Source organism: Netta rufina (genome assembly GCF_964035555.1).
Source record: "Netta rufina genome assembly, chromosome: 8".
Taxonomy (NCBI): Eukaryota; Metazoa; Chordata; class Aves; order Anseriformes; family Anatidae; genus Netta; species Netta rufina.
Window position 1 is genome coordinate 9,504,786 of NC_140131.1, and position 229,696 is coordinate 9,734,481.

The following is a 229,696-nucleotide window of genomic DNA, read 5'->3' on the forward strand; positions in this document are numbered from 1 at the left end:
CTGCAGCAGTGTCACAGCTCAGTTTGGGAAAGCCCCTAATTTGGTACTTGAACAATCTCTTCTGGTTTTGAATGAATGTTTCTTTTTTTGTTTTGTTTTGTTTTTGTTACACTACCAGGGAATAAAGCTCTGAAACGTCAGTGAGTCTTGTACGTTCGCTGCGCTATGCAGACACAAACAGGTACTGGTTGTGGGCGGGGAGGGTACGAGGCAGGTTTAAATGCAGCTTTACACAGCACTACGATGCGGCCGGCTTGTTGCGTTTCAAATCAGACTTTTTGTATGCGTAGTTCCCTCCTGTTCCTTCTCAACATCTGCTTTTGGACCAGCAAAGTGGCAAAGCCTTCCCAAGGGCGAGCGGTGCAGGGGGCAGCGGGTTAGGCTCACCCCCATGCAGCACTCCGAGCACGGGGAGGCAGCCTGAAGCTGCAGGATGCGGTGACATCCCAAATCACAGAGGCTGAGGCTGCTGCCAAAAGAAAGCGGCGATGCCAGAGCAGATCCGTGTGCAGTGCAGGGCTGGGAGGCGTTGGGCGAGCTGGTTGTGCTCCTGCGTGTGCAGGAGAGGCAGGCAGGAAATTAATAGAAGGCCGTATGGCCTCGCTCCGGCCTGGAAGGAAACTCACCTCGCCGAGCCCCTGGTTTTCCTTGGCACACCTCGTGCTGCCAGCAGCAGGGCCCCGCGCTGCCTGCCCAGATAAACGCGGGCCTGTTCAGCCCGGCCGGCTCAGCACCGAGTGAGGAGCATGTTTGGATGGGGTGAGAGGAAGTTTGGCCAACATTTTTGTGAATCTTGCGTTCTGCGGGCAGAAATACTTTCCACCGAATGGGAAGGGAAAAAGAAGGAGAAAAAAGAAAAAAAAACTCTTTTGAAATCTTTTCAATTCCTTCCTGTTTGTTCACGGGGCAGATAGCGAGCGTTAGCCCCGTGCTGGTTAACTCCGTGGGTGACAGCAGTGCTGTGGGTGCTGGGCTTCGGGGCTGGCTCCATCCCATTAACACGTAATTTGCAGGTTTTATCGCTGTGTTTTGTGACTTGAATCGCCATTTGTTCTAAAATCTGCCTTTACAAAAATGTAATGTGAGCATCAGAGGCAAAAAATAAATAAATAAAATAAAAATACTTCTTATTGATAGGGAAAAAAAAAACAACCAGTATTTGACAAAACAGCTTTAACTGGCCCCCTCCCCAACCTTCATCTCGTATCGCTTCCTCAAGGCTGGCAGCCGCTTGCCTCCGGACCCAGCAGTGCTGTACCCGCACCCGGATTCGGAGCAGTCGGAGCAGGGCCTTAGGGATCACTTGGAAAAAAAGGCTGGTGTCCGGAGGCAAGGCTGCCCAGGGGACCTCACCCCAGCATCGCTCTGGTGGCTTCACAGGAGCCGGGCAGTGCTCGGGCCGGCAGCGGGGGCTCAGCTCGGTGGGCCGGGGGGTTTGGGTTCCCCCTTGTTTCCATGAGCCACTTCTGCACCGAGCAAGGAGACGTTGGACTAAACCTGTTAATTTTGTATATCTGGCTGTTTATTGCACCACGGGATTGTGATGGTCTGCATCATCTGTGTGTGTGCGTGTGCGTGCGTGTGTCTCTGTGCTGTGTGTGTAGGTAGGTGTAAGCTGTAGTCACAGGTTAGAGGCGTCAGCTGCAAGTGGCACTGCCCCGTGGGAAGGAACCAAAACTCACCGCTAGCACGGTCGGGCACGCGTCTGGGCAAAGTTGGGCTCCTTTCCATCAAACGACAAGGGGTTGGTTGTGCTCACCTCGAATCTGTGCTTCTGAAACCCCCTCTGGGGGGCTGCTGGTAACCCGCTCTGCACCTGGGCGTGCCAGGGGTTGGCTCTGGGACAAAGCACTCACAGCCGTTCCAAGCAAAGGGTTCGGTCAGGAAACCTCGTTCCTCCGCGATGCGCTGAGCGCCTGCACGTTCCCCACGAATCGGCCCGGCTCCAGCCGATGTGTGCAGGGTGCTGGTGCTGCTGGTACTGGTGTTACTGGTGGTGGTGGTGGTGGTGGTGCTGGTGTGTGTCCCTTGTGAGCGGGCTGCCCGTACAGGTGCGGTTCGTTGTACAGCCTGAGTGGGCGTGCGGTCTTGTAGCGAGGGCTGGCGTAACGGCGCGCTCTTTGTACAACCTTTGCGTTCACGTTTCTTCTTCTTCTTCTTCTTTTTTTTTTTTTTTAACCTTGAATTCTCTTTTCTTTAAGGGAAACTGCATCTGTTAGGAACCTGCTTCTCAAGAAGCCGTTGAATTATTTTCTTTCTGTATGAATTCCAGCATGTAACTTTGGTACTCTTGTTTGTTATTTGTGTAAAACCTGTTCTTCTGTCGTTTATGGTGTAGTCAAAAAACAAAAAAAAAAAGAAAAAAAAAAAAGAATTCATGTAGTTTAACTTTTAAAAAAGAAACAAACTGCTTCATAAGGAAACCAATTGTATGTTAGTGTTTTCAGACAAGTCATACTGTAGTTTCTAGATCAGTAATGCAACACTGTACTTGTCACCAGATGTGTTACGATTTTGCTGTACTTTCCTTTCATAGATGGTTGGGCTTTTAAATCCCAGACACTAAGCATCCTGGGCCTACTTGCTCTAGATCAAACATGCAATAAAGAGTTGCAATAAAGCACATTGACATGTAATGTTTTAGAAGGATGTACTGACAGCTGTTTCTAATAAATTCAGAAATGCAGCGTGCTCGGGCTCTCGGCGTGTTCGCTGCCTTCGTGCCTGCCGGCCGCGGTGCTGCGCCTCGCCTCCTGCAAAGGGAAGGCGCGGGGCTGGGACTGCCTGGGCTGGGGACAGGGGCAGGGACGCCAGGGACAGGGGCAGGGACCCCAGGAACAGTGGGGACCCCGAGGGCTGGCGGGGACCAACGGGGGTGGCCCCTCGGGGGGGACATGGGGAGCGGGGCCGCAGGGAGGGCTGCAAAGCGCCAAGTCGGTGTTTTCTGCCCACTGCTGAGTCAGCGTTTTCACAGACTGAGCTGACGGCTCCCAAAAACACCACGTCAGCATTTCCTCAAACTGCTGAGTCAGCCTTTCTGAGTGCTGAGTCAGCGTTTCCCCGTGCCCCAACCCCGCTGGCCCTCGGGGAGGGAATTGGGCACCGGAGGCGGTGGGAAGAGGCTGGGGGCGCTCCTGGGGCCTCGCTCTTTTGTTTGTTTCTCTTCTTAAATTTACTTTGTTGTCCTAAAGGCTAATGAGGTAGGGTTACAGGAAAGATGTAAGCCGCTAATTGGCGACTCATTTCGCTCAGGGCTTTGCCAGCCAGGTTGTTTCATTAGGAAAACATCGCAGCCGGGAGCTGGGGTAGGAAATTTCCAAGCGGCCGCGCTGACTGGATGGAAAGAAAAACAGCACCCGGCTCGGGCAGCTTCTCGCGGAAAGGGCAGATCCCGGGATTTTTCCATCCTCAGCTGCACCGCGGAGCTTCCTGAAAGGCCCTGGGTTCGCCCCGAGTCCCCAGCAGGAGCTGGGGCAGGGGCCTGGTGTCCCCGGGCAGGGCAGGGATGCAGGATGGACAGACGGAGATGCTGTCATAAGATGTTCCCCTTAGGGCTGGAGCAAGAGATTCCCAGGGACGCGCTTCCCCATGCGGGGAGAAAGCCTGGAAACAAGGCCCTGGCCTGGCCTCGAGCCGCGATTCCTCCTGGCACCTCCCTGCCAGAGCAGCGGGGCCAGGCGCTTTCAAGTAACCGGGTGGATCAGGGTTGGATGCGGACCCAGAATCCCCACTGCACAGGACAGCTTCTCGTCTCGCTCGCCGGGTTCTGTCCAACTTGGAACAGAAAGTTAAATACAAAATTTGATGCCGGACACTATTTTGTGGGGAATAAACACAACAATTTGGGTTCAGCTGGGAGGGACTCGCTCCAGCCCCAGCCCTTCCCTGCCTCCCCTAGGACAGCACGCAGGAAGGTTTGAAGCAAGGCTTCACCCTCACCGAGATCGACCACTTCATCTGCTGGTATTTTCTCCCTGAATTTCCACCAAAGCCGCCCTTTGTGACCACCAGGCTCCCTCCTGCTGTTCCCAGCCCATTTTTCTCTGCGCCCCCCCAGCCTTCTCCCCCTCAGCTCTCCCCTCGGGGCGCTGCAAACCAGGAAAACGCAGGGGAGGGCTCCCAGGCGAGGGGTCGGGCAGAAGAGCACTAACTCCACGGACACCTCAAGGCTGGAGCATCTCCTGCAGAGCAGGACGGGCCCCAGAGAGCTTCCCCACCTTTTCCTTTCCTCCACTTTCAAACGGATCAGGGACTGGGATGAGCACAGCCCGCTCGACCGCCCCGGGCAGGTGCTGCACACGCTCCCGCAGCCGCTGTGCCAAAGGAAACACAAACATCCTACCCAAAGAAAGCACTTTTCATCGGCAACACAGTTCCCATTTTTGCACAGGGCCGGCCTGTTCTCGGCAGCTTTCCCCTCTGGGCTGAGCCAAAGCCCAGCCGAGATTTCCGGGCTGGGGCTCGGCCAGAGCCACCCAAACCAGCCCCAAACCAGCCCCGTGACCGCCTCGGAGACCTGGGGAGGATTTAAAGCAGCCCAAAGGGAAATGAAGCTCAGCCTGAGAGCCCCTCCGGCAGCTGGGGGCATGGGGCCAAGGGATGTGGGACCAGGGGGATGCAGGACCCAGGAGATTTGGGACCTGGGGATGCAGCAGCTTGGGGCAGTGGCACCTGGATACTTGGGACCTCGAGGATGCAGGACTCCAATTCTCCTCACTTTTGGACAGGGGACTTTTGTCTAAACGTGGTTGTCCCCAGCAGGTCCCCCAGAGACCTCAGGCCCTTGTACCTAGAAGCAGCTGTCAGGGAAATTCCACTTCCACAGAGTGATGCATCTCGTGAAACAGGCCAAGGCAACAAAAATAACTCTTCCAAAGAAAAAAAAAAAAAAAAGAAGAAGAAGAAGAAGAAAAAAAAATAAAGCACGTAACTTTGGCCTTCAGTTTGGGAAGAGATGAGAAGACAGGAATCGGGGCGGAAGAGGGGGCGAGCAGGAACGTCAGGGCACTTGGCCGCACTTCACTCGCGCAGTAAATAGCGCCGGGCGTTTGTACCTGACCTCAGCGGGCGGCGAGGAGCAAAGCGCTGCCGGGGGGCCGGGACCCCCGCCCTGGCACCTGCACCCGATGGCGAAATCGGCCCCCGTGGGGACAGAGCCCGGGGAGGAGAAGGCGAGGACAAGCCTAGGAACAAAGCAGCCGTTCAGTGCCGCCGCTTGGGCAAATAGAGCCGGGCATGTTCCTGTCGGAGCGCTTCCAGACGGCGCGGGGCTTTGATCCCGGGCGCAGGGCACTGGGGTTGGGGTGTTTTTTTCTTTCTTCCCCATGTCACACTTTTTTTTTTTCTTCCTGTTTCAAGGTATAATTTTCTTTGGTGTTTGCAATTTCTAGAAGGAATTTCTTGCCGCTGGGACAGGAGCTGGAGCCGCTCTGGGGTTGTGGATGCTCAGAGCCCGGGGCGGGGAGGGGGGCACAGCTCCTTCACCCCAAAGGCTCGAGCCACCAGCACCGGGTCCCCCTTAAACCCACCCACGGGGTGTGGGACACATGTGGGAACCCCCCGGCGGGGCGAAGCTCACTGCCCACAGCCCAAATATTTTCCAGCAGGAAGCGAGGCTGCGCCGCCGCCAGCAGGAATGGGAGGAGACGTGGAGAAAGGGAGTCAGCGCTGGAGCCGGCGGCCAAGGGAATAAACCCGCTGCTGCTGCCGCTCCTCCTCCTCCTCCTGGCCTGACGGATGTTGCCTTTGGCCAGGGCCCTCTTGCAGCGCAGCTGCCGAAAAAATGCTCCAGGCTCCGGCGAGCTCCGTGCGCCCGCGTCGGCCGCGGCCAGCTGGAGCCCATCGCGGGGTCACAGCCAAGCCCCAACCCTCCCAGGGGAGCACCTGAAGGGAAACGGGGCCTTTCCCTGAGGGATGGGGACACGCGGGGTGTAGAGGATGCTCCTCGCCTGCAGGTGCTCCCCGGGGAGCGCTGAGCTGCTCACCCCAAGGTTGGAGGTGCCACAGGTCTGGGATATGGCACAGAGCACCCAGGAGGAGCATCCCCAGCAGGGAAGTGGCGGCGCTGAGCCCCAAACCCTGCCGGCTCCAGGGGCTGGACAACGTTAAAAGGACTTTTTAATCTTCTCCTTCCCAAAGCCGTCAAAGCGGCTGCATGTGGAGGAGAGGACGGGGACGGGGAGGAAATGGGCTTTTAATGCAGCCCTGTTTGCAGAAGGCACGCGCTCTGTTTTTCTTGGGGACGATGGAAGCCGCTCAAACGGCCTCCGAGGGGCCGGCAGCGCCAGCACAACCCGCTCCTGCTGCAGGTGTCTGCCCACGGGGCCAAAACTCGCAGCCGGGACACCACGGCTGATCCTGCTCCGGCCAAGAGGGTCCCAGCACCAATGCCACTATTGGCACCAGCCCCGGGACACAGCACGGGCTCGGGGCTTAGAGGCCGGGGGCAGCCTCTGCTAACGGGGGCCGTAACCTCCTGCAGCCCGTGACCCCGGGCTCGCTTTCCCAGAACCCTTCCCCTGTAGGATTAACGGGGTTTGTCAAACCCAGACCTATTCCCAGCCTGGCCGGATGCGTGGCCTCCTTCCAAGGACCCCTGAAGGAAATAAGCCCCCAGATGAGACCCCGGGGACGCGGCCGTGGCCGAGCTCAGCAGGGGGAGGTTTGGGGCAGCCTCAGCCACCAAGCGCCCACGGGATTAGCGGGCAGACGGACGTGACTGCGAGGCCGTCGCCAGGGCTAATTGCAGAGCGGGTATATTTAGGCGCTGGTTATCCTCTGCCTTTTGCTTATTTTTAGCCCTGGGGGGGCAGAACAGCCCCAGCAAGGGGCAGCGGGGACCTGGCTGTAAGCATGGGGCCGGATCCGCTGCTGAAGCAAAGAAAACACCCGGAGACAGTGAGCATCTTCCCTCCTGCTGCACCTCGCCCAGCACCACGAGCTCAGCTGCAGCCTCAAACGATGCAGGCGTGGGGTCAGGCTGTTTCCAGAGGAAGCCAGGTGAAATACACCAAATTTTGTCTTTTTTATTTTTATTTTTTTTTTTTTTTACATATCTGGCTCTACCGTGCCAGCAGCGGGCAGGGCCCTGGGGCCACGGGCTCTGTCACCTCGGCCACCCCTGGTCCCTGCCGCCCTGCAGCGTGAGGCAGCCCCTCCGAGCACTTGGTGACAATCACCCCGTAACCGGTTCGCTGACAGCGTGTCAGGCTGAGAAGACTGCCTGAGCCTTCGTTTGCTGAGCGCTAATTAGCTTAACATTCCTAATCCCTCATTAGCGACGATGAAGTAAGCTCTGAAATATGAGGTCAGCCCTAATCAGCGTTTAAAACCCAAAGCCCACTGGCACGGGATGGAGGCGGGGGCGGCTGGGGGCCAGCCTCGAGGGTTTCACCCCAAAACTTGGCTCCTCGGGCCCACGTCCCCCTTTCCACACGGATGGCCCTATTGCCTGGCGTGGGTCCCGACTCCACGCCACCGGTGGGCACAGGGGGTGGAACTCAGGGAGGTGGCACCTGAAGGGCACCCCAGGGCTCTCGGGGATCTCACCGTTAGCATCATGGCCCCTCTCTGGGGTCTCTCCAGAGGGCAGAGGTGAGATGGGTTTTAATGTGTCCTGGCAGGACGCTGTCGGTGCCACTTGTTGGGGCAGCAGCCGGCTGCTCGCACCCGTACACACGCCACGTACCTCCTGCCTCTGTGCCACGGCCGATGGCTCCTCTTCCTCCCTGGGGAAGGAAAAAATGCAAAGCAAAATGTATTCTTTTTTTTTTTTTTTTTCTTGTTGTTTTTAACGCACACAAGGGCAGAGCACTTCGCAGCCCTGCTCCCTGCTGCAGCTGGTGCCCGGGTTGGGGTGTGCCTTGGTGCACGTCGCTCCTCGCAGCCCGGCCGTGGGGAAACGAGCAGCATCGGGAGCAGGGAGCAAGGCTGAGCCCGATCCTCCCGGCACCAGCACGGCCCCAGCTCCTGATTTCCGAGGACAGGAACAAGCCTTCGAGTGCTTTTCACACAGAGCACACACATGCTGATGTCAGAAGCAAAGGGCTGCTTTTGGAAAGGTTTGGGGTGGTGCCTTATCAAGAGAGCCTCAACAGCTGGGGGCACGAGGGAGCTGCAGGGCGAATCCAGGCCAACGCCGGACCTGCCACCACTCCCCTGGGTGAGAAACCAAGAAAGCACCACAAGTTGGAACTTATGTAAAAAAAAAATTTATTTTGGGGGAGGATTTGAACATCGACATGCAGGTACAACATGAATAAAAATTATTGCACCGCTATTATGTGGCAATTGTTCAAGTTTCTAAAAACACAGAAATTCCACACGTCCTCTTATCTAGCTAAGTGCTGAGTGACACGGCTTGGCAGAGCCCCGCTTCGGAGGTGCTCTCGCAGCCACCTGGATATGATATCGAACACAACGTAAACACACACTTCTGTCAAATCTTCTACTAGAAGTACAGAATTATCCTTCACATCCAGTAAGAGAAAACCAGAGAAAGACTTTATCCTCCCCTCTTCGAAAGAAAAAAAAAATAAAATAAAAAATACTCCAAATCACACCTTAATGCAAGTGTGGCAACCAAAACCACCGGTCACTCCCACCCTTCCCCAGCAAGCGCTCTGTAGTACATTAGCAGCCAAAGGCCTCTGACATTCGGACCCGGGAGCGGCCGTTACAATGCTAACGTCTAATATTTACAATAAATATCACCCATCTCTCTTAGTCCGCAACAGGAGGAGACAAAGGGAAAAGTAACACTGAAATGAGGCAGCGCGGGAAGGCGCTGGCGGGGGCAGGAGCAGGGGAGAGCTGCGAGGGGAAATCAATCAGGAAAGCGATGTTTGTTGGCGGTTGTATGCACGGCTCATTCACCAGGGAAGTCCTCCCACCTGTCTGACTCGGTGTCATGTATGGAGGCCACGTTCCCGGCTTGCTGCCTGCTCTGCTCGGGGCTGAGGGCCCCGTCCTGCACAGGGAAAGGCTGCGCAGTGCACCTGTGTGCATGGAGACAGCGTTCCCAACATCTTCCCCTCCCCAGCACACAAATTTTGCAGTCTGAGCAGGTATCTGAGTAATTCTTGGCAGAGCAAGGAGTAATCCTGGTCTCCACCTGGTTTGTTATCGTAATTTCACCAAAAAAATCTTTCTGCCCAAGCTTTTTGCTACGGTGCCCCAATAGGAGTTGGACAGGTGGTGGATGGAGAAGGTGGTGCACCTGGCACACGGAGGGGAACTGCGGGGTTGACGAGGAGCAGGGGACCCAGGGTTTCACTAGGATGCTTTCCTGGTAATGCTGTCAGGCTTTGGCTTCCAAAAAAAGCAGGGTTTTGAAATTGCACTGATCACTTTCTGTACCTTAGCTACAAAAGAGGCGACTGAGCACGTACCTCACCTCTTCTTTGGCCAGTTCAGGCAAAAGCAGCAAAAGCTGTGACACGACAGTTTCCACTCATCCTTCTATGCTCAAGAAAGGATAACTTCCTGATTCAGCACTGGAGGTACCGGCTGCAAAGAGAGGGAGTCAGCAGCTAATGGAGCTGGTACCTTCAGAAGGTCACCTCCCAGCCTGCGTGTCCCACAGGAGGCCCTGTGCCCCCGACGTACCTGGCACAGACATAACCTAGGCTCCCTTACCGGGCTCGGTCCGACAGGACCCTCAAGTACGCTGCTGGGAAGGGGTTCAGAAGAGCTACAGTACACCACAGATCAGGGAAAGCCAGCAGCTGCCTGCTCTCGCCGCTCCCCCTTAAGGCCACTTCAGCTAACGGCCTGGGCTGGCTGCTTCGAATGACCCCGGCTGCAAAGCCCCCTTTAGCTAGGGCAGTGGTTTGGTTTCCCCTCAGGTTTTTTAATGTGGACCCCTTCGTGGATGCCCCCAGGAGCACATCCTCACACAGCCCTGCACTCACTGCTCGATTTATCCGGGGACGTCCATCTCGCCACGGTTAGGTGCTCCCTGGACGTAAACTTGAGCCTTCTCTTCGCAATCGCCACGGAATTATGATGCTGAATCAATTTCTCATCATTCCCAGGAACCTTGCTTTATGCTGTACTGCCAACTGAACGTTGTTGCTTCTCAGCAATTTCTTAGGAGGTTTCAGTAAGGAAAAAATTAGCCAGATCAAGCATTGGATCCTGCCAAGCCTGTTCCTTATTTGCTACCACTCCAAATCAGCACAGTGATATCAACACAAGGGCTTTGCGAGGCTGGAGGCACCCAGGCCCCTGACAGGGCAGTGGAAATGGGGTTTATAATCGCTGAGTGCACACAGGTAGCCTACGAATTCCAGGAGGAAAGAGCAAAGAGACAGTACAGCGAGGCCCTGCTCTCAATACCGTCACAGCAAGATTTATTCAGGTGTTATCTGGGAGCTTTGAGGCTTTGGCTAGTGTATTAACAACACCATACATGTTCACACAGACACACAGAGTAAACACTCGTTTAAACATGGTTAAAAAAAAAAAAAAAAAAAAAAAAAAAAAAAAAAAAAGCTCAAACCAAACCAAAATTGGTCCAGAACTGAAGAAATGAAATCCAAGCAGCCAAAAATCACATATATGATGGGGGGAAAAATGGTTATGCAGAAAGAATCAGGGCAAGATTACAGAGACTTTTGTGACTTGTGGATTAAGCTGAAATCAAGTTGAAAGAGATGAAGAAAATACATTCCTATATAAAAACATATTTACATTTAGGGACAGTGACTCAAAACTTCAAGTTCAGAAAAGGCCAAGACAATGAAAAAGGCAGCAGTAGAATGGAACAGACCAACGGATGCAGGTTTTAGCCTGGAATACTGTTGCACGGTCATTCTGCTTCTAAGAGAGAAAGCCGGTGAGCAGGACACTAGATAGCGCGGGTGATCCGCAGGAGGATATACTCAGACAAGACTAGAATAAGAGCTGAGCACAATCTGGGACAAATGACGGGAGTGTTCATTGACAGTAACCTTTAACTGGATGAAGAAATGGCTTACAGTGCTACAGGTATCACCAGTCACAGTTATTGGTGTATTGGTATCTAATCCTCAGCAAAGAGCACTGGTACCCGGAGTCGGTCACACCTAAAGCAAAGCAATGTCTAAACCTAAGAGCCGAGAGTAATTTTCAAGGGAACAAGTGACCTCTGCAGTGGAAATGATCTAGCTATCACAGCTGAAACCTTAAAATATCACATGTGTTTTGAAGTCTGCTTGCAGCTTGTCCACAGAACTCAAGGAGTCAGAACTCTTCATAGTTTTCTGGTTGGTTGTTTTTAAAATGGGCAGATTTGGAAAACTCAGCGAGTTTCCCAAGCCCCAGTTCAGAAATGTTAAGGAACACCTTAAAATCTCTACCTATTTAGACTCACCAAGAGAAGGAAAAGTCTCCGAAGGTCATTTATCATTGAGATATCTTTGCCCAAGACATACTAGAGAACACGTGACTACAAATTTCTCTACTTTAAAATCCACCTACAAGGCGCCCCTTTCCTGGGGTCATTTATTCTGAGGCAAGTTACAAATTGAAGCCAGACAAAGGAAGATAAAACATCATTAAAATTTTAAAAACAGAAGGAGAAGTTGCCACGTGTCCTATAAAGGAGAAATAAAAACAATCCCTCCCAAAAGAAAACAGCTTAGAGATTTCTCTGATTGGGAAAACAAACAAACAAACAAACAAACAAAAAACACTTTTACTTGGTTTAAAGAGAAGACAGGGATATCTCTCTGTCCAACCTCTCCCATCCAAGTCCTTTCTTCATATCCTCTATGGATGTGTGCAGAACTGTGAGTGCACACAGTGACAAAGAGGCCTTACTTGCACTGAAGATTTGTTGTTCCCAAACTTGTGGACCAGAGAGTACTTTCTTCTCCTTGTCAAACAAAACTAGATTGTAAATTCAAAGACAATATTCAAGACCTGTGAATTTCAAAGACATTTGAAAGAAGTTTGAAAACCAGAGATTTTGAAGTAAGCTGCCTTTTTTGTGTTGCAAATTTTAGGGATCTTAAATAAATGCAGAATTGGAAGGAAGAGCACAACAAGCCCTAAACTCAGGCAAAACAAAAGGTCAGGAAGGGAAAAATCAGCAAACTGTTTCCTAAGCCCTGTTTTAAAGATACCCTGTTCTAAAGAGACCTCAAACAGCAAGCATTACTGTGTACAAAAATAGAATAGCAAGGATGAAAAAACACAAAAAACAGTATGAAAAAAACCCTCCCAAAAATAGATGTACACAAGTTCTATTTTATATTAGTGTATATTACAAAATTCAAACATGCAGTCTCTATTCCGAATGCAGAATGCTCCAGTCCGTGTGTACCAGGAATGCTGCTATGTTTTCTTTACAGTACCATCGTGTGACAGGGGAAAGTCTTGTATTTTTAACTGACTTCCAACCTCTTTGCTTTTTGCTTGTGTGAGAGTCCCTTCTTTACAGGGCCTCGTGCTGCCATCTGGCAGAGGAGAGGCTCTCAGAGGTGGCTGTCCAAGAGCATGCGACAGCTCCTTCGATGGAGTGATTCTGCAGCTACCTCCCAGTACTTCAGGTGCTTTAGCACTGTAAAAAGTTGCCTCTTTTTTTGCCACCACAGGACACGTTGCCTCCCAAGGTTTTGCTGCGTTTAATGACTCTGTGCAGGATCCACTCCTCGTGGTCAGACTGTCTGTGCTGGGTGGTTTGACTTTCTCTTGACACGCTCCTGTTTGCGAAGCTTCCTGCCTTTTTTGCTTCAAATCTCTTTCTTCTTTACAGGAAGCACCCAAATGGGGGAAATCCTTTTTCTTTTCCACCTCTCCAGAACCAGGCATGCTGAGCTTCAAAGGGCCCAAGACACTCTGAGCTAGTGGCATTAACTGAGACATGGAGAGTGCCCTTTCGATAGCACTGGGGACGAGCAGTGTGGAGGACACAGTACCTGCTGGGCTGCCCTGGCTCGTTTTGCTTGCCGTTGAGGCACTCTCTGCCTGGGACGAGCTGGGTCGCTTTTCAGAGCTAGGACTTTTTTGGGATGTTTCACTCACACTGGCAGGACAAGGAGATAAGGTGCTGTGCTGTTCTGTGGGCTGAATTGTGCCCTTGTGATCCTTCTCACTGCGATCCACAGGACTCACCAAGCGAGGAGTGCTCACACTTGCTGTGCAACAAGAAGAAAGTGCTAGCAGAGGTTTCGACTCTTGTTTTTTCTGACTGATTTCTGTTAGAGGGGTGTCTTTCAGGTCAAGTTTACCACATGAGGCCCCCGAAGAGTCACTTTTTTCAAGTTCAGGGAGTTTGATAGATGGGCACGGTATACTTTCTGTGAAATCTGTTGGTTTTTGAGTAATAGTAGTTGCCCTATGATCTCTGATTGTTTCAGAAGGCTTGTCTTTTGGACCTAAACACTGAAAGGTTTTGTTTTCTGCCAATTTCTGTTCTTTTGCAGTTGTTCCTGATCTTAGGAATGGCTTTTCTGAATCAGCTAAATTTTCTGGAGAAGTTCTTGGGAGGACCTCTGATGAGGAAGAGTGCACACCAACTTGCAATGGCTCTGAAACAGTCTTGGCTTGTTGAACATTTCCCTTCTGCAAATCTTCTGTACCTTTTGGATCTTCGGGTAGAAAGGCATCATCTTCAATACTATCCTTGCTTTCCAACTTAGAGGAAAACTTACTATCTTCATTAAAAGAATCTGAGCCTTGGTCTCCACTGTCAGGCGGCTTGTCCATTCTCCTCCCATCCTGACTATCCTCTGAACCATCATCTGTCTCATCTTCAGAAGAATCTACCTCTCTGATGGCCTCCTGCTTTTGCAGAGACTCTCTCCTCTCCACCCTGTCTTGTCGAATAGCACCCAACTTCCTGGAACCTGGCTTCTGCAACATTCCTTTTTCCGCTAGCCCAAGTTTGCCACCTGTTGTTTCATTCACAGACTCTTGTAAACTCTGTAGACTTGGGTCCCTCTGGAGCATCTCCTTCTTAAATTCTGAGTGAGAGATATCCAAGCTATGCTTACGTGAGGAAGCCAGCTTCTTCTCCGAAGAGGACAGCGAGGCAGCTAGTTTTTCAGCCGACTGTACCCTCTTTAGCAAAGGAGACCTAGGGGGCTCAGCACTTTTGGGGCGAGAAATTTGTCTCACCAGTGGTGGAGAGGAGTGTAGTTTTACTGGGAAAGACTGAATAATACTGGAGCTGCCAACTGAGTGTCCTGGTAAAGGAGAGGGGGAGCGTTGCGGTGACGTGGACTGTGGGGTTGGTGATGGAGTGTGAGCTAGTGGTGACAGAGGAATATTTCCTGCAGACTTGCGCCTTGGAGATCTGTACTGTCTTTGAAGCTTTGGTGCTAGTCCATGCAGAGAGCTGGGTCGGATGTGTCCAGAGCTGGCTGGAGAATTGGGAACACTGGAACTGGGAGAGCTGCTCTGGGAAGAATTGCCACCAACTTAAAAGAGATGAAAAAAAAAAAATACCATGAAGATTATTACACATGTCATCATTAAAACAAATTACTGAAAATAAGACGTGCAAACACAAGACAAAATGCCATATTATCACAAAGCACTGCAGTAATATTATGAGATAATATTCCATGGCTTCTGATTGAGAAATCACACCACTGTCACAACACCAGAATAAAGCAAGAAACATTCTGCTATCAGAATGTTTGTTTTTTTTTCAAAAACAACAAAAGCAAGTAAATAAGCCTTGTGTTCCAATGCTATTTCTTGTGAGGTGAAGAAGCTGACATCTCTATTGTCAGCTAATTCAATTTTCAAATATGACTTTTCCACACTGTTTTGATTCCTTTTCTCTGACCTAATAGAGAAAATGTCTCAAATGGCTACAAAACTACTGCAACTCACAGTGTAATTTTTGCATCAAAGTAAAAGGATGCTACTGTTCAGTAACTGCTTTTTTAAAAGGATGTATGGATCTTCATTTTTAAATGAATAAATGAATGAGAATACATCCATCCTTAAGGTAATCAACAGCATAGCTGTCGTTTTACTCCAAAAACAGGTCTACTACATGCATTTATCAATACAAAAATCTTTCCCAAGTTTTTCTGCTTGCTTGTTGTTTTGTTTTGTTTTGTTTTTTACCTGAGTGTACAGACTCTGGAGTGGATCTGTAACTCTGTGTAGGTGACCGAGGAGACAGGTTGTGGGTTGGAGAGCCAGGCACACTTTCTCCAGAAGACAGAGAACGGTTCAGCGAAGATAAACTACGGCTAGTGTGAAGCAGTGATGCCTGTTTAGTGATCTTCCTCAACAAAGAACTCTTCTTCTTACTGTGGAAAAGTATTAAAAGTTGTTCAGAAGCCCAAATGATTTATTTACCTTTACTGGCATATTTCAGTCAATTTTATGACACAATTAAAGAAAAAAAAATAAAACAAAAATAAAACAAAAAACTCAATATGTGCCTGCTGATACATACATTATCTGCAAGTTGCTTTGACAAGATCTCTCTCACATTATCCTGGCTACTGCTTAATTTTCACAGAGAAACAACAAAACAAACCTTTCCTGACCATCCTTAGTTTTGCTCTTCTTGTTCCTACGAGCCATCTTGGATTTGTAGCTGGCCTTTCGAGCTGGTCCAACTTTTATAGATGTGTTCTCAAATGGCGTAGTGGAGATAGACACTTTATTTCCACTCTGTCAGAAACAAGACACAGACACTGCTGAAAACATGGCTTTTTGAAGCAAATCTGCAGGCTAAGCAGGTAGGCTGCTAGTTTATTACTGACTGCCATTTTGTAATCCTTTGTCAAACTCCATTTCCCTCTTTGCATTTCCACCTATCATTTATTAAGGAATTGCTGAGAGAGAGCTCTCTTTAGTCAGGCTTTCACAAGTGATTAGATCAGATCCCAGCTGGTAGGTAAAGCTTCCCAGAGCAGAGAGAACACAGCATCTAACCTCTCCCATTGAGATCCCAAATGCCTCAGTTTAATACTTGTAATACTTGGAAGCTTGAACAAAGTGATATTCTGTCACCAATCCTATTCCCCTTGCTCTGAATGATGGCAGGTATGAGCATATCAGGCATCTATCATGATGAATCTGCAACACACAGCATGTCTCATCTCACTCATCTTAATATATATATATATAAATCAATTTTAAAAAATCCTGATTTCTCCTTTGTTTGCAGCCCCAAAGATTTCTGTCTATTGGAAGGGTCCAAAACTTTGGGTTTTATTTCCATAAATGGATTCAGCTCAGAAGGAGGTACCAAAACGCAAGTCATTTAACTGGATAATTTTAAGACCAACCATTACAAAGCTGCTTTTAAATACCACTGGGAATAATCCTTGAGAAAGCAGTATTAAGAGATAATAACATTAGCACAGCCTAAAGGCAAAAAATAAAAGTAATTTGGACTTTTTAAGGTATTTTTTTTCAAAAGTGTTGTTTGAGGAAAGGTATACTTGAATCTTATTAATCTTTGTCTCTAATACTGATAAAAATGTATCTGACAAGCCCTTATTTCTCAAACAGAGTATCTGAGTTCAGCTTAAATTACATGCAGACAGTTTTGGAGACTTAGGAATCAAGCTGTAGCAACGAGTTTTGGCAAAACAAAGGCCAGGTGCTGTGTACATACTTGTATTTCAGACAACGCCAATTAGATATCTGCAATGTTTTAAACAAGCTGTCTCATAGTCTGCATATTACCTATTTTCCAATATCTAACAGTGCCAGGTCCCTACCTTCAGAATTAGCTCCACCACTTCGGTGTGCACCAGCCCGTTGACCGGCTCCCCGTTGACATGGGTTATCAGATCCCCTTCACGCAGACCTGCTTCGTTCGCTGGACCGCCTTCCTCCACGTGCTGCCAATGAGAAGGGGATGACTGATTTGAGAAGAGGAATGTACGAGATAGCTGGCCAGATCAGACACAAAGCCAGTCCAGCTCATCTCTCGCTGCAGCCAGCATTAGCTGCTTCAAAAGAGGGTGAAAGGAACCACTCACTGGCACGGCCAAGCACAAAAATCTGCACTCTTCTACTCCTCCCTCAGCTCCTAACAGTCTTCTCCTGATCCAAGGCAGACAGCCAGGACAGTTAAGCTGATTGAGAGACCAGCTCCTCCCAAAGCCAGGGACTAAATACTCTTCCAAAATTTTTCAGCACTTGGGTATGTTAACTAGATGCTCTTGATTTCCACGCAAGACTTTAATCTTTTTCAATTTCTTTGCCATTGCAACTGCAACATCCTACCATGTACATGCCGGTACCCAGAAAGGCCAACAGACTTTTAAATTAGACTGTGACATGCCTTTAGGTTGCCAATGCTGCATCTAATCCCAAACAGTTTCTTTTTCTATTTTCCATCCTTTATTGACCTATCCAATGTCAGATCTTTTCCCATCACTGTTCAAAAAAGCAACCTCCTTTACAGTGAGGTGACATTCATGCTCAAGAACTCTTCAACTCTCCCTCTAACCAGAAAAAATTACCAAGCAGTATCTTGGTAAATTCAGCATTTTTCAAGGACAGCAGAGAAGTGCAAGGGAAAAATGCAGCTTCAGATTCTTTTTCTAAGTAAGAATGAGCGTTAAATTACAACCAAAATATATGAAGTCCAAATTGTCTAATGAACATGCAGATACAAGGAAAAGACTAAACCATCTTTACCCTCTGTTCTCTCTAACTACACAATTCAAATTACCCTGCTTCAGGGAATGGATCATTCCTAGAAGTCACACATGTTAAGAAAAAAAGGAACACGGAGATCAAGTACCAGCACTAAAGGGAAGGAATAGATACAGGCAAGGAAACCAGACCTTTTAACACAGCACACAACTAAGCCAACAGCTAAATCCCTAGGCAGACAGCATAGCAGCAGTGATGCTTTAAGGCTTGTAATCAATTCCAAGCAACTGCTTGGAAAATCCCAGCAGAATGAAGTGATCCAAAGCAGGCTACAATCACTAACACTGGTCCGAACAAATTAGCTATAACTCGCTCTCATGCAACAACCCCAATATAGAGAAAGACGGTATGTACACAGAAACATGCTTTAAAGGATGTGATACAGGTGGGAGGAGTGGATTCATGTAAGCAGGGAAGAAAGAAAGGAAGAAGAAAGGTTGCTGTGGTTCTGTGATGGGCTTGAAAATTGCTATAGTTAAAACACAAAGTACTGTTATTTATTTTAAAGGGTTTCCCCCACCCAAAATAAAAGATAGCTTTGGGTCCAAAGAAGGAGAGAGAAAACAGGGTGGCAAATTTATATATTTATATTACAATTTATATAAAGCTAAAATCCTACAATCCCAGCTAAATGCATTCCTGGACCCAAGGGGAACTCTGTTTAGAAAAGTGGAGACATACCCAGACCATGTGATGCACAGTGTAGATATCACTGTCACCCATATAGACGCGAATGGCACGGAGAGTGAAACCGTATTTCTTTCCAGCCCGATGGATGATGATTGGTGGTTTCAGGTTTGCGATAGCAGGAGAAAAGTCACGGCTGGGTGAGGAGTCCCTCGAAGATGGGTTTGAGGATAGAGAATGAGGTGACATTGGACTAGCCAATGGGGAACACGTGTGGTGATCTACAGTGATGACACAAAGGTGAGCAAAAATTAGGAAACCAGGCCTCAAAAGAGAGAAAAATTCTTGTTAGAGAACAGCTAGGAAACCACCCTGCCCAATGCTCTTAAAGCTGGTGGTCTTCACCAAAGCAGAGCTCGTCCTGCAGCTTCAAGAATGCAACAACGGAGTTTCCAGAAAGCACATTTGGTAACGTGCACATTGCTCGCCTAGAATTAGACATGGTTTACACTGTTTATTTCTCCTGTTTCAGGGATTTATAGCCCATAACAGGTATTTGTTCTAGGCACAAGCCCAGAATACTCCGTTTCAAGGTTATGATCTACTGCCACCCTTCAGAAGATCAGATAGTTTCTAGATCTTGGTGCAAGTTACGTAGTGGTGTTGTGATAAATCAAAATAAGTAACTTTAAAAGAAAAATCAGTTAGCAGTCAGACAGCTACATGTAGGTAATTTTAGTCATGTTTTAAATTCAGAGGGGCGAAAATACTTTAAAAAGCAGCCACTGCAGGAACTTTGGTACTGGAGAACAACATCACAAGTGTATTTTAGAGTGTGTTTCCCAACCCAACAGCCGAAGAGCTAAATTCTCACGTATGTGGCTGTGACTCAGCTGGGCTACTGGCTAAAATACCTGACTCTGCTCACAAGTGTAACAACATCTGCTTCTAAAAATACAAAGCAAATACAGAACTCTCATTTTAAAGTGAAGCTGGTCAACATCAGTAAAATAATCCCAAACAGTAGGAATATTAAATGCAGCTGTAAAAGGTAATCCCCTAAGAAACACCTGCTGAATTACCCAGCACATATTTACCTGGAAGATGAGAACAGCTCTGGAAGAACCTTTGCTGGGTGATTAAATACACATTTTAGAGATTTTCATGAGGGTCTTTGTGGTTCAATAAGCAACCAAGAGGCAAGGCAGAAGAAATGAAATGTGCATCACCATGACGGTGCCAAGAAGCATTTCCATATGGGCCTCCAGCTCCCCAGCTGAGATGGGCAGACAGGTATGGCTCTGCCAGCAGGTTCTGCTGGGTCGGCAGAGCCCAGATACAATTTCCTGCTCCAGTCTAGGCAGGAATGGGGACAGCCCTGGAAATATAGCAAGGCCTTATCCTCTGGAAAGAGGGACAAAGTCCTTGCAGGGAGAGCCTCCTGCCAAACCGGTCTGTTGTAGCTCTGCCTGGCTGGGCTGTTCACTAGAAGTTAGCCACCTGGTATTAGGAATCGTCAAGGTACGGCTCTACACAGAGACAGAGCTGGGCCAGCAACTAAAGATGTTCTGCAGTAACTTCTTTTGTTAGCTATTTACTCTACTGAACTCTTGAACTCTCAGTCTCTACCAAGTTATTTGAGTTACTGAAACTTTCTGGTGCACAAACACACCAGACACAAACGGTTCCCAAACAACACAGTAGTCAGAATGTGTAAAAATAAATGAAATAAAACAAAATAAAATAAAAGCAGCATCTTGAGGGTTAAAAAATGTTCTGTGTCGATATACCTCCTTGCTACACCATTGTCTAGAGAGCAGCTTATGCTCCAGGAGCCAATTTAAACAGAACAACTCACGGAAAGCTGCCACTTACAGAAGCTGCAGTCTGACCACACACAATACTCCTGTCCGGGGCAAAGCAATACCATTATCCTGGTGAGCTGTGAACATTCACCAACTGTAAAAGCTACATCGGTCCCTTCCTGCCAGCTAAGGCATTATTCCAGGAGAGCGAAAGGGGGAGGATCTGCCTGCAAATCTTCGGTTTAGTGCTTGCAGATTCTCACAATGCCTAACACAAGGCATTTCTTACCTGAGGGAATCATGAGAGACAAGGCAGTAGCGGATGCTGATTTAATCACTTTATTGACAGGTCTTGAGGTACGTTTCTCCCCCGATTCCCCAGAGAGCAACCTGTGTCGTGCCCGCCGCACTGCCAAATCGCTGATGGCTTTTGGAGTGGTAAAGTCTGGGCCTTCATTGCTATTACTGCGAGCGCGTGGATCAGAGAAATCTGCAGTGCTCCCAGCTACAGTTTAAATTAAAACAGATTAGAACCACAGGGAATTCCTAACAGTCTATTCCCCTACAGGCAAAATACATTAAATCAAAGTCATGTTTACATGAAGTCCAAGAGTAAATTTTCCTAAGAAGAAACCCCAGGGCTTGAATTTTTATTTACAGAAATGGTGTTATTCTGAATACAGAAAATTAGCAGTTTCTATTCTGTTGGAAAAGCTTTCTAATGAAATCACATTGCTCAGTAGCAAAGTTGCACGAATCCTACATCTGTGCTGCAGTTCTGACAGCAAGCAAGCCTTTTCAATGGAATTGTTCATAGAAGTAAACATGTTTATGGAAAGTGCTCCACTTTTACAACCAGCAAGAATCGTCAATCTTTGAGTTAAAACCTGCCAGTAATAGAAGAGCCAGGTTTTATTGGAGTCACACATAAAAAAAGCCACTTTAAGAGAATATTAAGGTACTAAAGTCAGAGAAAGCAAAACTGCGGTTGGAAAGACAACCTTAATTTGCCCCCTTCTGTGCACCATTGCAATTTAGGCTTGAATTACTTAACCTTCTATAATTATATATAAAATGCAAAGTAATCTTGAAAATCAGCCTGGGCATAAAGCATTAGCAGATGCTGGGGCGTAGGGGGTGTACACAAGCTCTGTGCCTCAGTTCCCCATCAATACCTTACAGGGGCACTGTGAAAATACATTAATTAGAATTTACAAGGTGCTCAGAAATTAAAGGGGTAAGCATCACAGCAAGTCCACATGGGAAATTAATCATTCTGTCTTCAAAAGCAAATTTTGAGCAGCATGCAATAAATAAAGCCTAAGGGCCACGTTTTGAACAATGAGGACAGAACAAAACATTGATCATTGTTATTTAAGTGGGCACCACAGCTCTGCATACTAAGTAAACCAGGAAGCACCAGGAAAATAAAAATTCAGAGCACCGGTCTCAAAGACTTCATTACCAGATGCCAGTTCAACATTTAACAGCCACAGAGTCACAAATAAAGCTCCCAGACAATAAGGAACCCAGAATCGGAGGCTGCACATGAAAAGGCTGTGATATGCATTAGAGGAGCACTCTGAGGCATTGAGATGAATGAAAACCTTTTCCTACAGCCCCCGGACTCTAACTTAACTTCCCAGGCTGGGGACACCGAATCGATCATACCCCTGAATTCCACACACTGTATTAAATCTAATAGATAAAGCCCACTGAGCAGCCTGCTCACTGAAGCTTCATTTTTACATATTTCAACTTGTAAATGTTCACATTTACAGTGAAAATGTTCTTGCAATTTTATTGGCACATGTCTAAGCTTTTAGTATGAATTCTAGAAGCTGAGATTTCTGTCCCATGGTTTCCCTATGGCACCAATGTCATCCAAGTCCGTGGTAAATTACTTCCTTCGCTCCCACACCTTTTTACACGGGTTAGTGGAGCAGTGATAGCTGTACTGGGCCTCTTTTGGGAGGATAACCCTTGGAGGGGAATGGGACAATTTTTGAGTAAATTTCACAGACTGGATTGCAGAAGAGGAATAATGAGACATAGGAATCTTGGGCTTCACTCCAGTCTGGAGGCAAATTTGCTCTAAGGCCTTTCTTTCCAACTGCAATAAATCCAATATCCCATCTACCCAGTGTCCTTCATCCTGTCCTTGTCCAGCCTCACTGCCACTCCGACTCCTTGCTCATTACCCCTTTCCTTTCCATCCGCAACCTCTTTGCCTGCTTACTCTGTTTCCCCTGTCAATGGTTTCTTACTTTCTTACCCCACTAATCCTTATTCTTATTCTACGCTCTAGCTCTTCCCCAGCTGTACCTCCCTTCTCAAACATTATTTTGCCAGCCTTCATTTCAACTTCCCTGCTCCCTTCATTGGCCCAAATTTACTTTCTCCCCCAATCCTTCCTCCTCACTACTTTCCAGCAGTTCCCAGCTCTGGCCAACTCTGTACCCAGAACAGGGAAGCCGGAGCCTTCCCAGCACTGCAGCAGCCCAGGGCACCACTGCAGGAAAAGTTCCGCTCAGCCCAGTGTTGGAAAATGACCCCAGGAAAGACACAGCTTCTGAGAAGTCAGACATTGATTTCTAACGCTACTACACCTATGCAAGCTGCATTTTTTAAGACTGTAACTTGGCTAAATTTAGGTGTATTTGACTGAGATAGCAAGTAGCATGTTCTTGAGGCAAACCACACACCCTAGTAAATTCCAAGTCTCTACTCAAAACTAGAGCTTTCAGATAAATAAAATCATAGGAAATGGGTATCTTTTAGGATGGCTGAACACCCATATTCTCCAGCTCCACCTCAGCAGTGACCTGCTTTGAACTAATGCTTAAAACATACACACAATGTTTTTAAGTAGACATAGATCAAATGGGTTTTAAGCGTGAGAGGACCTTTAGTTTGAAGTGACAGGACTGAAATAAAAGACGTAATTTTGAAGAGATTAAACCACTGATGCTATTTCAAAGGCAAGCACAGCCACAAAACTATACTAGAAAAGCTATTTAGCAAGAGACATCCACTTCACTTGACATCTAAAACCCAGTTTTATGCAGTTTCTATCTGTAAGCTAACACAGCTTTCTTGCAGAGCAAGATGTCATGAGGCTGAGCACATACCTGCCAGCGCTGAGGTGCTGCTGACAGCTGTGGAGGGGGTGGTGGGTCCAGCATCACCTTCCAGCTGCAGCTCCTGCTCCACGGGCTGTTCTGGAATGGGCACCGGCAGCCCCTCCCGGGACTGCACAGTGGATAGGAGCATCCCCTCCGACTGTGGCCTTTTAAGCAGAGTTCCCTCGTCCTCGGTGGAGATGGCAAAACGGGGCATGTCGAGAAGCCCTGAGCAGCGTCGGCGGACTGTCAAGGGTGGGCTGGAATCGCTCTCCGTGTGCGAGGATTCAGACATGGACAAGCGCTTACGCAGTCTGAAAGAGAAAACAAGACACAGCCCCTCAGTTAAGTTAGCAAAATGATGAACGTTAAAGGACAAAAAGAGTGCACAGACCCAGCTCACACATCTGAAGCCAATTTAAGGTGAAGTTATGAAACCAAGCTACATCATTAGAAACTAAAACAGCAAAGCTTGGGGGTATCACCTGAGCTTAGGATTTCCAATATATCCCTTCTAAGAAAGAAATATAACAAAGGAAAGTATAGTGCAATAAATACGATACTAAATATTATAAAAATCACAATTACAAAATGCAAATCACCATCCATGTTCCTTTTGGCATTAATTTTTCTTTCAAAGTGGCTGTAAATTTCAAGCCAGGAAGGCCTGATTCAAGATGAAGAGAACATCAGTTGAAAGCATAATCTATAAAATGTTTTTTGAATGGAGTCATACAGACTAGATCACAACCACATTTTATGATCTTTCCAATGCCAAATTTTAGTGTAAAAGCTTTACAGGAGTTGCACAAAATGAGAGAGAGTCCTTTTTGAAGACAAGTTCGACAATTATTTCAGTTATGCTGGAAACATGGTGGTTATCCAAATTCTGGGCATTTGTATATTTTCCTGATGTTTTTTATTAGAACAAAAGATTTTGGGGGAATATTCTAAACTTTGGAAACTTTGGACTGTCCTAATGGTTTCTCTAATTTGTGACAAATGGCAAAAAGACTAGACTTTGGATACTCTGATGTTGAAGAAAAAACTGCTCTTGGTACATCTCCAACAGAACTAGCTGTTCTACAAATGGAAAGCTTTACTGAAGGTTAAAATTCCTTTAAATTAGTTTAATGTATTTGCTACAAATTTAGGTGAAATTAGTACTTAACTGGATACATTTAAGGACTATATAATTTCTACACGTCTGTTTTTAGCTATCTCTTCCACTTGTCAAGTCTCACCTGTGGAAATATCACACGAAGCATTCCTGACCTAAAAGTGGACGTGGAACGTTTTGGAACAGATCAACCTTTCTCATAAGCCTTGAGAAAACAAAAGATTTAGTTCTACTGAACTTACATTTCAGGAGACCCAATCACCCAGCTGCGGTCTCGGCTTTTCAAGCCACCAAGGCTGTCCAGTCGGTCATCTTTTTCTTCACTCAGACTCCGTTTAGTTGGTGGTGGAGTTTTCCTCTCTTCGTGGATGGAAAGACGTTCCATGCTGCTGTACACCTGCATATAGCAAAAGATCCTTCTGTACAGAGAAAACAAACCTACATGTCCTCTTCTGACCAAGGGGCACAATCTCTTCTCAGGATGGAAGATATTCCCTGTAAGTATGAACTTGGCAATGCTCTTTGACTAAATAACACAGTGCAGAAGTGACATGCTCAAAGCGTACCAGGGAGAAAAGTGAATAGGCAAGCTTCAGAAATATTAAATATGCTTTTCTACAACAGGACCCAACAACTGTCCTCTGAAAACAGCCCAACACACCACAGAAATACTAAGATTTTTCTGGAAACTAATTAGTATTTTATGATTATTATTATTATTTTAGCAATTCTCATATCTAAGAAGAGATATTGCTAAAGCAGACTCCACAAGTCTTGAAGGCTGGCATCTGAATCTTGAAATCTTACTATACAAATTCAATTCGGTGATAGGCATCATGCTCATGACCCCATTTCATTATCATCAGTCTATCAGCATTGCCCCAAGCTTATTTCAGAACAAAAAAGTCCTGCCCTCCTCAAGGAATCTACTATAATGCTGACAGCTTAATGAAAGTGCCTTTCTTGGTTTTACAGCCGTCTTTAAATAATTAAATGATTAAGCAAAAAAATCCATCCTTTTAAAACTACACTTGACTATGGACTTAATTTACATAAGAAGAGATTAATGAAAATAATGTTATTAAAAATTCAGAGCATCAACAAGATAACTATTAATAAATCATATGGCTGAATTGTCAGGCAAGAATTTCAAAATATAATGAGCCTTTTATGCCTCCCACATTACAAATGCTGTATAATTTTCCAGATCTTAAAATAAATTCATTAAAAGTGAACTTTTTCTCTTTGTGGCAAAAACATTGAACCCTAAAGAAAAGCTTCAGTCTAACACAAGAATAATACTCATGGTGAGAAAAGACAGAAGAAAAGAAACGCTTACATACTCATGAGAACTTTTTCAAAATCCCAACTAATTGTCAGGTCCAATTTTAAACATACTTTCAGTGATTCAAATCAGGAGCAAATCCATAAAATTCATAGGAACTGTTACTTAAGCTACTGTAGCCCATCTGAGGACAAAGAAGAATGAACTGGTGCTTCAAAACTGACTTCAGTAGTGGAAACCTAGAGGAACTGTCATGAAAAAATTAATCTTTAAGCAGCCCTATATAAAATGCATACTCCCTTCTCAGCAAGAAGTGAGAAATATGCTCTACTGTTCACAGAGAGGGCTGACCTCAAAGGAGCAATTCTTCTCCCTCCTGCCTTTCTTCTCCCTTCTGCATCTCCCTCAAACATACTTCATTTAATCTAAACTAATAGTGGAGTTGTACAATTTTGAAATGTCTGAAATAGCAGCTTATTTCAGATCACCTAAATCAGAATTAGAGACCTGCACAGGCCTGAGTTAAGGCATACTGAATCCAGAAAGTCTGGCTAGAAGGAGCATCCTCAGGGCATCTTGGATTTTTTTTTGCTTTCCTCTCTTTTACTGTTCCATGTTTACTTCCAAGAACATTGCCCAAAACAGGACAGAGTACTCCAGCTAAACCCTACCTACTGCTAAAACAGATGGACGGGATTTCTTCATTTACCTTGCAGAACATATCCTTGCTTGCTCTCTATGATAATTGCCTTTTTGCCTCAATAATCAGGCGTATTTACCTCATGATGCACGATGTGCCCAGATGTGCTATGATCCTTCTCTTTCAAACTGCCATGTCACCCTTTGCTAAAAGCAATGAATAGCAGAGGTGTAGAACTTTGCATTTGCTCTTACTGCATGGGATCCCCTTGAGTTTAGACCATTTTTCCAAAATGTCAAAATCGATTTTCATCCTAATACCATCTTGTCACCTACTGGAATATCTTTTTAATAATAACAGTGCTCAGATCAAACAATCTTTGGGCACTCCCTGTGCCAACATCCAAGTCATTAGTAAAAACATCAGGCTATCAGATGCAGGAGAGACCTCGGCAGTAACTTGTGTATTAGTGAAATGCTGAGAAATACAAAACGCCATTCTCCTATTAACCTTGTACCCACCTTATAATAGGACATAAACTATCGCAGAGCAAACATATGTCCATAGTTCTTTCTTTCCTTAGTTAATAGTAAACATAATGCAATTCCCACATATCATCTGCATGAGTAAAATCTACCTCATATGAAGCATTGAAGGCCTCTTAAATGGTATTCCTCTTGACTTTTTTCTTCCAACAAAACTAGCATGCTCCTACCTTGCTGAACCTCGGTGAGCATGAGGAGAACTGACGAATTTCCACATGATCATCATCATTAGTGTCCTCCTCCTCTTCTGAATCCAGGTGTTGGTACCGTTCTGAGCGGGCTGTAAACAACACGTAGCAGATTTCACCAGTGCACTGAGCGTTGACAGCTCTTACACCTCAAGCAGTGCATGCTCACCCCAGAACAGCCTTTCTACCAATTCCTACTTGTCTACCTACAAAGAACTTGGAGCATTCATACATCATAAAATGTATTTTCTTTAATATTGAAACACGTACATCTAGTTTTGTCTGTCCTGTACAATTAGCAGTGAAGAATACCTCCTTCCAACTGAACTTATCTTATATCATCAGCCATACTCTAAATGCTGATACTCAGCACAAATTTTATGTGTGTCTAATCCTGAAGACCCTTTGTAGTAAGAATATTTCTTCCCTAAGGCATACCAATCCAATGGAAGGAAACGAGGAAACAATTCACTGCCCCAATTTCCAATCAACAGCTTTATGATTGTACAAAGTCTGTCCTGCATACATAGATACAAGCCCTCTTTAAAAAATAAAAATATTTACCCAAAAAATATTTCCTCTTTTCCCTCCCACAACTAGAAAAGGATTAGGTTTTGTGAAAGAAAATGGGCAAGCAGCCAATATGCAAAGCTATTTTTAATGCAAAAAATCTAAACTGCCTCCAAAGAGATTTTGTGCTATGAGATTTGCAGCACTGTAATTCTAAGCCAGCCACATTAGATTTTGCAGACGGGGATGTTAATAAATTTGGCTACAGAAAGCCGATTGCTACGCTGAGCCAAATTTGCTGCACTGTATCAGCCAGAAAGATACTTCTATAAATTCTATAATTTTCAGCATTATGTTTATAACAGCAACGCCAACCCTTATCAACATCTATGTGCAATACTTCTGGATGTGAGAATTCCAGTCCTCACATAGGGTTTGCATTAAAGTCATCCCGATAACATGCTGAGCATGCCTGGACAGCTGGGGAGTTTGTTGACCCCACATGACAGACCCACTGACTTGCACTGCTGAACATAATGTGGTGCTTCTACCCAACAGGATGCACTCAGAGCTGCTGTACTGGGTCTCTCTTATCTGGAAATGCCATGAATCTTGCATAGCACTCATACCGTGGCAATTCACATCTGTCTTCAAGGTTTTTTTTTTTTTTTTTTTTTTTTTTTTGGGGGGGGGGGTTGGTTTTGTTTTTTTAGAAAAGAAACATTTATTGGCTGAAAACAGTCACTAGGGAAACATTCCTCCATTCCTCAGAAACTCAAGGAAGTTGGATACACCAAATGCTTTGGAAGACCTGTAATAAACCCAGCATAACAAATACAGCATCTCTCACTGCAGGGTCGAGGCTGGCAAGTCCACAGGCACCAGTGAAAGGCCAATTGACTTTAACAGACACATTTTTTTCATTTAAAATTCATTTGCTTTCAAAGAAACCTTATTTGGCATTCAACAGAAACTTTTAAAAGGAATTTCCATCAAGCGTTCTATTCAATTTCTAACAATGACTTATCTTTGACAACTTCAGAAATGAAGTACACACAAAAAACACAATGCAGTTTATGCCTCATCTTCAGTCTTACTGTCAAAATAGCTTGTGTCATCCTCAGATTCCAACTGTGGGATGAATTCAGCTTTCTGCCGAAGTAATCCATTCCAGTCCAAATCTTTAAAGAACCGATGCTGTTTCACTTCAAAGGCACTACCTGAAATAAGCATCATTTATTGCAGAATATTTCTTTCAGTGTTTGCATTAACAAGAAAAACAAACCCTAAAAATATCAAGAGTTTATACGAATGTACCCAAGTACATTTAAATCATGCTTTTTCCAGGAATTTTGAAAAACAACTCATCCTTTTACCAAAGTGGTGATATAGGACAAAATCTGAACAAGATTTACTCCTTCCTACCTCTTCTTCATCTTTAATGACAACACATGACTAAACTGGCTAGAAGACAGCATCTGCTATTATATTCCACAGCAAATTGCAAGATTAAGAAATAATTAACATCTTAATTTAAAATTTCCAAATTCTAAATTCCAATTCTAAATTTAGTTCATAGCTAAATAGAGAGCAAACTAAAAAAGGTACTCAGCACGTGAGTAGCTCCACTTTCATGAATAAACTCATCCATTTGTTTAAATCAAGGTAGAGGCTTACATACCTTCCTGAATTAGGATCTTTTAACTAATATCTTATGAGTTAACAACCTCCTGGGTACCCAGAAGGAAAAACTAAGGATTATCTGTCTACTAGCAAGTGGGATTTTTTTTCAGATGAAATTAATATTCATAAAAGATGTTACTGTCATTATAATAATAATAAAAAAAGAGCATAGCAGAGGAAAAGAGATAAAAGGTTTGCTGAGTGCCCGTGGCAGTAAGAGACACCAAGTGGAACAGCAGTCTCAGCATTATAGGTACATAAGGAATCAAAAAATCCGTCCATCAATTCATTTGATAAGGCAAGAAACTCTACCTCTTTTCCATGACAGCAACACCTTTCAAGTACATGGATTTGAGACAGAAAAGAAACGTGAAAATCTGATTATATTATTAATTTATGTTCCATTGATCACCCTCATATGTACATATGTTGTTTGCTAAATACATGTTTTTGGAGATTGTTATAGATTTAGTTTTATTTTTTTCCTTTTTTTTTTTATTTTTTTCCTTTTTATCCTTTTTTTTATTATTTTTATTTTTATCCTTATCAATTTAAAATCCAAATTTAAATCAAGCAAATGATATCTATGAAACAGACAACCAGTCCTGTGAAGCCACACCGTTGGAAAAATTACTTTAAAACAGGAAGGCAGCTAAAGATTATTCTGTTGTGTTATTTATTTATTTATTTATTTATTACTATCAGGAAATGAGAAGTGTTGGCTCGTAAAACTCTAAATCTGACATTGTAATACAAAAAAAAAAAGGCATACACATCTGACTTTGCCAAAGAGACTGTATCAAGACTTTGTTGTATGTTTGGAGAATTCTACAGTACAGGTCTCTATGAATGGGAAAGTTTTCATTTATTTTATTATACCAATGAGTTCACTTCATTGTAGGGGACTAAGACCATAGTTGAAGGGAATTGAAAAGAAATCTGATTATACACTTGTCAAATCAAGGCATAACCCTCAAGCCTTAAATAGAATAGCACAAATTTGAGAAGTTGTTGCATACCTGATTGTGTCTCTTTTTTGTTTTCCAAACAAAACAGCAATATCTTTCTGACCCACGTGCAGTCTATACTAATTTTCAGAGCTTCATCAAACCCAGCATAAACATTTTCTCAGCTCTAGACCAACATTTTTCAACATGGATTGGTGTGTCTTACAGTAAAGTAGCTTCTTTTACTGCTTCAGGCTAGTACTTTGCCTCATAGGCAAGGTAGCTTCTTTTACTGCTTCTGGCTAGTAGTTTCCTATCCACAAAGGTCCTACCTGTTCCCATTCTTTCCAGAGGATTTTGGCGAAGAAGCTTAGAAATGAGATCCTGGGCATCCGGTGGCAGTGCATCATCACCTTCTGGCCAGGCAATTTCATCTGGGGACAAAAAAAAGACTTGACATTTTCTACCTGCTTCACAACCAATTTGAATAACCATTCACATTCCTACACTGTAAAATGCAGTGCTCAGTTCTTCCCCAGAATTGCAAATACCTTAAATTCAGCAGCTTGCATACTTAATATAATTCAAGCATTGACATTTTCCAAAATGCATAAAATTCAGCCTCAGCTAGAGCTGCTGTCAATCCAAGCACTGCTTGCGGAGGAAAAAAAAAAAGCATTAAGAACTCTATTAATAAAGTCTGAAATTGGACTTCCATGAGAATCCATAAACAATGACACTGACAATACTGTGGCTGTATCTTGCGCCCGCACATTCCACGTTATTTATACTTGGAACAATTCACAGGTAAGCATTTCATGCATCGAATTTTGTTCTTCACTGAAATCTGCTTTTTGCTAGGGATATTTGCCAAATGTGTTAAAAATTTACTGTTTCAGAAAGCATTCCCAACAGGAAATGTTTTCACTAGCATATTCATTGAGAGAACACAAAGCAATTGTTCGTCCAGCTCCAAGCAGGAGTTTTAAAAATCCACAAGACATAAAGGTACCGAGTACAATGGCATCAATTCGTTTTGCTTAGAATTTCCTTTTTACTTCATTTCTACAGCAATTACTAATTGGCTGACATTTACACCTACAGAAGAAACAACCAAAATCAGAGTGAATTAGACTAGTTGGCAGCTGCTCCATTCATATTCTCCATCATTTAAGTTAAAAGAGAACAGAAAAAAATCCTCAAATATTCTTCCCCAGTCCTACAGGGACTTGCATAACTCTCATGCCATGCGTACTGGCAGAACTATCTAACAAGATAGTACTCAACAACTTTCAATAGCCTGAATCAGATGAATGCTACTTAAAAACCTAAAAATTTAGAAAGAAAGAAACATTGCCTTATATCTAGCCTATCTTGAGTAAACTACAGATCCTCAATACTTTTAAAGTTTTACTTCACTGCACACTTTGAAACCCCTTGAGGACCAGAACAGAAACATACCACTGATCACTTGTCCAAACAGCTCTTCAGGTGTGTCACCAAAGAAAGGAACACAGCCAACTAGAAACTCATACAGGATAACGCCCATGGCCCACCAATCCACGGGCTTCCCATAACCCTGGCGCAGGATCACTTCTGGCGCAATGTATTCTGGAGTCCCACAGACCTGGAGAGAAACACACAAGAAAGCAGTCAGCCTACAGAGTGCCAAATTCACATCAAAGTTGATTTCAGTGCATGTGTTAGGTTGTTTTTTTTTTCTTTTTCTTTTTTTTTTTTTCATTTGATTTGTTTTAATCTCAGAGCTTTGAAAGAAACTTAATGTTTTGTCATAATCACTCTAGACTGTAAATTATTTCCATGTAGCGAGAGTCTGTATAGGGAACATATCACCTGCACAGGAATTATATCATATACTGTGAAATGTTCCTAGTGTGGACATGCCAGCTAAGTCATTCTCTTGTACACTAAGACATATGGGAAAAATGCAGATTCTGTCTGAATATGTCTGTCTGCCTGATGGATTTCTACTGGCACAGCTACAGCTATCAAGGACTGAATCCTGACAAAACTCTTACATCTCTGCACTAGCACAATTAGCAACCTAGTATGATGACACACTTCAGCATTTAAACTTGAGATGTACAGCAGGCACAGACAACAGCTGAGGATGACATGTTGGAAGAATTAAGTTCTCTTGGGCTTGGAAGCAACAACAATAACAAAGTAGCTGTAAAAAATATAATGCTGCAAAATGCAAGACCATGATCTAGTGACCAAGGAGAGCTCCTGCTACAAAAAAATGTTATGACTCAGAAGCAAAGGAAGATACAATCCCTTGTGTGTTCTTAGTTTACCATAGGATGATTACAAATTAACACTTGGCACAGCTAAAAAAGAAAATTCAGCTGCAATCCTAAGTATTTTCAGAAGAGATAAGGATTTTATAATCCCATTATACATGGCACTTGTAAGCCTGTATCCAGAATACAGTATATAGTTCCTGTCAACTATGCCCAGGAAAAATCATCTCAAGCTGAAACAGGTGCATGAAAGAGCTATTAATTCATCAAAGGAAAATTTATCTCATTACCTAAAAGAACATAACTGGTCAAGCCTAGCAAAATGAAGACTAAAGAGGAAAGTAACCTTTAGGAAATACCATGATGAGGAAAATCAATGTTTAAGCCATCATATGAAATTATAAGAAAAATATTGGAACTTGCCATGAACTTTCTAAACACCAGAAGGGGGAGACTGTGGAACAACCTTCCAGAAAAAGCAGCGTTACATCCCTAAAAAAACTGTTCCTGCCTGCACTGAGGCCCAGGACACCTTTGATATCCTGAACTAAGAGCTCAAGTGCATCACTTTAAAATGAGAAACCGAAAAATAGAAAACAAAACAAAACAAAACAAACAAAAACCAACCAAACAAAAAAGCAGAAATTTGTGTGCAAGTACGAGAATGGACTCCTATCTTTTCCTCTGATTATAAAGCACACAGCACAGCATCAAGGTAGACAGGGAGTGCTACAAACTGATTCAAACCCAAGACAGAATCCTGCACTGGATCCCACACCAACAGACAAAATTATCCAAGCTTACCTGCTTGTCCAGAAATTCCCTGGTATCCTTCTCAATATGTCCCTCATAAAGATTAGTTGTAAGACTCATTAACCCAATTTTAGACAGTCCAAAGTCTGTAAGTTTAATGTGACCCATGGAAGTTATCAGGAGACTAGAAGAAAGAGGAGAAGCAAAATAATGCAACACTCAATTGTTTCCCAAAAGGAATTAAAAAAAAAAAAAAAAAAAAAAAAGGAAGAATACAAGATAATGCTAAGCACATTCTCAGCATTACAGCTCCATCAAACACCTGGAAGGAACCTCCCATGCAACTGAACCTCACAGAGCTGCTAAGGCTGCAAGAAATCAGACTGCCTTCTGCCATATTTCACCAATGCAGCAATAGCTTCAAGATAATATTTGAAAATGTTCTTCCTACTCTTTCTCAGTGCCTGTCTGGTTCTGTACATCAGTAGTAAATCCCTAAAACTTCCTGTATGTTAGATGCCATAAAAATCTCTACCATCTCTAACTCATCTACCATCTCCTACCCATGTAGAGAGCCTCCAAAGAACTGTCTCTCTTCCTCTAGCTTCTGAAGAGCTGAAGACTTACTTATCAGGTTTTAGGTCACGGTGAACGATCCCGTAATTGTGTAGGTACTCCAATGCTAGAACAGTCTCAGCAAAATACATCCTTGCCATGTCAACAGGTAGGGCACCAATGTTCTTGAGAAGTGTAGCACAATCACCTCCTAGAAAAAAGTTGCAAATATGGCACAGTGAAATAGCAAATTCCAGTAACAAAGGAGAACAGCTACAGGACTACAATAATAGATGATCAGAGCAAATTTCCTAAAGGCTTTGTATCTCAACCGTGTTACCCCAAATTCTAAAACTGTCTCTCAACTCTGTCTTGAGCTTCAAATAAATATTAAAATCTTAGGAAAACTGAGATGCAGGTATGCTTGGTATGCTTTTTCTCTTCCAAAATGGCACAACACAACAAACACCACCAAGTGCTGAACAGCTGAAAAAATAAACAGATTGAAGAGTAGAACCGAGATTCCTCTGGCCTCATCTTTATTATCAGTAAAACCCATCAGGATAAACCTTCTCTCCAGTGCATTTCTGTTAATTTCTTTATGGCTCAGGAAAGCAAGAAATATTTAGCTTAACAATTGTGCAGATGCCATTTCTAAACTGTAAGCAAACCTTGAGGGAACGACTGTTCATGACCATTTCGCGTCTGTATAAATTTCTTTGCTTTCCACCACTGTGACAGATACTACTTCCACCACTGTGACAGATACTTCTTAAAGTAGTAAGCAAATACTAAGAGTACTACCTGGCTCTTCCCACACATAGAGAAGCAGCCACATCATTGGACACAATGGTACCCATGAAAGTAAGTTTGTGGGTCCTCAATTCAAGTTTCTGAAGGAATACTGCCCACACATTTCATTCAACCTTCATCTCTACTTGCAAACAGGAATTTATTTTTTTTTAATGTCAACACATCTGTTGTCATTACATTAATTTATTTGAAAGAGCACTAATACAGTAACTATAAGTTTGCTTCCCACAAACATTCAGTCAAGCAAGCCAGGCATAAGAAATTAGTTCTATTCACCAGAGGAAATATATCACTTGCGATAAAAATTAAAAATAAAAATTAAAATAACTAAAAAATAATAAAATAAATCAAAACAAGTCAAATCAGATCAAATAAAATCCAGTGAGTAAGGAAAAAAAGCAAACAACAAAACAGCACAGTATTTTTAAAAGGCTGGTAAGGAACAAAGACTGTGTCGCTTGGTGATGTTTCTTAACTACCTTTCTCTAATGCCAAGCGAGCGTGCAATGAATCTTGCCATGCCAACCCATAGCAGAGCAGGAGGATGTCTTTCCAATGAGGACTGGAAGGTTCATGATGACTTCTGACCCCTCCAACTTTTCTACATGTGGCTTTATGTTTCCTCATCTCCACTGCAATCATGCTGTGTTAGTCACAGGGATTCACAAGAGGAGTATCTCTTTATACAAAGCCGTACTAGGGGCAGAATGACTCACATTTCTCCAGCTCAGCCCAAGCAGTCCATACACTCCTCCCTAAAAGGGCATCATGATCTCCCCTGCTGCTGCAGGGCTGACTGACCTCATTTGACACGAAGAAAGAAATAGTGCACACAATATGTTCTTCCTCTTTATTGCATTCACAGCAGCGTGCTGATCAATGTACACATCTTATAAGCCACTTAGAAGCTGCATCCTTTATAATGAGACTCATTACGTGTACGTGCTTTGCAGGTGTAGATGATGACAAACATACCTTCCACGTACTCCATAACCATGCACAGATGGCGCTTGGTCTCAAAGGAGCAGAACATGCTGACTACAAAGGGGTTCTCAGCAAATGTTAAGATATCTCTCTCGACAAAAGCCTGCTGGATCTGGTTTCTCAAAATTAGGTTCTGTTTGTTGATCTTCTTCATGGCAAAACGTTGACGGGTGGTCTTGTGTCGCACCAAATACACCGCTCTAGAAAAGCACATACCAAGAGCAAAAGTTCCATTTTCAGTTTGAACTATTTAAAAAGCAAAAAACAAACAGTGGATGGTAACTACTTTGAGTGGATCCTGATAGACATATCGGTGACTACAACATCCCATCTCATTGCCAAACTCCCTCAAAAAGAAGGAGACCTATCATGCTTCCTTCCAAAGCTACTCCACCTTTTTGAATTCAGGAGCATTTTTGTTGATGTGACTAACAAGGAGATAATTCAGGCACAAATGCCACAAACTTCTTTTGCAAGGCTTGTATTTTTCAATACTACAGTCACTATTTCACTAAAAAACATCCAAAATATATGAAATCAGCATGATTTCTTTCCAAGCTCCATAAAGTTAATTTGATGCAGCACTGTCACGAGGGATTTCCTTCAGTATCTCTTACATTTCTATCATTTGCAGATCATTAGATTCCTGCACATTAGTAACACAGTTTGCAAATGAAATTTTCATCCGGTTTGCCTGCCTTTCTGAATCAATGCTTGCTTCCTTCTCTCTGGAGTATATTGCATTTAACATGGTATTGTGTCTCACAAGCAGCTGACTGTAAAATACACCCAAATATAAAGACAGGAATGAGTAACAGCAGAACTACAATCTCTCCCCACATTTTACAGTTATTTTTAAATCATGGGGGCAGTGCAGAAATGTGACTAAAATATAAAAAGCTTCTTGCCTAACAATACAGTGCTTCAACCTGCTCCATTGTGTCTTCACAGACTAAAAAAATACACCTACACTTTTTCCACATTTTAAAATAAAAACCAAGTTGCTGTTAACTAAGCACCCACTTCTACAAAACACTCAAGCACACACTTGCTTAGGTTTTGATGTTATGACCTACTGAATCACTATTCATAGTTATGGCCTAATCAAAATCACTCGTAATGATTTATGAACTGCAAAGAGTTCAGGAATCGTCTTTAAAATTCAGGATACGTTTGGATGATCAGTTAAAATTTTAACTGACCAGCTTCATTCTGTATTCTTCAATGAATAAAATCTAATAGCACTCTTACTTTATTACTTCTCACATTTGCCCCTATAAAATTTTAGCATTTATTTTGGTATTTCAAGTGCTCACAAACAGCCACGTAACATATACAATCTGAACACACGGAAGAATGCAAAATTATAAACAACTTATTTTCTCAACATTCCTGCTGCTTGAATGAGTCATCAAAAACATTTGCAACTACAGAATTTTACCCTCACTCAGTTAGGTAGCCTTTATACAAACAGAAATCACAGGACTTAAAACACTCCGCATGAAAGGAAATGCAGGTAGGGTGCCTTGATATACAATAAAGAAAGGGGTACCAAATAATTTTGTCAGACTCAAAGCAAACTATTGTTTAGGAAATTCCACAATCAACTAAGTGACGATATTTCTTCTAGAAACAATGTTTTGGGAAATCATTTTTGTCATCTCAAGCCAAGGTACTGAAGTGTCTATATTTTACCTACCTACCACAAAAAATGCTGCAGAAATAATTACTGCAAAGAACAGATTTGAGGCCACATCTTGGAAGGGCTTCAGCAAATTTGTGCCACAAAGGGATTAGGAATACAATATTCTGAAAGCTTTAACATGGGGCAATTTATTTTTACAAGCAACCTATAATCTGGAAGCTGTGTGCCAGTTCGGCACAACGTTAAGACCTTCACAGTCAGGAAGTACTTCCAGGTACAAGGGGTACTGCCTAAGAAATCCCGAGAACATAAAAGAAATGGCATCTGTCACAAGAATGCAGAAGACATCACAAGTATGGAACCAAGACCTAGGCAAAATTCTTTATACTTTGGACCCAACAGAAAAGAGTCATTTGTCTAAACTTTGTAATAACCCTTTACTGGGTAGAATGATAATAGTATTTTCTTTTAAAGCAAAGCCTAAAAAGCCTTACCCATAAGCACCATTACTGATCAGTTTAATAGTTTCAAATTCTTCTTCAGATGGAGTTTTCTTTGACTGGACAGAGGCTCCACGGCTCTGGGGAAAGAAGATCCCAAAAAAAGGAAACTGAGAACAGAAGCAACTTCGTTCTATACTTCAACTCTTTTGTCCTTTTCTTCTTTAAGCAGCATTTACCCAAACACAAACGATTTCTAAAGCTCTGGAGTCCTCAGTTTCAGGATAATCATCTGTATCCCTAGCAGCCTTGCAGATTTCCTCTGCAAGTATTAGCACAGAAAATCATTGGAACTATAAGATTCAGACCTTTCCATAACATTACATTTTTAAAATACCAATAAACTAAAAAACCAGGGATCTTTGAAACCTACTGAGTTATATAGCTACATTTTTCCAACAGTTGTAACTAAATTCATTTCTTTTCAATTCCCATCATGTTTTACATATGCAAATATGAAGAGTTTCTCCAAACAATTGTTGTTTGCAACTCCAAAGAAACACCGACAAAATTTGATGATAAACGTCTGTTTGCATCTTTTATGCATTTCACCTCCACAGGAGAAATTTGCACATTGTTATGAGTGCATACTTTAGTGCTTTTGAATGTCAGTGCTTTTTTTTTTTTTTTAAATTAAAATTCCACTGCGTTATAATTAATTCTTTATTGTAGACTACTTCTTTCCAGAGGAAAAAAAATGTGCTAGACAGTATGAGTGTATTACTGCTTTACCTCGACTGAATCATCTGTCTCAGGAGTGTCTGGGCTGTCATAGCTATTCAGCTGGGCCATTTCTGAAAAGAAAGGGGAGAGATTACTCCTAATGATCTCAATCAAACACTATTCTCTTTGTTTGTACAAGACAAACAGGATTTTAAGAGGTGCTTGTAGATTATGAAGGACATAGTTCCCCCCTGTAAAAAGTCACCCCAATTATACAGCACTAACCTTTAACATCTTGGAAATTGTAAGCAGTATTTTATATAAAGATTAATATAATTAATTGTCCTAATCTCAGCATCACTTATTCTAGATGGTTTCTACAATACATAAAAGCAACAAATGTAAGTTTAAGGAAACTGCCAGCTAGTTAATGTTAAAACCTACTCCATGCATAAAGATGGTGGCACCTCTGTACTCCAGAAAAGAAAAAGAATTGCATTTCAAACAACCTCTCCCCATGAAATGTGTACGATTTTGCAAAATGCTGAGCAGGAGCAAACTGTGAGAAATTCAGTTAGTTTAGGCTACTCAGCTGTCTTAGGAGATGCTCTAAACTTTGCAGAACCAAATCCTACATTAACCACTAGTCTCTGAACAGACATCATTGACATTTCTGGGTGCCCTCCTTACAGAAAGGAAATAAGGCACCTTGACATCTCCACACATTTCTAAAGAAAATTTGACTTTAGTAAGGGGAATTAGTGATGGAAAGGTTCTCTCCCATGACAGGGATCAAAGGAAAATTTCCCTTTAATGTCAGATTTCAACAAATGCTATTAAATTGCATTTAGCAATCTTTGGTAGAAATTTTCCCGAAGAGCTCTTCACTTGAAGTCAACCTGTCACTGTCATTCGAGTAAACACCGTAGAAGTTAAACTAGTCCTATCCAGACTACTAATTTATGGTAAAATTATGCTCTCTAGGGAAAACAAAAAGTACAGTTCAATCACTGAAATATTCTGCAGCAATCTCCAATCTCTGTCACACTTTCTATTGTTGCTGAGCAAGCCATGCATGCTTGTAAAACTTGTCATAGGGGAAGAGAGTAAGCTAGCAGAGTGCCAGACAAAAATATTAACTCACAAATTCCAAAGTCAGGATCTTCTGGGGCTCTGTACACTTACAGTATATTCATTTTACTATATATAATTCTGGGACCTAGCAGAAAAGCTGCTACTTTCTTCGAAACATTACTCATAGAGTGTCTAAAAAGCAATGTAATTACATAGACCTTATTGAACTTTGTAACAGGTAGAAAGCAAATGTTTATGACCCCTTAAAAATGTATCAAATGTTTAAGTGCAATATCCTACATTCCTAAAAACCATAAAGTGTAAAATAAATCCTCTTCATCACAAACTAGATCTTCTCTGAGTATAAACTTGTGTTAATTATCATAAACTGTCTGGAAAAATATCTTTTGGGAGCAGAAATAAAAACTTTTATATCCAAGTGAACTACTCATTAACTGACATTATGTTTATAGTGCATCTACTTTAGAAAATTGAAAATATATGCACTCTTCACTGAATCATGCATCAATATTGCTGCTATTTTCACATGAAGTGCTCAGTTATCAGGCAGTACAACAAGGCACTCCTCCTCCTACTCTGATGACATACTGTGCTGGTTATAATTCACTCTTTTTTGGTTTCACTGCTATGCAAGATGTAAAAATACAAGTATCTCCACTTAAAAAAAAATCATACTAGTCCTGGTTCATGGTCCTGACAATGGAAAGTCACAACTTTTCCCAGTGAGGCCAACAAATGGGATGACCAAATCCTTTCCAACCAACCCACCAGTAGTCGGTCAGGCAGTGGCTGGACAGAAATAACAAGTGAACTTACTTTTACTGCCCAGGAGCACAGAGAAAGCAGTTAAACCATAAAGCCATTTTCTAACATTTTTTCAGCTATAATACAGGGAGACATTATTAACACCATAAGTAAAGAACTGTCACTGTTGATGTGTGATCCTTACCCCAGCAATGCTCCTTTGAGACAAGGGGCTGGAAAAGACAATCTAGAATTTGACAACAAAAAGGAAGATAAGGACAAATGGCTTAAAAATTAAACCAATAAAATAAAAGCTTCCTTTAGCTATGTAGTGGCCAGGAGTTAGTATCTAGAGATTTGGTTATCCTTTCAGTAGTTTGGAGAGTACAAAACATGAGTTCTCACCCTCCAGGGGATCCCTGGTAAGTCCCAGCTGGCTGATAATGTAACGAGGAATGTCACATTTAATTCCTTGCCCTTCCTTGGCATGGCCTTCTGCAGCTTCTAACAAATGGTAGAACTCCTCAGGATCAAACTCCTGCAGAAAGGTAGAGAGAAAGGGGAGGGGGTGGAGGGTGGGGTGTAAATGATTCAGCTTTACAGATATGAAAGGTTTCTCTGACATATTGGAGAGAAAGAGCATGGCTTGAATCATCTGGATTCCTCAGAAACGTCCAAAACTAATTCTGGGTTGAGCAGCAATGCTAAACATTTATAGTACAACAAGCAAGTCAATGCATTCCAACCTGATCTGCAAAAATGCTATGCCTTTACAGCCTGGTGGACATCCACTGGCTTAGATTTGCTATTCAAAACATGACAAGGATTGCAGGAATTTTATGAACCAAAACCAGACTATCATATAATGAGGTCATAAAAATGCAAACATTAACCTGGACCCACCTCCTAATTTTGTCTCTGAGCTGTGCTATGAAAGGTGATGAGGACTGAGGTGCCTTCTTCTGCTGCCTCTGTCTGACAGAGGAGTTAAGCCAATACGAACCTCTCCTGCTTTCAAATATCACTTCTGATCAAACCATTCACCTGTCTTAATAACCTTAATTCTGCCCTACAAACTTTATTATTTGCCAGCAATGAGCAAGACTCTTCAAAAATTTTCTAGTGAAATGTGAGGGAAAAAAGGGAAGCAGCAAAGGTTATCAGAAAAGAATGGATGTGAGTATGGTCAGTGGTATGAGAGAAAAGAGGGTACAGAACTGTGAACAAGAAAAAAAAAGTTAGGGAAAATGATGATGTAAAGATATGCAAATGGCTAGAGAAACAGAGAAGATGCTTTTTCTTGATTACTCTAAGCAATGCTACTTTGATACATCCATCAACCAAAGACAGTAACAATGCAAGAAACAAAGTTCTCTTCTAACTTGTCTGGAAAAGAATTCGTCAACTATCTGAGAGCTGCCAGACAGCAGGGATCACAGAGGACCATGGGAGAGATGTGATCAACAGGACTGTAATATAATTTAGAGAGCAAGGCGAGAGGGAAGGTGGAGTCAGGGAAGGATTTTTCAAGATACAGCTGTAGGGCATTCATTGGTGAGTAAAGGACAGAAGAAAATAAATGTCTGGTGACAAAAAAAAATGAAGCGTACAAAAATAAATTCTACTTCTGCCTTCTTTGTAGTAGATTTATTTTATTATCTGTGTACCGTTTTACTTAAAAGGAGAAGAATGGTCCCTACTAAGGGGGGAGAAGTGCTATCAAAAATAATATTGAAAAAAAAAACAAACAACCAATTACATACTTTTCCCAAAAGATGGTTTCAATGATGTACAAAACACGCAATTTTCTTTAAGCCCCAGAGACTCATTCCATAAACAAACATTTCACTGTCCAACATGTAACACAAAGACTGAAGCCAAGTAACTGAAGTTTTAAATAATTACATGCCTTCAATCCCATCACAACCATCACATCCATCCCAACCACTGCCTAAATGGTGAGTCATTTCATTTAAAAGGCAGAAGTAAGAACGAGCTGTGTTACTGAAGTTAACGTTGAGTAAATCTTAGAACATTTGTCTATAAATTCATAAACAATGAAGTTAAATGTTAGATTATCAAAAGTTATGCTACAAAATAAAAATAAAATGTAGTTCACAAGCTATTTAAATGGTAGACTATCCATTGCTATAGTTGTTGCTCTTTTATAGGATGAAAGGAACATTCATGCTTAAGTCTTCACATCAGCAGAATTACATATATGGAAAAAATTGCTAGAAAGCCAATAAAGCTTAAAAAAATGGAAAAACTAATACATAAAGCCAAACATGATCTTTACACTTTAAAGACCAGCCAGTGCATTTTCAAGGTTGTCACTACATGCTTTGGAGCTTATTACTCAAATCTCAATGACTTTACTGCTCTCCTGCATTTTGCAGAACATGGGGTGCAGAAGATAGCGGATGACCCTGGAGACCTATTGATCTGCAGCTAAAAGCTGATTTGATTTTGAAAGTGCTTCCAGGTATAGAGATGAGTTCACAAAACTTACCAAGGTTTCCTGCCTTCCTTGCACTACTTCCCAGCAAAGCAATCTATCTGATGGCCATGGGACAGGGCAGAGGAATTTGGGAACTCTCTGAAGTCTGCAGGTTCACAGAACCTCAGCAGGTGTTTACAAGGACTGGCATCATTGGAAAGGTTGGACCACTCCAGTCCACCTTGCCAAAGAAAGCTCTGCAAAACTCATTTATCTTCTAGTGACTCCAGTGATAAATGTCATCCCCAGGCACGCTGCTGCCCTCAGCCTGTTAACTACACATCTATACCAGCCACAGATTCCTAATTCAGCCACCCTGTGTAATGTCTCAATCGGATGTAGCTTCCCTGTCATTTTTATGTCCAGAAAGAACAACTAGGCTGTGTGCTTGTACCTCTCACATAATGCAGGCCAGGGAATTTCATCCTAATAGTTCACAAATTTCAACTGGTTTGTGATACCTCCTCCAGCCCTCAAAAAAAAATTTTGTGACTCTTTCCTATACTCTCACCGACTTTTCAACATCATTTTGAAATGCAGACACAGAACTGAGCTCTATAATCAATAATCACCACAATGTTGTATACACAAAACCATGCACTTATACACTCTTCACTGTTCCTACTAACACCCTGAGGAAAATCAGGCGGTGTGATGCTGCATGAAGTGATGCCAAAAGCTACATCTGGCCCCTCAGACATAACCTTTACACTAAAACCTACCTAGCCACTGTTGCAGCTGACACTCCAATGGGAAAATAATTCCATATTAATACAAAAGACAGAACTTTAAAAAAAAAACTGATTTATTTTTCATGAATGTTTTCATCACAATTTAAAGTTTTCTCTTGAAGACCTTGTGTCCCTCATCTCCCCAAACACACTCCAGACTTCAGATCACACAGGTGCTCTCCTGAGAACCACACTTACCAGGCACTCCAGCAGCCGAGCGGGTCGCGCAATAATAATCATCAGCTTCTTCACAAGTTGGGTAACAAAGGCAACCTCTGAGCTCTCCGATCGCTCGTGGGCCTGTGGAGAGCAAAGGATCCCATTATGGTCCTAGCAATGAACTCTTCATGTTTATATGTCAAATGCTGATCACAGAGGAATCACCCTCAGTAACTGCAATTCAGCAGCGAAAGCATGGCCGAGTCAGGTATGGCTGCAATCTTGGCTCATTCAAGGACCCCAAGTTACACATAGCTTTGCCATTACAACTGACTTTTTATCATGCAAGAGAAATTTCAAAGGCTCAATTTGCGTTATATCACCTATCAGTTACATTAGATGTGATGTGCTCTTTGTTTTGTTTTTTAAAAACGAAAACAGGAATACTGATTCTTCCAATTTTACCATCCACATGATACCAAAATCTAGAAAATGACCAACAGCTACACATTTTTAGGCTGTGCTTTCAGGCGGAATTTGTGCTACTTCCATTCATAATCATGAAAATCCTAAACTTTATTTTCTTTTGATTTAATTTCATAAATCCTGCTAAACAACTACAGCATTGTATTGAATGCTCTGTTGTACCAAGCACACAAGCAAAGCAAAGAACATACAGAAAGCTAGTTCAGAGAATTTATTCTCACCCACTCTTTAATTTACCAGACTTCAGTACAAATTCAATGCTTAATTTCAAGGTTTGTGTGTGTGCGCATGCACAAAGAAGGGATGTCTTTTTATAGCAATAAATGCATTAAAACGGGTAATGTAAGAAAAACAGGCAAATTTGACCAACAATACCCACCCACCCCTCAAACTACTCTTGTTTGCTCAAAAACAATATCGTTACAAGTCCTGAAAAACAAGTAGAATAGTATTTCATTATAGGGTGATAAAATATGGTTCCAATGAAAAACCCTCTGAAATGAAGTCTAGCTGTTGCTTTCCAATGTCAAAAAATTAGGCTTTAGCACAGACACAAATGTAAAGTCCAGAACTTCACCAATGTGCTTATACTGGCAACGAGCCAGTAGCTGCTGATAGGAATGATATTTTATCAAAATGAATGCAAGCAGCAAGAAACTTAAAGGTTCATTTAGCATTGTTCATTAACACCATCTAAGAAAAAGAAATATACTGTTGAGAAACCAAAACACACTGTCAGTCACCTAAAAGAACAATAAAAACACAGAAGCCAGAAAAAGGAAGCATTTATAAATGTATGCCAATTTTGCTACCAAACCAACAACATTATTATTTCTCATTTTGACAAAGGTCAGAATAAGAAACATTACTTCAGCGGTGATAAGGTAGTGCCAGAATTTTAACCTTGAAGAAAACTACATAACTGCTAGTTCATCATCTACAAACATTACCAGAGATGCTTCCTGGTTATAAAAGCCTTATAAAGAATATTTTGAAAACACTGAAGTAAGTTGCATTTTTTTCCTAAACAGTATTTTCTCATTATAAAATAGAAAATGATGAAAATGAAGGTGATTAGTATTCACTCTGTGCTCCTTAATGCATTACCCAAACTTATGAGCTAAAATATGAATTCTATGAAAAAATTAATGCTTTCATAGCTGAAAAGCCATTCCAGATCACCAGGGGTTAGCTGCTTTGCCATGAATAAATAAAACATCAACAACTTTGTATTATTTGAAATATGAGCCATGCAATTGGAAAGTCCTTTTTCTCCCCCACATAGTATGCAAAAAATAATATTTTTATTTATTGCCTCTGTTTATACTGTTGAAGCAAACTTATCCCTTTAAATCAAGTCCTTTTGTTTTCTCTCTTTCTCATCTTCTGCAATTTAGGCAAATAATTTAAGAATTTAACTAACTTAATCAGGTGTCTGTTTTGAAAATGAAAAGCTAGACCATGACTGCCAAATGAGAAAGAAAAGCAAAAGGAAAAAAAAAGAAAAACAGAGCAGAGTAGAGGATTACAAAAATCAAACACAACTTGTAACAGCCACTCAGCCATCATCTCTGCACAGCGCTGCTCTTCCAAGATCCTCAGCAACACTGCCTCTTCTTGTTTCCTCCCCTCACAGGATAGTCCGGACATCTCTACAGACGTCTTGTTTACCATCTGTCCCGCTGACAGTATCTCGAAAGCGGACGGGGTTATATAGCACAGCTCTGCCCACCGCTTCCATGTGCCTTGGGATGATGTGTGCCACCTAATTAGCAGTTCCCAATGACGACATGCTTGTCTGAAGGTTGCCGGTGTCATTTCAGGGTTGTCCCCCCCCTCCCGCCTCCAGAGGGGAGGAGGGAGAAGCGATGGGGTTGTGGGTAGAGGCTGATGCCATTCCTCCACACATTGCCAGTGACACATGTACAGGAGGTAGCAACGGGTAATTTACAAACCGATTCCCATATCTGAAAGACCCATCCGTCACTAACTGGAGCTACTGGGGCATGAAATTAAAATCACTGTCCTCCCCTGGGGTTCAGCAGGACCAATAACTGGGATATGCAAGTCACAACACTGTAATTGAGCTAATATACTGATGGAAACCAAAACAATAGACCTGCAATGCCAAGAACCAATAAATTTACGCTCAGGCTCATATTAAGAAAGCAATTCCAATCAGAATATCAATTTTCCAATGTGCTGTATCAGTCACCATAGTACAATACTAATTCCCTCCTCTTTCCCTTTGTTCCATGCACAGAAACACACCTGTAATTCTTCATTTCCTTACCTCCAACTGGCTTAACCTGCGCAAAAGCCATTCAACTTTTGGCTAGTTTTACTTCATCTTTGTCATTTAGTCAATGGAGCCAAGTAAACAACTGCCTATAACCTTTTACTTCAAAGGAACCTGAGCTCCTGTTCCATCCTCTAACCCAACCCCTAAGGTAACAGATAAAGAACCAAATGCCCTATTCCTTTTCATAAGTATTTTCTGTTATTTTTCAGTATCTTTTCTTTAAATGTGAAGTGTCGCATCCAAGTCCACACTTTCCAAAATAAAGAAAATCTATTAAATTCATTTTTACTTCAGGATCATTTCAGTGATGCAATAAGCAATAGATTTCTTTAGCTAAAAGACAATATTTCACGCTCCAAACAAGAAAATATCTCATTTGCCAGAACTAATGAGATTTGTTGGCATTTTATTACAAAAGCCGGGATCTAAAAACTTTAAAAGCTCTCTGGTTTGGTATATTTAAACAGCTCATTATTTACATACCCAATTACTCTATTTTATGAATACATTTTTACAACATAAAGTAGCCTCAAACTGCAACATATTAAATAGTTTTTTCTTTCTGTGGTTTGAAATTCCTGTGTGAATTTCACAGTAAAACTGTATGAAAATTCATGGGTATTCCTGCCAGTTCCTGACCCAGTGCTGCTCGTTTCCTTATTGACCAATAATCCATCTTCCCAGTCTCTCTGTATCTTGTAAAAATACAGCATGAAACTTTATATCCTACTGCAAAGACCATACTACTGCCCAAGTGAAAGAGGTTTATTTTTGGGGGGGGGATTCCAATTGGTCTTATTTATATAAAGTGCTACTCTGCATGATGCCTTAAGAAGGTAATCAGAGCTAAAGATCCTGCCCTAACCTTGGGATGCTCTAATTTCAACTCCAAGAATCTGGTGTTTCAGGTGAGTCCTCAAAAAAAAAATTAGAAGGTGTATATTGAGGACTTGTTCTGAGGGAGGGGAGAGGAAGAGAAAAAGCATGTTTACCTGACCCACACCTTCTCTGAGATCCTGATCAACCTCTTCAGGTCACAAGACAGGCCTGAGAGGGCTGAGTGGAGTGGCTAGACCTAACCTATTGCTCTCTCAATTTCTTAGAGTATAATAAATCACAGTCCACATACAAAGGAGGGAGAAAAGTCTGGAAGCTGGAGAATTTCAAGCTTAAACTATCTGTTACCAGAAGATACTTTAAAAGACACTGTAAAATACTCTGTAGACCCTTTGCACCCCTTGAAATGTAAGCTGCTTTGCAAAACATACACATCCACTTCTAGTGAAAGCTTTTCAGCTTCCAAACCACCGACCAAAGGTGCCTGCATTCCTTATTTCATAGCTGGTGTGCACACATACCCTGCTTCTAGATGCTGGAGATACAACATGGACCTACTGACACACTCATCTGGCTGCAGGAAACCTCTGCACCCTGCTTCCAGCTCCCCCACAGCAGCTCCAAGCCTTCTCAGCAAAATGCAGCAGTGCTCATGTGCCTCTGTCAGTCCCTGCGCCAGCCAGCCCTGGATCCAGCAGCAGTGCCTGCGTGCTGCTTATGCTGTCCAAAAAGGCTCTGCTGCCATGCTTTCAGACACTAGAAAGATTTTCCTCCTTTAAAAACCATGAATCCTGAACAATTTCTTTGACTAGATGCAATTTCTCCAGCCCAGTATGCTGGAAGCTACGGTCAAACTCCCGCACCGCATCCAAAGAACTCTACTTTTACCAGGAAACACATTTTTTACTACAGAAATGTATCCGCAGTGGTTACTGATATGCCATAGGCAGACAACCATGCAGGTCCTTGACAAATATTCTCTTCCTCTCTTGATCTGTCAAAATCATTCCTCATTCAGGCTTAGCACCACAGGAACAAACATGAGCAATTTCTTTTTCCCATGCATAACAAATATCGGGGAAGTTGCAGCCACACTCATATAAATGTGGTAGCTAAAAACTTTAGTTAAAACAAAGGAAGATTCTGCAGTTTTCACAAAGCTTTTAAATACAGTAGTAGTATATTAACATAGTATTTTAATCTACCTACCACTTTCTAAAGCCTAGAAAGAGTGGCAAAGGTGCACAAACTAGTGCAATTCATACTGGAAAGCTGATCAATGACATGTAAATACATCTTCATTAAAAAGATTAAAAATCATCACAGAAAAATTTTTTCAAGGTCTCTGTTTTTTGGTATCTCAGTGATATTTGTTATCTGAGCCTGTGATCTTTATAAATCCTGTACTTTCAACTTGCTATCTCCTTAAATCAAAGCAGAGGATTAGGAAGATGTTCCCAAATAGAGGTCTGGACCCAGCAATAAGTAATAGCACCGACTCTTCACAACAGCTATAGCATAAATTCTAAGAGATTTTTTGAAGTTAATATTATTTTAAAGGAAAAGAGTGATTTTAATGAGTAGCTGAAGCATACTGAGCATGCATTAAAATTGTGCCCCCTTGTGTATTTTCAAATGCTTTGAACACCACAAAACACATCGAAGTAGTAAAAAAAAAACAACCCCACAACTGGATTAGTTCAGCTCAAGAAAATCTTTTATGAAAAATTTATAGAAACACTACAAACTATGGTGTTTTCACTCCTTGAAGGCACTATTGTAATTAATAAGTCATTCAGAGTCTTGAAGTACATGAAAGAAAAGTTCAGTAATTTCCTTCATCTGTATGAACCCAATTTTCATAAATGGCAAAGACTGGCTTTGACTTCCTCATATGCATATTTAACTTTCATACAAATGAAGTACACAGGTGAAGTGACTTGCTCAAATCCGCCCATGGTAGATCAACGACTCAGGTCTCCTGATACCCCCACCTGCTGCCCTTCCTCTGGAATTCATCCTGCCTCTCCTGAAATCAAAGCTCTGCCTTATTGTTTCAAGTTTCAATCAAAGTAATATATTCTACTTCTAGAGTGCACTTACATCCTGGAGAAGTTTCTCCAAGTTTTCCTGCAGCTCATAAAAGTACCGAGAAGTAATGAGACCTTCACGTGATTTATCTAGGCAATCTCTGGCCAGTTCAATAACTTGATGATGGATGAAACTTAGGACCCCATCTGCTAATTGCAGCACGTTCTCTGGAGCATTAGAGGCAATAAACTCAGCCAGCCGTTCTTCCATCTGCGCTGTGGCCTAAGAGTACAGAATAAACAAATTATTCTTAAAATTTTACTATCCCAAAATCTAAACATAAACAAGTAGGGTACTAAAGTAACATATTCTCAATCCCAAAATGCACTGGGCTTAGAAAATAGTCCAAAACGCAATAATGGTGTTTTGCTTAGAATATAATTATTATACCATAGGCAAGAATTATGTTCACAAGAACAAACAGCAACATTTAATCAGGACACACTTTTTGCAAATGGAAATGACTATAAAAATATCTTGGTTCTGAGGCTGCACTCTTCCCTGGGTCTCCAGAATAAGGATGTAAGATCCAAGGCAGCTCTCAGAATTTGTAGGCAAGACCATGAAATCTGAAAATCACTGCCCCAAGCAATAGACAGACGTCATTTCTTTCAGTATAAGCCCCAATATCCTGCCACCAGAGAAACATCTATTCTTACTAGTGGTAAAGCAGAAAGGAATGACCGTATCGACAGCTCTGGGATAAACAAACATCTATGTTCATTGCAGTGAAATGTTAACTCTCAAAACTTGATTCCAAAGATTTTAATATTCAGCTTTAAAACAAACAAACAAACAATTGGAAATCAGAGGTAAGACATGAGATCCTTCTCAGTAAGTACCACAAATAAATTCTGAGCTTTCTCACAAGTTCATTGAATGCATTATTCAAAAAGTGATTCCTTACCTTTGGAAACCTTTCTTTGTACACATGATTCATCATTATTATTTCACTGTCAAAGGAAATTGGGGAGCGACCCGGGCTAGAGGAGAAAAGAAAGTACATCATCATTTACAAATATCACATCAAAACCCTCAAAAATCCAGTGCTGGTCACTGCCACACTGACTGTAGCCCTTTGACTTCCCTTCAGCAATGGCTAAATGTAGAACTTCAGAGGAAATCTTACCAAGCAATGGCAGTTCATAGCCCTCCAGAAGTGACAGCTAACTCATCTGAAAACTGCCCACCCTCCTGTCTGCACAAGAACTCAGGCAGACAACCCACCTATTCCCACTGAATGCAAGCCCTAACACACAAGCATGTAAAAAAAAAAAAAAGTGCATTCGTTAAAGGTACTGTCACTGCCCGTGTTCTCTTACTGCCCTCCATGGTAATGGCAGCAGAGCTGCACAGGAAGAAATCCCTATTACCTCCAGAGTCTCTAGTGCTGGAAAGGAGCAGAGAAAAATGTAACAAGGACCTTGAGAAGACTCGCTTTCCTTTGTCTGAAGAACACCATGCTACTGTAGGGATGCACGAACAGTGTTATTCTGCTAAATCTTCTATATAAATACCACAAGCAGTAGGAACAGAATACTTTCATGAGAACTGCACTCCCTTGGGCATGTTACACCATGGATGCATATGCATGGATGCATAGGTTAGCAAGCAACTTCAAGGCACACATATGCACGCACAAAAAGGACAGTAAATCTTGACAAACTGCATTTATATCACTGTTTGGGTGGTTTTTAAAGAAGAGTTGCATCTCATTTCATCACATCTGATGGTATGCAATGCTCTGACTCATTCCACCACTGAGGACAGCCGGAGTGAGGTAATGCAGATAATCCCCAGCTACAGGATCGCCTACAGCATCTCATTTTTCTGGTTACGTTGTTTTAACATTCAAGACGAGCAAGAGCTTCAATTATTTGGACTATTATATGATTATTGTCTTCATGATTTTAAGAGCACCACATATTGTGAAAAATATTTTCTATATATAAAAAATGTAATTTTATTTTGAATCAGTTCAAACATTTTAAACTTTCTTGTGAAAGATGAAATGGATCTCTCTAAATGGAATAAATGCATTTTAAACTCTGAATGCATTACAGTTACTACCTTGCCGCTAACCTATTTAAAGGAAAAGCATTCTTTTGGGAATATATATTTACAATTCAGAGAAAATTTAACTCACTGGCTCACAGAGTATAGCAACACCAATCTCTTTTTCATGCCTGGTGCTGGAATTCCATGAATTAGATTGTGTCTTGTTTTTATTAAGGTTTATCCCTCAGCTTGAGAAAATGCACTTCAGCCTAAACGTCTCACTGAACTCACGTTACAAGAGAAAAACTGATTTGGATGTTCAGTGGCTACTCATAACAAGTAAAAACACATTTTCATGGTTATTTTTCTCAACAATAATATATCCTCTTTGATCAAGAAAACATTTCTGTATAAAGAAACTTACATTTATATTTGCACAGAATGCATGACATAATGAAAACAAGGGTAGGAGCTTAGAGAGTGATATTAAAAAGTCATGCTTTGAAGCACATTTCCCTACATATCTAGCTAACTATGCTTCTTCTTTTTTCTCTAAGACCAAAACCACCAGTACAAGCATGTGACACCTTTTTACTGGCAGTTCATTGGGAATTAAGGATTTGGTGAACATATTTCTTGAAGAATTTATTTTTCTGTAATGAATTGTTTCTCTGTGCGATACTGACTACAAAACTATGAAGGCACATACATACTTCATTTTCACTCTAAAGTAGTCCTACTAAATTTTGTGCATGCTTAAGTATTTGCTGTCTTAGTGCTACAACAAAACATGTTGTGTTTTTTTTTCCTTTTACTTCCAAAACACTTTATTCGTATGAATATAGGAAGTTAATAGCTGTATGGAAGACATGCTTCTTGAGCTGTCCTGCCAGCAGCTGGAGCATTTCCTTAAGAACAGCCAAAATGATTTGAGGCTGATGGTGGGTTTTTTGTTTGCTTTCTACATTTCTGAAACAAAACAATTCTTATTTTCTTTGTAGAAGAGTCTACTGACTGGCAAGTAAACTCTTATAATTCCTTAGCCTGCTTAGGCACTGGCAGTTCTTACTCATTTTATTTTTAATTTTCTACCACCTAGAATGAAAGAGCATTCAAGCAACTGAGAATAAAACCCAGGATGAAGGTTCAAATTGTCATTCTAAATAAAGTTCACCCAATGTAACATGTCAAATTAAATGTCTAGCTGACTACAGCAAGGAGTGCACCATAATATAATGCACCATAATTTTTTAAATGTTGAGCTTTCACCTAGGAAACTATAGGCTGCCAGGCACTTCTGATTATTGATTGAGTAGCATGTTGGAGACATAACCAGATGAAAAAATAAGCAAACAAACAAAAAACAGGACTGGGCAGATAACTGCATGCTACCAATGGAGAACGTAAAAGAACTTTTATGGAAGAAGAAAAAAAAAAGAGAGATCTAATACATTTTATTGGCATGACAGCTTTTCAAATGCAAAAGCTTTGCACATGTACACAGCACACAAAAAAAATCCTATGTGGCACAAAACCAGTCTAACATTTCAAGCCTCACAAAGGAACAGATTCTTTTCTGTACAACAGGACACACACTGTGCACGTGCATAACATTTCAAGACAAAAAGCAGGCTTCTTCTCTCTTCCTGGTAGATGGGTAGGTCAAAGAAATTATTATTGTCAGTGAGTTTTTCATTTCAGCAGAGCAGACATTAGAAGAATAATATCTGTCCCCTTAAGCTTAACAGCAAAATGAAAAACTACTCTGTTCTTCCCCTTCCCTCCACTTCATGAAATGATGTGGTAGCAGACTTCCAGTGACATCTTTCTCCCACAAAGGCTTCCAGACTTCAGCTTGTCAAAACTCAGGTATCTTTATCTGATACTAGAAAGTGAAAAGAGCTAATAGCTATCTCAAGAAGTAGTGTATTAATAAATTAAATCTCACAAAAAGCCAGCTTAGCAGTGACTAAATAAAATTGAGCTGTTTATAAATAGGTATTTTTTCCTTCACAGTGGCAGCTGTATTTACTAGAAAAACACCGAGAAGTTAAAAGCTCTGTTCTCTTCTCAGCTTTAACCCCGCATGGAGGTTTAATTAGGATGAATGTATACCATATTACAGAAGCCAATGTCCACAGGAAAATTAAAATCATAGGCCTTACACTTTTGTCATTTCCAGTGACAAAAAAAAATAGTAATTGTAAAACTAGAGAGCTGAAGTTGCATAAAGTAGAAACTATAAGTGTTTTGCTGAAGCTGAGCAGTGCCAGCCTCCCTCTTCCCCAAAAAATTAAACATATAAATATTTGCCCTCAAAGAAATTACATTAATATTAGATGCCAGAAAAGTCCCCCTGAAAAAAAAAAAAAGAGAGAGAGAGAGAGAAGAGAAGGTAAAGCAGAATCAAATGTGGCCAATCCCCATCTGTTGGTCAGACTTCAGAGCAGAAATATCTGATTCAGCACCTGACACAGACCACAGCAATTAGGCCTTGGGGCTTAGTCCTGTTCCTGGACGAGCCAAGGAGCAACAGAGAACTGAACTCAGTAGAGCAGAAAGCATCCACTGGAGCCTGAAGTTAACCAACACACATGGTAACTGTGAAACACAGTTTTCCTGAGAGTGAAAATCTATACTGCAGAGGAAGAAACTGCAGAAAGTTAAAGGTGCAACTTTACTTTATTTTTCAGTGGTTTTTGCAAGAAACTTTCTTCCTGCATAACCAAAACCAAACAGCACAGAAGTCCATGCTGGGCAGTTATTCTAGTGCTGCTAGCAAAAAGGAAACCCAGGGCAAAGTAAAATATACAGCAATCGGTCTTTTTATGGAACAGGAGAGTGATGAAACACAGCAGTAAGAACCTTTCTCTTTGAGCACTTTGAAAAGTCATTTCTGAGCTTGCAAAAGGGTGAAACTGTTTACACACTTTTTGATTCATTCTTTTTTAATTAATTTTACAAACACTGAGCTTTCAGCTACCTTTGTCTGGGGACGAATGCTATTTGCAGCTGTTTTTGTACTGCAGAACTGTTTTTCACCAGCCTTTCGTTACAGTAGGACTGCCTTCTGAGTGTAAGGGATGGGTAGGTGAGATTGAAAATTAGGGGAAAGAGAACACATTTCAATCTCAGGCTCTTTGAAAGCAAGGACTAATGATATTTTTTTTCTATACTTTTACACAGGAGCTGCAACTAGCTTTCTTTCCAACACATATTTTTTTCCAAACCTTTTTTATTCTTACTTCTTCTGCGCATGCCAACAAACACTGGAACTGCTTTAGACAGAAAAGACTGTAAAGTAAAAAGCAGTACAGAGGTCAAGTAAAAATACCCACTTTTCCTCATAAGAGGAGACCATAAAGATACAGAGTGAAAGCCAGTTAAATTTAAAACTGGTCACCACTCTGAACAACTTCAAGTTCACAAAACTCACTGTCTTGAGAGAAAAAACAAATGGGCCAACATCATCTTTAACACAGTTAGAATGCATTTGGGTAAGAAATACACGCCTCAGTCTTAGGAATATAAAACTATTATCTTTCTGTGGTGAATCAGTGGCTGTGAGAACCCCTGCTCTGCGAGGAGCACCACCTGCTCCTCTGCAGCTTGAGGCTTTGGGCACTTTGTGAAAGCAGCAGCAGCAAGTGCTGAAACCACGCAGATTACTCACGTGGTTCAAGCTGATGCTTGAGAGATGAGAGAACTCCACAACCTACAGGATTGATTCTTAAGACAAAAAATGGACTGTATGGGCCACCGGTGTGGTTTTGCAACACCTATTTGTTTCCATCTTGGATACTTTTTGTCAGAAGCTTCTCCCGGTAACTTACATTTTCTAGGAACCGTCTCTGTATATTCTCAGCAGCAGGATCTAACACACTGAAAGTCAGGTTGGAGGACTGCATTTAAACAGCACTGCCCCGCAAACTGATGAAAGAGCACATTTGATTAAGGGTGATCTCATCAACTATATAAAGATTCACTGCTGCAGTCTTCGATCTTTTTTCCCTAGACATCATTACCCTGAAATATGAAATGAGATCAAGGAAAACAGGCAGATTGGGGGGCAGAGTGAATGCACAGAAGCAGCTTTTGAAAGAGTTATTAGTCAGCCTGACTTTTATCTCCAATGTTTCCCACTTGTTAGCAACTGTTGAAGGATGACAAGTAAAAAGAACCGGGAAAAGATGGAGGGCAGCATCTCTCTAACTTAAAAAGAGTAATGATGCCAAGTTTAGTGTGAGAATCTACACTCTCTGTGCATTTTACTCCTGGAAAAAAATATCTCCTTCAGATAAAGCCCAGGATTGTTTTAAAAGAAGTGAACACAGCCCGGGCATCTCTCTGTTGATCAGTAACTTGAAGGATTTGAAGGCCACACTACAAAAAAAAAGAAGATATCAAAGATATGGCCTTTCATTTAATAGGTGAGTGCTGAATCTATTGGAGATAGATGGGAGAACTGTCTCCTGGCTTCAGCTAAATACTAGAAAATGTTAAATTCCTACTCAAAAAAGTAGATTTTTTCCAGAAGTTCTATGTAGGCAATAGTCTAGCTAGGACCATAAAAGGATGATTTGATACTTCTAGAAAAATCTGGGGTTACAGAGGCCCTCAAAAACCAAAACAAAACAAAACAAAACAAAACAAAAACAAACAAAAAAAATACAATTAATTGGAGCAATTTTCCTTTGAGGTGCAAGGGCCAGTACAGATGTTTGGTAGCAGTAAAGGTGCTTTGGAGCCACACAGCATCACAGTACTAGCAATAAGCAAAATGAAAAACAAATCAGGAGCAGTAAGCTTAAAAAATTTAAATTACTTGACTCTAAAATTTGGAATACCAATAAGGTTGGCTATTATCACACTGAAAACCCAAGAAAGCTAGAGAAAGTGTTCAAGAAATAAATATTAATCACAATACGACATGCTGAATTAATCTTGGCACAATCTGTAAACCTACTCTGATAACTCTGCTTTTAAATCATCTCACAGAGGACAAATTCTTAAAAAGTTAATAATTTAAGTTAATAACAAGAAAAAACAGAATTATGCTCTTCACGTCTTTGTTTACATCACTCTTGCATCAGGAATAGTGCTTTATACTTCATTATTCCAACAGCAATATGTCTGTGTTAGGACAACAATTACTTTAGTGATGGGTTGGCTACCTATAGCAGCTGTTTTATCTACACGGAATTAGTACTACCACAGCTACACTGATCAGCGATAGTCAGCGTTAAGAGTGACAGCAGCAAGACTGAAGTAGGACTACCAGTCAGAGCTTGAACAATTTAGCACAAATCATGTAGCTACTCTTTTACTACATGGCAATTTGTAGAGATCGCAGGCTAAGTGTGCTACTACCTACAGTACTTACCTGCTCTTGTAGATTACCGTGTAACTGCACTTAGCAGTTCCATATGCAACTACCATGCAGCCTGCACTGTAGTTCAGAACATACAAATAATTATGAATAATCACGAGGGATCAGCTCTGCCGTGACACAATACTCACCAGGCATTTTCTCATGGACTATTTCCCTTCTATTACAAACCCCAGTCTAAGTCCTGAACTGGGCACACTGATTCAGTATTTCCAGCTGACAGCTTCTGGATCATGCCCATTGATTTAAAAGTGATATCCAGCCTCTGATACTCTCAGATGAGGAGCATAAGGGATACTTCACCTCTTTGTCCCCTGCTTGTATAAATCCTTTTTGTTTCATAACAACAGGTTATGTAGATGCTATGGAAGGTAGACATCCCTTGAGTTTTATTTACTTGGTCCAGCACTAAACACATAAAAAACTTATGGCTTGTGGATTTGTTTTTGTTTTTTTTAATAATTGTTAGAGAACTGGAACAAAACTTGTCCAGAGAGTTTGTGGAATACTCAAAAGCTGCCTGAACATGGTCCTAAGGCAGTCTGCCCAAGCAGGGGTTTGGACAAGAAGACCTCCAGAGGTCCTTTCCAACTTCCATCATTCTTTAATTCTGTGAAAGATTAAGTTCTAGTTGCTTCTATTTTTAAGTATGGAAAAAAGTCAACTGCAGAAATAACCACTGGATAGCTATCTTTGAAGAACCAATTCTCTGAAGAAACAGTAAAAATTATTCAACTGCTAATGCAGGAGAAATGTTTTCAGAGCTATAACAAAACTGCTCGTGGGTGCAATTCTGTTTGAGGTTTTGACTTCATCGACTCCAGTTTTCATACCCTTTCAGAATCACTGCTGGAAAAGTTATTAACTGTGACTGTTATAGCTTCCTTATATGACTGCAGCAAAATTCTGAGAAGAAACTTCACTAACGGAAATCTACATCCTACAGGCTTAGACTGTGATGCTTCTGGATCACATTTTCACAGAGTTGCGGTGGAGATACAAAAGCAGACTGCACTAACCATTTTGTGATTGAAATCCTTAGTGTCAAATGTAAAATATAAAATATATATTACTTTCTGATTAGGTGAGGTGGAGTCAGTGCTCAGCAAAGTAATGTCAAGAACATGCAACAAAACAAAACAAAACAAAACAAAACCACCTTTTCTTAATCTTCTTAGAGCTGAAAGCACACATGGAAATGCAATACTTGTGTCTAACATCTTAAATATTCAATAAACATAGCCTGAAGCTCACCTGAGACTGCGAGATCGAGGTCTCAAGGCTGGAGAATGGCGCCCTTCTTCATCAGTGATGCTCTCAGTACTGAAATGCTTTGTCAGGAAATGAAGTTCATCTGCCGTGGGCTGAAAGGGCAGCTGGTGCAGCTTCTCCTGAGATGAGCATGATGACTGAGTACAGAAAAAAATACAGAAAAGAAATGCACTAAACGCATGCATAGGGGTCAGCTAATGAATGGAGGAGGAACGAATTCTGCCAGACACTGCACACTCCAGCGGAAAAGAAAGCTACTTATCAGACCAGGTGCCTCTGTTTAATGTTCTCTTTAGGCTAAGCCAAACCATGTGTACAATGACAGAGCTGGTGAGATCAGGACAACTTTGGGAACAGGCTAGGGAAGCAATACATCTGATTCTGGAACTGTTACATTTGATCACGAAGGTAATTTACTCTTAGGAGACAGAAAGGAATACACATGAACAACAGTGCTACTCTGGAAAGGACAAGGAGGTTCCTGGAGTGGTGAGCAACTTTCCTTTTCCCTCATGCTCTCTTAGCTCAGGAGTTTCACTGGCATGCAGAATGCTATGGAGCTGTGTAGACACGGGAGTTTTTACTGATTATTGGCTCTCAATTGAAATTGCTACTGTAAACGGTCTGGATTTTATTTCTCCATGATCTCCATTTTATTTCTCCTTTTCTTTACCCATCAGGCTTCTTTTCTAGCCAGGTAGGAAATAATAAAATGAAAGCAGCTGACTTTGTAGAGTTGCATGATTAATAGTTTCCTTTTACAAACAGTAAAGCAGCTCATTCATTTTTAAATAAGTCAATAAATTTATATGACGTGTCCTATGATAATGATAGACATGAAATAGATTTAATTCTTGAACCTAAAGAAACCTGAGCTCATAAGATTTGTGGGAAGTGTGAACAACATCAAATGTTGGATGTTCCAGGGGAAAACGCTGTAGGTCAACTAAAGAACACACTTTTTTGTGTGATTATTTTCAACATCTCTTTCAATTTTTCAAAAATAAGTAAATGTATTATGTAAGGACAAATTTAAAATCTTCTGAAGTGCTAAATAACCAGAGCAGCACTGAATAACACCAATGGACCTTATGAAAAACACCATACTAACCTAAATTCTGAGGCTTCTTATCAGTCTGATGAAATCATTTGTTCACATTTTTCCAATGGAAGAACTTTTGCTGCAATGACCCTCACTCTAACTAGTAAGCAGAGCATCCTAATACCAGAAGTAATACGGAATTATGCATCACATGATATGTATGACCAAAGTTTTAACTCACCTAGTTTGCTTTTCTAGACTTACTTGCTGTTGATGGTTTTTGGAAAAGAAAGCTAACAAGAGTGGCTGAGCAGTGAAAGCCAAACGCTAACAAGGCTGCTCATTGAGTCCTGCATGTTTGTACAGCTGGTAAAGAAAATATTCTGAGATCACCTAAACCAGGTGCATCCAAACTCGCCAACAGAGTTACAGTCACATTTGAACTGAAGAAAAACTAAGCAGATTGTTGCAGATCCAATCACCTAACACTATCTTATCTGTAGAGAATTCTAGCCAAGACTGAGCTGAACTGAATGTGAGAATGTATAAACCTAAAGATCTTATCCTTTGATAACCGTGTAATTTTTTCAAGAGCCCAGATCCACTCCCTCTGCATTGCACAGAAAAGCACCTGCCTGAAAGCCTTAGGGAATCCCCAAGCTCAGCTGGAACAGGGAGCCACAAATTCCAACTTTGGGCAGGTCTAGAAGGACCATGGTGGGAAGTCACATCCAGCAGTGTCTGCCTGGTGACAATTACCCAGATGGGGCATCACCTTACACTTGTCTAATCCACACTGAAGCCAAAACAGAGTCAGAGTAATTGACAGCCCTTTGCCCACAGCAATTCTGCTGCACACTCTGCTTATGCCTATCTGGCAGGAAAGATTTTCTCTCCGTATTACAGAATTATGCAAGCCCTTCTTGGCTTTCAGAGCTTTCTTTGATCACCTGTCTTACACAACACAAACAGGGGGAAGAAGCACCTGCTTATGCAAAAACCACAGCAGTTTTCAAAGAAAAGGCGTGTGTCAGATGACATCCTATTTGTGCTGAATAACACCCATCTTGCAGAAGAGCAGGAAGTACTGAAGACACTGGCTAATGAAGTGCTGCATTAACAGGTACTCGAGCTCTGGCATTATGAGCGCATCTCTTATTCAAAACAAAATTAAACTAAAACTGCAACATTAGGAAAATTAGCACATATCAAGTTATTAGTTACTAGAGTTGGAAGAGAAAAATCAAACCTGAAATTCTAGAAAAACAACACGTTTCCCAACAGCAAAGTCACTGGGGAAGCTGCATTAGTCAACTCATAGATGACCCACCAAAAACCTCCTTCCGTTTTCTCTCCTTAAAAGCAATTAGATTGTAAAGTTTATAATTCCAAGGAATAATTAAGGACAGTTCTGAAGATAATTTCAGAAATAAATTATTTGGAAAAAAAAAATTTTGTAAGAAAGTCTTTACTTTGGAAGTTCTTTACTCAAAGGGTGGTGAGGAACAGGATGCCCAGAGAAGCTGTGGATGCCCCAGCTCTGGAAGTGTTGGCTGGATGGGGCTTTGAGCAACATGGTGTACTGGGAGGTGGCAGGGGGGGCTGGAATTAGATGATCTTCAAGGCTCCTTCCAACCCAAAGCATTCTGTGATTATATAAAGACCATGCCGAGAAACTGATTTTCTTCTGCCAGGTGCTTTGCTAGCAACCTTAAGGCATCCAACTTTTCAGTGGGAAAGCACAAGAGCAAAACTAAACACTTCTGAATTATTGATTTTTATGTAATCACATCAGTGTACTTGATATTTACAGCAGCCTAACACTGCTGGTGTCTTAATTACAGATGCAGAATTGGCCAACTCTTCTTCAGTTAAAAAAAAAAAAAAAAAGAAAACGATTAAGCTAATAATATAGTATTATATATTTACTCTGCATCTAGAAAATTAATAGCAAACTAGATGCTTAAAAATAACTGTATATAGGCCCATTCAACTGACTATTCCACATATATCTCACTTGAAAGGTCTTCTCCAGCTTTTTCAGTGCTGGCCTGACGTATGTGGTCTTTATGAAGGATAAATATGTATTTTTAAAGAAGTGTCATCCATCAACTGGAAGCAAAAAATAAAGCAGAATGTACGAGTTTCCACTGACTTTAAAACAAGTAAGTGTCTTGGTTTGTTCAGCTGCTTGGTTGGTAGAATAGCTCATCTATGACCACAGAGATGCAACTCAGCTCTAACTGCCAGACCAAAACTCAGGCCAGCGGAACACAGAAGAAACATTATTCTTCATATTTCATTTCCTACTGATACGTACAGAAAGGTCTACTGCCTTCCTTCTATCTTGCTTGAAAAAGAAACACGATCTAGAGGACTGATCACAACAAACAGAAGCCCAAATTTCTGTTATGTTCTCACCCATGGCATTAATTCAGTGTGTGCTTCTGACAAACCCCTTGCATCTTCTTACTTCCGTTTTAAAGTCTACATAGGAATAATACTGCTTATCAACTTCAGAATTGTTATTGAGATCAATTCAAATTAATTCTAATCTAAGAAATACTATGACAATAAGCAGTATTACATTTCTAAGCCTATCCTAAGTTTAATACCTCCAAGACTGCTTTGGAACTTACTAAACGGCACATTTCAGTGTCTTTCTGAGAGTGTAAAACTGGATCAGGAAAAGGAAAAGAGAGTAAAGATTCATCCATTTAGGAAAAAAAAAATAATAAAAAAAAAAAAGTCTTGGAATACAGGTTTGAATCCATTCCCTACAGGAAGGTGAATTCAGCTCCACATTGGACTATCACCACATGTTTCTCATTACTGTCCTGCTTTCTGTTTACAGCTTTACAAGACTTACAGAATTTGGAGTGATGTTTTCTATGTGACATGTCTAAGATTTTCTTTTTCCTGGAAAGGTTCAATCAAAATAATCTCGCTGTTTCTGGAAACACAACAAGACAGGAATATTCTTTCTTTCCTATGTCAGAAAGCTGAGGACTTTCTAAAAGTGGCTTTCATGTTCCCATTTCAAAACAAGGACTGATATTTCCAACAGATTTCTTTTGTTAGTTTTGCTCTCTCCATGGACATCTACCCCAAGTCTGGTCAAACTATAATTTCTTGAAAAACTCAACACACCAGGAAATAAAGAATTAGACACTGCAGCCAGCTTGGTCTCCAAAGGTGTCATCTTCACAGGCATCTGGGAAGCTCTCACAGTGATTATCGATCATCTGACTATTTGGTGCCACCCATTCTGAAAGTAATAATACTCGCTCCATGCTTTAATAGCATGGTGCTTGTACCCAGATGAGGACACAACCATGGCTTATGCTGATAGAGATTTAACCTAAGACTCTAAAGGCAAAAGCAGAGGTCCAAAAGCTGTTCTCAGGTGCTTGATAAATAATACTGCTTGGCAGTGAAATCAGGACTGCCATTTTCCTGTGTTGCTATTGAAATTTTCTCCCACATTTTTCTGTTCTCACGACTACCGATCTGTACACCCTTCTCCTACATGGGGAGACAGAAATCATGTCACCTGCTTTCTAAGGAGACAAGAAATAAAAAAATCCTGTCCTTAAGGACAAAAGATAACAAGTTGTCGAAATTGTGCAAACTAGAGTCTGCAGGAATGTCTGAACATATGAAACAATACAGATGATATTCATGTTGCAAAAAACAGATTTTAATCATGTCAATTATACCTAAAAATTTTGAGTCCAATTTCTTCTCCTATCTAGAATGATTTTAACACTCACGTCCCAAGGAACTGTGAAGATAAAATTGCATTTGAGATGCACTAAAAAGTTTATGGATGAATTTAATAGAACATCTCAGAATTAAAATAATGATGCTGCATTCAGAGTAAGATTATGACTCATTTAGATTTATTGCTTAGTAAGATTAATACTCATGGAGTACTGAGTCCTAATTAATGCAGGTATTACAATTATTAGGAACATACTCTAAACATTAGGTATAAAACAAAATGATCAGTAGAAGTATTATAGAAAGAGGCAACGATATTTGATCACACAGTTGAAGACACTCACCCCGTAACACATAAAAAAGCATGTTAAACTAAGGCTGTACAGGTAGCCTTGGTGTTTCTAGTCTCTTTTTAAGATTGTTATGTAGATAACTACAACAACTATTTTGCATGAACTAAAGAATAAGATTCATTGTAAAAAGTATCTGAGATATAAGGGTTAAAATGGTGTTAGTGCCTTCCTGATATTAACAACATATTAGCCTTTTCAAAGTACAGAAGAAGTCATGTAAACTGCAGCCAACCTTCCTAATGACAAGTGAGAAATTCAAAGCATCACTGGGAGATTCAAATTATTGAAGTTGAGTAACAGATGTGGATTATCAATTTTTCCTTCTGCTAGCCTGTTAGCAGGTTTTAACACTGAGAACTTGAAAGCAGACAAGAATTTCATTTCCCAGTTACAAAAAAGCTGAGTGCTTGCTAGTAATTATGCACTGTCTCAGAGTCCTGACACATTGTGCCTCTCAACTGATCAGTCGAGCCAAGTGCTGCACTGGGATTTCACCAATGCAAAAGGCAAAGTGCAAGATGATAGGAGCTGGGAAATGGAGGAAAAAGCAGCAGAACCAATAATTAAAATAATTTTAAAATAATTAGTAAATTTAATAATGTTAGCAAAACAATGAAGAAAGATCAGATATTTTAGTAAAGACTCAGAAGCTGATTTGTTAGGGTGTGTTCGTACAAACTGAATTGCTTGGAAAAATCTGGGGCACTTACTGAAACTGTTGAACTGGGAGTGTTTGTTCCATATCCTGATGAGGGAAGGGAGGCCAAGGACCAGCGGCGTCCATCCGTTCTATGGAAAGGAAGCAAAAGAAATTACTGTGATAGATATAGTGTGATCAGTACTTGGGGGAAATAAGCCTTTCCCCCAAATCTCTTAACTGCACGTTTTCATTCCAGTCTTAAAATACTCAGGTAAACCAGCTATCCTATTTAGAATGATCTTTGTGAAAAAGCAGCTAGGGTAAGTTTTAAGAGCAAAATTAAGGGACCTTGGAAAAGACAAAGTAAATGGGCATCAGATTCCTGCATAAAGCATTTGCAAATATATTTGCAAATAAAATATAAAATATTTGCAAATGTTGCCAGTTGAGCAAAAACTGAAGTTTCGGGAACAGACAAATGACATCAGCTCATTTCAAACTTCATTGAAAAAGACTTGCCTAGAATTATTATGCTTATGCAGTTCCTTGTCTCCCAAATAGTGTTGAAAATTGTGAAAAAAAGTTTTCAGATCACGAATCAAGTGAAAGCAGACTCATTTGTTTACCTAGGTTAGTGCGTTTGGCCCAGCTCAGCCACTGACACAGCTGTGAGTCAAATCCACTACAGCAGATCAGAAGAGAGCCGATTGGTGCATTTGAAATACAGAGGAGACAGAAGTAACACCCAGGGTCTCTTTCTCCTCCGAACAGTATAGTGTTAGCAGGTATTTACTTATCACAGCCAAAGAAACATGACTATCAGGGAAAATAGCCAAAACATCCTTGAGATATTGCAGAACAGATCGTGTTTTTACCAACGTCAGATGCTTGGTGAAGAACCCGTACTGTCCTCCTTGAAGCCCTCTTCTACCCCTAAAACCCACCTCAGTGAGGCTGGAAAGTATACTCAATTCAGCTCTGTCTATTGTGCTTTTTCTGCCTCTGATCTCACCTCAATCTTGAATGCATTTTTTTTCTATAATAAAAAACACGCCCTGTTGCATGTTGGGATGAATGATAAAGAAATCTCCCTCACATCAGTTTCCCCTTGCTTGCCTGTTTTACTCGGGCAGATTATCAGTAACTGGTCATAAAGTGAAACTGAATTAGAACAGTTCATTGTTCTAACTGGCTTTGGAAAGATTTGGGGGTTTTGTTATAATTTCATGTGTGCTATAAAATAGAGCATTATAACTATAAAATAGTTCATCCTGCTATGAACACACAAAGCCTCAATCTTCAGAAAAAAGTTCCCTGCACACCCACAGATCTGTTTATATTTTTTCCAGATCTTGTTCCATTTATTACCTGGTACTCACATGCCTGAAAATACCTATACCCTTCCTCTTTGCCACCTATTTTAGAACAATAGGGAAATAAACCCACTGTTCTACATTACTGAAAGAATATTGTATCAAGAGAGTTGTTAAAAAGATTCATGCTTCATGCATAAAAAATAGCAAGCTGTAATGCAGATTTCTATGCATGCATTCATTATAGCTAAACCCCATTTAGCCACAGGTGATGTTTTCCTTGTTAAGACAAATATGTGTAAAAGAACAACCTCAAAAAATTCCAAGAGAAATGAAATTCCTTTCTTAACCCTGAAAAACAACAAAGGCCAGCATTACAAAGTCCGTGTGTCCTGCATTCAGGGACTGAAAACCAGCTGTCAGCTACAGAAGCTTCATTCAGCTTCTTCTAACGCACAGGGGTGCTGGGAAGATCTTCTGGTCAATGATTCGACCTCAGTTTGGACCCTCAGTCCCAAAGCAGACCAATATGTTCCCATCTTCTCAAAGAGTAGACAGGAATGTACAAATCACTCATTTCTTGCAAAAGGAAAGCCTAACCCCTCTTTCACTGAGTAGCCTAAGTTGCACATTGAAAATACTTCAGTATTTTCATTTTGACAATGTTAAAAATAAATAAATAAATCCTTCTCCCTTAAAAAATTACAGTACACGTCTTCATGCTTGGGCTATTTTCTACTGATGCAATCTAGGCAAGAGATGTGCTAAGCAGTCAGGACAATGGATATCAGCTCTGTATCTAGCAGAAGGAAGTGGGACAAGAGAAGAAATCTCGCAAATCAAAGGCAGGGGGAAAAAGACTTGCTTTACAAGAAAATTCCTCCTTCATTTATGCAAAACATTTCAAAGCTACTTCAGTGTTTTGTTAATACAAATTTATTTTTAGAGAGAACTTATGCAATATTGCTTCAGGAAAAGATACTTGGAAAGAAAATTTTAGGTCTTTTATTTTTTATTGTAAAATAAACTTAGCTAGAACAACAAAAACATGGGAACAATGAGTTTTGCCTTTAAAATGCCATTTTAATAAGTTAATTAACAAGGTATTTGTATGGCAGCTATAATGCTATTTAATGAACATAAATTAATTTTCAAACAAGGTGATAGAAGAACAAAGCATCTTCTCCCAGAGCACTACCTGTTTAACATTTTAGGTCAAAACACAAAGATTTTCTGTTTTGATTACCAAAGAATAAAAACTGAATGCCTAAATGGGGTTATTATAGCATGAACTTGTTAGGAACACAAGCTAGTGCTCAGCTGCACAGAAGCTTAGCTGACAAACACACATACACCAGCAACATGATACACGTTACCTGTCTGCTCTGTGTCCGTGGCTGTATGGAAGAAATTGTACAATGACAATGAGGGAGGGAGAAGTAAAAGATGCACGTGTGATTTTGGAAAATAGAAACAAACTCATATTCTGTTACTAGTATTTCAATGAGGTCGCTTTTACTGAATATGGACAAAATTAGTGATACTTTACCTTAATCGTACAAGAGGATTTCTGAACATGTTAACTTTGTGGAGACGAAATAGTCATTGAAAGGGTATCTAGTAGGAGATTTATGATGTAGCACTAGCTAAACTAAGGACAATCTTGCACAGTCTATTGTAGTGAAATTGGTTTTAAAATAAAATGAGTTTTCCAAACGCGATCCCTACTGCTTCCCAAGAATCAACTCATGACAGGGCTATAATCAAAGAACGAAAATCACAAGAGATATCCAAACAGCATAACAAAAGAAGAAATTGCATAAAATACAAAAGGCTGAAAACCAGCAACAAATCATTTCTTTGATGGCAATGGAAGAAATCAGGTAAGAACTCTATTAAGACCCAAACAATGCTTATCAAAAGGGTACAGCAAAATATTTGTTTGTCTGGGGTAACAGAGCAAAACATTTTAAATTACTTAATACCATACTTGAAACAGAAGTTATTCTGATACTACTGCCTGATAATACAATAGGTATGTATTGTTACTGCTGGCATAGCTATTCAGGGTGTAATACAAGTAGAAAATAGAAAAAAGGTTCTAAAACAAGCTGTGCTTACATGTTCTTTTCAGTGACAGATAAAGTATACAGAGTAGCATGCATGCTGTAAAATGAACCACACCACTTATTAGGACAGGCTTAACCTGTATTTTTTAACCTTTAAAAATCAGGTAAGAAAAGTGGAAAAGTAGGAAAGGGCACTCATCAGAGTTTTAGTATTAAAACTGTTGTTTTCTGTTTGGAAATTTAGAATGCAGTAATACTGAAGTAGCTGAAACAGCCAACAAATGATGTTAAGCTTTGACAATGGTTTCAGCTGCAATTTTCTTCCTCTAATCCATTGTCCAGAACTCCAGAAACAGAAATCCAGTAAAAATTCAGTTGACTTCAGCAGAACGTAAAGAATACACCCAAATCAGGCTCAGATACCTCTTTAAAAATAAAAGTGGATGAAGTGAGTCCATTTGAATTATTCTAACACCACCTATAACTGACTTTTTCCCCTCCAAGGCAACATGAAAATACATACCCAGCTCTTCACATTTTACATGATTGTATGAAGTTCTTCTAATAATGTGAAGACCAAAGTCTACTTCAAAGAGTATTCAAGGCTCTAGCAATCACCTAACTGGAGAAACACTCCAGGATTTACCTGCCATCCAGACAAAGTGTATACCTGCAGCTTCTCTCTTCATTTCATAAACCCAGCATGCTTCTAAATCCTAACCTTTCATTGTTCTTTAAGGTTTTGAGATCTACCCTCTCTGTAACTAATACTTGAGCTAAATTTGTCTTTCTCAGAAAACTTACTTCCTCTGAAAATGACACGTCCTTGGGTAATCTTAACCCAGGTAAGAAACTTCAGCTGAAGGAGAGCTTAGCAATTCAAAAATATCTTCCTCACACTTGAATCTAGCAATCCTGCTTCCTGCCCAAATCCTGTTTGGGATCACTTTGTTGTTATTCTTTATTTCTCAACTAAATTTAACTTTCTGTATCACTATCCACTACTGTCTACCTGCTAGGATACGAAATTCAATACTCCATTTGTTTGCTTCTCTCAGCTGTCTTTATTCTTTCTATCCTATTCCTTATACTGAATTCGTCACTAACAGTATCAGATTTCTTTCCACCAGTTTGATATACAGCATGAGCAGCATTTGTCTAGCATTCGCTACTGGACAGATGATAGCTTTGCATTCAGGTCTTTCAATACTGCTCTTCTTTTAGCAGTTCTTGTAGACTTGCAATTTCAATTATCAGCTATTTTCCTCATTAGAGCGGTAATGTACTCTTGACACCAATCCCCAAGACAGCAGAGAAAACTAAGAAGTTGTTACCACTCAGAAAGCAGTGAATGAATGCAGTAGTGCATGCCTAATTTAGGTACTTTTGCTAGGTCTGCACAAAGACAAACAAGATCAGCACACTTACAATACACCTCAGTTACTCAGTGTGAAGAGGATCTGGGATTACCTCTGAGATAGAGTTATTCTAATCATAATTGGCTTTTACATCATTATGACTAAACTGCTTGTTTATGGCCTGTATGTCATCTTTCTGGAAGAACACTGCCTCTTCCCTAGTAACAGTATTTACTACTTTATATACTTTATCATCTTCTATGTCTGAAAAGTACCTAATATGTTCCGAGTGTTGCCAAGACCTAAACAAAAAAGAGTAAAATAGAACTGCAAACATCAGAGAAAGTACAACACAGCCCCAAAATTTGTAACCCGCAGGCAATTTTTAAGGTACACGCTATTTTCCTGCCAACCCAGACTGAAGATATATTCACTTACCTTCGGGCAGGAACAAAGGAAAAATGAGCAGGTGCATTTGGTGAGAAGTTTCTGGGACTGTCCAAAGGGCTGCTACCTGTTTGAGAAAGCAAACAAAAATTAATTCATACTTGCAATGGAGTAACTTCAGAGTAACCATGCAGAAACACTTTCAATTGCAAGTTGTAGCTATAAATAACTGGCAATGTGCTCTTTGAGCTCTTCATCACTTACGCATTAGTTTGCTAAAAAATATTATGATTTGGATGTATCAGTAGTTTCCCTCCTTTTAAAATAATTTAAGGTGTACATTTTCTTACTTGCTTTTAAATAAGTAGTGCATCGTATATACACAAAATACAATATGTATTTTACATATTTTGTAATAATTCCCACATACAATCTTTACCTTACACTTCTCAATGAAAAACCTAGGTTAGAAATGACATCGATGACACTTTCAGGAATAATAAGTAGTAAGAAAGCATCTTTATGCTTAAAGTGTTTATCACTGCTGAACGTAGAATTCACTGAAGAAAAAAGACCATACCAAAGGAACTGCATATGATAATAAAAGGACTAAACACTCATGGAAGATAATCAGGCCACAATGTACAGCCTTTACCCTAACCACCGGTTTGTTGAGATAATGCTACTATGAAAATGAAAGTTGTGGTGAATTCATACAATGAGGAAAAATGAATGCTTGATTCTTACTTTACACAAGAATCTTTTCTCCTGGCTTTGTTCTATGATGTGTAAGCATATAGCTGGTAAGCAGTACAAGCAATGTCTTTTATTTCTAGGTAAAAAGCAACAACCTTATAAAAGCCCTCCTGAAAGCCAGTATCATTTATAGACTAACTACAGAAACCTTTGAAATTTAGAAGATAAATTAGTAGCTTCATGTCAGTGAGTTGACTGCTTCTATCAGGCACATTCTTAAGTGGTTTGCTCTTTCAGATCCTAATAAAGCTCAAAAGAGGAACTATCCATAGTAAACATATGCCAAGAGCGATTTCTTTGAGTACAGACAATAAAATAACATCAAAACGTGAGCAGGAAAACAAACGGACACTGGACAAACAATGCACTGCACGGTACATAACTGGCGTCATCAGAAACGTCTTCGGGCTTAGATCCCACATAAAATGCATTTATTCTAAAAGTCATGTTAGACAAGAGCAATAGGTCAAACATCAGTGATGAGTCACCTGCAGAAGACTTGCCTCCACTTCAGGAGAAGCACTAGGCACCCAGCTCACCCCCCAGCCCAGTCTGTGAGGTTATGTTTCCATCCAGCACTGTGCTCGAGCTTATACCTAAGTTGCATTTGTTTCACCACAAGTTATTCAGGTACCTTAACCGCTACGCTGAGCAGAAAATGAAGATAAGCACCGTGCTCATTCGAAGGTTTGCATTCTCTCACACTTCAGCCACAACCGTGGTTCACAAAAAACCTGCAGCAGCATCGCTTCACAACTTCTCATGAGCGAGGTGTGTACAGGTGGGGAAGGGGAGAAGGAGCCGATGCCTTCTGTGGCATGGGGATGGCCACGGCACCAGCCAGCACGCTCCATCTGGCCTCCAAGTGCAGGGGGGAAAAAGAGCAGCTGGTTGAGATTAAAGCAGCCCCGGGCTGATCTAGCACGTGCCAAGGGGCGCTGAGAGAACTGGAGAGGGAAGTGAATCCAGAGCACTGCACAATCTGCTTCAGCAACTAAATTAAAAACAAAGGGTTTGAGCAACAAGTTTGTTTTCCTTTGGGTTGGTTTTGTTTCGTGTTTTAATGCATTGTTATAAATCATTAGTTAAGAACTACCAATAGATGAGTGTAATAAGACACAACACAGGTCTTCACCCACAAGTGAACACCATCAAACCCATTCCCAAAATATTCCAGGTGGCAGGGGGAGAACAGCCATCAGAAATTAATAACAAGGTGATTTTTGGTGCTTCATTTCTCAAGCTTGGACTCACTCTAATTCTGATGGGCACAGTGGAAAACCAGAGGCATACTGCTGCCAAACTGAGAGAAGGCTGAGCGGTTTTCACAGTCTAGATGGCACTGCAAGCTAACAAGAAAGATGGAAAAAAGCTAAGAGAGCAACAAAACAACTCAACAGCGCATAAACACATATCCCAGCAGCAGCACACAGCTAGGGTTAGGGTTGCCACTTACTCGCTAGCAGAGCAGAAAGCTGAAGGAACAATTTAGATCAGAAGGGAGTGCAGTAGTAGCAACATCTTTAAGCAATAAAGCAGATATTCCGACATAGCAAGGAAGTCTGCCAGGCTTGGTAGGTCCTGGGTGTTTGCGTGCACACCAAACCTTTGCTGCCGATGAATCCTGCTGTGTCGAGACAATCTTTCTGAACAAAAAGCTCGTTGCCCAATGCCGTTATGAACAGGCAATGAACTGTCATCGCCTTCTTAATGTCTTCATCAATCTTTTGCAAACTTTCCAGATTATGATCAAAATAGGATTTCAGAATAACTGAACAAATTGGGTAATGACAGTTTTTAAGTTTTGAAATTAACTATGTGGGTGTTCGAAGTCTTCTGAGCCTGCACAATCTGGTACAGAGATACTATTAATTTTTAAGCAACAACTTTTTCAGATTTATATAGCATATTTCCTTCCAGACACTGGAATTTTAATTAGATCCCCCGTGATTTGCTTCAAGTTTTAAAATGAAAAGCAATTAGTTTTTCTACTCAATTCAAGTCTGGGTAAAGCTTTTAAAACAACAACAGGGAGAAGGGGAATTACTACTTTCCCTAAAATTTCCCAGTACTGCTGCATCTGCTATAGCTGAAGGAATTTTAATAAGGAAAGCCGTAGTGCAGTGGTCTCATTCACCAAGACTGATCGAAAGACGATTTATTCCGTTAGCAAAGGTAAATTCCCCTGTTGCTCAAGGGTTGTAGCTGGCTACTATTGAACCTGAAACGACTCTGTCTGAAGGGACGTTGTTACACAGAATGATTACCCATTAGGTAAATCAACACTGTTACATGAATGTTAATAATTCAGGCATGAACCTTCCCTTTTCCTGGACACGCTGAGAAGGATGCAGCCAAAGCATCTGTACATCCACTACCTGAAAATACAAGAACAGACCTTACAGACGAGAGATAGGCCAAAGTCTCAGCTGTCATCTACAAACATGATATTCATCAGATAGGTTAATGAGTCCAAAAGCTCAGACTAGTATCTTTTTGTAAAGCCTGCTTCTGAGATTTGTACACATAAATAAATACAAAGGTGTTGTGGTCTTCTACAAACAATATACTAACATTATTTGCTGAATATTAACAGAGGCAGCTAAGGATCTTACTGTATGCTACAGAACTATCTGCCTTCTAGCACACACAAATCTTAGAATAACCAAAATTGTTTAAAAAACATGTGTACCACCTCTCTCAAGAGAAGTGAATGCCGTGGCTCTGTCACAGCATCCAAGCATCACACACACAAAATGGAAATGAATGACAGCTTTGATAACCAGGGCAGGATCTGGAGTCATACGTGACATACTCTGCTCACTCTGTACAAGATTCACCTTCTCTTCACAGCACTGCCTGGTCGCTGCATAGATCCACAGCCTTCAAAATAGACACTCCCAGATGCACACTTGGTTCGGGAAGCAGAAGAATCTTGCCCTTCTGTATAGCACTGAACTTTTCTACTGATACTGGGAAAACAGATACAGAAATGGGACTCTGAAAAATATCTTTTTTTTTTTTCCTTCTTTTTAGCCAGAAGGAGGAACTGAACTTGCGGTGAAAAGAGCAGAATAATTTAATTCAGTACTACAGAGCTGCCTGCGAGCAGCTCCCTCCACATGTTATTATAGATGGGAGCAGGGACGAGTACCTGCACTGGAAGTCAGCAGTGTGGAAAGTAAACTTTAAAATAGCCTGACCTTTCTCAACCAGCTTTAAGAATCTCTCTTTCCTACTGAATTACAAAGATTATGTTGCTTGTCTGATTGATTTTAAGCTTCACATTTTAAAATGTAACCTAACAGTAACTTAGTAATCCATCTCACAACGTGTACACTGTAATATGTGTACCATGCACACGTCTCTGTAATCTTCAGATTTTTTTTTAATGATTCAAAGAAATACACACAAACATAAGGAAAATACTTGTGCATATATACATACCTTATATGTGTGTGTGTATATCATCAATGTCTGTGTACATATAGGGAACCTGCTTTGGCAGGGGAGTTGGACCCAATGATCTCTGGAGGTCCCTCCCAACCCCTACAATTCTGTGATATATAATAAATGCATATATATATATATATATATATATATACAAGAAATTTAAATTTCTATTTTTAAAAGAAAAAATAAAATAAATGGAAGGTTTGCAAACCTGTATTCCTAAAGTTCTCCCCTTCAATCCACGTCTGGGTGACTAGGAAGGGTGATTTTCCCATGAAGTTAACAAGCTGCGGCTTTCTATACCAAGGTCCCAGGTAATTTTGGAAAACATTATTTCATACAGCTTGAAAAGTGAATTAGCACACTTCAAATACACTAAGAGTTCTTGAATCAGAAGTGATTCCACACCCAAGTTAAAAATTGTTTTGCTTTACTTCCATCTCAAATGCTTAGACTTCTAAGTACTACTTTTCCTCTCAATTTTCTAGGATATGAAATTGCTTGACATCCTATCTTGATGCTGCTTCAGATATTAAAATGTGTATTTTTCCCGGATCAGTGTTCATTAGGAGCTAGGTCTGCCTGATGGACTGTCAGTTGTGATTCATCACACCCCCTGACTTTTACATTACATACAGAAGAGTAACTCCTGCAGCAAGTGCCATACAGAACTCCATTTTATAGTGGTTTTTGAACAGGGTTTTTAACTTTTTAGAAAGCCTCCCTTCTATTTCTGCATGCTTGTGGCTCCTTTGATTTGTAGAAGAGGTTCAGAGTGGCCATGAAGAGGAGCATGTTCAAGACACAAGAGGCCAGGAAGAGGCTGCAGCTTTTCTTAGTAACTTACCAGTGTATGTGTCTGAACAAACAGATTGATCGATTCTGTTCAAATACTAAACAAATATCACAGCCTGTTCTCAAATTCACATCTCACATATGATATTTCTTAAGAAAATATTTGTGATTCTACTCTAAATTTCATCTACTTTTGTCTTTTGAATAAATAATTATTCTCAGGTAAAACTCCTAAATATAGTACTGGCAGAGAATTCAGCTTACAAGTAATTTATCTTCCTGTTCTCCACTTGCAACTCTTGGAGGTCACAAAGGATGTCCTTTTTAATTAATAGTTTTAAATCCCACATGACACATTAGAACAAAAAGTAGAAATATTTGATGATTTCTGCTAAAGAAAGATGACATACCACTGATTAGCTACTCTAGTTCTCTAGACAGTCACATATTTCTAATAAAAGGTAAGCTTGTAAAGCCTGAGACAGCATCAAAAATGCTAAGACTAATTTTTTATTTTTGAAGCAGAAAAGCAAATCAAAAGAAAATACAGGTGTTTCTATTGTGAACATTTCTGCCTTTGTTTTCTGAGAATGACATCAACATCTTGTTGCAATTTGCCAATCACAGACACTTCTTTCATATTCTGAGGAGCATCTTTCTGTATCATTTTAGTTAAATGTAGAGCTGATTTAGAATTTTCTAAATCCAGCATATGTATCAATTCTAAGAGCAAGTAAAAAGCACAACGTAACTAAGCAGAGAATCCCTACCATGAAAAATGCCTGCTTCGGCCCACATTTTACAAAGCTATCACTGTCATATTCACACACAACAGAACCAAGGGAGTTTGAAGAGACATGGAATTCCTCTAGAAAATGCAAGCTTTTGGTCCTGTAAATTCAAACAAGTTACAGCTTTGAGCAAATTTTCATAAAAACTTGAGTGGTTGAAGCTTTCTCAGGTATCCCTGAATAATGACTTTGGTCTTCTTTTTCCTTTCAACGGGCTGGATATTCCCTCTCAAGACACACTGCGCTGCGAACAGAAGCAGATGGCTCCTTCTTGCTGAGCTACTACCAATTCGCTGTACTTCCTCAGCATTTCCTTAGTTTCAGTCTCCCGAAAGTATTTACAGAACATACTGCCATGTAGGAGGAGGAAAGTCCGATTCTAATGAAAACAACTGTTACTTGTCTTAAACACAACTGTGATGTGCTTCCAGACAGGCTCCACAGTGGATGGGTGCCACAACTGTTGAAGCTGTTTCAAGCTATACACTTGTACCCATTAGGGCCATACTTGAAACACAACCGCCTTGTCTTCCCTGTGTTCTGAAATACTGAAAGCAACACAGTCGTACTTCACCCACCTCCCTCAGCAATAAAAACATCAAGGGCAAGCTGTTAAATCCTCATGCATGACCCTTTCTAAAAAGCTACCACAGGTTGAATAAACATTCTTCCTTTTTCTTTCAAAAGAACATCTCCACACACTTCCCCCTGATGACTAACAAGCAGTTGCCCATTTGCTTTGAAATAAGCATTTCATTGCAGCTGACCTGATAAAACCAGCAGAAAAGTATAATTTTGTTTTTTTCAAACATCTCATGTTGCTCTAAGTAGGAGATAAGAGACCATAGATGGCACACTGCACAGCTGATGGTCTGCCAGAGGCATAGAGACACAAATAAGGATGTTTCTTCTCTTGAGTACTACAGTTAAACCACTGGCACAAACAAACTGTACTGGGAGACTCAAATTAAGATATCTGCTTAAAGGTATACATTTAATTTTACTTGACATTGCTCTCCCTCTGTTTCTTTTGCTGGATATAAGAGGACTGAAATCCTGAGAAAGAGTGGAGGTCAGATGCAATAGAGGAGAAACACAGCACAGAACAGATGAGGAACAGAGTCACAGATTTTAAGCACGACAAACATTCATTCTGAAACTGTACGAACCCTGTTATGAGTTAGAAACAGTGAAAAGCTGTGTTCAGGTTAAGTTTCAAAGCACACATCTTGATGTCGATATGTTCAAACTCACTGCAATGAACACTGACATTTTTGCTAAGGATTCCCAAGCAAAGCAGTCCCCGGGAGTTACCTGCGTGTCCATGAAGAGGGGAATGTGGTCGCGGAAGAGTTGGAGATGTGCTGGATGTTACAATCAAACTCTTTCTGTTGCTTGTCCGACAGCTGAAAGAAAGAGATATAACTTATAAGGCATAACCTGAAGGCAGGTCCTGGAGAACAGCTTTTAGCTAAAGAGAAATCTCTCATATTTAGGTCGATATTTCCCCATGCACTCTATTTCAGTATTGACTGCTGGGAAGTAAACACACAGGGCCAAAAGGTACTTTGTCAGCAACAAATGTTTTAATATGCTAGAAGCAACATAAAACCTGTATCCCATGGGCCACTCATGGGCCACTAGATACAGCCTACAAAACACTCCTGATTCACAAAATATGTGCAACTTGCACTTTACAAATCACTCAAAAAAAAGAAAACAGTGAAATACTCCAGCGCTTCAGATATTCTTACCAACATCCAACACAGCAAATAAATCTGTTACAACTATTGGCTATCACCATGAGAAACCAGAGCATATTCTTTAGGGCAGAGCTAAAGTTACATAGCAAAGAGTTAGCACAACTCAGCAGATGAGCAAGACTTTATGAATAAAACTTAAACCCTGAGATTGATGAATCTTCACAAACACATGCAGCAATACCTATCAAAAACCATGCAAAGTGAGTTCCCAACAAGCCCTCTGCTGACTGCACCCCACTCACTGCCATGACTTTGCTCCATACTTCTGTATGAGTGAGTTCAGAGGGGTTTTCTGCACTGGCACTTAATAATTTAGCCTAAAGAAGAGAGCAATGTGTACCTCCGTTTGCTTCCCTGCCTGCAATTGTTAGTAGCAAACAGTTTGGTCCAAAGGTGATAAAAGTTAATTGTAATGAGCAAGTGAATTATTTTCAAATCATGGGAGCTATGAACAAGAGCAACTGGATATTAAATTCCTTTCTCGTCACCCTTTTTCCCGGTTGGAAAAGTGCATATAGAATACAGAATAAGCAGTCCAAATTCCGTAGCAAAATCTCACAACTAAATATTAACACTATTGCCATTTACTCATTGTACTTCTGACTTGCTTTCTAGATGGCAGAAACATTTCTGCTTACTCCAGCAACTGGCAAAACGGGTGCTAAAACCGTGTTGCTCTTGACATGGGGTGGGAGCAGGCAGGAGCGGGACGGCCAAACAAGGAGCAGCTCTGAGCAGCTCCACGCCGGGTCCCTGCAGTCGCAGACGAGGCGCCTTCGCTCGCACGGCTCCCGGTGCTGACATCTGCCTCCGTCCCTCCTGCACCGCCCGGGCTGGAGCAGCCAAGGATAAACGCACTCAGACTGCCAAGAACTGCAATTTAATGCAAAGCTATTTTGCTGCCACAGGATACTGTGTATCTGACTATTATTATTTGTAAGCCTTTTTATTGTTGTTCTATAGGAAACTGGAGAACTCAAAGCAGAGGAAAAAAAAGCACAACTAAACTGCCAACCATAATAAACAGTAATAAAGTTGAAGCCCCATTAACTGCTATTCAGGCTCTCTGGTGTACTTAAAGCATTCCTCAAAATTATCCAACTGATTCCATACAATCTTCATTTACATTCATGTATTATTCAACAACAGTCCGTCCAAAAACTGATTGCCATTGTGTACATCCTATGGCAAAACTAACAGCCTGATGTTAAGAGGCTTAAAATCTCAGTTTATGGATTTCTTTTTTTGTCCTCAGTCAGCCTATTCCAGTAAGTGTTGAAAAAACAGAACACACGATTCCAGGATGGGTAGCAGATAACCGTTATGTTGACAGTACTGAACAATCTCACGATACAAAAACGCTGAGTTGTCTAATATCATAGACATGGCTATTTCAGAAATTAAAAAATCCTGAGTATTTTGATATAAATTACTATGTAAAAATTTTAGATCTTGTCAATATGAAACAGTAGTACTATGAGAAAAGAGAGCTCCATCCTCTACGGTCATGTTCTTTTGCTAAAAATTGTTCCCAAAATACACTTCACCACAGCAGTGCCTGGAGCTTGCTATGGAAACTCGGTGTATTTAAATCACGGCATAATGGGGAACACAAACTGTCCCAAACTCAGCTTTTTAACTGCTTGCCTGCATCTGCCAGATTGGACCAAGTTTCCCAAACCCCTTTTCTCTGATATACTTGCAAAGATAAGGAACCAAAAGAGAAAGGGTTAAGTGGCTGGAGAGCAAGCACAGCTGAGGCCCATTAAAATAGGTCAGGCTTACCCAGAAGAGGGAATGGCTTTTGAGTGAAAGCCTAGCCCCAAGTTGGGAATAAAACATTATTCTTTTTACAGCCCCCAAATTTGATACTTTCAATTTCACTGGATCTCTAACCAGGGGAGGAGGAACATCACTGAGGCTCGCTTAGCCGTGTACACGATCCATGTGTGCTGCCAGTAAGGCAGAGCTTACACACAGAGGCTAAGCCCAGAATTTCTGATTTCTCAAATCCACGTTACAGATCCAGCCGCACTCTCTACTGGTTGAAGAGAGCTCTCTCGATAGATATATAAAACTTTTTAAGAGACCTTGGAATCACAGAGGAATTACAGAACAGCAGCGATGAAGTCCTGGTAGTGGCAAAAACGCAAAGCAGAGGAGGGGGAGGGGGAGGTAACATGCAGATCTCAACTGGGCAACTAGCCCCAGGAAGCCACTATGACAGCGTTTGAGCACCTCCTCAGGAAAAACAGCTAAATTATGGAAATAGTAAAGCTAGCTTCATCTAGAAATTCGTGCCAAAGAAATCCAAACAAGTTGTATTAAGTGTTGGCACAAAGTTCACACAAAGACAAAATACTTTCCTGGAAGATGCACTTCAGCCAGACGCACGGTACTGGGCTCAGTGCTGAGCCACAAGGCCAACGATGAAGAGGAGACCTTGTTATTCATCTCCTGTACTGCGTTATTGCTCAGTACTGTTCGTGAATTCTGCAAACAGATCTCTAAAAATAATTCCATCTACATAAAAACAGGAGTAGAAGGGGAAAGTAGAAAAGGTTACCTATACTTCTGAGTATTTTAATAAGAAAAAAAGAATCTTAAGCAGTCCAGAGAGATTGCAAGCATTACTATTTGTTTATAAGCCAAAGTTTTGGTATTTTCATTAAACAGAAGGCGAGCCTGACCCTGACCCTCCTTTCCTCTCCCAGTTTGGTAAGGGTCTCATTAACATGTGTGGTTTTTTTTTCTCAGATCCCACTTCATCATTTTAGAAGAGCAAACCCCCTGTAGGTCCTCCCAGTTTAGGCAAAACCTGATCTCGACCCAGGGGGTCTCAGTTCTGCCCCAGCACTGCAGGGCAGAGCCCCAGGCGTGGGGCTGCAGACACCTCCTGCGCCACCCAGCTCGCCCCAGGCCGCCTGCCAAACCCCAGGCTGCAAACCGGAATCCAGAAATCTAGGAAAGAGTTACAGCAACTTGATTTAATTCTGACCAAGCACGGCAAAACGGATAGATTATGTTGAAATACTTGAAACAATGCCTTTGCCATCACTACGGAAATAGCGCTTTTACTATCGCTAGAGTTAACTTCTCTCCGGCAGTAAAAATAACGTTTGTTACGTGTACCGAAGTGTTCCAAGTGCATTCCTGAAACTGAACACTGCAGGACATCGGACGTGGAGCTGGTAACTGGACACTGTTTTTGGACCCACTGAAATGTCCTCTGGAGCCAGCGCCCTTGTCCAGACATATTTACGAGAACATTTGGGAGAGTACCTGCGAGCTGCACGCAGCTTCAGCGCTCCTCATCTCCCTCCTGACAAACCTTCGGCTAGAGACCAACAGACGATCCAGTGCTGAGCCTCTACACAAGTAGTTCACCTTCCTTTGTATTCATGTTCAGTCTGAAAGCGTTTTGGTTCGAGCATAAATCAGTGTTTCATTCTTCATGTTAACAGTTTGCTCACAGAGGTGTCAGTTTGGACATCTCCGACTCTCGCTGCTGCCCGTCCATCAGGCGTTCGTGTAATGAAAGCAAGGGCCACAGGAAAAAAAAATAAACATAACCAACCAAAAATCTCTAGTAATATCACAGCACTGCTGGATATTAGAAATGAATAATAAGGAAGTTTCTTGAAATTTATCTAAATTTATTGGCCTAGAGAAAATTCTCATAGCCAAAAACTCTGCATATGCAAGTAAATAAGATGCACAGAAAAATCCTAGCTTAAACCACATTTTTTTAGTAATCATTAATGTATATGATTTTTATTTGTGACTTCTAATAGGATTTTAGTTCTGTAAACTACTCCAAGTTGTCAGTGCCAGATTAACCTTTGCATTAACTCAAAACTCTTTCCAAAACAAAATTTCAGAGGTCCTACATCGGACGTGCTCCAGAGGTGATGTTTAATTCAGTGATCCCCAAGCCATGACCACAAAATGGGACCCACAGCTTAGTGACCACACCTACAAAAGGTATCAGAGATAACTTATTCTCCCAAAATGTCACATCACCTAACCAAATTTAACAAGATTTTCCTCTGATGTTACAGGAGTTTAGTTTCGGTTGATTTGATTTACAAAGACTTCTTTATGAGAAACAGACATTTTGGAAATGAAAATAAGTATTTAAAATTTTTATTCACAATGGCAGAAAATTTAAAAAATCCAAAATCTGCATGTCAATGAATGCACCAGCTGCACAGCAATGTTAACTAGATGTGGAAGTTATCGTCTTAATTATAGTAATTCAAAGATGGAAGCAATTTTGTAAGCTGTAGCACTACCAACAACAGGAATAATTAGTTCTCTAAAATAGATAAGAATAAGTAAGCATCTGGTTCAACTGATATTTTTTTTTTCCACATTCAGAATAGTTTAAAAGTTATTCATCCTAGAATAACTGGAAAAAATGTATTATTATTCATGGTGTAGGTTTGGTAGTTCACACATTCCTGCAATAACCGCTTCTTGTCTCTTAAGGAAACACAATTATGCTGGTTTAACAGATGAAGGATGGGAGCACAGGGCCAACAACACACGTTTAAAATACCACAGGTTCTCCATTACAACACGCACAGAACTTTTGTCTTCCCAGCATCGCCTCCAGCCAGCGAGGCAGCACGCTGCCTGCCACCGATGTGGATCCCTTCCTGGGTTCCCCTCTCAGCTGCTCCAAACATTTACAAGTAATCCAAAGTGCTACTACATTTTTTTTTTAGTGTTCCTTGAAAAAAAGCCTTAGGTGTAACTCCCTCGTAGAGTCAAACTCGTGTGACCCATGCGTGTTCCCATATCTCACACTGGTACCAGTAAATTAAAGTCACTGCGTGGATAATGGGGGAAGACGTGAATTCTGCAGGATGAGGAGCATGGGGATGGAAGATGCAGTCAGCTGCAAAGCATGGGTTGTATTTCTGTACACGTATCTAGAAGATGCACGGGGAGTAAACATGAAAAATATCTCTTTCCATAACACCATGGGTCTCAGCACACTAACAACCACAGCAGCTGAAGTGAATGAAGTGCAGTGCAATGCACATGGTAACTTGGATGTAGACTGCTTCTGTTGTTTTAAGGAAAATTAACACCTAAATTTGTAGGTGTTATTTTAACTTATTGTGTGAAATAGTTCCATTTCATCTCAGATGAGCTATTTGTTAGATAATCCCTTCTTTATTTACAGCTCAAATTTAAGCAGCAGCATCACCTCAAGTTAAGAAATTGTGAAAGAAAAGGCTGAAATTGCCAGTTAACATCTAATTCATGTTTAACTTGCCTAATGTTTGTGGCTGTTGCACACCTGCTTACACCCTGCTGTATAGCCCAGACCTTTTGTATTATTAACAACACAGGACCATGGGAACCACTGCAAAGCCAAACAAAATGAAATGTCACAACGAATTATAATGACTGGCACAGCCATTCCCAACTAAATCAAACCACTTTATTCTGAAACGTTCCTCCCTCCCAAATATGCTCCAAAGCTATTTTCATCCTTATATGAAGAGGGGAAAAAAAAAAAAAAGAAAATGTCTCTGATTAGAGAAGACACTTCCCAGAAGAAAACCAGGCAGTATTTAATGGGAGAAAACATACACGGACTTTCTCAAGCATTACTATCTCCGACTTCAGTTGTGTTATGCATTATACTCCCATGAAGTTACATCACCAAGTGTGAAAGGATGATTTAACGAAAACTAAACATAACCGCATACTTTCATTTTCCATTTCCTCTGACTCCATTATTAAATGCTTCACATAGCATAACTGCTTTTTAAATAGGTGTCTCCGTGGCAGTTGTCACAGAAGATAGATTATCACATTTTTGCTTGCAAAAATTCAAGCAAACAAATGAAATGAATGAAATGACAAAGTGAATTTATATTGTTTGAAACATTTTTTACCCTGTAACTTCTAGTGATATATAGGTGTGTAGCAAAACAAACCCATTCTAAACATGCTCCCTAAAGATGCATCCTGAAAATGAAAAATGAAAAGAAACATTTTCCAAGATTCCAAAGCGTTGGGTTTAATGGAAATCTCGTGTACCAGAATAGGAAGAGGCACTCAGTTGCTATGTAGCACTCAACTTGAACAGTTCCCTTTGTTTCAGAGCATTTTCTTAATTTAAGTATCAAAAAATGTTCTAAATTATCTCTTTATCAGCTAATTGCAGTTTCAAACCGCAGGGTGACAATAAATTACATATCTAATTTTAAAACCATTCGCACAGTACATTATTTTGGAAATAATCTCCATATCAGACTGTCTCAGTGGAGTTGCCTTTTCTGCAGAGAGCAGAGAGATTCACACAGTTGTATGGTTGTGTTCTGCACACACAAGAACAGGGGGAAAAAATACAAGTAACTTATGTGGGTGCTGAAGTAGGCTGATAATACTCTAGTATTAGGACAATAATGAGGCAGAACTTCCAGCACCCCCTCAGGACTAAGCTACCTCAGAAAGGCACATGCCTTCGCCCACCTCGACCCACTAGGGGACGAACAGAGCTGGTCCTGACCAGACCAGGATGAAGGTGAGATGTGTGTGGGAGCAGGTATTTGAGCCAAAGCATAGAGAAAGACCAGATTCTGCTCCATTTGTTCTCACCAGCTTTGCTAAAGAAATGCCCCCGAAGAGCCTTGCCATCGATACGCTCACATCCAACAGCAGAGAGGGAAACACAGCCAGGTAAGAATTTGCTCCAAGTGTGATAGAAGGTGACAGGCAAGAGCTGGAGTTGTGTGGGCACAGAAAATGCTCCGTGTAGCAAGTAAAAATGGTAAAAACTCACACGCAGAAGTACACCGCACTGCTGCAAATCAAGTGTTCAGTTATTTTGGCCTTGCTTGTTTACAGGGCAGGTCTGTGAACAAACCTTTGTTTCAGATAAACACAATAAACTTGGAAACACACATTAAATAACTACAGGGCAGCATGTGTAAGACCAAAGAAGCAACCTTCTGTAAATACAGACAATAAGCCTGCAGAAGCCATTTCACACTAAGGAAGCCCTGAGGCCATGACAGAAGACCCCAGACCCGCAGCACCGTGAAGTTTCTGCAGCAACCCAGCCTGACTACAAGCACCACACCATTCTGCTGGGTAAAGCTGAGCTGCTGCCTGAGCCAATTGTTCATTATCCAGTTGCTATTAATTTTTTATATGAGGAAGGTTGCTCTGGTTTAATAAATATACAAGCACATGCTACAAATAGACACATGCAAACTGTTTTGAAATTTTTGGAGCTTGCAGCTGAAACAATCTTTCACAAAACTAAGCAGAATAAAATACAAACATTAACAGGCAAGAGCTAAGAATTAAAGCACGCTGCACCGCATGCCAAAGGCAATGCAGTTTGGCCATCGTCCGAGAAGCATCTTTGTTTTAAAAGCTATTCTACCTAAGGATGAAAATTAAAATCAATTCTAGTTACAGTAAGATTATTAAGAGCAGCATGTATGACTAGATGATTGCATCAAAAATAAAGGGATGGTAGCAATGATGACAAGAAGGAATCAAAAGAATATAGGAAAAAACTAAATCCTAGTAAAATCACGGAGACATAATTCACATAATTGTTAAAAACACTGATATCTAACAAAAATACCTGTTCTAAAATTGGACTGGAAGATAAATTCAGAAACCACTAAAAGCTTTTTGAATGCTCAATATACTTACAAATATTTAAAGGAACTAGAAAGAGGTAAGTATTTACTATTATTTTTTTAAAAGTGATGTGCAACAAACTTTACTACAAACTCACAAGTGCAGGCACGTATGGCCCAAAGTTTCTCTGAGACAAAGAAAGAGAACATGGGACTGATAAAATTAAATAAAATTAGTTTATCACTGTATAAGTAATAGATTGCAATAAAATCTGCTTCTGGGAATATTTTCTGCCATCTCCCAGCTTTCTTGCCTTCTCAGTTTTGTTCCACCATGAAGCCTGAAACCAACACGGCCACTATGAAAAGAAACAAGACCTGAAAAAATTGCAGGAAGTAAAAAATGAAGACACGGAGGAAGACAAATGCAAATACCTACAAAAGTCAGGTCTTCAAGTTCCATAGCAATCACGCTTAATTTAAATTAAGATTGCTAATTGAAGCTGATAGTAATTTATGATGCAATTAAGACTAGAACAAAACTAAAAGACAGGAAAACATGCTACATCCTGGAAATAAGTCATCTCAAATACCATGTCAGGATTCAAGCTAGATTCCTTAGAGATCAAATATTCAGGGAAAGACCATTCCTGTATGTGCTTGCAGAACACCTAAACAGAGGCTCACTTCTCTTTGGGTCCTGGGGGCTCTCCAGTAGTACATGCTCCCAGACATTATCTTATGATAGTAAAAGTAAGCTTTTCAGCATGAAATAAACCATGTGAAGCACCATTTACATCTTCTATTAACTCTAAAGTAGTTTAAAAGATATGCTTAGTATAGCAGGCAGATAAGGGAAGAATAACGTCAGCACCGTATCTCTATAGAGGCGTAACATTTGCTTCGATTTTCAACACATTCTTAAGCTTTGTCTTCATATAAAATACCACAGTGGAAAACCTCTTCAACTTGAGGTATCCTGTGGAAAATATCACAATGTATTAAGCCTACAGCCCAAGAACACGTCCAATTTACTGGACAGCATTGCCAGGAGGCTGGTGTCAACTGGCTTGGATTTCACCTCTGCTCTAAGGTCTCCCCTCACAGGACCAGTAAGCATTGTCCTCCTACATGCTGCTTCTCTGGATCCTTCTGCCTTCAGTCCATGAAATATCAAGAGGCAGCAAGCCAGCCCAGGCAGAGGGGTGAAGCTAGAACCATGAGTGCTTTCTTTAACATCTTCCCCTAACGATGGAAGGGAAAAACTAGAAAATAAAAGAGAAGGGATTAAAATGAAAAGAAGTAGAAATAGAAGATGGAAGAGAAAATGACTGAAGTATTCAGCCAAAATGGGCAAAAGGTACCACCTCTCACCCTACTGAACAGCTGGGAGAGTCAAAAGTCTATTTCGTGCAACATGAGACAAGCTGCAGAATTTAATACAGAAACAATACATGTATCTTGGAATAAACGTGGAGTTTTCATTACTGAAGTGCTTATTATTTGAACTACAAATCTACTCTAAAGAACATTTAGATAGGTATTACTCTGCAGTCCTGAAAATAATAGCAAAAAGATTAAAAATAGGTCAGGCTATGGACTGGGAAAAACAATTCAGGGAGTATCTGATAATTAGGTACAAGCATAGAATCAAAACACTTCAATGGTGTTTTCCTTATGCTTTGAAAAAAATGTACACTTTCTTACTCGGATAAATGAGATGGCTGTCAAGACTATGTGTTCAGCACCTGACCAGAAGCTAAGTCATTTGCCTCCAGGAAGGTATAAGGTCACAGAAGATGACAAATCATATACTGTTCCTCACAGTTCTTTAAATAAGGTCTTTTTATACCAACATCTTGCCCTAAGGTGTTTACTGTTCCTTGTTAACATCAGCATTCAGCTGCCACTGCAATACCAGGAATCCCAAGTGCACTGGCGAGCACATCTCGTGGTCTGCTCCTTATCCCAGCCCAACGTCTCTTCAGAAAGCAGGCACATGGACCTGAAAGGAGGAACGTCACCACACTGCTAAAGCTGCCTCACAACTGGCTGTATCTGTAAGGGGTGCTGTTTACACCTCAACACGTTAAAAGTTCATGCAATGCCTCCCATTCACTGCCACCTCAGCTTCTCCAGCCTGTTAACCCTTCACAGAAGCAAGGCCTGAAGAGCCAACCATGGGGCTGCCCAAAAACCCAGCGTGGCCCAGCCTCAAACCATCACTCTCCAGCAGTTAATCATGAGCTATCCCTGAGCTTTGAGCTGATGGCCACTCTGGATTTAACATTCCCTTGTCAGAGACAAACAACAGTTGAAATAAGCAGATGCACAGACGTTGTAAGGATTCCAAAACCCCAATGTGTCTCCTTCAATTAAACCCGAGAACTGCACATTTCCAGGCCAAGCACATGCCAACGTGTGCCCTGCCGCCTGGCTCTGCGCAGCGCTGCTCTCCCACCGCCCGCTGCCCACCTCAGAGCCTCCCTCCTCTTCCAGTCTCTTCCACACCCAGACTCTTTCCAACAGCCATTTTTCCACTCTCTTCAAACATCAGTGTAAAATTATGTGACTTTCAGCTGTCTCCTTCACGAGAAGGATCCAAGCGATTCACGAAACCGTCCCCGATTTGCGCGTTTCACGGTTTCCGCTCCACAAAATTGTGACTTGAAAAACTAGTTTGCTCTGGGCACTAGCCAAGAGGTTGCACAAGAGGTTTCCATCCGGACAAAGGGCTTCCAGGGCTTAAAAAGTTCAGTGTTAACCCTGTAGAAAACATTGGGTTTTAGTCTAACAGAGAAACGAGCAAGTCTGTCAGACAGAACCCCAAATAACCTCCAAATTAGGAACAGTACCGGTGCGTTCCCTTAATTATTACACTTATTTTTGGATATCAGGAGAACCTTGTTCTGTTCATGGGATCCCAGTCTCTTGTAGTGCACTGAGGCAGCACAACCATCCCGCAGGCTCCCCAGGCCCCATGAGCACTCACCTTCCCCACCAGCAGCAGGAGGAGCCCAGCTCTCACCCTGTGACCGCAACGCCCGTTAGGTCTTTGCCCAATGCAAAACTCGATTCCCGAAGAGCTTTTCAGGAGATAAGGTTGATTTTTTTTCTTCCCCGAACACTGTCAGTGCTTTTGTCCCAAGGCCATTCGGAAATACTGGCAGAAGTAATTGAAATGAAATTTCCTCTCCCATTAGGAGCATCAGTTGGAGGCCATTTAATACAGTGGGCTAAGTACAAATTGGACCTAAATATTATCAAAAGCATCACATCTCCAGGCCTTTCACATCCTTCCCAACACAAGGGAAACGCTTCTGATTTTACACATTTGAGCAAGGAAATTTGTGGCGTGACAGCTGTCACTTAAAGCTAATTATAGCACAGACTCACATTTGTAAGCTTAGCTTTACGTTACCACAAAAAAGTAAGTACCCTGCTAGTGTCAAACTAATTGTTTTTCTTCAGAGTGACAATGTATATACGGAGGAGGTGGCATCCCTGTGACACGCACAGCTTTTAATGTCAATCTAGATGAATCAGCATTAAAAAGACACCAAACACAGTTAAAAGGAGCCAGCCTCACAATCCAGCACAACCCTTTAACAACAGCCCCGCAGCTACCTGGAGCACACCAGTGCCTCAAAGCTCGCTCGTGGCCACCCGAGTATTTCCCCCTCAGTGGTTCACACCCCAGTGAGAGGTGGTTTCTCTTAGGGTTGTGAATATTTAAGTAGTTAGGAGCATTTTGTTAGTTACCAAGGAAACATTTACAATGAAATATGATGATTTTTAGAGAATCACTGATTTTAGAGGCGTCTTGCTACTTAAGGATTGCATCACACTCTGATGATGCTTAATTCCTGTGGGTTTAAGCAATTATGAAATCAGTGAGAGCCCTTCATCACAAAGAAGAAATAAATTTAGAGTGTCAGTGGCTATCCTATGAAACATGACACAAAAACAGCACAACTTTCCTAACAGAAATCCACCTTTGTGATCCCCCAAAGTCAGCTTTCAAGACACTTCAACACATCGGCCCGAATACTTCCCTGCCTAAACTCTGTCAAAAAAAAGTCACTAAACAAAAGTCATGTTCCTAAGATCCATACCCACAGCCTGTCTATCCAAAGAGGATTAAACTTTGCTAAAAAAAAAATAGTAAATTAGAAATCATCATTGTAAGTCAATCTTTCAAAATTAATGCACAGCCCCTTGCACAATGATGCTGTACTGCTGTTGCTACACAGCAAATTTTAAGAGCACATCCAAGAAAAGTTATTCCCAAAGCACAAAGAAACAAAAAGATTTTAAAACAAAGACATTTAATTTTAATATGCCAAAATCACACTTTATCTTTCCATAATCTATCTTCAATAGGCAATGCTTCAGTGCAGCCGATAGTACAATACCTCCCCACGTGCCCTTTGAACCAAGGAATTCTCGTATTTATTCTGTAGCTTAAAATCATAAATATTCATACCAAACGGGTTTGACGGGTAGATCTGATTTATGTTTATGTCACCCCTCCCATGACAAACTCTTATGTATTTAGTTTGCTCTTGACTTTTTCTATCCTTCCGGGAATTGGCTCAAGCAGAAAGAAGGCAGCTCCTCTGACCACAGGAGCAGATGGCTGGCTTTCGCAGTGCCATTAGCTGCACCGAGAATCCCACCAGCTGCACCAGAGAGCTCGTTTCAACATAATGTACCGCGGAGAAAGAGGAGCCCTTCTCAGCGTTTGCCTCCTAATGTAGGGAAAGCCATATGGGAGTGAAGCCCTTTAGGATGTTTAGTACATCTCAGAAGGCATCGTTAGAGAGACGTGTCAGAGCACAGTGGCCAGAATACCGCCAGTGGCCCCTTCTTGCGATGCCCCGAACGAGGAGCACACAGGGTGTCATAAATGCAGTGGGACTGTCCCAAAGTTTTACAGACCGATCACAGGAAAATTGTGTCAAATATTTCATACAGCAAAATATTCTCTGGCAATAATTTCAACTCTATAGAAGAAATTTAAACGGCAAGAATAATTCTTAAAAGTAAAAAGTTTACTAAAAAGTGCATGGGTACAATGGGAGGACGATGAAAACGGAAAAATATCTATTCAATAATGATATAATACTTCACTCAAAGTGCATAGATGCCATGATTTGGGGAACATTAGCACACAGGAATGCCCTGACATGCCCATGATGGCCCCAACACCACACAGACCTAGAGGTACTGTGGCTTCTCCCATAGCCCAGATGCTCCTGGGAGCAAAGTCACCGCATGCGTACGCATGTTTTCAGGACCGATGCCCTAACAAGAATCACAATCCTACCGCGTGTTGTCGTATGAAGTAGCCGATTTATTACAATCCACACAGCACCGATCCAACCTGCCTCCCCATCTCCCACAAGACGGTAGTCAAAGAGCTGGGCAGGCTGCCAGCAGAGCATGGCAGAAGGTGATATTCCCAGCAAACTGTCACACATGCTCAAATATTTTATTTCTGAGGCTGATTGAAGCCTGTGGTTTCTGTGCTGTGCAAAATAGGCTTTCTACCACACGACTGGATGCAGCACCTCTCTGCTGTGAATTCTCATACAGCTGCTTGATCATTTTGAAAAATCTAATATTCATTTGAGTGATTAGATCAATAAAAAGTAATCTCTTTTCCATCAAGACGCACAGCAGATTTACAGATCAATTTCTTTCTTTTTGTACTTCAAATACTAACAAATAAATGGAATTGTAAATTTTGAGTGGGAGTTTTCTGACAAAATATTGCACCTGAAACCTTGGTAGTATCTCTGAAATTGTGTCAGTACTTCATGTCTAATTTTAAATTCATAATGGCACACCAACAAGGTATTAAAAAAATATCTTATCCTTGTTATGCAGAAACACTGTAGACATCTATTCACTATGGAAGTCCACAATTGTTGAATTTTCACAAAAAAACGTACGTTTTTGCATGCAGAACACCCTCCAGAACGGAGTGAGCTTTAAAAAAAAGTTTGGAAAGCAGGAGGAAGAAGCAGGTTGCTCCAGAAGCAGCAGGTGTAACAAAAGTTATGTTCCTATAGAGCAGTGTCCTCCTGCACCAAAGCCTCCTCTCCCTCACCTGCTCCAACCCAGCTAGGCAGGGCTCACTGCACCTTGCTGCTGACACGCTCACCAGTTGGCCAAACAACATGAAAGCCAAGTCCTACCTACCTTGTCTTTTGGGAAACAGAGGCACAGGATGATCATTTACCTCCCTTTTCTCTCCATAGCTCAAGAAACTCACATGGAAATCATGAGCGCTACCTCAGACACCTCTGTTCCTCCTGCAGGCTACTGGTGCCACTGCTCAGTGAGTTTGAAAGTTACTGCTGGGAGCAAACAGACCAGCAAACAACTTGAGATCTAAATTTTTTGAGCGAAATCTTTGTCCCCAGAAAAAAAAATCTAAAAATCACTTAGCACAGAAAACAACTTTAATGAAATTTAAACCACAAAAAAAGGAATCATAGCAGGGTTTATCCTCCCTGCCCCCTGTCCAATACATTTCTATGTAGGAGCTGCAATCGCCTAAAAAAAGATAAATTTCAGTTCTGATGACTCATGAACAAAATTCACCCTAAAATCAAGTCAAAGTTTATATTCCAAGTCTTACATAGATTTTTAGCTCTATCAGCCAATCAACTGATGAGAAATTCTGATTCTAACTCCAACCATTTACTCATAACGCCAAATATACTGAATTAGTCAGTCAGGATTACCTACCTACCTTACGCACCCAGTCTATTCCTCCAGTAAGTTTTCAAGTTACCTGAGTTAAGCTCCACAGAACACCTGATGAGCAGGAACTATGTTGATATTTCCCGATCTTGAAGGGACATCACTGTACTGCATCAGATCCGATACCGTTTACTAGGTCACAGAATTCAATGTGATTTTATCAAAATCCGAGGAGTGGTGTAAGAACAGCCATCCTGCTAATGACTACAGTAGCATATTTACATCTCCAAGAAAAAAAAAATGCTAGAACTATTAAAAACGATTTTAAACGTAAGGTTATGCATATCCCTAAGAAAATCATGTACTATACGTCAAAATATTTGCAAGCCCTGCCCAGTGCTGCCTATATCATCGTAATACTGTTTTGCTACTTTGAATACTGAAGCAGCTTGTTCTTAGTAAGGCATCAATCCATCATTTTGTAGAAACAAACCCTTATCACATTCACATACTATGAGACAGGAGGAACAATGCATTTAAATAAATATCTGTGAAAAGAACGAAGCACGGATCTGCACAGTATGATTTTTACAAGTACTACAGCTACAAACCATTAAAGAATTAAGAAATCATACCTAACATACTAGGAATATGATTCAATCTGTTAATAAAGGAAGAAAGCAAGCCCAAACAGTATTAAAACAAGTAGCTTGGAAAAACATCATAAGAATTACTCGCAAAATCCTTAGATTACCTTTTGGATCGTCTCAACATGCTGGTAGCAGGCAGAGAGAAATTGGACAGCACAGTCCAAAAGGAGTCAGACATGATCTTTAAAAGCTTTCATTGCTGGGAAAATACAGCACAATCAAGCCACTAGCAATAAATAAGGAACTAAATAATACCAGTGACAGAGCCAATGCAAATTCCCTGTAGACCTTGCAAGCTGTTCCATTAATGCGAGACAGGCAGGCAAGCGTACATATTGCTGCTGTTTCCACTGCCTCCGTTTTCTCCTGCCTCCATCCCTGCCTGCCTCTCTCTAGCTTAGGAGGCAGTGCAAAATGAGAAATTTATTCCCTTCCCACCATATACACTTTAAAACGGGAGCTTCTGTGTACATAACAAACACGATTTCTGTACAGCTCTCCACGTTCATCCAACTACAATCAGAAGATTTTCAAGCAAAACAGTAAGCAGGGCTCTATTCATAATCCTGAATAACACGCTGCTTTTAGGCTGTGTCTGCAGAGAACACCACTAACTGCCTAGTTTGTGGTTTTATTTTGAAATGGAGGCCCTTCTGCTTTGTAACCACACAGGGGGCATTTCCTTCATTTTTTACATTAATCTTCAATCTTTAAATGAATCCTACCTTTGTCTTTCAATGTCCCAAGTGGATTTTAAATAATTTTTTAAAAAGAAGCAAGCTTACAATGCCACCTAAGATCAGCTTAAAACCAGATCGTGCCTCATAGACGTCATTCACAGTAAACACAAACTCCTACACTGCACCTGGTGCCCACAAAACAACTCGAGTGGCTGAATTGTGACAACAAAACACAAGTGGGGAATCACGCGTGATGCACATCAGAGGTTTCCCACACACACCCTTGCACATCAGCCACAGGTTCACTCTTTTCCCTTTGTGCCTGTAGAAGCTCCTTGCCATGTTTTTGCTTTTTCCAAGGGCTAAACAAACCCTTGCTGTAGCTGCTTTTTTTTTTTTTTAATTTCAATATGCAATCTATTTTCTTTCTATTGTGGCTTTTTTAAGCACTTCTGCCAGTAGGAAAGCTAATGACGTTCTCATATTTCAGCCTTCTTGAGTGGCTTTTTATCACAGACATGAGAAAGATGACAATCAACAGCTGGCACTGCCTTCCATGCACAATACATAAAAATACTTTAAAATACACAGAAATGTCTGGGAGAAAGAAATCCCAGTAGGTACCCTTTTATTTTCCACAGAAACACATGAAAGAATTAGGTGACCTTCATGACTTCCCATAAAAATGCAGCATTTATAATACACACATTTATCAAAAATCACAGTATCTGATTCAGCAAAGCATCCCCCTTCCATTTGAGCCTCAAACACAGCAATGTGATTTTGCATGCTGCAGGAACCAGATCTCTGCTCCATACAGCCATCCCTTCCAGCGCTTTTAAACACTTGTATCAAACGAATCTGCATCACATTCTGGTTTGATTTCACAAAGTTAATTTAGAGTGCAACCAGACAAAACTCTGCCACTATCTGCTAACTGATCAGAAACCTTAATTTATGTATCTACATAATAGCATATACCAGTCAAGTCTAGAAGCCAAAGAAAAGCATTGTGGCATTATATTCAGGGTATGCTGTGACCTTCCAATTCCAATAAAACCTGCTTTTGAAAAGGTATGAAAATATTCAGATTTACTCTGTCAACTGAAACATGAATTGAAATTCCCAAGCAATAAAGCAATAGCAGGGACAAAAGTGCTTAGTTAACTACCAAACTAAACCTTACAACAAAAATAAATTTCAGGCTGTCTATCATTAGTAAATAAGCCAAAACCTGCTAAATCCCCCAAATTTATATTGTGTGGTGCTTGTTTATTTGGGTTTGTTTGTTTTTTAGTTTTTTGGTTTTGTTTTCCTGAAAGTGACTGAAAAATGAGCAGCTAAAGACACAGCCCTCTATATCATCACACTCAACACCATCACTTTTGCATCTCCAGCAGAAAGGATGCAAAAAGGAGAAGCCATTTTAGGAGCCTATTCTCCAAGGACACCAACGACTGACTGCTCGAGGGCAGTGTTAACCAGATGAAACCCTGTCCGTCCTCGGCTGCTCTTGGGGAACACAGGGCACCCCAGCTGCACAAGGGGACTGGACGCTCGCCATCCCCTGAAACCCAAAGGCCCATCCTGATGTTGTTTAGCACGGTTCTGCAGAGCACTTAGGCAAAAATTGTGAGAACGTTTTGGGAATTATGTAACGCTGGTTCACAAACGGCAGGACTTTCTTTAATACTTCATATTCTCGCTTTTCATAACGCATGTTCCACATGCCAAGAGCAAAAACGAGCCTTGTAGATCATCATCTGCAAAATGTGTATTCTGGGACAGTCCCCAAACATTAAATACAGATAAGTTCAAAGTATTCTGAAAAATACAGGAATGCCGTACTCGAGATGCAGTGTTTTTACAGGAATAGCAAAAGAACACAATGAAGCCATCAAACGAAACACTGTGCAGAATGAAGTCTAGAAATTCTCACTTGTTCAGAACTATAGCCTTCTGCACGTCAGAAAGCGTGTCAACAAAAATACCACATACACAAATGTGTTACAAGAGCAGCTTTCAACTATATTTAGCTCACAAATCGGTTAATATGTTTGTGAATTCCCAACCCTGCTGGGATTCCAACACAAAAGAAACCACCTTCCTTAAAACTCTTCCACTTGCCTTTCAGGGTATTCAGCCTCCATCAATCTCCGTCACTCAGTTCACATCCAGCTTGTCCTCAGAGAAGACCATCTGCAGAAACGTTCTGCAGCTCCTGCGATGATGGAGTACTTCTCTGCTGACCATATCTGTAGTTTCCAGGGCCCTCCCAATGACACTGCATCCACTGGGCAGTTATAAATAGCCATGTCAAAGACTTCCTCAATTTCCCGTATTTACCATTACCTAAGTGGGACATTAATTAAGCCTGACATTAACTGAGAACACAGTTAGGCAAACAGTCCACATGAAATCCATGACTTTCTGGACTCTTTTCCTAGCAGCTACACTTCTCATTTGTAAACAATCAATTAATTCACTGCGAATAAGACCATCTTCTTTTAAATAAAACCTTTCATTTTAAAAGTAAGCTGAACTCCTTATAAAGTTTAAAGTGGTACCATGGAGATCATTGATGTCATTTTGAAAAAGAACATCACAAAGGTCAAAACTCTTGTGACTGACTAGATTTTGACTATTGTTCAAGAAAAGTTCCCACAATCTTTTTTTATTATTATTTTTCACTATATTTTTGAGATATTTGAACCAGGATGAAACATGTAGCAGTCCAATAGTTTTCAAGCGAGAATAACTCTTGAATTGTACCACGGTAAAGGAAAGCTGTGTAACAGGAACCAGTTGCAATACTACTTGGGGAAAAAAACTACCTAATTATTCAATCACTTGAATAGTTACATGCTATTAAGTGTCACATAAATAAGTGGTACTTTCAGACTTAACATTTTTGAGTAGTTATATACCTCAAATACACAAATTAGCCACTAGAAATACCTGAAAATTAAAGTTGTTTTACTAGCAAAGCTGAATTGTTCGGAGGAATCACAAATCAGCAGATGCATTCTATTCTCTATAAAGAGAGTATCAATTTTATTTTAAACTTTAAATGACATATTTGACAAGAAAATTACTGCCATATAAATAAAAGTAACATAAATAAAACTGAAAATGAACTGAAGAAATAACTGCTGTATATCACCAACAATGTAGTCAAAACTGTGTAACATGAAAACTCCAATGGAAAACTGAACTTTCAACATGAAGAAAGGAATAAAGTTCTTCCTATAAGCTTCTTTAAAAGCACGGCATGGTTCCTTTAAAAAGATTTTAAAAAAATACATAGAAGATGTGTGGATGTGTGAGCTATTTGGGGCATCATTATTATTTGAACAGTGACCTACGCAAATGCAGAAGAGATGCAGCAGACTGCCATCCCGAGCCATGTAAGTAGCAGTCAGACAGAGGACATGAAGCTGAATATATCTTTAAGGTTCACCTTTCTATCATTCTTCACTTCCTTACACAATCTTACCGTTCTCATTTCTTTTGTTCATTAATTTCCAGAAATCAGCCAAGCTCCATACACCCCAGCTCCAAGTCAACACAGAACCCAAAGCCCTGCACTCTTCTAACTGCCGTGGCTCGGCCAGATTTCAAGTACTGGCTCTGTACAAAAGGACTCCAAAGGACACATTTGCTTAAGATTAAACCAAGAATTGATAGCTGGGTTTTCTGGGGTGAAGAATAACCCAACTTCCCTCTGGTGAGCATTTCCCATGCAGATAACAGCCCAGTGACTGCATTAGTTTAGATAATGATTCAAAGGATCAGCAACATTTACTGAAGTGCAGCAGAATTAGCTATAAGGCATTGTGCACTCCATATACTAGAAGAAGAGCTGCCAACTTCTCATGTAACTTTAATCTGGCACAGTTACTGAACTAACTGGGGTTGTCATCATAGCAAATAGCCTGAAATGCTATCTAATTCACTACAGTATCACAGCACAGGTTAAGCATGAGCAGCTGACCTGATACCTTAGTCCTAAAACAATTCTTACAAAATTGTACTCACTTAGATATCGAGGATGTTGCTCTGTTGTCATAATTTGTATTTTCTATATGAAAACTCTGCTGAAGAGTGATAATAAGCCAACATTGCTAAAACACCAAGTTAGTTGTGCCGCAAATCCTACAAATATTCAATGAAAATCTCTCTTTGGATTTTTATTTATAAAAATACTAATTAGTTTGCTGATATTCTTTACAACACTATTCACAAATAGCACTAGTAAGATATTGGCAACTTCAATACAACATACATTTAACATGATTTCAAGTTCACAAAATTGATGACTAGGCTCAAATGCCATGGAAAGGTCAATTAGCCTCTTTAAATAAGTTACTCGAACTAGCATTCTTTCCCTGGTCTGTTTTCTTCATATATGATTCAAATGTCAGTTATCTTATTTAATCAAATGTCCCCTTGGTATGCGATTCAAATGCCATACAAATGAGAAGACATTTGAAAAATAAAAATACTGAGCAGTTTTGAAAATCTCCCTTCGCATTTATACAAAAACCTTTAATACATTATCCAAAACATTCTTGATACCACTCAGCAATGCTTGTGAGAACACAGCATGAGATGCTATAACCTCAGCAACCTTCTGCCAAGCTCTTCCCTCTCCACCAGCCAAAACTCAGCCAAAGGAAAACATAAATTGAGCCTCCTGTCACCACCATGGCATTTCGTCATCGTAATCATGAATTATTTATCATGCTGCACTTAAAAGATGCACTTAAAAATTTATTCCTAACCTGTAGTACAGTGTTAATGAATTAACTATGCAGCCGTATTTGCAAACAGGAAGACGTCTTCATCCCTTTTCCAGCCACTCCACCTTGCATCAGCCTCTCCACCAAGCAGCACAGCTATCGCTAAACCCTCCCGTAATGGGGTTTTTGTATTTTGCACCACATCAAGGACTCAGATGGAGCACTGAGGCTTGGGGCTACCCTTCATAGCCAGCTAGCAGGGATCACACCACCTGCGTGGCAGGACAGTACCCAGCAGAGCAACTCAAGCCTGAACTCCCAACTAAGCAGTGGCGTCTGACTTGTTCCTAGGGATAATTCTGGCTGTTTGCTCCAACCTGCGTGTTCAGAGCCGGCACTTCCACCCTGCAGCTCATTTCCTCATTGCTTGTTTAACTCATGAAGGATACCGTAAAGCCCCTGCATTTACCATGCCTTTTCTGAGACAAAAGGCTTATTTGGTAGGATTGTTGGCTACGAAGTTATTCTGGGAGCAAGGGGAATGCTAATGTAGTGAACAGACTAAGAGGATGAATTTTACATTTTCAAGCATAAATTCTTAATGAAGTTAGAGCATGGGATAAGAATAGACTTTACAAAATAAGCCATGGTACAGACAAGACATGAGAAATCAAAACCATGCTAGGGAACATCGTGAGTGCTCATAGTTAAAAAAAAAAAAAAAAAAAAAAGAAAAAGAAAAAAGGGATAACAAGTTCATCTAGTTCTAAGACAGAATTAAATCCTAATTTGGCCATGAATTTTAACAGAAACTGGTCCCTATTTTAGTTATTCCTCTGGAATAATGTGAATCTTCACAGCACAAGCTTAGCTTTTAATCTTAAAGTCTGGGAAAGCAGTGATAACATATCATCAACCAGCAGGCAAACAAACTACTCCAACTTGTGTGCCTCAGAAATACAAAATGTACAGGACAGAATGAACATGAGAACAAGCCAGGAACACTGATTTTTTAATAATTACAGATTGATACATCTCTATGAACTGTTTTACAGTAATTCTGGGGAACCCATAAAGCTGATACATTACTAAAGCAACATGTCCTAAAATTTACATGATACTTACAAGCTCTTCTGTGTTCTACATATGAGTTCTAACATGCATGTCCCCTTACAAGTGTCTGTATGTATTTCTATGTCTGTATATATATATATAAAAATAAAAGTAAACAGGGACAGACACTTTTGGAACACTGAAGCAGACTGAATAATTTATGACAAATTGTCCCAAACTGAATTCCCTGCTTTGAAAGAGAGTACAGAACAAACACGGAACTCTCAACCATTTCTGCAGTCTCCAGTGAAAAATGCATTTCAAAATACTAAAAATGGTATTTAAAATTTTGCACTGCTAAATTGTATTATACTCTACTGTAGCACATTACAAAAGGGCATAAAAAAACTAACCTAATATAACGAGCAGCAAAATTATATAACAACATTGCTCAGACATTTTAAAAATAAATATATATAGCCACTTCTAAAATACCTCAGATAGAGAGAAAAAAGAAAATGTAGATAAATAGGAATAGGAATATAGGAATATTCACCTCATATTTTACTTTCTTGTTTTCTAAATTTTGACTAGCAGAGGCAGCATTATGCAGATGTGGTAGATCAAAAAAAATGTGAGCACATTTTGGACTTCTGATATTTTCAAATGAAAATAATTTAGGTTTCTGTCCTACCTATAAAAATAAAACTACTAAGAAACACAAGTAATAATTTTCAGCTCTTCACATTATTTTGTACAACACATAAACTACTACACAAACACGCCAAGACAGCACAAATCACACATGCAAATGAACACCACCTGCGTGTCCAAGGAATGTAATTTCTGCAGAGAAAACAGAACCTGCAAAGTTATTTAATCAAGTACTTCTCACAACTCTGATCACTTACAACAACAGTATGTAAAAAGTAGATTGTGGCGTTCTACGGTGTAGTCTGCATCTGCTCTTATATCTAATAAGAAGAGAGAAGTTGCAGAAGCGACAGGTCCCGGTTTTATGATCCATCTTGGTGTCACAGGAGGCTGCGCACGTGAAGCCATGGGCTACAGGCTGGAACACGTCCCCTTGGGCTGCTCCTCTGTATCGAAGATAAGTGCAGCTGCAATCATCTCCATTTTGTTCAAACTAATTGCAAGTTCTCTGTGAGTGAAATGCAGGCACTTGTGACTTAAAGGAATGCTTCTGGTAAATATTTGTGTGTTGATTCCCTTGGAAAATTGGGCATTTCATGATTTTGGAACATACCAATTTCTCAGAAGCTGAATGGACAAACAGTTGCGTTTAAGTGAAACATGGAGGAAAGCTGATGTGGATTTTTGCCACATTTATTTTGGATGAACTCCCTTGGTACTAAAAATTTGTTCAGAATTACAACCTGACCTACTCTGTTATTTTAAATTTCTCATCTATTGTCAAATAAAAATGAGACTCATTTTTAGATTCTCATTTTAGATCTAGAACACAAACTAGAACATCATGGGACAAAAAATATTGTCTACCTTCTCGGACAATGCAACCCATTGTATCACTTGTACTCGTGCAGTAGATCTTCTAAAAGAAACCAAATATTATTTCCACAACTTTTTTTTTTTTTTTAATGTAAATAAATACCAGTTCCAGCCCAGAGATGTGCTAATGCGACTGTCACTGCACAGCAAGTCTTTTCCTGACAGTGAGATCAGTAACATACCTACTGTAAAGAGCTGGGGTTTTAAAGAAAGGAAAGGCCAGCGAGGGGAGGAAGGAATACAAAGGCACACAGGGCTCTTTCACCACTGCAAAGATTACGGTTTGAAGACTTTATTTTAGAACGTTAATAATTCATACTGACAGTGTAATGTAAACTAGGTTAGAAGATTGTGCTCTCAAGTACCACACCAGGGATTGAATGACAGAATAATAAACGCTAGCCAAAATAGCAAAATTTTAGTAGAAAAATGAGAGTAAGAGAGAGCTTGGAGGATGAGAACGAGTGCATTTTAGATGAAAAAATAACAAAAAGAAAAGAGATGTTGAAAAAAGGAAGACATAGGTATAGCCTGTAGAAAACAGAGTATGAAAGGATATATTGTAGATGGTGAAGCTGTATTGCAGACCTTCTGGCATGGTATTCCAACAAGAGCTTAACCTTGACACAGAAGTTCGATGTAGATGAGGGTGGCTAGACACAGCTGAAATGCAATACAATTTCAAAAACTGATGCAATATCTCCTTGAAACGTTTTAGAATATAAAAAAGGAAAAACTTTCTGTAAGCCTTCAGGTTAGTATTGATCTGCTAAATGGCTCATCTATCTAAATCAGAAATTGCAACTCATGGCTTCAAATGGCAATTTTTGAAAACAAATCCAAGAGGAATCTCCTGGTCATGGGCAGGAATAATCCCATGCAAATGCAAGCAGCTGTGTCATATAATCTCTGTTTCTCTCTAGCTTGTCTGTTAAATTGACACCGGGTACTTGCTATTAGTACTTGTCTACTGTTAGCTCTTTGGTATGGGATGTAAGCAGGTCTGTTTGCACGTTCACAGATTTCCAAGTCAAAACAAAGGAGAACCTGGTTGCCTCACAGTGCAATTAAAAACCAAGTTGTGGAAGATGCATGGAATTGTCTACAGAGACTTCGACAGTAATAAACGTATGACTGCCAGTTAAGAATATATTTGCCTTTCTCAGAATGATTCCCTTGCCATGAGTCTTTCCGTGTCCGTGCTGTTTCTGTATCTGCATTCAAGATCAAAAGGAAGAGGCTATACGGAAGGAAGGATCTTGCACAGACTGAGCACACTACAATTTCTTTGAGGAAATAACTGTCATTTGAGGATAAAAACAGAAAAAGTAAAACCTCAGTTTTTACTACAGCATTTTAAGAACTTTCTGAGCTTGTAGTTTCTCCCTAGAAGTTGCTACCTTGCTCCCAGCCACGTCAAACTCTTTGGATACTTCAGGGGCAGTAAACAAGTCGACTCATATGCCGGCATGTGAGCAGATCAGAGCCTTCAAACACACTTACATAGAAAAAAAGTTATGAATCACCCGGTTTATAGGTGAAAAGGCTAGCAAACATTAAAGCACTCCAACTTCTCAAGTCAGAGGTATGTACTCCCCTCTGGGAGCCTCTGACTCGCCAGGTCAAACCACCAGGTTATGCTTTACAAGTGGTTACGGAGGGCAGCCTGCACAGTGAGCCTGGAACTGGACAAGAATTCACACCTCATGCTCCAAACCCCAGTGTTTAACTCTTCCACTGCTGCAAACCCAAGCAGGATGTGGGGATTTTAGCATTTACATAATGTCTCAACATGAAAAAAATTATACAGCCAGACTGCGAAAAAGATCAGCGATGCTTCTCCTGACTGCTGTAAGCGAAGCCACGCACCTCCTCCACTGATACCACCAACACAGAGGGGCAACCCTCAGGGCACAAGAAGAGAGAGTTAAGGGAGATGCCAGAAAATCAGAATATTTCACTGGAGCGATCGGAGGCTATGTCTCGGGTCCTACTACTTTACCAAGATGCAGCCAATGTTACAGACAATGCCATACAACACAATACAACTCACTGAAATTGCCAGTTTCACAGTTCAGTCCTCACCTGCACATTGGTGTAAGAAGGCCACGGAGCTACAAGCAAGGCAAATGAACTCTGCACATAAAACTCCCTACCACAGGCCACCATGCCTGAATATTTCCAGCCACGTGGCAAGCAAACAGTTTCCAATCAGCATGAGAAATTTGAGCCAGGTGAGCTCTAGGCATCACCAATATGTCTCTTCCCTGTAGTCTCCATCTCCTAGCTGTAGCCTCTGTCTCCATCTCCTATTCCCAAGAATAACAACTGATACAGAAGAAAAGGAATAAAGAGAAAAATTTCCATTAAAAAAGAAATGAATTCTGGGAAGCTCATTCATTCAAAGTGAGATGTAGATTACAATTCAGTTGCCAAAAGATTCCCTACTCAAAATTCACCATTTCATATTATGCATAATGACATATTCACAAAGTTGTTCTGTTATTCATTATAAGTGAATTGCTTATCTCCACTGCTTCCAAAAGTGTCATTACGCTGTATTGCGGTAAAGGCTGACCGATTATTTAGCACAGTTAAGAAAGGAGAACCTGTACCAAATCAAGCACTAAAGCAGGAAGGTATCACTTGCTACAAAAACAGAACAATTTTCAAATGTCATTCAATCTGAGTATAGCCCTTTTCATTAATCCTCTGCCATCTGTCAAATACGATACTAACCAAAATAAACTTTTAAAAGCTGTATCAAGTGACTTTAAACTAAGAGGAAGTTTAAGCAGAGAAAGGAAACTATCACCACGTCTTGACATACTTGGAGATATCCCAAAACAAGAATATAAAGAATCTCCTCAAGTTTGAATTCTGAAATGTTTTTCACCTTCTCTAAAAATACGGAACTTCTGTTTACAGGTGCTGCCCTGCTGTTGTAAAATACATGTATGCTTCAAACCAAAAGTTTCACTGTGAATATTAAATGAATTTTGTTTTCCTATGAGATTTTGCAATAAGGGAACTATGGTGCTGAAGCTCTTTCGTGTTGTTATTGTATAATCCAAGCAGCTTCTTTATTCAGGTATCTACATACTCTATACACAGCCATCAGCTCTGTGCTGGTTATGGTAACAGAAGTACTGACACATTTTAACCACCATAGTTTTAGGCAATCTCATTAAGGCAGGTTTATTCAAGTGTTTTGGTGGTTCTGCTGAGGGTATGAGTTACAACTGTGACAGATTAAGTTTATGTACTTAAGATGTTTATTATCAGTTTTTTAGCTAAGCCAGACACGTGGCATTTTAAGCTGATTAGCGAATGTTATTCAGCATACCATTAAATTAACTCTGGTCCAGATTCCCAGTCAAAACCCAGAACACAGGTACTGGAGGCAGGGAGAGGCGCAGGCACACAACGCCAAGAACACACCCTTATACCATGGAAGGGATTTCTACACCAGCCTTGAAGTAAAGGACTGGAGTTACACAACCTTCACCAAGACACACTAGCAATTCCAGCACGTAAAAAGAGAGAAAGAACCAGGCTCACATGAGACCCCACTCAACCAAGGCAGGTTTCTCCATCCCCACGCTCTGGTGAAATTGAGCTGCTGGGCACGCTGCGACGCCTGGGAAGCCCATCTGGTCACAGCAATAGAAGAGACTGGCTGGGACTGCGCTCATACACCCGAACAAGCTGTAGCTCTAAATATAGGTGTCCCCTCATCCACTGCAAGAGCTTATATGAGAAAGGCTTTAAATAAAGGCAGGCAATCCTCCCAGCACATTTGTTAAAAGACTACGTATAATATATTCTTGTTGCTTACCACAGTTATTGATTAAATGTTTCTAAGAATAAAGTTCTTAAGTAAGTAAATTAGTATATTCTTAAATTATATCACAGATGTCCATAAAATCCTAATTATTTGAACTCATAACATAGTAATTACACACTGATCGAGTAATTATGTACTGTGCTCAAAGTATTCTGGAGCAACATCAGGTTTCCCATTTTGTTTTACTGAAGACAGCTAGGATCTGATAACCAGATTTCATACAGGCTGGAAAAGAAATCTTTATAACTATTCTGCAGAGCTATAAAAAATGAATAGCTATTGTCAATAAACTTTATCAAGGCTAGAACCTCTGAGAGAAAACATTCCTATAAATATCATCTCTACCATATATCCCTATATCAATATGTTCCACTATTGGCATGAGTTCACAAAATCAAAATAGCACAAGAAAACGTCCCTGAAATAATGCAACTGAACTCAACTCTTCCCTAGATTGGTTAGGATAAAGGAAATTTCTGCTGAGATTTCACCTCACCTGCAGTACCAAAGAGGCCAGAACTAAGGGACCTGAACACTTTCACCCTTGTTACCACCAAGAAATGAATCCATTTCTAGAAGTATTGAAACTAATTTATCTCTTGCTGAGGGAGTTACAGGGTGTAATAATCTGTGAAACAGGGGGAAAGTTCATGTTGCTTTAGTCTCAAGGCCCCTCACTTCTAGGAGCAACTAATTCATGGCATCTTCTAAGCAACTTAATATCAAGAACTGCGGTAAATCCATGTTTTGATTAAATTAAAGGGCAAATATGGGTGTACAAAGACTCGCCCATATTTACTCAGCTCATAAAGAGGACCAGCTGTGAAACATGGCCTCATATTCTTCAGTAATTTGACTTCCTTGCTACCCCCAGAAGAACACAAGCCAGAACCCAAATATGAGACCCACTCCTTGAGTTTAATTTTGGACATCATTCTCTTTTCTTCCTAAAGATACACGACTTGAATTCCAACCCATGGTTGTATCAACTATAGCAATCTTCTTTCACCCGCTATCCATTTATTTTTGTTGTAATCGTGCCACCTCACATCTTTTATTCTTAGAATGTTTTACATTGTTTTCAATTTTGCAAAGCTTAGTATAAAATATTTTTGTTCTCAACTAGATTATTTCTTTCAGAAGCCAGAACTTGTATACTAGCTGTAGAACACACCTGATATCAGATGCACAAACAGCTGTTCATTTGTCCATTTAAAAATATTGAAGACACCATCCAAAAGAAGCAAGAAGGAGGAAAACTGTACAGATATTTGAAATGCAACACACTGATGGTAAAAAATGAGAAAACTAACTTGAAGCCATACACCTTTTAGTTACATTTCCCATCATTTCCTAGTATCATTTGCACAGCGATGGAAATGAACCACGGCCTGGCTAACCTGAGGGTGTTAAGCTGTGTAGATCAATGACAGCAATAACTTGCCAAGCTGAACCTTTGCTCTAAGCAAGCAGGAATGGCTATCGCTGGTACTGTAACCAAGTAAACACAGCTACAACAAAGAAAGGCAGCATAAACCAGGATCAAGAGCTGCACAGGTGAAAGCAACAAGGACAAAAATAAAAAGTTATTATAGTAGACATAAGCTCTTACAGAGAACCACGTCTCTGTGAATCATCAACCATTCAGCATTTAAAGAGCAGATGGCTGGAAGGTCCCCATATGTGAAAAATATCATCATCAAGAAGAGTCCATAGTAACAGCGAAACATAACTCGATATTATGACTTTTACATGAATTGTTCTTAAAGGTAAAATTATTCAATGACCCGTGTCTAAAGTCTGAAGACTGGAGCAGTCTCAAAGGAAAAGAAAAAAAAAAAACTACCAAAAAGGCTTTGGAAAATCAATAATCATTAGATCCCCTCTCAAAAAGAGCTGTTCTCAACCTACTTTAACAGTAATCTAATTCTGATAATTAATTACTACTTACCAGACCATTAATTAGCCCCAGTGCTAAACAGCATTAAACCACATTTAATAACCCTTGTACAGGAACATTACCCAATACCAGCTTTTAAATAACAAAAATTCCTTTTAAATTATATTGGTGGCAATGACATTAAAACGTTAAGAGACAGCTCTTTAGTCGCTGCCCTTCCCCTCACTGCACGTGCTGCTGAAGTGAGCAGCACACCAAGAATTTTCACCACCTGCTGCCCAGCTTGCAGGGGAGGCAGCAGCAGGCTGGGTGACCACCTCTCTCCGTGGCAATGCACAAGAAGCCAAGTACAGACACACACAACGCCTCTATCCTTTGCTGACAGCCTGATTTCCACTCAACAGATGCAATATACATTACTCTCCATTAGAGGGAGAGATGCCTAAAATAGCTAAACTTCACATTTTCTTGTTCCTCCTACTAGAGCTGGCCAGCAAGAGCACCCTCCCTCTGAAATAACAGCCTGCAATCAGGGGCGATTGCATTACCACTTGATGAGTAACTGAAATTTGACCAGCTACATCCACACTGCAGTATGCCGACTTCAAAACCAGTCCCCTGGCTCAAGTTTTAAGTAGGTACCATTTAGCTCAAGTTTCATAACTGCGCACACAAAGATCTGTACCTTGTGCTAGGCTTTGTGACCATCTCAGTAGGTATCACAAGTGAATAAACCAGAGGTCTCCACTGGGGTCTTGCATGTTCCTTAACAGCACAGAGTAGAGCAAGAGCTACTCCTGAACATGAAGGATGCCAGCCAGGCTCTCAAACACCTTAGTACAAACTGAGCTGTCCTGGACTTTTTTTCAGTTTACAAACTCCTGTAGCCCGTATCTAAGCACAGTACCAACAAGCTTAAACTTACTCGTTATCCTTTGTGGACCCTGTGTTGCAGACAGCCCTCAGCCTGTTAGCTTCAGTAAGAAACTAACGAGGATTCACAGTGAAAAGAACAGAGTGCAGCAGGTTAGCACAGACCCACAATTCCAGGCAGGGCTTCTTAAGGACCAGACTCCAAGCTGTTTCACTTTAAAGTTGGTTTTCTTGACATCAACGATCCCTGTGAGGCACCACACAAGTTGCACACGCACACAGAAGCCAGCAAAAGGTTCAGCCGGGAATGTGCATGCACACTCAGGTAGACAGGACTCCATTCTTCCCTCTGCAGGGTCTTCAACTACAAATGAACTAAAAAATGTGTACAAACGAGCAACATCAACCAACACTACAAGGTTGGAGGTAAATTACACATTACTAGGCTCTCACTTCTGTTACGTATTATTCTCTTGAATTAGAAAGCTGTTAAGTTCATAAACGGTTACACCAACACCAAACTGTTAGAAATTCCTGGTCGATACCTCTCCTTACCTCCACTGAAAAGGATGGCTGTAGCATGGACTAGACGGATTGCTCTGGGCTTGTGAGTTCAGGTAAAATACTAGAGGAGAAGTAACAAGTGCACAGTCAGCACTAAATGGGAATTTAAGGTGCTGCAGACCTGGAGCAGATGTAGGAGAGAACATGTGCGGATGAACATCACTTCCTCGGCAGTGGGAGAACAAAGGAGAGGAGATTCTGACAAGGTACCACGGTAGAAAAAAAAATAAATCAGGGTCAATATCACATCTTCTGTTCATCACTTAAATACAAAGAAAAACAGCTTTCAAAGCACAACTTATATCTTCTTGATAAATGTAGTAAACTAAGTGGACAGAAGTCACTCAATTATCATCTAAACCACAACACATTTGTCAGTCAATACAGTACCTATTCAACATTATTTTCCCGCTATGAAAAATCTTCTGAACTGGAATTATCCAAATCTCTTTTTTTTTTTTTTTTTTTTTTTTTACAGTGATTCCCAGGCTTTCTGGATCACACGGCATTGTCAAACTTTTAGTTGGGAGAAATTAACAAAGCTGCCAATGGCGCCAGTGACTGACATGAGCCATTTGTATCACAGCCTTCACAGATTGCAATTTGGGAGCCATGGTTCCATACCACAGCTACGGCAACAACAAAAATACTTAGTGAAAACATGAACCCTTAACTGGAGAACATTTAGCACTGAGAATGTCTGAAAACAACTAATTAAGCCAGAAAGCAGCACTACAAAATGGGTTGATTCTAATTTAGCAGTGGGGAAACTGAGGCGCAAAGATGTTAAGTGACCCAACCACAGCACACCCATGGTAGCATTAGGATTACAGCTGAGAAAACTGATTTCCAGCTCTGTGCTCAGCTCTGCAAACTATCCTGCTTTTGTAGAGTTAGCAGCCAACAAGTATTCTTACAAGCAGAGAGCACAGAAAGTTTCTCTAAGTAGCTGTTTTTCAAGAAGCTGCAAACAGACTTGTATATAAATGTAAAAAAGTTTTTACACCTACTGTATTGAACTATACACGATGAGATGTCCTTCACTAGAAATAAAGTAAAAGTTAACTTACAAATATTGGTATTATAAAGAAATCATGGGTAACCAAAATAATGTATCATGAAATAAACATACACTATGAAGGCATTTTGCCCAGGTTCTTATACAGGGACAAGAAAACAGGTTTTGAGTTTTCAGATAAGAGATAAGCACATACTGAATATACTTCTATGTTGAATCTGTATCAGCTGAACATATCGGCTGTAAGTTCATAACTTCAGGCTGTCACCAAGTTTTAGGGCAGTGTTGCACCACTGATGAGCTCAACCCTTCAAGGGGTTATTTGAAAAAAATTAAACCAAGTGTTTTAGTACAACCATCCCTCTGGAAAAATTATACAGCTTATTACCTGGTTTGCCTGACAAGTGACATTTTGCTTCCTAAGTGGTGATATAACCACTCTTATTTTTTCAGCACAGGGAATCCAAATAGAATAATCAATGTGACCCACAAATACATCATCTCCAGTTGGAGTCCTTTGGGCTTTGCACATAACTATGTTCCAACCACGCAACGTTACAGAAATTGCAAAAGGAAATATATTAAGTATTTAACATCTAGATTCACCTATGATCAGTACCAGAAAATGCAAAGTTCTTAGATCTAATCCTCAAAACTCAATGCTTAAATGTACCGTGTACATCCCTACACTCTATGTAGGGAGTCACAAACTGCATAGGGTATTGTCCACATGTATGCTCTCTGGTATCACTGCACATTCAGCCTTTTCCTTTTTAAAATTTGGACAATGCTTAACAATGCAGTCCCATGCTATGCTTACCGTGTTTATGTTTTAAAATACAATCTAGTGCCACCATATTTTTACAACTATAACTGATTTTGATTGAGCGATGAAAGAAGTTTCTATTTGTTGTACTTAAACATAAGCTTTCCCAGCAAAAGGTAAATCTGGGATGTGCTTCAGCTTTTGTTTGGTATTCAGACATGCTATATTGGAAGTCCTGAAGTCAACCATGTTTGTTAATGTTCCCTGCTTTTAATTTCCTTCTGAATCCAAATACTTCTTATCAGTAAGCAACCTTTACATATTGGAAATCCTCCCCACTAGCAACCTCTGCTTAAACAGAGCTTTACAGTCTGCAGACACAAAAGGTTAAGCCTGCCTCTTACCCTGCTCCTCCCTTCAGTGTGTGACAGATTCATTTAACTTCCCCTACTTCTACATATGGCATTAAATATACAGCTTCCTTCATTTTAACTAGTAAAAATAATAATCAACATCATTACCAACATCATAAATAGCAATTTTCTATAGCAGATTTCAAAGCATTTCCAAAGGCTGCAGTACTAAAAAGGAATTCATTTGTAGGAATATGTGGCAATGTAAATAAAGATTTTTTTTTGCTTCAAATTTAAATTAAGAACACATTTGAAAACTTTAAGAAGATGGCAAAGGTAGCAAAGGTTTCATTAGAGTGGAGCCCTGTGACAGCTTTCTGGCAGATTATTAGAAGCACTTTTTATATTTAAAAGAGTGATCTAACTAGAAAGACAGTTACAAACATTTAATTTAACTAAAGTAATGCTAGGTATAAAACTTAACCACAATGTACCCCATTTAAAAACATAGAAATATTGCTCTTTTTTTGGCTATACTTTATGGTAAATGCTCCACAGAAATAAGTTTAAAGTTCTCAAAATGAAATTTTGTGTACAGCCACATAAGCGTGACAGATAAAGTTCTAACAAATAAAAGCAACGTTTATTTGCACAGAATATTCTAGCTTGTTTTCTTCATAGTTTGCATTTGAAACGTTTAAATGAAATTTATTTTTCACAACAGTCCTTACTGGATCCGCAGAGATGGGGCTCCAAGCCTCTGTTTCCTCCGTTTCATCATTGTGCTGATGATACACTATGTTCCTTCCCAGAATAAGAGGCTTAAAGCCAGAAAGGAGAGCCCACTCTTATCACTCCAACACAGAGCAGAGAACAATCAGTGCAATCCCAAGCTCTTCGCGTACCCCCAGTGTCACAGAGACCTTAGGAGTTCGGTAATGGTCCAGATTAATCACACGGCTCGTGTCAAAAGCGTCATTATTTATATATTAAAAAAAAAAATCTTCCACAAGTCTATTTATAGCATCCAGAGAACGGAAACGAAGCCCACCAGTACGCAACGAAGGCACAGAAAAGTCAGAGAGACAAACCAACGACCTGACCTGCCAGGCAGACAGCAGCGTGCTCCTGCCACGCTCGGGCTTAGCGCTCAGCAAATCAGAGGCAAACTTTTCCTGGGCTTCAAGGAGCAGGAGCAGTCGCTCGCACCAAATCAAAAGGAAAGCGTAAAAGCCAACGGGAGCGATGGCACACTTGAAAGGATTCTGGCAGAAATCTCACATAGCAGCTGGCAACCTCACACTGCGATAGGAATAGAGTCACCGCTTCCACCCAAAGCCCTTGCAGAGTCATCCACGGCACACGGAGCAGCTGTTCTCGACCGCCAAGCAAACACGTGAACCGGCCCTTTTCGGAAATCAATCCACTTAAGAACACGCACAACTTTATTCTTACAACATCCTCAGGCAGCTACCGGGCCACGTTTCAGCTGCAAATTTCATGGATTCTGGCACTGAAACGAGAGCAGCACAGAAGCAGCAGTCGCTGCGGCCAGGCGCTGGAGGAGGGCAGGGGCAGGGAATTGCCTTCCGTGGGATACAGTGTTCCTGGTACAATGCAAGTCTTGCAGTTTTGTTTGCAAATGGTAATTGCAATCACCTCCAAATCAATACCACGCTATTACGGAAACCGCCATAAAGTAATGCCAAGTGTTCCTAAACTGTTATTTGTCCAAAAGTTCACTTTCCAAATAAAATTCCCAAATACGTAACACTTTAAAGGCTCTCCAAAATACAGCAATTCTCTTAAAGACCCGATTTAGGCATGTGAAGCCCGCTGCTGCTCCGAAGCGCTCGTCAATCAAGCCAGATTGCAGATGACAGCCCTTATCTGCAGCCCCTCCCATGATTCACATCGCAGCAGGAGTGCCCCACACAAGCTCACAACCTCTCGACAGCCACGTCCCACCCGGGAAACAAATTGTCGGTCTCAAAAGTCAACCCCAGGGTGCCCGAGTGACTTTCCTTTCTTGGGTGGTTGTTCCTTCAACAACCAGAGCCACCCCCACACTGCCTCCAAGGTAAGAAAGCGCAGCAAGCAGTCAAAAGTACAAACACGAATTTGATGTTTCTCGTGTATAATTTTATTTTACTTATTAAATGAGTATTTGGATTAAAGAGTGGAAATTTGATAACAAAAGCTGCACAAAAAACTTTTCTCGCTTTGAAATCCTTGGCAAAAACCCTCCATAAACTCATCTCTGAGATTATAACATACGCAGAACACTAAAATCCTCCATATTCACTAATTCACTTCATTTATAAAAACAACACTTCCAAATTATTTTTAAAGCCTAAGGTACAAACAGCAATGTTCCTGCAGAGTCCTGCAGGAGGAATTCGGCACGTTCCTCCTCCAGAGCCAGCCCCACATATCAGTTTAGGAGCACCGGGTTATTTTTGATCTACTGCCTGTGAGCTGCTCCAGCGCAGCTCAGAGGATGGAGCAGTTGGAATATAGCACCTCTCTCTCTCCTCAACTATAAAGATATCACAGGCAGAAAGCACTCAGCGAAGGCATTATTTCTTACTCTGTTTCCGGAGCCAAGACAGTACAGTGTGCACAAGTAGCATAACTCCTTTCCAGAACCATTTCTTTCCCCATTTCTTGTCCTCACTCGAAGCCCAGTGCTTGCTCCTAGCAGGGAAATGCCATCGATCCCCAGCAGAAATGCTTACCCTCCAAGATGAACAGAAACTGAATGATATACTCCATTTCTCTGCAGATAGGGAGGAAATTCCCATGGCACCTGAGCACGGCAGGATAAAGGACATAAACCAGCATTAAAGCTCAGGGTGGGTTTTTTTCCTGCTATCAAATCTGGTGTTGTTTCCAAGGTCCAAGCATTATAGTTTAAAAAGAAACTGGTATAAAGTGGTATTCAGCACATCCTCCCAAAGCAATGCCTTGGGGTGTTTATGCGTTATTTTACCATCAAGAAGCTGGGTAAATTTAACACATTATTATGAAGAGTTGTTTAATGAAACTACAAAATGTCTAGAGCCACAGAGACTTGGTACCATCAGAAACGTGGGATTTTTTGGTGAAACAACTATTTTCACTGGATATGTTCTAGATTATAGTTATTTTTAATGCTTCTTACGTCACCAAGTTCTTTGTCCCTCAGGCACGCACTTTAAAAGAAAAACTGTATTTAATACAGATGTTTGATGACAGGAAAAAAAAATTAAAAAGTCTTGCATCTGAAATTAAAACCGGTGTCACAAGTTTACTTTGCTGAGGAAATTACTATTGATGTAGATATAAACTGGGAAAGCGATATTTTCTTTTTATAAAGTGTTATGTTTGGCCAGGACAAAGATCACAGCAATCCAATCCAGTAAACCTACCTAAGAGAACACGAGGAGTTCAAACAAACCTATGCTGTTCATAAGAAACCTTTATTGAGCAGGTCAATAAAGTTCATGTTATATACAAGTGGATTTATTAAAAATGGGATAGCGAACAAGAGACCAGATGGCTCAAATGCATCCCCAACTAGATTTAGTGACTGCTGATTAGCTGGGAGGCAATCAGAAGAAATAGTGAGCTGCACTATTGTGTTGTATATCCTGCAATCACAAAGAAAATCTGCACTTTACAGCCTGCTTTCTTGGAAGTGGCGTTGCTGTTACGCACACGAGCACGAGCACTTCATCATCAGCCTCGTCTTGCTGCGCGGTCCTCACCTTTGTCTTTCAAGTCTGGAATGTCTCTAGTGCACTTCACGTGCAGGTGCACATCAAAACCATCTGAAAGCTGCATCCATCGGTACAAAAACTCATCTCTGTACACACCGTGGCACCAAAAAAAAAAAACATAAAACAAAAAACAAAAAACAGAGCAGGGTAATGGCTGCAAGTAATTAAACCGCTTCCGCTAATAGGAAGGAGATCAAAGTTTGGGTCTATCGCTTTGCATTCGCTGTTTGATACTAAAGAAAATATTCATAAATGGTAATTATTTTTTGTGAACAAAGCACCAGAAAAACATAGCCAATACATTTATATGCATAATTTATTAAAGGAAAACTTTGAACTCAGATTATTGAGCCACACCAGAGACAGAATGCAACTACTTGTTCCTCTTCTAATACTTGCATTATTCAACCTCTTTGCAGCCTACAGCTCAGTTGGGCATAATTTCTTTTAGTGTTTTAAACGTGCTTAAAGTCTGTGTGTTTCTGTGGAAGGTTATACTGACAACAAATTGATATCTAGATAATCAGGCATTCCTCTTAATGTCATCCTGCGCACAGTTCCCCCATCTTACTCACCCTGTGGTTATTATTTTAAGATCAGACTGCAACGCCTCCAAGGGCAAAACCATCTTTTTACGTTGGGTTTGTGTTCCCTTCTGCTCATATGGAAGAAGAACTGCTAATCAAGAGACTTCACAAGCTCCATCCAACCATTCATTTGGTTCTGCTTTTACACATAACCTTCTTTATGTGGGAAAATTCCTCATTCTCTCCTGCCAAAATACTGAGATATCTCACTCCTCTTCTCTTCCTTTGTGCACGCAAGAGTAGGAACACTGTCCATGCCTACAATCAATTCCTGCACAAAACCAGAGTCAACTAATACAGACCCAGATAAATATGTAGCCACAAGTCAAATAAAGAAAAAGAAGTGTTGTCAGGAAGAGCTCGCTGCTCAGCATTGGTGAGGCCACACCTGGAGTACTGCATCCAGTTCTAGGCCCCCAGTACAAGAGAGAGACAAACATGCAGTGGAGAGAATCCAACACAGGGCCACCAAGAGGACAAAAAGACTGAAGCATGTCTCCTGTGACAAGAGGCTGAGCGAGATGGGACTGCTCAGCCTGGAGGAGGCTCAGGGGGATCTTATTAATGTCTATAAATACCTGAAGGGAGGGGGCAAAGAAGACAGAGTCTTCTTTCTTCTGCTCTTGTCCTTAGTGCCCAGTGCCAGGACAAGAGGGAACAAACTGGAACACAGGAGGCTCTGTCTACACATCAGGAAGCACTTCTTCACTGCGTGGGTGAGGGAGCACTGGCACGGGTTGCCCAGAGAGGCTGTGGAGTCTCCGTCCTTGGAGATCTTCAAAAGCTACCCAGACGTGGTCCTGAGCAGCCTGCTCTGAGTCGCCCTGCTTGAGCAGGGGGTTGGACCACCCAGGTTCCAGGGTTCCAACATCAACCCTTCTGTGATTCTGTGAATAATCAAGTCTTCCTTCCACTTCTGGTTTGCTGGGAAATAATGACTTCCTCCCCAGATGTGATCTTTTTACAGTAGTTAATGTATCCCAGCCTCCTGACTAGCGCACAGAGAAATGCTGAGTGCCTATATATTTCTATATAATACAATTAGTCCTGAACTGCTACAAAGGCTGGAGTTTCTGCAGAAAATGGATGCACCTCTTGAGGATTTCTGGCTCCAAGCCAGAGGCTTCATCCATCTGTCAATTCCTGCTTCTCCTCCTGTCAGTGAAGCAAAGTCAATGAACGACAGTCAATGACTCAGGACCTAGCTACATCCATAAATATCCCTATCATTAGCCACAGTAGAATACCTTTTCAAAATAAATTTTGTTTTCAGAATTTATTTTTCATATGATGTTCACTGTTAAGTTGATTCAAGCAGAAGAAAAGCCTCCAAAAGAACTGAGAAATGCCGACAGTATGTATTTTAAGAGCACATTATTAGACCACCCTTTTTGACAGAATGGCTGAATAAATTCATAAATATGTTTATTTTATTTATATATACACAGATACACTATAATTATTGCCTTTTTTGATATAATTTTCTCCAATTCCTGATTCAAAGACTAACAGTGGATTTTATTTTTTAAATTAAATACTCTAATACTGGAATATCTGAATCAACTCCATAGGACCTGCTTCAATGAGCCCATATGCTTACCATCAACACAAATATGCATAAGCCACAATGCACTACTGACTTCTGAAATAGTTATACTTTTCAAACAAACAAAAAAATCATTTGGTAGAATTGACAACAGAATCTATGATTCCAGAAAATACAAATAATCAACTAGATAACAAGTTCAACTAACCGAATACATTTCAATTCTCCCTAGACTTTTAGTCTCACTAGTAGCTGCAGCCTTGTTTAAAATTTATAGCCTGGATCTTCCCGACACAGGTTGCTGAATTTCTTCACATAATGATGGCTTAAAAGGCATTAACTTGTGGAAGAAAACTAAAGTATAGTAATAAAAACTAAAGGTGTTAAATCAGTGTAGAAAGAAAACATTCAGTCATTCAGTTTAGTTACTACTAAATAAAATGTTACACATCTGAAGGATTTCATTTACATCTCAAATATTTCAAAGGTAAGTGTATGTGTAGTTTAGTGTCATACCCACCTCCAAACTTGAATGAGGGAAGGGAAAATCTCTGGCATCATCAATTTCAATTCCAAAACTTTTGTTATAAAAATATCTAAGTTATATTAAATAAACAAACAAAAACCCTGTTGGTAACTCACTACTCCAGCAATTTTTCAAAGCACCTTCACAATCTTAAACTCCTGAACATCACCATTCTTACAAATCTAGTAAATATAGCTAAACCAGCCTTTAAGGCATGCTGATATATAAATAAATAAATAAAAGCTATCAGTGTTTCATGTTCTTTACCTAACTCACTGAGTGTTTCACCACTGTCATGTGAACTAAGTAAAAAGGTTTGGTCATACCCCATTTAAAAGAAAAAAAAAAAAGCCCTTTTGATCCGTTGTATTGTTCAGCACTGAATTACTGGCACTACACAGCATTTTCCAAATGCTGCCTCTTATACAAAGGAGAGAGCTCACATTAAAAGATTGAAAGTTTTTTCTCATTAAAACCAGAAACCTGAGGAAGAAAGGTTATATGCTTTTGTGAGCTTTGTCTAGTATACAAGCTTTGGGAAGCAATTTTAAATCATAATGCAACAGCAGCCAGTTCAAATGCCTTCTCTTTTATACAATGCAATCAATAATGCAATTTGTTCCACCACAAATCTGTAAGTATAGTAACAGTAGTTCTCCTACTATCACTGAAACATTCGCTAAAATTTTTAAGCACCATGTACTAGAACAGAAATATATATATATATATTTGTTTAAACTTAATTTTAAAAGCCTACTTTTTCCAACATTTGCTACTTTATTAAAATATCTCGATTACACTGACTGCTCCACAAGCACCTGACCCAGGAAAACATATGGGGATTTCTGTCCACTTGGACTGTTTGAAGAGCAGCGATCGAAGTTGTCCTCATCACATAAATAGTAAGTGACTGCCGTGGAGTCACTTGAGGGATGTCAGTGCAAGCAACACTCAACACCACAGCTACTTCCATATGGGGGTCAACTGAAGCTGGTAATTACAAGTAAGCTTACACTACTCCTATCTTTCCTACTATACTTAAGGAAATGAGCAGGGGTTTAATCTCTGAGAAATGCAAGCTGTTGCCATGTGTATGACTGATTCTGTCAGAGGAAAGAGAGTTAGCTGCCTGTTTATATGACTTCCACAAAGGAACCGCTATATGTGTTCAAAACAAAGAAGCATCAAATAAAGAATAGCTCTACTTACAAGCTTCCTCTTCTAGGTAGACTGAGCTCCTTCTGGAAAACAGAAAGAAAATGGAGAGTTAATTTTACGTGCTAGTACGTATTACCCACCTACATATCAGCGAATGGACAAGGCCTTGAGAAAACAGCGGTTTGCACCCAAGCAGCAGGATCGAGAGAAGCCTTGGGCTTTCAAGGCAAGGGTTTCACTTTGCTGTGATTCTGTGTAAGCCAGCAGCAACCCGGCTGCAAGCCCTGGCAGCCAGCAGCCCGCAGCCCGCAGCAGCCCGCGGCCCGGCGCCACCAGGTGGCAGCAGGCGGCCGCGGGCGGCAGGGGGCAGCGGGAGCGCGGCGGGGTCCCGGAGCCCTCCCTCAGCCAAACCCGGGGCGAGGAGAAAATCGGTCCCTTTCCTTGTCAGTCCCCTCGGAAAGCCAGTGCAGGCTGTGCCTGTGCCGTGCCAGCGGTGGGCAGGGGGCAGGACGCCTGAATGAGGCCTTAGAAGCGGCCCAAGGCAGGTTCTGGGGCTGCTGAATTTCGGCTTTTCGCACCAAAATGACAAGTACGGGGCCAAGTTCAGTTCCTGGCTTCCAGGGTGCTGACCTAAGTGATGTATTTTTCTTCCCCCAAAAGAAAAAAAAAATAATAATAATAATTTTTTTCCACTGAATATTGAAGACAGTCAGTGGAAAAAAAAAATCCATATAATCTGGTAACCACTTCTCCATGTTTAGATACGGCGTTGACGTAGATTTAAATGATTAATAAGGCTACTGACAAACCATCAGTACTGCTTTGCTAAGTCATATACAGGACACCAGTTCAAGTTTTTCAAAGGTACCAAAAATTCGCAGCTACTAGAACTAAAAAAAAAAAAGAAGTCCAAAAACCTGCTCCTCTTATTTTCCAGTCTGAGTTCTCTAAAGTTGGAGATTTCGTTGCAGCTTAACAGCACCGAGCAAATTTCATGTGTGAATTATCACAAGCCTGACAGCTTACAGCATCAAGAAATAAATTCCTGTCATCAGACAAACTTGTCAAGATCTAATCAAAACATTTCAAGTATGTAAGATAATAAATCATTAGCATCGATAACAGGTTGTATGTTTTATATTCTGAAAGGTACTGCTTCCACTCTCATTTGTTCGAAAGAATTGAAGTTTCCAACTGTGAAGTCTACATGGCGATGACTGCTCCCTGCCACTGCAAATGGAGAAATCCATATCATTATTCTGTGCCTTACACTGTGCTATGTTTATGTACACTAGACATGCATATATATGTATTATCTCTCCTGCACCATGTGGGCAGATGTTTTTCATTTATCCCCTTTAAAGAAGACCTAGCAGAACAAAGGTGCCTAGCAGGGTGTGCCTCTTGGAGCCAAACACTGTGCTTCCATTTCTTCCCAAACAACCTGCCCCAGAAATTCTCCAGCTGGATGCACTCAGCTCTGAAATTTCACGGTACTGGCTGAAAAAGGAAAACAACGACCTTTAAGTCTCTGTATCTGCCTTCTAATTTTTGAGCCTTTAGGTTCATGTTTACAAGCTGTGCTCTGGTCATGAGGGCTGAAAGAGATAACACTCCTTTGTAGCAGCGAGGCTCCAGTAATTGGGACTCTGACATACAGACAAAATACCACAGGAATCCTCATCCAGTAATAGGAGTGGACGAGCCTTTTCTTTCCTCTACTGCACATTTGTTTTACTCGCATGATAAAAGCTTTAATACTCCCTCTATTATAGCTGTTTCTGGAATAAATATACACAAGGTTAAAAGAAGGATTTGGGCTATGGTCATGAAATCATCTTTTTGAAATCTGTGATCAACTGAGTTTCCAAATAAAGAAGAAAAAGTACCACCAGATGACATCTCAATGCGAGTGAACTATTATTCTATCCATGTAGCAATCGTTTTCACTCCATACCCCCACCTTGACAAATACAGTGCAGCTGTGGGATCAATAGGCAGTAGTTCAAATTTAATACCTCTGTGCTCTAGACAACAAACAGCACAATCAAAGCAATCAATTTTTATACCTGTTGTTCCACTATGCCTCATCTCACATTAGTCTTAAAATCCCCTTCAAAAGCCCTGCCAGCCGTGCACCAAGCTGTGCCCACTGCCCCAGCACTTTCCCTTCCCTCTGGAGAAGCACCAAGCCCGCACCCTCCCAGATCTTCACCTCCTTTTGCTTCTCCAAAGCAGATCTGGTAGCAACACCGCTTATAATCCTCTGAATTAAATCGTGAAATGGTGGAACTGAGGCCAAAGCATCAGAGCTGGAAATTGCATGATAGTGAGCACCAGAATTATCAGCTTTGCTCCTCCTTAATCACCAGTGAGTTGGTGTCTACAAAAGTCACCTCTCAGCAAAGATGACAGGCAATGCCTGGAGGTGGCAACAAGGAGGGAGCAGACCACAGTCAGAACTGATGCCCTGGTTCAGGACGCTTCCTAGGGGCTGCTGCCTCTCAGGAGGGCATCACAGATCTCCAAGGAAGGAGCGGACAAGGAAAATGCATACCAGGGATGAGGATGTGTTCACATGGGGGAGACTCAGCTGGATCTTGAGATGGCTTAACAGTTTAATGCGTGCAACAGGACCAATTGAGAGTTGAAATCTAAAAATGATGGGGTAATTGCAAATATGTGAAGTAGCTCTACAAAAACGCTGATTAAATAATTACGCAAAATATAAGAGAAAAGTCCAACCGCATTTCACAACTACCCTATAAAAGCAAAATTCTGCTCAGAAGCAGTTTTATAATACAGACTAACTGTTTTAGATACTAAATGATGAGGGAGGAGGTGTGATTTGACTGGCTTCCACCCACTCCACAGAGGAGTCTGGCATTACATGTCCCTACATCCTTTAAAAATAAATCCTATTTAAAGACGTAAGATAAAAGAGAGCTGAGCTGTGATCGCTTGGTCCAAAAAACTATTTACAAGGCGCAGATGTAACCCCTTAAGTAAACATGCTATTTAATCCTAAAGGCATTTCCATACTGGAGCACCCTTCCAGTGAGAACAACACATGAACACTGGGGATTTCGGCTGGCCTTTTCCACCAGCACACCCGCTTCCCTCAGCACTTCATCTGCCTGCCCCTGTGCACATCACCAATATTACTCCAGCCTGCCTCTTTGCCACCTGCCCTGTAGGTTAACAAAATAACCCTCTAAGTAGAGCCTCGCTTCTTATATTTGACTTACACACAGTGATATATAGCATAGGAATATTTTAAAACATTGTTCCACTTTATTCGCAAGGAAGTTTTGGAAGTGGGAACAAATAACCACTTTCACAGATCCTACGTCACTAAAAAATAAGAAGCATATTAAATCTTGCAGTGCCCAAACGACAACAACAGGCTGTTCTGAGTTAATCTTTGCATCAGTTCCGTATTTCAAGGCACAGTTATTAAACATGCAACCTGATCTCTACATGACAAAAGAAGCAGAAGATTTTCCAACACCTAGTTAAAAATGAATCTTGGGAAAGAAATAAGGCATCACAGAATTATCAGAAGCTGGGTCTGATACCCTCCTTCAAAAGAGTTCCTTATATTTGTTTCCTCCTATCTTACCATCTCAAATAATGTAGATATAAAACCTGTTAGAGGCTGTAACACACTGCAGTTCAGGTTTCACAATAAAACTAGATCCTCATTGGCACTGTTATTTTTCAGGCAGCAAGCCTGAAGCTAAAACAGAAAATATATTCGCCATTTTAAGAGGGTTTTTTTGTTTACATAATATATAGTTTAGTGTATATATCCGAAAATGTATTCTATAGTGACCTCTTGTATACAGAAACTGTTTTAAAACAAAATTGTTTCACAGAACAGAACGAGTGCTGGCTTTTTGCATACATTTATATGCACCATGTAAATGGAACTAAAGTCTGGAAATCTATTTGTTCATTGACCTACGAGACAACCCGTATCTTTTAAACAGATATGTTATAAAAGCGTGAAGAAAACAGGAGCCCATCACTCAAAATTGTCACTTTCTCTCAATCTTGTAATTTGTCCTTGAATATGTAACTGCACATATGGCACAGACCCACAGGCAAAGTTGGATGCTGGAGCCTGCACTGATGGCAGCTTAAATGTAGTCCTTTCAAATTACAGCGAGGCCCACCGCTACCTTCAGGATGTTCCGTATTTTTGCCAGAGCAGACAGCATGATTCCTGAGATTCCCTTTGACCTTGGCTTTCTTGCCTGGTAGCTCACTATCATACCAGTTGGGACAATAGGCAAATATTTTTACAGCTATAACAGTAAATACATTTCAGTTAATAAGTTAATATTTCACAGATGATGAAATTCCACTGACACTCATTGACCTAGTACCATGCACTCATGTTTTAATTTTTTTTTTCCTTTGCTGACTATGTTTGCTTTAGGGTATCTACCAACCAGCAGGGGATTAATTAAATCTCTTTCTATACATAACCATTTGCATTACAGAAATGATATAATGAGGGTTAGAATCTCCAGTTCTGATGGAAAATACAACCTGGCCAGGCAAGGACAAACTGTAATCCATCCATCAGATTAACAGGAAAGAATTTTTCATGGTGATTAAAAATAAACCACCCCACGCTAAGCTTCTCTTTCTCCTATCAGAATCTGTCAAGAAAAATAATTTCCTTCCTTTTACCATATCATTGTAAATGGTTATTGAAACCAGTATTTCTCGGTTTCTCTCTCATGTAATGATTACATCTAAAATTGTTTGCCAAACTCATCAGCAAAGAATTTCAAACAGTAACACTAAAACCATATCTGTATTGAACATCAGATCAACCTATGAAATACACTGCAGATATTATTTTCTATCATATATTGTCTTTTTAGAAACTAAATTCAGAAACATGTTGTTAAATCATCTGCTTAACTACAGATATTTAAAATACAGAAAATGAATACCCAAACACTTTCTACTATCATTCAAAATATAGGGAGGGCACTGAATTTAATTCCCAGATTCTTTTCAACCCAGTACAGAATTTATACATGGAACTGCACAAATCCTGAACTGCCAAGCTGGTGGTACACATCTTCCCATATTCCCAGTACTAGTCAAACCTCCTGGAATGGCCCTTTCCTAAGAAATCTCACCTTCATGGCCACAGATGCCAGATCCTTCAGGACAATGTGCACGGCACTAGAACAGTTACTGGTATACCTGTTCACCCAGGGCTATTTTAAAATACCCTACAAATTCAAAGGAAACAAAACATATTCTTTGGATTAGTTCCCTACCTCAACAGAAGTTATCTGTCAGTAGAAATATCATTTACAAAGCACATTAACACATAAAAACAACTGTGGGGGGAAAAAAACACACACAGCTGTGTGGCTGACAGATGACACCCCATTTCTCTAAATAAACACTTTATATCAGTCATCAGACCAATGGGTCAAGAATCAGCCAATGATGCATTTAATGTTTGTGGCATCTTCTGGCCTTTTCCTCTCTTCAGGTAGAACTCCCTTGCTAGGCAGCAAAAAAAGCCATTGGGTTTATTTCAAATTATACTTAGTGCAGAGGAAAATAAAGATAAAAGCCCCTTTAAACATTAAGCAAAATTCTCAAATACAGTAAATTATTTCGTCGTCCCCATGAGCCCCCCTGCCTGGGTAACACAAAGTTCTTCCTTTGTAGGTAAAGCTAAGGGTCCAGGTCACATCTGTGCATTAACCTCTCGAGAATATATGGCTCCAAAAGTTGCCCACTAACCTTTCAGATCACTTAACCTCAGGGCTTTTCATAAGATTAAGACTATTGGTTACTTGACCTAGAATAATTACAGAATACATCTCAAAATAGACAAGAATTCACACTTTTCTCAGAATATTTTCAGTGTCTCCCCTCCTCCCCTGTGCGGGTGTGTGTATATGTATATAAATAGTTATTTTTTAAGTGAGCTGGAGTGTCTACTCCATCTTATGTACATTACATCATGTTTTGAAGCCCAAAATATAACATTGCACAGTACAACACAGGCCTGACTGAACCCACTCATGGCAACAAATGCGTCTGAAACCACACATCATGGCCTGGATAGGCAGATGACAATAAAAATGATGCATGCAAACCACATTCCCAAGTGGGTGAGCTGCCCAGCCCCAGGAACAGGGCAGCTGCCACAGCTGAGCTCCTGATAATGTGCAGAGTAGGCATTTTCAGCCAAGGACAGGGTGGTACACATCACTCGCTAAGCAGAACAATGAATGACTTGCAATTCTCCAAGTCTCATTTCCTCCGCAGGATTCATTCCTATCTCTTATTTGGGACGAAGAGCACGGGGTCAGTCTAATTTCATGCTATCAATAAAGCAGCAGCCTTTCTTCCCACTCTAAAGAAAATAGGCAGTTTCATATTTGATCCCAAGCTTTTTAGCTGAGGTTAAACAGTGAATGGTTTCTGAAAATCAAAGACACCTGAGAACCCTGGTCAAATTAAGAGCGGGTACAGTAACTCAGCCGTTCAGCCCTAAAATGTCAGCAAACTAATTTACTATCAACTTCATTGTTTTCCTCAAGGCTAAAACAAAAACACCAACAAAAAGCCACTATAACAGCAGCTCTCTTCAACTACTTTTGTCAAAGTTACTTTAAAATAATATGTAGCATATAAAAGATGTTGTTTTTAAGAGTAACTTCATTTGCATCAAAAAGTAAATTTAAAGATGTATATTTTGTAGCCCAAAGAATTGTAGATGATGCAGAAGCATAGAATAACAGCAGAGTAGAAGGCGTGTTTGCTGTCACAACAGTCAATATATAAATCTCAACAACAATAGCTTCGGAAAACCAAGATGGTAACTTAATCCTTGAAATAAACAAGCCACCCAAAATGTACGGATGAACTACAGAAAAGGTGAGACACGAGGTAGTCCCATGTAAATAAAAGGCAGGTTATACTTTAAAACCTGAGAAATAAGGTATTTCACAAATGGTTTGTTATATACATTTTATTTTTGTACAAATTAGCCTAAGGGAGAGGCAATATTGAGAGGGAATAAAGCACACAGCTCCGACAGCTCATTAATCTTCCTCATTACTTAATTCTACTTTTCCAAGGCCACGGAGCAGATTACTGATCTACCCGGTGTGTGGAACAGGCTGCCCAGCACTGAACAGACGTCCAAAACAAGGGGAGCAACTGTTCAAAACCCTCTTTCTATTTGCCAGACTGCACCAGTTCCAGAAATTTAAGTCAAAAGGTCATACTCTACAAAATTTTGGAAAATGCAGAAAAGAAGAGTGACATCTCAGAGGCATACAGGACTGCATTTGTAACGCTATTGTTAGAAACTGCTCTTTAAATTACTCTGTCTTGACTTGCACCAAAAATTCCTTCAAGACTGGGCATGCAATGATCACAAGGAAACAGCCACAGCTGCTAAAAATGCCAGGAGCATTACAAATAAACAAATCCACTTTTATTCTCTCCCTTGTTGGCTCATACTAATATTAATCCATGATTAAGTCAATTGTCATTTCTACTATACACACATCTACTCCTTAAAAGGTTGCTTCTAAAAGAACCAACAGCTGACATCAAGGCTACTGACCACTAACTTTACTTAAAATCTTTAAGCATCTTTTGTTGATTTTACAACTCAGTATACTCAAGCCCAGCATAATTTTGGTGAGTTGAAGGTTTACCCTCCATAAAAGTTGTATAAAACAATGGGCATCTCATCTGAAAACCGGACCTGCTCACCAGCTCATATCAATTCAGTGCACTGGTAATAATACGTGCTGTGAACAAAGACCAAAGGTTACAAAGAAAATTATATTGAAATACGGAGGTTGAGAGAATCTCTGACAGTAGCTGGAAAGAAAAGGCACATTGTCAGCTCCATACCAACGTTATCATCAGGCATCTCATAACAGTCATGAGCCCTGTTTATTCTGTCGGGTTTCTCGCTGACTCCCCAGTCAGAGTATTTGGGAAGCAGACAGGCAGAAATGAAGTTAGTTCTTTTTTCTTGAGAGGCGTTCTGCACGTCTCCATTTCCTTTGTCAAGTTAAGCTAAGACTTCTGACACATCACCAGGAATTTATCTTTACAACAGCATATTTCTCAACTAATTTAGACAAAAATGAAATCTGTATTGGATCCCAGCTTAGCAGCCCTTGAAATAAGAGCAAGTTTCTTAATGGTAAACCTCTAGGAAAAAGTCCTAGGGAAGAGAAACTTCTCCATTCCCCAAAAAGCCTCAACAATGGAGGCGTCTCCCATCCTGCCCTAAAGCTGCACCAAGTCTGTTCCATATAGATCATATGAAAACACTCTCAGAAATTGGAAGCATAAGCAATCAATTTTAAAGATATTTAGCAATTAGCCCTAAAAGGAATTCCAAGCATATAAAGCTCCCTTGCCTTCATCCAGTGTATGACTGATAGCATCTGTAACCTCACGAGGCATCCATTAAGTTTAGTAGTTAATTACATCTGCTCTGAATGGACATTATTTACAGAACAAGCAGATGTAATTTTTCATTGCTTAGCTAGTCTGCACGAGGCACTTCAGCTTACCCCTCTCGAATCACTGCTTCTCAACAGAAGCTGGGAAGGAGAGACAGGCAAAAGGACTTTTGATGTTTTTTGCAAAGGACCGGTTACAGACAATCACCAGCTTTATGAAGAAACCCATGTACTGGGCACCATAGGAAAATTTGGAATAGGCAGGTGCCTGCAAGTATTTATGTCTTTAAGAAGCCAAAAGAAGTCTAACTTCTCTTTTTGCCCTCCTTAGTGAAAGGCACAATACTGCTCATGTCCACTGGGCTTCAAATTGCAGCCAACCTGAAACGTAAATCCTTCACAGGAGCGATGAAAGAAAGGGCTCTATTGCTTCATTCCCAGATAATATTTACAGCAAAACAAATAGCCACAGAAGTTTTGTATTTGGATTATGTATATGGGAAGAGATTAACCCCCTGGAAATATGAGGTGGTTGTATGCTTAGCGTGACTAACTTCAGAGTTAACAACACAAAGCATTGCCACAACGACCTTCTTACAATTCATTCTGGAAATCAATATTTTCAGTGAAAAACACTCATTAAAGTGAAACAGGCTCTCCTATCTGCTTTCACACATACTTTTAAACAGATGTTTTATTTGCTTCAGAACAAAAATTACCATAAAGATTTTTTTTATTGGCAATTAAATACTCCTCTTAATTTTGATCAGGTAAATAACTGTAACAACCACCAACCTTATCCTAATTTTAAATGACAAGCTACCTTAATTTCAAGGGAACAACACTCCCTGTCATGTTCATATGTGACAAGACTCTGAAGGTGAAAGATAAAATGCAAACCTGCAAAGTAGAGCTAGGCCAAACCCAAGATTAATTCACGGATCAAACTGAGCGTGGTGAAAGGTTTGTACTGGTGTAGGCAAGACAATCCTCAGGCTTAGAGGGGGCAAAACACATCTTGGGAAAGCAACAGCTACTGCTTTCAAAATGAAAGCCAGCAGAGCTGGGAATCATAGGCTCTGGCTGACCTCTTCCCTCAGTGTATTTTTAAATGACCACATCCAGGCCTGTCCTTCAGGAATATCACAAATTGTGCCAATGTCACGTTAATTCAGGTTTTTGGATCTCAGTGATTTTTTGTATGAAAACCCATGTGATCTTTCATAAATTTGTTTCTGAACAACTTTACATTTATTACAGTTGGATATTTCAGACCTACTCAGTGCCAAGAGATCTGTTTCAGAGCAAAGGAAAATTCATCCCCAATTACAGGACTGGTAAAATACAGACACGCGCTCCCAAAGCACAGATTTGAGAAACTGCAGACTGTGCCTAATGACTTTTAGTTCTGATGGGTGATTAGTGGGCTCTGTAATGGACTGACAGAAACAGCTGATTCTATTATGAGGACATGTTCTGGCTAGGATTTTCTCTCTGTTGCATTTAAATTATAAATATGGACTCTCTTGAAAATAAATGAAGACAAAAGATATTAATCAATCCCTAAAACTTCTGTCTTCTGTCCTTTACAATACTTCAAATTAAAACAAACAATGACTTCATCACCGGGAAAAGACTCTTAGGTATTCTGGATGGTCTGTACTGCCATTACTCTTCCGCACTATGAAGCATACAGGTCTCTTCATCTTTAAGCCTACAAGCCTTTCGGATGAAATTGCAAGGTTTTGGCTCATCCAGATATTGGCATCAAAGGCAGAATTTAAGGAATATTCCAGTTTGTACCTGTGGGTAAGTAGGAAATTTGCAAGACTTGCACTTCATCAGAAATTGTCACTGAACAGTTCTTTTCTCCAAACAGGATTGAGAATGGGATTTTGCCTGAAACTGATAGATTACACAATAGGTGATCTCATCAATGTCCCTGTTCATACTTCTGGGTTCAATTCAATACATGCTTAAAGCATTCAGCTGATAATAGCTTCTGGGTAGCAAGCACACAATGGCTTTATTTCAAAAAGTCTTTAATGCATTGTTTTCAATTCAATGTCTTTAAGGTACTGTGGAAACACTGGAATACCAGAGCCTACGCCCATGCTTCTCTGGTACACACCTCACACAACCTACAAAAAGCGATATGCACTGGAAAGAAAAGCAGCATGCCAAGTGTACACCACAATACAGGCCAACTTCTACAACATCTAAAAAATTAGGTACTGAAGCGGTGCAAACACCAAAAAAAAAAACCAGCCACGTATCTGTATAAATTTTCTCGCAGCTGTTTTTCAACAATTTTCTTGTGTTTTTCTTTTGCCTATCCCATTCTGCTAACCATCAGCCCCAATCCAATGGCTTTTCTCAGAGTGGAAGTTATGGTTCTGAGCTGCTTAACTCGTATGTTAGAGGATATTTGGTACAAAGAGTATAGATCATATACCTTTAAACTCTTAATTTTCATTATCTCCCCATTAACAAGATAAGAACATTCATAAAACTTTTTGTACTTTTGATTGAGAGGAACCACACTACACGGAAAAAGCTAAAAAGCTGTAAGTTTAGTGACCTTCTCTGAAGAAATATCCTGAATAGCTTGCAAAGAAAGACTCGAGATTTAACTTTTCAATAGCCACCTTCTACCTATACTCTGTTTGGCATACCGCACTTTCTCCGTCAAGAAAATTCTTAGCTTATTTGTTTAAACGTTTAACTCCTTAATCCGTATTTAGATATTAATGTTTGCTCTCAGCCACCCTGGCCGCGACACACCTGCAGGCTGTGTGACTCACCCAAGTCTCACAAGAGAAATGCAACTTCAGCAGCCAGAACAAAGGATTACTAAAAGAATTAAAAGCGATCCTGTAAAATCACTCATTGCCTACAAAAGCACACCTGAGTTCAGCTCATTAATTTGCCTCTAAATTTACAAGCCCAAAATAATCCTAGCACAGCTTCCAGTGTTATTGCAGATTTACATGTGTTAAGTGGTGTTCTGGACTCAATATCTGACTCTTTCCTCATTTATCTGACCAAAAAAAATCTTATTAATTCTCCACCATCTTCTCAAATAATGAATCAGACCTTTTTTTCCTGCCATTTATTTTGATAGAAGTATTCATCTTTAAAACAATTTAAAACATTAGCTTGACATTTAAGAGAAAAAACGAGAGCTCACACAGAGCAGAAGTATCAGAGACAGAACACAATACATATCTTCAGAGAAAAAAGCTGTTTTTCTGATGTAGTGTGTCCTCTGTCTCACTAGTAGATGAGCTCCTGTGAAAGCGCACTGCTTGGTGAAGGTGGTGTTGGCAGATACGTCAGTGGGAGGTAAAGCACCTCAAATCACTCTCCCCCCCTCTCCTGAAGCTACCCAGCGTTTATGCCTACTCGGCTTAAATTGTAATGGCACCACTTGCTTTAAAAAATCCATAGACATTATATCTACGTATTTAAAAATCAATAGGTGTAATAGATTAATAAAATATTCCATTAGAGATTAATAAAATATTATTTTAATTTTCCCAGTAATTATAAGCCAATATTTATAGGCCTCTTTCTACTCAAGTTTAACGACAAATGCAGATGTACACAGAGCATTCAGATGTATTCTGATGCTAGGAAGCAGAAGTTACAGTGTAAAACAAACTATAGAGAATCCATTTGTAAAACACCTACTGAAGAGTACCAAACTTTATTTTTCAGTCTAAATACTTCGTTTTTTTCAAATTTTAATATAATTAAATATACTCAAATATGCAATTCCACTGCCTGTTCAGTCTCAGAAAGATAATGAACAGGTCATAAAACTGACAAAGCAAATTACTCACAAAAAGAAGATAGTATTTCCAAAACAATATAGGGACTTCAATGTCTGCCCAATGTCTAATGTCTTCAATGTCTAATTTCAATGGAGAAAGTGGGAAACCAAGTTCATTGCACTGTCTGAAAACGTCCATCTGTGTTTTTCTTCATGCAAGTAATGATTTTGCTTTGATGGGTTCAGGTATCCCTACCAAGGTAAGTCAGCCTCTGCAGACACAGCAGGTGAGAGTGCCTACAATACCGGTTGGTTGTGTTGCCAATGCTGAGCAGCAGAGCAAGGCAGAACCTAGAAGTGCTTCCGTATTAATTGTAGAAGCTTGAAAAACAAACCAAGTTACACTTGGCATCAAACAACCACCCTCAACATAACAGGCATCCCAGACACCTGCCCAAAGGAGGACAACCTATGGGAAAGAGCACCATCAGTATGAACCTTCCAGGAACAATGAAGATGCATGGGCAGAGAAGTGGCTCCGTACACGTTTATCAAGATGAGATTACGGCAGCAAAGTATCGTTGAATCTCCGTGGCTGGAAAAGCCAGAGTGTAATAGTAAAAATGCAGTCTTAGCACTGTTACCAACCCCCTGAGCAGGACAGTGACAGCAATCAAGAAATACTAAATAAAGTTAGGGAAGCTGTGAAATCATAAGAATGGAAGATTTTAGTTGCCCACACAGCCTGGGCCCACACCTCATTAGGATATGGCAGAGAAAGAATGTTTTGGGCACAATAAATTATTGTTTCCTGCAAGACTCCTCTGAATTCCAAGAAGCAATGCTCTTTTGGATTTGTCCTCTGCATTTGTCCTCGAGTACTTGATGTTCTTTTTCATGTTTAGTGCCCACAGCATGACTCTGTTGTGAGGTGCAGCATTCCTCCTAGGCAGATGCCGTCAGATCCAAAAAGCTGATCAGTTCCCATCACATCCAAGCCGTCCTTTTCACATCATCACCTTGTCTGCATATTCGGGCTGCCCATCTCTGCCGGTCTGCGGAGTCCCATACACAGAGCTGGCAAGTTTTAGAAAGTGGTGTCACTGAAATTGTGAATTTCAGTGTCCTGCTTGGCAACCTGAGTTCAGCCTCAAGAGTACCCCTGCTCTAACATCCCACACCACAAATCCAGTTAACTGCAGCTGCTAGCAGAATCTCCAGCTGTTTCAGTCCGCTTTTCCTTAACTTTTTGGATCAGCTCTGCTGCAGGAGCCTTCTCAGTAGAAGATGCAGTGGCATCACCTGGAGAATGCGTCTTGTCTAAAAGACTGGATCCATGCTTCTGAGCAGGTCTGCCCTCTTTTTCTGAAATCCACGTCCTCTTCAGCAGCACAGACACAACTAAGATGGGAGCACCCTATAATGTCCCTATAGGTCTCATCTACAAACCTCTCTACTCCTTCAACTGCTCCAGCTCAGATACTCTCAGCTTTAATGAGCAAACCTATCTCTTAGTGCTGGAAGCTCCATGAACTGCACGCACACATGGAAGGCCTACTCCTGGAGTATATACTCTGAAATATTTTGAATTTTCTTTAATAGCTAGAAACCCCCCTACTTGGCCACTAGATTTTTACTCGTATCTTGTGCTTAAACTGTGTTAGGTAGGAGAAGCTACTATTAATTAAGCTTCTCATTTTAGGTGACAAGCAAGAGAATGAAAGGAAATGGCCTCAAGTTGCACCAGGGGAGGCTTAGATTGGATATTAGGAATAATTTTTTTGCAGAAAGGGTGGTCAAGCATTTGAACAGGCTGCCCAGGGAAGTAGCGAAGTGCCCATCCCTGGAGTTATTTAAGAGGTGTGGACACAGCACTAAGGAACTGTGATGCAGCAGGTCAGGGTGATGGTTAGACTTGGTGTTCTTGAAGGTCTTTTCCAACCTAAATGATTCTATGATTAAGATTAATCTCTCCTAACCTATTCTGCTTTTTCAAAGCAAATTAGAAATAGGTGAGATATCCAAAAGCAAGGGTATTGTTTGTGTTGTTTAAAATGCTGACTCAAGGCACTCTCTCTCTCTCCCCTGTGCCAGCCAATCTTTTTGCTGTCCCTTGTTCCCTGTACAAATTGGAGAATTCTGCTACTTCAACTCCTGTGTCTCTGAACAGGCTCAGCATTCACCATATCCCATGTGGGAGACACAAAGCTGGGTAATGTTTTAAGCATGTGATACATGTCACACTAACAAGTTTTAAAAAATGCAGAAGATCAGAAGTAAATAATTGATTTTATTACAGCAAAATGCTAGAGAGGAGACTTTAATGTTTTCCATTAATTCCAGCATACAGTACATTAGCATATACTGCACAAGAGCAAACACATAGATTTTCTATACTTCCAGAGCAACTTGAGAAATGTATTAGGTGAGTGGTCAACACAATGCCAGCACCGATGTATACACAACTACCTACTCATACACCTATATAAGGCCAAACTACCACTAATTTCAGAAAGAAAGGGAGAGAAACCGTGAACAGTTCGCTGAAGACAACATACAGCTGGAGCTTGGAAAAAATGCAAGCAAGCTGTTAGGCAGCATCAAGGACAGGATGGAGCATAATATGGAAATTACCATAATGCCATTAGCTCAGTCAGAAACACAGCAGCAGCCATGCCTGGTTCTGGTCATGCCATTCACAAAGATAAATCCCAGGCTCGTAGCTGAGACAGCTTGCTACTATTCTGAAAATTAATTTTGCTGTGTAATATATAATTGAGCCTGAAACTAGAAAAAACGGGACAAAACTATCTTCACGGCTCCAAGTGCTGAATTTAAGGAATGACTTTTTAGAAGAGAGTAAATAATTTGTCTTTCTAGACAAAAGAACAAGGGATCTTCGAAGGCCTGCAGTGTGACAGCACAGGCAGTGCTTTCCATAGCCCAGCACCAGAGTTTCTCCAGTACAGCAAAAAGAAATCAACTTCCAAATGCTGGCAGCCCCCATTCCAGCTAGCAGTCTCCAAAAGTAGTCTTTGGCTGCAGTGATGACAGTCTCTTGGATTCATTGAGTAAAATCATATGAAAATTCCCATGGAAGGAAAGCTACTGAGAACAAAGGACAATGCTGGCACGAGAACTGATTCATAAAATGGGTGCATTTAAATGTGCTGGAAATCGAAATTAAAAGTTTCTGATTTTCAGCTGACCACATTTCTGAAACTATAGAAATACAGATTATGAAGTATCGACACTCCCTATGGTCCTAAAGAGACAAAATGATAAAATTGGACAATATATACTTTATTCCATGCACATGTATACACACACAACACACACACAATTTCTATGAATAAATATGCATAGTACAAAGAGATTCTATTTCCTAGGGATATATGGAAAGTTCACACACTTTAATTTGGACATATGCAAGCTTCAATGAAACCAGAAGAGCAAATCCTGTTCCAATGCACTGATGCAGCACAGATTGTTGTATTGTTTAAAACATACCTTCTTTTACAGCTGACTTCTGGAAAACAAAAGATTTAAAAGCCACAGGTTTCTGGAATGAGATTCTCAGATATGCAATCTATGGAGGCATTCAAAACTGGCCTACAATATATTTAGCAAATTGTTAAAGCTTAGTACAGAAGGAATTCTTCTAATCTGCTTAAGGACAGGATTTTTTCAGAGGCAACATGGCCGCTGCTTTATGCCTGTGTTTCTCTGCATTAAGCCTGTTTATTTTTTGTTTTCTGTTTAGTTTGATTCTCTGGGGGGGGTTAATTGTTTTTTTCTTTTTTGTCCTCATGGTAGGATCGCTTTATCATCTGATTTCACGGCTGCCATCGCCATTTTCTGTCGGGGCACTTTTTTGTTTGTTTTGTGGCTCATCTTCAGTGAATCCTCTCTAGCCAAGTACAACCTTTATGGCTTTTGACTCCACTTAATACACTACAGGATATCTTATGAGAGAGAAGTTGCAAGAGCATCAGCTCCAATTTTCACCAAGTGAAGTCTACAGGAGGATCCGCCTGCTGCTGACACACTGAGGTCCAGGTGAAATACTTCTTAAGCCACAAATGGGTCATTTGGGATAGATGAAGGTAAATCACCATGTCTTTTTAATCTAGGACTAGAAATCAAACTGTTGGAAAAAATCACTGTGAATGGATCAGGATTTTCTTCCAGAAAATCTAGAAATCTAGAGGATTTTTCATCTGACTGATTCCACCAGCTATCAATGATTATTTAGGGTTTTGCATCTCTAAATAAAAAGGCTTTCATTATTTAAAAAAAAAAAAAAAAAGAATTAGCACCTCTATGTTAATTAAAATATTTCATTTAATTTTGGCTTGGTTATTAAACTTTGTATTACACTTTTATGATACGGACCTTGGAAGTACACCGTTTGATTAATCTCCACTATTAGAGCTGCAGTAAAAGGAGAGTGGCAGATCTCTCCTCATCAGCTTCCAGACATGAAGATGCAAGCTCCATAAACTGAGAAGGGATTATTTCAGATCTTCTAACACTGATTGCTGGGTGTATTGTTAATATATCATCATTTCATATTGCTCCTAAAAATTACAATTCTATGTACTTTGAAATAAAAAAAAAAAATCCATGTTGCCTACCATCAAGGACAAAGGGAATCTATACAATATGTGGCTGTTCTTTTAGTATCAGGTTATGTCAAATTTGTATCTATGTCTCTAATCTTCCATACCAAAATAGGCTCTACAAATTTTTACCTGGACTAAAAACAAAAGACTTTATTAACACTAGTAATGTTAGCACTTTTCTTCTAATGTTTGCATTAATGCTTGTACTTTTCATCCTGAGCTAATGCTGGCTACTGTCCCCTTGTGATAGCTTTACTTTGTTTATAGTCAATCCTGTGGCATTAGCTGCTTTAAGTATGATGAATGTTCTATTGCTTACTTGAGACTCATATTTTTAGTTTAAAATTTTCATGAGCTGAACTCTGTATTACAATTTTATATTTCTACTCAGATAGCTATTACACAAGTTCTTTAAGGAATTATAATTCACATTCTGATCTCTCTTACACTATTTAACATGTGTCAAAATAAATAGTAGAAAAATCCTTTTGAATTCAAAAGAGTATCTGCATGGATATTGCACAAACCTTTATCAAGTAAAATACTATTTGAAGATTTCCATTCCAAAGCAATTACCACTCCTGCAGAAGAAAGCAGCTGATGAAACAGGGGGGCAGAAAAGATCAGTACTTAATCCATTATCGCATCGCAGTAATGCTAATCTAGGTGTAAGATTAATTTGGACTTCAAACGTATTAGAGCAGCAAAATAAGATTTGCTTCCAGAAATGTTCAAAAGACAGTATATCCATATGATCAGATTCAACATTTATTGCAACCTTTCTTCCATAATATGCATTTCAAACCAATTCATTCAGTTTATAATTTATTTTGGAAGGTAAGTAAGAGATAATACAAATAGATGGTCTTTGGAAGCATTTTGAAGACCCAAACATGGATTTTAAGGTGTGAAACAAAACTATTAACTAGATCTTCTCTGATGGGACAACTAAAAGACAAGGAACATGTTTCCAAAGCAACCCTTTAAGTGTTTCTCTCATACAAACTTATAAAATGATTATAAATTAAATGAGTTTTCTATTCTTTTTAATTCTCTTCATCATGCCTTCACTGGCTTTGATTTTTGCTCAGTTTATAAAGGCAAAAACTGCCTAGCAGGTTCTGACAAATATCTTTCTTAGCTGGGATTTCAAACTGCTCAACTGACCTACCACTGAACCAAGACAGAACTCATTTCAGTGTCTGAAGAATTAACACTGAGTATGAAGATTCAGAGTTGAAGGCACTGTGAGAATCCCATCTTTCACATCCTTCTGAGTTCTTACAGTACCTAGAGCCAGCCCCACAGCTTCCAGCAGTCATCTCCCAGCCTGCTGAAAGTTTCCATCACTTATCAGAGCTCTCATCTCACCTGGCCCACACTGGAACACAGGTTCTGACATATACGTGTTTGTTTTTATTTTTAAACTCTACACATACTAGAAGTCTTGTTCACTATATTGCTAATGATTTGCTTGAGTTTGTTTTAATTTCTGCTCCTTGTGTTTAATAAAAATGCAATTTGTTGATGTTTTCAGGATTAGGAATGAGTGGCTGGGTGGTCTGTTTTCTTCCTAAAACTAGCTGCTAGCTGCTCTTGGTTTTACATTTCAATGCCCTCATTATTCTATTAACTCATTACCTCATTTTTCATTAAAACAGGTTTTCTTTGAATTTCATTTAAAATTTTAAACCTTTAAAAAAGAATATTGATTTTGTGAATGTTTATCTCTGCGTTATTGCTCCCTCAGCTATCTTTTATGATTTTTGAGTTACTTCAACTGCCTTGCCTGCATTTTGCAAGTAGTCATTAAGTTACCCCAATTGGAAAATCTTTACTCCAGTCAAGGAATTAAGAAGAATCTTCTGCTTCAACTTAAAATACATTTATGGATATTTCTATAATTTGTCTGCATCGTCTCTCATTTTCTGTTTCTAAGTGGTTTTCAGGCTGCTATGAAGTACATAACAGTTTAGCACAACACAAGTAATCAACAACACATATCCCAAACAAGATTCAGAAGGGGGGGGGGGGGGAGGGGAAGGAATAAAATTCACCAATAAAGTGGACATTATTTCAAACTGACCAAAAAAATATCTTGTCCAAATTCATGTGTTTGCATGGTTAAAAGACAGTGAGAAAGGGTAGATACAAGAAGATTTGTAAGAGAAAATAAGAGCCTACAGTATTGCTCTGCACTTTTCCAAACTGTTCCAAAATGTTGTGTTTAAAAGCAATTTTTAGCCATAACATCAACTATCAATCACTGTTATGCTAATAAAAGGATTTAATTCTATTTTTCCTTTTTTGAAATTGACAAGCATCCAAGACAAAGTGGCAGAGAATGTGGGACATAGCTGACATTTAGGAAAGAATCCCCATTCATTTCAAGAATTAGAGAAGTTTCTTTCTTGTACTTATGCAGGGTAATACAGTTCCTAAAGCTGCTTGCTACACAAGCATTAAACAGGGTTATTTTTTTTTCCCTCAAGAGTTCTATTAGAACCAACAACATATCTCGAGCTGTTTGAGCATTTACAGTTTTCACATGCAAGGGACAGGGAAGAAACAGACCCCCAACCAACCATTTGTTTCATACAAGACAACAATAAATTTATGCCAGTCTTTGGATCACGCAAAGCATTCTTTTTTTTTTTTTTAATCTTTTAACAAAATAAAAAAGAGCCCAATCAATTAACTTCATAAGAATACTCAGCAAACACCAAAAAACCCAGCCCACATACAAGGGTAGCCTATTTTTATTTTTAAAGCTAACCATCTTTATCTGCTTTGTTGGTTTTTTTTTTGATTATTTTTGTTTTGTTTTGTTTTTTCTTCCACTTCAGGAGAGCAGGGATGCTCTTGAAATACCTAAGGGAATTATTTTAATGCTTTCTCAAATCTGCCTCTCTGAAGTTTAGGAGCACCATGAATACTGGGGGAGAAATTGAGTTGACTAGCTAAGAAAAAAAATATATGCAACAGTGTCATTTAAAACATCACTTCTCCTCTCAAGTGGTCAGGTTTCATTTGCAAGCTGCACCCTGCTGCCAATAATTTAGCAGCCCTCTAATCAAGCTGTCTTCCTGAAACAGCAGTAACAAATGTTGAAATTATTGTTGTTAAAACCCAAAGTTCTGAAGTCTTAGCACATCGGAAAACAGAAAAAAATGCAAGTATGAAGCCTCTTTTCAAGTCCATTATATATATAGTTCCCCAACAGGCACCATTCTGAGATAGTGTTCAACCTCACCTGTAGAATGCTGGCATCTGCACATCATGGCCTACGAATAAATGAAAATAAATGAAGGGACACACAACTCTCATCAAAAGGCTCTAGCTTGCCTACAGTGTGAAATTTTTGTAAATTCAAAAATAATAAATGAATATATGGTTCTTGATATACTCACTTTCACCTAATGCCAGTGACCTGCACAAAAGAGACCCAAGAAAACAAGTTTCAAGAACACCAATACTCAAACACTTTGTTTAAAGTGTTGGTGTCTACATTAAGGGTATTTACAAATAATTTTACTTTAGGAAGAAACCAGATCACCTGAGAATTAAGGAGAGAAATGAGTGAAAGAAACACCAACTTTTTAAATCATTAAGAAAACAAAGCTGTTTCCAGTTGAAAGATGAAGGTAGTAAAAGAGAAGTCCAAACGTTCCATGCCATGTAGTAACTGAACTAACCTCCCAGAAAGTTATTGTGAGTTCTACTTTACCACAAGTGCTCTTTTGTTTGTTTTTAAAGCAGGAAAAAATTGGTCATCTTGTGGTACAAAAATGCTACGCAAAAAGACCAAGTTATCTGTATGAGTGATAAAAGGAAAGTTTTACCCCAAAATTCTCTTATGCCAGTAAATGCCTGCTTCAATTCTAGGCAAGTAATGTGAGGACTAACTTTCAAGAAACTTTTTAAAAAGTACAAGAAGTTAAGAACATGGAAAATTGGCAGGTCCCAGCAACAGCACATGAAGTATCTCTCGGCTCCCCATTTAGACATCTAACTGGATTTTATTTTATTTTACCTAGCTACAATCATCTCCCCATCTCTATCAAAAAGAAGGAATTTTCTTGCTGTCCCATTTTTAGGTAACTCATTTCACTAAGATTGCTGCAATCCATACAACCAGGCAAGGTAAAAGCTATTTCTCTTGATTCATGGTAAATCAATATTATGTTTCCAGCACCACACAACTAAATTACATCTATTGCATCTGCTGCTGAAAGCTAGATGTAAGGGCATGGTTTTTCTTTAGTATTTCATTTTTATCAGTCCCAATGGTACTACATTGCATTCTATGTTATATTATGCCTTAACAGAAATGATTTTACTACATCACTCCATCATCTGTCTAAACTTAATCAAGCACAACATTGCTTTCTGAAAGTCCACAGGAGTCCCATCTCCCTGAGGGGCTTTCTTCGTGGTAGCCACTTTGGAAGAAAAATATCAGCTCAGCACTGTCAAACTATTAAAATTTACAAGGAAGCAGTCAGAAGCACACAGAAAAGCTGTTCCCTAACATGCAGTTTTTAAAAAATGAAATCTTTAATATTTGCTGATTTCAGTACAACAAGTTTTGGATGCTATTTCTTAGGTACATGTTTTGAGACACCAAGTGCAATGGAGCTGATGGGTTAAATTTGGCCCTCAGAGTTTTACAGTAGGATCTGCCAAAGCAGTCAACAAGGGGAGAACGTGAAGGTGCACAGCATTCACATTTAAGAAATTAAGATAAAAGTGAGAAAAATAAATAGTTAATAGCTGGAAACTGTTGGGGAGAATAAACTAATAGTCCACACTCCCTGTAATCCTCACACCCACCTGAAATGTAAAACCACTTATCTTCCTGCTTAACTCATGTCCAATCTCTTCCTTGCTCTTAGCTCCCTGCAATTCACTCTTCTGGCCTTCAAACATATCCTGGTTAAGATCCTAATCCCCTCCCAACTGAGACCCAACAACCAGAGGGGCTCTCTTTTGTAGTCAGTGCACTTCAGCCAAGCCATTCGCTATGACTATGAGAAATAAAGCTCAATTACACACATTTTGGCAGAGAAAGAGATCGCTACATACACCTCAAGACAAAAGCTGGTATAACATTGGAAATACTTTCTTATAGGTTTGAGTCCCCCCAGATTTGCTGTGGAAGAGAAGGCCACGGGGCTTGGCTTGTTCTATTTCAGACCAACGTAGCCTAGAGTCATTGCCAGCATGTGCAAGCCACAGCTCACAGGACAACTGGAGCAGAAAGAACTTCATTCATGGACTATGCTAACCTACCTCAATGACATCTGATATCATTTCATTTTTTTGGCTGCCAATACAAGTGACATTTACTAGCCTACGCTGATATAAAACAAGTGATAAATGTCAAAGTCAATTAATACGTTCATATTTGATGAAAGTACTTTAAAAGTAATTAGATGAGGTTTAAGCTATGCCATACAATAGGCAGTAATTATATTCATTCTCATTCCAAACATGATTTTATCACACTAATATCCAAGAGCATTTTGGAACGAGAAATCTTCGGCTACAAAAGCATCTGTTGTGCTAAAATGATCTGAATTAAAAGGAGCATTGCCATTAGCAAAATGAGTCATTTATAGATTTGACCAAAGACAGGTAAAAACAAAATTGAACCACTTCCCATCCTGAGAATTCCTTGTCAGTATTCGCAGACAAAGTGCTGCTTGCTCCAAATCCCCCATTTTAATGACACATCTCACCTCCAAAGAGAAGCAAGAAAAAAAAACGAAATCATTATTAAATAAAAGAAAAATATATTCCTTAGAAGGACAGCAAAGAATATTGCTATAAGTGGCATGCAAGAGGAAGAATTAAACTACTTATTCACTGTATTATAAAAAGCCTGAAGAAGAACACTCCACTCAAAGGCCCACAGCAGAAAACACATCAGGATATGTGGGAGAATGGACCTTATTATCTTCCAGACACAACTGTTCTACCACATTTATTGGTAAGGACAGTGAGGTTGAATGTTAGACCATCAAATGTTAGAACCATCACGTACTAGAACACATCATCAAAATCTGAAACAACCTAATACTTTTTATTGGATATTATTCTTGATCGTTAAAGCAGAAAAGAGAAACTTCAAAGTTTAATCATATAGAAGCATTTATGTAAAATGTCATTTAATAGATATTTATGATATAGTACAATAATTGAATTCAAACTGAAATTAGCTTTCTAATATGAAATAAGTAAGACTAACAAATTCAAATGAATAGCTGCATAAACTTACCAGTCTTTTTTTAAGCTCTGAATCACAAAACTACAAGAAGTGATTTGTAGTAAATTTTCCAAATAGAGATTATGATTTCAAAGCTCATAAGCCAAGTTTAAGGAAGTCTGCACTGTGTTATTTACAGTATAAACGCAATGTTTTCAGAAAACATGAGTAAAGTGAAAATACATATTTCTGAAGCATGCCTGGTTCCATTAAACCTAATCAAATAAATCATTTCCCCACCACTTGAATTTCCTGCATTCTTGGTGCTTTTTATTTTTTGTATCAATTTTTTTCAAATGTGCCACTAACAGACAGACAGAAGGTACACTATTCACCTGCTCGATAAGAAAAACCTCTAACAAGCTGAAACACGACCACTCATAGCTAGCAAGTTCTCAGTAGGTCGACCAAAGCCAACCCCATCCCTTTGATTCCTGAAGGAGTATGTAAACTTTAAACAGTTTACTTTTCCTCACAGTTTGTTTCCGTCAGGAAAAAAGCTGCTAAGGTGTATCCACAGGCTTGAAGATTCAGAGTTTATCCAGACAGCTGAACACCAGCTATGAGGAATACCTGAACTGCCCTAGATGTTAAGAGCACAGCAGTTGTACTTCCACAGTGCTCTAGCAGGTAGAAAGACTCTGCTCTTCGCATAGCTGCTGAGTAAAGAAACCCAGACACCTCCATCTCACAGTTGTGCCAGGCATGCGTGTGAAAAACATCTAGGAGATGCAACTCTTAAAAATAACCCCCATTTGAAGATTCAATATCATATACTTCAGGGACTAACAGAAGAATAGCACAGGGGCATTTTGCAGAGGCTTTTTGGTGTCTACCAATTACTTCATATTTTCTCAGTAATGGCTTCTAGATATAAACATCCTTCAGAAGCCTATTGTGTCTTGATCCCAGAAATGTCAAAATCCCACCAACTTCTAGAACTCCCATAAATACTAATGGCTTCTGTAAAGCAGTTTAATTTAAAGTAAAATAGGAACAACTACTAAATCATACAGGAAATTCTGCCACATGTTTACAACTGACTGTAAATGTCTCTTGCTATTTAAGAGAGTGTTTCCTAGGTGCTATTAAGACACCACAACTGATAATATATTTTGTCATTTATTTGACCAGTAGCCAGAATTTACAAGTATTCAAAATGCAAAGATATTTCATATTTATTCCTTGAAAATAGGAGAAGACTACCTGCCCCCAATCAATACTGGTAGCTTTTCAAAATTAGATTTTCACTTGGCATGTTTTAATTAGGTTTCCTTTTAAAACAACCACTATCTTTCAATGCATTAGAGAAACTGAAGAGGCAACTATAATCAGCAGAACTGACAGGAAAATAAAAAAGTGCTTCAACCAATTTCAATTCCTAGGCTGATGACATAAGCCTAGAAGCAAAATACATGCTGCCTCACTGCAGGACACATCTTCTCATTAAAGAGGTAAGTGGGTCTGTGTAAGCAGCAAAGACTGTTACAGATAAGCAGATTAAACACTAGTCTTGCAGCACAGTAGCAGCACGTTATATAGCTAGGTTGGAGAACGTTTTGTTTTGTATTGTGGTTTTGGTTTTGTTTTTAAGATTTGGGATTTATCATAAAGCAAGAACAAAATGAAGTGATATTAACCCAAGTGAGCACACTGAGCAGCTAATGGCTAGGGAAAGAAACAAAAGCAATGGCAATCCCGGCAACTACCAGCAGCAGCAAAAATTTCACGGCCTCCCGGCAACAAACAAGTCCATCAAGAAGACACTTTCAAAACAATGAAATGTATGAAAAGATATCACCATTTATCTTTGGGAAGAACTCCTAAGTCCAACACCTACTTGTACCCAGATGCACATGCACAGAACCGTTCTTTCATACAGCCACCTGCTAACGAAACCTTTCTTCCTGAAGCTGTAGAATTAATTACTGGCATTTCACCTTTTCACACAAGCTGAAAATAAAAAGTTTAGTTCAGCTATACAAGCATTCATGAAATCCTTACTGACAAACTGAAAGCACTCATTTAAGCATAACTATAGCAAATTATCAGAACAATTTAACAATACCCTGAAGACAGCAGCTAAATACTATCTTTTCTGCCTGAGCAAACCATTTAACCTTTTATCCTTGTCCATATCTCAAGGATTTTTTGTTCTGACAAGCTTTCACATTTTTCCCCTTGGTATATTTTCTATGTGTTCAGAGTGAACGCCAGAAGCTTATGCTTCTCAAGCTCAGTACCATTTCCTACTCCACTGCAAAGAAGACCACAAGCACCAGTCCTGAAAAATCAAACCAGTGTGCAAGCTCATGTGCCAGGCAGATAACCACCAAAATTGGTGATGTTTCTTACCTCTCCAACCATGCATCCTCAATTCTGCAATGAGATGCAGTACACTCACACATGTCATAACGATCCATTTTCCTATGGTCTAACATATGGCATCCACGCACAAGATTACAGCAGACCTGCATAACAGAACTTCACAATTCATTTCTGCAGAATGAGTTTAATCAAAACAAGTTGCTTTTGACTAACCAAGCTAATGAATTCCAGTAGACCATGAAGATGTTGTCAGCATTCGCCAATCCTCCTCCTCATGCAAGTCTCTTCAGACACTCCACCTGAGCAAAAGGCAGTGCACGCTGTCCAGCTAGTCTGGAAACACCCAGGTAGTGACCAGCCAACTGATGTGTAACAGCAAGTTCATCTGGTCTTACCTGCTGTGCCAACACTAACGTAGGTCTCTGTCCTTTTGTCAGCTGCTGATTTTCACAGAGGTTAAAGACATTAAACTACCTTTTGGACACTTTGTACAGTCCAAATTTTAATTAATTTAACATGCAGAAAATTTATTGGGAGGAGAGTAAGAACTACATCCAAGCAAAAAAGCTTGGTTCTTTTGGGAATCAGCCTAAAAATAAGATTTTTTTTAAAAACGTCTTTTTTTTAAAAAAAAAAAAAAAAAGCACAGTATGGAATGTCCTGTATCCTAAAATAAGCACATAATTTCGGTATCTACATAAATCATTTTTATTTATCTTCTTGCATTACCACCTCTTCTTCAGATGTCAATAAAACTCGTGACTGCCTACATCACTGCAGTTGGAAGCCCTTCAGCAGACATCTGACCTGAGGATTCAGTTATGTTCTCGGTAAATCTGTAAGCAGTATAAAATAAAATCTTATCAAAGCAAAGAACCTTAATTAAAAAAGGAATGTGATTATGTTCCATAGGACATTTATTTATTCTTTCAGTCTTCAATCCTTCAAGTACCTAAAACTAGTTAACTACAGAAAACCACCCAGAAATGTTCCAGACTTCAAATGTAGAACTTTACATCTAAGTTTCTAATGTTATCTTTTAGAAGTAACTCACCTGACTCAAAGCAATATCCATGTTTTTTCTAGACATAATTTCAATATTTTTTCTTTTCAAACCTAAGCTCGAGCTTTCAAATCAGAACTGCTAGCTTTGCTTTGATACAAACATAACATTGTCATTCTTCTGTTGTCTTGTGTCAAGAACAAAGCAAAGCCATTATGCCACATATACAAAAAAGCACTACTGGTAAATACAAGAAGCCAGTATACAGACCAGTATTTGCACCAAATATGAGAATTTTTATCTAATTTATACTGTTACTCAAAGTTTCTAGAAGAATGCTGTCTAAAACAATCCCTTCAAAGATAACAAGGAGATGTGCTCAAACTTTTCTCTCTCAATTTATGAGGGTTTTTTTCTTTCTTTTAAACAGATCCTATGTATCCCAAAAGGATATAAATCGCCAGGATGGGGGTGAAACCAATCTTCTTCATAACCAAAACTTCTCTTTAGTTTCAATGTGAATTCCATTGTCTCCCACCAGAAGCACAAAGAAAATGATACAGTCCAGGCCAAACCCCAAAGCAACGCGAACAACATCGTGACCAGTCCAAATTTTGTGTGTGGAATTTAAATGTGAGGACCAAGGGGAGTGGAGGGAGTTTAAAGGAGGGTGCAGAATTACCAAAAGCGGTCAGATGGTTTGCACATCTCAGCATAGCACTAGAAAACATATAAATCAAGAAAAACACACTATGAGAACCAAAGGAGTAAAGATGAGAGCAATCTATGATTTCAGAAAGCTGCTCAAAGTCTAATTTCTTTTAAATGCTGTAAAAGCAAAGCCAGATTTCTCCTGCAAGTAGGTGCCAGTATTTCCCATGGCAACATACATTGTAGCAGGCAGTTCCAAAACCACAAATCCAATAGACTCAAAATATCTGAAAACGTTCATATGTGCATGTATGCATGGATCTCCACTGTAAATCTGAAGTAAAGCGTTAAGCTTAATTCATGTATTAACTTTTCAGTTAAAACGTATTTTACAAGCTTTAAACAAACAAAAAAAATGAATTTGAGTGCCATTTACAGTCTTCCCTCACTGTAAACAGATTCTTTTCCTTTACAGAAACAGTCTCCACTTTTAGATTTTTACAAAAATATTGTAAAAAGCAACATTCTTCTGTCCAAAGACATCCCAGAGAAGGTTTAAACCGTACCAAAAACTGAATGGTAAAATAAGCATTTTCTTGTTAAATATAATGAAGCCTAACACAGAATGAGATCGTGTAACCACTGATTCCCTTTCTCCATGAAACAAAACAAGTGCTCAGGCCTTAGAGTAAAATAAGCAAGGTCAAAATTAAGTCCACCAAATATTCTGAGATGGTATTCTCCATGTCCAATTTTTTTTTTCCCTCAGGAAGAAAACAAAATTTATCTTTAGAATGAGAAATATAATTCTGCTGTGTTTTTTGTTTGTTTGTTTACATTCACATAGATTATAGTCAAACATGCAGTGTGGTAGAAAACACTAACCAAGATAGATACATTCTAGTACTGTGATGCACTTTGTGTTTCACATCTCTACTGAAACCAGGACAAAAAGAATCCAATAAAGTAAATTAACAAGTTGAACTTAACCCAGATTTAAACAAAATACAAGTGGGGACTAGCAGTATGTAGGAAAACAGAAATGCAGAGAACTTTGTTGATGATAACATCCAACCACATCTAAATACCACAAATGCAGAAAATAATCTCCATGACAAGTATGTGAAATTTGGCATATCACTCCCTCCATTACTTTCGTTATTTGTACTTCCTAGCAAGGATTTTTAGGATAGAAACTAATTTCTTGCACATATGATAAGAGTAAAAGCATATCTGCAGCAGCTACTGTAATGCAAAAAAAATGCCATTTTCTAGTACAAGATGATGTTGAAGATAAAAGCTCATTTTCACTGGGACTCCTGGGATACTACTATTCATCTGTGGAGAACTAACAGGGAAAAACAAATGATATACATATAGGAGGAACTGCAACAAACCCTGATAACCTCATAGCATCTGTAGTGTATCTACCCTACACATATCACAACATGCATCATGATGTATTTCACATCATGATATATACACCAAATAACAATAATTAAAAAACAACTCTGCCCAATACAGTAGAAGCAGCTCCACACCTGCATTACTGCTTGTCCCTAGGCAGTAAGTTTTGTCAATAGTCCAAGTTCATTAGTCAAAATGAAAGCCTACAAATTAAAAGAATATTTCATTATTAGAAGCGCTTTCTCATTCTTCTGTCAATACAATTGCAAAACTATGTCAAACCGTGTGCATGTTATGTGTGTACATACATATAGACACATCTGCATATGTACACCAAGAAAATCCGATTTGCCCCTCCTAGATCTTCATTTCCACATTATTTCACTAATTACTAATTAGCAGTTAGCCTTCACTGTTTGAGGCCAAACAGGATGCTACAAAGCGAAGACATGAGGAAGGTGATATAGCCAGGTCACACCCCAATATATTGATTTAGCCTACAGGAGCAATTCCTGTCTCTTTAGGTCATCTGCTTACACAAAATGTGGCTATTTACTGCATGGATCACAGCAGAAGAGGGTCTCCAGAGAAGGGACAAAGTACACAGCAGTGATCTCAAGTGTATTTCAGGTAATAGAGGTAACAAGAAGCATGAGGGAAAAGTATGTATGCCTTTGTCAGAACTGGATGAGCTAGTGACAGTGAATGGCTCATTTAACAGGGCAAAAAAAAGAACAGGATTTGAAAAGAATAAGCTGCCTGTGAGAGATGAGCACAAGGAAACTTGAAAGTCAAGCAACCCAGACCCTTGAACAGGTAACCACTGAAAATGAGAAAGGAACAGATCAACAGTATTTTCAAAACAGTGAGATGAAGCAAAGTGAAAGAAACTTCAAAAGTATTAGAGGAAAAAAAGAAAGAAAAAAAAGTAAGTCTAATTTAAAATTTCTGTTGATTTGAACAAAGAGCAGGGAGATAGGAAAAGCACCTGGTAATTCAGATTACAGGCTTATGAATAGTGCTCTCAGTAGCGCCAGAAAAAAAGGAAAATAAGAAATCAGTTTGCTTTTGTTAGCCAGCAGGAATAACACACACAAGAGGTATATTCATCATATTTATGCTGAGAACTCAGCTACAGGAAGCAGCGGGGAAGAAGACAGAAGAAAAGGAAGACAAACACCACCAAAAAATAACAAAGAATTCCAGCAACTAAGATGTCAAATAAGCAGGAAGAGATGAAAACCAAAAGAAGAACAAAACCCCCAAAACACGGAAGCATCAGGGAAGCCAATTCAGTACAAGCCTATATCAACTCTGCTAAAAATAGTCAGAAGTTATCAAGGTAAGACAGAAGCACTGGTTAAGATAATTCTGGTGAAGATAATTCATTTGTTCATCTCAAGTCATCTTCAGAAGTTGATTTCTGTATGAAACAGTATCAGCAGGTTGAGGAAAGCATTCTTCTATATCAACTACATATAAAGGAAGCAGTATTTTTCTCAGTGCAAGTGGTTACGTACCAGAACAGGTGCCAAGAAAGGCTGCAAATTCTCCATCCCTAGAAATACTCAAAACCAGTCTGAACAAGACCTTGAGTAACCTGATCTCACTTTGGAATCAGCACTGCTTTGAGTGGGGGCTTGGATTAGAGGGCCCAATTTAGGCTGTGATGGTTATTTTAAAAGCCATTGACATCCAGTTTGAAATGGGAAAGCAATTTATTTTCTTCAGTGGCTTTCCAACACCAAAGTATCAGGACCCGGCCCCTCCAAAAGTAATCATCGTGTGTTGCCTTGGCAGTGCCAACATAAACCAACAGGTTTTTATTTTTTCCTAGGGACCATTAAACTAGAAATTTTCCATAAAATGGTCACTTGTCTGAGTCACAATTTCTTCTGAAAAACATCCACTTCAAGACACAGGGGAAAAACAACAAAACCATTACCATCTTTTTGGAGTTGCACATCTGCCTTACTCCTTCCTGATGTCCTTTTCCTAGTTCCCCAAGCATTTTTGATGTCCCCATCAATAATACCTACATAAATGCACATATATTTTATACAAAGCTACCAAACTACAAGGACACACTACACCACATATGGATGGAAAACACTGAGGACTACTAAAATTATCAAATTCTACCACACTACACATGTTAAACGAGGGAAATGCATTCCCAGTCTCAGCACGTCCTTGCTGCCACTGGTAGACATTTGGACTTTTCCAGCTTCGCATTCTTTTTCAGTAATCCCCTGAAGCATCATCATGAAATTCACAAAGGAAGAGCCCTGTCTCTCCAGCTGTCACACCGCCATCTACGTTATCAAGAAGGAAGGATACACTATTTATGTTCGAGGATGCTTCACCTGGAATTCATGATCAGAATTATTTTAAAATCCACTAATACAAGGACTTATTTTTTATTTCCCCTCTCTCTCCCTCCCCTCTTTTTTTTTTTTTTTTTTTTTTGTTAGTGACATAGTGAAGAATTCTTTTGATCACTAACTGTCTTTAGAAGCTTCTCTGCAAAGCTTTTAGGATTATTTTGGAGACTAATTAACACAATCATCAGCATTGTATGAAATCCTTTGCATTGCACTTGCTCCTCATTACTATTATTATGAAGATGACTGTTTTTGCCAATAAGGTGCTAGCGTGCTAAACCTGTCTAGCACAAGTGAATGTTGAATTAACTTCTGCAGTCTCCTCCTTCGCTTTAAGAAGACATTAACCTCAACTTACATTTGAAAGGCTGATAACAGGAGAAGCTAAACATCACCTGTAGCACTAGGCACTCCAGAGAAGTCAAGGGGATCTGAAGTCTAACGTAGTGGTAATCTCCTCTTCCCAGTACCTGCCATATTCACCTCCACCTGAACAGGACACTAACACAATAATCACTCTTCAAGAGCAATAGAAACAGGGGTTTGGGTGAGTCAGATATTAGAAAAGTTGGGGGCCTTTATCTGATTTGTGAGTGGGGCAGAGAAAAAGGACAAGTGGCATGTTAACTCAAATTCTTCATTGGACTTGCAAAATCCATTCAACGCTTACTGCTTATCACAAAAATCCTTATACTGGGACAGTCCACAGGTAGCAACTACATCCAGAAGCATAACAAACTGGCCTAGAAGATGAAAGGAACTACAAAAAGAAAAGTGGTGTTCTCTAAGAGCTTTACAAATATATATATATATATATACACACATATAAAATAAATACAATAAATAAATCAAATCTAATACAAAACTCTATTCAATACTTCAACTAAATAACGTCATACTCTACCTTCATGAAACAGCATGACCTATACGAGTTTTTTTCTTTGTTTGTTTGTTTTTTGTTGTTTTGGGGTTTGTTTGTTTGTTTCTTTTAAAGTTGCTCTCCACATTTCAAAGTTCCAGTTGTGCTCCAACTACCCTTCCTTAAAAAACGTTGGACAAACTCGCTTACTCAACTTTAATGTTTTTCTCTCCATGTTACAAAAATGAAAGATTTGAGTAAAACCATTACTGTTGCAATTAACACTATTCTACAATTAAATTTCTATCTACATTGTCGAAATATCCTCTTATATTTCTTCCCAATTCTGTGATATCATATAGTGAAGTACAAAAGCGAAGTGGAAACATAATAGACTGCCTTTCATATTTCCTGAATGGATCCCATTTCTTAGAGAGCATTTATTATTTTGGAAGTTATGAAATGTTTATTTTCAATAGGAAAAATACCCCCAAAACATGCCCCCACAGGCCACACAATTGCAACATCTCAGTCATTCTAGGCTCAGAAAAGCTCTAAAGACTCAGCATATAGAACTTGAATAAATTTGGTTACCTGTGGTCAGAAATAATTTTCTTAGTTACTAAGTTCCAACTAGTTAACGTATCATCACGGAAGACAAGTACCTTAATCCTATATACTTTAGTTAATGAAAAATTAAATATACCTAATTTTATGAGGAGCAAACAAACGAGCATATCATACCAGCACCACGTTAGATGCACACTATGTCAAACTTAATTTCAGAAATATTAGTAATCTGGCACAGAGAAAAATCAAAACATACAATTACTAAAGAGGTGAGACAAAGCACGTTCAGATAATGCAACGGTAATACCCTAATTACCCTAAAGCGTCAGTAAGGTATGAACGGTAGTATGTTAAAATGGAAAATTTATTTTCCTCAAAGGAAGTTAAATTAACCATGCCTGTCATCTGGTTTGTTTATTGTTTAATGGGCAAGGTTCATGGTTTATAAACAATTATTTATGCTAGCAAATATGTAATAGGCTATATCACATTACAACGTAAAAAAAAGGAATATGATGCTTTCAAGCAAAAAACTATTCAATTTCAAGATAGCACAAGATTTGAGAGCTCTCTCACTTCCAGCTGTTTTACTCAGCAAGAATCAGCTCAGTCGTCACACGCCATTGACACTAACACAGATTACCATACTTGTCATACCACTGCAATTTAATAAAACTTCCACAGCACCACTCCAAAATAAAACTTCTCTAGTATGTTACACAAAGCTTAGAAAGAAAATGCAGGAGTATCTGTTTCAACTTACCTACAATTGTTGAAAAAATATTTATTTATATTATTTGCATTGTAGAATTTAATTTCTGTTGCATTGCATCTGCTTTTGGATTATTGTGCATTTGAAGTAATAAAAAAGATCTAAAATAAAATACTCTGTTTTCACATCTTCTGTTTTCACATTTATTTTTTAAATAATGCTCAACTAAAATGGCAACTCCAAGGCAAGTCAGAAAAGTCACTTAAAAGATTTTACAAATATCTGTAAAACTGAAGTTTCAAAAATAAGGTAAGCTTTATAGTTTGGACATCACTTCTTTCCATAAGAATATTTTTTAAAGGCTTTCACAAGCCTATTGGATTTAAAGCAGAAACTAACAAGATGCATTTTATTACTTTATACAAAATTCTACTTCTAATTAATAAAATATATATTAGCTGAAAACAAGAAAACTCAAATTCTAGCATCACTGTTACGTACTCAGTCAACTTGAGTTTATTTGAAAGACTGTCATTTTTAAGAGACTGTCGACATTGCGAGCAGTTGGAAAAAAAAAGACTGAAGTTACACTTACCTGCAGCCCTCTTCTTCGAAGAATACTTGAATCATCCATATCTTGACTCTGCTGATCACAAATTCCTGCTAAAGCTCACTTGCTTCTGGCTAGCTTTGCTCTCTAACTGTTAAAGAAGTCCATTATTTTCAAACTTTTTCTCCCCCCTTCACCCCTCCTCCATCCACGCTAAAAATAGGACATGGTCTTTCACTTGCCTGTCATGAAGAACTGCAGCCAGGGTTTCTGACTATTTGTACGTAATTTTGCCTGCCTCTTTTGTGACAGATTTAGCAGGTCACATTGGAAAAAATCTGGTCGACTTTCCTAAATCTTTTCAAGGTTGGATGTCTCATTCCCCTCATACACACAACTGTCTAGAAATATAATAATCCACGCCTCCACATAAGACCAAAGAGGGGAATTTAATTCAGATCCCCACACACACACTTATTTTTGCTTTATTTCCATTTACTTGAGCTACATAAGGGATCAGCAAACTACAACAGCTGCCTTCATTTACTGTTCATAAGCTCACAAAATCCAGGTCACATTTCCCTTAAAAAACACATGCTCACACTTAACTAAAAATCAATTCTGTAGACAGACAGGGAACGGTACTATTTAAAATTAGAAAAAAAACTCACTATGAAACAACAGAAATTTTATTTCTCCAAATTCTGAAAAATTCCTTTACTTCTCTGTATGACAAAGCAAATGTCAGACTCTTCAGATACTGTCGCACATTCTTTTGTTTCTGCTATCTCTGAGGTATGCTGGTCTCCTCATATGCAGCAGACACGGCACATTCTTTAGTTCATTGCTGAGATCTTGCGACTCTTATGTGCTGAAGGGTCTGGAACACATGTTGCAAGTTCTGAACATATAAGAAATCATTCATCTATTCATCACTGACAGAGCTAGAGCTGTCTTTAGCAGCCCTTCCCTCTTCGTCATCCATGGCAAAAAGGCAAAAAAAAAAAAAAAAAAAAAAAAAAAAGCACAGTTCAGCTGAGGCTTTTGCAGTCTGTCCTGCAGTTTCTGTTTGCCAGCTACCACCTTCGCACAGACAACTCCAGCAAGGTCAAAGGAGGCTTTCCCCCTTTACGTATATTATTGCAGTCACATTTTAAAATATGAGCTGTTAGCCTGTGTTGAAAAACAAATGATGATAACACTTCTAGCTATACGAAACACCATTTCAATAAAAATCTAGTTACATTCATCACAGCATTATTTCAATTACTGAGCATCTCACAGAATCTTTGTTCTATGCACGTCCTTTCTATGTTAGAAAGGAAAAAAAGAAATATTGCAAATATAACCAACAACCTACACCAGCAACAGCCTACAATTTCTTAGCAGAGAGCTAAAGCAACAGATTTCATCTCCTGATAAAAGCTTAGGAAGAACCTATTTATAATTTCTGAATATAAATACTGTACCTAAAAAGAACCTAAGTTCAGCCTCTAAAGGATTTCACTAGATACATAAAAGAAATCAAACTTCATGAAGAGCTGTGTTTATGAGGGGATTTCAGCCAGACATCCTGAGGTGTGCAAATGCAACAAGGAGAGCCCAGACCATCGGCTGCCTACCACAGCTTGATGAAATGTTCCTGTTCCCACAGTTATGACAGCTGCAAGCCAAAAAAGTCTCCATAAAAGCACACAGGTTGACGGTGCTTAGAGGAATAGATATTTACATGGAAATCTTTAGCTGATCTTCACGCTAAGTGACCGAGTCACATGAGCTAAACACATCATTGTAAAGTCAGCTGAAAGCAGATACAACTCAATCCCATTCACCAGGTTTTTTCTGATCCTCTGCAGAGCCAGTGTGGTCTTTTATTGTGAGCAGCTAATAAATCCTCATCTTGCCGATACCTCCTTCCATCTGCCGTTTTAAACAACTGAATGCTGAATTAGGTCTGCAGAGTCTTTGTGAGCTCCCCAACAGGGCAGGCAGCCACACAGCGGCTGAGCAGGCAGCTCATTTGCATGGAGTATACTGTACCATATAAAAAGCAGCGCTACCGAAAACAACTCAATGAGCCACTTGATTTTAAAGGCGCAGGATCTTCTTTGGCGAATCGAAGGGGGAAACATCAAGCTGCACACAAAAGTCCGCGTGCCAACTTGGGAAGATGGCACCGGGAAGAAGAGCAGCATAAAAACACGGGTAAAGTTCTGGTTAAAAGCAGACTGAACCGTAAGATGATCATATTTCTCCACTGCAGTATTTTTGATGGATTTCGGCGTTACTTCCTGCTCTTTGCCACCAAATAAGCTTCTTCGGAAAAGGAATCCTAACACTGTGACTTCACTTACCAGAAAATAGCATCAAACAAATTCTATTTTTACTAGAAATCCCATAGAAATGAAACATTTTGGCATGCGTACCTGTATTATATGCATTTTGCCATTTATATTTAGTCTATAATACATTTTAGGAATATTTATATTAAACCACGCACTAGCTGCATCATTGATTTTACCTCTTCTAAGGCCACCAGCATTAAATAACATATACTGTGAGAGGAATCAAGTAATCTTAAGAATTATGCGATACCTTTCACATGCTATTTTCCTCCTATATCAATCGCTACATGAAACGATGTAAGCCTGATAACACAATAGTATACTGTTCCAATTATTACTATAATTGAAAACATTTCCATTAGCACATATAAATCTAACCCTTCATGGATTATTTACCTTAATATTCAGGCATTGGCAATTCTCAAAATGTCTTCACAAGTGACTTATAATTGATTGAGGCTGGCACAAGTCTCAGAATACCACGAGAATCATCTGTTCTCTTCCAAATTTCAAGCTTTCTTGGGGAGAATGCTTTGAAATTGGCTGCCTGCCACACTTACCCGGTTTCTGGGGTTGAGAAGCCAATCAGAGCTACTGCAAAAAAACAGGCATGGTTTTTCCTCCAGCTTCCCTCTTTCCTTCCCTTCTTCTGAGCAAACAATCCTTATTGAAATGGCAGATCAAAAACTGTCACCAAAAAAATCCCAAATGTGATGACTACCGTTTTCTTCCCTCCTATTTAACTGTTAACGGTCATCCACTCTCCCTTCTTATTCCTTCAACAAAATCAAAAGCAATCACGAAAATGGGTGGGAAAGTACTCAGTATCAAACCAAATCAAGTGAAGGACAAGTGGAATTTAAAAGCAATTCACTGACACTGATTTTTTTCCTCATGAAACATTACCTTTAGAAATTTATCTGACATTTTGTCAGGAGACTATTCCATCCTTTAGCACTCATTTGAGCACCTTAGGAGATCTGCTGGGTAAGTTTCCAATCAAAGATGAGAATGTATTCATATAAAAGATTTCACTATGAGATATAGTACTGAAGTATATTAAATAAACTGAAGTACATAAAATAGAATTTTATCATTTATATAAGTCATAAAACAGATTTTCCAACCGTTCTCAGATGCAGGCTGTTTATCAGAAGAAAAATTCAAGATAAGAAGTCGTGTAATCTTTGAATCCTTTAAGAATCACAGTATCTACCTTAGCATTCAACCTTGCTAAGGAAAAATGGAATTAGAAAGGGAGATGAAAAGAGGGAGACTGACGTTACCGGTGAACAAACTGATAAGCTCCTAACTCAGTTCTTCCTTCTTCCATCAAACGAAAAGAAACCTGGGGTAGACTTTGTTTTCTCCTCAGCAAGGAGAGAAGAAGAAAAGGGGCAGTATGATAGTGGATCATCTGAACATAATCTAACCAGTTCCACAGCACAGCCTTCCTAGCCTCCCGCTAAAATCCAAACTAAGGCACAGCTTTAAAAAAAAAAAAAAAAAAAAAAAAAAAAAAAGTACAAAGTCCATGTAGGATGATTTACATTCTTTGAGACACTGTATAAAACAGACGTACACTTGCATTCCCCTGTTGTCCTTCAGGAAGGAAAGGCATAGTTGTGCGAAAGGCTTAATTCTCATCATTCTGTATCTTTTCAACTAATTAAGAAAAGAAGTGCTTAAAAAGAAAACAAAACTTACACATATACTTTCTACCACAGTCTGAAATAGCTGTCACGTGTCTTTCTGTATACACAGAAAGTTTTCTCCAGTGACCTTTTACATAGAGCCCCAAATAAAGTATTTGGCTGCAGCACTCTGAGAAGCTATTCAATCTTGACTTGAAGGCATCAAAAAATGGAAAGAGTCAGGAACTTCCAGTAAATGTGTTCCTGCAATGGTTAGCTTGATGAGTAGGGAAGGACAGCTTATAAGCTTTCCAATTCCAGAATGAATTACATGGGGCTATCAGCAATTTCCAAACAAACAAAAGGAAGTACGGCTCTGCACAACAGTCACATTGTGATATTTGTTACCGTAAAAGGCTAAAAAAGCTTCACATGAACATGGCTAAAAGTTCTGGACAAATTCACTAAAGATTCATGAAGAAATACAAAGAATTCTCAAAAATGAAAAACATACTGAAGACAACTCCAAACCACAAATAGCTGCAAATATTCAGGAAAAAGATTCTGCCTTAGGCACCTGCAATGAGCTGCTATCAGAGTGAAGCTAACCCAGTGTAATCATTCTACCTCCTTATTCATGTAGAAAGCAAAAGTAGTCCTTGGTGAAGACTGCATCCTAAAAGATGAACTCTACAAAGTAACTAGGGGTAACAGAGAATTGAAGATTGAAAAATAGTTCTAAAAAGCATGTGATAGCTATGACAGTTCATGTAAGCCTTGAACAGACCAAGAGAACCGACATGTCATAAATGAGCGGTATGAGTATCGTGGTACCGTCTCTGTACACAACACTGATGAGACCATTACAGAAAATCATGTCAGGTCCTACATTTCAAGATGAGCATTGATAAAATGGAAAGATCTAAAACAGATGTTTTCAGGGCAGAAAACCAGATCAGAGTTGGACTTCGGGAACATTCCTTATCAGGAACTTTACAGGAAAGTCAACAAGTATGACAAGACGTTCAAAAACATTACAAGGATGTGGAATTTTACTCCATACAGGCTAGGCAGCATTCAACCCTACCCGACATTGAAAAAAGATGAAACATCTCTTTGGACCAACCACTTTCTACTCACGTTCCAAAAGGAAAATCAAATCTATGAAGGATCCTGCATTTACATTTCAGTCAGAACCTTCACTTCACTTTACATAATATGGAGTATACTCCAAGAACCTTTCATTTCTGTTGGTAATAAGAAATCTTTTCTCAACCATGCTGATTCAGACCTCATCCCACTGACTGCTACCAAACTCTATTACACTTCTGTCTTGTAGAAGAAGAATCTGAAAGGTTAGAACGGTTCCAGTAACTATGTCTGAAGATGACGAGAGTTTTCCGTGTTAACTTCAGTATAATCAAAGCAACAGTTCTTTCAGTTGTTCTGTAAGCCAGTGGTATTTGGGTAGTGTCAGTAAAAGATGACCAAAGGCATACCGATTTCACTGTTAGGAAAGCAGTGACCACAGAAGCTATAAAGTAGTTGCTATGTACAATGCATCTTGCAAGAAAACAATTGAGAAATTGTGAACAAGCTATTATCCTATTACTCACATTTTCTAATCACCAAACAAACTGCAAAGAAGGGAGATAATCAAGAAAGGAGCCTGCATCTCCTATATTGGAGTGTGCATATTCAGATGCACAATGAAGCATCTGTACAGAATCACACAGTTCATCTCTTAGCTGTGTTCAGTTAGTTTGTTGTATTATCTGTGCTGAACATAAAGTACCTTCTATGTATCCTAAACTGTAATTGAAAGTGGAGGCAAATTTCAGGAATCACTCAATATTCACTCAAAAAGTTTCATCCAGTTTATTCAAAATGAAGTAAAACATGAAGAGCAATTCATTTTGCTATGACTTTGTGGTTCTTTCAGGTCACTGCATACTGCCACCTTCTGCAGTCTGTTCCATCATATCAGAATGGAGAACTCCCCCTACCATAAAAGCAAAACCACTAAAGGCTATCTTGGCAATCAAATCATTACACTGTGGATCAAAGCTTTGTGTACTCTCCAGGGTAGTTTAAGTGAATTCAATAGCTGCACACCTTACACTCGTAACGCTAGAGGTCTAAGTCCATCGACACTGACAACTCATATAACATATAACGAAGCTGCTTGTGATATTTAGTATTTGCTACAGAAACACCAGAAATCCTCTCAACACAATTTGGACCCTGCTCATGGCGAGATGTGGTGTGAAGAAAGTTCACGCTACGCAACAGGATGATCCAATGATGAAGATCAATTTATGGATCATTTTCCACACAACAAGAGCGCTCATGTCCAAATTCAGGCTACAACATCCACAGCTTTTCAGTTATCATCAACATGATGTAATGCTTTTATTGCATGTTTTATTATCAAGGAACTTTGAAAAGAACAATAACTTAATCCAGCATACTGAGATTCAAAATTCACACTTTTCATGAGTCAAAACTCATTATTTTTCTTACTCTATTTAGTAAAAAATAAAAGCAACAGGACAGCAGTTTGTGGCAATCTTTAAAGATACAACACTTCCTTACATAACACATCATCTGCTGATCACTTTCCGGAAGATTATTAGATGACAATTTCAATGAAATGTTTTTCTTAAATCTTTGGTAACATTTGTCTGTGTAACCAAATGAGCCAAATGTTTCACTGTCAAACTGAAGCTGAAGTATTTGGGGATTTTTATTTATTTATTTTGATCAAGCAATGTTTATCCAGAGATTTATAAGCGTGTCCCTTTGAGACAAACTGACAGACTACGGAAACAAGGAAGGTTGATGAGGTAACTTCTTTTAAAAACACACACACACACAGAGCTTGGCAGTCAACCTAAGAAAACTTGCCTGACAGCTTGTCTGAATTTCTTCTGGATTTCCTGCCTATTTACAGCATTCAATCTGAGAAACTAAGACCTTCAGAGCAAAGCTGTGCATTGACAATGAATTGTAATACGAACTCGTTCTGAACCACAAATGCTGCTTACGAGGCTTGGTCCTAGGGAGAAGAAACGCAAAGAAAATGCCTAAAATCCTCCAGTTTTCCACAATACTCGAGCTTTCACAGTGAATTTTCTGTTTCCAGTTTGTTAGGTTTAGATTCCTGGGCAGAACTGCCCCATCCCCCACACCCCATCCACTACAGAAGGCGGCTCACCCACCCCTCTGCCATACAAATGTAAATTTGCTGTCGACAAGGGTGGAGGAAAGGGTTCATTCAACTACAGCCCAACTGTTTTCATACTGTACCATAGAAGGTATATTCAGATGAGACACCAGTTTCCAGGCAGAAACAAGTTCCTTGGCTCAAGCCACCTAGAAAGCTAACATCTTTGGAAAGGAATCTTCAATTAAACTTTAATATTTACATAAGTTGTTGTATTCGCTATGTAAACGTTCTTGTTCTGAAGTTAAAACTGGCATCAGGACAGAATGGAAACTAGCTTCTCTGATGTTACATTTCAAATACAATTCCATTTTTAAAGGAAACACTTGTTCTGATAGGTGGAGAACTTATTGCTGCAAATCTGACGGAGCAACTTCTGTTTAGATGACATTGCCAAAATCAGGATTCTGTTCCTTGATTCTGGGATAGTTCTCATGCTTTAGAGACATTTGGACGTGAAAATTAGTAATGAATACCTTTAATTGGAACATGAACAAAGCCAAAGCTCAAGGACCTAATACCAACTTGTGTCCCATCTCCCTAATGACTAATGATACTCATATTTACCGAAAAGGTGATAGAAACAACAAAATCTGTAGTTTTAAGAATCCCACAGAAAAGAACACTTTAAAGCCATTTAGCCTATGACCTATTTAGCCGCAGAAACTGGTTCTACAGAACCAAAACCTTGGGATGGATCTCATATCTCACATAGGCACACCCCGAGAAAACTTTACTATGCAGAAGGCCTCCGCAACTGTCCTCTTCAGTTCTTCCACATTCCTGGCTAATAGCACTTTTTCTGCAGCCCCCCACAGCAGCAGCAGTTCTCACATACTTACTTGCCCTTTCTGCAAACTCTTCCCAAACTTCTGCTTCTGATTCATCATTAAAGCCACATTTGACTTTCAAGACCAAGCCAGACAAGTTTTGCATTGAAACGGTGCTTCCTTTGCAGAGTTGAAGAGTTATAAGGACAAGAAATCACAGAGGTATAGGACTATACCAAGCTGTATTTCAGTTAAATTTGTCATTGTGGACACTTCAGAACAAAAATGATGCTTGACAAAATAGCCCCTTCTCTTATATTACACTAACTTAACATCTACAAGTAAGGAATTAAACTGTTGACATACCCATTAGGGAAAAAAAATCCATTACAGTGAACTTATTTTTCTTTGTTCACTCCACTCAGAACAGAGTCTACAGCACTGAGTATATTCTTCCAACTTAATCCACACACAGTTCATTTCAACATACCTTAAATACGTGCATGGTTTTACCCTCGTTTCCAGCTGACATTTTAAGTGCTTAGACAGGTCTCCATGCTGTTAAATCATACCATTTTGTCTGCTTAAGACCAGTAACATTGACTCAAACACTGTCTCTGAAAGAAATACTTGAAGATAAGCCAACACATTTGGGGCTAGAAGATTTTACTCTCCCCTGCTCTCCTTGTCCACATTGGCCTAAGCGTACATTGATATACAGGGAAATGCCTTACAGGCAGGTTCTTGGCTGATGGCTTCTGACAGATTTTTATTCTTCTTTTTTGCTGCTATAGAAAAACTTCTGCTATACATTTCCCAAAATTTTGTCATCCTCCCTTAAAATGCTACATGACTTAAAAGTTTGTTCTGTTGTGGTTTTTTTTTGTTTGCTTTTTTGTGAATAGAAATCCTTTTTCCTAACATTTATTCAGTGCACACACACACACAAAAAAAAAAAAAAAAAAAAAAAAAAAAAAGGTAATGAATTCATTCACAATTTCTAAGGTTTGCAAGTGCAATGACAATTTTTTTCTTCTCTTCCACCAGGATCTCTGTCAGACCTCCTATTTTTAAGAGTTCTTCTGTGGATTTTTCTTTGAAAGCTATTTTTCTCAAAAAATGCTAGATGGATAAAAATTTGGTGCTCTCTCTAATTTTTCTTTATTTTTTACTTTTGTTCAACAGAACCTATTACATTTAGTCAGAGGAGAGGAAACAAAAAACAGAAAGAGATGTTGACTTAGTGCCCCAAAGCATTTTCTCAGAGGAAAAGTGTGACATCCATTATTTTAAAAGGTGTTCAAAGACAATCTCTTTCCATAAAAGTAGCAGGTAAAAAAAAATGTAGTGCTTCATGTTAAAATGAAAAAAAATATTTTACTCTTATTGCAAATTACAGTTATATTGTATTCCAAATTCAGTTCAAGCACACAGTCATTGTGCATGATGTTACAATACTGCCACGTCCAGCAACCAGCAGTTGATATAAAACAAACGTGCTTTATTTCAACAGCAACGTATTCACAATATATGATCTTTAAAGTGTTCAGACATCCTATTGAATTAATACAACATTGAGCTTTGTAGTTACAATCTTTCGTTCTTTGTTTAAAAAAAATAAATAAATCAAAGCTCACCAGTACAAAATTAAAATATGACATTCAGGCATCGTTTGAATTGTCACCTGGGCTTTTGTCTCAAGAACTGACAGGGAATATCAATGTGTTAATTGAAACAAGCAGTATGCAATCCACAGGACATCTTTAGCATATGTTTCCTTCTAAGGGCTGACAAGAGCTTTCTTGAATTTTTCAGCACTAGAGGCTAAGGTTTCCATTTTCAAGCTAAAAATATGAACAAAAATGTTGCGTATTTACATAAATATATATTTTCTTAGCAGTATCTTTCCACAGAAATCACAGACAATATTGTATCTGTTTTAAGATCTCAAAAAAGAAAACAAGAGTATGGCAACAGTTGCGTGAAAGTGTTCAAAAAAATCTTTAAAGCTATATTTCTCTTTGTAATTCAGAAGGCCCAGAAAAATAAATCAAATCAGAAACCTAGCTCCATAATGGAACATTCTTACTGATGAAGGAGAATGAGCTACTGGATGTAACAAGGCAAAGCTCAATACTCAAAGCTATCATAATTTAAAATTAGATATAATTATCCTTAACAAAACCAGGCACTGTGGAAAGGGGCTTTGGAACAGCTGCTCCTCTTCAATTTAAATGCTCATTTGTTTTACATTGACCTAGAAATCAGTATCCTCCTAACCAAAAGCCAATTAGATAATAGTCTCTCTTTGAAGCTTGTAGAATACAATTTTTTTAAATGTCTTTAATACTAAAAAGCAAAGAAATAAAACTGCAGATTATACCACAAGTATGCTCTGCTTCACGATGCACGACCAAAATCTGAGGGTTCCCCTCCTTGTGCAGATTTCTGAAAGGTCAGATTTACAGCCCAGGAAAGACACTTATCACTTCCTTGCGCTAACCTTTCAGTGCGGTCTCAGTCTGGGACAGTCACAGAATGCTGCGAAGAGGGCACATGGAAGTCTTCCATTTGCTGCATCAGCTTCCCACCATTCCCTCCACAGATAAAAAGTAATACGCCAAACTGACAGCAAGGAAGTATTACGAGAAGTGTTTCAAAAGCTTTCCTTCCAACCTTGTCAGAGTTAGGTCACTAACATCCGTGCTTTTAGAGACAGAAGGATGTCAGGTTCTTTCAGTACTACAATATAAATAAGTTGCTTCTGGAGCAACAGAATTAAAAACACCTGGTTTCCTACAGACTCAATTTTGTCTTTCATTGTCTTGCTACCTCCTGTGTTCTTTAAAAGCAGCTTCAGCTCTCCTATTTTGCCTGCACCCAAAGGAGACAGGATGTCCCCCAGCTAATCGGCGAGCTGTGCGCTCTGCGATATTTGTGTCAGGCAGTGCTATCAAGCCACAATAAACAATGAACTGCGTCTCTCTCAGAGAGAACTTGCGGGGGTGTCTCCTACTCGGCTCCAATTCTTATGAAATTGCAATTACAATTATTTTTGACATTTCTTCCTCTTTTCAAGCCTGGATAAAATTGGCCCGAGGCTTGGAAGTTGCCAGGAAAGACGGAACAATTGCGCTAACTTTGATTCCCTACCACTGTTCAATGTTTCTTGCAGTCATAATCATTTACGCCATTACTTTCAAATTTGGCTAAAGCCAATGCCAAAAATACATGTGCACCCATAGATCTCTTCCAGCTCTGGAGAGACAAAATGATGTTGAGAGACAGTTTGATTACAGTCAAATACAAAGCCATAATTTCTTGGTCATGATTTTTTGCTCTTCTGAGTCTTGGCACCATCCCTAGAGAAAATTCTTTCCATGAAAAATAAGGAGAGTCTTTTCTATGTGCATCAAAAAAGAAGCTTCTCAGAAAGCTGGTAACATACCGAGTCCAACAAGATCCAGGACAAAACTAATTATGGCAGGAAACTACATTAGAAAATGGGGAATTCAATTCTACCACAACATTAGGACATCAGAGAGGAAGAAAACTGGCAACCACCAGTAGCAATCCACAGTTGCATGCTGAAAAATTATCTGCTAATGTCTTAGTATTGAAAGGAAACTTCCAAAATTGCCAATATCAACTAAAAAAGCTTATATTGGCAGCATGATCTCATACCAGAATGCAAATCAGTACAGTCAAGGTAGAATTCAAGGGAGGGAGACACTTTCCAAAACAGGTGGTGAAGCTGAAGAAACCTCACTTTCCTAAGGTTTCCTTCTGAAGACATGGAAATGGAAAGCAACTGAACAGAAGTGTGAAGTGGGATGAAAAAAAAAAAAAGTGACAATAGCAGCATGATTCTAAATATGCCTCAAAGTTATCTGGCATCAGCATCAGTTTATTGGAGAAATTTGCTCTGTTCCATGCTACATGGAAGAGCCTTGCTCCTGAACTTCCCACAACAGCAGTCCAGTTTTATTCTCAGTACTGCCTTCAAAACTCTTTTTGTAACAGGAAGAAGAGTGGAAAAGTCCAAAAAATCCATTCCTGCCCAGCCAAGCAAGAGTTAAGGAGTAAACAGGTTACCCAGGAGGTTTCAGTGCAACCAGCACAATGTCAAACCCAGGCAAAATAATTATTTTAATCCTGTATCAACTTTTCCAAGTAAAGTGCAAAAGTAGAAATAACATGTTGAGACTGTTATGGAAAATAAGGTTCCAAATAAATCGCTGCCATTTCTGAGAAGAGTTCTTAGGTGCTTTTGGATAGGGGGAGTGAGGGAGGATTAAATTACTGCCTCTGCTGATAAAGTAAACATGTAAACATCAGACTTAGAATTCTTTGGAGCCTTTAACTTGCCAACAAACTACATTTCTAAAAAATGTATCTCCGGGAAGCAGCGAAACTGTCTGGATTAAGAACCAGCCAGCCAATTGAATTTTAAAAAGTAGCTGTCAGAAGAAGAATCAGTACTGAATAGGACCATTTTGTGTCAAGAGAACAGTCATGCATATAAGACTATTCAGCATTTTAATTGATGACCTAGAAATAAATATAAAACCACTGATGAAAAACTTACTGTAAGAGCAGAGTATACACAGTGAGATCAGCACTGTCAGGGTTATCTGAATGACTCGGTAAGGCTGATCTATTCAAATACTGTTTAGATACAACCAAATGGTTAATTGCACTTGTTACAGGCAACTGTAGCACAAAGGGAACACCTGCTTGTCTAACTCCACAGATCTCTTCTGGATCCCTTTTTTTAAAACAATTGTACCACCTTTGCCAGTTTCCAGTCCTCACCTACTGAAACTATTTTAAGCAATAGGTTACACAGCACAATTAGTGGTTCACATGTTTCATCCCTGAGTTGTGTCTAAAGCTGTGTCATTATCTTCTTTTATTCACTGAATTAACAACCTCCTTTATCCTGCTTTTAACCACTCCACTTTCCTTCAAACCATTCTTAACCATCCTTTGCAGGTGGGAAGAGGAAACAGCATTTCTCTGTGCCTCTAACAGGAGGTCCTTAACTAGGTTCCCTAGAGACTGTAAAGGAGAAGATCTCTGCTGAGGTTCCTTGCTCTTCCACAAGCTTTCTCCTAAATCAGTTCATCTTCTTGAAACTGTAAGAAATTTTAGTAGGTTTTTCTGATTATTTTTAGTTCTGCCTGCATATATTTATTTCAGTTGCTATTAAAGGGTGGCTTTTTGACTTAACATTTTGAACTAGAACTGAGTGCTGCTAAGGATAAAAGTCATACTGCCTGTATCTCTGCTCTACACACAAGTAACTGAAATCTTCTCCCACTAAGATTTCATTCTACAGTGCCCGAGCTTCCTCAGCACGCTGCAGTCAGCACCACTTACCCTGGTCATGTAGTGGGTAAAACAGACCCCAGATTACTACTACTTAATCAGATCCAGGTTTCAACGCTGATGCAGTTGAGTGGGGGGTGCCTTTAAAAACACAGCACGGCTCAGCCACAATCCCAACACATTTCGTCTTTCCCACTTACTTTTCTTTGGGGACAAAATGCTGGGACACAAGAACTTGACGTAAATGAGACAGACAGACCTCAGCATAAAATGCTCAAATTCTGACATGGTTATGTGATTAAAGTAATTACCCAAAAAACAGATAGCAAAAGAACATAATTTTACTTGAGGCTAGTGGGTATTACTATATACTTTCTACTCCTCTAGACTGAGGTATTCAGCACAGAGCAGCAGCTCCTAACAAAAAGGTTGAGCTCAATTATGTAGCTTGGGTGGAATCAAGTTAAATCAACTTCCTCCATTTTAGTTAACACAAAACAGAGTTTAATCATCCATTCACTACTTGCTCCAGAACGTGAAGCTGTGATTACCTACTTTTAAACTCCCAACCAACCAGAGAAGTTTATCAATGAGCAAAGAAAAACAGAGCTAAAAATTACTTAAGGCTTTCCACTATCATTCTCAGGTGGAGATTTCATAGAATACAGGCAAAGCTTGATGCTAAAAACCTTTGTTAATAATGGGACAAAAAAAGAAATTAGATAGCAGATGGAAGGTCATGCATCATTAATGTACTTAATTGAAGAAGATATGCACCACAATTCTTTTCTCTTGAAATTACTATAATTTGTAGTATGGTAAGACAATCTTGTACCTGTGTTTTAAATTCAAAACACCCCACATTTTAGCTTATTTTGAAAGCCAAGTTATTTGGGAGAATTAAAGTAAAACAACAAAAACTTACTTAAAACAACCAAATGGTTACTTAATTTTATGTTGCAAATGGTCGTTTGAGCAGAATTGAAGAGCTCATGGGTGAAAAGCTCATGATTCAGAACACTTCATTTGGCAAGGAAATACTACAGAAACAAAGGGTGTACAAGAACGTATGATTAAAAATAAGTTTGGTGCAAATTTTGACCAACAATAGATCTGTAATACATGTATAAGATACAACACTATAGCTTTCACCTTAAGATCTCCAGACCAGTAGCCCACAGCCCAAAGAATGTAGAGTGGAGAGGAATTAAGGAGGTCACAGAAGTATACTTGTACACAAAGCAGTCTAACTCATAACTTTTCTAGCTACTGTCAAATAATGAGAATGAATATTTACTGGGGAAAGTTTTTTCCTGTTTTCTGGAGGTAGGGGAAGCCACAGAGAAATATAAATATAGGAGAATATAGTAGGAACACAAACTTAGGGCCATCAGAATAGTCAGAAGCCTTAAAAAAGATCTGGGTCTCGCTAGAGGTAGCATAGCATACAAAGCTGCAAACAGGCAACCAAGGTTGGCAACACTGATGAAATGAAAACTGTAATGAACACTTTGACCTTTGCCTCCGACCCCTGGATTCTTGACACAGTGATAAAAACACTATGTATTTTCCTTGGCAACACTCATTAAGTAAATTAGTTCAATTATCAATATTCAGAAGATTCAAGATGCAAATTTGCCAAAACTATCTCTGCAGAGTTACCTGGTTACATTTGCTTCTCCCAGAAGCCTGTATGAAAACTTCAATGTGTGCAGTGTAACCATATTTGTGTAAACTAACAACAGAGCTGCATACCTTTAACACAAAGAGTACCAAATACTTCCTTCTAATTGTGAGTGTAGACAAATACAGAAACCACCTTAGATTTAAAGTTGCACATTTTATTTAAAATCCAAGGCAGAGAATGTTAGTTTCAAGTTTCACACAGTACTTTGCTTTCATGGGCAAATTATGCAACTCTGCAATAGGGGTTCATCACGTAACTATTTTTTATTGTTGCTATACTATATGACCTCATTAAAATAATGAGGTTTGAACATTCATATCTTCAATTAGAGCTTTGTGGCTTCAAGCAGTTAAAGAACAAATGCTGCCATTAACCTAGAGAATACCCCTCAAATACACACCAAATATATTAACAACGTTACTGAATCATGAGGTCATTGTGAAAATCTAAGTCTCTGTGGATTCCATCACAAAGCAAAATCTTGAGGATTTTAATAGGATATTATTTAAGGTATAAAATTAAAATCTCTCATTAAGTTATCTCAACAGCTCATTTAATTTATCAGGCTCAAAAATATTTTAAAGGTTATTTTAGGTTAATTACATTTCACATCCTTTCATGACAGATCTGAAACCCTGTACTTCTTTCAGTCCCGTATTATAAACATTTTCCCCTTGCCAATAACTCAAAGTTCACACTGACACACATTTTTGCATACTTGCACTACAGTTTCAACATGACAGCATTTTATGTTCATGATGTACACAGAATCCAGTTTTATTTTTTTCCCAAATGGAAACTTGGCCGCTGCAATAAACAACAAAAGCAAGAAGCACCTCAGTCAGTTGTTCCTCACTACTTACTTAAAAAGACACCTTAGGTAGATTGGTTTATTTCAAACACACAACACATTTTGCTTTTACATACTTAGCCAGCCACAGCTGTTTTTCAGTGAACAAAATTTGAATCAATCCAAAATGTTGCAATAATCTTCCTCATATATTCTCAATAATAAATGACGCTTTGAAAAAACAACCTGGTAGTTACTCCTAGTCCTAGTTTGTAAAGGAAAGAACTATAGATACCGACTCAAAATCAAGACTGCAAGTGTAATGGTTATTCTGATTTTATATATTCATGTTCTCACAGACTTCAGAATCTGAACAATGCCTTGACCAGAATCAGTAATAGGTGAGTGATACAGGTACACTATCTATAAAGTGACTGCAGGAATAAGTTATTTCATAGCCCTGTCCATCTGAGTTTTCCAACCATTAATAAACTGAGCTTCACAGAAAATCTGTGAGGTATGCTTTCCTCCCAGTTCTACTGATGACCAAGTGATTTAACCTCTCTGTATCTCAGTTTATCAAAGTTCAGATATGAGGATTGTTGCGTAAGCCTTAGGCTTTAGTACTGTTTCAGTTACAAGGCTGAACTTATCTCTGCCAAGTGATAACACCTCTCCCCCTCTAGTAATCTCAAGGCAATAAGGACTGTAGATTAACTCTTCAGCAAGATTCTGAGCTACAGCTGTTCAGAGGCGAAGCATATAAACAACTGTATTCCCATTTTCCTCAAAGCAGTAAAATAAGCAATCACCGAGTCTCTAGAGCTGTAACTGTTTGGCTGGGAAGATGCACTGCATGGCTTGGATAAACCAAAATAACACAGTAGAGTAAAACACACCAAACAACAAAATAGCTGCCAAACACAGGGGATTACGCTACTAATTTCTAGAGCATTTCCAAAGCTTTTGTTAGTCACAGACTTAGGAGGGGTTTTTTATAGGTAACTTAAAGCTCAAAGCAGTCTGTATTACTGGAACAAAGTAGCTTGAAACTCAGGCAACCAAAATATCACATGCTTGAAAACTGACCTTCTTATTACCTACCGCATCCTAGGAAATAGTTACCAGATGCAGAAGGCAGCTATATTAAAATACTAAATGTGGACATCTCATGCAGCCTATGGTAACACCTACAAAAAAAAATAATATATATATACATATATATACATATACATATATATATATATATATATATATATATATATATATATACGCGTATATGTATATAAGGAAATTTCTGAATATTTTAAATTTTTAAAGTTTGTTTGCTTTTACTGTCTGCATCAGTATATTCTTATATAAAGGCCAAAAGGAATCACAGAACACTCTTATGGAACAAAGTATCGTTCCAGTGACAATGTATATTCAAGGCTGTCTGAATAACTCTTTGTATTGTCTTAAGTTCCTCACACCTCCCCAAGAAAAAAAAAAAAAAAAAAGCTAATTTTCCATGCACACTACAGCAGTTTCTCACTTTACACCTACAATAGCACTGCTGTCAGGAGCAGAACTGACTGCGTGTGCCAAAAATCAATTCAACATATTCATAGACAAAAAGTAACACACAGCATCTGAAGATAATGAGAACTGCAATCATTCAAACTGACAGTCTAGTGCCTAACAATTATCACAAGGCAAGTTTTATGAATTCATATTTCCTATGATGACAACCCTCAGGTTACAAAGAAGGGTGTTCAAATTTTCTTTCCAGTATGAAAACTCCTTTGAGCCAATGAATCCACTCCAAAATGAAATTCACTTAACTGGAGTTAAAAAAAAATGCTGACCTGAAAAGACTTCATAGCAAGTTGCTGACTGTGTTCAAGTACTATGCACTATATATTAAGCGTAACTTTGGTACAGAATTTGTCACAATTATTTGCTATTCTTTATTCAGATACACATTCATTATTTAGAATGAAATTTCATAGTGAAAATCCTAACAGGACTATCAGTTTTGAATGCCACTGTGAAGCATATGTTCCTGAATTTATCATGAAAATATGCAGGATTATAGCATATGCATTTTACTTTTCCCACCAGAGATGCCTTAAAGCTGTGACAAAGGTAAATCTCTGCAAGCACCCTAGGCATTGCCTAGTGCTCAGAATTTCGCTCAGAATACTCAAATATGTTCAAAGAAGCTCTTCTGCAATTTGCTTATAACAGCATTTACTCCTCTGCAAAAGGCCTGATTCTCCCCTTCTCCACACTATCAGATCCTTCTCCTCACTTTCAAGTCTTATCACTCAGCCCACGCCAGTATGTTCAACCCTCCACCCAGAACTTGCTCCCCATCTCTCCCTCAAATCCAGTCCCTTCAAGAAAACACAAGTCTGGACAGTGCTTTAGTTCTTCAAGCAACACTTACCTTCTATCTCATCTCCTCAGAGCCACATCTTCTAAAATCCATAACTTACCCAAACTCTCAAAGATTTGCTCATAGACTTCACAGCATAAACAAATGTAAATTGTTAATTAGTATGCATAAATTTAGGCTTCACATAATCTTAATCTGGAAGCCCATTTACTTACCATCTCAGGCTATTACTGCTATTTTAAAACACAATTTCCATGACTTCATACAGTAATAGATTTAATTCACATAACCATAGTCCTCTGCTATCTTCTACTTTTCTAACAATATGAGATTTGTACAGTCAAATATTAAAAGTTCTTTACACCCTAGAACAAGTATATGGTCTTCATGAGCTGTAACTTTAATTATTTTTGATTATTTTAATATTTTTGATTATTTTTCAGTTAAAAATATTTTCAAATGTCTTCAGCAACATTTAAAAAGTCAACACCTTACCTCCTAAAACACAATCAAAAAGTAAGGTTACCTATAACAAAACATTTTGGAAAAAGAGCAGCTGCGTGTTTCAGAACACACAAATGTAAATGAAGTTTTCTCATCAGACTCAAATGTCTGCTCCTGTGATAAGTATGCAATCAATCAGCAGGAGGTAGCTCTACACACAACTGGCATTAATGGCTTGTCCCCCAACTACTGCTATATTTTTCAGTTAAAAGACAGAGATTACATCTAATTCTTTTGCAAGGAGGTAGAAGCCTAAGCTCTGTGCACTCACATCACTGTGAGTATTCATATCAAACAGAAAGCTAGAGAGTGCAGTGGAAGACCAGCTTTGCAAGCTAATGCTTGATTTGCTAATCCGATACCTGCAAGTCACCACAAACTCTGTTCCTTCCAAGGCCTCATCACTGTGAAATTAGTGAATAATCCTAAATAATACACAGAGAGTCTGTTAAAGCACGGCAAAACAAGGAGGAGACCCAGATACAGAATTTCCTTTTATAACTAATAGGGTTTTGGAAGCAGAATATAAAAAAAATTGAACTTCTAACTGCACTGCATTTCAGCTGGATTTTTCAATTGTTAATTTCCGTAGTGAATTTGCAAACAACACACTGTTAATGTCCCCTTCTAGCTTCGGTGCACAGGAAAAGATCTCGCTCTTCTTTAGGTTGGCCCTGTAGCAATGGTGTCATTTTGTGTTGAAAATGCAATTCACTATGCTGAGATGAAACCTCCAGTACTTTAGCACCACCTAGCAGGTCATCGACCAAAACACAGTTAGGCAACACAGCTTTTGACCCCCAAAAAAACGCTAAAAACAATGATTGATCTATTTGCCTCAAAAAAAAAAAAATAATAATAATAATCTTATTTTATTAACTATCCTAATCACCAACTTTCTGTTACCAGAAAACCACTGTTGCAAGCCATGGTGCATTAAAATATGAAGCTAATTCACACTCCAGCTAAAAAAGAAGCCAGATTATTAGCAAGTGGTTACTGTAGAACACAATCACACAAATAGTATTCTTGTGCTGCAAAATCACAATTACCAGGATCTCTGAAAACCTTTTACTAAAAGTTACTTACGTCTCAGGGTTAAACTATTTCTCTCAATTGCTACATGCCCACCAGCAGATGGCAGAACATCACCGCAAATTCCTCACCAGGCTTTCCAGACATCAGCAATTGGTTTTAGCCTTAAAATGAATATAAAGAGAATTATCTACATGGTGGCTTTACAAACCCAAACCTGTAGCCCACTAGCCACTCTCCCTGGTAGCCAAGAATGATACAGAGGTGAGGCACAACCTTTTGTAATAAAGAGCAGAAAGAGCAAACTGCACAGGGGCAATACACTGCCACAGGAGGTTTATATACTGGGTACAACTGATTCTATTCCTAATACAGCTATACTAAATCAAAAGCAAAGGAATGAAAACTCGGAAAATCAACAGTGAATATTCTCTCCTAAAAAGCACACCTCAACTTGAATGTCAAAACTAATACTCCACAGTGTCAAGTCTGTCTTAATTACCAGGTTTCCAGCACAGGCTCCCACCCTGCCCCAAGGATGACCATTTGCCCCATTCTGCTCAGAATAACCTAATCCTCAAAGCTTTAGGTAACTGAACGGTCAGGATAGATGAGGCTGAATGGGGGCTGTCACCGGCTCAGTATAATTCAATATGGGAAGTTTTTCAGTGTGTTAGTAATTTCAAGTCCTTGCATCTGAGACTTTCTGTCCTCCAGACTGTTATTCAAAATCTGAGAGGTTTTGTTGTGTGGGTTTTTGTTTGTTTGTTTCATCTACTTCTTGTAGAACAAGACCAGGGAAAGGCAAACTTTCTGACATACTCTACAACATGATTATCTCATTTTAACCATTACCTTGCAAAGTGAACGTAAAACCATAAGTCATTTGAAATTATTCTCTGAACAGGAGACTGACTCTGGAAGGAAACCTTAGAAGTCTGTCATCAGGATTAACAAAGCACCAACAGTGTAGTCACCAGACTTCATCTCTGAACATGAAAAAATGACCCAGACCATAGATTGTGTGGTACAGAGCACAAGGAAGAAAGTTTATACCAACAAGAGACCTGCCACTAAAACAGAATCCTCAACCTTATTTTCAAAAATTATGCTCAGTTTTCAGTTCAAGGAGTACAGGGAGCAGTTCAGAAAACTTAAGTTTGTAAGAAGGAAAGGGAAAAAAAAGGTTCAAAATTTCTTTCACAAAAGTATCAAATTTTCCAATGACAGGCTTCCTTGAAGTGTTTTCCCATCACCACAGTTGGCAACAGGAACATGCATGGTTTCTTATTCTTGGAACATCTCTAATTTTTCCAGGCACTAGATAGTGAGCAACACATGAGGGATGTAGCCCAGGAGTTGGGCTCGATGATCCTTGCAGGTCCCTTCCAACCTGGGATACTCTGTGATTCTAATTTATGGGTAGCACACTATTGGATGTTCTTTCACAAAAAGCTGGAGATGGTGCTTGAGATGTGCTATATGCCAAGGGAACACGCACACGCACACTCCTCTTTCTCCACAAGCATAAATACATATTTGGCAATGGTGTGGTACTCCAGTAGAGCAGCCTATCCTTAACAATAAAAATTAAGGGAAAATCATCCCTTGTCCACCCATACACACTCCAACCCTGGAATATTAACACTTTGCGGCATTGAAGTAAATTGCTTTTGGCAATCAAATTCACTCTTAGAGTTTTGTCAAAATAACTGTTTGCAAGAAGACCCTCCCAATTCGCCTCCTCTACAACAATGTTCTCTTCTCAAGCTTTTTCCTTTCTAAAATTAACAAGCCCTGATGCTTTTCATGCCTTTTTTTTCATAAGAGAATGCATCCTTATCCCCAATCATTCTCATCAGTTGTCTTCAAAGCACAATCCATACCCTAACTCCTTTAAGACAGGGAGTCTGCAAGCCAAGTTTTCAGATAAATGAATCCCCAAACTAAGTCATGAGAGATTTTCCACATTATTATCCTTCTGTTCCTTATACACAATTTTTCTATCCACCACGCCATTATTTTTTTTCCTTCGTTTTTACTATGTTTGAGTCCTGAGACCAGAAAACATCAGAGATACTCACAACAAAGCCTGTGTCTATTCCCCCCAATTATTTCTTTGGGTATGTTAGGGAATTAAATTCTTAAATATGGAATAAAAATCATAGGACACTCCTCACCAGGAAGTCCATCTACTACAATCACAAACGTGTCTTAGAGTTCATGATGAACTGATGGTAGGAAGTCCTTACATATTTAGAAGGCACACAGATCTGATCAACATCACAAGAGCACTCGGCATTCAGGCTATGATGGCTTCCTTCTCAAGTCAAGGATCTAGTAGCAACTGCTATGCAGGCACATTAAATCAGATTATCACACATGCAAAGAGCTGAAAGGTTCTAACAATAAATTATGGTTATGAAGTTTAGCATGTTAGAATATCATTTCCAATTCTTGAGCTGTTGCTAATAAGTAGCCTAGCTATCAGTCTTGTTTCAGAAGCTACAAACTAATTTCTAAGCAGTTGCTACCATTAATTTATTGTTTCACTTTGTAAACAAAGTCGGGAAAAAAAAACACACAATTTAAGCACTAGAGAAAAAAAAAAAAAAAAACACTACTAAATACCAATACATTGATACCTACAGTACCATAAAGTGGAAGCAGAAATAACGCACGTAGCTCTGAGTATTATGCCTTTCCAGTACCACACTCTCATTTCTCCCTAGCTATGCTTCTATTGTATTAGTAACAAATAATAGGAGAATTAAATGCTCTAACAATCAAGGCTGGCACATTAAAATGACACTCTGCATTACTGAACCTACTCATCTCTTAATAGAGCTATTCTTCTAAGAAGATTAATTATACTGGCAAGAAACCCTTTGCTGTTCTAATTTGTGAAACATATTTCAATACCACAAGCATTATTAGAAGAGCTGCAAACACGTAACTAGCTCCGAGATCCCAGGACTCACTGCATTTAATTAGGTGTTCATCCTGTGACCGGCTCTTTAGTCATTGCTTTAGAAGCCCATTTCATATAAAAAAAAAAAAATTAATTTCTGGGCTTAATTAACTGCAACTGCAATTAACATACAGCCCACCATAAACCATACAGAGGTAGGAAAACGGCCATATACTTCAGTACCTAGCAACAACACAAAAGGACTAATACTGGATTTATAGCTAAATTTGTCTGCTTTAATTAGAAAGATTATTATTTTAAAATAAATTATTGACATTGCACTTCATATCAGAGCATTTGATAGACAGCACAAACACTGCCATGACAAACTGAAAATACATCACATTAATATGCAGCACTACCATGCAAACACATCTGCAGCCCACTGAATTGTGCAGAGCTGTTAAACAACAAAGCAGGATTCCAAATTAAATATCTGAGAACTAGTGCTTTGGTTTAAAGCACAGCTATTTTCATTAAGCTATAAAACTTCAAGGTATTTGCCTACCACCAGGCAATAAATCTGTATTTTAATGTTTTGCTTTTTCCCTTTTTCCTCTTTTTCTTTTTTTTTTTTTTTTTTTCCTCAAGACCCCACCAGATAAGAACTTGGATGCCACTCTCATGTGCCAATTTTTACTTCTATTCATATAGAGAAATTACAACCACTGCTAAGAATAAATATTTAAGACTAAAACTGATAGAAAAGTATCTACTGACAGGCACCAATCTAAGACAATACAATTAAATCAAATCAATGCAGTAGCACATCTAAAAATGCTAAGACTACAAACACTTCATTGTGAAATTAAAACACAAACACATGGATTTTTTAACATCAAAGATTTTAATTTGTTTTCAAATCCTGGTGGTACCAAACTGCCAAGGATTCACAAAAAAAGTCTAACTGGTAGCAATCTAAAGGCTACTACATACAAGGTACAACATTTAACTTAAGGGGTCATTGCTTCTATAAACTAGAAGCATTCAAAGGGGTCATTGCTTTTTACAATATAAGAAACATTCACCCAACTCCTTACAGCCCTATATGATGGTGCAGTTAACACACCAAAATTTCCTCATTTCCATAACACTTGTTATAAGGACAACACCACGGAAACTCAGAAAAAAAATAATAAACTTCTAGCTTTGCTTTTAGTTTACCATTTATGAGCAATTTATGTTGTATGTATGACTGCTCGCAAACAGCTGATAGCTGTCTTTTCCTACTCTTAAACTTCTCTTCTTCTCCTTGCACTTCAACAATTTAAAATAGAGGGAATAAGGAACATCTAAAAACAGAAGTTATGCTCCTTTTGGTTTGCAATTCCATCTATAGCCAATTGAATTTCCTTCCCACATATAACATTCTCTTCTTAGAGAATGCTAATTTAACAGATGCAACATTCTTCAAAAATATATTCATTTTTACTAAAGCCATTTGACAGAAACCATGCAGAACAGCAGATGTCAGTTCCAGCTTTTCAATTCCATGGACAGTTATTCCTTTCAGCTTCATCCCCCTAGCTGCTCTCTAGGGAAATAGGCCAAGGTAGCTACTCAGAAAGCTGCTTCCCAATTAAACTTGTTTCAAATGGTCAGGTTCCCATGCTCACATCTCTTTAGACTTCCACTGTTATATTTTTCTTTCAGGAATCAGGCAGCTTAAGTAGCATCAAGAAAGAGCTTCCCCAAAAAAGAAATAATTCTTTGTTTGCACGATTTTTTCCTTTTCATTTTTTTTTGTCAAAAAACGGGATGAATACATTCTCCTCTTAGTTCACCTCTAGCCCCAAAAAGTGGGCACATGAACAAAACGAGGCTTTCAATGAGAGGGAGGAGAGAACGCAAGGTAAAAACCATAGCACGGGATCACACCGCTCTTGATTTATAGCATTAAATCATCAAGATTATTGCCAGACTTACTCACCAAGCCAGCAGTAAGTGAAGGAGCAGATTGTCCTAGAGACTGATTTCTCATGCGGACCAGGTTTGAGGTATCTCCAGGTGGCTGCCATACTGTCTGTCCCACTCCACTGTGGACACTATTTGATAACGGAAGTAGCTGTTTTCCTTTAAAAACAAAACCAAAATACTATCAAGTTATTTTTAAACAAGTTTACAAATTTATAATACCATGCTGATAACAAATATTGCATATGTAGAAAAAATTGTTCATAAAAAGGCAACTTAAAAGTTTTGATTGGTTAGAACTTGAACAATATACTACTTGTGAATTCATTACCTTTTATAATTAAATATTTTTAAATTATTTACTTTCATTATTAGGTAATGGACAAATCCAAAATCTTGTAGAAATGGACTTTTATCACTTCATACCTTTCTATAATGTGTACTGCTTAAAAAGAAAACAGCATTTGCTGCCAGTTAAATGATTTATTGCCCTACAGAGAGGAAATGTTCATGTTACAAAATCCTTCATGTATAACTTTAAAAATTCTCATGAAAATACACTCATAATTTTACAATATTACCTCTTCTCAGTAACTTAGCCAGTCTGATATCCCTGCTTTCCCAAACTACTGCAACATTCAGCAGCAGATTTCATTCAGCTCTGGTCAGAAAATAATATATGTTTAACCATTGTTTTGTTTTGAGTCAGGGATCAATATTTTCTCTTTAAGAGAAAATTCACTGGTCAGCAACATCACAGTATCCTAAAAGTAAAACATTTTGTATTTTTTCCAAGCCTCCTTTGCATTTCACTAGTACAGATGCTGATCTCCCATGCTGCACACACAGCGAGAACAGTAGTTCCTATCTCAACAAGCTCACACCATTGTGCCTTCCTGCAGGAAGTATACAATAATCACTTAAGAGGATCTGCTCAATACATTTTTTTCTAGTCAATATAAAACTGTTTTGAAAATGACAAACTGTAAATTTCCAGAATAAGAAAGAAACAAAGTAAGTCAGATTTTGACTATATCAGGCTTGACAATGTCCTTTTATGTACAATGTCATTCACAATAAAAAGAGAAGACAGTCTAGCAGTTGAAACACGGGTGAAAAAGCGTTTAAATCCTGATTCCACTATTAGCTTCCAAGTGACTTCCCCTGTAACTCCAGTCAGACTCTGTAATTCAATTTTGCCATCTGCAAAGTGGGAGCAAATTATATCTCTTTTCTCTAAATATTAAGATTGTCAGATTAAATTATTTCAATGTCCAAAGCTCAAAAATGAAGTATGGACTGTTAATAGTAAACTATCCTAGACATTACCTCCCATATTAAAACAGTGCAAAGCACTTATTTATATATGGAAAAAGGAAATAATAGTTTTGAAACTGTCTGTGCCCTCCCCTCTTTCCCCTTCTAAGCACAGTGAACATGGTTGCATTCAACAGATTACTACATGCTCAGATTCATAGGAATCACAGGAGACTAAGACATTTGTTGCAATCAATAGTAGGAAGAAGCCTGCATCTTTCATCACATATACTGCAGAAAACACTTTTTCTCAGCAGGCTATTCTTTTGCAAATTCTTCAACTTGACCTTAGAATTAAATGTGGAATATTACATTTGTTACATAAAAGCACCTACAAGATTTGGAAAACTGTCAGTGTGATCATCCATGATTTCATGTGGGTGATGGTGGTGTGTTTTATTTTTTTATTTTGGTTTTGTACCTTGGCAATGTTAATTTCCAGTAATAGTTAAAAGTAATGTACTAATAACTGCACATTAACGGAATGAGGCAAAGTATGAGAGATGAGAAGGCTCAACTTTGGCAAGCAAATAAAGATCCAACATATTAGTACCTTTTTCTCAGTCCCATTCTATCTGCGTACAACTATGGACAAGATTTTTGTGGTTTGCTCATTTTCAAATTATGTGTAAATACAATGACTCTGCTTCTCTGCAGAGGTCTAAAACTACAGAAACGTACAATGCTGTATTTATCTCAGTAAAGCACTAGCAAAGTATCCTATAATAGCAATTCGAAGCATGTGATTATCTACCCATTCAAAATGCCAGTACTTGAGAGCAAGAATAACATATGATATAGTTATCAATATCTCCTTTTAGTTCCAGAAAAACAGCTCATATTTAAACAAAATAGAACTTCTTTCAGGGAATCAAGAAGCCACCTACTGCGTAATCTGAATCCAGGATGACAGTTTTAAATCAATAGTCAAATCTCAGCCATCCAATTTGCATGCACAACCATCTATTTCATCTATATAGAAGTATTACTCAAATTGATTTGCTTCTGTCACTAAAATAAGTTGGAATTATTTTCAGGATGGAGCTTGAAGCTAAAGCCTTTCCCTACCATGTCTCAAGTCCTACATACATTCCCAATACCTGCATTTAAAACATATATCTAAATGTCTACATTTCCTTTATCCAATTGAGTTAAAATGATCTGGCTGGGGCTCTTTTCCCCATCCTGTATCAGGTTATAGCAGACTGAAATTTCACTAAGATGCAGCAACAAATTGTGGAGGACATTATCGTTTCAGACACAAAATTTACAAGGATTTTATATCCAAACAGAAAAAAATATATTTTTTTAAAAATATAGAACTTCTCATTTTCCTGCTTCCTCTTGCTTACTTCTTCTTTTATTCTCCTCTAGTGATTAACCTACTTTAAAGAACAACCTTACTTGCATACAAAACATGAGTGAGTTTCCATTTTTCAAAAACAACCCATTTATTACAAATAAAACATTAAGACAAGGCCAATCCAAAATAAAATGTACATACTTTACTGCTTATTTAATTCCATTACACCCAGCACCTCAAACATTAGTATATTTATCTTTCTCCAGATAAAGGACGGAGGGAACAAAGCTTTTTGTATTTTCACAATCATATAACTCAAGCCCATGCTACTGCCAAAATGAGTGGTTCCGCTCTCTTCCCCTCCCACCTGAGAATTTCAAGCCCTTCTTGTTCTTGCTCTAACATGCAAATAGTCAAACAGTCAGCCTAATTAGGGAGGAAGTGGGCTAAAAGTTAACCCTAGAGAAGAACAGTGGTATTCAGGCAGATCAGCTATTTCATTCTAGACCGATCATGCAGCTAGCTCTATATGATCTAATGCTGATATCACAGACTTTAATACAAGCTCTAAATAATTGTACAAGCATCCCCTCACCCACGTATGAAGTCTCCAAAGAAGTGAACTACTGAACTTGGCCCAACATTTTTGACTCATTAGTTGATTATGTTCACTCCATGGTTCTACAGTAGTCATGAAATAAATTTTCTGATAGAGCTGAAAACTGCGCTCAGAAAAAAAAAAAAAAAAAAAAAAAAAAAAAACTAATATAAACTGAAAAATAGGTATTTTTTTAAAGCAGCATTTTTACTTTGTATCACGTTTTGAATCCAAAAATATATGAAATAATTTCAACGTGATATAAAAGTCAGGTTCCCCATAAGAAACAATATGGCAAAGTAGGCAAGCTTACAGTCAGTGATGACTTTAGAAGTAAAAGAGGTAAGAATATATCACTGTATTGCCTGAAGTCCCACCACTCCCTTCTTTTAACTTTGCACATCAAATCTTAGCTTTTAACTTTTCACTCTGGCCAATATGTAGAATTTCATGCCAAATCCAGCTCTCTTTTTCACTCTCTTCTATCAATACCTCCTTCTGAATCTTCCTCTTATATAAAAACTTGTATGCCTTCCTGTCAACAAGAGGTCGCGTCTAGTTTTAAATAAATGTCCTATCAGTATCTTTTATCACAACTGTTATGCCAACAAGTAATACAGAGTATTTTAATAGTAACGAATTGTCATACGGTCTTTACAAAATGGCATACCTGACAAAGAACTTGCCAAACTACCTCTGCGTAGCTTGCAGTCATCTTGACTTAGCTGACGATGGAGCTTAGTTTTCCCACCAGATGAAAAGATGTCAGGATTGCTGAGCTTTCTGCAGCGCAAGGGAGTGGACTCTGTTACTGTTTCCTGTACAAAGAAGACAAAGTAGAAATTTGTAAGTGAAACCTCTTGTATCAATTTCTGAAATATACTATCTCCAAGTATAAATGAGACTTGATTATTTATGTGTTGTTTTTTTTATTATTTTTTATTAAGCAGACTATTCAAAAATGTAAATCCCCCTCTTTTGTGCCACTTATCTGTGCTAAAAGCACATCACAAGACCCCAGTCAAATATGCTTCTTGAACATTATTGTTGTAAGGCTTACCATTAATATGAGTCAGAAAAAGGCAATTACGCTACAGAAATTATTAGCAGTTACAGCACGTAGGTAAAAAGGCCAATGAAAAATCATGCTCAGCTTTGATTTAATCTATTTCCTACTAAAGTAAAGAGGATTATCTCTGGATTTCTTGAATATTGAATATTTGAATATTGAATATTTGTTCCTTCTAGTCTATGAGTAATATACAGACAAAGAAACAGTTCAGATGTCTAATTGCAACCTGAATCTCCTAATATAAGTTACAGTTCAGCAGCTCTACTACAAGAATATACATATCACTATATAATAATTCATTAGGATAGAGATCATTCTTCGTGGAATGTCTTTGTTATTACTACAAACAGAATTAGACATGTATTTGTCAGAAACACTCCCACACATGTAAATTCCTTTCACAGCATACAGCAAACTTTCAATCAAAATGGAAATAGGTAGAAGAACAGCAGTGAACACAACCACAGCTTTTCCCTCATGCATTTAATTGTTCTGGAGGTGTCAAAGTAACTCACATTATGTGCCTGAAGAAAAAGTACAAGCACAGCTATCATATGTGGTTTTGAAGAAAATGTAACACTTTCCATTACAGCCTACATAGATGCACTTGGTCAAGTCTTCCCTTCTCTGCAGCTGTGCAACACATTCCATGTGTCTTAATGGGTTGCTCCATTTTATTTCAAATGCCTCTCATTAGCTACTTCAGGTCATGCTTATCCTTATAAAATCTCATCTGAGGCAGAAAATAAGCTGCAAAGAACAATTTTCTTGCATTTAATTGTTCTGGAGGTGTCAAAGTAACTCACCACATAGCCTAGCAGTTTTAAATCATGTCTTTTAAGTCATGCTTAAATCAAAAAAATCATCTACCGTTAATGGCTTTTAATTAAGATTTGCAGATTGCAATCAAAATCAATTTCTGAAGTCATTAATTCAAACCTATTCAGTCTACAGAGTTATGCCCCAAACTGTCAAATCCAAAACAGTGCTGCACACTCTAAAAGCTTCAAGAATTTTTGTGGAGAAAGGGAAAAAAAGGCATGAGTAAAGTGGTTTTACATTAAAAAGAAAACTGAATGCGGACTTGAAATTGTATCCTCACTTAGCTCTGACTCACTCATTCTTGACCTTTCTTAAACCCCATCTCTTTTTGGCACCTCATAACAGTAACTTGGCTATTTGTTTGAGGAGCAGGAATGCTTTGCTCTACATTTGCTTCAGCGGTGAACATTTCATAGGTTGAGAAGTACTGCTCTAAAACAATTTCTTCCTCCAGTTACAGTTCGCCATTCACAGCTGCCACACCATCTAAACCAAATCAAGAATGAGACCTGGGTAACTTAGAGTAGACCAGCTCACTCATCCAGTTCATCACACAGCTGCAAGCAGTTGTTGGTGGTGCAAGAGGGGGGAGAGAAACAAAAACAAGTGACCTGGGGTAAGCTGCGTGACCTGAAAACTGCTTTAATCATACCTTCAGGTTCTTCACATCTTGAAGCAGAGATGCTCACGTTTTCATCTGCCTCTGAACTTTGCCACAAAGGTACTGAACACCTTCGTGTGCAGCAGCCTATATTTCTGTTTTTCTGTCATTTGGAGAGCTGAAAAGACACCTACGCTCATGCTATCACACTTTCTGGTTGTACTTACGAGTAGGCTAAGTAATTTTAAATTGCAATATTAGCAGTCCGCTAGCACATCTCTGAAAGCTGTAGAGGCCCAGGGAAAAGAGAAAGTCTTTGCTATTTCTATTTGGGATGGCAGAAAGTGGTTGCACATACATACATGTCTGTAAATAGAGATATACACAACACTTTTAGTATGACCTGTCCTGAATGCCTGTAACTTCTAAAAACTGTCATGCTTTTCCCAATGACAACAATCAGAAACGAATGTACACCCACCCCCACAAAAAAAAGGGGTGGGGGGGCATTCCAACTTACAAGCAGGTTAATTAAAATCTCACCCAGCATTCTACAATCATTTCCAGCATTCTACAATATCTAGCTATTTCACTGAACCTAGCCGTATCCCCAGTGAAAGGCCCTACTAACAAGATGCCACTGGTCTCCTTCTCAGTCCATGTAATGCGCACTGTTAAATAAATCCTTAGAAGAGACAACTTTTTAAGCACCCTCACCCTGCACAGGCCATTATCCTGCCTTCACCAGCACAGGAAGGGGAAGCACAGTCCTTCTTGTAAGGCTGATGCAGCAACTGTTGTTGCTCTTCTGCCAAGTCCAGCTGCGTTGGGATGGTTGGAGGAATTACACAGCCAGAAGACACGTGGCAGCCAGCAACAGGAGCAAGGGACCCTGCCCATCACCGCCCAAATACTCCCCACACCCAGAATATAGAATATATCCCCTCCTAAACTGGGGCTCCAGGGCACCTCCTTTGCACCCCGTTCCTCCTACCCAGTATAGACACCAGAAAAGAGGATTTGGAGAAAACAATGCGGGAAAGAGCACCAGGGATATACAACTACATGGAATTTCCTCAGCTGCTGCTTTTATTTCACTTTCATAAACATCTCACACGTTTTAATGATGGCTTAGTGTGACATCCTTAGTTTGAAAGGTATACCTTATAACATTACTAGAGTTATTGGACATTTGTTAATTTAACTCCAGGTCAACTATTAATTTAACATTCAAATCAACAAAAGGAACAAGAATCAGCACCTGCAAGAATAGAGGACTTTCTGAAAGGTTTGTTTCAGGAAGAAAGGCAGGTATTGCTTTGCAAAAGATTTCATCAGAACAATACTGTACAAAAACAATCTTAGGATTATTGCATTAGCAAGAATACCCATCAGCAGGGCAAATTAAAATTTTCAGATTAACATGAAGAAGTGTGCCCTGACCAGAGATTCTCTGTTTGTTCACAGTTTGCACACAGGGTGCACACTCCCACACAACACCCCCATCTTTCTCAGTGAACTGCAACTAAAAAAGAACGATCATTCATTCACAGCAGCAAAGTAAGGAAAGGCTGTAAAAACAGAAATTAAAGAACTGTAAGACAAGTCCTTTTAAAAGTAACTCATGTATTTTACATCTTTTTTTCACCCAATATGTAGACAGGCACATACCCCTACAGCTCCAAGGAAGTGCTTACTTCCCTACTCTTCCCCTTCCCCCTCTATGCAGAGTCTCTTCTTATTGGTAAAAATAATTACAAGTTCTTATCATTCCTTCTTGAGTTGCAGTACACAAACGTTTTACATTTGATAATATCCAAATCAAAGCACCCCACTGAAGGAGCACACAGAGCACCTACTTCTACTACAATGCCCGTTGAGCCGCGACATCCTGCCTATGCACGCCTTCCAGCCTGAGCTGACCCCAGTGGCACCTGCCACCCCCCAGGATGCCATTCCACACACATTTCTCCAGCAGCCCCCCCAGCTTAAGCAACTCCTCCCCACCAGATGCTCGTACTACAAAGACAGGAAAGGAATAGTGGAAAGGAAGCAGCTTCCCACACTCAGTAATGAATGAACCTAGGCTGTCTTCTGCAGCAGACAGGCTTCGCACATACTACCTACAGCAAATTCTTCATAAGCCCTTTTTTGTTAAGCACATTAAACACTTGGGCAATATTCAGAAAACTACATAACTGGTGAGTGGTTTGAAGAAAGGGATCCCAATTGCACTCCGCGGGTTTATATAGCTGTCAAACTCACTTTTCAAATAATAATAAAAAAATCCAGAGCCCTGCTCTCAGACAGCATATTAACATTTTAAAAATGCAGAACTACAACACGGCCAGTTAAAAACTTCATTTTCTAAGAGCTATGCATATATTGGGTCAGCAAAACAATGAAGAGGGGAAGTATTAACTTCACAACAATAGAGTTGTCTTTCATAAGACCACAGTTTCTCACTTATCCGTCAAAATCCAGCCCTGGTATTGCAGTTCATAGATGAAATAGAGAAATACTGGTGTTATGTGAACAGTCTTAATACAACCAAAGGAAAACCAGAACACCACAGGAAGAGATTTTTCCTTGTCCTTATCCCAGTGCAAGATGCAATACACATGAAGGACAAAGATTTTATACAACGTTTCAAATCCATGAGTAAGGAAAACTCTTTGCAGTGACAGAGCGTAATTTTGCTTACATGCTTTCAAATTACTAGCCAAACCACCAAAGTCAGTGGCTGAAGAATTCATTGCATAGCTCAGGCTGCCAGAATTCTACAGGCTCAACTTCTACTTTTGAAAAGAAAAAAAATCTTGCAGCGTTAGAAATAAAAGCGTTAGCAAGCACCTAAGAGAAGCACCACTCACGTAGCATGGAAAAGATTGCGGGCATCTCTCCTTTAAATTATTTTCAATGGTGATTAAAAACAAAAAAAAAGAGCATTAATTGGGGCTTCTACCAGAAGCAAAATATTAGGGCTTATGCAGCCTGCAGAACTCTTCACAACTTACAACTTGAGCATCACACAACCAGATCTTGATTTGCTAGGCTGAGATTATTCCTACCAGTCCCTTCAAAGGTATACAAAACATTTGCTCACATAACATGAACCAGGAGGATATGAAGAAGAATGGAAATGGGTGTTCTTCAGCAGCAATGAGCTCTGCGTTTTTCAGCTCAGTCACTTAGCACACTTGCACAGAAAAACAGTTAAAACAGTTGGGGCACTGGGGTTATTGCACTCGGCAAGGAGAATCAGACAGACTGCAGCAGGAGCTACAGACAAAAGACAAGAAACCAAGTGTTCTTCCTGATGGGTAAGATTACACCAACATGCCGTGTTAACATTTTGATTTGGTGATTTCAGAATATAACTACAAAGAACCTGCTCCATCATCTTTTCCATTCCATTGCACTGCTTCTCAAACCATTCAAGCAAGAAAAAAGCATATACACCACTGCAATGATTTTCAGCAACCTAATTTAACTGCTTACTGTCCTTTCAAAAAAAAAAAAAAAAAAAAAAAAAAAAAAGTAATACAGCCCAGATCCTTAACCTACAAATGGCACGTGAATGCTGCAAGTGTGAATGCATGTCAAGGTAGTGATTCCTTGAACTGCTACATGTACAGAAAATAACCAATGAGAATGCAAATCAATTATAATTTGAAACTTTCTGATTTTTTTTTTTATTTTTTTTTTAATGTAAGCAATTCTTACTGCTCAATTTTTTCTCTATTTTTTAATCCGGTACTGTTTGTCCTTTAAAAGAAAAAAGCCTGTTGTTTCAGGATTGTGAGCATATATCTAAGCATTTCTTTCTCTTCTTAGCCTTTCTTCCCTCTGTAATATGTATACATACCCTTAACAAAAGATAAATCTGATTCTGCCATTATTTACCCTAGTGTACTTTAAAACACACCAGGAAAGAAAATTAGAGCCTAGAAAACAGACTGCAAGGCAAATATCTTAGTAGCACTTAAAGCAACGTAAGCATCATATTTATGCTTTAGTATTTAGCACTGAAATTCACTTTAACTTTGTAGCCTTAGTGAGTAGGTACAAAGGGGACCAACAGTTTATCAAGAAGCTGAGGTGAGCCCAAACATGACTAAAAGTGTAGGCTGAATATGAACTTGCAACTAAGACTCTTCTTAACTGCATCTGCTTAACTCACATACTTGCCAGCAACATGCTGAAGTGTCAGAGACAGCAGAACCAAGGAAAATTAAATCAGTATAGCCTCTTAGAGGCTATAATGTATTGGTTTATTACATCAACAAGATAGAAAAGCTTTACAGAATATATTCCATTATATACAAATGTCTGCATTTTAAAGACAAAAGATCTTTACAGTATTTTTCTCTTTAATAATCTGAAGAACCTTGCAATAAATCCCAACATTTCCAAACGTAAACATATAAATTTTATTTACTGTTGGTTTGAAATTTCCAAATGACTTAAAAGCTAAGCATTATTGCCACAATGTTTTCGATACAGTTATATACAGTAATACAGTGTAATACATATTTAACATCTTGCAAATAGTACAGCTTCCCATATACATTCATCTGCAGTTATAATGCAGATTACAGAAAAATAACAGGCAAAACAAACTGTAATCCTTCTGTTTAAAAAAAAATAAAATAAAAAACAGTAGTTAAAAAAACAAGCAAATGCTTCTAAAATGTATCAGAAACTGGCACCCTCCTTATCTTGCTCCTCTGATGGCAAGATTTTTTTTCTTGTTAACTCTTCAGGAAACAACTCCAAGGCATGTTTGATTTGAACTAATGAATTAGAAGCTTCAGTGTTGTTTCACCAGGGAAGTTCAAGTTGTTAACTTTGTAGCCAAGTGTTCCCAGCTGCAGGAATGCATTAAAAAGCTTGTTAAAAAGCAGAAGTAAATATTTACAACTATGTACACTATTACACTCTTTTTGAGGCTCATCAAGATGAAGAATCATTTTACTCCTAATGGAACCAACCACAGCCTAGAAGACAAGGTAAATTGGGTTAAATTGTTTCAGCTTGAACGTTTGGTCCTTGTATAAAAATATAAATAGTACCACAATGGTTTACTCAAAGTGTTTGATCCTACACATTTGATTTAGGATCTCCCTAACAAGAGGAAAAAGCATAGTGTGATTTTTGAGTTCAGATTGTAAATGCCTAAACCTGAGAAGAATTCCACCTAGGAAAGTAAGAGCAACAGACCCTCTAATTAAGGGCTGTGTCAACCTTCTCAGAACTTAAAGAAACCACTATCAAGAGTGCTTTATATAAAGGCTCAGAACCCCACTACAAGCTCGCTAGCTATACTGAAAACAAAACCAGTCTGAACAAAGACAGTGAACATTAAAGGCTTCCTCCTCACCCTAGTCATCCCTTTACCATTAGTATTCAAACATGAATGTTTCAAACATAAAAGGTTCCAGTTGTACAGAGAAGGGAAATTAACTCCCGGCCTGATAAACACATGAACAACTCCATAGTCCATCATCTCTGCATTATAATCCCATCTGCTCTAAAGATTAAAAGAGTTATGACAAAAAAAATGTGATTTGTAATAAAATGTGATGTTATATGACATCAATTATGTCTTCTTTATGAAGGCTTTCTTCCACTAAATTCAGAAGATGTGCCATGCATGTGATGTGTCCCGACACTACTGACTTGTAAGTTACTTTTATTAATACACTTGATTCTCAACACAAAGCCATCTAGAATTTTCTAAGGCTAAGGTACAAATGAAATATATTTAAAAATACTAGCTGAAATTATAAAGTATGGCAAATGAACAATAACAGTGCACAAAATGTGCATGCTATATAAAAACAGCTTATTTACAAGTGCAGAGTACCAATTTTGTTTTGAAAAATGCACTTTCCAAACAAAATAAAGATGTTAAAAGTTTTAAGTGTGAAGCACAGTCTCAAATAGAAGTCTCTGTAGGTCCTATTTGAGATATAGCCCTTAAAAAATAACCCAAGGCCAAGGGGACCAGAAGAGAAAAACCCATAACCAACCACTCTTCCAAGACTGGTTTCAAAGGAAGCTGCCTACAAAGAAAATAAAAAGGTCACTCGTGAAACAAATTTTGGCAGGGCACAGGTCAGGTGACAAAGAGACTTTTCTAATTAGACATTCAGTAACTACAGACAAGTGTGCAACAATTTTAAGATGTGATCTTAATTCACAAGCTCATTTAAATACTGCACAGGAAAAAATTATGAAAACAAAAAACCACTACTGGAATCCTCTTTAACCAAACTACATTTCTTGCCCAGGATGCTTTAATATTTTATACTGCAGCTATCACCCAAATAATAGTAGCAGTGGAACCATTAGATACCGCTAATTTATTGTAATTAAATTATTAATGACCACTAATGAGAGTCAGTATTTGCAACAGGAAAAAAAAATTAAATACTCGCTTTTGTCTGTAAAAACGAGAGTGCCGGTCCCTTGGCAACAATATTTTTTGTCTCCACAAACCATCTGGAATCTTCTCACTTCCTTCCACAGATGAGGAGCACGCCAATGCACAGCAAAAATAATGAGCACTATGCAGTTTTCCTGAGAATAAATTTTCCCTCAAAATCAACAGCAGATATACACATATAGTATAGGAAAAAAAAAAAAGTTGTCCTTTGATTGTAAGACAGTACATAAAATTACAAAGACCCAAAGGAAATAAGACACTATAATGGTAGAAATTAAGTTAACCATTGGAAAAAAAATGCTTCATCCTTAGCTTTTCTTAACGGAATGCACAAAAAATAGCAGACACAAAGATAAACTAATTCACAATTCTATCAATGTCTGCACAAAGAAATGGAGTCTCTATAGATTGATACAAAAGCTTCTCCTCACCAAGCAGCATCATCCAGTTCCATCCTAAAGAAACAACAGCCAAGGTTTGTTTTTGGTTTTTAAGGACAAGCCATGTATTTCTTCGCTTCTGCTTGAGAACAAAAACAATGCCCAATTGTCAGGTTTCTGCACATCAACAAGGCTGGAGCACAAACTGGAAGTCCAGAGTCAGCAGACACTTAAGCAGAAGCGTCTGCTAAACTGGCAAAAGAGAGCTGTAAACAGATTCTCCTCTGTCCTAAAAACAAGGATCAATGCAAGGGCCAAAGAACATCCAAATAATTATATATTATATATTCAGTTATACATAATAACTGAATGTGTAATTTAACTTTCATGGTTACTTATTTCTGCCATCACCGTGACATTGCACTGGTCCAATGTAAGTCATTTGATTAGTTCATCACACAAACAAAGAGGCTACTTGTAGGTCACTGCCACCAGCTATATCTCAATGGTTAAATTCCTAAATGCCTGCGGTCACTGCATTAACTTTGCAACTCATTTATAGCTTCTCCTCTAAAATAGTGACCATAATTTATTTCTTTGGACACTTCACATCAGTTCTGACCACTCGATTCAAATTTATTCAAATAAAAAGTACTCAACTTATTTTGGCTTTATACTGTTAAAAATGTTTATGGTGCATTACTTGTGACGATGTATAGTAGAAACCATTAGAGAAAGTGTTCCTATATAGACTGATCACGAAGATGTGTATGCTGACAGTGGATCAGAAAGCAAGTTTCAAGAACTCTTGAATTTCCCACAGCCCAACATTTATTTCAGCCCTCTAATCTTATCAGTGGTATCTGCTTCTGGACATTTAAACAGCTACATGGAATGTTTTAAAACTTCATCTTGCTCTTACATCTGTGAAAATCCACACCAACCAATGCCTTCAGAAAATATTTTGTTAGGTTTTTTACTATATGTATAATAATGAATACGTAACTATATATTATAGGTACAGCATAACAAAAAGTAAAAGCATTTACTACACAATTTTAATGGCACAAGGAAATAATAAAAAGTTTGTTTTGCCTGTTACTTTTCTTTTTCCTGAAAAGAAAAAGAGCATTAGCCTATTTTCCACATAATGAACTCCCACTAATTTCAGAGCAATTCCGAACAGCAAAAAATAAAAACTTACAAGCTAGACAGCTATTTTATTATGCTATTATTATCAGGTTTTCAGCCTTCAGCTCTCTTCCCTCACTGCAATGTAGCATGTATTTATAACAGAGTATTTGAAAATAATTTCTGATTGACTACTAGATTTAGGGTTCACAAAACCTAAGCTTAAGTCAGACAACACACTGTCACAAAAACACAGCTTAGAGAAACAGCAAATAAAAAGCAACATGTTTTAAAGCAGGTTTTATAGGCGACGACACAGCCACTTCATTACAAACCAAACAAGGCCTTTGGAGCTTTTTAATACACTGAGATAACACAGAGCATCAATTTCCTATGGCCAAAGAGTGGCACTTAGCAAGACATCAAAAAAAAAAAAAAAAAAAAAAAAAGATGTTGAATTCTCTCCTCAGCTGAAACAGATTTTTGTACTTCCTCACACACAAAAAAAAAGGCAGGTTTCTGAGTGGCCATGGACTTGATTTCTCCCTCTAAAGATCAGCATTTTGATCAGGCTTCCAGTAGTACTACATCACCACAAAAAGACTAATCACAGCACAACATAATTTGATGTGGAAACCAACTTGTGTAAGACTATATGACTTGTCTACTTAGCTGCTGTGGTTATTGAGGAACAAGCTTTTGATGGGTGATAAAGGTTTTTGGTTTAGTCTCATACGGCTCACTAGGCCAGCAGTCTTCAATGCTTCCTGAGCTTTGGCTACTCACGTTCCACGAATAAAAACTTAAGAGTGAAAAAAAACAACTCATACATACATAGTTTAAATAAGAACCTATCACCATATCATATAATAATTCACTGCATTTCTTAAAAGCACCAAAGCTATCTTGACTGATGGAGCACAAAGGGTAATGTTTATTGCCCGAGCTACCTATTGGGGAAAAATACAGAACTGCCTCTTCTAGAGACTCTAAGAACTGCCTTGTCAGGCAGGGCAACATTGAAATTGTTTGTGCTGCAAGAAGGCACGTGAGCTTGTGCAACAAACAAGCCAACTTCTAAGCATGTGGTTAATAACACATACCTATTCCTTCAACACAAAACACATGGATGTTGCCCGGTTTCTCAAAGCAGGCAGTTATGAGTATTTCCCCAGTCTTTCTGAGGCTTCTGTAGATGCCTAATCCTAGCCTTGGACATCAACTGCTCTGTACCAAATACTAAGTAGCAGCAGCTTTTCCCTTCAGGCTGATAATTGCAAAGACAAGTAGACCCACAAGAAAAACAGCCACTACTGATAGAAGTCTTCTCTTGACTCCTTCACTTGTATACTCTTTTGGACAAGGAATACAAGGAACTGCTGAATTCAGAGGCAAATCATCAGCAGTGTGAATAGAGTGTGAACATATATTCATAAGGCTCTCCACTGTCCACCTAGCTATTCTAATACGCAAGATATTAACGTGGATTGTGCACAATATTTGCTCTTATTCTTCATTAGTGACAGGTAATTTAAACCTCACACAGGCAAGCTGAATCATCTGTGCTGATGACGCAATGTCTACCTACTTACCGATTACAGAAACAAATTAGGTTTGTCCATTAATATGCAACTTTGAGAGACATTATGTTTTTATGGCACCAGACCAGAGAGGTGCCATATGCCCTTTGGCTCCATTTTGCTATTATCTAACAAGCCCATTGCAGAACCAGTCCCTTTACACTGTTACCTTTTGCCTCCTTTTAGATGAGTCTTTTCTTCGGTCACTTTGTTTTCCTTGCTTCCAGACATTAGCACGAACACACAAGTGAACTCAGAGTGCTGTGTTGTCAGCAGCTGCTATTGCTGCCTGACCAAAATACAAAAAAGCAAAAAATGGCTAACGAAGACACTGAGCAAGAGTAGCTGTGGCATCAGAAAGAATCTGAAGAAGGTTCAACAAGAATCAGCTGGTGGAAGGTGGTGACACATACCTACAGAACACAGCAGGGGTTTGTTTTCTGGCTTTTCTCGCTTCCTCAGAAAATAGGAGAGAAGACAACAAACAGAATCATACATATTGCAGGGAAGAGTTCCCTCCTCCCCTGCTATGCTCTGGCTTCTTCACTACCTTTATTTTCAGACAGAGAAGGGGATAAATTGAAGAAAATAAGCTCTGAGATGAGTAAGAACAGCCGCCAAGCAGCCATACAAAGAAGCTGCAGTCTGGTTCACCATATTAGAAGCTTTATGGGATAGAACTTGGCATCTTCTCAGATTAAAAAAAAAAAAAAAAAACTTTTTTGTTCTCCTACTAAAATGAGAAAAAGTTCTGTAAGACAGCAAAGAAAGGAAGATGGGAAGAGGAAGTCTGAGGTCTAGAAAAAACAGCTCTGAGCTTTTAATGGTAAGTCATGTCGACAGCTCATAATTTGGGAGTCTTTACCAATGTCTTCTGAAAGTATTTTCTTCAGCTTCTTTGATGAAACAGACACAGGACAGAATCGCCCTAGAATCAGCCCTAAGCAACAGTAACATCCCAAAATTTGCAACTAAGGTTATTTCTGTAAACAGACGGTTCCTGATCTTCTAGAATTCAGCAAACACCATCCCTCCTTTGATAAGCTGGGGCAATAATGTTCAAGGAACATATCTGACTATTTTTAATCTATATTTGCCTTTATGGTATTTGTAATGTGCATAATAAAAACTGCATTGCTAGTGATATGTCCACTTGATTCTGTTTGCTCGCTTGAATTTTGGAAACAACCTTTCATCTTCTTCACATCAGTTTTACCCCACTTTTACGTTTCGATATGAAATTAGAATTTAGCGTGTTGTGAGCTGTTAACCACTGGGTCCATGGCTGACAGAGCAGAACAGCAGCTGCAACAGAGCCCTTAGCAGCAGCCTGAGAGACAGAGTACAGAAAGCTTGGAAGCAAAGCACCTACTAAACTCCAAAAGCTTGCTTCTTCACCTAGCAAGCAAAAGGGAAGACCCACAGCAAAAATAACCAAAGAATCCTGAACTGTTATGCAGTCTGAAGGAAAAGAAAGAAAAAAAGAGAGCAAAATACTTATGTTTGAAGCACAGTTTCTGATTAGGAGAAGAAAGAAAGATCTCTTCAATTTCCAGGCTTGCCACACAACAGGGAAAGAATGGTAACAGCTTATTTGCAGCTGTGGAGGCAAAACAAATCTGACTAGGACTCTGGGGTTTGGCCAGTTTCTCCCTGCTGGTTACTGACTGCTTTCCAACGAAATGAACAGGATAAGAAGTCAGTGGAAAAGATCCTTTGCTGTTCCTTATTAAAAAGAAAAAAAGAAAGAGAGACAACATGAAAGGCAGGGGAGTAAGTTTTCCAACTCATTGTTTCTAAGTAGTCTTGGACCATTTTGCACAATGTCCTGAATACAGGGAGTAGAAATATCCACATAGGCATAACGTTACAAAACTTTCTCTCCTGTGACACACCCAACTGTGGTAATGCAATCCCCGAACTGCAAAAAGACAAGTATCAAACAGTAGTTGAGAAGTAACCTCACTTGCGATCACAGTATTCCAAACTGCTACCAGACTTCGCCTACTTCTGGTGCACACGCTCCAAGAACAAATAGGGGGAAAGCAAAAGAACTCTTCTTCTGTTCCAACTTAAGCTAGATTTTACATTTTAAATACGTATACATGGAAAAGATATCAGATAGTACAGACTTTTTACTGCCTGTGCTAGCACAAGCATATTCCACGGCTGAAAGTTGGATGTTAGACAAAACAAGCCTTGAAATAAGATGTGGTTTAGTTTCCTAACTGCAGGAATAATTAAACATTGGCAGAGCTATCCAGAAGAGGTGACGGACACACCACGATCTAAGCTTAAGATAAGATCAATTTCTAAGAGAGATTTTTAAATTTCTCTCTCAGGAAAGTTCCATGGCCTGGGCATGTGGAGAAATCACACTTGATAGCCACCATAACCCATGAGGGCTTTGGGACCTATAAAACTACAAAGTTGCAAAGATGTGGCGATAAAGGAATACTTCTGCTACTCTCAAAAGGGTTGTAGTGTTACAGTTCCAAATGACTGTAACAGTTAAAAGACTTGACCTTGTTCAGAGGTCAAGAAACACTTTCCCTCCAATGCAGAAGTGACAAAATGTGTTGTCTGGGGAACACACAAGGTCTCAATTTCTTCAGTCACATCAAAATTTACAGCTGGAGATAGTCTACTGCACGGACTGCCCTATACAAAGGAATCTCAGAACATAAAGCTAACCAGGAGTAAGAAGGTTTTTCATCTTTCTCTATTAAGTATGTAGCTTGCCTGCTGGCATCAACTCCCATACAACGAATGCAGACACAGCAGAGGAGCTTCAAGCTTTAGCAAAATTTCTGTCTGACTCCTGGTCAGCAGCAGCCAAGTTAAACTGCATCCAAGACCAAGGGTCCATCTAACACAGAAGGCTCTCTCTACAACTTGCAGTCCCTCTATCAGCCCCTCGAACTATTTGTTCCGATTTTGCTACTGTATTCCCCTTCATCTCTTTATTATCCTACCATGCCACATCAAGTCATGGAACCTACTCATAAATCTGGCCATGGTCATCCAGAGTACTAGAAGGAAGCTCACCAGAATTGAGGGTGGAGCACTGACAAGCATGGGATCTGCTTCTGTTCCCGTATCCCCCCATATCTCCAAGCCAAGCACCTGCCATCTCCCTGGATACATTCAGACAGCAGCGCACACTCTTCGTGGATACTCAGTACCCAGCATCCTTTATTTCATTCTTCCAATGCTCAACCTCTATCCTTCTATACTCTCCACAATACTTCAGCTTTCCTCGCATCTGTTTATCCTCCCCCTACTTTCAGAGGAAGACAGGATTTAGTTTTGTTAGGGACAGGCCAATGCCCACTCCTCATGGAAATAAAACATACAAATAGCAACAGTCATTCCCAAGTAAAAGTCAAGTAAAAGGAGGCATCGTGTGCTTGCTCTGTTCTAAAGTTCTCCCAGAGGCTAGTTAATTTCAGCTCAGTTTTCCTCAGTAGGATACAGGCTACCTATTCAGTGATCTTCACTACACCCCTCTTCCAGCGCTTGAACTCTGAATGCTTTTTGCATCCATAATTTCCATTGGCAAACAAAAAATCATATGCCTATTACTGCTTGCATGAAGATCCACCTTTTTTGTTGTTGTTGTTAGTGTTTGTTTTTTTGTTTGTTTGTTTTTTTAAACTCTGACTAGCTTAATACTACTGGAAGCAGTCAGCTGCTGCATGCTACCTACCCTCTACGTACCAACCATGATCTTGTACACCTTCATCATAAGCCCCTCAAGTCCTATCTTCTAGGCACCAAAGACTCCTTTATGAGAACTTTGACTTCTACCTGAAGTAGAAAACAACAACAAAAGCAACACTGACAAACACTGACTATAGTTCACAGAGGATCTTTGACAATAAATATCACAGTGTCTCAAAGTAATTACGTAAGCATCATATAGAAACAATTTAATGCTTGAAATATGCCTCTGGATGGGGCGACTGTCATCATTTTTAAAAACAGTAACTTTTACTTCAACTTTCTATTTTTCTCCTTCAATGTAGTCAGTAAACATATGATGAGTAAGCTGAGACAGCCCACTTGCATTTCTAGAGTCTTTGACAAAATGCTTTCACTCAAAGAAACAAAACTGTCATTGGATAGGAAGGGCAATTCAACTACGAATTGACTGATTAACAGATAAAAAATAAGAGGTTGGAACAACTAACCTTCTTCATAAAAAAGGATCACCAGTGGAACTCCACAAGGATCTGTTCCAAGTTCAATACCTTCAGTATTTTAAAGCAAGATCTAGCAAAGAAGCATAACATTTACATGACAAAGTTTGCTGATAATGCTTAGTTATTCAAGGTTGCAGAAGTGACAGCCAAAGATCTGAAGATGCCCTTAATGATAGTGTTCAAGTAGGTTGTAAAATAGCAGGTAAGTCTGAACGTAGATAAATACAGTTAAGCAAATAAAAAAATACACTAAATTTATGTACACAATGAGAAACTCTGAACCAGCTATTACCACTTAAAGGAGTGTTTGTGGAGTTATAGTAATTCCCCAAAAGTGCCTACTCAATAGTCAAAGATTGTCAACAAAGAGAGAAGAAAAAAAAAAAAAAAAAAAGAAGGACAGACAGAAGATTAAAGAATAAAACCCAACAGACTATATAAAAGTACAGGCTGTCATATGCTGAAATACTGTATCAGTCCTGGTTATTGTTCCCCAGCCCTGCTCCTCTGATCTCTGCATCACTGTCTCCACGAAGGAACAGACCTGCAAAAGATGCAGAGTACACAGGACAATGACAAGGACAGAGTCACCTCTTTCTAGAACTCCTCTGGAAACAAGGGACTAGTAAATAAGAGTTATCAAGCCATAAGCCACACAGAAGAACATGGATTATTTTTTTTCACTGCCTCTTCCAACACAAGAGCTAAACAAGGGATGAAACAAACAGGTAGAAAGTCGGAAAACAAACGAGAAGAGGATGGTTTTTCCCCACACAAGTTGTGCCTAAGCCATACAACACTCAGCCACCGGATGCTGTGGATGCTACAAGTATACATGGCTTCAACTACTGATTGGACAAATTCATAGAAGAAGAAACCCACTGGGGGCACTAAAAACAAATATCACCTCCAGTTCCGGAAATCTGAGAGCCACAAATTACTAGAGGCTGGGAAAGGTATTTCCTCAACATACGCTATACTCTTCACTAAGCATCTGCTTTTGGCAGCTCAGAAAGGCAGGTTACTGGGCTAGCAGGATTGGTAATGTGACCAAGTACGGTCATTTTAATGTTCTTATGTAACACATAAAAAAAGTGAAAATATTAATCGTATGTACATGTCAGATCTATAAGCACAGCACATTAAAGGATCAGATTTTCAAAGGCCCAAAGGTCAGTATGGCGATTAACTACCATGGTCACAGTCTGATAAGTACTTTTTCCAACACTACAGTAGCTTAGTCTTCCCCAACCACAAACTTGTGAAACTGTATGGCAAACAAAGTGTGAAATCTGAATTTAATCCCCAGCCATTCCCTGCAGCTGTGCACACTGTTGCATTGGTCCTGGCTCCAGACAAGGGCTGCTTAAAACAGAAGCGGCCCCCAAAGGAAAGATTTGTCAAGCTGCAAGTTGCATCAGTAGAAAGAGTATCAAGCTTTCTTTTGCATCTCCAAAGACCCTTTCCACCACCCCCTGCACAAGCAGCTCCTGACCTTTAAAGAAATACCGAGTTATTGAGATTAAAGACAGATTCTGTGAGAGGGATCATGCCGTGTTTATTGAAGTTGCCCAACACATCTACTTATTTCCAGTTGTTTACTGCATTTACAAAACTTCTACCACTTCAAATGGAAGACCAAAGGGATAGGGGCTGAGACGTTCTCCTTCAAAGTTTGGGGGTTTCTTTCACAGACCTTCAAGTAGAAGGTTTCCAAGTTTTAGCTGCTAATCTCCTCAAAGGCTGCATCCCACCAAATACTTGCCAGCACAGAGATCTTGTTCCTACAAGTCATATCAGTATGAAGGTTTATTCAGAGTACCTGAGCTAAAAGCACACTGCCAGCATCTCCCATTTAAAAGGCTTGTGAATCTCAAATACTGGCGTTTCTGAATTTGTAGCCTTTCCTGTTTTGCAATAATAATGTTGTTCTGATGAAGCTCCCTGAGGTCGATACAACATGATACAGTACATAGCACATTCTGTATCCATGATTTATAACAAGTTTGGTTCACAAGTACCAAGAATAGAAGCAATTTCCTCCAATTTCCATGTCAATATACGGTACACACTGTGTCATAACAGTACAGCAAGCACCTTGCTGTTGCCTGCAAGAGTTCTACCAGCCGCTATTTTAATGGGCAGTTTGGAACAGAAACAGTCATCTCTTCTGTTTTTAAGACTTTTTTGGCCTGAATAAGCACATTAGCGTTCTTTAATTGTTTCAGAAAGTGATAAACATCAAAAGCAGCAGCACCTTTGCCCTCTGAAGTACCTGGTTTTATAAGGTACTAGTGAATAATATTAAAGGGGGGGAGGGGGGGAAATCACTGCACTAGAGGTCCCTTCTTCCAGATCCCAGTCCAAGAAGTCTATATTCAAGACACCCACCAGTCAAAACCAAAATGCAAGTCCACTACCACTGAAGGCAGTGTCTGGTTTCCAAGAATCCCAACAGCATTTTTTCTTCCAGAAGGTTAGGACAGGTTCTGAGCTTGGCAAGACTGCATACACCCCTGGGGCTTCTAGAGCAGCCTGCCATTTGCATACCTCTCCCAGCTAGTAGATCCCTGATAATCAGTTATATCCAGTGGAAGACTCACAGTTTAACAATAAAAAAAAATAATTTTTTCCAGTGAAACTAAGCAAGTATTCATGTTTCTGACTCAGAAGTCAACAATGGTCATTTCTGTTCTGAAATACAGTTTCTCTGAGTATCTAAATGAAAACACCTTTCCCACCCTTCCCAATTTAAATACACCCGAGTACAACTTTCAGATAGCTAGCAGTGGGAGCACCCATAGCTAGCATCGACAAATGGCCTCTGTAACTCAGAGACCAGTAAGTTAGGAAAGTTGTCCTACACAACAGCTACTAATATATAATCTTCCCAAGTCTTTGCAGTAATTCCAAATGAACCAATGGCAGTTAGTATTATTTCCAGCACTTATGTTTATAGTGCTGTACAGACCTATACAGACCTATAGTGCTGTACAGTCACCTTCATGCTCATAATGCAGCTCTTCTGGAATAAGCCAAGAAATTGTTTTAAAAAGCTACAGGATAAACCTGGGCATCTGCAATAACGATGCAAACTTAAGACACCTTTTTGACAGGAAACGTCAAAGAACAGTTCCTCCCTTTGCTCCTAAAAATGGCAAAACAAAGCAATGAATTACTGCATCTTGGGAACCCTTATACTTCTGATACTTCCCTCAAAAAAAAAAAAAAAAAAAAGCATCAGTTGTCACCTGCATTTTTATACTGCTAAGTCTCACCTCACATTTTTCTTTCATGTAAAATTAGGAATATCAAAATGTATCCAAAACAAAGCTTAAAATCTGTTGGGTCTCTCATCCCTGCAATCTTAAGTAGCAATCAGGAGATCCTTTTCCGCAGGGGTGAAAGACATGAGTGTATGCACTGAACAGAAATGCTCTTATTTTTAATGAACCTATGTATTCTTAATAACTACCAAATTTAGACTTCCCAAATAAATCACTTCTTGCGTTAAGAACGAAGATAAAAACGCTACAATACGTATCACAAATAGTGTTACGATGAGGAGCGACCTGCGGGAGGTTCCCAGGCAGGATTCTGCACTCAGCAGCAGCCAGCACATAGCACCAGCTAGATGTCACCGCATCCTCCCTCCCTCCACCGGCACGCAGGCAGGACTCCGGCCACGGGAAGCCTGGGGGCAGCCCCCCACCGCTTCCTCCGCCTGCCTGACAGCCCCCAGCCAGCCGGCGAGCGCCAGCTTCACCCTTTTTCCCCTTAAAGGGCTGAGGAAACGCGCTCCACGTGGGGAGACGCCGGCAGGACGGCGAGCTCAGCCTCCCCTCAGCCCTCAGCCCCTCGCCCCCCGGCCTCACCCCTCAGGCCCCCCATGTCCCCCAGCCCCCCCCCCCGTTGCCATGCCAACGCCCCCCCCGCCGTTACCCTCTCCGGCGCCCCCGCGGCCTCCGGCTCCTTCCTGCCGCCCCCCAGCAGGGTGGCTCTGCGCTCCGCCGCGCTGGCGGCCACCGCCCGGCCGCCTTCCCTCCGCGGCGGCGGCTGAGGAGGAGGAGGAGGAGGAGGCGCCGCCGCTTTGTCCCCCCGGGAGCGGCCCTTCCTCATCGCGGCGGCGGCGGCGCCTTCTCCTCAGCGGCGGCCGCGGCGCGGCTCGGGCCCCATGGAGAGTCACGGAGAGCCGGGGCGGCGCCGCCGCCACCGCCGCCACCACCGCCGCCGCCACCACCTGCGTGCGGGGCGGAGGGACATGCCCGGCCCCCGGCCGCCTGTCACGGAGCGCGGGCGCAGCGGCTGCCGCGGCGCCGCCCCCCCGCCTCCCCCGGCGGCCGCCTCCTTCTCCTCCTCCTCCTCCTCCTCCTCCTCCTTCTCCTCACAGCCCGCCCGCCGCCGCCTCCTATCGCGAGAGCAGGCGCCTCAGAGCGGGAACAGGCGCGAGAGCTGGGGAAGGGCGGGAAGGGGGTGAGCGCGAGACCGCGCCACAAGGTGCGAGGCGGGAAAGGCGCGCGGGCCGCTGAGGGGAGCCCCCTCAGGGGCGCTGCGCTGGGGCTGGTGCCTGGGGCAATAAAGACATTTAGAGTCACAGAGTCATTAAAGTTGGAAAAGACCTCCAAGATACCTGTTCCAGCCATCCCCCTACTGTCACCCACTAACCCATGTCCCTAAGCACCACGTCCAACCTCTCCTTAAACACCCCCAGGGACGGTGATGCCGCCACCTCCTATTTACTCATAGGCAACGCCATCCCCATCAAGTCCTTCCATGCATTTTTTAGTTGGAATGAGATCCCATCAAGGAGCAGATGAAGGTGTAATTCGCCGTCTCCTCAGTAGAGGAAGGCAAACCTACAGATTCATTACCTCAAGGAGTAATCAGAGCATGTATCATCATCATGTGTTTCATCTTGGTAATTCACGCCCTTTCTGCATTTTTGCCTTTGCAAATTATTTCCTGAGGGTGTAAGTTACGAGTTTCTGCATCCATTTTTCACAAAATAGCTTCAGAGTTGCCTTTTTCCTGACTACGTAATAGAGAAACTTAGCTACTGCTGCAGGAAAAAAAAAATCTGTTTACCAAGACGAAAAGGTTCATACATCCTTCAAGCAGAAAGGCTGATTTTATAAATTATTTATTCATTTTGTACAAACAAAGACAACAAAACTACCCTTTTAAATGATTTATTGATGTACATGAGTGGGAGCATTTTAAAGTAAGTATTAAGAAAATTTAAATTCTTGCTGAAAACCATTTGAGGATGCTGGATTAGTCACAGAGATCTTTTTCGATTATAATTGTATATGAGGGAGATGGACAACCATGTGGAATTTCCCAGCTGGGAATCCTGCCCTAAGTAAATGTAAATAATGCAAATTTATGGAATCCTGGCATCCGCGATAATGTCAGTCTATTAGGATGGCACCGTGCCTCATCATAATTTGGCTGGATCTTTTCCCTGTTGCAACATAGATGCCAATTAGTTATGTGTTGGTTGTGGCCTGTGGGCCACCTTGCACTGGCTCACACCTGTTCTCTTCATGTGCCAAAAAAAGAATTCAGAGGAAGAAAAGTCGCAGTGAGAATTTGAATAATGCAACCTGCCTTTGAAACGTCTTAAAAGCAGATCTTCACTTGTGACTTTTAGATAGACTTATAAATAATTGCCTTCTGGTCCAGTATTTTTCTCAAAACAATTTTAAAATATTTTTATCATCCTGGATCAAAAAGCCACTTGGGGTTTGATAGGACATCTTGCTTGTAAAAGATTGTGTTCAGTTTGCTTCGGGATTATTTACTTCTCAGTTTAATCCCTGTTTAGTATGTTGGACTCAAGATGTCTTTTCAATATTTTTGAAACAAAAGAACTGAGGTTTCATGTTGAATGTGTAGGAAAAATAATCATTGTACTGATTTTCTCATATTTTTTCAATTTAAGCTCTTCGCTGAATATGGCCGGAATCTGCAGACCAGGCTGATTGACCTGACGTTTCTTTTCCATATGAGCTTTGTCTGAACTCTCTTCTTCCAACTTTGAGTAAAACTTTGAGGCTTAGCAGGGAAAAAGGGTAAGGATGAATGAGGCAGAGCATGGTGCATACCCACCTGTGCTCACAGTTTTCATCTCCAGAGATACTCCATCACATACAAAAAAAATAGAAAAGTAATTAATGAAAGCTTGTAAAGGAGCTGATTCTTCACATTATCCAGACTGTCTAACATAAAGCAAAAGCAGGGGACCACAGAGAGCCAGCAGGGCTTACTTGCAGATACTCACCTAATTAATTCTGTTCCTCTCTGCAGTTCCAGATTCTTCCTTGCCCTGGCTTCCACCTTTCTTTTCAACCATACAAAGAATGTCTGAGCAGGATTTTCCAATTCGGAAGGTAGCTGGAACAGTGCTATCCATGAAGAATTCCCTCATGTTCTCCCCTTGCTGGTTTAAAGAGACTTTGGTATGACAGAACACAAAATCTAGTCCAGCTTATTTCCTAATATTTTCGGAAAGGACAGAAATCTATCTGGAGCAATTTTATGACTGCTGAGCACACTGCTCCAGTAATAATTCCTGGAGCTGGAGTAGAAATACACAGTTTGAAGCTGCAAGGTTAAAACCTCTTTATTCCAAACAGAATAGAAAATGCAAAATAGTAGTGTTATTAGGGTGCTGCTGAGCAAGAGAATTTCCTCTGCAAAATGAAATACTTTACCCGATCATTTGGATTCCTATTAAAGTGAATTCCAATGTTTAGCAAAACCAGTGCAGCACAACAGCCAGCTGATCACCTAATTTCACTGTTTCCAAGGCAGAACTGCGCCACTAATGCCACCAAACGAGTATATTGCTATGGCTTGTCATTTGTCATTTTCCTCACGCAATATCCATAATCTTCACTCTCAGTATTTCTGCTCTGTGTGAGATGGAGGAAATGGCTTTAGCTGTTCTGCATGTTAAGCTGTCACGCACCTTCTGTTAGTGACCCAGTTCTAATGGTATTCACAGTGAAGTTTTGGTCTTTACGCTGGAATACTAATGTTAGGCAATTGGCAATATGCTGCCAGCCCTGAAGACAGCACAGTACTGTGGGATATGTTGTACTATACCTGCCTAGAATGTCTGTAATGACAAGTAATTACGCAGGCTGCATGTCGTCAACGTGACTCCTGGCTATTTCCTTAGCTTCACCTCTGTGACAACATTCTTTTTTTGAGATTCACTAGAAAAACAGCATGATACAAGTACATACCAGTTGTGAGCAAACCAAAACAATAAAGATAAAAAAAATGTAGTTATGTAGACCGCATGAAGAGTAAGAGTTGCTAGGAAAAGGTTTGACTAAGGCTAATCAGTATTTATAGAACGATGCCCCACTTGGTTCAGCAAAAAGCAAGACGCCAGCCCCTGCTCTGCCAGGCTAGCCCAGCTCTGCATGCTGCCTGCACAACTGAGAACTGCAGACAGAGTACAGCTCCCCACCACCAACCCCAAACTCCAGGAAAATAGTGAAAAATATAGGATTTTCCAAAATAATGCAGGAGAACTTTTAAGTATAGGACTTTGACACACTGTAGTCAAAATTTATTCATGATGTGGATCTAGTGAGGTCTGCTATTTGAGAAGTTTGGCGTTAGACTTTTGTGTAATTAATAATTCTCATAATTACATACAGACTGTTTTTACAGGAAAGATATAAACACTCATGTTTTAAGGCAGACACTAATCACTGAAGTAAGGAAGAGTTGGAAGGAATTTCTTACAGGCAGGTTATTCCATAAGATTATATTATATATATTCTGTGTCTTTACTAGAAACTAATACTATTATTCTGTCCCTGAGACTGACTAATACAGTAAACCAACTGACAACCTGGTCCAGGATGGCAATTGCTGGATCTATATATAGCAGAAGTCGGGTCATAACACAATATTATTTCCTTTCCAATTGTTATTTTCCTTCTTTATAAACTGTGAAGGACATTTATCCTTGTTTACAGTGATGCAGTATGTCATAGTGACAGCTTTGCACTGCTGTAGCCTTGTTCTAGATATCAGTTACATCTGGTAAGGAGGTAGAAGATGCAAATACACAAAATCTGTGAGGTTTAGGGAGAGCCCAGTGCAGCAGCTAAGTTAACAGCACTTCTTAGCAACAAAAACTCAGCAAACACATCATAGCTTTAAGGAGACAGATAGAGTCCAGCGAATACGCTGCCTTTGCAGTCAGCTTGGACTTGATTGCACAGCAATTGCCACAGTGGAGCTGTTACCCCTAGGGCTAACAGAGTACAAATTCCATATGTGTATAAATATGTATATTTGGGCGTATTTCTAGAAGGTCCAGAAAAGGAAACGTGGGAACAGAGAGATGCTGGCCAGTAGAAGTAGCATCAGATCCTATCTGTTGTCACCTTCTCTTTAGGCACCCAAACAGAGATGACTTTTAAGGAGGGCTGGCGAGGATGACACAAGGTGATACGGCTGTTTATGGAAATGCCCCCCAAATATGAGGTGACAGGTACAAGAAAGCAAGCCATTGAAATCCAACAAGTGGAGAATGGTGCTGCAACTCTTCCAGGGACTTAACCTGTCTTTATTGAAAGAGGAGAGAGAAAAAGGTTGTAGATAAACCATGAAGGGATTGGAAATGAAAGAAGTTTTTGACTGATAGAGAGGAGCCATTTGAGAGATGCAGAGAGGTGACAATGTAAAGAAATAAACTGTGAAAAAAATACCTTTTCTAGGAGTGCTGTGGTCAATTTTCTAACCAGAGATTCACCACGAGGCAATGAATGAGCAAAGCTTTCTAGAACTAATAAGGCATGCATGGGAGTCATTCCTCACAGAAGTCAGCAGAGACACTACAATGACCTCAACTGTGTCCTACTTAAAACTCATCCCTGCGCTGATGCTAACAGGAAAAGCTCAGCAATGATTAATCTGGTGGTTTCCTGCCATCGCCTTTAATATGCTGACCAGTATGAGCTCACTGTTACCTTGTGTTTGCATTGTTTTCTTTATAGACCTTGTGTTTGCATTGTTTTCTTTATAGACCTGTCGGCTCTAAATTTTGATTACAAGGTGTTCAATGTACCAATGAAGAAAAAACAGAACACTCACACAATGGGGCTCGGAGGCTGGTGGTTCTGACTTAAAGTACTGCCAGTCCTACCCGGCACCGTTTGTCTCTCTCATTGTGATATACCGCCCTTGTGTTCCACACAGCAACACAACTGTTTCTACAGCTGTGCTATAAACTGGACTGGGAAATTGATTTGGCTAGAAACACTGGAGGCGGGGAATTGCTGGATTTCTTTTTTTTTTTTTTCTGGATCAGTTCCCCCATCTGCTTGGGAGTACAACCCTATTCGGGTTGTGCCAGCACGGTGAAGGGAATGGGGCGGCACAGGGTGAAGGCACAAAAGGGGGCTGTGGGACATGGCCATCCACCACCCAGTATTGGCACCAAATATTTCCAAACACTACGTCACAACTTCACTCAGGGACATCTATTATTACCTCTTTACATTCATAATTACAAACACTTATAATTAAGTGTAAATTAAAAAAATAGTATTCATACTCTTCTGCAAAGAAATACATCATAAGTAATTGTAGACAATTCAATCAAATAGGAACAGTCTAAACCAGGGACAAGATTGCAATTGGTTAATTCTGGAGTATAGGTCAAGCTGAACCCACATTTTCTTTGTCACTTGTGAAAGCCCACATCACAGCACAGTCAGTCAGTAGCTATCCTAACCAGAGCCTATTCTTTGTAAAAAAAAAAAAAAAAGGAAAAGAAAAAAAAAAGCAATAATTGCTAGTGGTTCAAGGAACCTCACAGTAACAGACTAGCAGAACATGAAAGGCAAATGAAAGACTAGGGCAAGAGAAGAGCATTCAGTTATGCTTTCAAGAGGTTCTCTCAGCTCAGCAATATGGTAAAATAAGAAGGTTTTTGCCCCCTTTAGTTTTGAAAAAAACGAACATGGGGCTTAAAGTAACATTTTTGTAATGATAATTTTGTTGTTTGGGTTGTGATTGTTTTTTAAGTCTACTACTCATTAAAATCTCTATTTTTTTTGCCCTTTTTTTCCCCCACTGACTCATTCTCTTGGTTACATAAAATTACTGGTGCGTTTGTCATTTCTGTGCTCTTTTGGAGGACTAGCACAACAACATTTGTGTACTCAAAATAAAACAAAGCAAGTAAGCCTTACTTCATACCATAATATAATTCTTACACAGGCAAAATAAAAGGAGAAATACTGGCCCCACTGAAGTGAAGAAAAACAAGATGCACCTTGAATTCAGCAGCATTAAGATTTGACCTCAGCTTTTTGTTTCAAGTCAGGAGTGCCAGACTGAGTCCATCTGGAGTGTCTCCTTTGGCATTTAGCTTGACTTGTGACATGATGCGTTCAGCAGAGACTTGTGAATATGAACCCACGGTTCTGAAGCCTAACAAAATAAAAGTCAATAATGTACACTTAACTGGTCAGCAAATAATATGCCACTTATTGCAACTTTAAATGCAGTTCTGCAAAGGAGCTTCAGGAATGACATTAAATTAGATAACAGCCTGTGTTCCTCATTACATTTCTTGTCACAGTTAATGAGAAAAACACTTCCATCTTCTGAGTGTGCAGGCTCATACTGAGATATGAGGAGCAAGCAGATTCATTTCATTAACACCCACTGCAATCTATAATAAATTTGTAACAGGCCAAATACTCTCATTTATGCTCCTGAAACTTCATCTCACTCCAGTCACAGTGTTGTTGCACTTTCAGGATGCCAGAGGGAAACAGATCTGGCAATTGTCACAGGATGGATGTGCAAACCATTTTCCCCTTAACCACATAAACTTTGCAGAGTTAACAAGAATATAAAACCGTAAAAGCTTACTTCAGTCATTAAAGAGATCTGACTCACAAAAAAGGAATCGCTCTGTTGAGTTAGGAGATGTCAGTTGACATAGTTACTAAATTGATAGCCAGAAGCTGGAAAGTTAGCAACTAGCTAGAGTTGCTTTATTTCTAATACTTTTTTAACCTACGGCCCACGAGGCTCTTGCCAGAAGAAGTTTACTCAGGTAGATGGCTCCTGAGCCCTTGCTTAGCAGTGTTGTGATTTTGGAGTAGATACATACTTCTACTAGAGTCACAGGCCATTATCAACCAGATCATCAGTTGATAATGTAATAATAATTTAATGTAGTGATGCCAGGATTACTGTCTGTGGTGATATCTTTAACATCATGCATGCTTTAACTCTATATAGAAACTTTGAAAAGATTAATAGAAGTTCACAGGGCAATAATATTAATATTAAAATTAAATGGTAATAGAAATAACTCATTCAAGTGTGGAAGGTGTAAGAAATTTCCCTTAACAAATTTCTTGGTATAATACATCACACAAAACTACCCAGGGAGTACTTTAAGAAAAAAGAATCAAGATTCATTTCTCAGGTGATGGAGATGTATAGCTGAGATCTCTAAAAGCTCCTGAGCCTGAGCCTGCTTACATGAATTGCTAACCAAAGCCAAGTCTGAGAAATCACAAACATATGACAATTTTCCTTCCTGCTGCTAGAAACTCTGCCTAATCTCCCAGCAAGTGGTCCCATTTGGCTCATATTCCAAGCCTGAAAAAGATCCCAGTTTCCTATAGCTTTATATAATTTGTATGTCAATTCTGTAAACAGAGGCATTACAAGAAACCTCTGGCATGCTAACACCTTTACAAGTGTGCATGCATTTCAGGCAAACCAAGGAGAAAGGCACAATACATGTACTATTTCTGTGCCTTTTAGCAGGCTGGTGAGCCCATCCGCTCATCCCAGCATTTAAAGTGAAAGCTTATATTGCACAGCAGCCTTCAGTTTGTACGAAGACACAGAACAAAGTACCAAGAAGTATGTACAAGTCCTTTACGTTACAAATCAGCAAGGAGCTCCTTTAGTTTCAGCCAACACAAGGTCAAGCCACTTGAGGTGAGGGCATAGGTAATAAGGTAGCAGATTTACTTCAGTTTCTTCTGTACTTACTTTATGTCTCTTAAAACTTTTCTTAAGCGAATTCATTCTTTAAACTTGTTAATTAATGTTAAACTTTTTAATTAAATTCATTCCAGGGAAAAAAAAAAAATCAGCTGATCTGAAAATAGCTTTTTTAAGCCAGCAGCACTTTTGCCTCAAGGCTAGAGCCAGAATAGGAATCAATGCTTATAGTTTAATAGAGATTGGTTTATTATCATGCTCAGCAAGTTTGCTCAATGAATACCACACTTCCACTCTGCCAATGTTTGCTTTTTTCAAGCAAAAAAGGTTTGTAAATACTGACCCCAGAGCATTACCTGACAAACCACAATTGTGTTTTAAACACAGAAACAAGAGATGCTATTTTCCTTATGTATCTAAATAATTGCAGGGTAGTCAGTGGTGTTGCTTGTTAGAGAGCTCAGTGAGATTTGATCCAGCAAAGTACAACTGTTTGTAATCACCAGGTCTACCTCCTGTGACGATTTATGTCCAGATGCAGAATCCTCCCTGCAGAAAGCACACCTCGCAGGTGACATCTGGTCAGGGATCACTGTCAATGGGGCAAGCGACAGTTTCTTCCAGTGCTTGTGACACCACCTGGAAGGTTACATATAAGGCAGGTAGAGCAAGTGGAGCAAAGAGCAGCAGGTTAAAAACAGAATCTTTTGAACAAAGAGCAAAGACCTGGGAATCAGGAGATACAGGTTCTCTTCCAGGGGCTGCAGTAAAATTACTGTGTAACCCAAAGCAAGCTGCCGTATCTATAGTCAAAATTAAGCCAGTCAGGCTGAATTATGATGTGTTATCTGCTATGTCTCTAATTCAGTGAAATCTGTGATAAGAGCCTAATGAAACTGGTGTAAAATTAATCTAACAATTAATAACAAATCATTGCAAAATCAGACGGGGGAATAGTTATATTTGGTATACAGGAGAGCTGTTGTTTTTCTAATTCAAACCTATGTTTGTACTTTCCTGTTTATCATGTCCACATTTGCAAGCAATAAAAGGGCATTATGTGCTGGTCATTCCATCTGCTTTTGAGATAAATCTATGTTAGCATTTCAAAGGGTCAAGGAACTCTCCAGGGCAAACAAATTCTGGAGCACTGATGCCAGATGGTGTGTATATAAAGCGGAAAATGAGAAAAGCAATTTACTCTGGTTCTGTTCCGGGGAGAAGTGTCACCCAGGAGGACAGCAAAAGAGGTGAGAAACTACTGAGGAACTGTACAGGCAATTTCCTTCTTCAGTATCACGGTATTTTCTTTACATCTGAAAAGTTTAGGTACATGGAAGAGCTGTGGTTCTTATTCAGGCAAAACTTCCAAAAAGATACTAGGAATATGTAACTAAAAAAATCAGGGTTAAACTAATAACTTGTATAAAGAATTATGCATTAAGCTATGTAGCATGTTCTAGATTTATCTGTATAACTAACTCAATATGTAGTCTTTTAGAGAAATTTTAGTCTCACAGACAAAATTGTTTTTATCTTCCATTTTTGACTGAACTCTACATGAGAGGCAGAAAATAATTGATCGGATTCTTAAAAATAAGTTAGCGTAGCCGCAATGAAGGTAAGGTGGAATTTATCCAACTCAGGTGCTGACCACCATCTTATAGCCCACTGTTAGCTCATCTGTGGGTGCATTAAGTGTTTTTATGTCCCAGTGAGCATAAGAACTCTTCAAGTTTTAGGACTAATCACTATTTTCTTCAAATCTAGTGTAGCAGTGGAATGTCTCTCAGAAGAAAAAATCATCAGTATAAGAAAATTAAAATCATTTTCTTAAATGCTGAATTTTATTAATTTCCTGAACTAATGCTTTTTTTCATTGGCCACAAATGTCAAAAATATGTAGCAGAAGTTTTTAGATATGAGCAGAGGAAAGGGAGCATGAGTGTCCTAATATTTATATGTGCATCTCTGCTGAGCATATTTTAATTGTTTATATGTGTGGCTTTTCTTAAAGCAGACCTTTGACTTTCCCTAGAAGTAAAGGACACCAGTAAAGACTTCCCTCCATACAGGAAAAGAACTGAAAAATGATGCTGAGGTTTGCTGTCACCATCTTCGCTGTCATAACATCATCTACCTGCCAAAAGTATGGATGTCTGGAAGGGGACACCCACAAACTGAAGCCAAGTCCTGAGCCAGATATGCACGAGTGCACGCTGTATTCTGAATGTAAGAGTGGAAATGGTTTTGCTGCAGCTAGCCTGGAAGTCCAGCTTTGTACACACTAATTGTTCTGGCCATTCCTGTAGTTTCTTAAAAACATTTAAGATGCACTATAAATTGCATTTGAAAAACCTCCCTCAATGGCATTTTGCAGCATGCAAATCAAAAGTAAGATTCTGGTTCTTAACAAAGTCAGCTGCAAAACTCCCAGTGGCTTTCTTTATCATCTTTTTAAAAACCTGATGCAGTTTACTTTTTTTATATCTCCATCTGCTTGAAGAGCTTTACAGCAAAGATGGCCCATTGTCGTTAAGTGAAAAAAAAATTTAATTTAAATATTAATTTAAATGTATTTCCCTCTTGATTGTACTAGTTAATTAACTACTGTCCCTATTAAATAATTAAAAACAGCAATCTTTAATTAACTGTAGCAGATTACAATTGTGTGTAGTTTTCCACACAAATTGGAAACAGTTAAACTTCCATAGTGAGCAAAGTAAGCATACTTAGTGCATTTCTTCAATTCTCTTTTTCTGTTTGGTAACTTTTAAAACAAGTACCCCTCAGCATATAACATCTGGCAGAATACTCGTAGACTTCGTGGGGCTGCCTGGGCACCCCTTTGCAAAGCAGTGTTGATGCCAGTCCCTCTCACTTCTCATTTACACTGCTGCTTCCAAAACCAAAAGCGTAAGAGCCTGGCTGCATCTGGTTAGTACCAAGAGACTTTATCATGTTATGGACCAAAAAGATTCATCCTACATTTTTAGTCTTCCAAACATAGTGTTAAAGAAAATCCTTACTGTAAGATCTTTGTTTCATTCCCAACAGCTTCCTGTTGCTATGCAAACTTCACAGAGCAATTGGCTCATTCCCCAGTAATTAAAGTAAACAACAGCTACTGGAACAGATGTGGGCAGCTCAGTAAATCGTAAGTCAGCTTTGATGTTGTCTGTGTCCTGGTTCAACAGAGCTGTGCTGTGGCAGCCACACAACGCACGTTAACTCCCTGCAGACGGACTGTCCCTAGGTTGCCCTGGAGAGAATGCCACCCAGTCCCCTTCCCATCACCTCCCCGCTGTATCTGACCAACATCGAGCCCTTCTTTTTGTCCTCTCACAAAGCCCATCAATCCCTAAGCACACACGGTTTGTGCAGAGGGATTTATGCCTCTTTATCAATAAAAGGTTACGTTTTTTAAAGTTTGCTTTCAGTATAGAACCAGATCTGGCACTGCAAACCAGACAGAAACGCAGCAGGTAACAAGCACGCTGCACCTCTGCACCCCTACAAAGCAACCAGCACACAGCAACGAGTGTGAACCCTCCTCAGCACAGGCCAGGTTCCTGTCCTTGTTGGGAAAGCTGATCAACTAGATGATTAACTCTTCCAAACAAAATTCACAAGAGGACAGAAATAAAAACTTCTGAATACTTAGAATAAAAATTCTTGTAGTCCTGTGGGTTTTGTAACCATGAAGAATGTCTTCATAATTAAGATTTTTAGTACCCTGTTAAATGTTAGAGCTGTGAAACATGGCAAAATACAGAAATGAAAGAATGAAAGTACAAAACAATTAAGCAAAAACAGATGTGCAAAAGTCACAGCTATTGCCTGCCACTCCCAGAAGAGCTGTGTTTTTAAGTAACTTCATCTGGCTGTGGGAAAATCTAAAGATTAGTGAAACCATTAGACTACGACTTAGAAAAAAAATATTGTACTATAGTTTTAAAATATTTTATTATTGCCTTGAATCATCCATGCCAGGAAAACTCAAGGCCTTGAAAGTTTATGGAAAGCTTACACAAATAGGGCTGAAATATGCATGGAAACATTTATGCAGCCTTTAGTTGGCTACGGTAATTGCACGGTCAGAGTCTGTACACAATGCCAAAAGAATGAGTTTGGAACCTAGCTACAAACAGGACAAAATGATGCTTTTCTGTGTTTTTCTCCTAATCTGTAGCATTGTATCCGCATCAAAGCAGGTCTAGAAAATTGAAGTTATAGCCCTGATGCTGAGAAACGTGTTTATTTGTGGCATTTCTCACCCACCACAGCTGTGAAGATTTCACAAAGAAAATCGAGTGCTTTTACCGGTGCTCTCCACATGCTGCTCGCTGGATCCATCCCAGCTACACTGCTGCTATCCAGTCTGTTCCGCTGTGTAAAAGCTTCTGCGATGACTGGTAGGTTCACCTTGTTATCAAAGTATCTTTATTTCGTTTTAATATGCCTGTGCTACTCAGGTGTCAGAAAGCACAGGTGCATGAAGCACAGACTTCCTGAGCAAGTAGCAATAACATTTTATAGTGCTGCAACACCTTTATGGCTTTTCACTTGTTTTTCCGGTTTGTGTCTTGTTTGCCATCTCTACCTTTTCCTCTGCTAGGCTACTGCCTCCAAAACAATAACGTCACAGGCTGAATGCAGGATGGAGTCATTTTTTGTCACAGTTTAGTGACTCAGACAGCACCGCCCTGCTCCCCATGAGGAAGAGTGATGCAGTGGCATCAGAAATGCGTGACATGAGAGAGCATTCCCCCCATGCACAGGCACTAACAGCAGTGAGGGCCCGTCCACCCCTTGAAATATCCACATCTGTAAGTTAGCATTTAGTCAGTTAGCATTTCTAGTCTAAACACTCGACCATGAAATGACACGTTTCTTTTTGTGTGTAAAAATGCACTACAAAATCATGAAAGCAGCCAGGTCATGTATATTTTGATTTTTTAAATATAATTTAATCATATTTAGCCTTTTCTTTTTCCTTCAATCATCCCTGTCTCCAAAGCCATTTCTAAAAGCTTGAATCTCAGAGAAACTTGCAGACAAATAATGCTAATAATAATAACAGTAATGAGAAAGCGTAACAGCATTTAATTTTGCTTCCCAAAATACAGCATCAGAGAATCACATTACTTTTTGAGTGCAAGACATGTATTGGGACAATGCAGCACCCCCACCTGTCCTTAGTCTTGGAGCAGGAGCATCATATCTAGGTGGAGTAATGAGATTTTTTCAGGGGTCCATATCCAGCATGTATCTCTCCCTCCCTCCCTGAGATGTTCCATCGTAAATAATGTCATCGTGCCTCATTCAAGTCCCAGCATCACATTCGTGTTGTGCTAGTAACTACAGTAACTTGTCTGTATGGTTAAATTGATGTGAAGCATGGTACGAGCAGCACAGGCTGTGATCACACTGTGGGACTGTAACTGCTAGTGTCCCTTGAAGGTAGTGAACTGTGAATGTCTGAATCCCTTAGGCTGCCCTGAAAATCATGGAAAACTGTTTTCATACTTTAAAAATGTTACCAAAGAGTTCTTCTTGGAAGCACAGAACATACAGGACACATGGTAACATACAGCCACGTTCTCTTTTGTGCAGCTCTGTAGTAAAGCTTATGTAACTTCAATATTATTGATGCATGGATCCATTTACACTGTCATCTCCTCTCCAAGGGGAAAGTCATGCATGCAACACAGTATTTTGGTACAATTTGTCTTTAAACATGTCTACATCGTCTTCTGCCAAGGAAGGAAACAAGAAGCATGGCTTGTAGTTGTAATGGAAGATAGTGAGAAGGTCTGGTCTATTTCTCAGCTTCCCTAGAATTTCCTCTAGTGATGAATTTCATTTCTGTTAGGAAATTCCATGTGCCTCAGTAACAGATGTGTCATGTGCAGTCTTCCTGCCCACATTTCTGGTAACCTTCTAAACTAAATCCGGATTATTGACCTCCTTGAAGATAAAAGACTGACACCCTGAATTTGCCTCGGTGCTCAGAATCTCAAACCTCAGTATTAAATATCACTGAAATGTGAATGCATTTGGATAACAAAGCATCAGAGGTGCCAGTGGGCTTTAAAACAGACCTAACAGGCAAAGTGATAGAACAGCAGTATCTAAACCAGATGTATCCTAAGATAATTTAAATAGGATCCACACCAGTAGCACACAAAGTCATCAAATTGTTACATTCAGTGAAAATGTAATGATGAAAGAAAATAGACTCTGTAAATTTAGTTTGCATCCATTCAAAATCCTTTTCACAATGAAGTGGTTTAAGCCAGACTTAGTATAAATGAGATTTATACCCAAAATGTATATGGTGGGTGAGTATTACGTCACAAGATCCTCAGTGTCCCCTGGATATTTCCAGAAGATCCAGGCAAACAGCATTTTTAATTTTCATTGTTGAAAAGTGTGTGTGTATGTGATCGGGAGCTGCTGCACAAGGAAAAGCAGTTAATTTGCCAGAATAGGGAGCCTCCTGGTAGAGAGTAGGCTCTGCTCAAAGCAAATCCTGAACAATGATCTATTGCCCTTGCTGGCGTCACAGATGCCTGGCCTGAATCAAAAATGTAAAGATGCCCCATTACTGCGCATGCTGCTTCGTACGCCTGCCTAATGCCAATGTCAAACCCATTCCCTCACCCTGCTTAAGGCCTGAGGCTAGAGAAGAGCCTGGACAGAATTCCTACCCTTTCTGGTGATTTAAAGTACCATTTTTTTTCATGTTCTATTCATTGGAGTCCCTTTAGCATGCCGTAGCACTGTTAGTGATGTGACCTACTTTCTCTACATGCCGCGAGTGTGCCTGCTGCATACTGTATGTCTTTGTGGCCAGAAATGTGCAGAGGACTCTGAATGAGCAGTGACTTCATTTAAAAGAAATTCATCTGACTGGCTTAAGGCCTTCTTTTTCTTCCTATTGTCTTAGAATTCCTTGCTCCCTCTAGTCATAAAACTATTGCTTTTAAAAGAGCCTGAGGTACAAGCCATTTTCTGACCCACCTGTGAAGTGGCCCTGTGCCATTTAACAGAGAAACAGCTGATTATAAAGAAAAAGAAAAAGAAAAAAAGAAAAAAAGAAAAAAAGAAAAAAAGAAAAAAAGAAAAAAAAGAAAAAAAAAACAGCTTTAATATAAAAATATCCTACCCACTGCACATAGGGTGCTGGTGTGTTTGGAAAGGATCTTTTAAGTATTTATGTCCATGTTTCTCACGGGTTGTAATTAATGTTTGAAGAAGCCACTTATGGATTTCTGGACAGCAGTAATCAGACTTTTCAGAAGTCGTGATTCTTCACAAACTTAGCTTCCTAATTGCTTCCATAGGGAAAGAAAAAACGATGAAAATAGAATTATCCCTTGTTACCTACTTATATAACAAACCACAGAGTCAGGCAATAATCATAATTAGGAAACATCTCATCTGACAATTCTGTAGGTAACACTGAATAAAAATTCTTTAATAATCATGTTTTATTCAGATTCCCAAGGAAGACAGAGGTATGATATGAATACCCCAGTTCAGTAAAACTCTGAAATACACACTCCTAAGTTTGAAAAGTACAACTGAATGTGACACTAATTAGAAAGAAGAAAAGAAAAAAAAAAAGAAAGAAGAAGAAAAAAAAAGAAAGAAAAAAAAAAAAAAGAGTTCTGCCCTCCCCTAAACCCCAAGGGCTGCTCATTCTTTTCCCATACCCTATCCTCATCCATGTGCCAGGAGCACTTTTTGAGAGGCCGTGAAACGTTCCTGGTCAGGGAACCCATGGGGCTGAAAACTACTTAGCTAAATAAAGGAAGGAAACAAAATAAGTAAGTAAATAAATAAATAAATAACAGGAAGCCCATGGGAAGGGCACAACTGCTTTCAGTGGACGTGCTAGTATTAGGCAGCTCGTAGTAGATATCGACCTACTTTGCTGAAAAGCAATGGATTTAAGTGCATGATTAAAGAGAAGGACATGCCTACATGGCTTGAAGAATCAAGGGCTAATTGTTGAAGCTGATGCTGGTATGTGGAGAGTTCAAAGATGGTGATTAAGTAAAAGTTTGCATTGCTGCTCAGAACTGTGGCGTGCATTCAAGCAGGTGAAGTGACCAGCACTAGAGAAAGAGCTGGCACTGGGGAGTTGCCTCCCTCTGTCTTTCTCAGCCAGGCTACCCAGCAACAAGCCAAAAATTCTAACAGTCCCTAATTGCTCATCCAGCCATGGCACAATCTGGTAGGATCTGCCTATTGGTGTCATATTATATTAATTTATCAAATTGCAGCCTGTATTTCCAGCAGAGCCCCTAGATCTGGCAGCACATTCATGGATAAACACATTTAAGCATACGAGTCTCCTGCCACAGAAACTTCAATGTGAAAATGAGAAGCAGGAATATTTTAATCCTAATGTATGGTTTCTGTGTGCACTGCAAATATGCTTAAAGTCATTTCAGCCACCAGTGCAATAAAAGTGCTAACAGTTAAGTTCAAATGTGCCTGTACCGGTCCACTCTCTTGTAATTAGTATTTGTACTTGAGCAACACCTGAAGTCCTGGGGCTGGCTGTGACCTAATTTTCGAGCCACTGTGCAGTGAAGGTTCTGCAGATGTACACATCCTCACCTTTCTGCAACTGTAAATGTGCTGCGATGTCTAGTTCCTGTAATTCTGTGACTATGTGACAACCTCATATGTCACTGTAAAATATAAAGCTGCTGTCCTTGTGGTATCAAAATAGTTTTAGAAACATGACCCTGAAGATTAAAAAAGACAAACGGAAAATACATCCAAAAACATTCATTATAAATGCAATGTTGAACAACTCTTACTTTTTGAAAGATGTGCTTCATGGGTTTGGCACTCTCAATTATTGGTGTGAATAGTCTGCCTGAAGCCATTGAGACTAAATTTAAGTAGATGTTAACTGATCTGCAGGAAGGGATCCTTAGGAAAGGTAAGAGCCAAAAAGTAGAACATAAAAGAAGTGAAAGGAAGGAAGGAAACGATGTAGGATAATGGTAAATCATGAGAACTCTCATCACATTGATCAGCCAGATGCATACGCTACTGATTCCAGGCTGCTTACCGGTTTTTCTTTACATTACTGCTTACAACTTAAAAATCACTTAAAATTTAAAATTTTAGACCTTATACCTTACAAGTCTCTTATTTTTCCTCCTGCACTTCAAGTTTAACTTCTTTGAAAATGTTCTTAGTTTATAAGATTTTGTTGTTTCTAGTTTTTCCCTCTGTCGATGAGCAATCCTCATTGCAATCCTATGCCCAGGGATTATCATTCATCCTTTCCCATATTAATTCATAAATAGGAACTTTCCCTACTTCCCTCTCAGGTGACAGTTCACTTTTAGGGTACCTGCACTATGCCATGATGTTGGCAATGAGCATTCATAAACTCCTTCCCACGCAGTACTTTCTCACTTGGTAACTTCAGCAAAATTACCCAGGCAGAAAAGAGTGCTGCTCCTCCGAATGTGAGCCCTTTACTTAAATCTGTGAGTATGAAACGCAGTGGGTGAAATGTTCAGTTTTCATTGGGATTTAGGTCTTCCTGTCCAGTTCAGAGTTTATGTACATGTCAGGCTAAGGTAATGTGCACATTTGATGTGCAGATCAGTTGCTAAAATGCACTGTGTGACCATATCAGACTGCTAGCATAGCCCCCAGACTTTTTGAGCTCAATCTCCATTCTACAGTACACTGAAAAACAGTCAGAAAAATAACTGTCTTCCACACTGATCTCCATGAAGGTTTGAAGCCTGCAAAGATGATTCTACATGTGTTCATAACTGGCTGACGGACTGGGAATGGAATGAAAGTGGAGAAAACCACTGTAAGAATAAATGTATCCCATACAGTGAGGTAAGAAAACGTGGTCGATTGGGGCAGAAGAAAAATGACATTGAGTTCTATTCCTGAATATGTGGATGTAAAATGAAATATGTAAATTATTTTTACTTCAGGAGTTTCAAGCTATACCTACATCAGATTTTTCAAATATATACACTTTAAAGCATTTATATTTATGTAGATCTCTCATTAAATATACACACACTTAGTTAATCACCATACATACCACTTGTGATACTAGCATAAATGTTCAAGCAGCACTGATATGTTAACCACAGTGGGGGTTGGACCATAAAAGATAAATGAACCTTGGTCATACAATAGAAAAGACATCGAGATACATTTTATAAGATTCCTTAGATGATGCAGGGCTTTACATGCCCCTGTCTTTTTAAACTGGGATGTAAGTTCCCAAATCACTAGGAATTTTTAAGGCTTTCTTACTTTTTAGACTTCCTTGCCCTTTTCCCTATTTTACATTCTCATGTTCAAGTCCTTCTCCATACTCCAAATCCCTAAGTCCTTGCATTCTTCTAATCGTCTCCCTTTTATGCTCCATAGACCTGTCGTATCTCTGATGAGCATTCTCTTTTGTGTCTGCCAACAGCTAGACAGAGCTAACTTTGTTCTGTTTAACACTGAAAGTTAATAAGCAGCACTGACAAGCTTTCTGGGAGCTCATCCCATCTTTCTGAGAATGTTTGATAGTTAGGATAAATAATTTCATGAAGAAAAATGTGTAAAAGGAGAAATTGCAAGACTTATGGGAGCAAAATTGCCTGGAAACTGATCCACAGACGTTCATGAGTCAAAAAGGATTTTTTTCAAGTGACTCAAGTAAGTTTAGGATCAGGGCAAGATTATACAGCTTAAAACTGCTACATTTTTTGAATATTATTAACAATTGAACTTCACTGAATATATAAAAACTGTCTAAACCGAAGAAGTGAACAGAACTTATGTGCAATGCTTAGGGACTGCTAATATGGCTTGCAGAGATCCCACATTAGTTGTTTTGAAATCCGTTCAAGTGCATGTGCTTCCAGAAGTCAGTTCAGTAACTGATATAAGTGGGAAGTCACAGTCCAGTTAGCACAGGATTGGTGTCTGCCCTGTAGAATTGGCACTAAAAAGTAACAGTGACACTAATCAGCAGGCTCAGGAAGGTGGCCAAAAAACAAATGGGCTGCAGAAAGTTACAGCTTAATTTCCCAGATATGCTAAATCATCAGTAGGTTCAGGTGAAGTGAAGGCAATAATAATCCGTAAATAATCTCTAGTCCCTGTTCAACCTGTCCCTAGTCCAGAGATAGAAGGGTTCAACCTTAAATTCCCTGGTACTTATTTCTTAAAGAAAATATACCATCTGCTGGGAAAAACACGCAGCCAATCCAGGGGTCTTATCACTTGAAGCCAGACGCAGCTCTTCCTGAAATAAGTGGAACCACACCCCACATTGCCCATGTTTTTTACCAAACATAGGCTTGCATGGTAAGTGAGAATAAAGATGAAGCTGCTTCAGATCAATTAAAAAAACACATTTCCCGTATGAAAATGAGATGATATACAAACACTGGAGTAATGTGGTTTGCACCCAACTCATGGAAAAGAAAGTTAGTGTTATCTGGAAGGCACAAAAGGCTCTCCAATGTCAAAGTGTTGTGGACAGACTCTTGCTTTCTTTTGATGCTCTCAGCTCACACGGAGGAGCAATCAGCAGCCCTACATTTGACATATGCATGTGGTTGTAAGGACTATTTGGAACAAATGCTGAATATTAAGAATGTGCAATGGATCGTAGCCAGTTTTAGCCTGGCTAAAGTGAAGCACATTTTATCATTGCTCTCCCGACGGAGTGCTTCCCAAGTGCTGTTAATGCACAGACTAGAACACTCTTCAAGAAGCTGAAGAATCAGAAGCCTTTGCAGTAAATTAGGGACATGTTTGTTAAATGGGCTGTGAGCACTGTTTGTTTGCCACAGCATTCTGGCTATGCTCTGATCTTTAAACAGTTAGGAGGAAGGCCAACATTAAATGACTAATTTAACAAGTAGAAGAGCATGAATACATGTTACAGAACCTGTGGGAAATAAGAATAGGATGTAGCCATGACTCTTGCGTATGGACCTAAGGAAACTCACATGACAACTTAATATTTTAAGTGTGATTAGGTGAGAGCAGGTAGAAATCCAGAAGCTGGACAGGAACTGGAAGAAAATGTCTCATGCTGCTGAAATGCACAGGAATGGCTGGAAAGAAACAGCTCAGGTCCAGCTGCCCTAAGAACACGAGAGGAGAACTAGATGCAGCAACCTTTCCATTTCTGACCCTGCATTGCTCCCAGCTGGCAGTGCACTAACCAACCTCTGCAGTCCTCCAGCAAATGGAGCATTCACAGAGCAAGCCCTTGCCAGGGCTGGAGTGAACTGAGATGTGTTACAGACTAGAGCTTTTGGGGCTTTTTGGAATGGATTCTCCATTATTTGCACAGGATAGATTTCTAAGTCAAAAGCGGTGATTATATTTCATCTCATCTGCCTTCCAGCACAGTCCAAGTCAGCATAGTTTTGCACATGGGGAGATGAGGAGACATCTCGCAAGGAGAACTTGCAGAAAATCTGTGGAGCAGAAGCTGCAGGACTACAAATGATCAGTCCCACTTCCAGACAATAGATTTAACTGTGTAATCATTAATTGTTTGCACACAGAACACCTTCCATGCAGAAGTCTCCTGACAAAGATAGGGCACCTTCTGCTAGATTCACAGTGTCAGATCTTTGTATGCACTGCTGCTGCTGATAAACCAGCACACCATCCAGAAATAACAGCACAAAGAGAAACGCTGTCACAATACTGAATCAGTGTCATGTGCAAGGACTGCTTGTGCTACCACAGATGAAACATGTCTCCCTGCAGACAGATCCTGGTGACACGGTCAAGGTGACGAAGTGAATCAGTGACACAGTCCTGCTGCCTCGTCCCCTGTTTCAGTCATTAACAGTCTCTCTCCTTAACTTCCAAGGCTTCTACTCCTTCCACCCCCAACTTCATTCTTAGCTTTGCTTGGGAAGTATCTAAAGCTTCTATTAGAAACATAAGGATTGAACTTCAACAACACATGATAGAAAAGCAGGGAAGATAAAGTGCTCGGCCTGCTCTCTGCCTGGACATGGTAACTCCTAAACTAATATTCTTTAGGCAGGCTCAAGCTGGGAGGACAGAAGGTTGTCACAATGGGGGCCTGGCAAACAAGAAATATCTTTGTTGTATGGCTGCATGGGTCCTGTGATGCAGAGGCCTTACAAAATGATATAGCATCAAGAACAGGACAAAATCACTTGCAGAGAGTGCAAGAAGCTGCAGTTTGCAATTTCTTGAGCCAGAAAGCCCTTTGCACCACTGGATAAAGCACTTCAGAGGCAGACTGGGGGCCCACAGTTGTATGTCTTCTTTTCATCAAGCAGTTTCTGAGTTATGTCCCTTCTCTTTGTGAGGTTCTGCCTGGTCACGATGTACACTTCAGCAGGCACAGTGTGATCCCACAGAGCTGTGACTCCACTGGGATGTCTCAAGCCTGTAAATAAAGAGATTCCAGTTTTCAAAACACTCAGTCTGGCACTTTCAGCACTACTCAGAGCCTGAGACATGTCAGAGTGCCCTGACATGCTGCAAGTCATCCAGCCTCTTGTACACAGCTTTAGTCTGTCAGCCCCAGAAATCTAGCTGGGCCAGCAGCCCCACGATGGAAACAAAGGGCTGGCTGTTCATCACATTGCACTTTGTGTAATCACTCGCTCTCACAACAGGCAAATCTCTTTTGCCAGTGGTGGGACTGGATAATATTTTAAAGTGATGAAGTATGGCACAGAGCATGACAGTGGATGGCTGCAGACTGCTTTTTTATAATGTTGTACCACATTTTTAAAAGTGATGTTTACCAAATTGATACTAATTGACTTAACTCAATTATTTGTAAAAGAAATTGATGCATTTCTTATTTGACACGCAGATGTACGCAAATGGAACCGACATGTGTCAGAATATGTGGGGGGAATCATTCAAGGTGAGCGAATCCTCCTGCCTCTGCTTGCAAATGAACAAGAAGGACATGATGGCAGTCAAGCATCTCCTGTCTGAAAGCTCAGAGGAAAGCTCCAGTATCAGCAGCAGTGAGGAGCAGGCCTGTCAAAAGAAACTCCTGAAGTTTGAGAAAATGCAGGGAGAGGAAGGGAAAGAGGCAAGATAAATGCTGGTGGATGCATGTCAGGAGGAGAGAAATCATCGTGGAGGCTGGGCTCAGGGCATCGTGCCAGCCTGCCTTATCCCTCACTTCCGAGAACATAATAAATCAATGGTTGGTTATATTCATCCTTCTCTGATTTTTTTGCATCTGCATCACAAAGCTCCCAGGCAAGTTAGCGCAGGTGTAATCTTGTGACTTGAACTGGAAGCCTGAAGGTAACATCAAGGGGTTGATTTTCAAAGACGAGAAAGCACAGGCAGCTCCTGAAGACTTAAGGTGGAACAGTAAAAACTGCAGACCTCTGGAAGGCCGTGCTAGTAATGCGCTAAATCTTTAACCTAAGCCCTTCGTTAGTGTAGGGACAATCACTCAATGTCACAGATTCCTGTGTGCCAAACGCTGCTCAGACAAAGAAGAAGTGCTGAAGGCAGAAATAGGTCAGTAAGCCTGGATACTGGCAACTGAAAATGTATTTATTTTGTATTTTAAAAGAAAGAAAACAAAAAACTTGCATAATGGGGGATTGTGATATATTAGATAAATCCCTGGATCCATATATGATATATGGCCAGTATAAAGTGGGTCTGGGCCTTTACCTGAAACAATAGCAGTACCAAAGTCTCCTACAATATGAATTTGAGCCATAATTTTGAGTGCAGTTAATCCCATTGAACAACTACAGACAGAATGAGTTCTGACAAACAGAAGCGTCGGGGAGGACCCGGTTCAGGTTTTTCCCATCAGTATTTCTGCTTCCCAGCAACACTGCTACCATCAAAGTAAAACCGAGATCTGCACCAGTCCCAGGAGGACTTATCAGGTAAAGATGAATGAAATCCTGCTTTCACTTATGCTTACATGCCTCCTCTGACATCACTGGAGGGCAAACAGGTTCATGCCATTCTGTACAGCCTTTCACTGGGGTATTACCAGGGCAATCACAAAAGGATTTAATTTGTGGGGTCAGATTATCATCACGTGAAAACCAGAATCCTCTCAGTGCTGGCTGTGGAGCGAGACACCTTACAACATTCAAGGATCTGGCCCACAGTTGAAACAATGACTTGGCACACCCTGTTGAACTAGGAGAATGTTAAAAATCCATCACACTCTTCACTGGGCTGTTTGTTTACTTTAGCGGTTTCACACAGCTGCAATGGTAATGCTAGACCCATGAGGTCACGCTCTGCTCCTAACCAGCTTCTCGGTATATTTAACAATGGAATAATTCCTACCAGTATTGCATTGTTTTTAGAATGATGCTTTGTCACATCTGTATTTTACGCCTACTCAGTTTGTTAGTTCTACAGTCTGAAAAGTAAGAACAAGAATTTAGCCTTCTGTTAAGCTCTGCCAGCCCTTTTTCCCCTTTCACCTTGTTCTTTCCTGCCCTTCTTGATTGCAGAGGCACCTGAGTCAGAGCAGAAACTTTCCTTTCTGTTTTGCTGTGCAAAATTAATTCAATAATTAATCATCCCCTTTCACTAGCATAAAAACAGCTTCTGTACCACCACTGCCAAAGATTTCCTTTATATTGTTAAATTTAGCACAATTGTCTCTGCCTGCATCTCTGCTCTATTTTTCCCATCCCCCTTTATTCTTTGCTCTAGCAAGCTAAGTCACCCTTGAAACCACTCTCAACAAAGTTCTTCCATGCTTAGTTTCAGGATGACCCATGAGACTGGCCATGCGTGCTCTTGAACAGCACAGGATCCTACAGCAGCTAAAAGACCAAGACCATTCAGCTCCCATTCAAAACTTTCCCACTGACTCACAATGTACCCTGAGCAAGACATTTAACTCTTCTGTGACCCTGGTGATTTTGCAGGGCGACCGTATTTCTTGTAAACCATCTCTTTGCTAAGCCAAAGAGTCAACCTACACAGTTGTCCCTAACACAGAAACTGTCCCCTATGCTTTGGGTACTCTGATTGATTCAGGTATGTTTGGTTCAAATACAAGTTATCTTCCAGAAATAGCTCTAGTCTTGATTTAAAACTTCAAACAATGGAGAGATTGCACTGACAACTTTTTCCTCAGTGTTAAAGATTATCACTAATTTAATATTTGTCATGTTTCAGCTTTCAGCCACTGCTTTTTTGCTAAACCCTTCTGAACAGCTCATTCCATTCAGTTTACGTATCATTATAAGACATTCCCTCTGCCTTCAGACCATACTTACATCTCTTCTCTGTACCTGCTCCAGTCACGAATATACACCCTAAATTGTACGCATCAAAACCATAATCCATGGCAGCACTAAGGGTGAGCTACAGAAAGAAGACCACATCCCTGCCTCTCCACACACTTCCAAAACTGCACTGCCTAAGTCTACAAGAGCATCATTCTGATTATTTCAATGCCTCCAGTGTCTCTGTGTTATGATTTTTTGGCATTATGCTCTTCCAGCTCCCTGATCCCAGAAGTTTTAACTGTGATCCTAACTCTCAGGTGTATTGCTTTGAACCAGGCTGTACTACAAGCCCTTTGTGTGAACGGACCAACCTTCCTATGACACCATTTGCTCCATCTGCTGTGTGCTTTCAGTAACTTACCTCTTAGACAATCTCTGTGTCCCTCAGAAATGTTATCAGTGGTACTTTCAGATTTACAAAAAGATTAGCATAAAGGGAAAAAAATAACACAAACCACTAAAAAACAAACTACAAAAGCATGCAGTGAAGTGCATGCTTTCACACCAGTGAAAAGAAAGATCCAAGCTACTGATGACTGCAGACAACCCCAGCTAATGCTGACTTTATTTGGTGCCTTCTATGCATCACAGCAGAAAAGCACATGCCCTGCTTCCGGACCCACACTAGCCCAGACAACTGAAACATCTCTGTTTTTAGTGACACTACGCTCAACTAAGATCTTTATCAAAATGTCACAATGGAAGATCAAATGCTTTGTGAAACACGTTGTGAAATACGTTTCTACAGTAACCTGTTGGAACAAGCCCTACAAACTTTATCAATAAATTAACTTTCACCATGACAGTGTTGATAACAATAAAAACGAGTGCCAGTTATTGACTTACCTGCTACCTGGCCATGCACCACCTTTTGTACAGTGCTGCCTGGTGTCATGTTAACCATAATACAGCTAACTGGGTCACCCTGCTTGTTCCATTTATTTAGTTTTCTTTCCTTAAATATTAGCACAATACTATGAGTCTTCTGAAATTTCACTGAAATGCCAAGAGTTATTACAGATGAGATCTCTCTGGACAAATCCATTAGAGCTCTTTAGTATAGGTTATCTGAGCCTGCTGCTTAAAAATTATTAATGTTACTGATGATGATGAACCTCCTCTTTAACTACTCGGTGACTGGAAAGAACTTCATCATCCTTCTGCAATGCAAATACTTAATCCTACATTTATTTCAGTACTAGGCATTATTAACAAAACCTGCCCTCTGTATCTTGTGCCAGTGGAAGGCTTTCTTCGTCAATTGTTTTCACGTTCAGTTTAGTTGTGCCAGCCACAATTTCCTGTATTGTCTCTAGAGTCCCCGGTCTATTTTAGAGTTCATAATTCTCCATTGATATTGATTGCAATATAGCTTCCCTTTTAAAAAATAATAAGCATCGATGACGATGACATTTTCAACTTCTGTTGCATTTTTCATGTGCAGGTTTCACTAAGAGCGTTTTATAAATATTAATTAATCTTCAAAATATACCTGAGAGGAAGATAAGTAGTGAGAAGCAAACTGAGTCACTGAGAGAGTCAGTAAGAAACTTATCTGATCACTGCAAGTATTGCAGAACTAGGACTAGCACAAACAAGTTGTTTCAGAGCCTTATTTCACCCTGCAAATGTGCTTTGTAAGGTATTCCTTGGACAAAAGCTTTTATGTAAAAACTATAAAAGGAATTTTATGAAATACAATATCACAAAAAAGCTCACAGTAGAACAAGCTATTAAACAACGTATTTCCATGCAACTTGAACGATAACAAAACGATAAAAAATTATCATTATGACTTTATTTCAGACAAATAACCTCAAAACAGGCTAATTTCCTTTACTGAGATACAACCAGCCTGCTAAAAAATAAATGGGTGTGGATGAGATATAGCCTTTTAAATGTTTTGATAGCATTTTTATAACATTCAATGTGACATCCTGATAAGGAAACAGAGAAAAACAAAGTGCAAACAAAATCAGCATAACAGAGGCACTCAGCTGGCTACAAATATATTAGAATATTACTGTGAGTATGTTGTCTTTACATTCCTTTGCTAGGAATTCCAAAGGATCTGTTCTGATTCTAGTCAATGCTTTTGTTCATGTGGACAATGAAGCAGACATTTTACAAGCACTTTGCAGGACAAGATTAGAGTAGAAATGACCAGAGAACTAGTCCAAGCCCCCCAGGGTGAAATTCAGTAAAGGAAAATGAAGAGTGCTTGCACTGAAGAAAGGCAAGTCAAGGAGAAATACAATCAGGGAAATAAATGGCAAGGGAACAGCAGAACGGCCAAGGAACTGGGATGAGTATTAGCCACCTTTGCCATTTACAGCTGAAATGTTGCACTGTGGAAATTTTTATCTTTTAAGGCTTCAGTATATGCAGAGCCCTGGATGTCCTGACCCACTGAGCAAGCAGATTCAGGACCTGCAGCCATCCTACTAACAGTTACAGAGTTCGTGACATATCTCACATTCCACGGAGGCACTGCTTCTGGAATGACCCCACTACATGCACAGGCCGTGGAACATGATGGCTATCAGGCAGAGTTTAACTCTATCCATCTTCTCAATGAAATCAGCTCCCAAGCTCTGTCAATACAAGTGCAATACTTCCTAGGAGAATGACTATGTAAAATAAAGGGAATAAAACTAGTGGAATTTGTGCACATTTTATGGTTATTTTCCTTCCTTTTTTTTCTGTTCAAAAGTTTTGCATAACTGGGATTCTATTTAAAATTTGTCACATGCTCTGGACAGCTCAGAGGTCTGTTGTGTGTTTGCTTTACTTTATTATCCTAGGGAACACGGTGATTTAGACAAGAAGAGTTAAGCAAGGAGTCCAAAAAGCATTAGGATTTGGATTACAATTTGAAACATGGCCAAACTTTACTAATGGCAAGACTAAAAGTCCTATGTTCCTGCAGACTGACAATTCTCTAGCATAACTCATTTTTCCTTTTGTTAAAAAAAGACTTGCACCTTCAATAAAGTCACCTTAGTGAGCAGGTCAGTGTGAAGCTGCAGGACAACTCTAGACAGATGGTGAAAAAAAAAAAAAAGCCAAGCTATGAAATCAATCATCTACTTCAGGTAAGTGTAAGAACACAGTGAGGATCAGACCCCAACATCAAGCACCTTCCAACACCTCCAAGAAAAGGTTGCAGAAATCCTTTCCTACTAAGATTTAACATCTCAGAGAAATGAGAGGAGGAAACTCTCCCTGCTGCACAGTTTTGCTTCCCTTTAGCTACTAAAAACATATCTCTTCTGCCTCTGTTTTGATCACCAACTGCTCTCCAAGTCTTAGTATTCTTTTGGCCTCCTTCCTTAGAAATGCAGCGAGCTCTCTGTGGAGTTTGCCTTGGTTCCCCTCTCAGACAGCTGTGATTAATTCAATGTTCAAGCTCTTGAGTTAATTCTCTCATTAGATCACTTTCCTTCTTCATGAAATGATTATTCCCACAGGAGAAATGAGAAAGACTAAAACAATATTGTGCTAGTATCTGACACACTGCATCCAGGATGTTTACTTTAAATCAAGTTGCCTGGAATTGCTCCAGACCAATGGCTTAAACAAGAATCTTCGAATATCTTCTTCTAGTTCAGCGGGGAACTAGAGCCACGCATGTTGCACAACATTCCCATTTCACTGGAATTCCTCCAAGCTTCCTGCTAGGTAAGTGTACCCAGAACACAAACCTCTCCACACAAGTAGGTCAGATGACACCATGCTTTCATTGCTAGGGCATACTTTAAGACTGAAAAGGTTTTTCTTTTTTGGGTTATTTTGGGTCACACACCAATCACCTTTCTATCCAACACTACTTGTGAAGGTGAACCCTGCAGCACAGCGCTGAAATACTGCCAGTGCTCCTGAAACCACAAGCCATTATCTGCTGCGTGTTACTCACCAGGACTCCCACATTCTCTCTGGAGGCTCTTGCAGCTCAGGTGTGCTCCCCAATTCTGCTGTTTGCCAGGTGGCTCTGCTGGGCATGGCTGGGCATCAAAGGGCATCGCCCCATCCAACTGGACAGCCTGCTACTCTGTACCTGTGGTGCGAAGTGGATGCTTGTGAGAGTTTCTCAATAAGCACTTTGAGAATGCTAAATCTGTCTGGACTGACAACTGTGATATCAGGCAGTTACTTCAGTGTCACCTTTACCTGAAGCCATGTTGCAGTGAGAGTAAGAAAAGAACTTAATTACTAATTCCAAAAGAGACAAAAGCATTCACAAAAGCTTCTAAAGACAAACAGGACAGGAAAGGGAAGACACTTCAATGAGCTGCACAATTTCTGGTAACTAACTGTTCAGCTGATAAATGGGCAGAGATATCACCACCTTGCTGGTCGTGTGAAAGCTTTGTTTTCACGTAAACCGTATATCCTGGGGCTACCTGTGCAGAAAGGCTAGCTTTGAAGGCCCCTTGTGCTCTCCATCTTTGATCAGCTCTAGTTCAGATCTCTACCCTACACACACACAAATAATTGTCAGGATTCATTCATTCTCAGGGGAAGAAAGGTAATAGCTCTTGGGTGTGGCCCAAACCTGCCAAGAGAGTCTTCTCATATCTGGCTTAAGTCTGGACAATGCATTATTTCACTGCAAAGCACAACACCTTTTCCCACTAAGACAGGAAACATCCAGACCCTGAAGGGAAGTTTCTTCAGCCACTAAAGCCTACGTACACCTAAGCAGACAACAGGTTTGTGCAGGTATCTAATTAGAATCTAGTGCCTGTGGCTTATTAGAGGCTTTCCACTGCGAGTAGACAACATGATAACCGGTCCCATGGGGGTGATAAGGGGTTATCCACCACTCTGTCTTTCGAGAAATACCTTGAGAGTAGCCATGGAGCCTCTTTGCTTGTCCATGTAGCATGAAAGCGAACTCCAGGAGCCTCTCCCATCTTAGCCTGCCAGAGGCAGCAGACTCATGCAGCAGGTAACTCCTCTAAAAAAAAAAATAAAAAAAATAAATAAATAAATTGGCAGAGACTGCTGATCTGCATCATTGCCCTGTGCATGCAATGGCATCCAGGGTAAATGTGACACATGGGCAAGTTTAGGCCTTAACAGAGAGAAGATATTTTGGAAGTGTAAGAAGTGTAGCTTAGTGCACTACAGGTATCTCTACTCCTCATAAACTCTTGGTGGTTCTGTACTTCTGCAACATTGGCTTCCCTGGGAGAAGTTTGAGTTCAAGTTCTCATGAAATGTAAGGAAGTGGAACAAAAATTGATGTACCTTCCGAGGGTTTTGTGACCTGGACACCAAAGCATAAAGTAAGCTTCTTTCCTTTGTAGTGAGGCTGCCCAACACCTCTCATCAGATAGGTCAAGTGCATTAAAATATGGGCAAGTACATTAAAATACAAGTAGCTACTGAGGGTAACAAAAGAACAGCTGAAAAACAGTAACTGAAAAGGCAGATTGCAACTGGCCATACCACTGAAAGATTACAACAGATAGCATTGGTGCAGAGAACAAAGTCCAGATATACTCTGCAGTTTGGCACAGGAAGTGAAGAGTTCATTCCCATTGGAAATGGGGGAGGAATTTGACCTGGTAAATTCTGATCGACTTGCATGGAAAGGGATTCCCTATCACAAAACATCCCACAGGGTTTTTCATACCTGCAAATAGCCAAGGTATGAGTTTCCCGTCTCCTCTGCAACAGAGAACTTTAGCAGACAACCCTCATAAGGATCACTTCGGGGATACTGCTTGAATGCTATGTCAAAATGATCCCCAAAGCTACAGGTACAATGGAGAGGCTTTTCGCTGGAGGCAGAAAGGCAACATTTCAAATCAATTATTTTTCTTGTAGTTTTTTTTAAAAAGCTTTCCATCTTTACGGAGTTCGGAAAAAAATAATAATTATCTTACCTAACAAAGACTTTCCTGTGACAGAGAACTGCAACACCCACACAAGTAACACCTTTTAGCCACCCATTTTTGCTGCACGTTCAGAAAGTACCATCCTGTAGAGACAGCACCATCTGCAGGATTTGAGAGAGGGAGCACAGACACCTTACTCAGCAGAACACTGCCCAGGCATCTGGAAAGGTTTTCCAGAGAAGCCTTCAGCCAGGGAAATCTGAGCAGCCACAGGACTCTGCGGGATAACGTGAGAAGGACTGCAATCCTTCCTGGTGCTCTGGCACAGCACAGGGTTTTTTCAAGAGGAAGCCTGAGCAGCTTGTCTGTCAGATTATCCCACTGAGGGGTCTTGGTACCGTGACGGCAGCCTTTCTGTGCAAGCATGGGCAGGGGTGCACACAGAGGAGCAGTGAGCATGCCTTTTGTGTCACCTGTCCCATATGTTAGTCAGAACTCAACTGGTTTATTGACAAATATCATGTTAGGGGTCTATTAAATTAAAATAAAAGACATTTTAACTCCTTCACTCTAATAAGTTGTCATTCTTTGGTGTGTGTTAATCAAAAGGCTCCTCGTTACACAGTATAATTTCACACTGTCAAAAGTACTTTCAGATTTATTCCTGAAAATCTACAGCTTGTTTTAGGAGATACATAACAGTATACAGGAGCATTAGCTCCATCTTGTATGGCTTCTGTGCGGTTATAAAAAAAACACGCTGAAGCAGTGCCCTCTTCAGGATGTAGAACCATCCAGCCACATTAATATCGTATAGGACAGGCCTTCGGGGCAAAATCAGCAGTCTCAGCAAACCTCTTCTGTCTGCAAATTTGGCGCTATGGTGTGAAATCCTAGTGCTGGATAAGTGTCTAACAGCTGACATCAGCCTGCAACTGAGCCACTGGCATTTAGGAGAATTGTAAGCCTTTTACTCACAGGCCACTTCCGATGAATAAAATGTCAGCGCAAAGAGGGGTCTGGTTTCTTTTACCGATTCATCAATGAAAGAAAAATCTCAAAGTATTTATTAGCCGAGCTCCAAATTTATGTTGCCTCATACCAGCACACATTCATCTGTGTGTGCTTGCAAAAAACTTATTTTTCTATCTAGGTCTATATTTTCTGTGAGTATTTTTTTAAGGCCAGCTTGAAAGGTAATTTTACCATTCTAATGTCAAGAATGAAATGCTGATGAATGGAGAAACCAACAGGCCCCAGGGAGTATCACAGTTCAGATTCCTTCTAGAAGCACATTTAAAAGTTATTACAATGAAATGCAGAATCATGAGAAAAGCCTGAGGGGCCATGACCATTGTAACTGTAAGCAGACATGTTTTTCTTTCCCATTCTCACAATAAATAGATATGGAAGTGTTCCAAGAGGCTCTCTGATTGCTTTTTGCTTTGGCTGCATGTCACGTTGCTCGAATGGCTGTGGAAAACTCAGGAGGGATGCTTTTGTCTCTGAATCAGTGCTGGCTTTGCCGGACCCACTGACTGTGCGCGTGTAACTCAGTTTGTGCTGCTCTTCCCTCAGTCAGTGCCCAGGCACACAGTGACTCAGTAAATTACACAAAGATGGAAGCGTGCCGTGCCTCAGGATCAGCTCTG

General features: G+C 39.7%; 2 protein-coding genes across 8 annotated transcripts; one reads left to right on the forward strand and one right to left on the reverse strand.

Annotated features, from left to right (window-relative positions):
- Positions 1-8,228: 8,228 nt before the first annotated feature.
- Positions 8,229-198,102, reverse strand: MAST2 (microtubule associated serine/threonine kinase 2). 7 transcript variants are annotated; one of them, XR_014618647.1, is made up of 32 exons: positions 197,816-198,102; positions 178,302-178,449; positions 174,430-174,572; positions 116,263-116,294; positions 75,876-75,967; positions 68,818-68,893; positions 66,329-66,349; positions 63,710-63,788; positions 57,864-58,018; positions 50,130-50,205; positions 49,235-49,444; positions 43,546-43,647; positions 40,522-40,654; positions 40,322-40,363; positions 38,347-38,408; positions 37,609-37,694; positions 35,461-35,669; positions 33,745-33,883; positions 33,169-33,301; positions 31,562-31,727; positions 30,433-30,534; positions 28,568-28,690; positions 26,943-27,052; positions 24,545-24,699; positions 23,192-23,496; positions 20,350-20,565; positions 18,310-18,536; positions 16,683-16,805; positions 15,488-15,624; positions 15,067-15,254; positions 9,390-14,405; positions 8,229-8,968 (listed from the first exon to the last, which is right to left on the reverse strand). XR_014618647.1 is itself a non-coding variant. In XM_084290754.1 (31 exons), exons 1-31 carry the CDS (start codon positions 197,990-197,992, stop codon positions 12,319-12,321), a joined length of 6,036 nt encoding a protein of 2,011 aa, XP_084146880.1. In that variant the 5' UTR covers positions 197,993-198,102; the 3' UTR covers positions 8,229-12,318. The 7 variants fall into 7 exon arrangements, 6 of the variants coding, with proteins under 6 accessions (XP_084146880.1, XP_084146879.1, XP_084146881.1 ...); XM_084290754.1 differs by having other exon boundaries at positions 8,229-14,405; positions 57,864-58,000; XM_084290753.1 differs by having other exon boundaries at positions 8,229-14,405.
- Positions 198,103-207,105: 9,003 nt separating this feature from the next.
- LOC311211877 (riboflavin-binding protein) lies at positions 207,106-220,007 on the forward strand (the record flags this gene model as incomplete). The annotated part of the gene is made up of 6 exons (XM_084290863.1): positions 207,106-207,132; positions 207,958-208,114; positions 208,940-209,039; positions 210,169-210,297; positions 215,662-215,773; positions 219,771-220,007. Exons 2-6 carry the CDS (start codon positions 207,973-207,975, stop codon positions 220,005-220,007), a joined length of 720 nt encoding a protein of 239 aa, XP_084146989.1. The 5' UTR covers positions 207,106-207,132; positions 207,958-207,972.
- Positions 220,008-229,696: the final 9,689 nt, after the last annotated feature.

Bases quoted from the DNA above. Each gene is read 5' to 3' on its own strand.
- MAST2 (XM_084290753.1), bottom strand. From the start codon at position 197,992: ATGAGGAAGGGCCGCTCCCGGGGGGACAAAGCGGCGGCGCCTCCTCCT. The intron at 30,535-31,561 runs GTATGTTTCTGT...TTTTGTCCCCAG, and splicing joins GTTTGGACAAGTGATCAGTG to ATGAAATTGCCTGGCCAGAA. The intron at 15,255-15,487 runs GTTTGTTTTGTT...ACTTTTCCACAG, and splicing joins ACTAAGGATGGTCAGGAAAG to TAAGAAGAAGAGTTCTTTGT.